Genomic DNA, 279,690 nt, shown 5'->3' on the forward strand with positions numbered 1-279,690 from the left:
GTCATTGTTAACTTTATGTTTAAATTCACATTATCATGTGTTTAGTTATTGGACATTAAGACAAACTGAGTCATCACGCAGCAATTTCATAATTATGTGTTTCCCTCTAAAAGTCAGCAGATACTCAGCTGATAAAGTCTGATGATTAACACTTGACAGACCTGACTTCTTTATTCTGACCTATGAAAACACAGATGTTGTCGCTCACAAAATTAACATCTAATACGAAGGCCGTTCCTTGATGTGTTTACTGGCTTTCCAACGTGTTGTCAAGTCATTTGACATGTTGTGGAGAGACATCAGATTGTAGTGAAGCAGTGTGGGAGCTCCCGGTGTGGCCCTCTGATGGTTTCATTGGTATTTGATCCACGGCCCGCCCCTTTCCTCATCCTCCGCGCTGCGCCGCTCCGCACACCCGGCGCACCAGCGGGACAGTCCGGCTGCACCCCCGGCTCACTCGGACCAAGCGAACCTAAAAACACATTTCTATTGGAAAGATAATAAAACCGGAGTCTGCCAGCCTCACATTCTTCTTCCCAGTTTCCTTTGGTGAGTTTCTGTTCAATTTGGACGTTAAATCACTTTTTAATCCCTCAGACAGACACACAATGAGTCTGTACAACTGAGTGAGAAGTTCATGGGGACTTTACCGAACTTTTGTTTTTTATAATATTCATTTAGAGACTTTGAGTGTGTTTACAGTAAGCAGAATGAATGTCTCATAATTGTGGGTATTATATAACATTCCTATAATATTCCTATGACATTCCTTATAAGTGTTTTTAATTTCCCTGTGATATTTGCATAATTTCCTTAGATACATATTACTGTTTGAAGAGTTAATAACAAAAAAAAACTTTATTGCCTGTTGAGTTTTTTTGTAATATGAATCATTATTAGCAATTGTTTTTTTTTTTTTTTTTTTTCTACTTAAAATATAGATGAATTCACAGGTCAGTGGAGGGAGAAAAGCCTCTGCTAACAAGAGAAAGAAAGCAAACACATTAGGTTAAGTTCCAGATAAGGTAATACCATTAAGGCTTGTAAAAATGTTGACTGAAACCAAGCTGTTATCAGACATGGTGTTAATGGTCAGACTTTTTAACGCTGGTGTGTATGTTGTTTTAGTGTCGTGAGACTCTTTCCTCAGATGTCTGACATGAAACTCAATCCACTCCGTAACATATTTATATTCAGCAGCAGTATATCATTACTATTTCACCACGGCAACGTTGGTCAGAATAAACTGCTTTGAATTGTAATTGTACTGTGCCTTGTAATTACAGCAGTTACATGACATGATCTATCAATGCTCATACACACCACCGGCATTACTGAGATGTACTCTGATTTGGTGGAACATTACATGGTGAAGTTGGTTGAATTCTTGGTGACCTTGAGGTGTTTTAATTATGGAGGCAAACAGGCAGCACAGTGTTGGACTCATTACAAGTTGGGGGCAGTGGCCTTCTGACCCCTGCAACCTGCCAGCGATCCACGCGGGAGGCCACCATGTGAAATACCACACACACACACACACACACACACACATTGATTGAAGAGCTCGTTGGACCGACAATAAACAAACATGCACATTGGTGATCGATAAAAAGCCAGCCTGCTTCAGTGATAATAACACAAAATCCAATAAGCAACCAGCAGTGATTAATTCTGACTATGGCTCTGTACAGTGTGTGACTTTTTGATGTTTAACTGGATCCTCAGTTCCCTCGCTTTGTCTCCCCAGAGTAGGCGTAGAGTATATGCTCCTTGGATTACATACTTTGATATTTCTGTCGGCCTCCTGTATTCACTCAGCTCAGCCAGCAGCAGATGATTAACACATGCATGTAATATGTTTCCTGTAAACCCCCTTCATATGATTTACACTAATGAGAGCATTTGAGTAAATGAGTACAGACGTTGCCTGTGGTCTATTCCTCATCTTTTTCTTTTTTTTTTACCTGCATTCTACATTCCTTTGAGGGGGACCTTTTGTGACCTTTGGGTGTCACTGACGCAACCAACCAGTAAAGGGTCAATACCAGAGGTGTGACCTCTGAATCCGGCTGCTGTATTTGTTTTCACACCGAAGGGTTCTCTGGCTTCTTTTTTCTTCTTTGCCACACATGATGATGTCGGGAAAACTGCTCCATCATAGTCTGTCGTCAGTCACCAAATGGTCACCGCTCACTCATCCAACAGCAACCCTCCAGTAAAGGAAAACACCCAAGTTTTTAGAGACTGACTTCTCCATCAGCAGCCAACTGGTCACTGCTGTCAGCTGTGTGGGGGGAACTGTGACTCTTTGAACTTCTCCAAAATCTTGTTCACAAACTTCAAGTAGTTATCCTGGTTTTTAAAACTCACTTCAGATATATTAGGAAACATGCAGGTGAAAAAAAGAGTACATTTTTTACCAAGCCACCATTACTTTTTAGTCTGAAAAACAGGGCTAGGCTGAGGTCTATTTGTTGATTGGCTGCTGTCCAAACTTTGGCTGTATGTGAACTTTTCAGATGATGATTGATGTGAATGATTGTATAGTTTCCCTAGCTTTGGTGAGACTCCACCTCTCCTCGAAACTCCTGGAACTGTACAATGTGAAACGTCAACATGAAACTTGGGATAGGATAGTAGCTAAGTAGCTTTATGCAAGAAAAAAAACATCAACCTTTCATCTTTAAATTGTGCCAGCTGCTTATCGTCACTCACATGTGAATCATTTGGTCTCTAGTCGAGCCCGACAGATGCTGGATTTTTTAGGCTGATATTGATACTGATATCAATATATGAGTGAAAATATAATAACAAAATATCAGCTGGTACATGTAACATGGTTTTAGACAAGGTTGAAGAAAGAGTTTGACATGTCAGGGATATATGCTTATTTGCTTTCTAGCTGAGAGTTGGACTTTAGAAGATCAATACTACTCTCGTGTCTGTATGGTAAATATGAAGCTACTGCCAGGAGATGGTTAGCATATCTTAGCACAAAGACAGGAAACAGGGGAAAACATCTAGCCTGACTCTGTCCCAAGTTTTTTTTTTTCAGAGGCGTCTACCAGAAATATATTAACACACATTGCCCTGCAAGCTCCTCTAAAGCTCACTAATAAACACATTATATCTTGTTTACCTCTGTTTCCTATCTTTGTGCGAAGCAAACCAGCTGCTGAATCTGGCTTCATATTTATTCCCTGACACCTTAATTATTGATTATCTACAGACGCTGTGGGTCGCCTTCCAGTCCCCCATGTTGAACCACCGTGTTTCTACAGTAGCCCAGAAGAGACAAAATAAACACTGGCTCTAGATAAGGGCGTTCGTAAATTGGCATTCCAGTATCGCAACTTATTGTTTCTATGATGATACCAATATACAGTGTATGTGATAAGTTAAATTTAGCTGATAATATCAGCCATGAACATGTCTCAGGAAGAGAGAGGGAATGTGCCTGTGTGAGTAGAAGAAAGGGAGAAGAAAAGAAGCAAGTTTATATGTATGAGCGCAGAAGAGATATAAACTGAAAAAGAGAGGCAACAAGGAGGGCAAATTGGGACTGCCAGTTCCAGCAGATGCAGGAAGCAGGGAGCCTCAGAGAGTATGGATATTTGTTGAAGCATGAAAATGTTTTCTTGGCTGAGGAGGAAGTGTAGCCATGTTTTGCTTGGATTCAGACTGAGCATGGACGGTGAAAATAGGAACGTAATTGAAAGTCAAAGGGTGAGCCTAAAAAATGTGGCCTTATCTTGTATGTTTGTTCACCTGGTTAGCGGGGTTAGTGAGTGAAGGACATGAGAAGAGAGGGAGAGAAAGAAGGGAGGGGAAGACCAGCGATGAAACACACAAAGTCCATCGTTGATTTTACTCAAGACAAACTGTAGCAGAGTAAACATTTTTGAGTTAAAGTCATCAGAAATAGAGATTAATGGGTGCCTGTGTGGGGCCCAACAGCTGTTTCAGCCAGCCTAAATCAGTCAAAACACTCAAAGAGAGGCAAAGAATGGAATGAAAGGGAGAGAAGAAGAGAGCAATTAAATAGAAAAAACAGGGACAGAAACAGAGAAAGGGATAAAGAGAAGGAGCGGAGAAAAGAGGAAGAATAAACAGAGAGGAAAAGATTCAGAAGAGTGTTAAGTAAAGGGGGGAAGGAAGAAAGAGAGGATAAAAGAAAAAGTGACAATTAAAGAGAGGAAAAAAATATGAGAAGACAAGAATGGAAAAGAAAGGAGAGGCAAAGAATTGAGAGAAGCAAAAAGAAAAGAAAGGAAAAGCGAGGAAAGAGGAGAAGAAAGAATGAAAAAAAAAAAAGATGGTTCAGACCGAAACGTGGTTTCAATCAGCGCCGAGGTTGAGAAGAAGGATGTTTGATGGTCGTAATCGAGAGAGAGACTCCACCGACCGATGCTCTGCTCAGGAATGTGTTCGAACACACACAACACACAACACACACGGCTCCTATTAGACTGTGGTTACTCTGGTTTATATCCAGCAAAGCCACCTCAAGCAAATACTGTACATAGTGACATGGAAATATTTTATTGAGCCTGTCTGTGATGTATGAATGCACCGAAATCCCCAGAATGGTGAGTTGCCCAAAGAAAGCAACTCAAAGCTGCAACAGAAGGATGAACTAAGCAGAAGTTTTAATGCAGAAATGCTCTAATTTTACCACAAACTGAGGCTGTTTGAAAGAGTTTTCCCACCAACTACTGATTTCTGGGTATTGTTCATACACTTATCTATCACCACTTTTGGATCTGTTTATATCTGATATAAATATATAAATGATATTTATCAGATTTGTCTGCATTGAAAAAGAGCTTACAGTGTCTCCCATAATTACACTCCTAAAACTGCAAGAATGAGTTTTGTCATTAAAACCATTTGAAAAGAGAGTTAAGCAAAACAAAAATGTCAGGTTTTGAGCATAAAAGCATTTAAGTGCACGATAAAATGGCAAAAAAAAGTGCCAAAAGTCACACGAATGTAAGTCAAAGGACACGATGACCTGACTAAGACAGCTATGCTAGCGGTTTTGCCCTGTGCTGAGTTAAATGCTAATGCCAGCATGCTAACATACTTACAGTGACAATGCTAACATGCTGATATTTAGCAGCTGTAACTTTTCCGTATGAATAGCCGTTGTGAAGGTCAGCGTACTGTGGTCGGCTCTGGCCGTCGCCATCTTGGCAGCAATGACTCACAAATCCAAAAATGGGCAAATAAATGGAGCATGGGTGGCGGTGGGCTGAATGACCACCTGTCACTCAAAGCAACCAGTCCCTTAATTATGCAGAACTTTAAGCCTTAATACAATTTAAACATGTGAGTTATGTAAAAATTCACCCCCGTACAGTTGTTTTGAATGGGGAATTTTTGTTACTTTCTTTTTGGCTTAATTTGTCAGACACAGAGATTGTTGCTTTAATGTTTCCCATTTATTCTTTGTTTAGCATGTTAGTATGCTAACTAAAAAGCTGAGGCTATAGGGATTTGCATTATTTTGGTCGTAAACCAAAGTATCTGTACCTGATCTGTGGAGGACGTAAATGTCTGTACAGAATTTTTATAGCAATCCATCCAATAGTTGTTGAGACATTTCACTGTCAAAAGTCTGGGGATCACCAAAGTCAGTAGGATTTATCTTCTGGGAACCACATATGTGTAAAATTTCACGGCCATCCATCTATAGTTTGAGATGCTGCTAGTCAGGCTAAAAAACTATAGGAAAAGATAGTTGTCAGGAATGATCAATGATGCTTATTAATGATGACCAATCTCATTATATGTGTGAACTGAACTAAAACTTATTTTCTCTTCTCTCCTTCTATCATTATGCCCTCCTCTCCCCTCACATCTCTTTTCTTCTCCTCGTCTGACCTTTTGTGGTTATCTCATTTCTCTCGGCATCCATTCCTGTCATCTGTGTTTCTGCCCCGATTTGCCATCCTCCCCCTTCACTCCTTTTTGTGAAAACAAAACTTTTTTCATCCCCTGCTTCCTTCCATCACTTCTCACTCTGCCTGGCTCCAGTTTCAATTGACTCTCTCCCTCCCTTTAAATTCATTTTGTATTTTATTTCTTCTCTGACAGGAATCAGAACCATTGGAGCAGCAAACCAGGGTGGTAGCAGCCAGGCCCTTGCCCAGAAAGAGGCGCCCTACCGGGGGTAACAAAGGAGATGAAGGATTAGAGGATAATCCAGGGTATGTCCAAGTCCCTCCTGTCGAGAGGTCCCCTATTCTTTTCTGATATCCAAGACACAGGCAGGCAGGCTGCTACTGGGATTATAGCATTAAATTTATTACCTTTTAAAGACACAAAATATTGGGGTTTTTGGTGCTTTTTCAGCCCATCTTATCTGATACCTGGGGGTGCTGACTGCTGTATTTGGGTAACTCAGAAAACAGAGGAGCTAGTGCAAAGAGGGATCACAGAGAGGAGGGAAAGAGAGTTCAGTTGGATAAAAGCATATGTGCAGATAAAATGAGCTTTGCCCGGAGGGTTCAGATACACACAAGGTTTTGGAGGGAGCGACCCCCTCTGAGCTGTGGTCAAAAGTCTTTAACAGGATTACAGGCAAAGACAAAACACCAGAGCTTTCCGTAAGCACACAGTCAGACTAATTAATGGCCCCTTGAGTATTCCTGTAATACTGTAGGTTATCAATTAGACAGGTTTTTCTTGTTAATCCTTGATATAGCAAGACAAATGTTTGCCCTTATTGGGAAGTGCATACCACTGTGTCTAGGGCCGCTGTCACAGGGGAGTTGTAATCAGAGAGGTGGCCTGTCGCTTCGGCGCGGTTCATGGGAATGTGCACAGGGTCCCAGCAGGCTCACGGCGTATTAGATTCGACATCACACCTTGGTATACTGGTCCCTGGTGTCCCTTTGTGAGCCTTGATATGGCTCTGCTCGGCGCTGGTATGTGGCGTGCTTCCTCCCTCTCTGTTCCCAGATGCCACTCTTAAAACGCCAGCCAGGGGAAGTGGAGCGGAGGGCCTGGGACTGCGGTCAGCAGCAAATTATAAGGGCTGCCTTGGACCTGACGCAATCCCCCATCTCTTGAACCATAGCAGGTCATTAATGAAGCCAGACGGGGCCGTGCATGCCCGGGAGGCCCGTCGACGTTTAGTTGCTGCAGTGGAAAGCTTTTAAAGAGAACCAGAGGTCCTCGTCGGGGCTGCCTTATGCTATCAAAATATTTTAGAATTGGATATCCATTACTCTGCTGGCAAAGAACAACACGTGAGAAAAGGCCAATTTTTTGTCTGCCTTTATTACAGACTTAGAGACTTACAGAGGTATGGAGCTCCAAAACTGACAAGAGGTAGTAAAAGGCTGTCAGTCAAGTCAAAACTATTACTGAATACATGAATTGATAATACTATAAGTAAAATAATTAACTCTCGTCTCATGTTCTTCACAGTTATTTTAACCTCCAATCAGCTGGTAAAAAAGACAGAAGCTGCTAATACTAATACTAATCATAGAGACAGAAATATGGTGTATGAGAATGCTAATGTTTGTTAGCTACTTTGTTAGCATTACTCAGTTACTTACGTATGTATACAGTAACAACTCAGCAGAATTAAGTATATGGCTGTTTAACATTACCTGCACAAAAGTTAGCTTGAGCTAGGTAGTTAGCTGCTCGCTCATTATATATAGCTTTCAGTTAGATATCTAACCAGACAGTCTTCTAATTGCACACAGACAATGAAAAATTTAAATGGGAAATAGGTATAGTTGCATGAGGGACATTGGAAATCGATAAATTACTTGCAACTGCATGACTTACAACAACAAAAATGTATTAATTTATTTAAAAGTTCTAATTTATCAACATATTGGAAGAATAGGTAAAAAAACAGCAAGCTTTGTCTCTTTTTTTAACAACTGAAAGTACAACACGTCGATATTAATTATAGTATAATTAATCAATTCATCTAAAAACTTTCTTCTGCCTTTTGACAGTATCGGGGCTCCATACACAGCAGTGCACTAAGTAGAAGTGATTTTGTTATCAGGAAACTTTCATTATCTCTTCCTATCTCGCCGAGCATACTTTGCCTGTTTGTAAACAAATGTAAGCCTGTTGAAGGAGGGCTGCTGCTGGGCTTTAAAAGCGTGATAAGTCTCGTCAGTAAAATGTAAAATGAACTTTGTGTAACCTTCACGCCAGACAAAGCAGGACAAAATGGAAGCAGGAATTCCCTGAAAGTCCACCCATTTTATGGATAAGAAGCAGACTTTGGTTTGTTGCACAGAGGAGTGACTGTGGTCTAAATTTAGGTGGTTCCAGACCAGCGGACCTTTGGAACGCGGAATCCTAAAAACCTGCGGAAAGACAGATCTGTCCAAAATGCAGCGAGGTTACTTTACAACTACATACCCCATTCAGGACAGGAAAGCACAGTGGTCTCTCACAGAATCTCTGCTTCCACGTAATAAACTGGAAATGTCATCCATTTCTCTCAGCATCCCTCAAAATCAAATACATCCCTGTCTGCATTTTAAAGATAGATGTTTTTTCCCTGTTTTTACTCTGGATAGATGGTTCCATGGTGCGACCACAGAGCGCTTTGCAGCTGGACTGAGACCTATTTCTGAGCTGATGTTCGACAAAGCCAAAGCCCAAGGCAAGCGGGGGAAACCAGGCGACCTGACCACACTCCAACTGGCCCGGCTGCTTCCAGGAACACAACTGCACAGTGTTCTCCTCAATTTATGTCTGTTTAATTCAGCCAGCTATGCATAACAGCGAGCTACAAAGAGTGGGACAGAGTTTGGCCTGCACATGATAAACAGAGATAATATTCCAGTGAACTATTTGGCGCTGCAGGCCTTGAGTTCAACTTTTCAGCCTTAGAAATTACATGGTTTCAAGATCTTGGAATAACTTTTCAGAGCTATTTTTTAGGCCCATACTTTGGACTACTGAACTGTCAATGATTTTGGCACAAATCTAAGAGGAGAAAAGTAAATCTTTGCTCGTTCAGTTTTGCTATTCAGTGGGATTAAAGGCAACTTCAGACGACGTTTCTGGCTGATTTTCAAGAAGTATTCAGCCATTTACCTTTATTGACCATGAATCTTCAGGAAAAGCTGTCAGGCCTAAAAGGTCTGGTCTCACATTCCCACAGCAAGCGCCGCTACAAAGGCGACCTCACATTGGAAATGATCAGCCCTCCTCTGGGTGACTTCCGCCACACCATGCATGTGGGCCGCGGTGGCGATGTGTTCGGGGACACCTCCTTCCTCAGCAACCACGGTGGCCAGGCCAATGGGAACAACGGGGAAACGGATTCTATCTCCTCCCCTGACAACAAGATCGGCGCCTTCTTCTCCAGGACGCTCCGTCAAATCAGGAGGGGCTCTGAAAACCGACCCAGAGAAGTATCTAAGGATCTGTCACCGCCACCTCCCGTCGTTTCTCCCATCATCAAAAATGCCATCTCCCTTCCCAGGCTGGATGTGGATTTGCCTAATGGGAGTCCCACCACCAAACTGCGCTTCCCCAGTTCTCAAAACACTCCAGAGGAGAAAAAGAGCTCTTATGGTGAGTTAGTATGGTCATATGTTTTTCTTAAAGCAGCTATGATCAATATTTTTCATCAGCAATGGATCAAATGACTATGTGTGTGTGAAAGGGGTTGCTTGTAGAACCCACAAAGAATTATTATCCAACTGTCCCTCAGCTAGAGAGACCTTTTTAGCATCTTTAAGCTAATTGTTTTGGTTTTCAGTTCACTCTCATTTAAGCGAATCTCAGATAAATCTATTGTACGCTACCTGCTCAACACCAAATGACAGGCCAAGTTAGCGACAATTTAGTGAACATAGTGGAGCAGTATTTCCCTCAGGCTTGTTGGAGACTAAAACAGAGATAAATGTGAGTGAGAGAGTGAATATTAGACTTACATTAGTCAAGTGCCCAGAAACATCCGCCCAAATGAGTCCATAGGTCGTTCTGTGTCTGCTGGATGTGTTAAACACTACAGTTCTACTACAATTTGTGCCTGAACGTGTTCAGTATTTGTAGATGGCTAGCATAGGAGCAAAAAAACCATTGTTCGATTGTTGTTACACAAGTTACACAAGATGCACTGTGACCAGGGTTCTGTTTGTGTTAAACTGTGTATTTTACAATGAATTTCACCCCTTATAACTATTGAAAGAAGCTTTTGCTCTTTAATTCTGAGGGACTAACATTATCAGTGTTTTGGATCACTTAAAAAGGTACTGGAAACATGAAGACATGATGTAATGTCGTCTAGATTTTGCCCAGACATTCAAGGATTAGGAAAAGTTCACCACCAAATCCCAAAATGGTCCCTAAGATTATGGGCAGATGTTTCCTTCAAATTAAATGCCACCATTGCAAAACAAAGTGAAACACGTGAGCAAAGGTCAAAAGAGTTAACCAGCAGCTGGAAACTGCAGAGAAGTTGCAAGCATCTGTAAAGCTGCAGTGAAACTCATCCATCAGTACTGCCCAGTAATCTAGACAGATTTGCCCCAGATGTCCTTATAAATCACCTTGGCTCATTATCAGCAGGGCTCACACTGATAACACACAGAGCTCCAGACAGAGCTGGCAACAAGCTGTCTGAGAGGCTGTTTGAATGACCCACATTAACACCACACTCATGGCTCATACAGTCTGACCACCCCTGTGTGTGTGTGTGTGTGTGTGTGTGTGTGTGTGTGTGTGTGTGTGTGTGTGTGTGTGTGTGTGTGTGTGTGTGTGTGTGTGTGTGTGTGTGTGTGTGTGTCTTAAGGGTTAGGTAAATGAGGAATGTATTGAATGTTACTTTATCACTAACTTTTCCACATGTGACAGTAAAAAAGAACTTTTTGCTAAATCCACTTATTTCTTGATGAGAAGATTGATACCACTCAGACAGGCGATGGTTAGCTTAGCTTAGCATAAACTTTGGGAACAGGAAAACAGCTAGTCTAGCTCTAGCCCCAGTCAAACACAGAACTTGTTGTTTTTTTTTACCCTTCTGTTTTTTAGTTGTTGTTTTACTAGCCAGACGAATATATTGGTACCAATATTAGCTCTTTGCAGACATCTCAATATCGTATTGGTATCTGTGTCTATGTTATCCGCTATTAAAACTATTAAGAAAAATGCTTGTGGTAATATATAAGTGCCAGTACAAAGTGCACTGTGATTTGCAAAACTGGCAAGCAGCACAGAGTAAGAGAGAATGTCAACTAGAACTGGTTTATAATGTGCATAGAAATATTCTTCATTAAAGTTTAAGAGAGCAGCCTTTAAATGACCTTTGAGTCATATCGTTATAAAATCATTGCACAGTCCACATAGAAAACTATTTTCAATCCAGCCCAAAGAGTCATATCTCACTAAGAAATCAAAGTATTCCCCAAAATGTGAAACTATTCTTTTAACTTTTTAAGTCCATATATGAGTTTGTGTGTGCTGTTAAAGACATTTTTTATCTAAAATCTTCCACAAAATCACGTGACACACAGCTTACTTTTGTAGTGACAGCTGAGGCTACTTTACTCCCCAGTAATTATTCTTTTTGACACATAGATGGGAGAGTCAGGTTTTCATCCAACCAAATCCTCCATAAGAATTTTTCACTGATTATGTCGCTCTTGCTTTCTGGTTAAAGTGTGTTAATCTGTGAAATCAGATGAAATCTCCAGATTATTGGCCCGGCTGGCATTGAGAGGTGCTGTGGTAATTTTAGCCGTTGGGGTCATGAAGGCAGCAGGAGTGTGAGTGTGGGACTTGTTAAGCGATCTGGCAGGGTCGGGCAAATCATTCACCGTTCACAGAGCAACTCAGCACTTTACAGGCTGGAGTTTATTGGCTGTCATCATTAGACAGGGTGTGTTCAGATGGGTTCACACTGCCCCCTGCTGGAATTGTGTGATAATCTATTTGAAGAGTGTGCCTCCAGAATAATTGATGGCTAGAAAACAAGTGAAAATCATCACAATATACACCATATAAATTGTATGGAAAGCATTGTAACATCAGCTGGACGCCTGTCAGTCAAAATGTACCCAGTTGATTGTCCAAAGTGTTTCTTTCTGGTTTTTGTTTCTCTCCATACACACTTTAAAGCATAGTTTGACATTTTGGGGAATGCATTTTTGCTGATAGTTATATGAGAAAATCAATACCACCCTCATGTCTGCAAGGTAAATATGAAGTTACAGCCAGTAGCTATTTAACATAGCTTAGCACACTGAGAGTGGAAGCAAAGGGATCAGCTAGTCTGGTTCTGTCCGAAGTCCGCCTACTAGCGCCTCTAAAGCTCTCTGATTAACATGTTTCATCTTGTTTGTTTAACATGTACAAAAACTGAGGTAAAACCCGCCATAAAACCACTTGCTGTTTTTCACGTTTTGTTTTTTGTACTACAAATGACCTTTAGATGATGTTTCCCCCTGTTTCTAAGCTAAGCATCACCTGGTGGTAGTTTCATACTCCATGGACAGATACAAAAGTGGTAACAAGCTTCTCGTCTAGCTTTCATAAGACAAACCACTTATAAGACAAAATACCTCAGACTGGTTTTCATGTATTGATGTCTGTGTGCTCTCCTCAGGACTGGAGTCTGGTTTTGTCACTCTGCCTCGTCTCTCCCGCTCTGAGCGTCAGCAGCCCTCCATCTCCCTCCCCACCTCCTGCTCCCCAAACATCCACCGTGGCTCTCTGACCGACCCTACAGATGCCATCTTGTCCACCTGCTCCACCTCCCTTGTGACCTGTGACACCAAACCCACCACCGCCTACTCTGACTCCCTTCCCTCCCTCACCTCGCTGGACACCTTCACCTTCGACCTTGGCCCCTCTCTCATGAGCGAGGTATTCGGCCTGATCGACGGCCACCCAGAGGAGCATGTCCACGCCTGGGAGGGAGAGGAGGTCGGGTCAGCGTGTGGGCTGACCAATGAGGGATCAGAGATGGACTCGGCAACTATCTCATATGTGGATTCCCTGCTCAGGGAAGACTGCGGGGGCAGGAAGAGCCCTCATGGGGCCGAATGGGAAGAGGAGGAGGAGAGCATGACGGAGGTGAACGGAGTTGGGCTTTCTGTTAAAGTACCTGATGTGGTGATGGGGTCTCCTGAGCGAGTGAGGTTGCCGAAGGGGATGGAGAGTGAGCGGTTCCAGAGTGCTACAGATGTGCTTGCACGCCACTATGGCGTCAGCCTCTTAAAGGGACAGAGCAGGATGGAGGTTGCAGATTCAGATATGATGATCATCAGCCAGCCCAAGAAGAATATGTCCTACAGTTACATGGACGACGAGGATGAAATCAAAGTCTGAGCCGAGCAAATCAGAGATGTTTTTGAGACTAAACTATCTTCATCTGATGTATGATTTCTCTGCAACTCAAATCAAATCCATCATCTAAAATCTTTTTGTGGTCAACAAGGCTGGCTCTTTTGACAGGATGACCATGAAAACTACAACGTGAATCCAGTATCCTTAATACCAGATCCTTTACTTTTATACAGTCACACTTCAAAGATGTACAGTTTTGGATGCAGAACTGTTGCTGAATGTATCTAAAAGGAGCGAAAGACTTGATGCTGCATGTTTCCGAGCTCAGCACAGGAAGGGAGAAAACTTTTTTTTTTAAATGTCATGACTTAAAAAGGACTGAAACAAAGAGGGAGATGGAAAGTGAGGATGTGCCAGAGAATGTGGTTAAGATTGTCTCAAAGGAAAAACCAGCATTACTCAAGTTCCTAAGCCTGTCATTCACTTTATACTTCATTCACTTCCTCACATACGAGGGGAAACGAAACGCAATATTCTCTCGTCACTAATGAATAATGTACATGTTGTCACAACCTTCTGGCATCACTGCAATCTCTTGTCAACTTTTCACTCAGGAATACACTACTAGGAAACAAAAAGGGAATGGAAATGAGAGATCTGGAATCTCAGGCCTCGATAAAACGGAGAAATACAAACATCTCAGTTATTAAAGTACATTAACTGAGGGAGTATGACAAGTATTACCGGTATTTGCTAGTTGCAACTAAAGCGTGAACCATATATTTGCTGATTTTATGCTGCAGACATTCTATATAGATACTCCATGCACCTTTTATGATTATGAAGTCTGACTCCTGTATTGATTTTTATAGAAGAATTGTCATTTATATGTTCTTTTATACAACTGTACATGAAGATAACTGACCTCCTATAAATATGTACTTACAGTATGAGCACCTGCAATTCACATCCATATGCTGCAGTCAGTACCAATGATATACTACGATGTTATAAATTGACAATAAAGATGTTTGTAGTTAGGTTGAATATGCTTTTATTTACATCGTTTTTTTAGGTTTTACATAATGGTTGGTTTAAAGCAGTGGTTCCCCACTCTAATGGGGGAGAGAGGGGATGACACGCTTTGGTAGATGTGGCATCAACTCTAGCAGGTGAGCTATCTGAACACCCTGAAATCAGGAATATTTTAATTTCACTATTATTTCATTGACTAAAATTTAGCCCAATGAGAGAATACATTATAATGACTGTTATGTTCATAGGTTTCACACTGTTAATCTGCCAATCTACAGTATAGACTTTTATGGATTAACTACATTTTATGAGACAGGGTCCCTGAAACTACACCTTATCAGTGGCCTTTGAGGATCCTTGACACCAAAAAAGTTGAGAACCACTGGTTTAAAGGAACGTACATCTCAAAGGTGGTTTGTAAAAAGTTTATTGTGTAGCTGTTTTTTTTTTTTTTTGCATTCTGGGAAATATAGGACATCAGTATTTGAAGAATAAATAAATTATATTGGTCACAGAAACAAAAAAATAACTAATTTGCAAACTTTCAACTTAAAATGAGTCCAGGGAGGTACTGAATTGCACAGATTGACAATAATGAACAATGCAGATAAATCTAAGGGTAGATTTTATTTTTTACAAAATACAAAAATGTTTATCAGCTGCTCTTCACTACCAGGCAATGGTTAAGGAGTAACATAACCGCAGGCTGAAAAGCAGTGCTTTACAGCCCTCTCTGGTTGAAAGTTTCAAGCTTCTGACCCCAGCTTCACTTATAGGTGTCAAAGAGTGCTTTGTCGCACCTGTAACCACAACCAACAGTGATGTCATGGGGGTGTTATGTTACTCCTGAAAGAACTACAACAAGATAATTCACACAATTAACGAACGGCACATTAGTCATTTTTTTCTCACTGTGCTATAGAAGGAACCGCTTTTGCCTGTGATGGTGGAGGAAGTGGCGGGGGGCAGTTCGGGGCTTTGACTCCAGGCTTTCTCGGAGGAGGCTTTTTGAGGCTGGCCGTCTGAGCTCGAGGCGCGGGTGTCGGCTGGGTGCTCGTGTCCGCAGCCGCCAGGGGTGTGGTGGGAGGTGGAGGGGCCTGGAGCTTGGGAGGTGCTGCAGGTTTGGGTTTGGAGAAATGAACTGCCATCTGCTCGTTTCCTTGGTTAGCTTTGTTCAAGTTGAAAGCTCTTTTTGCTGTAGGATGACAAAAGAAACAGACAGTGAGATTATAAGGAAGTGGTAGTTGCAGATTGCCACCAACTCTCCTCATCGTCACTTCCAAGCATGTAGGAGAAAATACAGTGGCTGCGAAACTCAAGAAAGATGCAAAAAAGCCTTATCTAGAGACAGTGTTTGGTTTGTCCATTCTGGGCTACTGTAGAAACAACTTTGTAGAAGAGGACCTGCTCCCTCTGCAGATAAAAACAGCTCATTCTAATTCTTATTTTCAGGTTATTATACACTAAGGACACATCATTTATATTCCACTTCTGTCAATGGTTCCTCCTCCTACAACACAATGTTGACCAGTAGCTTACAGTAGCTAATGTTTGCTAACTTTTCAAAGGTATTGTTAAAAGAGTTTGGGACTCTACGACTCTTCTTCACATTTTAGCACTGCATGCATTTTAGTATGATTATCCTGTAACTGTCACATGTGGCCACTGTAGCAGCTGTTTAGTAATAAGTTGCATAATTTGACTTCAAACCGAATTTTAAAGACAAGTGTGATAAGACTGTGCAAATATTAGATTTAGCCTATTGAACATAAAACTAACATAAAAATGTAATTAACCAAAAAATTGCAAATTGCAATTTCTAATCAATTTGTAAACCAAGAGAAATTATATTTGGTGCCAAATAGTGTTTAACAAAAAAAATGTATTGTGATAAATATAATTAATACAGTCCAAGTTGAGGACTATATCTACAGACTTTTGTGTCCTCAGTGAAACTCTATATGTGATATAGAACTTATAAATGTTAAATGTTAAAAAAGTATGATGATCATATCTGATTGTATCTGACTGGATTTTGAATTTCCAGTTTTAGATGATCATCAGTGTTTAGACGACCAGTATCCTGCTTTCAAGTTGAAGGAAGGAAGTCTAACATTTGTCTGAGTGGCTGCTGCAAAAGAGTGCTGCTCTCAAATTAGTAAGAAGAACTGGAAGACAAACTTAGCTTAAACTTAAAGAACTTTTCAATGTTGGTGGGGAAATTGAATTGAATTGAATTGAATTGAATATGCTCTACCAAGTGATTTGCACTTAACACTATAAAATACCTCAGTCGGTTATGTGATAGTAAACATGGTAAAACACTACTGCTTAACACAACATCAGAGAACAGTATATTAAACATATTAAACAGTCTGACAAGGGGATCCGTTTTGTAGTCAGGCATATCAGGATGAGAATGGAGAAGAAGAGAAAGTATTTCAGCCTCAACCACCACTGAGGCAGTTGCAACAATGTGAGCGATGACGCATTACCCAAGAGACCCAAGAGAGATATTTTGGTCAGTGGCGTGAGGCTTCCTGTTTCCTGTGTACTTCCTGGTTGTTACAACAAGAACAGTAGATTTATTTTCTCTGTCTGTAAGCTTGACCTAACAAATCGCCACTTTGACTTTGTGAGAGGAAAAATGGTAGAAGTAAAAACAAACTATACAGGATATTTACACAATAAAAAGAGTTATATAATGGGACGTGCTGGTGCGCGGCTCCTGCCACTGTTGGTCAACATCGTTGGTGGTTTGGGCCATTTAAAGGGGCACTACACCAATTTTACACTTGAAGATTGGTTTACTTGTTATGGGGAGTACTATTCAACCTGTAACAAGACTTGAATAATGACCTCTCTGGCTCTGACAGGACTTTTATAAAATCTGAGGAAACACCCCTGAAGATGTCATGGTGATGTGATCAGAGTTGTCTTGGCTTCAAATGTATAACAGAATGTCGTGAACTGAAGTTTGAAAGGTGGGAAGCGTGTAATAAAAGACACTATTGATTTGCATTTTGGGAAATCCAGGATCCATTGTTTCTGGAGCTTGACCTATTACGAGGAACTCAAATTTTGACCAATCTTTTAAAAACCTTTAATAACCAAATCACGAAAACGAAATTAACCAGTGTGCTGGGGTGCCTTGTGTTACTGAACAAGTCAACATCTGAGGTTTGGACAGCCAGTGGACTCACGTTTATACGGTGAGGTCATTTTCACGAATGCTCTGGGAGAATCTGGAGGTGCCTCCAAAATTGGCTCCAGCTGGCTCTGATCTGAGCACGGCTTCTGGGCTGCTCCTGTTGCTTTAGGGAGTGGGGATTGGCTCTGGTTTGCTGTCGAGCTAGAGGCAATGGAAGTGCTGGAGCCCATGACGGGGCTGGGATTGACGGATGATGAGCTGCTGGATGTTGTGTTTTGATGGGTTGAGGCTGCTGTCTCAGCGACAGGGCTGGCCCATGTGGAGGTGCCACTGCGACTCACAGAGCCAGATTTCACCAGGAAGAAGCCACCACTGTCCTGAGAGGCTGTGCTGATGGAAAGAAAAAGACAATGGTTAAAATCCTGGAATGAGGTGCAAATACTCCACACGGTAATCTCTTGCCACCATTTGGAGCCACTAACGAGCAAAACAAGGACAGCTTTAACCCTTTAACCTTCATACTGTTAATTTTGCCCTTACAGAGCAGTACCTGTTTGACTTTGAGAGCGGGAGGTGATAAGAGGAGCAGGAGGAGGCTGTGGATGAAGAGGAGGAGACTGTTCTGCTCAGTTTCTCCTTTTCTGAGATCAGAGACTGGGCAACAGGAGCTGGCAGAGACCCATCAGGGACCTCGGGAATTTCTGGGATCTCAAAGGATATTGCTGATCAAAATGAAACAAAGTGAAAAACTTTAAATGTATGATATTAAATAGACACTATTTCATTTAAAGAATAATTATAAATTATAGCCATCGAATGTATTGCTGAGATCAAATAACGCTACCAAGAACTGGGTAAGATTAGGAGAAGTCAAATGACCAGACTAAATCTATTTTGAAAGGTAAAAAATCCCCAAACTGTCTGGTATAAACAGACAGACTTTCTGGTTCAACTTTGACCTGCTGCAGTTGAAGTAGTTGTTTGCATTTCCTGTGCAATGGGTGCAATGGGTGCAATAGATGCGGTGACTTTCAGTTTGATTTCAACAAAAAGTTTAGTTTAGCATTTTCCAGAATGGGTGAAGTGGCACATCAGGGTGGCTTAAATACAAGCCAAGGGTGCCTTTATTTACATTTACACTTACATTTGTTAATTTCTATTTATCTATTATACATTTTAACAATATTTCACTACATTAAAAATAAGGCAATGTCTACATGGTACATTAACCACATTTCATGTTATGTTTTTAGACATATGAAAACAGCAGCTAATGACAGGACAGCTCAAAGTTGCCTGTTGTCAAGTTATATTAGTAAATACTGTCTAGTAATTTAAAAAAATACAGGGCAGAGGTGGCAAAAGTACACACATTCTTTTCTCAATTTGAAGTACGGACAATGTAAAAAAAAAAATACAATAAAAGTAGAAGTACTGATTCAAGTGACTGAATCAGTACTTCTACTTACTCAACTAAAAGTGAAAAAGTACTCTCTTGGTTTCTCTGAAGGACATTTCTACCGGCTGTTTCTGTACAAAGCCAACAAATTGGGTGGAGTCTCCGTCACGTTACTTTCATGCACAATATGCACCCATCTTGATGTTGGGAAGACATGCAATGATGCAAGAAACAATAATAATCGATAATGCATTAAAAATTAAAGTAATAACCCTGTATTCAAAATGTGAGGAGTAGAAAGTACAGATACTTGAAAAAACTAAGTACAATAATAAAGTATTTGTACTTCCCACTTCTGATATAGGGACATTAGGATGACACATGCATCAATACATAATATTGAGTCTCTTTTCTTGAAGAGTTCACATCTGGTTTTATAACCTGTATCATTTCAGATTTGCTTGTGCACATAAGATACATATTCCTAAATAAATATGGGTTTAAACGCAGTAACACAAACTAATTATTATGACCTATTTATTAATAACAAATTAATAAGAACTAATACATACACAGTGCACAAAGAGTAGGATAAACAGAGCTGTCAGTAGGGGCCTAGAGATAATGTTTCTCCTGAGCCTTGATGTTTACAAATGATCTGATCATCTGACTCATTGTTATCATTAGCACATGATAAAATGCCAAAACTACGTAACTACTGCTTTACAATATCCCTTTAAAGACTGAAAGCTGATGTCACAATAAAGGGGTTCGTCAGCGTTTGGTGTTTGTATACCTTCGGGGAAGAGGCTGGAGCTGTTCTGAATAAGAGGCTCGATGACCGTCACCACTTGTACTGATGAAGCCGAGGCCATGTCAAACAGAGCAGCTTCCCTAAAGAGGCAAAAAGAAGAAGGATATGTGAGACAGGTTAGAGAAAGTAAGAGTAAAGGAGTTATTTTTCAGTCATATTCAACCAGGGTGTCACTAAAGTAAAAACTACAGTCTCCTCAGCTAGGAAAATCTCCATTTAGGTTTAACCACTGTGAGTTTTCATGCATTCTCTTCCTGTAACTAATACACACAAAAATCCCCATTGCAAAGAAAGTGTTAACCAATCAACCATCTTTCATGCTTCATCTGTTAAAAGGATGTTGTGGTTCAGCTTCTTGTGACTAACTGGTCTGGTTGATGAAATGTCACTAATGTTTATTCCTCCATATTAGGACACAAAGATGATGAAAGAGGAAGAGGAGGCAGGACAGGGCAACACGTGTGAATGGAGTATGGTAATAGTACACGCAGGGTAAAGACAGGAAGATGGATCTGGTCACTACGCACCCTTCAGCTCGTGGCCAGAGTAGGTTGGGCCCCAGGACAATGGCAATGTTACTGGGCGTCATCTTGTTTATAGCCTGCTGCTCAGACAACAGAGACAAGAACTGGACGAGGTACCTGACAGGGAGAAAGAGAAAGATTGTAGTCCACTGTCACAGTAAGCAAGTAGTAGATGACTTATTAATGCTACCAGATAGGAAGTAAAATATCCAAATGTAAAATTATTTTTAACTACCCATTTAAAACCTGTTGGATAAACCGAACAAGAGTCTACAGCCACGCTCGCAGCTCTGCCAGGCTAACATGCCGATGTTCCCCAGGTGTAATGTTTACCATGTTCAGAGTGTTAGCATCAAGCAGCAACCTCTGTGGCTGAAAAATGTCAACAGAGAAGGGCCTAAAACTGCAGTTCCTCAAATGGCCACTTGAGGCTCCATTAGGTCATGACAACTGTACAGGTGGGGAATTTTTATATACCTGTTAATTATATGAAGGCTTAAAGTTATGCATAATTAAAGACATTGCTACTTTGAGCCACAAGTGGGTGGCTGATACTTCCATCTGACCAGAAAGGTGGACTGACTGACAGAGCTTCATCCATAAAGCTGCTAGTGGCTAAAATGCATTTAATTTAAGTTGAATACGAGGATGTCTTTTTTTGTTCCTGAAATGATAAAACCTTTTTGATAGTAGTGTGACATTGACATATACTGTAAATGTGTCACTGCCAGATACAGAAAACAGAAGTGCAAAGAGACACCTCACTGTGTACACACCTGAGGTTGTTGTAGTTTTCAGGTGGCAGTTTCTTCAGTAGTACTCTGAACTGCTCTAGCTTCTCCGTCAGGTCTTTTTCCCTGTGAGGAAAGAGCTCAAACTCAGAAACAGACCACGGTAAAAATGAGAGATAAATGGTGTAGATATTATACACACCCTGCTGCTTTAAACCAGTCGGTGTAGAGTTCAAAGGTCATGAGAGGTTCAGGAAGTTCTCGCAGGTAGCACTTCAAAGCTCCTAACACCACACATTCAGAGATGAATCATTATTTGTAATTAAATAAGCCGAGGTAATATGTTAACTTACTGTACTGTCCATTTTTGTGTTGTTAGATATATAATATTAGTTATTAAAAACACATGATATTTTCTCCCACAGTGATTCATGCTATAGTCAGCATTCATATCACTGATCTAAAAATTCTCTAGCACACAGGAAATGATGTAGCCTTTTTTACATTACTGGAAGCTGCAACATGGGGCTGTATTTGGAGCAGCTAACAGAAGAGGAACTGGGCAGTTAGATTGAGCTGTGAGAGTCACGTTGGCTGAACAGGCGAGGAAGACCTCGCCCTTACAACGAAAACTACACCTACAGTAAGAGGCAATCTAAGCACACGCATCCTCACCGGCCACAGCATGAGGGTCCATGCTGAACTCGCTGTGGTCGACCGTTTCTTGATCCAAACAGGTCTTCAGCCTCTTCACCACTGAGGCTGCTGCTGCCAGACGAAACAGACCCTGCGGGACAAGGAAGGAGAGGACAGAGACAAAGATGGACAAAAGGAGTGTTAAAGTTGGAGAGCTAGGAGATAACAGCACAGTCGCAGTAAAGACCAGCCATGCCGAGTACAAGTCAGTTCCATGGCCAGGTCTAATACGGTTTTATTCCAAGTTGCAAAAAGCAGAGCAGTGCAGTGCATGTCAAGACTTAAAAAAAAACATGTTAAAGAATAGAAATACTACTTAACAGAGTATATATATATATATATATATATATATATATATATATATATATATATATAAATAGAAAATGTATATATAGATATATATATATGTATCTTATAATACAAGAATGTTTTAAAATTGTGTTTAGTGCTAATTAGCAACTGTTAGCATACTAGCACAATAAACTAAAATCATCATTGTAAACAATATACATACTTCACATTAGCATGCTAGCATGCTGACGTTAGCATGTAGCTCAAAGAACCACTGTACCAAAACAGCCTCACAGAGTTGCTAGCGTGGCTGTAGACCTTTAGTCTTGTTTTCAAATGAATACATATCTTTGCAAATGTAATTATAATGTGTAAGACACTTCATAAGACATCAACGATTTGTATCTACATGCAAAATGTCCATTACCATATCTTTAAACGTGTGTATATAGAAGTTTAAGGACCACAGATATTTTGGTTTCTGACAGCTGAAATCTCTTTGCAGTGCCCAGGAGGAAATAAATCTAGCACCAATAAAATTAGACATTATTTAAAATGAAAACGTAATCAAGTGAAAGGACATCAGTTGTAAATGTGGTCTGAACACTGGATAAAGGAAAGAGAGACAGAGGGGATGATGGGTAAGGACTCAGCCTTAGTGCATGGGGCACACAACCTACTAATGTGAGCTACTGGAGAGCCCCAAGGTAATAGTACTAATAGTAATAGTAATTTACATGCTTATCACACTGAAGGTTATGATTATCACTTTGAGCGCTTTAGTCTGATCCTGTCAGTCCTACCTCCTCTCTCATGCCCGTTCTCAGCAGCATGTGAATGCACTCCTGGATTGGTGCAGCGATTTCTCTATTGCTTTGAGACAAATGAGAGAGCAGACGCTCCCCATAGACCTTCTGGCTAGAGAGGGTTAGCGGCGGCCCTGTGGAATCAGATAAGTACAAAGAGGAAATAAGTGCACAATACTGCAATGACAGTGGAGTAAATTCATGCTCAGACTGGTGCAAACTAACTTCACCTTTTTGACTGTGATTCTCTTTGAGTTCGTTGATGTTTTTGTCCAGAAACTCGTGTGAATTTTTGTGGTACTCTGCTTGCAGCTCAAGAAGCTGTCATTGGGGGAAAAAAACAGAGGTAAATTTGCAAGACTGATGTAAATACAGCAGTCTGTGGTTAGACTACAGCTTTATGCGCAGTTTCTGTGAGGTAAAGGTATTATTATATTGCTTGCACACCGCATCACAACTGCAACTTACACGGATGAAGTAGTTAGCGTAGTCTTCTTCCTTAGTTGCAAAGTGATAGAGATCTGCAGAGTACTGGTCCTACACAGACATAAAAACAGAGAGGTGAAAGGTAAAACCTACCCTACTAGTCCTCAGAGGTTCAGTGCCTTGCTAAACAACACTGCACCACGGGTGGACGCTTGCTGCAGCTCAGGTGGTTGTGAAAGGAAGCACTGGTACCTTGATACACTCCAATCTCCTCCAAGCTTCTTCCACTTCCTCCCGGAGCCCATCCTGCTTTGCTTGGGGACCAGTGCTGGCTTGGCTCCTGACCACACAGACAGAAATTTGTCAAATATAAATTAACCTCTTTGACGGTGGATTAATTGCAACACACTGCGGCTGTGTAACTCACCTGATTCGTGCATTGTTCCAGTCTGTTGTGAGTTTTGCAAACTGTTTCTTGTTCTTGAGGATCTCTGGTAAATCATCCTAGAAGGGGAAACAAATACAAATATTGGGGTAAAAACTCAAACTGGTTCAAGAGAAATTACACAATGAATACACACAGGTAGGATTAATTATAGGTCACAAGCTCAGGCCCAGAGTAACATGATTTAAAATACAAGGAAACTCTGTTTTTGTAAAGTTTATTGGAAGTGCTGTCCTTGTCCTTTGTTTTATGATTTTACACATTTACGATTCAGCACCCCGTTTGCATAGGCTTAATGGGAGTTGAGCACATTCATCTTATTTCACCAACATGCAAAACATAATTCACTACCAATAAAATGTTCCATAAAGTGTGATTATTATTGATGTTTTCATTTTATTTAAGGTATTTGTACCAAACATAATTGAAAAATCTTGAATTTGAAGTGGTACTATGTGAAGAGCAGTTTGACTCTTATTGCTAAAATAAGCAAGAAGTCCCATCACTATGGCAGCTCACTCCTTATTGGCTCTTTACAGTCATATTGGATCTTAAAACTAACCTACATTAAACATTTCTCCATTCACAAATCCATCAGTGTTCTAGTATTTAGTCTCTGTTCAACAACACGCAGTACAAGCCACTGTCACCTCGCTGAGCTTGTTGAGTGGCTCCAGAACTGACTTCTCCACTTTCATCTCAAAGTCTGCAAGCATGCTGGCCAGCATCTTCTCCATGAAACAGCACATCTCCAACACCCTCCTGCCACACACACACACACACACACACACACACACACACACACACACACACACATTTAAGTTAGGATCTTAAAAGAGATATGAGTTGGAAAGAAACCATTCAACACAAACACAAGAGGATCTTGCACAATGTGGAGAGCTTGCAACAAGAACTAAACTCACATACAGCTACACTATCAGAGCCTCAAAAATAAAAAATAAAAATAAAATACATGAATAGAATTTTAAAAAATAGATTCAAGTCACAAGCTGTAGACAGTGTGTGGGATCCTGTTTCTTTTTCACCCAGAACTGAAAACCATCGTACTAAAGCCATGAGGTTTTCTCATGACAGTAGTCAACACGGCTGTTAGTCAAGAGTTCAGGTCAAGAGCATGGAGGGAGGGATGGATAACTGCAGAGGATCAAACCTGTCACCTGATAGAAGACTCTGCATCAAAGTCTTTAAGGCTCTCCGCCATGCTGACAGACAGCAGCATCAGAGGGAGCTTTTTCTGTGGAGACAAAAGCGGATGTAACACCTTCCAGCAACCAATCAAATGTTTCACAGACTCATAAACTCAGGAGTTTCAGTACCATTCGTTTCTCGGCCTCCAGCCCTTGCTGACTCTGCATGCAGGCCTGCAGCTTCTTGTGAAGGACCTGAGCCGCCTTCTTGGCCGGTTCCACCCGCTGCTCCACCTTCAGTCAGAAACAATGTGATCTGTTAACCGGCAGCAAAGCTGTTGCACATGTCAGTGTCTGTTAAAGAGTTAATCACCAAGTGCTGCTTCTGGTGCCTTTAATGTCATTAACTTGTGTTCTTTTCAAAATAAGGTATGCTGTGGTAATTTGTTATGTATGTTTAATGTGTTTTTATGTTGTCTTGCTGTTAATGATTGGTGTGTGAGTTTAGGTGGGTGTATCTTCAAAAGCTCATGGAACAATAACGTTTTAAAATGTACAAAATGCAGCTAAAGCTACACTTGGTAATAATTAGTCATTTATAGAAAAAAAGCTGTAGGGATGAAACTGGATTCTCACCAAAACCAGGTCCTCGTGTAGAAGTTCAGTGGCATCCTGTGACCTGCAGAAGTGTTTGTTGTGTGAGACAGTGAATATACAGGTGTCAAAACAGATGTCAAAAATAGTGCTGGCAATAATTGGTCAACAACAATTATGATATTTGATGCCCTTTTATTCTAATTTAGGATGACAATTTACAATTATTGTTATTATCGATTAATCTGGGGACATTATCTCGAATTCTCTATTTAGTCTAAAAATATAGTAGGGGAGAGTGGGGTAAGATGAGCCATTTTTCATATTTAGGATCACTACATCAAGGCAATCATAGTTTTGTCCCTAACTAATATATCTGCATATATTTCAGGATGTTGTGCATCCCTTCAAACAAACAGAATGAGTGTAAACATAACTGCTGTGATAATATAGCATGTCCAAAGCATAGGAGCGGGGTAAGTTGAGCTGTATCCCTACCATTTTGACTTTATTAGTCCCCACAGCTAAAATGGTGCACTTTTATGCTAGGTTTATGACCTGTTATAGTTCATAGATACCACAATTGATGTATAAAACAAATTAATATTATCTATTTTGGTCTAAACACAATTCTCATGAAACTTATGATAGACTAAATTCACTTTCAAGAGTGAAAAATGATTTTTTGGAAATAAATATCTAACCACTTTACCCATGTGGTTCTTACATTCACCACTGAAATGATGCCTTCCTCCTAAATATTTGGTCACATGATCAATGTTTTTTACCATTTCCTAGCAACAAGGTGTGGCTCAACTTACCCTTTGGCTCAACTTACCCCACTCTCCCCTATACAAAAAAATTATCTTTCAGCGTATAGTTTCTATGTTAGATTTGAATGAAAAACAATTCAAACTTGTGCTGCATTCGTGTGCTGTTGAAACAGTCTGAGAAACAGGATTTTACAAGCTGCCTGCTATTAAGGCAGATAATAATCAGATGATAATTAAATAGAAACCACAGTTTGAGTTCTTAATACATTTGGTGGCTGACTAATGAGGACATTTTTAAGCCTGACATGAAGCCACCAACCTAAAGCTGGAGTGTGAGGGCTGCAGCTGTGGTTTTTTCAGAGAGAGGAGAGAGGGGTTGAAACAAAAAACACCCTCTCCCGTCTCTGCTCACAGACGTTTAAAAAAAAGGAGGGAAGGAGATGAACAGAGGTGAAACACAACAAACTCCTCTGCTGCTTTGAGAACATCTTCAAGCAACCAAAAGGAAGCCCAACCCAGTTCACAAAGAGGTGAGATGAGCTTGAGTACCTCCAAGGTGCAGTTTCTTATTTCCACCAGTGAACCTGACATCTGACGTTCCAAAAACACAAACAGGAGAATTCCCCAAAGTATCTGAACCACACACCAGTTCCCTTTTTCAGGCAGAGATTATTTCATTATTACATCAGAGCATGTGAGCAGATGTGATGTATGGTTTACTAAGAAACTAAAAGTCTGTGTGTATGTCTGTGTTGTTCAGTTCTCATATAATAGGGGTTGTACCCTGACCACAGTGACACAGAAAACTGACACATCAGTCATAATCAATATATTGTTAAACATTGTTTGAGGTATTGGGCTCTGTTCATACATAAGATACACTACCTGTTTGTTAGTTCCGTGCATTATTGCAGATACCTTGCGTGTGTGCATCAGTCTCATGTTTTCTACACAAGTGATAATCTCATCAAGGTCATAGCATGAGTACAAACTGAGAACTGGGTAAAATGCCGCTGTGGTAGCCCACGTTGCTCTGCTGCAGATGCACGCTGTGTAGGTTTATTATTAAACCAGAGTGCGTCACACACACACACACACACACACCTTTAGCCATGTTGCATGCAAGTTTGTACCAAAAAAACCAAACAGGGTGTAGGTGTGATTTGTTCACCCGCTCATTTGTGTCACTTTCATACACAGGAACCTTTCTAGATCAGGTCAGCCTGTTTAGCACATGAAGGAACATAAAGGTTCTCGATCAAACAAACTGTTAAAGTTGTGTTTTCTCTCAGAGAGATGTCACAACAGAGTGCCAACCCTCAGTTAGATGTCCACAGTGTTTCACAGTGTGTGTGTGGCCAACATACACCACAAACTTAAGTCAGTTTGTTGAATCAGATGAGTAGAACCTCTCTGGCTTTCACGCATAGAAGAGCCTGAGGTTTCCCTCAAAACCCACACATCATGATTCACATTAAAGAGGAACCAGCAATTTCTGTGCAAGCCAGCTTTAAACACTTTTCAACACAGCGTCTGCAACAGTGAAAACGAGAACAGAATTCAACATTTCCTCAAAGCAGAATACGCAGATTAAATGAAAACTTCTCCAGTAAAGCAGGTAAATAATGCACAGGACCTCCCACAGGCTTTGTGAAAGTCCATAAAAGTTTCTGTGTTTGAGGAAAATAGAATGAGCCTTCTCTGTTTTTATAACTGAAATGATCCATCCTAAGATTAACGCTCAGATTCCTGAGGAAAGATTTGTAACAGTGACCCACAACAGCAGCTTTAAAGTGAGACTTTGGCTAAACAAAAGCTACACGAAACAGTTACGGGAAGAGGCTAAATGTGTAATGGTTGGACAAGGGCGGACTACCTAAGTTGTCTTTTTTTAGATATCTGTAGCTGACATTAACCACCATATCCAACACCAAAAGCCTCACAGTGCCCTGAACAAGGGAGTGTTTCATTACTTATGAAGTTTTTATTTATAAGATGTTGAGATATTTCTTCTTTCAAAAGTTGAAATGTATGTAACCATAGTCACTCACTGAGAAATTGAAATAAATTAAAACATGATTCCTAAACCTGACATGGTCATGTGTAAATCATCAGACCAAAATCCTACAACAAAACATCCCCCCTTTTGGGCTCGCACACGCTCTTGAAAGCCCCTGAGTTCAGTGTACATGTGAGTGTGGGAGACACAGTGTGCATATTACAGCTTCAATCCAACATATTCTACAATATCAGAGGAGAAATCAGTCACTTACTTTGCCGCAGAGCCAAACTGCTTCAGGATGCTCAGAGACTGCCGGAGCATGCTGGCAGTGGAGTCAAACCACCTCTCTGCTTGACCTTCTCAGCCCCACAATGTATCCTGCTCTGAGAACGTCCACACAGGGTCCAGCTGTGTTACTTCATCAGGGAAAGAAGGTACAGACCTGTCGCCTCTGCCTCTGTGGTAGTTGTCTTTGTGTGTATATGTGTGTGTGTTTTGGGCCGCCAGTTTTCGTTCTGGTTTCAGGAGCGTGCTCTTAAGCCTGACACAAACCGATGAATGAGGAAGTTGAACGGATGAAGTGTCAGCTTTGAGGGGGAAGAGAGATTTTTCTGCTCTCACACTATGATTTAAAAGTTAGTGCTGTAAAGACACATGTGGTGACTTGGTGCATAATAGCGGTACATTTAGTTTTGATTCAGTTTCACATAAACAAAATCTTTTTCCTCCAACCAGACGAGAAGGCAAATCTTTATGTAATAAGACATTTGCATATTGAATCTCAACACACCAAAATGGTGCAGTATTATGCCACAGGTCTGCTGTTAATATGTCTGCTTTGCAGGTTGTGGTTAGTATGTACTTCTGTAAATGCTAAATGCTTAGGAGTTAAAAGGATGTGAGAAGACTAAAAGAGGAAACTATCAATGTTGGCTGTAAATGTATCTTTTTTTTTAAGTCAGTTTGAAAATTATTTTTATTTCAGCGTGGCTTTATTTCAAGCCTCCGATTCCTCTTTAAATGTTGGGACTTTTTTAAGTGTACGTTTTTTGCCTGCAATAATATAACAAATCTTTGGCCAGCAGAAACACACTGTACACACAACATTGAGGTAATTACTATGTTTTCATGCTTAGCCTAAAGCAGCGACATGGAGTTCCCATTTTGTGTTGATTCTGGCGCCCCCTGTGGACAAAGGTTGAAGTGTTTGCACCGCAAAGAATAAAAAATAACAAAACAGAAACAACCAATCTTCTCACTGATGTTTATGTCAGTCATATAGAAACATCAGTATGAAATCTAGACTTTAATAACCAGTTAAAACTTCTTGTAGCAAACAGTGCTGACTCCAGTATTCATTCTCCTTTTAGCTTAGTGTTTGTTCTATAACTCCTGGGGGAATAATCTGGTTGTTTAACTGTTAAATGCCCCATATTCACTTGCTAGTTGCTAACTTTAACCCATTTACCATGCTAGCCAAGCAAAACAGTTATAAATAAGAACTGCTGGAATTAGATGTAAACAATCTATATATATATTTTTTTACTTTATATTGCACATTAGCCACCATATTAATGGTTATATATTTTGTCTGTATTTGCTCATATTGCCTTTAATATTCTTTATTGCTGCCATTGTTGTATGTAAAGCACTTTGTAAACATTTTTACAGAAATAAAGTTATTATAGGGATCATTTATTTCATAATGCTATATACATGTACTGTACTTCATATTGAACACTTTGATTCTCCAGAAGCATGCAGATTCATAAAATCATTTTTAATATAGTTTCTGCGTGTACAATACAGTTAAACATCCAGGATGTGATGGGAGGAGCTCAGCTAAGAACCACAGAAACAAACTTACAGTCTCAACCCTGAAAAATTTGACTGAACAGTAACGCCCGAGTCATGGCTCTGCAGATGAATGAGGCAAAACAGTAACCAACTATAACCCTGTCAGATGCTGCAGTCTAGTGGTGGCAACAGCAAAATGAACTAACAATAAAATAACCCGTCTGCTACAGTAACTGAAAGAGAAAAATCAACATTTTGAATATGAAATACAAGAAAGTCATTTATTTATTAATGAATTTATTTTTAAAAATTACTTCAAATACATGATGGAAAACTTGAGGAATATATTTTTATGCTGTGTCTACATTTCTCACTTTGTGGTTTGCTCTTTAAGCTACTTCCATATTATAGGGAATACTGTTTTCCTGATCAAGGCATTTCCAAATCCCAGCACATACTGGGTTACCAGTTTATTTTGCACACTTGTGTAAATGTACATAATAAACTAAGTGTAGGTTCTTCGTAGCACTTTAATTCCAGGATAAAGACAGTGAACTGGTCCTGTGTAAACTTTGAAAAGGCAACAAAGACACAATCCCTCCCAACAGAGCCACAGAGGATCCCATCAGAAACAGGGCAAGGCCACAGTTACTGAGGCAGCTTGAGACAATGCTTTCCAGCACTGATGTTTGACAACTTAAAAATGCTTATTATAGGCAATTCAAGTAATATTCCTGGTGCTTTGAGCAAAGGAGTACAAAACATTTTGAAACACTTTTGAACTGACAGCAATAAGATGGTTCAAGTGCGCAAAGAGTACATTTGGGGCGAATCTGAAAAAGCAAAAGAAGCTAAATATTTTCTACTTTCTAGGTGTCTTGTGGTATGAGGACTGCTAATTCTTCTGACTGTAAGTTGAAAAAATAAAATAAAAAAGGGGGCTCAAAACAAAACCAACACTGGGACAAAATAAAGCTGGTGGAAAAAACTGAATATTTAAGTCATGTTTGGATGGTGGAAAAAAAACTTTACAATTATACCAATGTCTTGTGCAAGATATCCACAAATACTAAACTACATTGTATAATTCCTATTTATCAGTTTATCCTCTGAATAGTGTTCTTTTCTCCATCTGCCAATGATTTTGACAAAAACAGGCGAGACGGAAAGAAAAGTAAAGCACCAAAGAAATCCTCATGCACGCTCATTGTAATATCTGTCCAGTCATTAAGTAAAGTTGTATTAAGTAAAGATGTATGAATCAAAAGGAAAGGAAATAACTTCAGCAGCTTTAGAATTAAAACCATGGTGGGTCGGGAAGAGTAAAGAGGCAGTGAAGCGCTTGGAAAACCTGCGATTGTCTCCTCCCAAGGATTTTAAGAGAAAACTAGAGGCATCCCAAATGTTGCATTCCTCTTCATCTCGCTTTGATCCACCAGTTTTTCCTGTCCTGACCACGCCGTCATGGAAGACCCATGCCCCTCCGATTTGAAATGAGGGACAGGAGTTCAGGAGCACCCCTGATATGACGGCACTCGAATTGGTCCCCTCCCCTTCTCCACCTCTCGCCATCCCTCTGAGACTGACGTGCACGTCGAAGCCTTCAGGTAGGGGACTAGCGCTTTCCTTTGGCTTCTTCGGCTTCTTTATCTGGTAAAAAAAACAAACAAGAGGCATGATAGAGATAAGGAAGGATGTAAGGATTTAAGTTTCAAAATGGTAAATAATAAAAAAGCTCCAAACAACTTGTGCAGCACACAAACAAAACTAACTGCTCTGTGAATCCTGTAATCATTATTACGGCGAGAGCCTGCTTGAACAACCCAATAAAGTGGGAAATCTTACATAATGCCAAGATATTTGTTAGAACTCCTTTTTCTCTTATGTACATGTCCGGGCATATGTGTATACAATAGGTGTCCTGTACATGTATAAACAAATCCTCAAGATTAACTAAGAATAATGAGTCATATCACAATGGGGTGCTTTTTTTTATTTATTTTTTTATTTATTTATTTATTTATTTTATTTTTTTTAAATTGGAGCACCTATCACTGATGATTGAATGCGCCATTGTTACACAGCATGTAACCTGCTGATTAGAAGCACCCTGAAAGCCCACAGAAACAAACATGTGATAACTCTGTTGATGTACTGTAGATGGTTGCTAGGCCTTACAAAAAAGTGGTTATACAGGCATAGTTCTGTACTGAACTGAATGAATGCGTTGAAACCAGCAACAAAACCCACTTAGTATTGAATTGAAAGACAATCAGAAACAGAAGTGTGGAGATCGCTTGCTGCTATATGTACTGATGTGCATTTCAGTGAATGGCCTTTTTAACAGAACTGAACAAACCCTACTCATAATGGGCCAGTGTGTAGGATTTAGTGGTGTCTAGCAGTGAGATTGCAACAAACTAAATACTGCTCAGCCTTCCACTACCATGGCTGCAAAACTCAACATGATGGTTCAACATGGTGGACTCTGTGGAAGAGGACTCACTGACTCTAGATAAAAGCAGCTCATTCTAAGGTAACGAAAAACAATTGTCCTTGTTTCAATCTCATTTCCAGGTGATTACAGACTAATGAAAACACATCAATGAATATTATATTCTATTTCTGCCAATAGATCCACATGAATCTTACACACTGGAACTTTAACCAAGAATTGTTTGGTGTGTCAAATTGTTGTGCCTTCTCACCTTTCCTGAGTTCGTCTCTCTTCTTGGCAGCTTCCTCCCTCTGTTTCTTGATGATAGCCAATCTGGCCAGGTCAGCCTTGGCCTGGTCAGTCTTCCCCTCTAGATGAAGCTTCATGTAGCGTTCCTTTGATTTCTGCTTCTCTATCTCCTCTCTGACAGAGAGAAAGATAAAAATAATGCTTAGACAAAATAAAGAGCCTGATGTCAGCAACCAGGGTTGAAGACATTGTATAATTTTAGAAGCTAACTGTGTGACACCTACCTCTCCCTGCGAGACAGCTCTCTGGGAGCAGTGACATCTACTTCAGTCACCTTCTTGCTCTTCTGAGACACACGGTTGGGATTCTCAATCTCTATAAGTCCTTCCACTCCGCTTCTCTTCTTGGACTGTGTGCAAAAATAAACACCTTTGTAACATCAGTGAGAGAAAACTACCAGTACAGAGCTGGTAAATAAAGTCACAGGCTGGTAAGCTCGTTTGTCGACCAGCTACTACACCCAACAATAGTTTGTTCTTCAAAATCACAATTCCAGACAAATTGTATTGTTCATTGTGGATTTTCTTAATCCCTTTGATGACTGGCCAAAAGTAAACAATGTTATGTAAGGATACTGACAGTTACAGTGGAGGTAATTACATCATACAAGGTGTACAGATGTACATCTATGAATGGTGAACTCAAGAGCAGAATCAGAATATATTTTTGCATATCTGTCACCAGAAACATCTGAGATACAAAGCCTTTTTCTAAAATGTTAACAACTGGGCTCAGGACATCACAGCATTGTTCTCCCTCTACTCTTACTTTTGAACAGAAGCAGTTTGAGGGAGAGCAGGTACAAAAGAGTGGTCCATTACAAACTTCCATCACCAGGCAATTCATGAAATCACTCAAACACTCAAAGGATTAATTGAAATCATCAATATTCAGTCTCTACCATCAAGTGCTAGACCAGGTAGTTTCAGTGCTAAGCCAACATTATACGCATTATTTAATAAAACTATACCTCCTCTTACTCACCTCAGATTCGTCATCGCTGCTGCTCTCTTCGTCGGACTCTGAAGAGCTTTCTTTCTCTGCACCACCTTTTTCCTCCTGTTAACAAACATATCCAAATCACACCAGGCCTGGTTTTTAAGTAACTCCATGTCTGCCATAAAGGTCTTTCACTCACCAGCTCCCTCTGTGCTTTCATCTGCCGGTCAATCTCTTCTGGGTTGCTGAATTGCTTCCCTCTGCCCTTGTGGCCCTTTTTACCTGTAACACAGTTGTCAAGAGTTGTCACGAGCAAATCAAACGTGTCCACCTGTCTTTGAAGTTTGTAAATCTACATACATACATACAGGTTAACTGAATATTATTCGGCACAGGGACACATTTACACCTTGATAATGCTATTTATTGATACTGAGATGCCTGGGCTAGACACTATGATAATTTATTCAGTCAGAGTTTGTGGTGATGTGAATCCTGGATGACATTATGTGGCGCAGGTGGCGCTGTTATTCTGTACATCCCAGGTATGTGTACACATCTGTCCCTAACCATCACTGTAAGACAAAACCCCAATAGAGTTCAAACTTGTCTTTAAAGTATCATGCCACTACAGAGTGTGCGGTGGGAGATGAGACACACATACAGACGTTCACAGAGGGCCAGGTCCTTTCACCGGCAAGTGTCACGACTAGTAAATGTTAGATAAGGGACATGTTGACAAAAAACAAACCGAAACAGGGGATATGGGATACTTTAACAAACCGTGTGTCAAAGTATCTGGTAATAATAACATTCGCTACCTAGCAGGAATTAAAATAAACGCTAATAAATATGTGTAAGTGAGCCGAAGCGGTGTCCTGTGCACATGGTAACGTTACTGGCGGTTTAACACAAACGGCCATAAAAACAATTGAACCACTCAAACCGAGAATCGATGCGGAAATTACAAACAATACGGTCAGTTAGCTATGTCCCTGTTAACGTTCATGTTAATTAGTAATAACCAGTAGTACATTTGTCGTGTCTTCCCTCAATCGCTAATAGTCGCCAGTACACCCTGCTAACCGGTTAGCATGCTACGAGCTAAGCATGTGAGACTTCAACGGGAATTCGTACTTCTTTAGCTAACAATTCGCTAGCTAGAATTAGCTTGCTAAAATTAGCATGTTACACGAACTTTAATAATAATACTCACCGCCCCGAGGCATTATTAAAAGTGAAGTTTATACAGATCGAGTCCACTATTATATGGCTGAACGGCCTGACAGTTGTGTGAGCGGAGGCACCGGTTTAAAGTGCTAAAAGAAAGGACTAGAAAGTACTTCGTCTCTCCCGCTGTCGGCAGCACAAACGTCGAAACACTGCGCTCACTCCTCAGCCACTACCACAGTCTGCGCCTGCGCAGTCAGGAGCATTCGCCCAATCACTGCACTGAGCATTTAAGTGCCATGTACATCCGCCAATTAACTAAAGACAAAACATAATTCTTAATGGTCGTACCTTTCATTGACAGGGACACTGAATTCATTCTTAATATGAGTTATCATTATACATTATGAGCTACTGACATTTTTTTTGGGTGAGGTTCATGCTTATTAAAACTGCATGTCACATGGGATAGAAATTGTGTATGATCAATATATCTGGCAATATTAGCATGTATTAAAAATACTAGTGATGAAGATAGCAAGTACATTCATCACATAATCTTATACTTATATTGTGTAAGAATTACTAGGGTTTTTGAAAAAAGTCCACCTGAGTTGCAAGTAAAAGCTCTTTTGTCAAACTACTGTTTCTAAGAATAAACATTACTGCTCACATATTATGTGGAGCTGGATGAGAAGTCAGAATAGTTAACAAAATGCTATTCTGTTCTTATAAACTGTCAACAAAAAACAGCCTCCCTGTAATTGATTTTTCTTTTAATCTGAATAGAAAACACAGTAAATACAAAAAATCTTAAAAAGAAAATGTCAGCCTATAATTGCCATACAGAAGTAAAAGATGTAGAAAATATGCTGTGTATTGAACAAATATGTTCACAGTTTTTTTCAGATTCATGGTCATTAAACAAATGCAGGACAGAACAAATAATAGTCATTAAATCTGATTCAGTTGTAGCTGCTTTTCCAATAAATATAAGCAGGGCCAAAACCTACAACACAAGAATCGTAATAATGAGAAAAATAATGGAAATGTCAACACACACATTTTTTTTTTCATCAACAAACTTGATAAGACATTATTTTCATCAATGAAGGCATCAGTTCAGATTTGTCATTTCTTCCTTCGATGTTGAGTCTTTATATCCTCCACTTCTTTCTCCATCAGGTGGTACTCTACGGTAGTCTCTGTCAACTAGAACAGAAAGATTAAATATCAGATATTTAACACACACAAGTTTATTCAAGGTCACTACATCTGTCATTCAACTAAACATTTCTACCTCAGTGTATAAATATGCATATTGCATGTTATTAAGAATGTAAGGGCATAATCAAAACTGTTCATATCTTACCATGTCCAAGAGAATTTCAATCTTTAGTTTCAGGAGGTTGTTCTCTTCCTCTAGCTGTGTATTTCTTTTCTTAAGCCGCTGCAATTCCCTACCAGATGCATTTCCACCAGATTCTGGTTCAACAAAAAACAAAGATTCAATGTTGTTTTGGCCATTCAACCAACAGTGATCTAGCAGACATGGCAATGCATGCAAGAACAAGACAATTATGAGGTTCCCTGCATTTAAACTGCAGAGGGAGACAGTGCACTGTTCTGTGTCCCGCATTATCATAGTCATTACCTGTTATCCAGTGTCCTTCTTCAAATTTCCAGCTCTGACCTCCAATGTTCATCACAGGAGGTCCATACTCAAGGCCCAGCTCTACTTCTCTTGTCGAACGATCCAACTAAAAGAGGTGAGAAGGTTGAAACCGACAGATCAGTCTGCATTCACATCAAATGAACAACAGCTAACATTGTCAAGCTGCAGTGCACTTTTGCACAATCAGGGTTCATACAGATTAAAAAAAGAATAATTCAAAGCACTTTCAAGTACTAAACAGAAAAAGGAACGAACTCTGGAAGCCTTTATCATCTTTGTATCAATCTTTATTGTCCCTTGAGGGGAAATTGGATTTAAAGTAGAAGGCAAAGACACAAACACAACATACAGGGGGACATGGGACATTAATCACAACAGCACCGTTAGTTAAAAGTATCAAACCGTTGGAATCATAGCCATTATAAAGTGTTGCTGAGCAGTGCAGCCAAGATACATCACAGAACATCTACAATTTTTACTAAAGAAGTTTACTGTAAGTGCATTTGTGAAAAATAAAGTTGACAGAAAATAATACAATATACATTGATTGTTGTTGTATGCAACCACAACAATTTTCCCCGCTGTTCATATAAACTTTGAATGTATGCATGTATGTATTGTATGCTTTATTATGATTATATAATGCTTTTGGATTGCCAATGCCAACCTCAGCTGTCTCAAAAACGCTTTTTAATCCATTTCTATCTGTATTTATCCTCTAGGAGATATCTCCTCTGATCAGTGTAGACTCAATGAGGGATCAATGAGAGATAACAGTATTGGCTTTATTTGAACCCATCAGGGCACTTCATCAAAGCAGTGACTTTAGCACAGCGATGCTACCAATGAACACTAACTTCTTCAAACTCACCGTGTGAAGGCTGGACAGAGATGCAGATTTGCGAGGTGGAGTCTTCTTCGGACTAAATGTGTTTCCAAAGAGCGGCATCTTTAGTGACTTTTTAAGGTCCTGTATAAAAAAATGAGACACCAATGGTGAGATTAGTATTTAATAAACAGCAGTATCATGATGATCGTGTTTATCGTTGCTAAACGGCACATTACCGAGCTAATGCTAGGTGGCTAACACTCGCTAGGTGTAAGTACTACTCATACCTGACATTTAATTGAAACTGTCGACTGCCTCACAGGTGGGTTAGTAGTTGCTGTGTCACTTACAATATATAGCTAATATATTTACCTCCATACAGACTATTTACTTAAATTCTTATCGTGGTGGTTGAAATTATTTTCTCTCCAAACACAACCATGCTTGCTACTGCGCATGTGTGAACGGTCCATTTGGTTAAAACAGACAACACTGTGAAATATTACACGGCGTTAACTTAAAGCATTTGGAATGGATTTGTTAACACCAGAAAGATTAAGTCTTTGGAAGAGCAACGAGGCGCTTGAATGTTCTTCCTAGGATTTTGGATGCACAAATAAACAGTTAAAGTCACATTAAGCTTACATAAACACCCCTATGTTGGTGAGATAATGGAACCATCCATATAACGTAAACGCATCACCATGGTGATCGCGTCACTCGGCCTTTCCGAGCGTTAAACAATATTGATGTCCATATTGTGTATTCAGAAAAATAATAAAAATGTTTCAGAAACATAACTTGTCAAAACCGAGGTTTTAAGAAATGACTCCATAGCTACAAGTCCGGATATAAATATGTGTGACCCCGCCCCTTCTGTACACAGCCCCAGTGGCCTAATGGATAAGGCACTGGCCTCCTAAGCCAGGGATTGTGGGTTCGAGTCCCATCTGGGGTGGTTGCTTTTGTTCTGTGGAAGTCGCCTTCACGAAGATAGACAGAGCTACAAAGCTTTAAAAGTAACTGCAGACAAAAAAAAAAACACTGCATCAGTGTCTTCTTAGATAAAAATGTAAAATTACTGAAACAACGTCTGAAATAACATTACAGGCAGAGATTTGGGGGAAAATAAAAGCTAACATGGAGAAGAACATCAAACTGTGCGCATTGCTGAGCACATTGGCCCAACCTACCGTCAGTGTCCTTGCCGTGGTTTGTCTGTACATGACGGAAACGTACTTTGAATCCATCCTAAACCGACTGTTGTAAAAGAAAGGCTGTTTGTTTATGAGGAAATAGTGTATGGCAAACAGATACTGTTCATACTGGCACCTAGCTATATGTTTATATAATGCAAATCTTTGTTTGTTCCATTTAGCTCTATTCGGTTCTATTTCACATATATTACCTTTTTTTAACATGTCTCACCCAGGGACAGAGGAACCTGTCCTGGGACGTTCCCGCAACCTGAAACGCTTCAGCCCTGCGGGTGGTAAAGCTTTAATTGCTCTTGCCCCGAAGTAGATCGCTCTGCATTGATGTGAAGCAGCCGCAAGGTGGCGCCTCTGATCTGAGTCACAAGGGTTTCAGGCGTTTCACAGTTTTACATCGCAAACTTGGAGGCATGGATGCAGTACAGTACATACAGTTTTTCTGAGCTCCACAAGAGTAAAATAGCTGATTTTGTAGCACAAGCGGCTGTGAGACTACTGAAAATGCTGTCACTCATAAAAGTGTTAAGTCACTGCTTGTGATACTTGTAAGAATAATGAGATTTATTCCCTTGGTTCTCGTTACAAAAAGCATCCCTCCCCTCTCTGCTAATGCCATTAGTGCTGACTGGATTCACCAGAGACGCTGCTGTGTCACATGGTTTGACAGACCTCGCTTTTGCAGACAACAGACTCATCAGTTTAGAGTGGCTGATTGCCATGGTGACAAGGTGCAACCCCCCCCTAAAAAACCTGCCGTCCCCACTCGACCCCTCACCTTACAGTAGGTCAGATGTGTTTTACCAGATGAAAACCATCGTAATGCAAGGAGCTGACCCAGGATCCACTCATTCATGAGATGTTTCTAAGTGGAAGTAGCAGTGGTGGAACTAGTTGTTTTAACTGAATATCTGGTTGTTGTTAGTTTACTTCTCTTTTTACTGCAGAATCAGGATTGTATTCTAAGTATTACCTTTTTTTCAGCTTCCTTTCTTTCAGAGGACAATTTGATACACATAGCCTAGATACCACATTGTCTCCTTACAGTAAAGATAGCAAAATGTTCAGTAGTTGCCAAATGTTACTTTTACACTGTTTTTTTAAAACAAGTCTCACTTCATCTTAAGTTAAATTTGAATTATATTTCAACCCGTTCAGCAGGTTTATAGGTAAATAAAACACTTCTCAAACAGTCAGATAGTGAGGTTTTGAGTCCTTTCCTGGCAGATCTTGTGATGTGTGACACATAATGTAAGATTACTGGTGATGAGGGTAACAATCCCCCGGTGACTCATAAGATGATTTATGGCCTCCTGCTCCCCACGGTCATCTGAATTTGGGAGATTATTCACTAAAACCAAAGAAAGAAAAAGGGGGCCTGATTAAATTTTAAATTTGAGATGTCTGTGCTTCCGTATGCACCTGCAAAGAGAGAGACAGAGGATGGAGGGAGGGAGGGAGGGAGAGCAATGTAACACAGGGGAAAAGTTGATTGGACAAAACCCCACAGTGTTATGACAGTTAAAGGAGAGGGGGGGAGAAGGGAGGGCAGCGGATATAAACAGTAAAGGCTAATTGGCCAGGTGAGCAGGTGAGGAACACGAGAAGGACGCTGCAGGCTGCGGGAAAATTTGATCCGCGGACTGGTTGGAAACTCAAGCATCCACCCCGGCTTATAAAAGACCGAGCCAGCTGTGAGAGAGCACCACAAAGCCTTATCTGCTGCTGCTTTGGACCTGGACGCAGAGGAACCCGAGCCAACAGCGGTGAGTCCCACAGCTGCACGGGGGAGAGTACAGGTGTCAGCCAGGTGTGCTTTACCTGTCTGGGGTATTATTATTATTATTTTACCACAAAGTCCTTCACAGCTGTAGACTGAAAGGGCAAATTGAGCGATGAATGACTTGATAAAAGATGTTGTAGGTTAATAACAGGATTTGTTTTCAGCTCACCAAACATTTATTTAAGACATTAAAGGCTCAATAAGTAAAAACACAATAATATCTGAACTCAGGCTTTCAGGGACTGTTGTAAAATGATTAGTGGTTCGGTAAAGTGATGTATTTTTATTGTATTTTTGCTCAAGGGAGGCTCTATGTCTTTTTGTAGCGCAGTGAAATATGTTTCAACTTTTTTTAATGACATTTGGCACCTCAAAATTGGGAAGTGGCTGTATTTTCCCTATTTGTTAATGGGCGAGGGGTTTAATAATATGCCTAATATTAGCACTGTTGTAGGTTGCTTTTTTATTTCATTTATATATATTTATATATAAACATATATACACACACAACCCAATCATTTCTGTACAGTCCCTAAGTGCCAATCATCTTGCACAGCTCACCCAATCCAATTAAAGAGTTCAAGGGAAGCTTATAGCCTCAGTAATTAAGGGGGCCAGGGGAAATCTGACCAGGGAGTCTGATCAGGGAGAGATCATAACATAATTATTTATGCATTTAATTGGATGTTTAATTTATGAAATGGAATACATTTTAAAACACAGCAGGAACGGACATACATAAGTTTGTGATTTCATTGCTTCTCTACTTTTTTTTTTTTGACAACTCAGGCGTATTTACCAAAACAATCATGACTGGATTTTTGGATGGGATCATAATATTAACCTAGATACATCTGCAAATGCAAAAAAGTTAATCCAGCGTGACACAAACATTTCAGAAGTAGGTGAAGAAAATGTGAGCGAGAGAGAGAGAGAAAGAGAGTGTGTGTGAATAATTTACAGACTTTTTCTTTGACCGTACAGGACCAACATGTCGCTCACCTCCATCCTTTCAGCTGAGGCCATTGAAAATGCTGTCAAAGACTGTCAAGGTAGCATCTCCACACACACACACACACACACACACACACACACACACACACACACACACACACACTCTCTCTTCTGACTGTACTATATTTTAAACTAATTAATCATTTTAATGCCTGCATCCATGACATTATGATCTTACCTTCACAGGATCGATAGCTGTAACTTTAACTAACTAAATTCACACCGAATTCTGACAAAATGCACAATAATCCTGATCCATGACCGAGTTGACCTACTCGTGATCCGTGTCTTCATAACACTCTACTATAAAAGGTGATAATCTTCTGTACGGCTGCATTGTTTCCAACATTGTACACTAAAGTCATATCCAGCTTTAACTGAATGGTGATGAAATCTGAATTTGAAAAGGTTTTCAATCAACTTCTCTGTTTTAGTGGAGGCATGTGTCTGCTGGACTTAAAAGATAAAAACAGGGCTGGAAAATCTCCCACCTGGACAGCAGCCACATGCCAGTTTTAATCTCCACATCGGGTTCCTACCTGAGGAACCTCGTCGGTCAAGCTCTGCGTATTACTGTGATGTGTCTGTTGTGTGTTTCCAGCTCCGGACTCATTCTGCTACAAGAAGTTCTTCCAGCTGTGTGGCCTGTCCTCAAAGACACCCCAGGAAGTCAAAGATGTCTTCCAGATCCTCGATGACGACAACAGCGGCTACATTGAAGAGTCTGAGCTCAAGTGTGTGAAACAATCATAGTTATAACATAATCTTAACACTTCCCCGAGATGCTGACAAGTACTTACTGCATATTCACCATCATCCTAACTGATGCTGTAATCCTCATGTACCTTGGTTCATACCTTATGTACTGGAAACAATCAGATATCTTTCTTTTTGCAAAAAAAGCTGCTTTAATTTTGGCATTTTATTGTAGTGAGTTACAGTTTTAACTTATGTATTTGTGTGTGTGTCTGACAGAAAGAGAGATTTAGTGCATTAAATCACACAGTGGTATTATTGGGATGGCACCATTAAGCCGTCTCCTAATAATCCACTATGGGTAAAGTGTTATTATTACATTTGTGTTATATAATTCACCTTTGTGTTGTTGTGTGACAAGAGCTGAGGGTCGACTTGAGCCGTGCAATTTAGGAATTGGTGTAGTTATGTGTTTTGTTTCTTGTGTGTGTGTGTGTGTGTGTGTGTGTGTGTGTGTGTGTGTGTGTGTGTGTGTGTGTGTAGGTACTTCCTGCAGCGGTTCGTCCCCGGGGCGCGGACACTGACCGAAGCAGAAACCAAGAGCTTCATTTCAGCAGCTGATGATGACAGTGATGGCAAAATTGGAGTAGAGGGTCGGTATCTGATTTCTCAAACTGTATTTGTACAAACTCATGATGGAGGCAGAAATTATCTCATTGGTTGGACTCAATCTCAGTGGGTGGAGTCAAACGAGCACACTGTGTCCACAGAGAAGAGCCAACTAACTTTATACAACTTAGGGCACTTTTAACTTGAAGTGCATTGTAGTTATTAGAAGTTAAAAAAACCTGCTTGACTTATACAGTATTAGTGTCCTGACTGATCAAGTTGACAGTAGTTAGTTGTGTATTTTTTTGCTATAAAGGTTTGCACAGGTTGGTATTTGTGCTTCCAGAAAACTGGTATTTTGGACCTGCTCGTCATCATTTTATCTTCATTTTAGAGCAGTTCTGCCTACAGAAAAAAAAGTAAAACTAAACCTAGTTTGATTCAAATCTGGGGAAAAGCAAGCAAGTTTACTCAATTTAAAATGTTTTAATTCTACCCTAATTCAGGGTTTTCTCTTCAGACACGGTTGTACTTGGTTTTAGCCACTGAGGTTTAACTCAACCATTAACTTAAAATAATTTTATATACCAAGTTGGTCAATTTTTTAAATGAATTTGAATCAAGCAGTTAGTATTTTGAATGACATCATTGCCTCAGGCTCCTTTACTTAAAGTAAATAAAGGGCTGACTATAAGACTAACAGGCATACTCCTTTATATATAACATAAAATGTCAAACAGCCATAAGCTGACAGACTATTAGCATTAGTATTGCTATTCCTGTTTAAGTACATATACATCCATGATGGCCGGTGGTGATTTACTATAATGCCTGTTAACTGTGAAATAACTCAGAGCTCAGAGTTAAAATCATAGATTCTTTCTTCAATGTTTATTTGGTGCAGGGAGTACTTATATGGTATCTTGAGGATCTTTGTTTAACCATGTTATTAGATTTCATGACGTCTAGATGCTTGTCCCAGTTTTGCCAATTGTCCGGTTACCAGGGACATCTGAGCTCAGCCGTCTTACATAACAGGACAAAGGATTTGGAAAATCCAGAAAGATGATTTTTAGTCTGTGATTCTTTTCAATCATACATTTATCAGTTCTGCATAAAGTTGAAAGTTGTGTGTGATTGTCTGTGATGAAAAGTAAAAGTGTGTGTTTGCAGTTAATTTCAACACCTTTTCTTTCCCTAGAATTCCAGACTATGGTCCTGTCCTGAGTGTCACAGACGAAAAGAGCTCAAGTCTTAAGGACTTCAGTCCCCCCCCCCACCTCTGGACTCTTCTGATCCCAGCTTCCAATCTCACTGATTACTTTTGTTTTCTTTTGTTTGTGTCTTTTGTTTTCTACTAAATTCAGTTTGCGCTCGTTTTTAAATTACCTTTTGTCCATGTAAAGACAGTAGACCTTTAATTTATCTTTCCACTGTGTTGGTCCAAGTTTTCTTTTCTGTGCACATCCCACCTCTGACAATCAATGACATTAAATAAACATGTGAAAACATAGATCACCTCTTGGTTATCTTTTCTTAAAATGTGTAAGATGGGTAAACAAATACTATAAAAACATTGCTCATTATATTCCAGGAAAGGAAATGATTTATGTGACACAATAATGCATGAATGTACTGCACTGTACAAATACAAGCTGAATCCTCAACAGCATAAACCCCATGAATGAGAGCAGGGAGTGAAAGCATCATAGGATTATTTAACAGTGTGGCAGTTTTAAATATGACAGAGCAAATTAAACATTTCATTTTAAAGTGCCGTAGGACATTTTTTTATGATTATGATGTATATCGTATTTTAATACAAACATAAAATTATCACTTCACTGGATGCACAAGAGAAAAAGATGTTTAAGGACAAACATGGCTGCAGATTACTGTTGGTGACAATGTAGCTCATGATTATGTGTAATTTATTTTTAATATGTTACTAAACTGAGCAATTTGAATTTAGTGTAAGATAGTATTTCGTTTTTTCCTATAGGTTTTAAAGTTTCTATTTGTTTATAAAGGAAATATATAAGTAAGTAAATGTGTGGTATACTTTAAACAAAGGACTGAATATGGTCATTAAAGTAACAAATAGACAATAGTATACAACAGACTTCCTAACCCCTAACCCTAACCCTAACCCTTGTCACTGGATGGTTCCAAGTCTTGCAGAAGTTCATCAACAAATCCAACCAAAGTGTGCCCTAATTATCCCCAGGCTGCAATAAAGATTTGCAGGAGGATGTGATAAAAAACTAAGTTAAGATAAAGTATGGGTTGAAATTGTTAAAATGTATTTCTAAACTGAAATTAACAGTGTCACCATAATCCCCAGTGTACAATAAGGATTAAAACACCCAAGTGCAGGGTATGCCAAATATTCCTGCATGAACCTACATCAGGTACATTTAATAACACAGGAGTTATTCTACAGTTCATAACACCACCTGGTCCCTGTGTGGACCAGGAACCTTTTACTTGGCTTGAAATCGATTGTACCCGAACAGTTGAACTTGTGACACCTCGCTGTCAAAAACAGGAAGTAAAGAATGTGAAGTATAATGCGGCATCTCGTCTCATTGAGCTCATTTCCTCATTTGTTTTTATTTTTATTCACGCCGCATACAGCCAGAAGCACCTGAACGCGTTGGGTTTTTGCTCTGTACGGTGAGTTTTACCGTCGTGTTGCTCGGTTACAGTCACGGTTCACCGAGTTTTTTTCTCCGCCTCAGAAAACACAACTCTACTGCTAGCAGCTAACCAGCTAGCTGCTCCAGCTGGCGTAACGTTGAGGCTCGGTAATTGTTCACGTCGAGTAGTTGCACTCGGTAAACTTACACAGTCGTCACCGTGTGTGCTCGGTTCATTGAGTCCTCATTCATTCACAAACACAGCTCGGTTAGCCGGTGTATTGTCGCGGTTGCTCCTCTCCTCCCTTTAGCTCGGCTCGCACAGACTGTCACAGCGTCGTTAAGTGTAAACAATGGCAGTGACAACATGTATACTCGCAAACAAACAACATGTCTAAGTGCTGTTATTAAAGTACTGAAGGGAAAACAATAATACAGAACTTTTTCCTCCATTGAACATAGCTAATATCTCTTTAAGATTTTAACTTTACATTCAAAACCTCGTTTACTTCATGGTGAAAGCTCCTTGCTACTGTTGTATGTTGTTGTATGTTGTTGTATGTTGTTGTATGTTGTTGTATGTTGTTGTATGTTGTTGCACTAGCAGACCATGACAGTCTGTCTGCTGTGTTTAATGCATTCAGTAATCCTCGAGGAATCTGAGTCTGAGTTTGCTTTTGGTAACGTTTCACTGCTAATGGTTGCATTCAGTTTCCAGTTCGTTGGGTAAACTACAGCCAATGCAGTCTAATGCAACAGTCCTACAGTAATGACTCTCCTTACCTCCATTAGAGTCATAATGCTCAGTGTTTGTTTAAACTGTATGGACACATTGTTTGTGATGCAGGTGAATCGTTTTGCTTCATACTACCACATTTATCGTAATGAGTTTATTAGAAAACGTTAACTAGGTGCATTACCTAAATGGGTCATTGTGTGTGTATTTTAATCCAATGTATGCTGCCAGTATACCACTTGTATGTGATACCAGTTTAGCAGTTTTCTCAAATTTACGATCTACAACTGGCTATATTGAACCAATTGGAATTATTTTTATGTAACATGAGGCCAGAGATTGTTGTGGCCCACCATGACTGAATGAATGCAGCTGTTCATGGAAACACTCCATTTTTACAAACTGTGGTCACGTCATTGGCAGCAGCTAATCTGGTTTATCAGATCAGTGCATCTCGACCCAAGTACAAATTCAACTTTGCCCTGATACACTACTGTCCTCATTGTGTGTGTGAGTGTGTGTATGTGTGTGAGTGGACCTCCCAGTTAGAAGTTAATGATTATCTCTACATTGATCTTGCTGCTGTATGTGATGTACTTGTCTTCATTCTGCAGGCACACGGCATGCACACCAAACTGCCTTTGGAGCAAAGGAAATCCAGACACAAGTTACACTAATGCTGATGATTAGGTAAAGCACTTACTTACTAACTTGTTTGTGATGATTCAAGGCTGACACTGATGTAACCTGAAAGGAATCTAGTGGTCTTTGATCTGTTTTATCTGTTTCCGTCAGCTCTCTCTTTGTGTCTGTTACAGTCCCAGAATGGCCTCAGGAATGCAAGAGAAACAGTACACCCCATCTCTGCTCAGCTTTTTCGTTTATAATCCTACATTTGGACCCCGCGAAGGAGAGGTGAGGTCGATTCTCAGATAAGCTCATATTTTAGGATATATTAGGGAAACATTTTGATAGTGTATTTGCATTGCTAATTCAAGATGTTTTGTTTGGTTTTTTTTTTTCAGGAAGAGAAGAAGATTTTGTTTTACCATCCAAGTGATGTGGAGAAGAATGAGAAGATCCGAAATGTGGGCCTTTGTGAAGCCATTGTACAGTTCACCAGGTAAAGAGTTCAGTACTGTAGATGAATTTAAAAAGTGTCTAACACGAATTACATGGCTTAGTTGTATAAGCTGTGTTAAAGCAAACCAAAAGGAAAGTGTAGTTTCTCTGAACCTGAAGTATAACAGAATAGGGAAATGTTGTAATAAGTGGTCAGATGCATACTGATATGTTATCTAATATCTGTGAAAGCACAAAATAATAGGCTGATCTTGTTGTTTGGGTGTGTCCTTTCTTTTCACGGTCACGTCTTCTGTCTTTCAGAACATTTTGTCCAACGAAACCAGCTAAATCCCTGCACACACAGAAGAACCGGCAGTTTTTCTTTGAGCCCGAGGACAATTTCTGGATAGTCATGGTATCTTAAAGGCTTAGATGTACACTACTACTACAGTATTTACTAGTATTTACTCTGTTTGTCTAGAGTTTCTTCTTTTGAATGTAATTCAGCTGCACTTCCCTAATCTGTTTGTATTTCTAATTCATTCCTCAGGTTGTTCGAAACCCTATGATCGAGAAACCAAACAAAGACGGGAAACCTCCCACAGTAGAATATCAGGAAGAAGAGATACTTGTGAGTGATGCTCACGTCTGTATTTCTTCCATTAGTATTAAATATTGTCAGTTTAAAGTTTTACTTACCATGCCCTCTTGCCTCTGTAGGACACTGTTTATGGTGCAGTGGTAAGGGAATGCTACAGCATGTACAAGGTAGGTTACAGTATGTTTTAGAATCTGTCCTCCTTTTCAAAAAGACATAGAGTTACACCCATACACTACCTCAGATGGACAGTTTAAGGCCTTTTTACTACTATAATAATCTTGATTATTTTCCCTGTACTGTAGCTCTTCAATGGCACATTTGGCAGAGCAATGGAAGCCGGTGGTGTGGAGCTGCTCATTCAGAAGCTTGAAAAGTTCTTCTACAGGGTAAAAAGCTATTCATACAATCTTTATTGCTTGTTCATGTCATTCATTTTTATTTACAATTGACTTCGCTTTGACAGTGTGATTCATTTGTAATTTGACAATTTGTGGATAGTTGTTTATAAAAAGTCAGTATAGCATGAAAGTAAATGTTTTCCCATGGGCTGGCCTCCGGTGATGATACTTGAACATGCACTGTGTATGTTTCTTTGTAAACACTCATTACTCAAGGGAAAGCTGTAGAAAAGAAGTTTGCAGGCATGCCTAATTTCCCAATAATTACCTGCCTACATTAGCAGTCTTCGCCTCGCTGCTGCAGTCACCTCGGAATAACAAACAGATTTGCAAAAGTATAAAAAATTAATTTCTAATTAGGGAATACCCTTCTTAAGTTAAGACGGGCTTCCCTCTCCTGCATGTAACCCAAAGATGGAGCGAAAGAGAGAGCCTGCGGTGTGCGTATCAGAGGTTGAATGTCAGGATGATGCAAGCGTCACCACAAAGCATCAGTCAGAGAGTTTCTTATTCCTTTGTCTTTATTGCCCTGTAAGCAAGCACTTGTAGGCAGGGAAACTAACCCCTTTCTCCTGTCCTTCTCCTGTGTCTCTGGGCTATCTCTTGTTATGTTATGTTCTGTGTGTGTGTGTGTGTGTGTGTGTGTGTGTGTGTGTGTGTGTGTGTGTGTGTGTGTGTGTGTGTGTGTGTGTGTGTGTGTCCACCCTGGGGTTTCCAGTATCTGCAGACTCTCCACTTGCAGTCCTGCGACCTACTGGACGTATTTGGAGGCATCAGCTTCTTCCCACTGGACAAGATGACCTACCTAAAGATCCAGTCGTTTGTCAACAGGGTGGAGGAGAGCCTTGATCTGATCAAATACACAGCCTTCCTCTATAACGACCAGCTCATCTGGTAAAGGCTTGAAACTTTGCTGTATATTAGGTGTTCTTGTCCCTGAAATACGTCTGTTGGTTTCTAAATGTATGTGTAAACGTGCATCAAGTAGTAGGCCACAACCATATACAACCTGACACATATTTGCAAACATATAGCAACTAAAATCCCAGCATTGGTTTCTACAAAATCGTTTTGGCATGCTGGGTAAACAGAGGCAGGTCCTGTAATCCTCTTTGCGGTTCATGTGCTCCCTGACACTGTCACTTGCCACCTGGCTCGGGGTGTAAGCACGGGGGATTACATGATTGCTAATGAAATGACTGAAGAGCAGTGTGATCTTTCATTGTGAACTGCCAATAGACAAACAGAGAAGAGCTGTTTTAATTATTGTCTAATTCAAGTGGTATTGTTCTGGAGCATTCGTTGTAGTGTGTTTACCGCCACTGCTGAACAGTTATTAGCACCAGGAGTCACTTTGTTTTGAACACCCAGCCCATGATGCAATACACAACTGACAACACCAACATATATACTGTACCAGCCACTCATTTTGGTTTTGAATTTTGGTGTGTTGTGTAGATTATAAGGTGTAATTTTGTCCTTATGGTTGGGTCTGTAGGAGCGGACTGGAACAAGATGACATGAGGATCCTGTACAAGTACCTGACCACCTCACTGTTCCCCAGACACTCTGAACCAGAGGTGAGGAGGTGGGAGTGCACGTGGGACAGATACAATAAAGACAAAAAAGCAGAAAAAAGAATGGGAGACAAACTGAGGATGTAATGAAAGAAACAAAGGAGCAGCTGGTAGAGCTGGCATCCCATGTACCAAGTCCTTGCTGCAGCAGCCATAGGTTCGACTCCCACCTGCAGCCCTTTGCTGTGCCCCCCCAACACTTTCCTGTCACTCTTCAGCTGTTGCAATCAATTAAAGGCAATAACCCCCCACCCCTGACGTTTGAGTTGTACGATGGTGAAGAATGTAAAGTAATCTGAGTCTCCAGACAGAGTGCACAAGACGACTGACCTGAATATGAGCTGTGAATATGGCTTTCAAAGCTATGCCACACATTGTCACTCTAACCCCCTCTCTTCTACCCTTAGCTGGCTGGCAGGGACTCTCCTCTGAGGCCGGAGGTGGCAGGGAATCTGTTGCACTATGGGAGGTGAGTTCCTACTCCTACAAAAGTGTTTTACATTACGAGTCAAAAAGCGTTGTGCGTGCGTGCGTGCGTGCGTGCGTGCGTGTGTGTGTGTGTGTGCCAGCGTCATGTGGTTTCAACCCAATGTGAATAATAAGCTTTGCTTGCAGTGAACCAAATTATTTAAGGAGACAACTCCCTTGGCTAGCACTTTGTATTTAAGTAAGAGAGCGGGGGGGTTGGTTAGGTTTATAGTATCACTGCAGCCAGGGGGAAAAAAAATCCACTTTCTACTTAGTTTCAGTGTACATATGTAATTACAGTTTGCTCTAGTGTTTGCTGTCTGACAAAACTTGTGTGTGCATGCTGCCTCAAGTAACTTGTGAAGGTAAATTGGAGCTTCTGTAGTAGTGTGACTCCTAGTGACCTACCATGGGACAGGAAACACACCTTTACATCTCTAAATAGATGACACACTGGAATATAAAGAATATTCAGTGAAATAGTTATAACTAGGGTAAAGTAAAATAAGTTACAGATACACTTGGAGGTTCATGCAGGCAAAGCTACACAGGAGAGACTCATGTAACCCATAGACACGCGTTCCAGTGAAAATGGTTAATATAAGTGGCATCATTGGAATCCAGTGTATTAATAGTACAACAATGAAGCCTCTGTTCAGTTTGTGGTATTATTTCTTGGGTCAGTTGTGGAGGAATGAGCAGTGAAGAGCTTCTGATCTATTTTAGTTCTGAGGAAATGAATCTCTTTAAGTTTCTTTTTTGATTAATCTGCTAATTGCTTGATTAGGTTTGGTTCAGTCCATCCCATGCTTTGGTCCAAGATATCTTAACAGCTACTGGTCGTGTTGATGTGAAATTTGGTATGAGTATTCACGATACCCTGATGATGTGTACCCATTTAGCTAACCTGCTAACCTTTCCTCCAGTGCCACCATCAGGCCAAACCTAGATCTCTCACACGATGTCATAAAAAATTACCAAAGGCCTGACTTCCTTGCTCTTTGCTGTAGATATTTAGGGTCCGCTGTGGGTGAATCTAGAGCCGAAAAGAAATGACAAAAAGTGGAACAGCAGAAAATTATTTTAAAACAAGAAAGAAATTGAAATAAAACATTTTAATTAATTACTTCAAATAAAATTGTCAAAAATCCACTCCTTCTAGTTTCTGTTTTTCAGAATCAGATTTATTCCCAGGTAGGTTTTTACACATATGAGGAATCTTTCTTGGTGCAATGGTGCTTAAAATATACAATCACACAAAAATATATAAATCACGCAAAAATCACGCAAGAATAAAGTACTTTTTAAAAATATAAATAAATAAAGATAAGAAAACTTAAGATTTTTGTTCCACCTGTGAGTATTTTGATGATTTATTAGTCTTCATTTATAACAAATTAAATGTGTTTTGGGTGCTGGTCAAACTAAACAAGACATTTGAACACAACACATTACATTCAGGGAAACAAGGATTTTACATTTTACATAATTTTCAGACATTTTATAGATCAACTGAGAAATGAATTGGCAGATTAATTGATATTGAAAATAATTGTTAGTTGCAGCCACAGATGAATCTGATTTTGACAAATCAGACCCAAACTTCCATGAAACAAAATTTCAGCCATGCTAGAGTTCCTGTGAGTCTATTCTTAGACACACCAGAGCTTTAAAGGTCCAGTGTGTAACATTAAGGAGGATCTATTGGCAGAAATGGAATATAATATTTATGACTATGTTTTCATTAGTGTCTAATCAGCAGTTTCAATCTGCAACAACAAGCCATTAAATCCTACACACACATCCTTCAAGCTAAGTGCTATGAATGCCTGTGCAACATTGAATGGCAATCTATCCCGTAGTTGTTGAGATGATAGATGAGTCAGTCATTGCTAACCCTAGAGCCATGCTGCTAATGTGGCTAAATAATACTGAGTACTTTAACCACCCCCCAGAAGATAGGAACGCCCAAAAGTTAGATTTACTTTTGTGCCACCATCAAGAACAAAATGTTAACTTTTTCTACATGATTACTTATTCATGTTCCCAAGAGTATAAACTCTTTTAATCACCTCAGGTCCTCTCCTACAAGACCACCTTCACGACCTTTACACTGCTGTCCAGGCTCTTTTTCACAACATTACCAACAGCACAGCCTTTTGACTTTGAGTCTCTCAGATACCGGTTTTAACTTTCATATGCACTCTTTATATATATTTACCAAGCCATTCTCTCCTCTGCTCTCTCCAGGTTTTTGACAGGACCTACCAATCTTAAAGATCCAGAGGCCAAATTCCGATTTCCAAAAATATTTGTCAGCACAGATGATGGCTATGAGGAGCTGCATCTGATTGTTTACAAGGTAAGGCAGAGTAAATATGATCTCTGCTATTTCGTGACAGTCTACAGGCTTAATCATTCATTCATACAGGAGATTTGTTTAATGTATTAAAATAGGCGGGAAGGTGTTTTTAGGATGATTTTCATAATCTGTGACTGGAGGATTTGTTTAGGAACATTAGATTTAGAATGAAATATTCCACTGCTCTATCAAACGATATGGATTTTTGGATTAGCTGAAATTTTTTAAAATGATGAAGTACATCCCTTTTGATGCTTATCATCACATTAATGTAATTTCTAACCTGTGTGACCTTGTTTCTGCATTTACCCTGCACTAATCTGCTCTTTTGCAGGCGATGAGTGCTGCAGCTTGTTTTATGATCAGTGGTAAGTGTGCACCCACCCACGGAAATGATGCAGTTAACTTTAATTTCCCCTTATACCCCCCTAATTTATTGAGCCATCTAGTATTTTTGGCCATTTTACTGCTCATATACATCTCAGCTCATGTCCCATAATGACTGACTCTCTACTCCTCCATCTCTTCACAGCCTCTGTGGAGCTGACGAGGGACTTCTGTGAGCAGTTGGATGGCTTGGTGGGCCCTCAGCTTACTTTGCTGGCATCTGACATATGTGAACAGTTCACCATTAACCGCAGGATATCAGGGTCAGTTGAGAATCCACCGCACTCCCAATTAACAACTCACCACCCTGTGAAGGGCAGGCGACAATATCAATGAATTGAAGTCCCATGATTAACAGTAGCCATGTTGCTTGTCATCAGTTTCCAGTCAGTCCTTTTGTATTAACTCTGCCTGGCTGGTAGCGATAGATGAGACTCTGATACCACTGGATATCATCAGGGTACTTAGGGGTAACTCAAGCAGTGTAGCTTTAAAGACTGGCATCCTGGCCCGCTCTCCTTTAACCCTAGCAGTTAGCTCCAGATACGTCCTGGCCTGTAATCCAAGACTTGGTCTCCCTGGTCAAGGCAATTTGATGGGCTCCCTTTTTAATCACTCTAGTGAAGAATCCGCTGAATAAATAATGCCGTCCCAAATTCCTCAGCTTGCATGCAGGTCTGTGTCCTGATGCAACTGTAAATAATTAGTCGCAGCACAGATAAAAATCAGTTGTATGGCCTGTTTTGAATACACACACGCTGTTCTAGAGATGCAGTTACAGAACTGTTGTCAGGTAAGCTGTGATAATAATGGTATCCTAAGCTCACATTAAAGTGGGTGGACAATGGAGTAGGCTTAATTAAACTTGCTTTTTGGTGGATGTTACCATGATTTGGCTTGCTGTATCCAAATTAATAATGTGTGTTTACTGAACAGCTTGCCGCAGAGAGACCTGAACTTTTGTGTCCTTTCAGACCAGATAAGGAGCCCCAATTTAAGTTCATCTACTTCAACCACATGAACCTGGCGGAGAAGAGCACCATTCACATGAGGAAGACTGCCAGTGTTTGCCTCACCTCTGTCCACCCTGACCTCATGAAGATCCTGGGAGACATCAACTGTGACTTCGCCAGGTACAGCAGAGAACATTGGCTTTGTAAAACTGTAGCTGCATTTATTTTTACAAAATTCCTCCAGACATTTGTTCAGTGGTTTTTACAGTGAATCAGCATGGTGGTGCTGTTTGTCATCCTAGTAGAAACCATTAGTAGATACAGTTAATTCGTTTTAGTTATGGATGCTTTAGGTTTCATGTCAGTAACGGGGCAATGCCATAGAGACATAGCACAACAGCATGCGACTATTAAAATCTGATAATAATTTTCAGCTCTAAACAGAAGCTGAGCTCAGATTTCACAAAACCAGGAAAGAAAATGTGTAAAACTACAAACCCTCAATTCCCCTGGGTATGACCACAGCTGTATCACTTTCATACATAATATATTTCCCTTGGGAACTTGGTAAACTCACTCTCTTCTGAAGCAGTCATGAGACTGTAGTCATGTGAAAATCCTGTTTCCAGTCTGTGGGACATACAGTGGCATCGACATTCATAGCATTTATTAAGTATCAATATCAGTTCCTCATATTGTGCAGATGTTTCCCAGACGTTCTTACCTTGTCAGAAACCTCAAAACATACACACTGCTATTTATGTAAATAGATACTGGAATTGGGGTCATATCATGTGGTGTGTTTTAACATGAAATTCAGATGTTTTAGAGTTTGATCTAAGAAGGCATCTCTGATACAAACCTTAAGAAATGTTAATTCTATGACTCATTTCTTTCCATCTGTCTCCCAGGGTTGATGAAGATGAAGAAATAATTGTAAAAGCAATGACAGACTACTGGGTAGTCGGCAAGAAGTCAGACCAGAGAGAACTGTATGTGATCCTGAATCAGAAGAACGCCAATCTGATCGAAGTAAACGGTATGTTTCCATCACATGGCAATGAGTAAATCTGTGTCCTTACTGCCACAATAGACAATCTGCCCTGATACTTAATCTCTACCTCACCCCAAATGCCCTTTTATCTTTTCTCCGCTACAGAGGAGGTTAAGAGGCTTTGTGCGACGCAGTTCAACAACATTTTCTTCTTGGACTGATGCAGCGGACAGACAGAGGACTGTTTCACCACACTAAGAACTGTCAGTGTTGCAGGGTATCATGACAGCATCAGTGTAATGCAATAATTGCATTGTAAAATAAGAAAAAAAAATAAAAAGCTCTCTCACCAAGTTTTTTTTTTTTAATTTAACCTACAAAAATTGTAATTTTCTCTTGTAATTAAGTGTAAATCCAGATTTTTACTGTACATGTACTTTATTTTCTTTCATTTTATTTGTACATACTCGTAGGATTTTGTTAACTATTCATTTTGATTTCTTTCAAATTTCAATTTGTTCATGCATTTTATTTTATTTTTAATGAACACATCATGACAATGTCTCAAATTTATTTAAAAACTGACATGCACAGAACAGTTTACTCCAGGTTACCTTGATGATCAGTGATAGTTTTAAAATAAATTGTCATTATGTCAGAAGTATTGTGCTTTGTAAACGACTGCACTAACTTTAAATAAATTAAGAAGTCATTTTACTGAAATGTCTTGTTTTTGTTGAAGATGCACATCAAGTTAAAGCTTCCAAATAGCAACATCAGCAATCATGTTTATCTGAAATCTATGGGACACATTTTCACATGAAAATACAATTGGACACTGAAGTTTTATGTAAGTGCTGCATGATGTCATGAGGTCTGACTCAACTCTGTGCTGGTTTTTACCAGTGGGGATTTATTAGACATAGTAGGAAGGCATCTATTTACATGTAGCATTTATTGTTGACACATTTTTTTTCGTGCATTTGGGGTTTTTTTGCATTTTTTTAGTATTTTGCAGTCACTTCTGCATCTAAAACAGGCGAACAGCCAAAATAACTAATTTGAGGTTTAACCTTAAATGTTTCAAACTGGAGGCTCTGGAACATGTCAGGGAGGGATTATAGAGATTTACTGTTTGGGGGCCCAGAATAAATAATTTTGGCCAAAGAGTTTTATTTTTTATATAAATAGCAACCCAGCCCATATTATCCTGTTTGTCGGTATGCTTTCTACTTTGCCAAGACCGAGTAAGTTACAGACAGAACAGAAAGTAATAATCCCTTCTTAGTAAGAAAAGCATACAAATGCAAAATACAAATCTTTGTAGACAAAAACAAATAGCACAGCTTTATTGTAAGAAATGTTTAAGAGAGACTGACACTAACCTGCCTACTTTGTAATGACACAGGATGCAAGTTAGAATGATATACATTTACTAGGACATAGTATGAAAACACCTGTATTTTATTATGGAATAAAAATCATGATTAAACAAAAAAAAACAAGCAGGTATAAGCTGTTACAGTTGTACTTCACACTCCAGACCAATAGGTGGCATCACATCTTACACTTATTACTACAGAAAAACAATCTACAGAAGAAGAAAAGGAACCAATCAGCACTCACCGTTCCAGTCTGGTTTCCAGCCAATCAGCGTCGCCTCAGATGAATTTCAAAAAGTCACCCGCCATGATTGTTTTTAGACCAGAGTAGTCCGTCCGTTGTGCAGTAAGTTTTTGTTTTTTTTTACTGGACGGTCTGAAGAGGAAGTTGCTTTTATACGTGTTATTTTTTTTTGGAAGAGAGTAAGGTAAGATGGATGTGTAATTCTGTATTATCTGTATGAATGGTTAGCATTAGTTTAGATGGTTTGGTTGCCAACAGTTAGCACTAACGTTAGTTCGCCTCTTCCCCTCTGAGATAAACCAGCGTTAGTTACAATCACTTCAGCAGATTTGGTGGCTAACGTGTTTTTTTCACGGGCTTTACTTATAACGACAGCTAACTCTGTCTGTCTGTGCTTCAAGTGAAATTATTAACATTATAAATGATCATAATGGGCTCAAATGAACGTTTGACTCAGAAACATCGCTTTAAGTAAGTTATTGTTGTCCAGAGAAAGTGTTTCTTTATACAAACAAAAGGTTACAATGCGTGGTGACTCTCTCATTGTGGCCCCTAAATGTTCTTCCTACTAACATTTGACTATTTTTTAAATTTTGATTTCTTACTTTAATTCACTAACTAACTAAACTAACTAACTGTTAACGTGAGTTAACTTAAGTTGGAGACAAACCTTCCAAAACAGAAATGAAGCTATTTTATTTACATTTTAGAAACAGTAAAAGTATTGTAATTAGCGTTTTAGTTTGAGATATTTGAGTCTTAAGATGTTATTTAATTTTTTTTCTTTTTGAGAGGGGTGTGTGTCATTCATAGACATTCTGATCTGTGTTTTTACTAAATAAAACAATAGTCAGTTAAAGCCCTTTGTTTTGTTATTGTGTAATTCCTTTCCACAGTCACCTGATACCAGTTGAGTTGTTACAACAGATATCAATATGTTATTCATTACAACTTTCTAATTCCTCATTTTTTATTTAGACCCTTTTTAGTTTCTCATTGTTGTGCCAGTAGGCATGACTACTACAAAATCCAATATAATGTACCTTAATACCTCTAATAACTGTCATATGCAGTGTACCTACAGTATAACACCTCATCTTCTGTTCTTGTTCTTTATTATTGCAGATATCTGAACATGGAGTCTCGATTTGCTCACCTGCGACAGCGGGACACCAGTGTGTCGATGCTGAGGGTAAAAATGTCACGAAGGAGGTCTCAGTCCCAGAAGGAGAACCGAGATCGAGCCATGAACACACGGAGGCAGCTAGACAAGCTCCCGGAGCTGGAAATGTCTTCCCTGGATGCCTCCATTGCGATGGCCAACATGTCAACCATTCATGAGAAGACGATGAACAGTACAAAACTTGCTAAAAGTAAGGCGTGTTCATTTTTCATCACAGCTATAACTCAAACCTCTTAAATCTCTTTTCAGTGCTTTTACAGGGCACATTGGCTAGCAGGGCTTTGTTTAGAAAAGATCTCAGTGATCATCTGGTTACTCTGGCTTTTCTTGTGCCCATCATTAGAGCTAATTTGTGCTTTTTCTCCACAGATGTGGCTGTAGAAGAGAGGCTGAAACAGCTTGAGCGCTGGAAAGAGCGCAAGGCTCTTGAGAAGGAGAAGGAAAAGCGAGAAAAGGAGCGTAAAGGGGTTTTTAAGACTGGCGTGTATCATCCAAAGGACACCCTTATTGTTGTCTCTCTGCCTGCAGTCCCAGCTGCCTCAACTAAAGCTAAGGAGGTGAGGAAGGACTGATAAAAAGACTAGTTTACACTATTGACTATGGATATCTACCCCAGATGAATGACTCAAACGATCATCATGTAATTTTTGCTTGTCTTTCAGACAAAACTGAACACTGCTCCATCCCAGAGTACCAGAGTCACCCGTTCGATGAAACAACCGCAGCAAGTGCAGAAGGTACTACTGTCTTTCTCTGAGATACCGTTCTCGTGTTTTCATAATAACGTCCGTTACACTAAAAGCTAACATGCTCTTTGTTGCATCACTTTCCTTTTGCCAAAATTTCACCAGCCTCTGAAGATACAGGATCCAAACACTGTGGCAAAGAAAGGTAAATTTAATTGGCCATCCCTCAATTGTAAATGAACCATACAGTCATCTGCAACCTGGTGCATTTTAGATCTGACCTCTCATTCCTCTTATAGCTCAACCTCTTGTGGAAAGATCAACCAGGAGCCGAGTAGCTCACGTCAAGCCTGAACCAGCTAAGACCAAGACCAAAGTTTGTACAGGTAACTCATAAGAAAAAAAAATCCTTGCATATAACTGGACCTTGAGACAGACTATCATCTTGGTTTCACCCTATTGTGTTTCCTTATTTGCATCTCAATCTGTGTCCCTGTGTCATGCCATCCTGCTGTAGTGGAGCCTGTCGTACGAGCTTTGTCAACCAGATCAGTCAACAGGCCTCCTGTTACAGAAGCTGCTACAGTGAAAGACAAACCTAAGGACAAATATGCAGGTACAGACTGAGCCAAGGCCATAGTTGAAGCAGCTTTAAAAAAAAATTTGTTGGCATAAAAGCACAGGAGATGTTACATCACAGCAACAAAAAGACACTATTGGATAAAACCACTCGTAATATTATTAAATGCCTCCTCTCCCCCTCAGATGTAAGAACCACAAGGAGCAGAGCATTTGTCAACACTGTGGCCCCCCCTTCTGATGGAGAAAGGAACTGTAAAGGTATCCTTCAATGTTGACAAAGATCAGTTTTATTTTTCCACGTGAACACGAACATTTGCTTTAATTTGTTTAAATTTCTACTTTCGTACAGAAACTGTCAACATCGTCCAGCCTGCTGTGCCTAAGGTGAATACCTCTGAGTTTTACACACTGTTTGACCAGTGAGTACCTTTTTACCAGTAACTTATTGATCAATTTGTCTGTCTTGTGTAGGAGTCTGAGCTGAATGAGCCAGAGGAAAGACCTCATCTCCCCAGCCCGACCCCCTGTTCTGAGGAGGAAGACATGGTGGTGGACCAAGCTCCGGCTGAACCGATCCCTGCTGTGGATCCTGTTGAAGCACCATCTTCTTTTGCTCCCAAGGATTTCATCTTCCAGGCTCCCACTGGTCTGTCATCCTTCAGGTTCGAGCCTCTCACTCCTCGCTCAGCAGACGCCTTCCTTACACCAAGGTTTGTCTATTTTCCCTCTTGTTTGTTTTACTTTTTGTTGAAGATGTTTATCACGTGGAAAGTTTTAATATTTCAGTATTAAATGATACGGTACCAGAGGCGTTTCACTTTTGAGTCTCTAGGAAAATTTTGTGCGATAAAACACGAGTTGTTTCCTGTCTCAATGCATGTTGTCATTCTTGCTACCTAGCCCCAGCTTCAGTCTTCCACCAGTTCCTGTGTTCAACATTGAGTCCCAGGCTGAGCCAAGCAAACAATCTCCCCCTAAGTCTCCGCATCGTACATCTCCCACAGTGGCCGCTCTGACAGGCAATACCCTGGAATCAAAGCACGATGTACCATACTTCAGGTGGCATACGGTTTAAAAAAAAAAGTTTTTCTTTACCCCCCCTTTTTTTTTTTAGTATGTCAAAGTTTTAAAACGCTTTCTTTTTTTCTATATTATTCAGATCAGAAATTGCCAATGAGACAGACAAACTGACAACTCTGTGTGTCCACTGGGAGCCTAAAGTGGAGGATGACTCCATCCCAGAAGAGAGTGAGATTATCTTCTCTACATCCTGAACATGTCTATTTAATTCACTGCTAAAGAGGGTGCTGGTGTTCCTAATTAGGGAAAATCTTCTTCTCTGTTTAGTGAGAGACCGCATGCGCACAGCAGTCGGACAAGCAAGGCTGTTGATAAAAGAGCGCTTTAACCAGTTCAGTGGCCTGGTTGACGACTGCGAGCTGGGCCGAGGGGAGAAGATCACCACCTGTACTGACCTGCAGGGATTCTGGGACATGGTTTATTACCAGGCAAGTGCCTCATAAGAGTGGAACAACATTGTTTCAGACACAAACCATGTGAGTAGAAGGCTAAATATTTTGTACGTCTTTCAGGTCGAGGATGTCCTCAGGAAGTTTAATGCTCTCAAGGAAGCAGAGAGCCGAGGCTGGGTAGAGGAGCACAAGCCTGCACCGCGCCAGAAGAAACTGGTGAAGGTGAATGGACTATATGATTACACGTTCTACCAATCTAACGACATAATGATTTCTCCATTTTAATATAAGTGACTATGATTATAGGTCTGGTTGCTCTTCTTAGGGGAAAAATACACAATGACAATATTGACATTGTGCCCGTCTGGTCCTTTTGACAGAAACCAACAGCTGCACCCGCTAAGCCCACAGGAACCAAAGCAGCAGCAAAGTCTCGCCTGGCTGCTGTGAAAGCGGCAATGAAAGCCAGACAGCAGGCGGCTGAGGCCGAAAAAGCAGCACAGGATGCTGGTAACGATGAGGACGAATCCAGCCAGCACTCTCAGGAACCACAACCCCAAGCACAGCCTCAACCGACCGAGTCTGTGGTCTTTGATGGTGGTTTCTTCCAGGTGGAGAGCCCAGCCAAACTATCAGGTGACCAAGCAATAACTGCTCGCCAAAGAGATTGCTTTTCACGCCATATGTGTCTGCTTGTGAACTCTTCCCGTTTTACCTATAAGTTTTGGTTTTATAACAATGTCGTACATGATGTGTGGTTGTAGGTTCAGTGAGGAGATCCAGCCGTCTCAGTGCCGCTGTGCTGCCTCAGGCCTCTCCCTGCTCCAACTACCTCTCACCCAGAAGAGTCACTCGACGATCCCTTGCGCGGGCACAGACCCCTATTCCCGCCACTGCTTCTCCTGCCCAACTCCGTCTTACCCTCAGCCAAACCCCAGCGCTAACACCAAAGTCTCTGCGTGGTACTCCTCAGTCATCCCAGACCAGCACGGACACTGTGAATGTCTCTCTTTGTTTCTCACCTGTCAAGGAAGTGCTGTCAGAGGATTCCCAGGTTGAGGGAAGCCCTGCACGCCAGTCAGAAACAGTCGCCACACAAGAAAACACTGTTCCTGAACTGAGGACAGCCACACCTGTACATTCACTTCCATCCATTTCTGTAGTCGAGGAGCAAGACGAACCAGCAGTCGATGTTGACCTACCTCTGTCTCCAAGACTTTCCCTCTCTCCCTGCAAAACACCTCTTCCTGTCTCCCAGGTCCCAGAGCCCTCATCATGTCTAAGTTTCACGTTGTCACCCTGTGTGACTCCCAGCCGGCCTCCCATCTCCTGTCCTCCCGCTGTGCAGGGCCCTCTGGAACCCCAAGAGTCTGTGTGTAACACACCAGACAGCTCGGTTGTTGAGGTAAACACATTTTCAGGCTTCACTAGAGTCCTGTTTCCGTATTCTCAGCCTCATAGGACTGTCTCTTAAAAGCTGTGATCCCGGTTGTTTTGTCTTGCTATACAATAAACAAGTTGTCTGGTAATTTCAGGAAATTCCTGGGTTGGACTTTGAGCGTTACCTCCAGCCATCACAGAGATGCAGCCTGTCACCGAGGGAGACTGTTGCCGTAGAGACACTCTCACCCATGGCAGTGGATGTCGATATGGAGAGTCCCATAGGTCAATCTGAGGACCTGCTTACTCGGCAAGAAGCAGGTATGATTGATGCCCATAGGTACTGTGCATGTACAAAAACTGTACACCTTGGGTTTCATACCATAGCAACACTAATGCATACTAAAGCTGCAGTAAGCAGGGTTTCTGTTTTGAATTTAGTTTTAAATTGGCTAAACTAGAATTTATATTGAAGGAATTTGGTCTGGTACTAATGTTTTTTTGTTTTGTTTCTTTAATAAATCTTTAAAATATCAGACCTGCATGCTGCAACTTGACTGGTTTTACAGGAGTAACCACACCGAGCTTTCTGCTAGCATGGGTTTATTTTAAACGGATGTTACCAATGCACATTTGGCTTTACTCACTGTTATGTTCATTTCTCACAGTCACCCCACTGCCAGCGGTGTCTTCAGTGTTAGCTCTTCAGTCACCACAGGTCATTGGTTTTTTTATTTTTTATTTCTTCACTTCCAATTATTGGCTTTATGTTATTAAATCCACACTAAATGATTTCAATAGGCTCTTAACTGTTACTTTATCATTGCTGAATATTCTTTTTGTATTTTCAGGCCCATGCAGCAGAGTCCACTCTCCTTCTCTTCACCCCGGACCTGAAGGACCGCATACGCCAGTCTGTCTGCCCAAGTGACCTTATGGTCTTCACACCACCTCTCTAATGTGTAGATTTTAAATGACGATGAGATTTTCTTTTTAAATGTTAAATTTTTACTTCTTTACTACTTTTGTTACTTTCATTGAAAGAAAAAAAATCTGAGTGATTCTGACTTGTATTTTTAGATAAAATGGTAAATAGTTTTGTGTTCCAACACAGTCTAATTAAAGTTCTACTTACAACAAGGAAATGGCAAGTACTCATCATTTACATCCAAGCACCAGTCAGCACTGCACTCAAGGGTTTTATTACTCACTGTATCTGAAGACATTTTGTTTTTTGGACTGTGGATAGTTCAGGTATACAACAACTGGCTTCATTGTGATTTCTTCAGGTTTCTCTGCATGCTGACCACGTTACTGCATCTTTATCATGATGTGTCACTCACCATGCCCCCTCTACCTGTAACATAATATAGAACAGCACTGAGTACTACACATCGATGGCACAATGTAAGCAAAGGAGCTGTAATGAAAGCTAAGAGGAAGAAAAGTGATGGGTGCCATCTGGTGGCTGTGCAAGGAGTCTGGCTTGAATTCTCAGTATGAATGTTATAAATTAAAATACTGTAATATTAAAGCAGCAATGCAGTTTAGACTTAAGATGGGTAAACTAGGGAACCAAACAACTATTGTGCCTGGTTAAATATCAGTAAAGATACAGTACATGAATGATATATTGACCCAACCATTGACTACATAATTCTGTCAACAAGAATAAATCTTAACTGGGAATTGTTGGACGTGTACTACCTGGATCTTTGCTGGGCTTTGGCCAGAGCGATGCGTCTCTGGGCTTCCTGGCGGAGCTTTTCTTCCTTCATGTTTGTAGACACCCGCTGGTTATGTTCAAAAGCCGGGAAGAAAAAATGGTTGAAGAATTGATGGATTGTTTGGATCCAAAGCTCCAGTTTACGGTCTTTGACCTCCATTCCTCTGGTTTGGACACACTTCCTTTCACTTGTGTGCTCTAAAGGAAATGTGATACATGAGGATTATTATTTTCTAGCCAACACAAAATGCCTCTCATAGAAAGATGTTCATTCCCATCTTAAAATCTATTTGTATATGTGTGCATATTCACTCTGCATGACTACAAGCTTTGTTTCTATATGGTCAATGCAATGCTTAGCCCTTTCCCTTCTATGATTCATACGTATAAATAAAAACCAACAAAACAAACCTGCAGACTGAGGTTCCTCAGCGAGTTTAGTTTTGACATCTTGTTGACTCTCCATGTCCTGAACAGTGGATAATTTCAGTGTGTCACTTGATTTTTCTGTCTATGATAATATGTAAATACAATAATATGATTATAAAACTCAGCCTATTTCATTAATATCAACAGCAGGGGTGTAACAATACTGACATCAACACTGAATATGTGGATGTCTTTCTATTTTTTTCACATGAAGATGGATGTGCAATTTCTAGAACAGAACTCCTGCTGGCTGTGAAATGACTACATAGCTGCAGCCCACGCCACAAATTCATGGTTCAACATTAGCAAAAAAAAAAAGTTTTTATTTTTGTGCATGCTAGATTGCCTGTTGCAACCAACCTCCACAGACTTTGGGCTAGAGATTTCAGGAGTGATGGAGGAATTCACTGGAGCTGTCACCTGGATAGGAAAAAAACTGTAAAAGTAACTCTTGTGTTTTGTTTTCTTGTGCAGAATTCCCATCTTTACCATATAGAGTATATCTGCACTACACTGTACATGGAGTAGGTGAGAGGATCTGACCGATTGGGCTGATGGTAAACTAAGATTTTCTCTACCTCAGGTATATCCCTCCTGGACCCTGCGTCAGGGCTGGACAGCAACTGGCCTTCCTCCAGGCCTTCAGAAACCCGCTGACACTTCACCTCAGCAGAGCTCAGAAGTACGTCAAAAAACTCCAGGAATGTAATCTGCAGCAGAAAGTGTAGGAATACACAAAGCGGGTGAATGATAATTTTTATGGGCTCTGAGACATACCGGTAATGAATGAGTCAATGGGTGTAAACCACTGGTGTAAACACTGCAGGCAGACCTCCAAATCCACATTAGAGGACAGGTTGCTGGGGTCACGGCTCTCTGCAGTGATGATCTCCAGTAATCTCTCTGTGGTCAGGTTATTGTCCAGCAGACGGAGATCCTGGCAGGAGTTACCAAACATATAATAAACATAATTATTTCATCAAGTCATTCAAAATTGGGCAACCCTCTGGCTGGGCTGTAGTAACAAGCAACATAAACTGTATCCATTTCTTATGCTAAGTGGAAAAAAATGAATAAGTAGTAGTTCGTATGCATGGTAATCTTTGCTGCTGCAGTCTGTTGCACCTTGAACATCCACAGCATGTGTCGACAGGTCATGGTCTGGTCATCTCTGGGGGCTGCATTGACTTTGCAGTAAGCCTGGTAGATTTCCCAGCACTTATTTAAGTAGTTCACAGAAACCACGGCAAAGCCTGGCTGCTTGAACAGGAATCCTGGACCAACACAGCCACAGTTAATGAGCACAGCTATTACTGCATAATATAGAGCCTCAGCATTAGTTTCTGTAAGTGGCAAAACACGCAACAATACCAGACAAGCAAGGAACCTGCAAATATCTTATTAAATAATCATTTTGCTATCCAGATTCCCCCCTTTGAGGCTTCTATATGAAATCAGTTTGCAGGTTCCTCTGTCATCCTAATATGTACGTGTGCACACGAGCCTGTACTATATTGCTGGCACCTTTTACATTCTTAGCATTAGGGAGGATGTTGTCTGTCATCAGTTTGGAAAAACAGGCAGCCAGAAGGTTTTTCTGAGACCTATGAAAAGAAGAGAAGTTATGTTTCTCTACTAAAATCAGGATAAAAAAGTTTACATTCAAATTGTAAGAGTCACCCTTACACCATGTCCTTATGGTAGATGTGGTAGGCCACAACCACTAGACAGCTGAGGAGCTTACGAAAGAGCATTGCAGTGAAAGGAGAGTGGATCTCCGCTGGAGCGGCATCCTCTGAGACACACAGACAGTAAACATTAAGCAGACGTCTACAAAAATATTGCCATTATGAAGCTATCAATGTGTGTATATGTGAGGTGGATTAAGTATGTCAGAGAGACTGTGAGTGAGTCCTTCTCACCTCTGATAAAATGGTCAATCTGTGTGAGAGTGATGTCATGATGGTGGATGTTGCAGTCTTTGAGTAGGCGCCAGAGCTGCAGGCGGGTCAGCAGGAACACATTATTTGGGGAATGGGCATGGCCAAGTCTGCTGTAGAAACTGTAGACAGACCTCAACTCTACACCATGCATGAGCACCACAAACTCCACCTGTTACACATGAGCCACAGCATCAAGGCTGGACCGAGGTGAAAATAAGGATGTGGGGAAAATATTTTACAGTGTGGAGTGGGACCTGACCTGTTTATGCTCAGTGTCGCGCTCTCTCTCAGGGATCATATCCAGCAGATATTCAATGTTCAGAGCCATGTCGGGTCCTAAGATGGATGAATCACTATCTGACAGAGGAAATGCAACATGTTTAAGATATACAATTGTAAGCCACTGTACCATTAATAGCAGGCTGAGCATTTTTAACGGAGCTAATATACAGTAGGTGTTTACCACACAGATGAACAGGAGTTCTGTTTCCGTCCAGGCTTTGTGTCATCATCCGATCGTCCACAAACTCTCCTTCAAAGACACGCCCATCCTTAAAAGTAAATTTTCCCTATGAACCATATAGTTCAGTCATTTTAGATATTTTGTGAGAAAATATGTGTGTAAAGGTGTGAATACTGGAAGTATTTGAATGAGTCAAACAAGTGGCAAAACACATTTCCAAGCTCTCAAGTTAATCTTACAATTAACTAAAGCATTAGTAAAAAGTATTTGCTACTTCCAAGCAAGGAGCCTCCGATGCTTTTCACTCTGGAGTTTACTGAATTTGGAAATGTTTGTGTATTGACTGTGAGAGGCAGTACTGTATGACTGATTAACCTTCCCGTGTTTTTTATTGTTCTTCCACTCCCCTTCATAGATCTCGCCAGCAGCGTAGTAAAAGGCTCCTTGTCCGTGCCTCTGACCCTGAACATAATCTCCTGTATACTGATTGCTCTGGGAATACTGGGATCCATCCACTCGCCTCAGGATCCAGACGTGTGTGCCTCGCCCATGCTGCCAGAGAAAAGAGCATTCAACATTTCAAGCAGGGTAAAAAGCTCCAGTACTGGATATAATAAACAAACTGTGGCATGGGCTTTACTTTTTTTAGTGTTACCAGCTGGATATGTTAATGTAAATAGTCCGGTTGAGGGCTAAGATAATGTTACAGGATAACTTTCATACCTGGACTCCATTCTGCCACATGCCATCATACTGCTGTCCCAGTTTTAGCCACCTCATGGTGCCCTCTCCATGTCTCAGGTTGCTCTTCCACTCACCAGAGTAAATGTTACCAGAGGGATAGCTGTTAAGACACAGAGTTCACCTGTTAAAATGCAACTGAGGCTACAGATGAGACTATGTTCTCCATACATACCATCTCACTCCCTGTCCCTCTCTGTTGTTCTTCACCCAGTCTCCTTTGTACCACGAGGTCTGATCCTGGTTATAATACACTGCACCCTAACACAAAGACAACCAATTCACCTTGTTACTACAAAAACAAATCTTTAAAAAAAGACTATACTAGATATTTAATTGATTATACCTTTCCGTGCCTCTTGCCTCGCTCCCACTCCCCTTTGTATGACACACCACTTTTTGCACATATGTAGGTTCCAGTCCCGTGTCGTATACCATTGTACACCTCCCCCTTATAGGAGCTGCCATCCAGCCAGGTGTAGGTACCATGGCCCATGGGCATGTTGCACACAAATTCTCCCTGCACACAAATTCACATAATTTATTACACCTGTCAAACTGTTTTATTGTAACATACTCAGTTTTATTTCATTTTGTGTGTACCCAGGATGCATATTTAGAAATGTTATGTACACATTGGTTTTTATAAACTATTTTGACAATTGCTTATGAAACACTCAGTACATCGTTATTATAGCCTTACCTCATATTTCAATCCACTTGCATGTGTGAAGACCCCTCGTCCATCCATTAGTCCCTTGGCAAACATCCCCTTCAGAAAAACAAAACAGTGACTATATGATATAGTGTTTATTTAACCTTACAGTGCATTTTCAGAATAAATGTATTTGTGAATGCATGTTGTATTTTTGTCTTAGCATGGCAAGAGTACAACAAATGATTACATTTAAATATATATCAGAAATACAATTCATTCATTCATTCATTCATTCATTTGAGTTAATTGACAACTACTTTTTTAATGTTCTACAATAGGTTAAATGATTCATAATGTATGCATTGCATTGTACAATTAAATATAGTCTTTTCCAGTGATTTTAAAATGTTAAATCATACCTTGTACATGTGTCCTCCTTCGAACCAAGCGACCCCTTCTCCATGAAACTGTCCTCCACACGTCTCCCCTTCATGTCTGTCAGTGAGACACCACAATTTACAATCCAGCTCCAATCAACCACAGGCACAACAGCATTCATCGGTGTGTTACTGCTCTAAAAAACAAAATAAAAACCCCATTTCACAGCAGCCATTTGGACATGAAATAGGGTAAACACAGGTGATGATTGAATTATACGTTCAGTGTAGCAGAGCCTTTGCAGTGAGCGGAACGGAACCTTAATTAAGTATCACTGGTATCATCATTGGTGTTTGTTTACCCTACTATTTCATGACCAAATGGCTGCTGGGAAAAAGGTATGTGAACGATGACTTACCTTTGTACAATTAAGCTAAAAAGTGTAGGAAAGTCATTATTACTCCCGGGCAGCTCGTCGTGGAGAGGAAGGTCCTGGAGCGTGGTGCGGTTGTCTTCCTCTGAGGAGCTCACTAACTTTATTTTGTCTCTCCCCTCCGCTGTCTGCGGCAGCTCTGCGCTCCCGCACGCTGTCCTGTTTTCCTGTTTATCGCCTTTCATCCTAGTTTTCTTCTTTTCTTTGCCCTGTGTCATTTTGCGCTGTTTATGTATCTCTCGAGCAAGCCCGGGCCGTCTCTATGGTAACGGTAAGGGGCGCTTACAGCTACGGCAACCTTAATTAGTCAAAAAGGGCAATACAGTGAACATCTGGTACTAGTGGTGGAATATTACTAATTTAAGTTAGTACACTCGAGTATTTCCAACCTTATAGCCTACTTCTACTCTACTATATCTCACAGATAAATACAGAACTTTTTACTACATCTGTCTGACTTTCATACCCTGGAGTCCAGTGAAATCCATGTATTTCCAAATTTGGTGATTTTGACTTTTCATTTTTGTGATAACCTGAAGGATGAAGTGTTCCTTTATGGGTTGAGAAAATCATCATATATCATAAAACCCTTTTGGATTTGGACTCTTTACTGTTGGATAACAGTAAAACACTGACTGGGTCCATTTTCTGCATAATGAGTACGTTAACTTTTAATTCTATGTTTACTTAAGTAAGGTTTTAATTGCAGGGCCTGTACTTATAGTTTAATATTTTAGCCTACTTTTACATATTGATCTGATCTTTAACAGTACAGAAAACAGAAGGTGGCAACACTTGTTGCAGTATATCTTGTTTATTTCCCCCGATTAATTGGGTCCTAAAATATAAAAACATTTATTTTGTGATGCAAAATACTAATAAAATCAGAACATATCTTAACAGATATAAAGATAGACACACTAAACAATCAATACCAAGCATTCGACCATACAAATATACAGAATCTATGGTTTGGACTCTTCTTGTCTATTGGTACATTATCAAGGGTGATCTTTAACAGAAATAAACTGTAATGAAAGCACATTCCAGTTGCATTAAGCCAGTGTGAAGTAAGGTTGCTTCCTTGATGTGGTCAGTCTTGTGAGATCATGTCCAGGTTGGCGAGGTGTCTCATGGTGGGCCTGCCGTGAGGACAGTTCCATGGATGCTCAATCTCCCCCATGTGAACCAGGAGCTTCTTCATCTCACTGACGCTCAGAGCAGTGCCGATCATCACCTGAAGATGCACATAAACAAGACATGTGTGTTAGTAATGTTATTTAATTAAGGCCAGAACCTGGTCTGTGTAAATATGTTAAATATATGTTATTGTCACTATAAACTCACAGATTTCCGACAGGCTCGGGAGGCAAACATCTGCCTGACACGGGATGGTCGACACATGACCCCCGGGCTGTCACTCAACATGAAGATGAGCTCTTCAATGTCGGCTGGGCCAAATGTCCAGTTTTTACTGGTGGGCAGAGATACCAGCTTAACCCTCTCCATCACCTGAGCTGCAGTCCCAATAAAAAAAAGAGAGCTGGTTTAAGTATTTGTAACCGTGCTAATAAAATCAACTAATGTTTAATCTTTAGTTTATTCAACGAGTAAACGTTCATACCTTCCTCATTGACAAGAAATTCAAAGCCGTTCTTTCTGAAAATCTCAATGTTCTCTATGAGTACATTTTCACTGACAGCAGTGAGGTGAAGCTTCTGAGGGCTGCAAACATAAAGGAAAAAAAACAAAAATAGTCAGTAGAAATATCACTCTAAACAACACAAGATAAAATGTATCAGCTGATTTAGATTCATACACTATGAGTTTCTGTCCTTGGAGCACAGTGTGCTGCTGCAGCATCTCAAAGTTGTATTTCTCGTCTGTGGCGTGCTGGTCGATCATAAAGATGTCTGAGTTGAGTTTGGTGATAATGAAGCCCAGGTTAAACTGACCAATGATCTCCATTTGTTTGAACATATCCTTACTGTAGGAAGATAATAAAGATCATTTACTGTTGTGGAAATTACATGACAATATTGGCAAGTTCAGTTACAGGAGGAAAATCCTACCTGATCTCTTTCTTGAGCTCTTCCTCTGCACTCTGGTTTTCTCCAGGATTGATCTTGGCCCTGAAGCGCCGATAACGCAGACTGTCATCGGCCTTCTGTTTCCGCTGGTCCTCTAACCTCTTCACCTTCCCTGCCAGCTCTTGTAAAGAGAACTGGAGAGGCACCGTCCTCCTCTGTAGGCAGACTGGAGCATCCACCGTTGAGGAAGATTTCTCAAAACAGTGTGAAAAAGTGTTGGATTTCTGTTCTGTAGGGAACTTAAGTTTCTCTGACCTGGCCCTCTTGGCATCCGGACTCACAGTACAGTCCTCGCTGGAGGCGTGCGGCTCAGTCTGTAACTCTGGGTCTTCAGGAACAGCGTGACTATGGTCAGACGTTTCTTCGAATGTTTCATCTTTCACAGCGGGTCTGTCGGTGTCTGGTTCAGGTGTTCTGAACTGAATATCTGGTGTTGCCATGGTAACGTCACAACCGGACACAGCGCTGTCTTTTTCAGAGTCTGTATCACTGAATGTTGCTCCATACCTGAACCCATCCAGCACTGACTTTCCCACCGGGGAGCATTTAGCTAGATCTCTTGTGGGTTTCAAAGGAGATTTCCCACTCAGGGTGCAGGAAGGAGGTTTGACATTGCCTTTAAAAAAAGACTGCAGTGTTTTCTGTGTTGGGCCACTGTTGGCAGCTTTTGCCACACTTGAATTGGAGCTCTGATGACTTGAATAAGCAGCTTTTAGGCCGGCCAGGTTTAGTGACGACTTTGGCCTCTGAGTGACGGGTTCCTCTCCGGGTTCTGCCTTGTTCTCATTAGATGAGAAAACCTGACAGATTTCAGTTGCTGTTGTATCTAGAGACAAGTGACAGAATAAAAGCAGTGACTATAATATCAATATATACATCTTATGTGTTGATATGCAGGCTATATGTAATGATTAGTTCTTACTGGTGCTGGGTATGGGTGTGTAGTTCAGGCTGATCTTATTGACTCCAGCCTCATACATGTTGATAAGAGACGTCTTCAGAATAGCCAATAAGAGTTTCTCCTCTTGAAGAAAAATCTGGCGTTTGTCTGGGGTGACGTTCACATCCACACACTCTGAAATAACACCACAAAATCGCTCATGTAGAACAGAAAATCAGCGTTGTGCTTCTCAAATAACTTCGATTCAGCAATTTGCTTACCAGAAGCAACGGCTATGTTCAAGGCAACAAATGGATATTGATGTCTGTTGTACATATGATACACTTCGTTCACAAGTTTGGTCACCTGCAAATTGGGAATAACCAGAGATTAGGTGGGAAACTGTAATACTTTAATTTAAATCCCCCTATTTAGCATTCATTAACAGTATATAAACATTTAATAAATGGTTCATGAGGCTGAAGCTGAAAGCAGATATGTTTATTAATGTAGTTTTCAGCAACTATAACTCCTCCTGTGGGCACCTAGAAGTAGAGGCTAGAATGACTGTTGTAATTACATAGCATATGTCCATATAAAGACTTAAAAATGTCCCTACATCCGCTTACAAGTAGATAATATAAGTGTTATAAACTATAATTAAGTATATACTGTTTATAAATGCTAAACAGGGGGACTTAAGCTGAGCATGAGTTACCTTAAGGGGATCACAAGGCCGGTTGTTAATGAAAAAGAACTGCCTGTCTGTGGCACTTCTCCCAACACCATGGTCTCCTCGTGACACAAACCCTGTGATGCTGCCAAAACAGTTTTTATTAAAAAACAACAACAACACTGCTTTGTTTGAAGAGAAGACATACATACATTGGACTTCCATACAGTGACAGTGACATGGTGACACTCACGAAAACAGCTGTTTGGGTAGATCTGCATCTTTGAGTCCATATTCTTCAATAACATTTTCTGTGGGGGACACTTGCTGAAAAGGCAGAAGACTCTGTATCTGCAGAACACACAACAGACAATGAAATTAAATATTTAGCAAACCAAATAAGGAAAAGTTGGCATATTTTTCTTTAACTGAAGAATTACACAGTTACTCTAAGAGTTGGGGAGATTCCTCAACTCTTGGATTTTGTTTTAAGACAGAAGAAAAGGGTTTAATTTAGTTTAAGGCAGCAGAGTTGAGACCATTGTCCCACAACAGTCATACAGTCACTGACGCCTTCTGCAGATTGCTAATAAACAGTACAGTCAAGAAAAATGTTTCAACCTGTTTTGGTCCAAATATGGCCCCTATGTTGTCTCTCATACACTGGCTGCCGCTGGTGCTGAGGACCGTGCTGCGCTTTCCCTGCCCATTTTGGTTGGAGCAGGTAATACGCACTCCAGTAGAGATGACACAGTAAGACTGCAGAATATGTATCATTTTGGCATACTCCTGAAAATACAAAACAATCAAACATTTTGGATTAAAGATGAATGTCACAGGTAGACAAATAAATTCTAAGATACAACAAAAAAAGAAGCGTTTTACTTTAGATTTTGTTTTAATATTCATGCTATGTTAAATATGTCACTCTCGCTGCGTTCACATTGTGCTTTCCTATATCCTTGTCCTGTGTTACACTTCATTTTTACATTAATTTATGTGTTTTTCCTTTCCTCCTGGCCTCTACTGGGATCCATTCATGGATGAAAATCAAATGTCAAATGTTTGAAGAGCATTGATTGTTTCCTTCCTTAAGATGGTCAAGGACCCATCAGATAATGAATGCACCACCACTTCTCCGTTTGCATGTAATGACAAAGTAACTTTCCAAAATAATTATCAACTAAATGTTCACTGTTATGTATTGCTAAACCACTAAGTAAGTGTAAAGTCATGCAAAACAATTATATGTAACATGAATTGAAATCAATGCTGCTGAGAATGTAGGACAGACTGTTAAGTTTCGTAAGATGTCATTTGTAGTTAAATAGTGTACAAGTGTACAGAAACATAGAGAAAGAATGATCCATTAATGACTGACCTTCTTGATATTGCGTTGGAACTCCTTGTGTCGAACAGGCAGGGTGTAGAAGAGTTGCTGCAGGCTGACTGTGGAGCCTTGCTGCCGGGGATGGGGTGACTGCTGCACTAGGTGCCCTTTGTGGTCAAACACCAGCTTGGTCCCGACCTGACTGGACTCATGGCACGTCACTACACTCAGATTACTGGGAGCAGGAAGGAGGGAGGGGAATCTTAGCTGATGAGGTGAGAGGTGACGTAGGTTTATGTGCTGAATGAATGTGGCTGTTTAAGGGTTTACCTCAGAGCACATAAAGAGCTGAGGGCTTCACCTCTGAAGCCAAATGTTTCCACATGGATGAGATCAGAAAAGTCCCTCAGCTTTGAAGTGTGATGCTTTAATGCTGCGGAAGAAACAGAAGAAATTTCACTTCACCAAAAAAGTTAATTAGACTTGGACTAACTGGGTAAAGATAAATAACTGACACTTACTCAGTCCTTCAAAGTTGGCTTCTTCTACTCCTTTGCCATTGTCAGACACCTCCACTAGTTCAGCTCCACACTCCTTCAGTCTGACATCTGGAACAACGATGTGATACTGAACTCAAAACATGACACTGCAGTTTCAGACCAACTGTACTGGACTGTAACACATGAGCATCTGTCAGCATTCACAACTGTAGCCAGGCTCTTGTGGAGGGCTATCAAACCCCCAGTATTACACTGTGTGCATCAATACTTACCAATGTTGGTGGCCCCTGCGTCTATGCTGTTTTCCACCAGCTCTTTGACAGCCGTAGCCAAAGTCAGCACCACCTGTCCTGAGCAGATCTGATGTACTGAGTGCTTGTCAATGGCCTTGATGGCTCTGGCAGGTTCAGAGCTGCTGAGAAGAAAACCAGTACTCAGTGATGTATATTTCTACCTTCTGCTGAATTTATATTGCAGCAACAGACTTATTACATGTACAGAGAGGTAGGGGGAAAAAATCAAAGCTCCTTCAACCATCTGATCTGTGATGAATACAGGGTGATTGTGGGGATTCCAGCTGATTTAATTATAACAAATGATGTCTTGCTAAATAAATAAATATTAATTGGAGGTTATACTTATACTATATTATAAATTGCCTCTATTATAACGAACATGTGTATCTTTAAATGTTATTTAGGCTACATAATACACATGAACTTGCAGATTACCCAGTTAAGTGAGGTTCAAGTTAATCTACATGAAGACGGAAGGGTCTCAAATGTAACACGTTTTATTTGCATGGCGTAAAACCGAAAATATCTGCAGGCAAGTTAAATAAAGAAATAACTCCGGTAGCTAACTTACCACGCATCAGACATGTTCAAAGAGTAAAAGGCTTTCAGGAGGTTTCTGACTCTGAAACAGTGGAAGGAAGAGACACCCGTTAATTAGTCGCCATTGTTAAACAAATGGAGCTACTTTGTTTTCACTGGTGGTGACACAGTGTCAGCGTGCTACCGACTTCACGACATCATGTAAACACAACAGTGAAGATGTACCGCGCGAGTGCGCAGATGGTCCGCGAGCGTCACCCATGCGCACAAACTGCGCATTTTGACTATTAAAAGTAATAATATAAAATGTTAAGTGTGTGAACAAAGCAAACTCACAAAACGAACACAAAATGAGTAGAGTGATATTAGTGTCGAACAATATAAGTGCATAAATAAGTCCTCAAACTTTGTAGCGTTTCATCATCCAGCCCACGAGATGTCGAGATGTTAGGGCGCATGTGCAATTATCTCATATTGTAACAAACGAATAAATATATTTTTGTTTCAGGGTTATTTTAAATAGGTTGAAGCTGTACAATTATATGTATATTATAACACAGCAAATACACTTATTTTATCCTGGTTTTGATGATTTATTTATTTTAATCAGTTCTTCTTGTTGTAACTAAAGTACGGACATTGTCAGACGGTCCCTCGGGGGGAAACATGGCCGCCCGTTGACAAGACCGACCATATGTAGCTTGTCAGACAATTGTAAGCATGTAAACATATGAGCAGCCAGGATTTAAAGAGTAGTCCGACGGATCTTACAGCTGATATGGGGTAGCTGTTGCGTATCGGGCAGCGTTTTAAAAAAAAAATAAGTACTTTGTTTTGACTGCTCATCATTTTTGAACACCCAACAATGTACAGTTCAACGTCCACCAATGGGCTGCTGCGGTCGGAGGAAGGTTCTGGTAGCAACCTCTTGGTCCACCACAACATCAAACCCATCAAGAGACCCGAGGTCGACAGTAACGTCAGCCTGTTAAGTCTGGCAAGCGAAGAGGACGAGGAAGTGCAGTTTGACAGTAAGCAGCTTTTCTTCTTGTTGCTTCCTTTACTGATCTGTAATGAGTTGGGTTAGGTTATCCCATAATACCTGACACAGTAATAATGCCAAAATAAAACGTCCGATTATGAGTCGTAAGACTTTGTAAACATATAAACAGCCAGCGGCGTAGTTAAGGAACAATAGGCCATGTGAACAACATACCCCCCCCTTAACTGTAGTAAAAGTGTCACCCTACCATTACTCTACAGATATCATTCATTTCCTTTCAGTATTTACTTAGTTTGTGCAGGTACAACAGCAGGTAAATGGGTAAAGCTACTATATCCTCAGCTTTTCGAAATGCAATAACAAGTTAACTAATGCTTCAGTATGCGCCTATGTCCATTTTCTTAAATGGTTTAATAATAAAACATTATTAAATAGTTTGCAGTTAATAAAAAGCAGAGTTGGCGTTCATTTCGGTCCAAACCCAAACAACATGCATTTAATCAAACTCATCCATAACTCAGATTTTTGGGCAGTAACCAGCATCCACCAGTCGTCCTCCATTCAGAATCTCTATAGTGAGATGAAGTTTATCCAGTAGACATTTTATTCCAGTTGTCTTAGTTTATATTATTTATCCTCTAGCACAGTCATTGTTGAGGCACTTGTAGATTTTAGTGTAATCCTGTTTTAGTATAGTGTCTTTTCCTCAACTTTGATCCTTACATCAGAAAAACAATGGCTGAATATCTGACATGGGTATTCATTATGTGCTTTAATGGCGGTTTGTGTAAAACTGTTGATATTCATTGGAAAATTGTCATATTGCTATGTATGAAGGTTTATTATTGATACATATTGCTGTTGTTTTATATCTCAGGCCTAGTCCAGTCCTGTTTTCTATTGCATGAAGAGAAATTATTAATTAGTTGTTTACAATGCAAGTAGATGTCACCCAGAACTGTTGCTGTCTAATGTTAATGCACAACTACACAACCTGACATGTTTTTTCTTTCCATTGAAATATGTACCACAGTATATTGATATATTGTTGTATTAATCAGTGTGTTGATATTGTGGTATTAATCAACATTAGAAGAAGGTCTTATGGGTAATGTGCCATCTCTTTCTGTACAGTCCAACCCTAATGAACAGGCTTCAAGGGCCACTCCAGCAATTTGATACTTCACATACATAAAGTAGAAAAACGTTTGTGCGGCAGACTAAAAATAGAAGGTCAAATCGAAGCAACAGATGCATGGATATACAGGCTTTTTTTTCCTAGTAGGAGTTTAGGTTCAAAATTGGTGGATCCTACATTTCCTATAATGCAACTTAACAGCATCTTTCCATCCTTCCTCACCCTGTTTGTGGAAAGTGTTTAAAACCACAAGCCGGACTCAGGTTTACCCTGATGACATCATAAGGGTTATTTTGTCAGACTTTAGAAATCTCCCTCCGGTGTCACAGATACATTTATACTGCTGTTTTCACAGGCTGGGTAGTACTCTCCATGACAAGTAAATTGACCTTAATGTGTAAGATATTATACAAACTTTTGGTGACAATTTCGTTTATATGGGTCTAGTGACATCATCAGGATGTAATATCAAGTCAAATCTTAGTTCAGCAAAACATTTATACTTCAAAACTAGTCAAGACTTGCCCCTCCACACCTCCTCTTGTATGATGAAATGAAAGTAAATTGTCAGATGACTTTGCTGGAAGGAACAGCCCCTCCTTTCCATTCTGGCATAGTGATGAGCTTGGTCCTGTGAGTACAGTTAGGTGGAGGGGGCTGGTGTCCACTGGAACAGGCAGATAAGCATTACTGCTGTGCACGCCCCCTTATGTATAAACAAGATGATCTCAATTTTTTGAAATGGATACGAAAAGGATAATCATTAGTGCAGTTCTGAGTGCTTAATATTGGACCAAAGGTTTTTCTATACAGAAAAATGGACCTAGGAGACAAAAACATTGTTGAAATGATAGCAAAAGTTATTGAAGAAGGTAAGACAAAAGAGAATATATGTGGTGGTTATATGTGTATGTGCAACAAAGTCAAATATAATCTGAATTGTTATTTTGTGTTACATGTTTGAGCACTTTGTAACAAACGATGCAATCTGATACTGTCAAACTCTCAAATACAACCCTGTATCTTTTATTTTATCTATATAGTAATGTAAGTGACTATATTTTTGTTTTATATAGATGAAAATGAGTACTGACACAATGATACACCGCAAGTATAATTTGCGGTAGTTCAATAAAGAATATTTATTAGGAAAAATTACTCTATCCACTGTTTCCTATTTCTTATATATATATTTTTATTTTTCGTGCTCAGCTTCTGACACGGATGATAACCGCGAGGTGTTGATGGCTGGTAGACATTACCTGTCCATCCAGGAGTTTGCTTCAGCAATCCCCAACCACCTTCTCCTGGGGTCTCTACTGGAGCACCTATGCTTCGTTTATGAGAGCAATCCAGCACGCTCACGCATGCTGTTTAAAGGTATGTACTGAGATTATGTAAAGGTATTAAAAGCTCGTTTTAAAACTGTAGAAGCGCGTTCTGTCTATACATATAGTACTTTGACATTTATTGTTTGTAATTAAGTTCATATTTAGTTACAAATAATTTTGTCGTTGACAGTCATTGGCCAGCGTTTAGCTGCCATGAACCTCCTCTCACCTTTGGCCATAAGTGATGAGTTCAGCACCATCAGACTGCAGCACAACCGGGCCTTCACTGAGTTGCTTCATGCTGCCAGCTCCTCGCTGTATCCACAGGTAACTGGACTAATCACCAATATGTCTACTAGGTGTCTTTTTTTGTAGTTATTTTTAACAAATTATGTAAAGTCAGTGTTTCTACTTGGTGTAATAGACTTAGACTTAGACAGACTTTATTTGTCATGTGGATTTGCACCAAAATGAAATTACGTTGCAATGGCACATAGCACAACAGGAAATAGATATGCAGATATAAAACATTTATATAAAACATTTCTATAAAAAAAACCCGTAGATAATATATATTGCACAATTTTAGATGCCTATGTAAAAGAACTTTTGTATATAATACAAGTAAGAAAAATGCGATAAATATATCTTTTGTATAAAAGACAGATAAAAATAACGCAATATAAAGATAATTGACATTGTCAGTAAAGGTAGTCATCAAAGCAGCAAACTTAGATTAGACTTTTGTAAACTGGGAAGTGCTTCAACTGTTTACTTACAGGTACAATCACATGTTAATTGTTACTTTGGTAATCTTCTTTTCATATTGCAGGGCCAACAACGTTCCGGCACAAACACACACAATCCTGCAGTAAGGTAGGTTGCACTTCAGAGGAATATTTGTTATTATTATTATTATTATTTCTATTATTACTATTATAATTATTATTATTATTATTATTACGCTTGGGGTACTTGTACAAATACATAGAGGAACATAATTTTAATTTTGTGTTTCTCACAGACCAAAGGAGGGACTGTTTCAAGCGCAGACATCCCGGTATCTTAGTGAATTTGAAGAAATATGTAGACTTGGAAAAGGATCATATGGAAATGTGCATAAGGTATTTTTCTCCATACTACTTCTATTTTAACAAACTCCTCTCAAGAGGAGCACGAGTTGAGCTGATCGACATATTCATGACATCTACGACATCATCTTGTAGGTTATGAACAAACTGGACGGACAACATTACGCTGTAAAGAAAATTCTCATCAAAAAAGTCTCCAAGGATGACTGCATGAAGGTATGCCATTAGTGTTTTTTCAGCAGAGCCTTTTTATGCCCAAATACAGAGATAGATAGATATATATACAGAGATAGATATACAGATAATAGACTAATGATTGGATTTTGTTTTTGGCTCCAGGTCCTCAGAGAAGTCAAAGTGCTGTCCAGCCTGCAGCATGTAAATGTTGTCGGTTATCACACTGCATGGATGGAACATGTTCAGCCTGCGACACGTGAGTATTTGACTGCTGTCCTGGGACAAGTTTGTTGGTCTGAGTGGATTGTAAATGAGTAAAGTGCTACAAATATCTGGTCATACCAAACCGCACTATGAACAATTACACTGACTGTTCCTATCATAAGAGCTTATGTGAAACACATCTGTGTTGCAGATCCTGAGTCTCTCCTGCCTGCACTGGAATCACCTGGACAGCAAGACAGGTAGGATCCAATAACTGATCTTACAATAATTGTTGTTGACATTTCTCACAATTTTTTCAAGAATATAATCAACATATTAAGCAATTACAGAACTAATTGTAATTTGCTAGTATTATTCATTAAATATTATTTATTAGGGTTTATTATTGATACTGTTGTAACATTTTTACTTTGTGGTCGACTACTTTGGATGAATTATGGACTTAAAACTTATTTTTCTTGTGATTAACCACTTAACTTAATTACTGATTCTATATAAATAGCATTATGAGTGGGTAAGGTTACATCTTTCTGCTAAGAATGTATTATTTTTAGTTATTTTTAACTGGTAGAAGTTATTCTTGGCAAATCAAATATATATTTCAAACACTGTTTATGCTACATTATTTATCTCAGGGCATGTAGATGTAGCAATAGTCATTATTTAATCTGTCTCAACTCTTTCATTCGCAGTTCTGATAAGAGCCCTGACAGCAGCAGCTCCTCAATAGTTTTTCAAAGCCTCAGTCAAGCACCGACAGATACTGCCTCAAGTGCAAAAGTCAGAGCTTTAGTCCCAACCCAAGAGAAGGGCCAGGTGGTGTGTCCCAAGACAATGCGTCGCATCCCAGAGAACTACGTCCCCTGTGTCTTCCTGGGACAGCGAGAGCTCATAAAGGGCTCCAAATGTCCTGCCACGGGCTGGGACAGTTCGGCACTGTTAGAGGAGGAATCCAGCAGGAGTAGTATTGAACTGAACAACAACTCCTGCATCGACAAGGAATGTCAGGGGTGGACTGACATTCGCACAACAAAGCCTCTCAAAGAGGTAGATGCCTAAAGAGGCTTTGAGTGACCAGTCAAAATATTACAAAGATAAATATTGATTGATTACTGAAAGTAAATGATGTGATTTTTGTGTTAAAATGATGTACAGTGAAATGTAGACCAAAAACAATGTAAAGTTTTTATTTACGGTTTGGTTGTATTTGCAGGTACAGTTCCACCTGATGCTCTACATCCAGATGCAGCTGTGTGAGCGCTCACTGAAGGACTGGATCTCTGACAGGAACACCAAGCCCAAAGAAGAACAGACCTCAAAAGGTAACTGTTTGATACATGCATTACTTTACAGTATTATATGGGTCCATTACAGATTGGTCCATTGCATAATTATTTCATTTCTTTCACATCTCTTCTGAGATATAAAATACAGTTTTAGAAAATAAATATATCATACATTTGTATTTCCAGGTCCATATGGATGTGTTCATACTGAACACACACTCAGCCTGCTGAGAAATATCCTTGAAGGGGTGGAGTACATCCACTCCAGGGGAATCATGCACAGAGACCTGAAGGTAAGCTGCTTCGATAGATTTTATTTGATCAGAGAAGGGTCACATGCAGTTTGCAGTGACGCACAGGTGTTAAATAGGAGCAATATCATATACGTTATTGATAGAGTCTAGTTCATCTGTCTCAAAGGAAATTTTTAAATTCTCCCAGTAGTTGAATACAAAGTCATATAGCCTCTCAGGAAGGATTTTTATCAGCTGTTTTCTCTTGTCTTGGACATGTTTTAGATAAATTTCACGCTTGCAAATATCCTGAAGCCTCCTTGGCTGCTGAATGAGGTTTAGTAGCTGGTCTCTCTGTTTGAAGAAACATGGAAGCATCAAGGTTGAAGGCAGATGGCCTTTCTGGTTGTACACAGTGAGCGGAGAGGTCAGACTGATGAGTTTCACCAGCAGAGATCTGTTGCTTACATTAGGCCTGTGGTTCAGGAACAGGAACAAACAGTTCTCTCCCGCTTTGCTCAGCTTATTTATGTCGGCTCCATACCTGAGCAGTACGTCCACCAGCTCCTTGTTGCCCATGCTGCACCCTTCCTGTAAAGGTGTCAGTCCAGCTTTGTTCACTGCATTGGCCGTCGCCCTCTGCTCGAGCAGCTCAGAAATGCAGCATGTGTTGTCCTCCAGGGTTTTAGTGGTCTTCATAGTCATCGCCACGGCAGCGAGGTGAAGAGGAGTGTTCCCAGACTGCTTCACCTCCTTGAAAATAGTCAAGAATTTAATGTAGGACAGATGTAGAACCTAATGCAAATATTTAAACAGGATTAAGAGCACTGAAAGGCCAGTAAAGTGAGGGCAAAGGGAAATTGCTAGGTGACACTGAAGAATTGCTTTGCACAGCAATATTTGCATATGAATTAAGATTTTTTGCATTTTCTGTGGGTAACAACATTTAAATCCAATTAAGATATGATCAGTTATCATCAGTGAATCAGAAAATAAAGAACAATTGAACTCTGTAAAAGGTACAAAATCTAAAATATTCTAGTTAATGTAGTTGCAATATGTTATTGTGACCTACACCGCGGGGGATTTACTTGATGGCATAAGGGCTCAAATAAGCCGTATTCTTTGTTTGTGGGCTGGACACATTTCATGAATTCAGTATTCTTTTTTTTTACTTTATTTTTTTTCATTACAGACATTTTGACTTAGCGTAGCAGGAAAAGTACAGGTGTTAATATAAATAACGCTGGCTCAGGTATCCCAGTAAACTGTGGAATATAGTCGTTATTTGTGATTAATTACAGCTGTGCAAAGCTAAGTAGATGTCAAAATAAGTGCTGTGGAAGGTCCTCTGTGTTTCTCTTTTGTGATTTATTGTGACAGTTTAAGTCAGAAAAAAACACAGCAAAAAAAAACAACCACAGAGGAATAGCACAAACCATACTGACATCTGCTCCCTCCTTGATCAAACTGGCTATAATGTCCTTACGGAGGATCCCAGCGGCCATATGCAGGGGCGTCATCCCACTGCTGTCCACAGCATTAACATCAGCACCATAGCGGGCCAGAATATGGATGGCAGACAGAGCTGCATAGCGTACCGATAGGTGGAGAGCTGTCTGGTGACTCTCTCCCTCCACCTAGTGAGAAACCGCAAGAAGGAAGAGGAATTACAAAAAATATTTTGGATTTAAACATCACAAATTACTCATTACTCTTTTCTTTTCATAGATAGGAGCTGTAAATAAGTCAAACATTGATTTGCTACATGAAAAACTTTTCACCTCTGCATTGACGTTAACACCGTGCTCACAGAGGAGCCGCAGACAGGCCTCTGCCTGCCTGCACACGCCGCTCACAGCAGTCTTCACCTTGCAACTTGGTTTTGGCCAAGCAGCCAGGCTGCTTGGCCAACCGGTTATCACCAAGTGCAGAGTGGTCTGACCGAGCCGGTTCCTGTGATAGAAGCATAAAAAGTGAAACTGGTGCAAGTAGAGTTAAACCAGCGATGTGCAGGGTGTTTCACTGGCTGTCACTTTATAGTGGAAACAGGAAGTCGTCAAGGTACCAAAAATGAAATAAGCTGGATATGTGATCTTCTTAATTTTAGGAAATAAACTAAATCAACTCAGCTAAAAACAAAAGTCTCAAAAACCCCTTATGCCATGAGAAAAAACAACCTCATGTAACACTGCATTGATGTTTGGTGTTGGTGTGTATGTTTGTATGCCTGTCCGTGTGTATGTGTGTTTGTGCAGACCTCATTTCAGGGTCTGCCCCTGCTGACAGCAGGCTCTGCATGCTCTTTACTCTTCTGAAAGAGGCAGCAAGGTGAAGGGGGAGGATAGCAAGACCCTAAGGCATGACAAGACAAGACAAGACAAACTCGAGCACTGTAAAACACAAATATTTTTCAGTCTAACACCCCAAGAAGTACTTCATTTAAAAGTCTTTTTTATCTTCATAAATTTAATGATATTGTAGCGTAAACGTGACATTTGTGAGTGATCATTGACCTCCTTGTGGTTATCGCTGTCAGTATTTAATATAAAAGATGCTATGGTTCTGTCTATGTGGCAATTTTTATGCAGTCGGAATCAGAAATACTTTATGAATTATAATTAAACTTATATTTAACATCTTCCAGTTCTCAGAAGTAATTTTTAAAATACAGCCAACATTGATGCATTTACCTTCCACGAAACTTTTCCAGGTGCACCGTTTTGTATCTTGATGAGGAAATTGCTGCCATACTTTTTTGACATGTCTTCTATGCGTTCCGAGTCTTCATCCATAATTGCAGAGTAGAATTCATTGTTGTGAAACTTGTTAATGTTATCACTCATATCCTGACGTTCCTTGCTCTCCTCCAACATGACCAGTCATCGCAGCTTCACTGTCTGTGTTTAGTCCTTCACAAGATGTGTGGTGGTTGAAAGCTGTTATTCTGGTTTCCGGTTGCAAGCCTAAATTTGTGAGAGGCATGTCAGTTAATTTGTCACTCTAAGGAGGGAAAATCAAAAAATGTTTATCTGCTAGTTCTGTTTTCTGTGTTTGGTAGTTTCCGCGGCTACTTCTTGTTTTCTGTGTTAGGTGTTTTCAGTCAGTCCGATTTCATCATGTAGGTTTGAGAGGTACGTGTCGAAGTTTGATGTAAGGTCTTCCTGTCGCTACTGATAACTTCTTGCTGCATGCGGGGGCCACTTATGGGGACTGGTGACACCCGTTTGAGGACTTTACAGGTTGTTCTGCTGCTTATTCCCTGAGGAAAGCAGGGAATTATAACTTTGTCAGAGCTTATATGCTTACCAGTCCATCTCTTGAAATTCAGGAAATAAAAACAGTATTTCCAAATATTTTATGTGATGTGATGTGATGTGATTTGTCTGAATGATTTCACCTTTTTATGTCTTCATCCAGTATGTACATGACAGTCATGCAGAATCCATCTTCAGAGCCTTCTTTATGGGGAAAATATGTTCTAAAATAGAATAAATAACAACACCTTTATCTCACATGCACAAACCATAGACATCTGCATCTTCACATCCAGAGACATATGGAACTAATTGTAATATCTTTCATTTGATTTAATTGTAATATTTCTTCCACAGCCAAGGAACATTTTCCTCCACGGTCAGGACTGCCATGTTCGGATTGGGGACTTTGGTTTGGCATGCAGAGATATATTAATGGATGGGCATAAAAGCAGCACCTCTGGCAGCAGTGGTAATACTATACCTTAAGACACAGTACTACACAGCATCACCAGTAGATGGTGCTGTTTGCTTTAAAGTCACATTTCTGGTGTATTTTTTCAGATTCCTCACATACTACAGGTGTTGGTACTTTTGTATATGCTGCACCAGAACAACTAATGGGCTCGCATTATGATTCAAAGGTAAACACATAGTAAATTAAATTCATTTTGATTAATTCCGACATTTTTTCAATGTAACACGACATATTATTGTGCTATATACTTTATCAACTTTCACAACTGTCATCTCCTTTATGACTTTCAGTCTAAACTTTATTTGTATTGTTGTTGCTCTCACAGTCAGACATGTACAGCATTGGAGTGCTGGCTTTCGAGCTATTTCAGCCCTTTGGGACAGAGATGGAGCGGATCCGGACCCTTGAAGACCTAAGAGAGGGGAAAATTCCTGACTCGTTCAGCCAGAGATGGCCGGTCCTGACGAAGTACATCACGCAGCTGACGAGTACAGAACCAGGTGTTCGACCCACGGCCAGCCAGCTTCTGCAGAGTGAACTCTTCTGCAGTAAAGACATAGTATGTGGGAATATATGGATATGTTTTGGCTCTAAAAATAGTTAGCCCCCAATGTCTTTTTTGTGCTGTTAAAAAATCTAAATCTTAAATCTTAATCTAAATACTATGTCTATGTAACTGTTTGTAAACAAATGTGAATTCATTTTAGGATTATGTATAATGTACAGCTTTTGTTTTACTATATGTGTGGCTAGCTTTCTTGCATTAAAGTTCCTCATAATAATAATCATAATTGTCTTTACTTTTTTGTTCCCTCTCAGGTGATCCATAGTTTGCAGAGAAGGGTTGAAGAGCAGGAGGAAGAGCTCATACAGTTGAGGAGACAGATCAGTCTGCTTCAGAGCTCACAAGTGACAGTTCATTTCCCTGAGTCGGACGAGACCTGAGCCTTAAAAATCTCAAAATACTTCAGACTGTCAAAACTTGATGAATTCAACTACTGCTGTACTATGCTTTGGTGACTTGGTACAAGTGGGAGAGAGAGAGAGAGAGAGAGAGAGAGAGAGTGTGTGTGTGTGTGTGTGTGTGTGTGTGTGTGTGTGTGTGTGTGTGTGTGTGTGTGTGTGTGTGTGTGTGTGTGTGTGTGTGTGTGTGTGTATAAGCATTTCAGTGTGTCCTGTACACCTGGATGTAAGGGTGCAATTATTTATCTTCATTCAGTTGTTCAATAAATCCTATTATTACTACTACCTCCTATTTCTTCTATGTCTTGTGTGTTTCTAAAAAGCAATATGTGATTATTCATCATTTGAGATGTTGCTTTCAAAGTATTACACTTATAACAAATTGAAAAAGTGACCTATAAGAAGACTTGAGTATTTATTATGAGTTTTGTACAGCTTCTTGATCCAGAAGAAGAAGCTGCCCATTGTCAGAAAATTGAAAAGCAATTTTGGACACAATAATCCTTCCAATTTTGTTTTTATGGGGACAGTGGTACATTTATTTCTGTGTATGGACGGTGATTTAAAGGTTGAGTTACTGGTCACTCTCATATATTATGAGAACCTTTAAGTGTGGAAATACAGTGGGTATCTATTTAGAAATGGGCCATTCAACGCAGATATAGTAATCTTTGCTTGTAAGTCAATGTGAAGGCCTGTTTACAGTATAAGTCTGTGGGTATTAAGCACACAGTGTTGGTTGTACATCTTGTACACAAAGGTCAGAGGTGTGTACATGCGACGGATCTTCCCGAAACACGTTCCTCACAGAGAAACGACCGAATGAGCCAATCAGAGACCTCGTTTCATCGCAGGTACCCGGATGTACCCGTGGGGCAATTAGCTACGTCATTGTTCACCGCCGGACACCCGCTGGAATAAGGAATGGATTTACAACCGCTATTAACGTATTCATAACAGATTCCAGGTGAGTGTGTTGTTGCTTTTACGATCAAGTGGCACTTTAACTGTGCAGCCACGATATTTCGGTAGACCTGAGCCTCTTGGATTTGTTGTAGTAGCCTTACACCGGTTCTCTGTCATGTCGGAGAGACCAGCGCAGTGAGCACACACAGCCGCCGGTGTCGAGCCCCTCCTGTCTAAGCTAGCTAGACGTCCCCTAACTCGGGCCCACGCTTGTAAATCAAATCTCTTTCGAAGTGGAAACAAAAAAGCGCCCCTTTGACATTCATAGAAAATGGTTTCGTTACTCTCCGCCATGTCAGTCAGCTTCCATCGTGCCGAGCGAGCTAGCAGCGTTAGCATCGACATTGCCGCACGAGCGCCGCCGCGTAATGTTAGCTCCGTTCGGTAGCTATGTGTTACGTTCGCCGTTTCCATGGTGTCGGTGCCTTCGCGAATCGCTCGCTCATCGTTAGCCACTCGGTTCCCGTCTTCGGCGAGAAATGTAAGCTTTTAATTAGTGCTCCGTGTCCCACAGGGGGCTGATGAGGGTTTACTTCGTGTTTTGTGGAGGTTTAGCGGCGCTGCGTGTTAAAGGCCTAGCAGCCGTCTGTTAGCCAACGTGAGCGGGTGGGAGGGAACAGCTGTTGTTGTAAACGTGCTTCCGACCAGGAAATTTCCTCTGTCGGATTTTTGAACTAGTAACCTTCACTTTAGCAACTTTAGCACGGCGAAACCGTTTTCATGTTCGTGCTCGTAAGTTCAACATATTTACAATAGAAGTTGTTACCTCGACATTGTTTTTGGATGTTTGCTTTTTTTTTAAATAAGCCTTGTAAAGTAGCCAGAAATGGCCACTTGTAGTAGCGCGAAGTTGGTTTAGTTTATAGAAACACGCGGTGGATGAATGACTAATGTTTTTACTCAGTTGCAGTCCCTGCTACTACTTTTTGTTCATAGCTTTTGTTTATTGATGCGTTTGGTAAGTGTGATCAGTCAGCCAAGACTTTTCTCCCACATCAAGACATTGTGGTCTCTTCGGTCTTAGGATACAGTGATACTTATAATAATATAATAATAACATACAATCAGAGTTCTTTGAGATTTATCGATTTCAAGACAATGAATAAACTTTTCTTCTGTTTTTGATTTTTACATTTAGGGAAAAGGTGTTTTTCTGTTTTCTGTCTTAATCTGTATTTTATGCAGCTCATAAAGTTGTATTCTTCTGTGTTTCTGCCCCTCATACAGCAATGAACAATGACCATAGTTGACAGATCTTCAGAAAAGTCTGACCACGAGTCAGTCGGGTGTAAGCGATCTCCCTTCACCAGTGGAGACGTGGGGATGGACGGCAGCTGTTCCAGCAGCTGGGCAGTTGGTCCCACCATGCCCAGTGACTCTCCGAGGCTGAAGGCTCCCGGAGGCTGCCTGGGCCCAACGCCTGGAGCTGTAGTCTACAACAGTACACCATCCTCTGTGGACAGGCCCAAGGAGCAAGGTAGGAGCAGGGGTTTTTAACAGCTGTGTTTTTATGATGCATGTGGCTTGAAAGCTGGGAGGAAACTGTTGGCAAGTTACCCATATTCCACTGCGTGCAGACCCGGGTTCAGCCGAGCTATACTCTCTGCTTCCATTCATCCATTGCACTGTAGGCACGTGGAAGAAGTCCTTGACATATGTATATATGCACGGTTAGGCATGCACTTGAGGCTAATAATGGTAATCAATGTTTTCCCACCCATATTGGAAATGCCGATGCACACTTTGCTAGGTCTTATCATAACAAATGCAGGTTCAAATCAAAATGCTTTTCAAACACTACTATGTTTTTACAAAAAGGACCATTTTGCTAATTTCCACTTTCTGTTACTGAATTGGCTGTGCTCGATATGTGTCTTAACCTTGCAAGCAAATTGTGAACTGTTATATGGAAATTTAATACATAAGTAGTACAGAGCTGCACCAATGAAGCTAAACTTTTTGCTACTGTTTCTGTGTGACACAACTGGTTTGGTAGGCGTTGTATTGCTGCGTTCACTCTACTTTCATTCATCCAGTTACATAACCAGGCCAGTTTTGAATTGAGAGCATGATCAATCACTTGAGCTTGTGACGCAATTGTTGTTTTGTCGTAAAGAGAAGCAGCCTAGCTTTAGCAGAAACAAAAGAGAAAGCAAACTCCGTCTCCTTCAGCTTGTTTTATAGTCTTATTTTGTAGTCAGAATCACATTATATAACTCTTTTGACTAATGGCTATGACTGTAATGTCCTGGTGTTCCTTTACATGCTTTATGTACTGTACTTACATAGACAATGTAATATATGTATGTTATAATGGACACTTGTTGATGTCCTTGACCTTGTAAATGCATTGAATATAACTTTAGTAATGTTGGCTCTCTGTGCCCAGTGATAAGCAGTGATGACGGCATCGACTTGCCCCAGAAGGTCCTCTTCCCTCCAGAGCGGCTTAACCTAAAGTGGACCCAGGTTCACCGCATTGGTGCAGGCCTGCAGAACATGGGGAACACCTGCTTCCTCAACTCAGCCCTGCAGTGTCTCACCTACACCCCTCCGTTTGCCAACTTCATGCTGACACGGGAACACTCCAAAACATGTAAGTTTACGTTTCATGGTGTGTTTTTGCACCAAGGAAGGTCTTGTGTAATAGTACAGTCATGCAATAATTATCACATCAGTCTTGGTCATTTCGGCAGTATCTATGAGCTGCTTTCTTGCCTGATTCATGTCTTACTCATCAGTGTTTTTTTTGTTTGTCCATCTGTCCCCGCTGCAGGTCACGAGCCGGGGTTCTGTATGATGTGTACCATGCAAAACCACATCATTCAGGTTTTTGCCAACTCTGGGAATGTCATTAAGCCCATTGGTGTGCTCAATGAGCTCAAAAGTAAGTGTCCGTATCAATAAAACAGTGACCTGAAATGAATGACAGGAGGCGCTGTGTGGCTGTTTACCTTTTTGATTTTGGAGGGAAATTTTTGGTGGGAGTTTGTAGTCTGCTGTTAAAATAATTTTTGATTTTAAACCTTTGTATAAGTGTGATATAATCTATCAACTACTGATATCTTACAATGTGTATGTAATTTTTTTCTCCACACAGGGATTGCAAAGCACTTCCGCTATGGAAGCCAAGAGGATGCCCATGAGTTCCTGCGGTACACAGTGGATGCTATGCAAAAGTCCTGCTTACCTGGAACCAAGTAAGTTTCATCCAACTTCCAAAACCATACATATTCTTGCCTAGAAAGGTGGCACACATTTTTGGCTTTATTAGAATATACAATTAGTTTATTTTATATTAATATATGTAATCAACTGGTAGAAAGATATTATTATATTCGATGTATTCTGCATTGTGATGATCCACTGAACATCCTGCAAAGGACTTCCAGTCTAAATCTTGCATAAAAGCCATAGGCAGATAGATTGAAGAATACATGTTATTCAGCTGAAATATATGAAATCACTGTAGAGCCATTGTCAAGTAGGTTATGAACACATACAAAGCCTACATGCATGTTTAATAGATATGCTGTGCAGACCATTGTGGTTCTCAGGGGACTTTAAAAAAAGGGTTTTTAGGAACGTCAGGTATCAAGCTGATCTCTTATTCTGTAGTAACAGGTGGCCTCTCAACTAATTACTCTTGCTCTAATTCCCCCCCTTCTCACTCCTGCTCTTTGCGTTGTAATATGCTGTGACTTGTCAGTGCAAAATACTGTAAAGTGATTCTCCCTACCAGTATAGCCTATTTGTCTGTTTGTTTTTTGGATTAAAAGGGCAACCAGTCAATTATGTCATTATCCATATTGGTTGTTTTTCATCCTTATATTTATCTTTGACAGATTGGACAGGCAAACACAGGCAACCACTTTCATCCATCAAGTATTCGGCGGGTATCTAAGGTCCAGAGGTAAGTTATTAGAGTTGATTTGTTGCCTTGATTTATTTATTTTACCTGAAATCAAGTTGTTCTTTTACAGCTTTGCTAGGCTAATAAATAAACTCTTTTCTTTTTCAGTCAAATGTTTAAACTGCAAAGCAGTGTCTGATACATTTGACCCTTTTCTGGATATTACTCTTGAAATTAAGGTAAGTTATCCATGTTTATTGTGGGTCTCATGTCTCTGTTTTACTGCAAATGTGTATCAAACCAATGAATTCAGATTTCCGCACGGATCTAAAACAGTACCAAACATTTTTTCTCTCCATGCAGACGGCTCCCAGTGTCTCCAAGGCTCTGGAGCAGTTTGTGAAGCCAGAACAGCTGGATGGAGAAAACGCCTACAAATGCACCAAGTAAGCATTGTATTATATGCAAAAGCAATTCAGATAAGACACCAAGAAAGAGTCAGTGTTTTTGTGTGTTAGTTTATTTATTTGTATGCTAACCAACTGAACATTTGTTTCCCTTAGGTGCAAAAAAATGGTCACTGCCTCAAAGAGATTTACCATCCACCGCAGCGCCAACGTGCTCACCCTCTCACTCAAACGTTTTGCAAACTTCAGTGGAGGAAAAATCACAAAGGTACCATGACGTGTGTCCTACAATATCCAGAACAATGATATACTGTAGCTATAGGACAGCAACTGCAATTTATTACTATTACTGATAAGTACTGTACTGTTGACTGTAATTTGATAGTAATCAACTGCTTTTTGGTCTTCAGGATGTGAAATATCCAGAATACCTGGACATTCGGCCCTTCATGTCTCAGTCCCAAGGGGAGCCCCAGGTCTACGGACTATATGCTGTGCTGGTCCACTCTGGATTCAGCTGTCATGCTGGACACTACTTCTGCTATATTAAGGTACTGGCACTGCTACGGACCACTGTTGCCAAGTACACATGCAAACATTTGTTTCCAACACTTTATAAACAACTCACTACAGCAGTTTAATGTTGAGTTCCTACAGCAACTCTTGCTCTTAACAGAGGTCCTAAAATCTGTTTGAGAACTGTGTTTGTTTGAGTACATATAAGTATACATTTCAAAGCCAATTCTGATACTGAGAAAAAGTAGCATTTTGAAAGACAGGACGTGTACCAATTATGACTCTGTTTCGCAAATATGTTAAAACCTGCAAACTGTTGTAATGTGTCTCCCAGGCAAGCAATGGGCAGTGGTACCAGATGAACGACTCCTCTGTGTCTGTCAGTGACATCAGGTCTGTTCTCAACCAGCAGGCCTATGTCCTTTTCTACATCAAGTGAGTAAACATTTAAAAATATTTGTTGGGTTTATAAGTGATGTGGTGTAGAACATAACGGACGTGTAATCAAAGCAATTATTTATTTTTATATGTTTACAATATTTACGTTTCATATTAGATAGATAGATAGATATACTTTATTGATCCCAAGCTGGGAAATTGCAGTGTAGCATCAGCATTACACGCAGTAACACAGTTGAAGTAAGAGAATATTAGAATATTAGGCCTAAATCGTTCTTTAACTTCTTAACCTTTTGTGGTAATGTTTCAAATCTGGTTATGTCTGTTTCTTTTGTGTCATTAGGTCCAGTGATCTGAAGAAAACAGGGGACTACAGCCACATGAGCCATAATCCAGGTATCCCTGGTCAGTCGTCTCCGCGACCGGTGGTGATACCACGCATCAACCCCACTGTCCACCACAACAACAACAGCTTCATTGGTCCCCAGCTGGCACCACACATGACCAAGGTACTGCAGGCTTGCTTAATCTAAATGCATATTTGAATGTTACCCGTTTAACACATACAGCCACAGTTTGACCTAGACACTCAAAACATGTTTTTGTGTCCTTTTTTCTTCCCCCACAGAGCACTCTCCATGTGAATGGGAATGGGTCTCTGAGGGACTATCCCACCAACTCCAAGCCCAGCACCAGCAGCAGTGTTGTGGGAAAATCTAGCCATGGACTGGCATCCTCCTCCTCTTCTTCAATCTCCCACTCAATCAGCAGACCCACAATGATCCCAGACCATGACAAACGCCAGAAGCTTTCATTTTTCATTGGACAAGGCAAACAGAACCGCCCATCCTCCTCCACGTCCTCTTACAGCCAGCCGTCCTCCGCCAGCAGCAGCAGCGCCTCTTCCAGCTCTTTATCCTCCTCACAGTCTACCTCAGACGTCCACTCAGACATTCGCTTTGTTCCACGTCAGCTCAACCACGTTAACGGCACGCCTTGCAGCAACGGCAATCGCCACACTGGAGGGAATGGAGCATCATTCCTGGTGCCATACAGCCAGGAGTCATCAGAGGAATCAGACCAGGAGAACTGTGGCACTCTGGATAACGGCTGTTTAACAAAGTCTCACCTCAATGGAAACAACAGAACAGGAGAGGTCTTTGATAAATGTCCTCAGGCCACCAATGGGGAATCAGGAGTGCACCATAATGGCAATGGATTAAATGGACCAACGAATGGTGTCTCTAAATCTAGTCAAAATGGACACCATTATGGACATCACAAAGTGAATGGACACAACACCCCTAACAAAGTAAATAATATGCTTTGTGTTTTTGCTACCTTCTCATAATATATTGTTTACTGAATGAGCAATAGTTGTGTGCTTAAATCAATAATCATGTCTTGTTTTTGCTCAGATCAATGGCAGTAATCATGGCAGTTCATCCTCCGTGGCTACTGTTGCTGCTAATGGACTAGACCGCGACCATAGTCAAACAAGGTAAGATGAGCACTCTTAACACTAAGCTGGAAGAAAGGTATTGTTAACCACATCTTAAGCAGTTTAAATCTTTGAGTAGTGAGTTTAAAGGAATGTTTCAAAATCTACTTGGTTGCATTTTTACACTATACACCCCAAAAGTGGGATATAAAGCAATATTTATATGCTTTTATATTTTGTATTTCCAGCAAAGAGGCACATAATTCTGCCTCATCCCAGGCCAGTTCTTCTCAGAGCATCCATCCTGCTGCCAGTGAAAGCCAGCACCTCTCCACTCCTGACACAAGGGCTAAAACTGTGTCTGAACCCCTGCCTCAGCATACAGCATCCTCCGCTGTTAGCTCTCCACCCTCCGCTACTGCTACAAAGACCCATTCTGTCACGTGTAGAGAGTCTGCTTCCTCCTCTGCCCATCATGGCAACATCAATGCGGCCTTATCTACCCCGCCAGACTGCTCCCAAAGCACCAATGGGGCCTCTGCAGCTCCACAAAAGGATAGCAGAGGTGGGGATGAAGCAATGGATCTACCACAGACCAGTGGTCCGTCTGCAGGGACTGAAAGGCGTACAGATACTAAGGAGCAACACCTGTCCAAGCCCAGTTCTAGAGGCAGTGAAAAACAATCTTCCCGGGACAGGGAGAGAGACAGACTGTGCTCTGACTGGAGCAGAGACAGGGAGAGACACTATAGGGACAGGAGTCAGGAGCGAGAAAGTGACGGTGATCGCCATCGGTACAGACGGGACTACAGAGATCACCGCCACCATCGCTCATACAGGGATCGCTTGTCTCCTCACAATCGTTCCTACAGGGACTGGGAGCCTGAGCGTCGCTGGGAGCGGACTCTCCCTCACCCAAGGGAGCGTGATCGTGACAGGTGCTCTAACCATTACCACCACTATCACCACCACCGGTTCAGAGAGGACTGGGACCGTGGACAGAGGGGACATGGTTACTCCTCCCGCGAGGAGTCTCATAGTCGCTGGAGGGGGCATGAGGACAGTCGAGATTCTCGGTCGATGAAGGACAAGAGCAACGGCAGGGAGAAGGACTATTACCCATCAAAGGAGGAGACCTCCTCGCATGCCACGGTGCAGGAAACCTCCGCAAAGCCCAAGGGATCAGCCCCTCAGGCTCGTCTCTCCACGTTTGAATTGGCTCCAAACAAGGAGGATGAAAATCACAAGAGGACCGCTGAACTACCGAGCAAGGAGAGGGACGATAGCTCTGAGGCCCGTCGCTCTAAAAAACACAAAAAGAGCAAGAAAAAGAAGAAGTCAAAGGATAAAGACAGACACCATGAGAGCGGGTGAGTAACGCCATCTTTCTCTTTGTCTCCATGCTGCTTGACAGTTCTTTGTTTAAGTTTTGTTGGATAATAATATTCGCCAATTTGCACAATTATGTGTTAGAAGATCACCATTAATTGTACTATCCACCACTATCAGTGTGAATGAATTAGATCCCTTTATTCTCATTATTTCAGAGTTAAAACAATAAGTCCATTAATCAATTTAATCAACAGAAAAATCATCTGCAGGTATTTTAATGATGAATTATTTTAGCAGTTGTAGCAATATTAGAGAAAAATGCTAACCATTCTCTGGTTTAGCTACTGTTCTTTGCAATCTAATGGCAATACTCGTAAGTTGTCGCCCTACACTATTTGTCTTTAGCTGATGACAAAGCCTGATACCTTCTGACAGTTTTGGATTTAGTTGTGGATTTAGAAAAATCATGGTGTTTGTGTGTTTCCTGTTGTCCCGTAGAAGCTCTGATGTGGATTCAGACCGAGCCACTGAAACAAAAAAGAAGAAGAAAAAGAGGAGGCAGCGGGACAGTGACGCCGAGCAGCACAGCCCGGGGGCAGCTCGGAGCCACAAGAACAGAAGCAGCGAGGAGAGGGAGAGCCGCAAGAGACGATACTATGAAATCAAGGACACTAAACACAACAGTGGTTTGTCGCCAGAAAAACGGCGGCGAACAGACTGCGCTGATGGCAGAAATGACCATTTACTGTCCTCCAACCACACCTCACCCACAAACGGTTCAGTGCACCGCCATCTCAATGGATACACAGGTATTACAGGTTTCTCACAGAGTCATCCTCAAACATCACTGAAGTGCTGAAATAATTGCTGCTGTGGAACATGTCAAATTTATGTGTTCTTCCTGTTTTGTAGGAAACGGTTACAGCCAAACCAATGGCGACTCCCACGGACTCTCCAGTGGCTCGAAACACTGACTCTGTGAGTGGGTGCCTTCTTTTAATGATTATCACAGTTTGCTCTAATACAGCTGCTAAACAAACTGTAGGAAGTCTTATTATGGATGCAAATGTTTTAGCTCTACAAATAGATTATAGGGAGGCTTCTTATTTCTCGTTTCAGACACATCAACATTTTAACAACAGCAGAGGAATGACATCAACAACGGTTTGACGTGGTGCTTCTTCATTGGGAATATATTGTATTTTTACCACAGCTAAAGTGTTTTAAATGTTTGAAAATCTTCTTTTTTTTTAAAAAAGGCATTGATTTATTTGCCGTAATTCTCCTATGGTTAAAAAAAACATTCACCTGTCCAACATTTATGATGATAAATATTAATATATACTTGTATGAACACAAACAAAGCCTGGAGCTTAAACATCTCAACTGCTGCTCAGTGGAACTCAGGACTTGAAAACTTGTTAACATCCATCATGGATATCCACCTGCTTCAAATCAGAAAGAAACAAAAGGGAAATGTGTTGCCTAATGACGATGGCACCATGTTGGCTGCAAGCTTAAGATGTCACCATATCTACAGAGCCGCAATGTTGGAGATTTTTTCTTGGATCCCACTGGGAGCGGACAAACTAACTGAGGGAGATATTCATGAATGAGACGGACGAGCGCAGTGGTGGGAACAAGGCTTCGCTGACTGATACCTCCACGTTAACCCTGGACAGACTTGAGGACATTTCCCAGCTTTTTTTTGTTTTTGTTTGTTTCCATTTTTGCTCTGAAGCCTAAGATTCACTCTGTAATTTTTAAACTTTTTCACAGAAGCAGAGGTTTTTCTCTGGATTATGCCTCTCCCTCCTTTTGTCACATTCTTTTTCTTTTTAAACGTTTAAAAAGAAAGCATCAAAAATTTGTTATCATGGCTGTGGACCATTTGTGTTTGCTTTTTAATGAAAAAATACAGTTTGTGTCTTCTAGCGTCATAAGAAATACTGTGAATTTAATTTTTGAACTGTACTATCAGTTATTTTTATACATAAAAATCCTGTATCAGGGTTACCAGTAGATGTTTTGTTGTTTTGCTTTGTTTTTAGAAAAAGTCAAGTTAATTTTGACCATATTCTCTGGACAAAAGTCAGTAATGGGTATGGTTTGCTTTTTTTTTTTTTCTTTTTTTTCCCCCAACTTTAGACAGAGGTTGAAAAACTGCTGTTATATCTTTTTAGTTTAGCATGTCAGAATTTATACATTGTATAAGGTAAACGCCTTAAAATACATTTGTTACTGTCAGAAATTGTAATCTGTTCCTGGTCTTTGACTTTGTTTACAAGCTGCGTTGAAATGAATGAAAAATGCTGATTGAAATGACTGACGAGTTGCCAGGGATTTTTGAAAAGCTCTTGTCTGCCTTTGTATTATATACTAGGAATAGACCGATTGTATTCGAGCCTCTTGTTGAACAAACTTTCCACAGCAGTCAAATTATGATGTAGATACATATAAGTGAGGATGAAAACTGATAGCTCTTCTGTATTCAGGTTTTGTTCAATACAAACACTTTTCTAGCAATTTCAGTCAGCGGGATGGCTCAGCTGACTCTACATTTTACTCACAACACTGTTTCCATGTTTGAAATAACCAAAGACCTGGTAAGCTTAGCAAGTTGAGCCCATCTCACTGAATTCACATGCACACAAAAACTTGTTTTTCTGATCAGCATGTATTTTTATTCAAAGTCTTCATCAAAGTATGCAGGGGCATTTTTCCCAAACTCACATCAAGCCATGTTTAAACTCAAACATCCAGTAATGAAAGATTAGGCTGCAGGTTGGCTTGATCTGTTTGGGAAAAACAGTCCTCAGATTCCAGTCAGCATTCACACGGTATTCAAGGGTATTTTCAACCCACTTGTGTCCTATACTCTCTTGTCAAACTCAGCATAGTGAGTTTTTCTTTCATATAACTTGTATTATCTGATCTTCAGTAATAACACAGTGTGAGGAGGTTTCACTGCTCTGCAAAGAGCTGCACAGAGTCCCTCTTCCACTATTGTAAACTGTTAGCTCTTGAACTAAAAAGGTGAACGGGTATAGGCTACGGCCGTTATGATTTACATGCTACATAAACACAAAACAAAAAAAAAAAAAACAGTATGTACATTATATACTATACATGCATAATGTAAATTGGGGGCTGCCTCTTTTGTTAAACAAATTAAGAAAATAAATACAAAAGAAATGAACTTGATCACAGAGGTGGATCTTCAATACATGAAATGACAGTTTATAATTGTGGCCATGTAAAAGGGTCATTACACTCAGGATATGTTCAGTATTATTCCTCAACCTGCATCAGTTTCTTCGCCTTCAAAGAGGGAATACGGGAGCGTACTGTAAATGAAAAAGTATATGAGCCTAAGTTTCTTCCTATTAGAATAAATCTGTGTGTTTGCATATACAGATACAGTCACTTGAGGGCTAACAATCAGACCAGCTGATTTAAAAGCTTGAGAGGCTTCCTGTAGTTTCAGGATACTACAAAACATTGTTGGTGTTGGCAGTTGTCGAAGGTCATGTGAGGTGAATATAGATGAATGTTGACTGCCATCTGGGAGTCCTGCTGGCAGAAAATCAACCAGGCGAGCTGGTCTGGGTACCATATTACAAGGATGGATGTTCAGGTTTCAAATCCTCAAACTGCGTTAGTGCAGTACAGTAGATTTAATTCCCTGTGTGTCCAGCAGAGGGCAATCTCATCACAGCCACGCTAGGCAAAAGATTCCTCATGGCTGTTGCTCTAGAAAACGGTTGTCCTCATCCTTCTCTTCATTTGTTTTCATCCAGCTTCTCCATAAAGTCTCACCCAAATGGCACATCAGTGTTCAAAGTCAGCGCCGGAATTAAATAAAACCACCACATTCACATCAACCAAGAATTGAGGCGCAGACATTCTTCAGGTGGAAATTAACTTGATCCACCTGTGTCTGCTGCTCGTCCTCCAGCCCTGAAAGAACAAAAGGGAGGCCTTCATGTCCCCTGTAAGGACTCTGCTGGTCACAGACATGTTGGTGATGCAGGTGTGGCTGATGGTGGGCGGTTATCATTTCTTATTGGCTATCCTCCGCTTCCTGGTGGCCAGCATGTCGTAGAAAGGATCCCTGCTGATGCTTGCTCTGTGGAGAGAGAGGGCAGGAAGGAACAGATCACTTATCGACTGTTTCCAACAGTTCACTACAGTGCTACGTGAATTTTCTGAAAGATAAAAGGCTCATAAATGTTACAGAGGGAAGAAAAACACCAAAACACGTGATCATTATGCAATGTTTAGAGCACTTTAGGACTATTTTGGGATGAGGTCCAGTAATTTCTCAGTGTACTAACTCGACCTTAATCTGTCTTGTCTCTATCAGTCAGTGCATCTAACCCAAACTATCTCACATCTTGTGTCTGCACTGCATTCTGGGGGATCTCGAAAGATTTGCTTTGATTTTGAGTGATCAACACTGAAACTTGACATTTAGTTACACCTCAGAAACCTGCTCTTTGATCAAACTCTACTTGTTGTGCTATAAATATCTCAACATCTCATTATTTATGTTATCCACAGAAAACAACAACAACTCACCAAACCACAAAATGCACTCAGTAATGCAACAAAAATGTTGTCAACTAGTTGCGTATTTCCACACCCAGCAGGCAGGAAGCAACATCATCATTCATTTGTAGTTGTGTTGTGGCCATTTGATGAATTTAACTCGATTATTCATTCTCTTTTAGTCCTGAGGGACTGGCTAAAAATAACTTTTTTCATATTTGCTGAAACATTCACTATATCCTGACAGTAGTACAAGAGACAGATAATAATTCCCAGCGGCCTACAGTGCTTGTATTTGACAACAAGGGAATGAAACGTAATGATCAACTATCTTTCTTGGCTCTAATTGGTTATTTTAGTTCAGGCGTGCAAATGCCATTATAAGCACTAGAATGAGCCAGAGGAACTCTGTCTCATGTACTACTGTCAGGATTAAGTTTTTCAGCAAATACCACAAAAGTTTTTTTAGAAAATGAACCTACTGCTGCTTTAAAGCTGCTTTAAGTTGTTGTGGTGTGTGTTAATGCAGCTCCACATCCTTCCCTGCTCCTTATTGGAAAATCAAAGCTTCATAACCTCACTGACATACTGAGGATGGGAATAATGCTGAGTAACCACCACTTTCCCAGCAGCAGAACAATCGTCATGCTGAGACCAACGGTCTCGTACGTGTGTATGTGTACAGAACAGCTACCACAAGAGCAATTTCCAGCCTTGCAGATGAGTCAGGTGGGACAGTGTGGACATACTGTGTGTGTGTGTGTGTGTGTGTGTGAATCTGCTGACCACAGGACAGTCTGCCGCCCCAGCAGCTGAGTCAAGTGAGAGAGTGTTGGAGGCAGCACAGCTCTGCCCTGCTGAGTTCAATCTGTGATCTTTACTAATCCAACAGTGACCGGAAGAGACTTTACATTACGATGTGCAACTGGACTTAAACACACTCCTGCTTTTGCCCTGAAAGCACTTTTAAGGCCTGCAAGAGGAGTGTGAAATCCAGACAATGTGTCATCTGAAGGTCAATCTCCCAAACCAAGACATCGCCTCAACTGTACATGAAGCAGCCTCAGCGAACAAGATTTCCAGTAACTTAGCTCAAAAACCCATCACTTTCATTAATGGATACACACATGTCAATGCTAAGTGGGTTTTTAGTATCATTAGAGCATGGAAGGGTCGTGTAATATGATTTCTGCTGTGATATTGATCATATTTGCCGGTGAAGCTGCAGCTGAGTGGATGATAACCAGGGAGCTGATCCATTACCCACTGGGTCCAATTCACTGCTGCACCTCCACTCTCCTTCCCGGTTAACAAGGCAGCATTTGGATATGACAGATCAGGTGTAAAGGCCAGCATAACACTTCTAGGAGCGCAGCAGGGCCATAGTGCCTGAGTAGGTGTGTGTGTGTAAGTGTGTGTGTGCATATGTGTGTGTTTTTCTTTGCTTGCTGAGCCCTAATCAAAGGGAAGTGAGCTTATCCAGCAGAGGAGAAATCACCTCTGAGTGTTATCTGTGTGGAAGTGTGAGAAACGCAGTCACATTTAGTCACCAGCATGTGTGTGTGTGTATTTGTGCTGGTCTGCACATTTCTGATTAAGTTCACAGCTCTGTGTGTGTGTGTGTGTGTGTGTGTGTGTGTGTGTCTCACAGTCAAGGTCAGACATGAGAAAGTGCCACATGGGAGCAGCCCGGTGTTGGCTAAGTGCCCTCTCAGTGTAAATGGATCCACACTAACACGACATCTCTTACTTGATGGATTTGATCCACTCCTCCTTTTCCTCCGGCGTGGGGGCCGATATCCTGTACACTACGTGGTTGCCCTCGACAACCCGCCCGTCTGCCTCTGTCTTGCAGGCCTTGATCACCTGACCTTTGTGGTTGGGGTTGTAGAGCTCGAAGCAGTTCTGGGGAGAAATCAGGAGGCAGCAGTAAGCGATAAGTTGTATTTTTTTTGTTTTGAAAAAGTTTACGTTCTCCGTCTGAATTAAAAAGGATGAATATGGATTTAAATGGACGAGACAGTGAACGGAGTCGCTCCTTACAGGTTTCCTGGGCTCATCCACCTCTCTGATACTGAGGTTCTCCAGAGGAATAATCCCACGAGGCTCTTTATCCTGAAAACACACACAACAATCACTCAAAGTAAATCAGTGTGTAATGAGGGCTCAATGACAAATAATGAAGAAAGGATCCAGCCCAGATAAAATCACTCCGTCTCCAGTCTTTGAAGAATCTGATTGAATTTGACTTTGTTCTTAAGTGAACAGACCACCGCTCTTATTAATGCTAGTGCACATCTCCCATAAACCCTTTCACCTACAAGACATTTGCTTCATCATTGAAACATCTTCCTCTACATGGAAACGAATGAACATATTGGAAATGTTTTCTCCATCAGTCTTAGACATGACATTTTCTACAGATATCAGAGGTCCCCTAAAGGAAAACGTTTCATCTAGTGGCATCATCAGGTGAAAATATTAATACTAATGTAACAAAGTTGACGCAGTAAAATTTTTTGATAAAACATGCAGCACCTTTAAATTCCACTGCCGTTAAGTTTTATAACTATTATCTTTACAAATTGATCCTGACGGACTCAAAGTAAAAATCAAGGTGGTGATAAAAGCACACTGGAGGTTTTTATTCATCCTGGTCACGTAGGGGACAGCACCTGAGGGAGACGTAACCCTATACCCTCCATCCTCCAGCGACTGGTATTCTGTCTGCAGGGCCAGATGTGAGGGTGTGGTTTGTGTGTGTGTGTGTGTGTGTGTGTGTGTGTGTGTGTGTGTGTGTGTGTGAGTGTGTTGGGGGAACCTTGAAGAACAGCCCCATGTCCTGCTTGTCATCTTCCTACTAATGAGGGGGCACAGCAAGGGGGGGAAATGCCCTGGGATGGCTGCTCACAGCTGGCTGTGTGTGTGCCTTTCTTAGTGTGTGTGTGTGTGTGTGTGTGTGCCTCCACTGCAGTGTGCATTTGTGTGTACTGATGGATTGGTGTGTGTGTGTGTGCGTGTGTGTGTTTAGGGGGGATGTTCTCAGAAATGGGGATGCTGGGGTGACAGGCAGCAGGTTGGGGGAGGCACTTGGCTTGCGGCTTAGCGGGGCCAGATGTGTGCCGTAGACTTTGCAGATGTTTCCCATGATGCCTCATGTTAATTGCTGGAGTGAGGTTCATTTAGGTCAAAGGGGCTGCATCTGTTAAAGAGGCAGAGCTGGAAGGCAAAGACCTCTGTCATTAACTCAGTGTGTGTGTGTGTGTGTGTGTGTGTGTGTGTGTGTGTGTGTGTGTGTGTGTGTGTGTGTGTGTGTGTGTGTGTGTGTGTGTGTGCGCGTGTTTGTGCGTGTGTGAGAGAGAGAGACACACAGATTACATGTATTTTTTATATTTCCACTTTACTTAAAAAGCCTGTCGCACTTCATTTATCTATACTAGGCTATATATATATTTAATCATCGGCTATTTCACACACTTAAGGCGGCTACCAATATTGGAATACATATTTTAAAATGTAAAACAATATTTATTGAGATTCTTAAATGAATATTTTGACATTTTGGGAAATATGATCCTTTCTTGCCCAGTAAGATGAGAAGATTGAAACCCCTACTGTGTCGTGTGATTACACAAACAATATATAGCATGTTAAGAAGTAAACTTCTGAGGTTCTGTTAAGTATATTTCTTTAGTTTCCAACATAGCCAAGCTAGCTGTTTCCCCCTCTTTCCAGTCTTCAGCTAAACTAAGCTAATTATTTAGGCTTAACTTCATATTTAGAGTACAATTTTGAGAGATGTATCAATCTTCTCATCTAGCAAATAAGAAAATTTACTATAAAGCCGGACTTGTCTTTTCCCTCCATTCAATGAGTCAGTTTTCTGCAAAAAGATGAATATTTGTGTAATATGCTTTCTGGTAAACAACAAAAGAACCCAGATTGAGTTTCAAAACAGCTGTCATGTGTGTATTATACAGTCCAATCTGACACACGTGAGCACACATCAATCTGCCGACTTACTGTTGTGTATTCAAAGTAATAGAGGCAGTTGTCGGTCAGAATGAACCACCGTCTCTTCCACGTCTTCACCCTGCCGCCTGCGGAGAGAAACACACAACATTTCTGAGTTCGAACTTAAGAGGTGACAGTGTTTGTGTATGTAGAGGCTAACCTGCAGGAGACCTCAGCTCCACGTGCCACATCTGGTTCTGATCATCAGCTCTCTGCATTATTAGACTCAATCAGAGGGGGGATACTCCCCTCCAGCACCCCCTCCCAGTTTGAAAAGATTGATGCCTTGGGGCTCCGCAGGCGAGCGGCTGTGGCTTGTGAAAACACACCACATACGTGTGACAACTAAAGCAGGAGTGAGTACAATGAAATATCTGAATGTAGGAATAATATAAGGATATCTCCTTATAAGAGACACAATCTCTCCATCTGCCTCCATCATCAGATAAAAGTAGATTAATAGGATTATTGGATTTTCTGTTAATTACACCATCAGTGATGCAATGAGTAATTTACCTATGTAATCAAAATAACATAATGTGGCTGATGTCAATGTACAGTCTGCAATATGTGCACCATAATAACATGTTTGCTGACTTTACAGAGTACAAAGCAGCCGTTACTGATGTAATCAATATGTAATGTTCACTTGACCTAGATTTTCACTATATACTGCTAGCTAGACTAAAATCCAACATCTACATTATGTATGAGCAATGTTTACTTTCAGATGCATCCGCTGCATTTTACTCACTAAAATGGAAGGAGCATGTAAAATAAAGTCTAGTATTCCTGAGTAAATACAAAATACATGTTTTACTCTGCTTCAGTGAAACCATATGGCAGCCGTTTATTCCCCATAGCCATATGTTTAATTTAATCCTCAAAACCTGACAGTTGTTACCAGTTTTAGGACCCTCCATGTTTGCATTGTCTAATGCAGATTTATCATTCACTTGTTTAAGGACACTGTGGAGAAGGAGCTCAAATAAATGTGAGACTGTTCAAAATTTTGTGGCAGTTAAAAGTTTTTTTTAAATCTGGAAATGTTGACAAGCACAAAATACAGCGAGCATGTAGTTAGACTTATTCATTTTTTAATACACATTACTCAGTTTTTATAATGTATATTACTGAGTGGGATCAAATGTTTCCCATGGTTTATATTTAATCAAAAGGTTATTTGTTGGATGCAGAACAGCCACAATACTGCACACTGACTGATCATATATCCAGATTAAATATTGATTAGATTGTATGTCAGACTGAACACATGACCAGCAGAGGTGCTGTGTTTGAGACCCTTCTGCAGATAGTAGGCGTACTGAAATACACTGTAAGAGAAGAATGCTTTTCACACTGGATGATTATGGATTCGGGCATAGCAGCAGGCTCAGTCCTGGTTAATAGAGTAGTGTAATGAGAGCTTATGGAGCTTCACAGCCATAGCAGTGCAGCAGTATGTCATAATCAACTACCTGACGGACCAGCAAAGGGCCCAATCTTCTCTCATTAAGCATGGACTCCTCTGATGGAGCTAAAATTAGCGTGGAATTCACTAATGGGAAGAATTGGACCTAAAATGATGTGGCAAGTGCAGCTGGTGGGATAGAGAGCAAAAGAGAGAGAGATCTGTATAAGAAGAGAGAGAAGCAGCAGTGTAGGGTACTGAGCCCTGTAGTACAGCAACAGAGGAAGAAGAAATAAAATATGTGAGGGTCTCCTTTATTTCACTGCATGACCAGCCACGCAACGGTAGGTACGCATTCCCACAGCGCAGACTCAAGCAGCCCATTCACTAAGCTCGAGCATGACTGCATGTTCTGGCAGAGAGCTACACAGGAGCTGTGTGATGCACAGGGCGGTCTCTAAAGGTACAGAGCAGGAAGTGACCTTCTCAGCCGAACCCTGTTTGGTTGCCAGGGAATCTACAATGAAGCAAACGTCATTCGTGTCAGAGCAATGAACGTCAGCATTACTTGGAAGAATATTTCCAAGCATTGAGGCAGTGACTAATCAGTGATACTAAAAGATGTGGCACTGTGGTTTGATGATGTGAACAGTTATTTTTCATGCTAAGATAAATAGTGCTCCACATGTGCACCAACTGAGACGAGCCCTGTGTATCATCCAGCCTCCTCCAGAGCCACAAGAGGAATGCAGCCAATCCCCATGCAGTATGAGAGATCACTGACCTCCAAATCGCCCTTTCCTTTGAATGAGATAACCCATCACCTCAAAATGCTGTTCTTATTTGACCAATAACAATTCAATAAGCCATATATAATGAGGCGGCTAGCATGTTCAGGGGCCCGGTGTGCTAAGGAGTTCATGGCAGCCAATGCCAGGGAGTGAGCACTGTGATGAACCGGGAGGATGGAGGAAGGAGTGTTACCTACCTCCTAATACAGAGATTTAAGAAGGAACAGCCATCACAGAACAGAATGAAAGAACAGAACAAAAAGTGAAAGGGCGAAAGGTTAGAGAGAGGGAGTGAAGGAACAAAAAACACAGAAGGATTTTGAAAGACACAGCGAGCACAAAAATCACCATGCCAGAGAGACGGAAAGAGAGAAGTTGAAAGGAGCATGCTCTAAGTGAAAGGAGAGGAAGGAGAGGAGAGACAATACGAGATAAAACAAAGAGGAGAGGTCACAAGATGAAGGATGGAGAGAGATAAGACAATTTGCAGGTTTCCTAGAAACCTGTCTAGCACCATAATGGAGGTGAACAGTTTTGGGGCAACAGAAGAATTCTGTTTGTGCAGAAATCATGAGCTAAATGACATGTGTTTGGTAGTGCTATTTAATGTGGTGACTAATATTACAAGCCTGGAGAGGCCCACATTTTACCATATGCAACTCAGTAACTACTATTACCTTTTCTTCAGAAGAGTCAACCCTCTTAATGTGAACAACTTTTGTAGCCAGCTAATAAGCCAGCAGGACCCTGAGTGTAGTGTTTCCACACAGGGAAAATTAACACAGACTATCACATGTGTTGATGCACTGTTTTCTCTCCCAGTGTTAGTGGAAAGGGCTCACAGCTAAAAACAAGCCAAGAGTCTACAGCCATGCTATCAGCTCTGTGAGGATCTACTGAGGCACAGCAGTGCTTTGAGCTAAATGTTCACATCGGCATGCTAACGTACTCATAATGACGATGCTAACTTGAATCACCAAGAACAGGTAATTAAAACAAAGGACTGTAACAATTAGCACCTAGTCAGACAGGTGGCACAGTGCACATTGCACATGATGCTGCACATTCTGGGACTTCACTCAGTCTCCTTCACTAATTCCTGTCTCATGACTGATTGAAAACCATGCCACATTTCTTTTATGAAGCAATTCAGACAGAACAGAGTTATATAAAATTTACTTGCTGAACAAATCCATTGAACGCAACATTGAAATGGAATTATTTTATATAATATTACCAACTCAACCCTGTTACTGGGCCCTTAAAAAAAGTTTAAAAGCCAAATGTTTTGGTGAGATTGGTGTTAGCATCAGCTCATGACATCTGCCATCACATACCTTGCATCATTTCCTGTAAGTGAAATGTAGCATACTGGCACTAACTAATTACTTTTAATGTTTAATTCTTCTGAAATGGACAAAATACAATCATCTATTTTCAGCTGTTGTTGCCCAAGAGCTGTCCACCTCCAACATGGCCACCTGAAAGCCCGTTATAAACAAACAAACAACACAAACAACACAAACACTTATCATCAGGGAAATAAAGGACACTGCTCATCAAACTGATGTCCAGGAACTGCTAACATAAATCAACATAACCAAGGTTACTTTGTGGCTGTAAATGCACATACCGAGCTTCAAGAGCCAGCCTTCTCTGTCGGGGTTGAAGAATGTATGCGTCAGATCATTCCCATCATCCTCTGGGATTTTGAAGGGCTCATTTTTGATGCTGTCGTAAAGGTTCTGCAGGCAGAGGAGGAAAACTATTAATCAAAAAGGGAAACAGTGGAGGAAATGCCTCATCTGTATGGTGTAGGTGTGACAAAGCGGTCACAGAGATCAATCATCACACACACAAACACACACATTACAGTGAAACCTCACCCTGAGAAGCTCCTCTGGCAGATCTCCTCCTTCATTGATGCCTCTGTTCATGGAGATAAAGCGCTCCACAGGGGGCTTGTCTCTGACGTTGGGATTATGTAGGCTGGTGTTCAGCATGATGATAGCGAATGACAGCACGTAGCAGGTATCTGAGAGCAACACAAAGGGAATCAAATGGGTTTCAAAAGCGTACGTCCCGCTATAGAGACCCCATTTATACACAGTATTAACACATACAAATCCATATCTGAATATCTATATGTCTGCAGTTATAATCACGGTCTGCATGTTATTACCAGTTCTTATTTTCCTTTTATTTTTAATTTTCTATGGTGGACATTGTACATTTGACAGGAAATCATGCATGCATAGTCTAACATTTGCAGGTTTCAGTACATAAAACAGTAAGTCATCAGCATATGGTGAGATTTTGTGTTGACCTTTTTGTGTTTCCATTTCTTATTATACATTAAGCCATTTGGAATAATGCTATTATATGTATCAAAGAGGACTGGGAAGCAAGTTTTTTGTATTTAATCTAAAGGCATTTTGACAAAAGCTGAGAAAGATACAGGCACAGGGAAAATACTGTGGTTTAATCTCTCTCTATTTCACTAGTGCATCACCTTTAATACTGAGCAAGCCAGGTTTTTTTTAATAATCATTTTGAATGTGTGCTGCAAAAAAAAAAAAAAAAAAAAAAAATCTGTGGTATGAGAGAGAAAGTAAGGGGGGGCCGGGCTTTAGTGTCTCTACTGTGTGTTAATGTTCAGACACTCACGGGCCAGTGGCTGCCTGTAAATGAATCATTCATTCCCCTCTGTCTGTCTCCTCTCACTGACACACTTTAGTCCTGGCTGTCCTGCGCTGCCTACTGTCTGCTTGCTAACACGCATTCTCCATAAAAAATAGAGGAGCTTTGCACACAGTGCTACTACGGGGCAAGAGGTGCTGGTATCTGGGATAAGTATGATGAAGCACTGAGAGATACAGCTCATTCCCCTGGTAATTAAAGATCCCGGATCATTTTATGTTTTTATGGGCTCTGTGTGTGGTTACTGCCTACACACATGGTTCTAAGCTGCTGTACGGCCTGCGCCCACAACTTTCGCAAACACAAACATGCATGCCTGTCTATGCTAAGATTGTGCACAAGACTTTATGGGGCCACTGAAAAAATATTTCATTGAAATGTTTGACAGGGTTATAACTCTGAGAAACACTATGCAGGGAAAATAATTGAACGGTGACCACGCCAAAATCAGTATACTGTCACTGTCTCCCACCCGATATATCTAAAAAGTCTAACAAATGGACTCAATTTGAATTTGCTAAACCCATGCCTGAGTTGACAAAACTTCAAGAATGTTTCCTCCATGGGACCACAGGCACCCTGAACAATCTTGTACACAATGGGTTGCTCTACAATGTCTTTAATTATTTACTGACTGTTGTAGTTGTAGGCTTTGTTTATCACAAGTCCATGTATCACTCAGCCAGAATAAGTCTTCTTAAATAATGGATGTCCCTTGTTTGTTGCTGGTTGTTTACTCTGAACTCATCTGCAGCAGTGAATTGCAGTTACTGTAATCTGTTTAATCCTCATTGAGCTTTAGTTACAGTAACTCTTATGGCTTAATGATTGAAATGCATAAAAAAACAGGTCATCACTCAATGCACCCTCGGGCTGTACTTCTGTTGGCACATTAGCCTAGGCTGCCCGTCACTGCATTGACTTGGTCCAAAATATTGGATTTGACACTTTGCTCATATACATGTATATATATATATATATATATATATATGGACATCTTGACTATTTACTATTGATTACTATTCAACCAGAGGTACTTATCCCAGGGGGTACTATTGCAGTTCTCAAAGGGTACATGGAAAGATTCATAAATTCAATTAATTTGTAAAAAATTCACACTGTGGTGAAAACTTGAAAAGTTTGCTAAAAAGCAGTAGATAAATGGTTTAAATATACATCCATAAGTAATTAACAGTTAGCAAAATGTAATGGATTAAATGGTTAGCTAAAAGAAATACAGTTTTAGCTGAAAGTACTGGATAAGAGGTAAATATAGATAGCGATATTCATGGAAATGGAACAGCTAAACCAAAGTTAGTTAAAATATTGGAAATTTGATCAAACTGACCTAAATGCTGACTGTTCAATTACATGAGAAAAATAACCACTTATATATAATAGAAAATCCACTTATAAATAATTAATAGTGTTAAATAACATTGAGTTTAAAATTTAAATTGAACATGACAGGGCGTGTCAGTGGAGCTCTGACAGGCCTGTGGGGGTATGTAACTTTGGGAACCATTGGTTTACATGACAGTAGTCTGCTTTGTGTCTGACCTGTTGACTGGAAGACTCCAGGGTTGCACTGGCAGTACCGTGAGGCAAAGGCCTCCATCATACGGTCGATCTTCTGAGCTTCACCTGGCAAACGGAAACTCCACAAGAACTGCCTACAATTAAAGGGAGAGGAAGGGGATTTAATTTCTGATACCACATGGAGTCTACACAGGACATTGTTGGAGCTGTTGTAATTATCATATTTTTTCAATATTTGGGTTAATCATTCTGCTGACCGTAGTGCTTGGACGAGGTTGAGGTCTGCAAACTCGTGCAGCTCCACAAAAGCCTGAAGCACCTTGATGTTGAAGTCATCCCTGGTGGAAAAAAAGGAGGATGAGAAAAATCTGATTTGCAATATTATTCTATCTCTAAGACATTCCTTTTCCTTTTTTTTTGAAAGAACAAGAAGATCATTTGGGAGATAACAAAACACCTCAGAGAAGATTTAAGATAAATCTGAACACGATGTGAACCCAGAGGACAGGGTGGGGAAAAAAAACATATTTCCTCCATGAAAGCATTTCTCAACCTGAATTCCTGTTTCTCAGCATTCCTGTCATGTTTGTGCCCTTATTCATACCGGGCGCTGAGCGTGGAGTCTGGAAGCAATTAAAACAGCTGGTCACTGTAGAGTATTTCTCCACCCGAGGGGGGGAAACGGTGCGTTTGACTGATGAAAAACAGCTAAAACCGAAACCACACAGAATCCTTTTTGTCAGAGGTTTGTTTGGCCATCGGAAGGATTTTGGAGGAAAAGTCAACGACTGCTCTCGGGCTTGTGGTTACAGCTTCTCTGATCAATGTTTGTTGTACATCGGGGTCCATGATCCTGATCCTGTATGGTCTTTGTTTTGTGTATTGTTCAAATGAAAACCAGGAATTTTCAGACTTACCGCTGTATGATTTTTTTGTGGAAAGAGGCAGTGGAAAGGTTGTGGAGAGTACAGAGAGCGTTGGCTTACATGAAACAAGCAACAAACTTGGATTGCAATAACATTCTTGGATTATTTGGATGATGACTTGGGGGCTTTTCTTCTCCACTGTGTGTTTGTGACTGTACTGTACCCTATACTGGCATATGCAGTCAAATAAAATGAATCCTATTCTATGAGGGTTACATATAAGGTTATTGGTATAGGTACAATTATTACAAAGACACTTGAATGTGGCCTACTGTTTGTGTAAACATAAATCAAAATTGCATCAGTGTGGTAACAGTGAGTGTGTTTCCTGTTCCAAACAAAGTTGAATTACACAGGAACAATAGAAAGGTCTGGTAGTTTGAATTAAGAGTCAGTCACCCACTCAGCCCACATCCCTACTCCCACTATCTATCCTGCTTCTAGCTATTTTTCTCTTCCACTCCCTCTCTGTTTCCCTCCTGTTTTCCCCTCTCTTCATCTCCCTCTCTGCTCAGCATGTAATGATAGGTTCCTGCTCCTTGCATAAGCTCAATTAGTGATAATTACTGAGCGTAAACCTTCAGCCTGTGTTTAGTATGATTTCCACTGGGTAGGTGGCCTCTTTGATGATCCTCCATGAATAAAGCCTATTGCCAACAAGAGGAGTCCCCAGAGTCCCCCTCCCCAGCTGTCAGCCTCATTCACAGTGTGTGTTTGTGTGTGTGTTTCATTGTTTCTGACAATGCTGATCTGTCTGCCGGTCCACAATCACCACCTGTACTCAGGTAAAATAACGCAGACTGGAGTTGATATGAGTCCCCGCATAGGAAAAGTGACAGAATATATTCAGTTTTGCCAAACAAGAGCTCATTTTTAACTTTTTCATGCCAGGAAAATTACATTTAACTTTGCTTCACTCAGTTAAAACAGCTGGTTTGTGACCAACACAAAACACCAGAATTGGCTTCAATTGTGTCAGTGTGTGGAGTTCAGTCAGCCTGACCCACAGATTCATTCATCTCCCCCTCTTATTTTCTCAATGACATTTTCTCCTGTGACATTTGTGGTGCTAATCAGTCATTGGTGTTGTTGTTTCCGCTCCACAAATCTCAAAGATCACCTGTCAGTGAAAGAGTACAGCTCTGAGATTTTATGTTGATAAAATGAATATGTTCTTCAGGCACAGCATGTATCAAAACCCAGATTATTTTCTGTATATAGCTAGGTCGATAAATAGATCAACAGATCACCCAATATTGACTTATTACAGATGGTAATCGCAAAGATAAGAGCGGATAAAAATGCAGGACATAAAACCTTATCCGTAGGGATCCGTATTAAAAATATTTGTTTATGTAAACAAAAAGACTATTGCTCGAATTATCATGATCCGAATTTTTACCCTCTCAGAAAAAGGCTATAAAACAAAGTACCGTTACTGCTGGCAGAAATATAAGATAAGGTACAATATCACACTGAGTGTTCAGAGCAGCAAATGTAAGGACTGATTACAAGTTGAACTGATTATAGGTTGAATCGTTGCTTTGTGTTTAATCAACTGAGGATAATGAAAAGCAAAATGGCCATACTGTGTAAGCAAAAATAGCGCTGATTATACCTTTAAATTACGGTATATTATGTAAAGTACAATTCACGACTTTCTCAGGATATGTGTTGCACATACTTAGAGAAAACATTTTTAATGTATAATAACTTTTTCCAGTTAGTTATTTCAAATGAAATACAGACAAAAGCTGGACATAACGAAGCTCTTCTGGTTTTGTGCCTAATCAATTTGTGACACTAAACCTTTGATGTGCACTCACATACAGCTCCCTTTTCCTGGTTTTTGATTCATAGTATTTTGTCCCTCCTAGCCTCATACACTATGTTTAACTATCTAATCTCACCTTCAGATAACACCATCCATCTCACTAACTGCAGGACTTCCTTTCTTCTTCATTATCCAGCAGTCTGGCCTGAGATGTGAGCAGCTGCATGGCCCTTTTACTACCAGTTATAAGTCCACATATGACAACACACCCACACTGACTCAAAGATTCATGTTGGGGGGGCAATCATGTTCTCCCTCTTTAATCAATAAATCCAGGCCATAATTTCCTTCTCTAATAACAGAGGGGGCATGAATCTCATGTAAGGAGGACTTTCTCCTGCAGCGTGATAAATGCTCTGTCTCACCTCTCGCCTAAGTAGTCTCCGATGACAGTCTTGTTGAGGCCCTCGCCTTTGTAGAGGAACTGCGCGATGTCTTCGGGGGTGTGCTGAAGGAGGTCGTTCTCCAGCAGGAACTGGATTCCCTGGAGAGGAAGAGGAGAAAACAGGATGGCTGTTCGTCTCAATTGAGGAGGGATGATGGAAAATGACAGGGTTTCACAACTGAGAATGGATCGCTCTTCACACCAGCTCTGGAAATCACTCCTTTCAAGGCTAGAGAGACACTGGAGGCTGTGGTGGTTTATGATGAAAACACGAGACCATGCAGTACCTTCTTTGGATCCATGTTGAATTTCTTCCTGCCCATGGCAATCTGCTTATTTCTCTGGGATGTTTTACTGCAACACAGAAACATGAATGTAGAGATTTAATTAGGTTACTCCACTTATTTACCCTTAACAACTCTGAAAATAGCAGACAGTCCAGCACCTGAATATCAGACAATATACTTTATTTATAGGAGCAACAGAGAGTATTATTTCCTTCCACATCTGTTCTACCCACTATATGTGTACATGTTTGAGTCTAATCTGAAAAACATATCCGCTCACACAAACTCAACAACCCCCCACACAAATATGTGTGTGTGTGTGTAATGCAGGTGATAAAGTGACAGATGAGAGGACAAAGCATACGTGACCTTATTGACAGACGAGGAACACTATCACTATTGGTTTTATGCAGCTGTTGGTTGGACAATATACACAGTGTGGCCAGGCTGTTGGATTCACTATATTGTATAGAATAATGCTGTTAACATTTTGCCAAACAATAGGTGTAATAAGTCACTGTTTTATCTATACAAACACATCCTCTTCCAGTTTATTCAGCCTATGTCATTGGAAACAAGAAACATCTTTGTAATCCAACTTCTCTGACCTAACATGCAAATCCCAAACCCAGTTTAGATAAAGACAATTAGTCAACCATTATTCTTGTGCTGGCTATTTTTGGCTGAAACACTATTAGTGTTATTTGGGGCTTTAGAGGTCATGTTCTGGATTCTTTGGGGGAATTTGGGGATTTGGGGGATTTTAGTGACTTGAGAAGCAAGACAGACAAACTAGACAGGAAATGGAAAGAAAGAGGTGCGACAACAAACAGCAAAGGGCTGCAGGTTGGAATCGAACCTGCACTTAGGACTGAGCCTACATGGGGCGCGCTGTACCAGGTGAGCTACCATGCAACCCCAAGAACAATTTAAAGACTGTTATTGCTTTTTGCCTTGGTGTCATAATGTTTCTAGTTAAATAACAAAGAGTCATGAGATACACTCAGTGGCCACTTTATAAGGTACACCTGTACAATCTAATGCAATGCAACAGCTCTGACTTAAAACATTAAATATTCAGTTTTTGTATTAATTCAACTCTATGTTTTAGCATGATGGGTTGTACTGGACTGGATGAAAAACGTAACACTGTAAGTTTTATAAAGGTTGATTTTATAGCAGAACTGTTGTATTGGATTTCAACAGATTGTAGAGATGTACAAACCAAGGTTGTATTTTAAAGCCACAAATCGCTTAACATACTTAATAATTGATTGATTGCGGATACATTATACATGTAAACATCATATGCACAAACTACACTGGTGCAGTAAATGGCATGACAAAGCATCTTTAGTGACTTACCTTTCTCCAACACACGTCAGCTGTTCGATCTCCGTCATGACCTCAGCTATCTCAAACTTCAACCTCTGAGAGGAAAGAGTGAGACATGTCACATGGTTTCTTTCTTTGCATTAAAACAGGATAAAGTGCGGCATGAGATGGGATACGGTGTACACGGTGGAATATTCATCACTTTTTGTGAGCAAACTGGCTGTACAAAGATCTACTGCAGGTCAATTTGCATGTCATACAGCATGCAAATAGAGCAACAGTGCTGCAGAAGATAGCCAAAAAAAAGAGATAATGACTAAAGTTCAGAAGTTAAAAATAAGAATATACTATATACCAAATAATTTTTTTTCAGGTCCATATTACAATGATATGCTATCAATACAGTGCATGACATTTATCAGAAAAAGCTAGACTATCACCATAGTTACAGTGCACTGTTAATGAAGAGAGGCTTCAGCTACTGTACAGACGTTATATTGCTCATTTGTCCAAACACAAACCTCAATATCATCGAGCAGCTCTCTCTTCCTGCGTCGGATGTTTGACAGCTCATCCCTCTCCTCCAGGGACAGATCCTCAGGAACTGAAACACACGATGGAGAAAACACAGCACACCTTAACTCTCATTTGCACACAGCTCACACTCATTATACCCGCTCAGCTCACCGCAGATGAGGAGAAAACAGAAGTAAAGCCCTAAATCCTAAATCTAGTACTCACAAGTTCTAAAGGAGTTCACCACCAGAGATGGAAAATCGAAAAAGATTCATCATCCTCCCCCTCATACAGTGAAGTGACAGGGCTGCTGCTGTTGTGGCTGCTGCATTGACTGTTTCCCCTTGTTCAGCTGGAACAACACATATCAAGAGCCTGCATGTTCGTCTTAATTAACTCGCCAAAGAGAGAAGGCGAAGGGTCTTAATTATTCCACTTGAAAGTGTTTTGCCCCCACCCTCCTTCTCCATTTGGCTCAGGGGGAAATTCTATTAATAAAACCAATCCAGATTAAGTTTTCTTTCATTAAAAGTGAATTTGGTAATTTAACACGGCCTAAGACCCTGATTCCCCGGCCGTGAGGGTTTCAGAGCCCCCGGGCATAAATGAGCAAGAAGGGAGAATGATTCACTTTCTGTCCGCTGTTTCTTCCCCCCTTGTTTTCCACTCTTGTATTTATGCCTCAATCTTGTTTTTCAATCTTTTATCCCTCTTGTCTCACCCACGCACATTTTATTTCTCAATTTTCCTCATCCTTTCTGAAGCACAGAGAGCCTGTGCAATATTGCTTCATTAAGCCAGCTTAGAGGCAGAAAACGCAAATCTCTCAACAGGAAAATGGCACCACTAATATCACAGCCACAGCTTTGTGCCCACATTTTGCTAAAGGAGAGATACATAATAAAAAAAAAAATCACTTGTTATTTTCCCTCGCAGGCGGGAAGCAGTACCAATTAAAGCAAAACAAGGTCACTGGGCTCAAGAGGAAGCATTCGGCCCGCTTTTAATTCAACAGCTTGTAAAAGAGTTGCGTTCAGAGGAGCCAAGTATTGTTGTAGATGGTATGCACGTTAACAGTGAGACAAAAAGCGCTTCCTAACCTAGTCGTTTATTCCTGAAGCACCGTGATGAGGATCAGGTAAACAGCAGCAGAAACAGCTGAGGGAATTCCTTTGTGGGGCCATGTTTTTAATAGACAAGAGAGGGGATATAAAGGCACAATGAGTGAAAGTATGACAATAAAGACGTTAATTAGCGTTGCTAACCTACAGCAACCTCACAGCACTTATGCAACACAAATGTGAGCGCTGTGACTGTAGCTGTCCAATTAGTGCTCTTAAAAAGTTTCACGGTTTTACACAATTTCTTTAATCTTGTACTTGAGGAATGTTGGAATGGAAAACTTTTTGGCCTTTAATTATTTAATATTTAATGGAGGAGCCTGTATCAACTGTCCATGTGTCCCACAGGACATCTCAGGAAAAGTTAAAACTTGAAGCATCAGTTCGACCTTCTAGGAAACACTTGTTTTTGCTTTCCTGAGCAGATTAATACCACTCTCCCAAAATGTGGAACTGTCCCTTTAAACTGGTTGGGCTGCTAAGGGCATTAATATGAAATGTCAAAATGTTTGACTCAGATACAACAACACAGTCACATTTTGACAAAGCCTGGGGGGCTGATCCGATTTCTGCTTGTGTTTTGATGGTTACTACAAAAAGTGATTGGCCTGAGGAGACACCATAATTTGAGGTCAACAGTTCAAACTTCAAAACGTTGTTACTGCTACTGCACTGTTCCAGTTTTAATAAAGCTGAGGGACCACACAGCTACTAAATGGCCCGAGGTTTAGGCACATGAATTATTAATTCATTCATTAATTGGTGTTACAGAGTTTGCACACAAGATATATTTTGCAGAGTTGAAACATCATCTAGAGCAGTGATTCTCAACCATTTTGATGTCAAGGACCCACTAATTGATTCACATAAAGGCCGAAGCCCAGTATTTGATAAGATGTAGTCTCAGAGATCCCCGCTTGATAAGATACTAAGATAGTTATCCCATGATAGAGAAACCTATGAACATAGTGATTCTTATACATTCTCTCATTGGGCTAACTTCTAGTCAATGAATTAATAGTGAAATGAAAATATTCCCCATATTTTGGGACTGTTGCCTGCTAAACATCAGCAGGTTAGCATGTTCAAATACTGACGTTAGTATTTAGCTCAAGTGCTAGCCTGGCTGTAGACTCAAATACATCTCAAATGTATAAATGTGTTTTGACTTCTATGATAAACTGAATACCTTTTGGTTTTGAGCTGTCGTTTGGACAAAACAAGCAAATCGAATTTAGTAGACCAAAACATTAATCTTAGTGGAGAAAATAATTCTTCAATAATAGAAAAGAATCATTAGCTGCAGCTCTAATATTTGGATTCTTGTTTCGTCTTTACGAATATGTCACTCAGAGGAAGGAACTGTGCCACAGCTCCATGTTTCCCATTTGCCTGAGGCTGTGCATTAGCTAATGGAGATATCCACTGGCTGCAACAATGTGCATGATTACAATCTTGATTCATTATCTAATTTAATGAAAAGAAGAGGATGCTCCCTTTAATAAAATCCTACCACCATTATCCTCCAATCCAGATCTGTCTTACTGGATATACTGTAATATATGTCTTTCCAACCACATGTGATAACAGAGGGGACTATAAAAACCAGTCCAAATGTCTCTGTTCCAGTGGATAATCTCGTTCAGTGGTGGGGGGCTCCTCTACAGAGGTGGTCCACCAATTACATTATTAACACAGTTCCCCCTGTGACCTTTTTATGAGTCATTCAGGAAATTAGTTTAGTGTCTTAAGCAAGCACAGAGGGAGTCAGAGCTGCCAAAGCTGGTTGTTGCCTCCATATTGGCTCAAACCAAACATAGCCACGCTTGAACGATAATCTATTAAAATCAATTACGCCGTGAGTCAAAACTAGACTTGAAGCCCATTTTAACCTTTGAGACTTCTAAAAGAAATCTGCTATATGAAAGCTCAGAAATCCAGCGTATTGAGCGGTGGAGTTGAGTGGGTCCAAAGGGTTTAAACATGTGCACCACAGAACAAGAGGCTCCAGTAATTCTCCCCTAAAGACAAAATCCCTCAAAATCTACTTTTAGGAGAAAATCCCCAGCTGCTCTTCACACCCAAAACTAACAACTGTCCCTGGCCACCCACTGAAACTAGAAGCTTTGATGGCATTTGAACTAATGCTGGGATGCTTTGGCACGCACCACCTCCACATCACCTACGTCAACCTTCAGTTTCATAACTTACATGTTTAAGCCATTTGTTAGAAAGGACAGACACAGATTTAAAAAAAAACAATTATCAGGCCTTCAGAACTGATTCAAGGACTTTCCTAAGACCAGTCTCCATCCATTTATACCAGTTGCACAGGAAACGCAGCGAGGTACTTGGAGCACATGGAGCTCAGAGTGAAAATCCCACGCTCACTTAACACTGGCTGCAGTCCCAGTTTTCACTGACTCGTATGAGTGAGAGAGGATTTGTCCAGATCTACTGGCTTTAAACTGGCGACTTTACCCGCTTTAATGTCTTTTAAAGTGGGTGAGCTTTAAAAAAAGATAACCCTGTTACTCTGGTTGGCCCTGCAGCACACTGGGAGACATGCAAAGAAGAGGGAAAGCAAGGAAAACTTCTTCTGGATCCAGACTCTAATCTGAAACCCGCCACTCCCAATCCCTCTAACTGTAGACGATGACATGCACTGCATTAAAGCCTGGGTCACAGACGTGCGGATAGAATTGCCCATACACACCAAGGCCAGCTGGCACTAATCCCACAAACTCGCCCTCCCCGCCGCTCTTTAAGCCTGAGTCTGTTAGAGCGGAAGTGTGATGTATAACAGCGTATGCACAGATGTTGCAGCTGACCGGGCGCTGCCTGCCTTTAACCTACTTTGCATCAGTGATGCTGGATAAAATAATGTGACAGCATAGCAGCAGATAGTCTGCTATCTGTCTGCAGAGGCACTTTGGCTCTGAGCCACAACGCAAGAATGCTGGGACATCAGCGCAGAGGCCAATGTGAGGAGAAGGAGGTTGTGATACAGAGGGTGAAAGGCCATGCACACAGGAGACATGCATAATGCCATTTAGCAATAGAGATACTAGATAATAGAGACACTTCAGGGTTCTGTTCCAGGAAAACCTCATTCAAAATCACATTAACATTTGTAATAATAAAAAAGAGACGTTGTTTATTTAATATGTATGTGTAGATTTTAGATTACAGCTGAAAATTACATCAATAGATCCTTATCAATATAATGAATATAGAGGAAACTACGCTGCCACGTTTTCATGGAGTTGGTTGTTTAACTTTTAATTAATTGCAGTCTTTGCAAGTGCTGTAGATGCTTATATGTCTTAATGTCTTTAATGTTTTTCAAAACCCCAAAAGTACTGAATGAGAGATGGCAATAAATGTAGTTGGTTAGCCAGGACGTCATATGTAGTATTTAATGAGGAAAACAACTGAATCTGTGTATCTGAATCATGTAGTTCTCTTTCCTAAGCTTGTTCAGGCATGATGGTTATAGCGCCTGATGATGAATATCTACTCTAACGCTGCTTAATTTTTCATTTCTCAAACTGCTGTTGCTGCTGAAAATGTAAAATCAGAGCCGCAACGCTGCAGATTGTTTTCTCGATTAGGAAATTCATTGTTTGCAATTAAATGCCAGAAAACAGTGAAGAATCCTTTTTTTTCACCATGACGATCTCCTACATCCCAAGGCGACGTCCTCAAAATGCTTGTTTTGTCTGACCAACCGTCCAGAACGATTGAAGATGTTCAAATTACTATCACATATGATACAGAAAAGCAGCAAATCCTCACAGTTAAATGATTGATTATCAAAACAGTTGACAATTTATGTTGCTTCTGATTAAATATGGGAAAAATAAGTGGTTTTAGCTATACATAAAAAAAAATTTATTTGCATGGCACTTTACACACAAAACACTTGTTCATAGCACAAAAAGAAAGAACAAAAGACAGAAGAAGAAAGGACAGACCATACAGCAATCACTTAATACAGAAAACAGACTCTTGAGTGTATGATAAATTATTATTGGGCTAAATGAATTAGGTATGGGGAGAAGCAGCAATCATCAGAGATTATTCCTACACAAGTAGAACATTTAGTCTTAACAAACAGACGCTTCCTTTCAAACTGTATGAATTATTGATAAATGTATTTATCTGTGTTGGGTTTGGCGTCTGTGCCTGTGACATTATTACAGTACACAGTGCTGTCGCCCGTTCAGTCATAATTCAATAACAACAATCCTGGCCGTTGCGTGAGAAGAGAGATTTGGGGAGCTAATATGGCTTCTAGTTTTTAACTACCGCTGGGGTCACGAGGAGAATCGGGGGCTCGGGGAGCTGAAGAGTCCGCACGCTGATTGCTCTGGTTAATCTGCAGTTTTGGGGAGGGACCCCCTGCTGTGAGTACATTTTGTGCGGGTGTGTGGTTGCATAGGAGGTGGTCTGGACACGATGTCCTCCTTATATCACACATCTGCTCAGCATCAGCACTATGTCAACACTGGATTCAATGAACACCGCTAGTAGAATCTAAGGGGCTTCCACTGCCATATGCTGGCAGCCAAAGTAACCATAATCTGATGATTTGATCGGCCTGAGAATGAATTAGATGGATGCTGTTTCTTCTGGCATCCTGGCAGGATGAGGGGCTTTCACAGGCTCAGTGCAGTCCAAGTGGCTCCCTGTTCACTCACTGCAGCAGATCTCAGATGATCATCCAGGTTTTAGGAAGAATTTAGAGGGAAGCTGTAAAAGCGTCTCTGTTAATATCTTTCACTCTTACGCTCTCACGGGGCTGGAATATCTAAAATTCAGCATAAGGGGCTGAGTACTGGTGTGACATAGAGTTAAAGCCTCTTTACTACTATCTACATCTAGTTCACATTACTTCCAATCACTCTGGAATCTAGACTACAATATGTCATTGTTTATATGCAGCATTCACACAATGTCTGCAGAATGGGAAGAACAGGAAATCCTCCTGTTATTCTGACTTGGGAATGTTCACGCATTGTTCCAAGATGGTTGCTTATACTGCTAGCTTTGTAGTCACACTGATAATTTATTACATTATTGTTTATATTGGATTTTATTTAGATGTAACTGCCAACGATGGCAGCTTTCCAGCCATTTTCTTCTCACCAAGTGAAAGATATCGTCACTGGAATTAGAAATTTCAAATACCTGCAACTCTGAATTTCAACTGTTGTGTACAACCTCACATAGCTGCTAGCATGGCTGTAGATTCTTGTTGTAGCATTTCCTGGCTTTCATTACCGTAAAATTCAAGCTTCACAGTATCAGACCTAACTCGTAAATAATTCTGGTCTCAACAAACGTGTAGAAGATGCAGATGTGAAAGACGACGTTTATTTGAGGAATTATTTCCTGAGAGACGCTGCAGTTGCTTCCTGTGGCTGTCAGGTGATTGACGGGAAGCAGAATGAATGTAACGCCTTATCTGATATGAACACGCTCACCTCCATTATTGTGATAGATATCTAGCTCGGGAGCAATTTTGAAATCTGTACTGGGCGCTTTCCATTCAATACACAACAATGAACGAGGGGAAATAAGTTTTCATATCTCCAGTGACGTTGATTATGAGCAGAGACCAGCAGGGAGAGGGTCAACCTGGATGATTGGCACCAACTTCATACCTTTCAGTGAACAGGACATGGTTCGGCCTCAAGCCCGCTTGGAAGTTCAGGATGTCCCTGTGATGGTTGTGCGCCTGCCTGCAAAAACACTGACTTTGGCAGACCACCTTGATCGAATTCACAATGAGACCAGAGCTACCTTTGATCAAAACAACAGAAACCACCCATACCGTTTAGATAAGTCTCTCTCTTGGTAGTACCTCTAGGTTACCGTTCCATATAGATGGATCTTGTTAAATATCAAACTGTCCCATGGCTACCTGCTGGATCAAAGACTTTCCAGTCAAAAGCAGCTCTGTCCTCACTCGGTCTGTTTGAAACAGAACAGAAGAGAAAATATACACTTGATCATGGAAAAAAACGCAGGAAATGAAATGAAAAAGTGCCAGGACATGTTATTAAGGTGAGAACGAGCTGGGCATTGGTGTGGTTCTCCATTTATTTTAAGCCAGAAGCCAAGAAACACACATCTACCCTCCAGACTCACACCCACACTCTTCCTCCCCCCCTTCATCCTGTCTGTATGGTCAGCTGGACCCTGTTTTCTCTTAACCCTCCTTTCACTGAAATTAGGCATGGATTACTCGAACACAGTACATCTCTGCTGCCCTTAATGTCTGTCTGTGTTCCTCCCCAACTCCGGCTCATTTAATTTGCCATTCCTTTTGTCTCCCATCTGCTCTCTGTCTCGCCCTTAAAGGGCTTCCCCTCTCGACAGCTCCGAGCAATAATTCCAGGCAAAGACTACCTCTATTCACAAGAGCAGAAATGTTGCCTTACTGACAAACCGCTACGATGTCTTGTCTACCACTCACACACACACACACACACACACACACACACACACACACACACACACACACACACACACACACACACACACACACACACACTACCATGGTGATGGGAACATGTCAGGAAGCCTCCTCAGTCTCTCCCCTAATCAGGTCCATATGTAGTCTTCTCTCTCAACACTCAAAGAGGGCAGTTTGTTACAAGCTCAATCCCTGCACATCACGCGCCAGCACTGTCTGTGGTTGTGTGTTTGTATTGTTGCATGTGGTATAATGTACTGTATGTTTAATCTTCTAATGTTGTGCCACAAAACCCATAATCTTGGCAGTCAAAATGAATTTCTGTTTCTTTCCAAATCTCCCCTTAAGCCTTTAAACAACACAGCCAGCCTGCTGGGTCAACCAACGAGATTGTAAGGAGTACATTTTAGCTCCTTGTTTGGCATCTGTCGACGCACATAAGAGACACATTTTATCTAAATTGTTGCAGGCATTCATTTCTGGCTACTGGGGTGTTGCAGGAAATTTGGCAGTGGTGAATTAAATCCAGCTCCGTGTATTTTATACCCAAGGGGAAATTCTTTCTGCAGCCAGGTAAAAAAACAAAACAGATGTAAAGTATGAAAGACGTTCACATAAAAGCTAAAGATACACTTATATATCATCATGCAGTACTGGTGATACCGGGACTAGTTATTATTTCAAATGAATAGTTTGACAGTTTGGGAAATACACTTATTCACTAAATGCCGAAAGTTAGATGAGAAGATTGATTCCACTTTCACCACTATAAACCAGTAGACCTAGCTTAGCACAAAGCCTGGAAACATCTCTGTCAAAATGTAACAGAGTATGCCTACTAATAGTCAGTCCCTCCCACAAACAGCCCAGTTTCTGTACAAGAAATAAATAAAAGTGTTAATAAACAAGCTTAAGTTAGCATTCCGTTACATTTGAACAGAGCCAGGCTAGCTGTTTTACCTACTGCAAGTCTTTATGCTAAGCTAAGCTAACACCTAGCTGTAGCTTTATATCAAGCGTACAGACATTAAAATAATCTTCTTGTCGAACTCTGTGAGAAAATAAATACGCATATTTCCCAAAATGTCCAACATTTTCTTTACCTACTGATGTCTGAACAACTGTGGAACTGATTTTAGGCTTCTTCTTCTTTCTTTTTTACTGAACTATCTAAACATTTCATGTTTTAATGTTTTTCAAACAGATTTCCTCATGTCTTTTTCCTCCAGCGTTTCTACAAAGAATATACTGAAGGGTAAATAGTCACCACATGATGCCTTTGCTTTACATTCTTGAAAAGATAACGTTCAACTATTAATTTTTTTCTTGATTAATTAGAGAGATTAAGTGTTTGGTCTATTTAATGTCTAACCAACATACCAAAGTTTTTTTTAGTTTACTGTCATAGAAGACTATTAAAACCAGAAAATATCAATCTTTGAGGGGCTGGTTCTAGTGTATCTTTTGTCTTTTTTTGCTTTAAAAACACTAAAACAGTTGCTGATTAACTTCTATCTATCAACTACTAGACGGTGGTTTTATGCATTTTAGCAGTAAGCAGATTCCACATGCAGCACATCTACAGGCTGACATTAACATGCAGATGCAGAGAGACACAGATGTCTGAGCTCTGTTGGTGCTGCTGTCTAGCCATTCAGCACCAACCACTTACAATAAGCCCGCCAGCCTCCCAGGGCGAAGTATAGCTAGAGAGCAGCCACAGCTCGCCTCCAGTGACTCTCTGATGTCCTCCCACACACTCACCCTACAGCCACAACAAAGACTGTACCCTAATCACACCCACTTCCCCCTCGTATCGACTGATCCCCCTCAGAACTACAGTACTAAATGCCAAGAAATTACACATCCAGTACGTTGATTCGGGCTTTCTAAAAGCCACCTTAGCTTGGGTTTCATGCCTGCTGGGGTGAATGTGATATGAAATAATTGCATACAGTCAGAAGTCCATTAAGTTTGAGGAGATAATTACAAAAAATTCAGACTAGAAAGGCACCATTTAAATTTTCTTTTGATATTTCACTGCAAGAGAAGAACTATCAGAAAAGCCAAGGTGAGCACTTATGATTCTGCTCTCAGTGTCCCCCATTAACAAAACCTTACAGACAAAACAGTAGCGCTGCAGTCAGATAGGATTTGTTGTTTTAGCACACTCTCGCACATTCAGTCCGAAGAGAGCAGAAGAATTGAAGGAAAAGACTTTCCCATTCAGCTTTTCCCACGGTCAGATAGACAGAAGAGTGTTGATTGACACAGTGGGGTTATCACTGCACTTACACGGGAAATATGGTCAAGGAAACCTCACAGGACCCCATAAACAAACATTTTAGCACATTTTGTGGCGTCTGAACCTACAAACACAAGACATGTTTTGTTAAAGAGCCTCAGTCGTCACATACATCTTTATTCAGGCGCAAGGAATTTTTAAAAGGTGAATTCTACCCATTTTAGCATTTTAATACCCCTAACTCCCAAAATGGCCATTTACTCAGCCTATATTAATCCCTTGACTGAAGCATCACAAAGCTGCTATAAAGAAGAGAAAATACAAGAAAGCCAAGTGTTAAAATTCATGGCCTCCATCCAGCCGTTCAGTGAACTGCTTTCCAGCCAATTTCTGCTTCTGTGTTCTTTCCACTTCTCCATCCAGCTATACAATGATGCTAAAAACAGACACATGAGTAATAAAAACACTTCAGATTTCAAGCCTGTTGCTGATTTTCTTCCATTTTGAGGCCAGGCCCTGTCTGCTCAGTGGCATGTTAACTGAGCAAGAAGCGCCAACTCTGATTAGTGAGCGCAGTAAACATGTACTAATGAATTCCATGCTACAGCTGAGTCCCGCAAACAATGCAAAGTGGCACAGTTTATAGTTTCATTCAGTGTGTAGCTAAGTTTAGCTGACAAATATCTGCAGGTTAGTCTCCCCTTGTTCCAGCACCAATGATGTGTCTTACTGATCTAATGTGCCTCTGATGTTAGGAATAAATATGTAACATCCGATTACACTTTCAAAATAAAGGTCACAGTTTGGTTAGGTTTAGGAAAAGGTCATAATTACGTTATGTACCTGACAAATCAATGTTCTCTTGACTTCTGGTTTCACAGGGGACTCGAACAGCGGTCTCCTCGGTGAACATCTTATGTTTGAGTGACCCATCCATCTACCCTGACCTCCTTTCTACGTGTACTTGCACATCTCTCTCTATCCTCTAGTGGATCAGCGGGTCTATTACATGCTTTGGTTTGGATTTATTTGCAAATTTCAAGCCTGAATATTTAGTACACCGATGTAACTCGTAATCTACAAAAGGCCTCTTAGTTCAGAAACTTTACTGTCATTTCCTTGGTTTGGGGCCCAGGATAATCAGTAACTCTGATCACCCAAATGCAGCTCCCCTCCCCACACACACTTTCAGCTTCATTAGAGGAAGTCTGTGGGAGTCTTATCCGTTTATATACCATTTATTATTCTTAAAGAGCATATGTTGGCTCTTTTCTCTGTTGATTGGTTCACTGGTGCAGAACAAATTATAGCCCCGACTTTGAACATATAGAATATACGGTTTGCATGCGTACTTCAAATACAGGCGTGAGAACACAGTCCCTAATGTACACACACAAGGACAATAATTTGCTGGCATGCAAAAAAGCTCCCCAGAACTCTAAAAAGCAGAGCTCGTCATTGGATGGATTCACGGACACTGAGCTGAAAGGTCCCCAGAAATGGCTTTGACATCGTAAGTTTTGTTCATAGTCTTCTGAGGTTTGTAGTGAAGTCATGATCAAGATTTTAATTTTGAGTCCAATCTGATACTTATATTTACCTAAAATTTAATGCTGTTTAAATATGTATCTGAACACACTGAAGTAACAGCTGTAGACCACTAAATCTGACATTTAACATGAGCTACTGAGTCCAAAGGGAAGATTTTTTTAACTGGAGAATGTCACTCCTAAAATTGACGTGACACAATCCACTCTTGAAGAAGGTGTAACTTCGACTTTGGTTATTTATTTAGCACTAACTGCCTGCGCTGTGATACCGGCATATCGAGGTGTGCATGTGAACAATGTTAAGTGATGTGTGCAAGACGTCAAGAGGCACTGAGAGTGTGAGTGAGTGAGTGAATGAGAGCTCTTAATTACTTTAACATTTATGGTAAGTTATTTTAGTAATTCACACACTGCACAGAGCTGCACGTAATCTCTCTGAGCTTCTGTCATATGTTTCCACTTTGATCACAGACAGTGGGCCTCTGCTGCTCTCTGACATCCTGTCACGTGATTCAGTGACCGGTATCTCTTTGACCGGCCTCATATATGGTGGGTACACTGGTAGAACATGCGAATACCTCATTTTTGAGGGAACATTTATGGCTAGGGAACAAAATTAGTCAGTACTGAGTGGCTGGTAACATTTAAACATTCACTAGCCATTTGACTGGTGGACAAAACAGTTAATTTTTCACTCTGTTTATGGCATCCATATGGTTTAAGTTACAAAGACAAACAACATTTGGACCATGATGACATACTTTGACACACATAAAATAAATGAGATACTGTGTATGCAAAGTTGACTTCTTGTTTAACTGGAGTAAAACTAATGAGGTGTACACAATATAAAGGGTTCTTCCCCCACTGGAGTATGCCCAGTATCAATTTCATGGTAGCAAATGGAAATCCCCCCAAAATATACTGAAAATGTATTTAATGATATAAGGATTATAGGAAGCTATGCCAGCTTAAGGACCAGATTCTGTTACCATAGCCCCTGCACGCACAAGTGTAAATTAAGATCGATGAAATAGGTCAAACTGTCTAATTCCCACTTCCATTCAAATTCAGGGCAAAGCTTCTTGGTCCACATACATTCAGACTGATCAGACTAATGTGAAAGTCCAGATGAGGGTCTCTCCTGGCTCTGCTAATCTCCCACAGTTTAACTGACAAACTGTTATCAGACTAGCTCCATTTGTTTACACTACACTACCTTCAAGGCCTTCAGCCCACAAGGCGGTTTGGATTATCTGCTCAGAAGCATACTGCATGTGTGTTTCAGCACTAGTATCATATAATAACTGATATGAGCCTCCGAGCTGCAGCCACCATGTGAGTAGTAATCCGGGTGAGACATGCAGCTGCACAGGTTCACTTCATTCAGCTTTATCACTAAATCACACATCAGGTCTGTGGCACTAAATGCTCTGAGGTCAATTTATTTTTACCGTCAATGACTGCTTTAATAATTACTGGTGAGTAATTATAGCCCAATGGGACATTTAGCCTCAAACTACTTATTGTCCTTAAAGTCACTTCCTCTCTTTATATTCTTCTGTTTTCTACACTGTAGTAAATCTAAAGTGATGTTTTTACTGCTATTTCTGCTACATCTATAATATTCCATGTCACTGCATATATATTTTCCACAATAACCATCATTTGTAGTGGTTTATCTCCTGTTGATCAATATATAACTCAAACATTGCTATAGGTACTTGTTTTTCTTTCTTTCTTTCTTTCTTTCTACATTTTAAGTAAACGGATGTAGATCTTGCCATGCCTGTGCTTCCATATGAAAGGCTGCCAGTCAGATATCTTATCAATTTCCACCAGTTTAAGGCTTCAGACGGCGCAACGAGATACAGCAACTTCAAAGCCTTGCAGCAAGACATCAAACACATGGAAAAGGTGCATGCATGGAATTGTAGTCTTTGGGGGGTTTTTTGGTTGTTGTTGGGTTTTTTTTGCCAGGACTTCAGTGTTTCTATACATGATTCTGTATTTCTGTGAAATGCTCCTTTATTGTCGGGTTTTAAATCATGACAACGCACTCTGCTTTTCTAGGTAGGTCTGCAAAAATAACCACAACATCCTGGCTCTAATGTCTCTGTGTGCCCTGACTCACACACATCCATCCATGCCGTCCATGGGGAAACCAAAAACAGCCTTACCGTGATTGTCTTCATCCATATTGATTGAAGCAGTGACAGTCCGGCAGAAGGTGGGTCCGGCTCAAACCTGTATGGTAATGTGTTTTTCTGAGTATTTTTCAACGGGACTGTCTTTGGCTTTTCCCTCGCTGACAGGCAGCCGGTGTGTTGACAGACGGAGGGGTGAAGTGGAAGAGATGTCAGCGTTGAAATGAATGGAAAAAAAGAAGCCGAGAGTCTGTGTGTGAATTAAAGGAAGGTCCTTAGATGTAGAAGGGCTGTTTTAAAGGTGTCTGCCCGCGGTGTGAGAGTACAGCGGCGGCGCTTCTCCCTCTCTGCTCCATCCTCAGCTGCTCAGTCTGCATTCACATTAGCTACACTGCAACCACCACCACGTCATCTGGCCCCGCCCCTGCTAACAACACCCCCACACCTACACTCTCACACACACACACACACACACACACACACACACACAGTCACTAAAAGTAGTTTAATTTAAACATATTGAATTTAACTGTAATGAACCCATAAAATATCCACTATGCTTAACAATTCACCTCCCCTCCACCATGGTGGTCACAAGATGATAAAATGCCCCTAGGGCGGCCTTCCAGTGGACAAAAGTGGTGGTTTTCAAAGTGGGGTCCAGGCACCGACAGGGAGGGACCCCAGTAAAAAGGGGGGAAAAAAAGAGAATTTTAACCTATATCACATTTTTGGAAGGTAAGAAAAAGGGTTGGCTGTTTTTATTGATTTTTAATTTCCATATACAGTTTGCATGCATACTTCAAATACAGTACCTAATGTATACACATGAGGACAATGTGCACATTTGCTGGCAGGCAAAAAAAGCACCCCAGAACTTTTAATTCACAGTGATCCCAGTTTGATGAATGAATAACAAGCATAAAAATAAAAAATAAATGACTCTGATGGGATTCCTTAAGACAAAATCGGCTAATGTGCATCTATTGTTTGGGTCACTGACATGAAAACATTTGAGAAGCCATGCTCTAGGGTACCGTTCCAGTGGAGGAAACATGATGCAGCGCCCTATAGGCTGCCATTATGTTAGAAAAGAGTGTGGATCACAACTTTCAGCATACAGCTGGTTTTCAGCCCTGCTCTCCAGACAGCCTGCATCCGCCACTGCCCCCAGGTTATTAAAACATAATTCCCAGAAGTAAAAAAAGAAACACAGAGGAAGTGTTCTCGTTGTTTTTTATACTGGCTGTGACCCTGGTCTGATGGAGGATGATTTTCAGTTCAGTTACAGAGTCCAATAGGTCATGTTGTAAATAAACATGTCGTAAATAAATTCCCAGTTTTAGCATTATCTAATCAACTTATTTGGAAGTTGAACATAAAGGTGAATGTTAATTATTACCCTGTCCGTCTTCAGTTTGATTCAGATGTTGATTTACAGCGTGTTTGACCATCCGTGTGTCTGGCCCTAACTTGTTCTGTTCTAATAATGTTGCCACACCCTTGGGATCAGGAGTAGACTGTTACTGTAATTGTTAGGAATAATGATGAAAGAACCTCATTAGATGTTTAAAAAGATTCACTGTGTATTCTGATAACTACCCCTGATTTTGTGGATTAATGGGTATCCAAGGAAGAATTTCTCGAAACAACCTCAAGTAGTGGCTGTTCTGGAGCTTTTTATCGTATCACACAACAAGGTCGAGAATGAACTTTCAGCCTCCATTTAGCATTAAGTAGTCAGAGCACATGCCAATACTTCATACACATGTGCCATTGTCATACTGGGTTTTCAAATATTTGCACACAACAGTGCCTCATTATTACCATCATCTCTCCAAGGTAAAGAAAAGCTCTATTAACCTCTGTGGGCTGAACTTCTGACCTCTGCTACATGATGTAGTGAGCTGTAGCCACCATCTTGTAAAGTCTTTATTTGAGTATTCAGTTTGTCATCTGTGAATGTAAACAACAACCAGAAACAGTAATAGATGAATAACTCTCAACTTTGTGCATTTATAATGTGGCATTTAAGTATTTATAATGAAGATGACAATAAAGTAATCAGTTTTCACTTGCACCAGCCACTAAGTAGATCCATCTGAAACTTACAGACTCTCTTTCAGCCTGTGTTTAGTTACTTTTTAAGGTCAGAGGACAGGCTCAGTCCGGGGTTAAACCTCTTAATCAATAATGTGAAGGTAACAGATAAGCATATGAAACATACCTTTGGTTTTATTGCAGATCAGATTGAGCTGTTTTTCCTCTTAAAGCTACTTGGACCATGCAATTAAATCACAATATTGCAAGTATGTACTGATTTAAAGTATTTGCTCATTTATGATCCACACCTTTGGTGAACTGCTTCTTATAAAAGGTTAAACTCTAAAAATCTACATAGAAGGCGTTTCTCTGATTCTGACCTCCTTCGTCCTCCCCACTTGTCTTTGTAGTGATGCAGGCATGACGACACCTTTGACAGCTCATGGCCAAAGGAGTCCTTACTGAGGTACTTCCTGTCTGTCCCTGCCCATGTGAGCTCATACTCACTGATGCTTTTCCAGGGAAGATCCTGGCCACACCAGCAGTGATGTACTGCGGGGAGGAATATGAAAGCAGGTTCTAGCGTGTTGTCCTGGGTTCAGGAAGGGAGTTGTGCTGAGGACTCATTGTGCAACTCTACAGGGGGACAATGGAAGTAACAGAAAAGGAAGCGATGTGATCATCATGCCCTCCTCCACCCTTACTATATTATGAAATCTGATCTGACCTGTGTGACTTTGCTACCAGAATGTACTGTAACTAAGTACGTTTGCTGAAGAACTACACCTAGTAGGTACAATTTTGAGGCACCTGTAGTTTACTTGAGTGTTTCCATTTTATTGCTACTTGTACTTAATCAGTGCTAATAATTATTGCCCCCCTTCAGTCTGGGTGCTTTCATTCTCAAAAGTGCAGTTATTTTGTAAAACGTCCTTCAAGCTAACATATTGTCACAAAATATTGTATCTGGTCTAAAGTCTTCTCTTGGAGATTGAACCTGAAATGTATTAATTTCCCATTTGGTTTGTTGCTGTCCGCTATGTGGAGCACAATAATTATTTTTGCAGTCTCCATCCCTGCTGCAATAGCTGCTATGCAATGACCCATTTTAGTGTTTTGTTAACTTAGTTTATCCAGTTGAGAAGTTATGACTCAATTTGGCAAGTTGTACACACATCATTACTCATCATCAGCTCTGTATTTTCACTTTCTATAGTGAAGTGTGTTAATTCTTCGGTTTTTCGGCTCATTTAAGTGGACTGCACATATATAGGGCCTTTGTAGCTCAAAGCACCTTTACCCTACATGTCAGCTTTCACTCATTCATACCCTAATAGCAGAGGCTGACATGCAAGGTGCCAAATGCTCATCAGAAATAGAAACTAATCCCGTTTACACACATTCACACAGCAGTTAGAGCAATTTGGGGTTCAGTATCTTAAGGTATCTCAATGACACCTCGACATGAAGTGAAAGGAGCCGGGGATAAAACCTGCAGTGTTCTGAACAATGGACAACCCGCTCTACCTCCTGAGCCACAACTGCCCCATTTATTCATTATTATTTTCTGCAAGTGGCAGACTGACGTAACTGTTGCATGTGTCCATTGTTTCATACACCAGGAATGACCTCAGTGTTCCTGGAATTAGTAAAGTATTAACAGACTCAATTTACACACATTTCCAATCAGTGCAAATTTTCTCTTTTTATTTTACCTTTATTTTACCAAGGTAGCAGCTGTACAAGATAACAGCATATTAAAATACAAGGTAATATACATTAATACAAAATAAAACAAAAAACTATCCATCACGACATTCTTTATGAAGCCCTTAAATTCATCAGTGGACATAAACGCGCCTAATTTTAGGTCTTTTTGCAGATTACTCTTATTATGTCCAAGCTTAGTAAGAAAATGCAGTCTTCCCCACATCTGTCAAAATTCGGGGTACTTTAAAAAACTTGGAGGAACGTAGTTGGTAACTACCAGAGCTTAGACGGAGAAGGGTACAGAGATATGCTGGAAGTAACACTAATGTTGCAATACGCCTAAAAATACACCTAACTTGTAAAATGAGTATTGGTTTATTGAAGTTATCTTTAAGTAAAACAAGAGACTAAGAATGGTAGATTGAACTCAGCCTCACTTGTTTGGTTGTCCTGAACTGATGTCGATGTCAAAGGTAGATTACTGCACATTATATATTTTTTATACATGCAATTTAGTACAGTATGTTCAGTTTATCAGTCTGTGATGGTCAAATGACCAAATGTCCAAAGAGTTGGCATCATTTATTTACCTTTAAATGTCACCTCAAAGAGCATTAGTCTTATGAGCTGGTCACATGTGAATGATACAAATACCGCTCTTTCTAGGAACATAAGTTTCTCACTTAAATGTCCTGCTCTAAATGGATAACAACATACTGTAAAACTCTTTCCTAAGATAGAATTAATGATCTCACATGTTTCTTTCCACTCAAAAGCTCTAGGCATAAACAAACAGACTCCACAGCATTGGTAGTTACAATTAATTTGCAGCCTGTCCCCATAAATTCCTCCTCACACACCCTCGGAGTCTCGCCTGCAGCCAGGAAGCACACTGAGTGGGTTTCACATGATGTCTTCATCTCTCTTTTTCTCTTCCAACGAGTACACAAAAAGTAAAAGGGAGTTTTGTGTCCAAGAAGAGAATGCTGTCAGTTTTGGGAATAATCCTGTGTTAAGTGCAGATATCCGGACCAGAACAGGAAGTAGCTCGATTTCCAGCTTCAGTGGAAAAAAAGGGTGGAGTCCAGCAAGAACTCTCTCCATCCTACAATGAAATTATTTCCCTCTAATCGATGAAACACTTAATTCATCTGCTGTTCACAATGTGCACAGTGTTTACTGGGACTAGGAACACTTGAAAATCAAGCATTTGTCTTCCAAATGAACCAAAGACATATGCCAGCAAGACAGAGTCAAACTGAGGATATCAAGTGAATTTCAAATATAAAAAGAACACAAAGAGCCAAGAGTCAGCCTTTGCTTGGCTCAAGGTGTCTTTGATTCATTTTTGACGCACAAACTTAGCCTCAGTCTGACATAATTGTTGCCTGCACTCTAATGTAGTTATATTTATTTCCCCCCATTTACAAGCCAGCAAAATGTTGCATGGATGCACTCCATATTTCACTGGAAGCGGGTTCCTACAAGGCAGCATATGTCATATTAGAACATCTCATATGCAGCGTCTGGGCATGGATGGACTGACCTCGAGCCCTTCTGAGTGGTCACAGAGGACCGTGTGCGTGTGCTGCAGTCTGATTACAGCACATATACACTCTGTATACATGCCATATGAGAACTATAGGTTTAGGCTGATTGATGTCAGTTGGCTGATATGTCTTTGTTGAGAATCAAAGTGGATAATCAGTCTTTACAGTGATATGATCGACGGAAATTCAGTCTATCATGCCTTATTGCACTTTAAAAATATACAATTAGGATGTACTTTGAACTATTTTATGTAATGCAGCCACAAGCCATGTACTTTCTGAGTATATGAAGTCTCACTTTATCTCCTCTGTGAAAAACATCTCAGTGTTTCTATCACACTTAAGATTATACCCCACGGCAAGAGCATCTAACAAGTTCTATGAGGTCCTTTCCCGGGTCCTGTATTTCCCAGATTTATATGGTACATAATGGGACATGACAAAGGGTCCTATGTTCCCTGGGTTGGGGTTTTGACCTGAGCACAAAAGATGGGTACATAGGACCCTAGAAATATAGGATGTTGGAAACATAGGACCTTGGGAACATAGACACACTCCCTTACAGCCATGCTGGTGGCTTAATGCTAACATCAGCAAGCTAACATGAATAAAATGAAAACTCTTAACATGCTGATGTAAAGCAGTTATACTGTTTATTATGTTCACCATCATAGTTTAGCGTATTAGCACTTGCTAATTAGTTTTTACAAAGTTATGACAATTCATCCTGAGGGGGAAAACAAACATCTGTACCAAATTTAATGGAAATCCATCCAGTACTTGTCGAGATATTTTACTCTGAGCCACAAAACTTCCCATAGACTAAAATGACATAAACTTCCTTATTAGTCTACAAAAACAGGTAGTGTACTGTTTTCCTTTCCACATGGATAAGTGGCCAAATGTAGAACATCACAATTTATGTTGAGATTTTTGCAATTTGGATGCAGTTTCCTCTGACAATAGATCCAGACCTGGATAACAGAACAGAAATGAGACGAGTACTTTCTGACTGGGGTCTTACTACGCTGATTAACATCAGTTGGCTGATATGTCTTTGTTGAAGATGATTTAACTATGCACTTTTTTATAGGGACAGCTGTAGAGCGGCAGGAAAGGAGGAAGCGAGAGAGGGGATGACACACAGCAAAAGGCCACAGGTCAGAGGCGAACCCATGGACACTTCAGCAAGGACTCTACCTGGTGAGCTATCACGACGCTCTCATTTTATTAACGTTATTAACTTCAAACATGATTCAGTTTACCATGCCTTCTCACAATTTAAAACAGAACTATTTTATGCAATGCAGTCACAAGACATGTACTTTCTGAGTATATGAAGTCTCACTTTATCTTGGCTGGGAAAAACATCTCAGTGATACTATCACATTTAAGATTATACCCCGTGGCAAGAGAATCCAAGTTCTACTCTCTGGTGGTTGTTGACAGATTTTTTTTTGGGAAAGACCGTGTGGGAGTGCAGGCACACCAAAAAAGTAAATTACAACAATTCATCTCAAAGAACAATAACTGGCATTCAGTACAGACAGAAACCCATGAAGATGTTCTGCCAGACAAACACACACTCTGCTATCAGTGTGGATGATTTCTGCAAAGCATCTCTTCAGAGTGGCTGACAGGCTCCCCCCCCCCCTTTCCTCCAATGGGCTCATCCAAAATTTTGTGTCCTAAACTTTTTTGTGCACTCATCGAGGAAATGACCTGCGCTGCATTGAACCGGATTCATCCAGTGCATCTCTTGGCTGCAGTTGTACGGCAGCAACGTTGCAAGCGAGTAACCTGCTTCATGACCCATGCTGTTATAATGAGATAAATGTTGAGCCACACAGCTACAGAGTTTCAGTCATCTGTATTGGAGTCTGATTTATTTTGATTCTCATTATTCAGTGTCTGCTCAGTCTTCCAATATTTGGCACGTAGTGAAATATTGGTTCCTTGAATAAAAGATCTTCGAGTTAAAGCAATAAAATAACATGCTGCATTAATCTGGACTCTGTTTAGCAATCAGGCTGCGTCAGCTACACTTGATTTATCACCTCTCGTGTTTTACAGAGGAAATCTACTGCTGGTAATTAAGGGTTCTTTTGAAAATGTAACCCAGTAATAAAGTCGACAGTTGTAGGAATAAATAGTCAAAGCTGGGACTCCAGAGGATAGCTCATTGTTGTAGAGTTCCTAAATCTTGTGAAAACCATCTGCAAGTGTCCCACGCACATTCCTGCTAATAAAAACACACGTAGTAATGTAACACACTTCCTTTCTCACAATGGCTGATAGAGTGGAGCAGGCGACGACAGTAAGGGACAGAAGAGAAAACTGGAGAAAGAGAAACACGCAGAAAATGAGAGGGAGGACAAAGGAAACACGTGGGACATCTTTCCATCTGGAAGCAAAGTACTGCCATTTGCCTGGAAACTTCCCATCACATCCACCACAGCAGCATGTGACTAACCTAACAGCTCTGATTGCAAAAATGACTCATGGTTGATTGTTAGACTATCATCAGAAAACAAATTGCTTTACAAATAGATAGGATTGGACACGAGACACAGAAGTCCCCGTTCATCTGATGACTTAAGCTCTGCGTATGCTGCATCTCGCTGTTAGGGCAGAGTGAGGACTTCTTCAAAAGTGTGGTTTATTTTTAGGGAGCTGCCCATCTGCTACCACTGGCTGGTAAACAAGATGCACAGGGCTGCCAGAAATCAACCTGAAGTAAGCTGCACATCCTCCTGTCGCAGCTCAATATGCAGTCAGCATCTAGAGCATCTACAAAGCTTTCAAATAAAAGGAATTATTTTGGTTGAATTGTTGTGTTGTACAGCTGCACATGCAGATTTAGTGCAGGGTATTTTTTGTAAATTTATGAGTGTATTTGTGAGTGTGTGAGAAGGTCCTTCATGGGTTCATTGGTGCAGCTGTGATATTAGAAAAACCCTGTTATGAAAGTCTGTTATCAGATCAGAATTGCACGTTCGCAGTGTCCTAATCAGACTCCCTTCTACGGAAAAGATTCTCTGAAAATCCATCAGATGTTACGGTTCGAGCTGCTGAATGATTCATAGCTTTGCTAGTTATCTTCAGGATCTTATTACCACAGTATATAGGCTCATATTGATCATATGGGAACTAAAGATAGCAGCAGCACAAATGCCAAAACCTTAGCTGGGCTCAGCCATCTGCATTATGTGCTCAGTTCAGCTGAAATGATGAAATCCAGAGAATAACCTGTGAATATTCTCATCCTTTAGCTTTCACTCCATTAGAAATGTTTACTCTCTCCACATTATGTGATGCAGGCATCCCGTGGACTCATGTTGTGAGTACTACCATTACAGAACACATTGTGGCATTTATAAATGCTGATTGCCTGCAGACTGTCAATCTGACTCCTATGCAAATGAGAGCACCATGACAAGGGTCATTAAATCTTGGTGATTATTTAGAGAGCTAATGGTTGAACACAATGATCCGATAAAATGACTCTCTGAACTGCAGTTTGAAGGAAGATGCATTTGCACTGAGGCTGCCTCAACAAAGCCTCACCAACAAAGTACTCTGTAACCGTAACTCTTGTTACTGTGACTTGTTAAAACCTTTTTCCTTCCACCTCTGATGTGAAGCTCTTGTACCAACCCTTCGTTCAAGCTGCTAAAGTTGTTGAGTTTCTGAGGAAAAAGAAGATTATTCACTCTTTTGTCGAGAGTTAGAGGAAGATTGATGTTGCTCTTGGTATCGATCTTCTCACCTGACTCTCAGAAAGAATATCTGAGTGAGTGAATTTCACAAAACGATGAACTATTCCTTTAAATGTGAAGCAACTTCATCAGATATAAATGCTGCATATTTAGGATATATTGTGCTGAAAGAGGACAGAATTAGTTGTAGAAAAAATAGCAAGAGGAACTAATGTGATACTACCCAGCAGTGATATGTTACTAACACTGTAGATCGATGGAGGGCTGATAAATGCAGCTAATTAGCGGTCTAATATGATCAACCTGTCTCATTCGAGACATACTAAACTCTAATATATGTTGGAGATGTATGAATACTGCCTCAGAGAGAAGATGTTCCCTTTAATGTCTTTTCTCAGTTTGACATCCTAATGTCCCGCAGTGTGACTCCACTGTGTTTTACAGCCTCCCTGATGTGCAGCAACAGGCCTGTTTATCCTTCATTAATCTCTCTCCTCTGCTTTTACTCCCCCACTTAATGGTGACGTTTATCCTATTAATGGGTTGTTTGCTGGGAAAATCCCTCAATAACATAATCCAGAGTCGAGGTTACTAATGCGTGTGTGTCCCTGTGTGTGTCCCTGTGTGTGTGTGTGTGTGCAGAGATGATGTTACATTGCATGGTTGCCATGGAGTCAGTGATTAATTGATGGAGAAATAAAACCATTACAAGGATGGTGGTTAAAGACTTTATGCAAGAGAGAAACTGAGAGATTCAGAAACAGAGTGTGCGCCTGTTGGGTGGTTTGGTGTTTTATATTTTTCAATAAAGATTTGGACAGTATCGTTTACTGAATTTACAGTAGTAAATTGTAACATGCTGCCCTCTGGTGTTCACATGTAAAACTGCAGAGTAAATGTTTTTGCAGTATTTATTTAATGTAAAAGTAAGAAGCATCTCAATAGTAGAAATATTCAGATATTATACTTACTATAAATATTTAACACTGCTTAGAAGGATGACTCTGCCTTAATATGACCAGAAACCAGACTTGATTGCAAGTAATTGTAATAATAAGGACAAATAAAGTTGATGCTTTTGTTCTGTTGTTAACACATCAGAGTCCGTTCTGCAGTTTGTTTGTAAACAAAGAACTGATGTACAGTCTTAAAATAAGTGTCCTTCACATTAACAAGTGCTCTACTTAAATATTTGAGGTACATTTAAGAGGAAACCATTATATTTACCTCTATATAACTCCAACAGGGGCTAGCCTACTGCATTGTAAGTACTTTTACTCAGTAGCGGAATATCACTAAGTACATTTACTTAAGTAAATGTTTTTCTTCTCATTATTTCAATTTAGTTTGAATCATTTTGAAGTTTAGACTAGTCACTATTCAGTTTTCAATATTTTCAGCTTCACAACAATCAATCGATAAAATAATCAGCAGATTAATCCCTGATGAAAATAATCATTAGTCGCAGTCTCAGACAACCAACTACAACAGAAACATCCTGCTGTTACATTTACATGCATCAGTAACAACACATGCAATAGTAGTAAGTACTGATCATACTAACATACTTTTAGTAATGTTTTCAATGCAAGACTTTTATTTGTAGTAGAGTACTTTTACTTTATTTAAGGCTCTGAATGCTTCCTTTTATATTCTAAGTAATCTTTGTTGTCAGTATGTGCTTTTACATAATATTTCTACATCGTTGTACTGCAAATTCTACTTAGGAAAAAGTATCTGAGTATGTTTTTCCATCCCTTGTCAGCTGGCTGTTGCTCGGAGGTTGCAGTTCACCACTACGACCAGTGGGTGGCAGTGTTTGGCCGTCCTGCTCCGACCGGATGTGACTAGCAGGGATCTCGGAGCTGCAGCTTCCAAACTGTGGGCGTTCCCCCCCCCCCAATCTTGACTCCAGAGTTTTTTTTTTCCTGGGTGTTGCCTGCCTGGATTACAACTTTAGAGTTTCACCGGGTGTTGCTGAGCAAGAGTGGGAGCAAGCCGGATATTTCGCGTAACGAAACAACAAATTGAACTTTTGTTGTGTTTTGGAAGCCGCTCTCGAGGACCGTCTCACGTTGTTTACGTTGTACTTTAAAAGCGACTCGGTTTATTGTAGCCGCCGTTAGCTACCTAAAAGCTAACCGAGCTAGAGCTGCCGTAACGCTGACTGCTTGTAGCGAGAGAGCCGTCCGATGCAGGCCATTAAGTGTGTGGTGGTGGGGGACGGGTGAGTGAAACCATCTTTTTTTCTTTTGTTTGTTTTGGTTTTTTTTACCTGCTAACGTTTCTCAGTTCGCCTCAAACGGTGCCGGTTGAAAGCTAACCGTTGTAGCCGTTGACCCAGTTACACCAACAGTTGGCTAACGGCTAACGAGCCTCAGATAAACGTGCCAAGTTGAGCGACAGCTGTTGTTGTGCGGCTCTGCAGTCCAGCTGGGTCAGACAGATTTATCGACCTGCTCCGGTTAGGTGTGACTGATCGGGTCGTTTATTAGACATGACGCAGGCTGCCATGTCGACAGCTATAAGCTAAGCTACTTGATAGCTCATGGAAGTTTTTAAGATTTTGCTTTTTGGATTGATTTCTTATCAGCTCTTAAATGTGTTATCCATTAACAGCCACGTAAGGCCGTGGCACAGCTTATTCATTTAATGTTTTTATTGTTTGGACTATGAAGTTTACAATAAAGTGCCGCCAACAATTATAACCCAGTTATTTTTAAAATTTGCTGTAGACCTAGTCTGACCTATATATGTACTTAATAACCCAAATAATCCAGTCCCTGTTGACGCAAAGCTTCACATTTATAGCCAGCACATGTTTAGTATTTTTACTTGATTGATTTGACTTAAAAGAAGTCTGTTTATATTTATGATAAACCAAAACTTACAAAATCTCTCTTCACCATTTTCTTTCCTCAAAAGTTTTAGAAAATATTAGAAATTCTTAAATAATAAAAGCAATGTGTTGCTTCTATAAAGCAAAACTGAAGAATAAAAATGTGTCTTCATAGAGAAGATCAACTAATGTCTGAACTTGGTTTATTTCAAACCCTAATTTAAACACTGTAATACTATAACTGATTTTTTTATTTCTAGTTGGACAATTTTATCTTTATAAGACAAACTTGTCATCATTTTCAGGTAGTAGTTTTGATCTTTGGCAGATGATATGGATGAGAGTTAATCATGCCCTTCTGGCATATGATGCATGCAGACAGGTATTAGTACTTGTTTGGATTTATACCTGATCAGATTTAGTTAATACCGTAAACCATTTTTCAGCTCAACCACAGATACTGTCTCAAATAATTTTTCTAATATACTGTCACACCCCTCCCATTTCATCCCATAGAGAGAAACTGCTTTCTAGGACAGCAGTACATTTAAAGTAGTTGGTCCGTCTATTGAGTGCTACTCTAAGACGTTGTTATTTTTGAGGCTGTGGTGATGTACAACATTTTTCCAGCTCTCCTGAGGTGTTATTGTTTCTGGGTGCATATCCTGTGTCTGTTAATGGGTACATATATTTATTGGACATGGACAATAGTACAGCACTGCAGACGCCCAGTCCGGAAAACCCCTCTATAGAAGCTAAAAGCTTAATTTAAGTGATGACAACTCTTCAAATCAGGCAACACAGTTTAAACTGGGCATGCTTCACTTGTCATGCAAGACAGGTGAAACATACTACATTATGTATACTGTAAAATTCACATGTTGTTGCCTCAATTGCACTGAAGAATGAACTGTAATCAACAAAACTGTGAGAATGAATCAGTCTGTAATCTCCACATGTCATCATTGTATTTTCTCTGTCAATCTTTCCTCCTCTCCTTCTTCTCCTAGTGCTGTGGGTAAAACATGCCTGCTCATCAGCTACACTACCAATGCCTTCCCTGGGGAGTACATCCCCACAGTGTAAGTAACACACACACAGACACACCACTAATGAAAAGCTGTGACATGGAGATGATCAGCAAATGGAAATGTGTTGAGGTTTAGATGATGGAGCTAGCCCACCAGTGTGATGGGAAGATAATAGGCATATTTTGATATGGCAAATGTGTAGAGAAATGTATTAATATCTGTTCACCATATTCTATATTACACTGTTGTACATTACAGTATGCTTACTTTAGAACCTAATCTCCACCTGTCTTTCTACAGCTTTGACAACTACTCTGCCAATGTGATGGTTGATGGGAAACCAGTGAACCTGGGCCTGTGGGATACAGCAGGACAGGAGGACTACGACAGGCTCAGGCCTCTGTCCTACCCACAGACAGTATGTATATGTGAACGCATTCACACGTAACAACTGCTTGTCTCAGACTACTGCCGTACATAGACTAGTATCAGCCAGACAATGTCAGCATGGACACTGTTTTCACTTTGCCCGCATTGATTCTGAGTTATTCACTGGGCTGTAATGCTTAAGACAGTGTCTTTGCACTCAGCAGAGTAGAGCCTTGTATCCACAGTACCTATACACTGTCTGGAGGACGGCTGGAGGAAGTGAAAGGGAGCTCTTGTTTGCACTCTTTGTCCTTCCAACAAACTGGCCTCTGTGCCAAAGACTCACAGGGAGCTGAAAGTGGGAGTCAGTTTGTATTTAACCTACAGAATCCAGACTGGTCTGGTTTTGTGAACTCTCATGTCTGAACATTTGGAGTCTATTAAGTCAGTATTGTATTGGGATCAGTTTATCTTCAAGATCATAGTGTTGGTTAATTTAAATGTGGCAATGCTTGTTATTCTTGTCCCAGGTGCAACAACTGTTTTTTAATGTTCTATTGAATTAATGTTATTGTCTTTTCCCTCCTCAGGATGTGTTTCTGATCTGCTTTTCACTAGTCAGTCCAGCCTCCTTTGAAAACGTCCGTGCCAAGGTGAGAACAACCTGCTCTTTATCTCGCCAGTTTGGAAGGTTTTAACATGAAATTTCATGGTCAGATCAGCTTGAATGCAAGAATAATTTATTAGGTTGGGACCGAGAATTTTTGACACAACTCTAAAACTAACAGAGATAGAAATTTGATTTTAAATCCTAAAGTAATCCTAAATCCTAAAATCAACTTAAATTACACAATCACTCAGAGAACTTGATTATTGATTCTTGTCATAATTTCATGGTCCCCTAATCTATAACAAAACATTTCTGAATTTTATGAAAATGAAATCGTATTTCCAGGCTAAAACTAACTCTTAATGTCGGTCACCTGGAAATACACATTGGCCTTTGTTTTATAAAACATCTTATGTCTTACAGCATATGGGACATTGTATTGCTTTATGAAAAGGTCAGGTTTTTTTCATTTATTGTAGAGACACTCCTGAAGTAATAGTTAAATTGAAGGAGATTATTTGGGGTTCAGTTCTGTTTGTATCCTCTTGTTGCTCCCGAGTGCCTCAAAGGTCACAACATGTTGAATTTGGAGAAGAACCAGCAAATTCTTTTAGCAACCCACCCACATTCCACACCGTCTGCCATGCCGTCCATTTGCATCCTGCAACCTCTGACTCTGTCCTCTTCTCTCCTCCCCCAGTGGTACCCTGAGGTGAGACACCACTGCCCCAACACGCCCATCATCCTGGTTGGGACCAAGTTGGACCTGAGAGACGACAAGGACACTATCGAAAAACTGAAGGAGAAGAAACTCTCCCCCATTATCTACCCTCAGGGCTTGGCTATGGCTAAAGAAATAAGTAAGTTGTAACAGTACGCATACACTGATAAAATGTTTAAATAATATTAATTTCTGTTAAGGTTTCAAATTGAAAGAACATGGATAGTTTTCTAAACCCATTTGGATTATATACTATTAAGTTTAGCAATAAAAGAGTAGAGGACATAGTCTGTCAGATTTTTTTCTTATTACAACATCATGCAAATTAAATTAGTTCCATACATGTATGGTTGTGCTGAGATAATCTGAAAAGGTATTAAAGGACCTAAAATCCCTACAATATCTTAAATAAAACAACATGTTGTTTACCATTGTTATTATTGTACTTTTGATAACATTTAATATTAGATTTGCACATAACAATCTGCCATTAATTGTAAAACTTTAGAAGAACTTGTGAATGGAACCAGTAATTAGTTTAATTTCCTAACACTGTATTACATGACATGTTTGTTTCAGTTGTTGCATACGACAGAAGGTTGCATGAGGTTCTCTTTTAATGTAATAATTTCTAGTTTTCTACCACTGTATTATTGGATAAGGTGGTTGTGAAAGCATTTGTTTGCTCATTTTGGTTGTTAAATTCATTTAGATCCATTTCTACCTCCCATTTAGAGGATATTAAAAAGCCATATTTGTTTTGAAACCATACATAGTCTAGACTGTTTAAAGATTTTGTTTTGGCTTTTACCGTGTTCAGTCATACTCACCTCAGACAAGCTCATATATAATTATTAAATCTTTTTCAGACTGTATTAGAATGCCATGCAAACATAAACAAGGTGGTTAGCTGACGTGTGTCTCCGCTTTTCCGGTTTCCCTCTCCTCTGCCCCGCCAGGTTCAGTGAAGTATCTGGAGTGCTCAGCTTTGACGCAGCGCGGCCTCAAGACGGTGTTTGACGAAGCCATCAGGGCGGTCCTGTGCCCCCCACCCATCAAGAAGAGGAAGAGGAAGTGCAGAATATTGTAATGGAGAACCACAGGGAGTAGAAAATATGGTTGCAGTCAGAACTCGCCTACTCAGAGGGAAGAGGATTATGGCTGGGTTCCCCAAATATCTATTCACCCCCTGTGTCCTTGCTTACATAGAAGCTCTGGTAGATCAGACTTCCATCTGAAAGAACTTCACAGAATTAAGCAGCACAGGTTTTCTGTCTGATCTCGTGTCTGGTTGCTTACATCTGTGTAGTCCTTTCAGATTGACAGGAATGAAGTGACTTTGCGAAGGCCTTGGGGAAGTTGGGGGGGGGTTGATTTGTGATCTCGGGTGATGAAGGAGAAAGAGGGAGGATTTTACAAAAACAAACATTCTTGTTATTTTTCTCAGACATTGTGATGAAACACTACATGAACTCGATTTTATCACAAAATTACCGTAGATCTAACTCCATAAGAGAAGGAGGTCCTGCACTGCACTCTTTTCCCTACACACTAAGAGATTCCTGCTGCCTTGATGAAATTTTACTTTATGACAAAAAATGTTTTTTTAGAAGCTCTAATTTCTCCTTTTTTCATTGTCAGTCTCTTGTCAGCTGTGGTTGACGGACCGTTTTGTTTACATGTGTCATCTGACTAGACTGAGGTGTTGCCAAAACTCAGTCCACGGTCATCGCTTTGTAGTACATCCACGAACACTAAAATGTTTAATTTTGTTTTTAATCTGTACAGGATACCATCATGCAGTCACGTAGAAACGGTTTAACTCCTAAATGACGTAATAATTGTCGTAGCAGCTGCTAAGAGAAGTAGTAATTACTTTAAAACAGTCTCTGCTAGATATTTAACACGTAATTATCTTGTTTTGTTCCTAAACGCTTTCTAGTTGAATCCATTGCTCACTTCTCACTACGTGTTAAGTGAACACTCAGTATTTTATGACTGACTGTCGGGCATGTGAAGGTGCAGTGCAGCCAATGCTGTGCTGGTTCATTCTCAGTGTATCTGTAAAGGTTATATCATTTCATTCTCACTGAATGTATGCTCAGAAAGTGCTTTGGATAGTCAGGCTTTTATTCTCAATATATGATGTTCATAGTGCTATCATGATGGTGCGTAACCATATCTTTTTGACCCCATCTATTACTGTGTTTTATGAAGTCTATGAGCCAGTGTATTAGCACTCGAAGGTTGCAACAACTGATTTTAACGTCTCTGTTGTATAATATGACCATAAGAAGTAACATTTCAGCAAATTCATTTTATTTTAAAATGAGCAATGATCAAATTGCATGGTTGCCAGGGGAACCGCTGTAAATCTGGACTCATTTTATCAGTGTTTCAATAGTGCAGTGGAAGTGGACACTTTGATTAATTTCTTGCTAAATGGTTTCATTTCCACATAGTAATATGGTGATTTCTTTTTTTTAAAAAGCAAATAAACTCATTGAAAAAGCTTTTTTGTATTTTATATCTTCTGTTCAAGCATTTCTTAAACTGTTTTGGGAACGTATATAAAACAGAATCTAATGATCTTCCTCTCATTGTTGTTTAGTGTATAAAATGTGATGTCTATAAAATCTAAAAATAGTGAAACATTTCCATCACTCTGTCTTCAAGGTGATTGTTTTCATCTGACCAACAGGATCAAATGCAAAGACGGAAGCAAATCCTCACATTTGAAAATCTGGAACCAGCTAATGTGTTTTCAGTGACACAACATTTTGGATAGAAACATCAGTTGGTCAACAACTTCCTGTAGCACCACCAGCAGGATTTGAAAAACACTTTTAATGACAAAAACCAAAAAACGTGAGACATTCCCATGTAAGTTGTGTTTGGTGCTCATTAGGGAATGTTAGCATGCAAACACACTACAGTGGTGAACATGGTCAACATAACATAAGCATTTAGCTCAAAGCTTTGCCGTGCCTAAGTACAGCCTCACAGAGTTGCTAGCACTTCTGTAATCGCTGTTAACTTTGTTAAATTACTTAAACAAAACGATTATTTTCTGTTGATTGACTATGCAATTAATCAACATTAAATATACAGCTCTAAGGCAAGATTGCCTTTGGACATTTTGGCAGGTTTATCAGGTTATAGAGCAGGGGGTTAATTTTATTAGGGTGGATAAAATAAAGTAAAATCCATTTCATCATTTTCATATATTTCATATCATTTTCTGTCCTTTCTTCTATTGCCTTGATCTTGATTAGCTTGTGTACAGTACAGGTCAGGTTGAAATACATGGCCTCTTCATGGTAGGCTGGCTTTGGCTTTCCATTGGTCAAATACCAGCTGAGCTGACACTGCATCTTCAACTCCCATTCCTGTAAAAACAAGTCACGGTTACTCGTAATACCATGAAGGAATAAATAGATTTTTAATTTATTTTTTTTAATTAATTAATAATTTTTTTATGTACTGAATTGGAAAAATTGAGTACTTTCCACATTACAAAGGGTTACCTCACCAATAGGGCTTACCAAGGGATTTGAACACGGTTGTCTTGTCTCTGTGGGCAGGTTTTACCCCGTTAATAACATCTCCAAGCTCTGCAAACACCTCCGCCTGGAAACGAGATCCACAATCACATTATCTACACATATTCTGCAAAGGGAGCCAGTAACGCGCACCTCGGTCCTCTTATCAAGCCGGTCAGGAAACACAGTAACAGACCGACCCCAGAGAGGATGATGTCACCGGACTCGGCCATTGCTCCCTCTCTGCTGTCAGTGTACACCACCGCCTCCTTCATCAACACGTCGTCCAGCTCCCGCCAGTTTGGCCTGCAGGCTCCCACCGCTGCTCAGCAACAGCAGAGAAACACATTGGGAAATAACAATTCACAGTATGTTTCTTACTCCACCAGCCTTAATATCAAATAAGTTAAATTCTGACTGATTTCCAGGGTTCAGATCTGAAAAATCTCACATCTTTAATTCACCTGCCACATGGGCTCCTGGTTTGACCCACTGACCAAAGAGTACTGGCTCTGTACATCTGGTTACTGTCACTATGGCGTCCGCTCCCCTCACGGCCTCCTCCACTGAGGCACATACCGTCACCGGACCGCTGACAGAACGGCAAAACCCCTCCGCACTCTGTCTTGTGCGGCTCCACACGCGTATCTGTGGCGTAGAGTGTGAAAAACCAAACTTTATATGTTTATAAAACAATCACAAGACCAATTTTAAGTAGCAATCGATGAGAAAGTCAAGAATTAGGACAGAACTGTGAGCATGCTTTCTTACCAAGAGTTAGATGAGAAGATTGATACCTTTAAGGTAAATTAAGCTAAAGTAGAAAATCTTAAGGTTTTTGTGTATATTGGGGACAGTCTTTTTGTCCACAGTTGTACCCTCTGTTTTATATTACAATATAAAAACAGTTTGGTTCCTGACTTGTTGTGTTAGGAAACATTGTGCTTATCAAACATTGTGCCATAAACCGATAAATGCTGGCTTTCTGTTCATACATTTACAAGATATTTGTTGTAATCGTACCTCTTTGAATGAAAACATTTCTGTGAAGACATTGTAATGACTCAGAGCCTGTAGGCCACTTCCCAAGATGGTCAGCACCTCTGCTTCAGGACGCATCAGCAGCTGCGTGACAAAAACACACCAGGAAAGACCCAAGTTAGTACAGCAGAGCAGGTTAGAGAGCAGGGCCGGGGGGGGGGGGGGGGGGGGGGGCCCGGGTCCAAATGTTTTCTCAAAAGCAATGAATCTTTTAGATTTTAATTAACTTCAACTTTGTGTTGGAGAAAAGAGAGGCTCATCAATTAGTTTGACACAGGCCTTAAAATTTACCCATGCACCTATGGACGGCTCCAAATTTTCAACCCTCTTATGTTATCGAGAGATTTCATCATTTCATCGATAAAATACAACTACTGCAGCAAGTAACTCACTGTCGCTATTCTCACTTTATATTTTAGGAGCGCTACAAATGCTCCCCTCCAAGAAAAACCTGAAAAGCCCGCAGTTAAAACGTAAATACAGAGAGTCGTTGCTATGGAGACGACACACTACAATAGATTTTAAGGTGATTATCTTAACTCGCTCAAAAAATAATGCAAATAGCTTCCATATAAAGGGGGGGAAAAGCTATTTTACATCATCTGGCTCCTGAAACAGGGAATGTGAATGGACCTCCAGGGTAAATCCCCCCCCACCCCACCCCTGGCCCACAAACAACTTGAGTCCGCCACTGGAACAGATGTTTAATCCATGTAAAAGTACCTTAGCAGAGATGGCCGAGACTGCAGCTGTCCTCATGCCTGTGATGACTTCTCCATCCATGACCTGCAGGTTGGAAACATGTCATGAATTGGCCTGTGTGGGTGCAGTGCTGTGCCAGAGTTCATCTGTGCATGCATTAGTCTCACTCACAGCCTTGACGTTCCCATACTCTGGATCCAGCAGCATCACTGTGGCTTTCGTGGCTGGCAAAGTTGAACCTTCCTCCCTCTTGTAGAAACACACAAACTTTGTGCACAGGACTCCGTCGTTCTCCATGTATGTAGGCATCACTCCCAGGAAGCTGTAAGAGTGAAGGAGCGTGTGCAGTGAAGTTAGTTATGGCTCTTACGCACAGGGTTCATTTTGGATTCATCAATGAATCACTGACAAATAAGCAGTTTCTTTTCAATGGCTTCCCTGTCATGTGACCAAATCACTAAAAATCAATGCCGAATTATATTACTACACTCTACAAGTAGGACAAACCTCCTTGTATCACTCTTCAATGTTTCCTATCTTTTATATTAATATTTATATGGAACATTTAAAACATATATTATTATTACGGACGGAGGTGAAGGGAGCCAACCGCCCTTTGCCAAAACTGTCTGCAACCGAGGATGTGGCTGGATCCGGAGTGAATATGTGTCGAGGGTCCACCTTAAAACTAACTTCACCTCGGGATCAGACCGCAATAAACAGATTGTTAATGTTTCATCTGATAATAAGTACAGTTGTAGTCCAGAGCAGGCCTACCCGCTGTGTTTCTGAAGGGGCACTGTGGTGCGCACAGGCTGGATCACCTCCGCGCTGTCCCGCCTGGAGAATTTCCCCAAAGCTTCCTCCAGACGGGGGGTCAGCTCTCTGTACTGCAACAGCTGCTCCACCTCATTCCTCCATATGATAACTGGGGGTCCAGCCATTATGACTTCTGCGGTTCTCGTGTGTAACTGGAGTTTTATGATTGGTCCAAAGTTCGAGTCGCTGACTGAGTGTCCGAGGTGCATTCAAGAGCCGCAGTAAGGCTCTTAAGACACTGTTGGTTAGAGGAGAGGGTTGCATAGACATGAGAGAGTGGTTTCTACCTGATAGTACAATTTAAATAAATAAATCTTAATAAAGGATGGATGCAGGGTGAATAGATGGACATGGTATACATTTTTAAACTTTAAGAACACATTAGAGTAACCAAAAGGTGTGTCTTTTTAATACTGGATGGTAATAAAGTCGAGCAGTGTTGGAATAAAAATGACTACAAGTAAAAAGTATTATAAAGGAAATAACTAATTATAAGAATTAGAAATAATTACAATTGCCCCCTGTCAGTGTTACATAGACTATATTTATGCAGTACTGTGCATACACTTTTGAGGGACTTTAGTTACAACTTAACAGATTTTACTTAAAAAACATGTAATAAACTATACAACATAAATCAGTGCTGAAGATTAAACAAGTGGTTCTCAACATCTTACCAAAAAAATAAAACACACATAAAAAACAGCACCTAGCTAGGGCCTTTTGTCTGATGGGTTCATTTTACAAACTGTTTGAGATGAGGTAAATGTGTGAGGCAATTCACAATAGGCCTTATTTCAAAAGCAAAGATTTGAGGAGAATAAAAACGATGAATATACACCAATCAGCCATGACATTATGACCACTGACACTGAAGTGAATAACACTGATTATCAGCAAGTGAACATTTTGTCCTCAAGTTGATGTGTTAAAAGCAGGAAAAATGGAAGAATGAAGATTTGAGCAACATTGACAAAGGTGAAATTGTGATGGCTAGACGACTGGGTCAGACCATCAGTACCTATCAAAAATGGTCCAAGGAAGGAAAAGCAGTGAACCAGAGACAGGGTCATTGATGCACGTGGGGAGTGAAGGCTGGCCCGTGTGATCAGATCCAACAGTCGAGCTGCTGTAACTCAAACTGCTGAAACAGTTAATGCTGGTTCTGATAGAAATGTGTCAGAACACACAGTGCATCACAGTTTGCTGTGTATGGCTGGTTGGTGTATATTTGTAAAGCAGAACTTCATTTTTTTCATCTTACCTTCTCCATAAACATCTCAGAACATCCCAAATTCATTTGAAAACCTTCAGAAGGGGCCTGACTCCTACACCAACTTGGCTGGATGTAACTACCTAACTATATGTACCATACTAGCTCCACCTGAACCAACTACAGCAGTAACATGCATCAGTATTAACAGTCTATGTCCTGTTTTTCTGCAGATTTAATAGTTGTTTTCGTACTTTAAGCAGGTTTACATGTTGCTGATAATACTTATGTACTTTTAAGTATTATTTTGAATTATGTTTACTTGCAGTGGAGTGTTTCAATGTTACTTTTAGTATCTGTACCTCTGATGTATGCCTATCACATCACTATCATTAATGATGCAACATTTTCATGTAGCAGCTGATCCACATGTAAAAAGATTTCAACATATATTGTACTAAATCTTATATTTTCCAACAGTTATTTACAATAAGACCTTGTGTTGATTTTGCTGCTGTCTGTTTTTAATGTTACACATATTTAATTATAAATATTGGGTTATTTCAAATAGGTAAAGCCATGTGAGGCTGTTTGCTGCTGTCAACTATTTTGAGAGTTTATCAAAGGGTTTAGTATCTCTCAGCACAGTTCAGGTCAATGTTTGGACATCACGCAGCTATTAGTGACCTGATGGTGAAAACACCTTCTGTATTTGCACCAACTACTCCCACAACTACTCAACTTAGGGTTGACATTGATAATCCTTCCTAAATGTTACATTTTAATATTAATTAAATGTATTTGGACACTGCTTATATTGTTAAAGGTCAACTACACAATCTGAATGAAAACCACTATAAACAATCAAAATGAACACCAGGTTTACATAAAAAAATTTATTATGAATCAGGAGATGCCATGGCAAACTGATACACTGAAGTGGAGCACTGTCCTAAAAAACGAAAATAAAAAACATTTATAACTGTTTTTTATCCAACAGAAAAGAAAATTATGTTCAATCTGGAACTTGTCTTCCCCTTTTCTTCAAGGAGACTTTGTCACAACAGTGTAACAAAAACAAAACAAAAATCACACAAGCAGTCTCTCAATTGCCATCTGGACAGACTGAATCTGCGGTTTGAGCTGAGATCCCTCCTTAATGGTGACTGAGGTAGCGATAACGGGGCGAGACACCCCACAGGCCCGACCCAAGGCCTGCTTGGAGCGGACAAACACGTACGGGACGTTCTTGTCCTCACAGAGCAGTGGCAGGTGGAGAATGATCTCCAGTGGTTCAGCATCAGCAGCCATCACAATGAACTCAGCGATGCCTCTGTTCAGGGTTTTAGTGGCTGGGGAAGAAGTAGATCACCGTTAGTAATGGCATTATTACATATATCATGTTTATTTCAATAAACATTTTGCCAGCTTTACACTGATAGCCTAGAGGTTTTAGGACTGATTCTGAAATACAACAGATCACTTTATATCTCATTATCCTCGACTGAACACAGAAACAACATACTAATCCTAATATTTGAGATGATGTAACAGCAAATAAGTGGGAATCTTGCTTTTATAATGTCTTCAATGATGAAATACCTACAGTGAATTTACTTTTAGAGATCAGGCTCTTTTAAATACACTCATTTGAGACGCTTTAAAGTAAATCCAGCTGTGTTATGACACCACGTTTCACAGGCATGTCTGACAGAGGCGTGTAATCAGATTACCAGCTTGTACGTGAAACCACAGAGAAGTAACATTTTCAGATGTATGTTCGCTCACCTTCATTAGCCCCCTTCCTCAGCTGCTTGTAGTTTGAGGCTTGCTGCACCAGGTCCAGGATGGTTTTGGTCAGCGTGGCGTCGGCCAGCGGGTAGGCCTTCGGGTTCACTTGAGCTTCAGTCTGGGTACGGGTAAATTAAACCGATTAACACCAAACTGACCACAGGACAGAGAGTTAGCATATAAAGTGAACAAAACACGAGCATGTTATGAGTTAAAGCTTAGCTCGCGCTGCAGCCTCACGTTACTGCCTTCAGCCTGCTAACAGTTAGCTGGTCTGTTAGCTTGCTAGTTCATTCAGAACCGAAACTCACCATTGTGAATGTTTATTTCTGGTATTCCGGCCCTCTCGGCGAAGTGCTTCACGGAGGACTATTTTCTTTCACCTGTATTTAAAAGGGCAACGAGACGCAATGTCTGTTTTCTGTGACTAATATTTTTTGAATCTCTACGAACTCTAACAGCTCTGTCGCGTGCACCAGGTCCAAACGTATACTGCACGTGTGTGGTAGAGCACATGCGCACTGGCGTCCCAGCTAACAACAGGAAGTGTGTGTGTGTGTGTGTGTGTGTGTGTGTGTGTGTGTGTGTGTGTGTGTGTGTGTGTGTGTGTGTGTGTTTAACATAGACATGTAATGTTATCTATTTATGGTTTTTAGATATATTTTAAGTTGGTATTTAAATGCGTATAATTATTGTATGTGCAGTCTTGTTTTAAAATATAATTTTAACTTCAATATAAACTTAACTTTAAATTTATTAACTGAATATTTACTTTAAGTTAATTTATGTTGTACAATCTTTTTTCCCTCCTATAAAGGCAAAACAATCCTGTGCACAAAAAGCCTGGGGAAGTAAACAACACAGTACAGGAGAAAAAGTAAGAATGTTAAAGTAAACAAAACACAAAATTAATGATTAATATAAAATAATAATTGAAGATTAAAGTATCATAGAACAATTAAATAAATAAATTAAAAGCAATGCAGCCTTTGTTAGTTGTACAATATTTAATTCTTTGTGGATAAAATAGGCTTAGGGTTTGTGAATATACATTCATGTATATGTAATTTAAGATGATGATATGTGCCTTGTTGGTAATTATTTATTATGTAGAAACCTAAACAGTATATATTCAGTCATTACTAGAATAAAGTAAGAATAGTCATTAAAGAATCAGTAATTAACCTGGAAAAATTTTCCATAATACCAAAACATATGTGGGACTATTTCAGGGTTTAGGGTATAGAAATAATATATTTATATATTTTCATGTGTTACAAAATAAAATGTGTCTATAACTTTAAATGACACACAAGCCTTTCTCTTGTAGGTGGTGGGATGAGGAAAAGGAATATTCTCCTGTTGAAATAGAAAACATTAGCTCTATTTTATTTTTGAAGGACTGTAAGAAAGTTATTTTTACCTCAAGCAGTGTCCACAGGGTGAAATAACGCTGATAATCTGGTTATCATGGCACCTGTCAGTGGGTGGGATATATTAGGCAGCAAGTGAACATTTTATCCTCAAGAAGCAGGAGAAATGGGCAGCGTGAGGATTTGAGCTAGTGTGACCAGAACCAAACTGTGATGTTATATGTTATAGTTAAAGGTTATTTTTTTACCTCAAGCAGTGAAGTGGTGAAATAATACTGTTGTTGTGCCACATGTTATTCCTCTCCGCAGCAGCAGGGGGCGCTCGCTCACAGGCTCCACGGTACTTTAGCGAACGACAACCGCGCGGTGCATTGTGGGTAGGGCACTTTGACGCCAGCCATATTGCTCCAGCGTCCTGACTGAAGGAGACAGGGGAGATGAAGGGGATTCGGGGAATCAGTCAGCTATCGGTAAGGACTCAGCTCACTCGTCCTTTATCTGTGTGTGTGTGTCGGGACAAGAGTGCTCTCATTAACCGTCCGACTCACTCCCAGTGTGGCTGACTGGTGGAAACTACTCAGGGTCACCGGACAAACTGGGATGAAGAGCGGACAAGTAAGCCGTCAGCTGGAGCTAGTCGTGACTCTGTGCTTACCCAGCACCGATAACGTTATATAATGAACACCAGTCAGACAGGGTCGTTTTATTCTAACATTATAACTACTGTTAACTTAAGGTACAGTGAAGAGAAGTGAGAGCTAAACACATATTAGTATCTCTTCCACCACTAATGTTGACGTGAGCTTGTGCGGCTCTTACCGTATACATACCTATTTTAATGTATAACACATTATTTTTACTTTATTAGAATAGAGTTGGGTTTGGTTTTGGACAACATCACCAGTAACCAAAAGAAAAACACTGTTTGTGGAGAGAAAACACAAATCCCAGCTCAACAACAAGTTTGTGGTGGATTGATATGACACAAGGGTTTTAATGTAAGGAAATACTAACATAAATCTAATATTATTTGTAATTGATTTAACATATGCTGTCAGTATTATTTATCTTATATGACTGCAAGACCATTAAATAGCTGTTTTTGGGGTGTTGATCATATCTGATACTAGAAAGACTTTGTGGTGTTTTTGTCTCCAATCAGTTCATGTGGTAGAAGGCTGTCCACCTCCGTTCAGCATTTACAGACTGAATAAAGTTCGTAGTTTTGTGAAAGTATGTTGTGTATGGTCAGCGTACTTCTAACCTGAGTCTAACTGATGCCACCATTTCATAATCTGTCATGACTCTGATTTCCTTTCTCCCCAATCTGCCCTCGTATCAGTCGGCAAACCAGCAGCGCATTAGCTGTACGCATTATGTCCCGACTTTCCATGTTCTCTGTTTTGTTTTTTCAGACCAGGCTTTATGCGGCCCAGGCTGCCCGTAAAGTGGAGTTCACTGGGGCCGCCGAACATGTTAAGTTTCAGCCGCAGGATGTGCAGGTCAGTAGTTGTTGACTTGTCTTTCTTCTCCACAGAGACGCTTCTATGCGGCTGCCAGAACAGGCCAGTCCCTTGCTCAGCCCCTGGCTGGCCTCAAGCTCTCTCCAGGGGCTGTCCACTCCTACCAGGATGTCCATGTATGTTGGGGGGTGCTGGGGTTTGGCTGGGTCCAGACTGTGTGGTTTTGGGTCTGAGAATGAAGAGAGTAGTTGGTTTGTGTATAGAAATGTTTATGTATTATTCTCATTAGCTCGCATGTTTTAACTACATTTCTATACTTGATGCAAACTATTGAACTAAAATACATACGTGTCTTTCTGCCCAGGTGACCAGGCTGCCCAGCGGACTGGTGATTGCCTCCATGGAGAACTATTCCCCGGCTTCCAAGATCGGAGTGTTCATCAAGGCTGGATGTCGCTATGAGACCCCTGAGAACCAGGGTGTCACCCACCTCCTACGGCTGGCATCCAACCTGGTATGATAATACATACAAGATTGAGAATGTACCCAGTGTATACTAGCATGAATGCTTGGCTTCTGTCTCAGCTTGGTGTTGACTTGTTGGCATTTCTGTTTTTCCAGACAACCAAAGGAGCTTCAGCTTTCAAGATCTGCCGTGGTGTTGAGGCAGTTGGAGGCAGCCTGAGGTCAGTAACGTCCAAGAAAGGTCAACGAACAACTGAAGTTTCTGTCTTGCTCGCTGTGTTCTTATCTGGATATCTGTATGCTTGTGTTTCTCTGCAGTGTGTCTTCATCCAGAGAGAACATGATCTACACCGTTGACTGTTTGAGAGATGACATGTAAGTCTGAATAATATACACTTTGTTATTAATACTACATGATTTAGAAATTTACATGGATAGTGAAAAAAATGTCCCACGTTCGTAGTACAAGGAGAATCAGTATTCACTTTAGACTAAAAAAGGTGTCTGTAAAACACTTTGCTTGTGTGTGGCTGAGGTCAGTTACATGAGGATGACAGCATAATGTGACAGCGGTCTCTTGCATCATATTTTTCTGAAACAGTTACAATGTGGTACATTGGGATGTTCACCGGTGAGGCAGATTAGGCTGCAGGTGTGTTTCATGTGAAGCGGGATGATGGCACAGTTTCAGCACTTCATTTCATACGTTATTTGTCTGCAGTGACACAGTTATGGAGTATCTGATCAACGTGACAACAGCCCAAGAGTTCCGGCCATGGGAAGTGTCAGACCTCACGCCCAGAGTGAAGATGGACAAGGCCATGGCTGCACAGAGTGATCAAATAGGTGGGCCTGTATTTCCCTTACAGTGCACAAACAGACTATATGGCCAGCAATAATCTGAGTTTGGACCTCACCCAAGTTACACACTGGTTGATCATAGAACTACTAACTTCTCATTCCCACTAGCGTGCTTTATGAATTGTTTTGATCTAGTTTTACGTGAACATTTTTATCAAATGTCTGGTAATTTACAAAATGTATTAATTACTGTGTTATTTATAAAAGTAAATGGAATTAGATGGGCTCACCAGATCTAACAACTGTTTCTTGAGTCGCCACCACACAGGCAGATATAATGATTTATTGATTAGGAACCCATCAGAAATTTTAGCTTTAGCATTAGAATATTGCAGTTCATGATCATTCCTCTGTCTGTCTTTACCAGGTGTGATTGAAGGTCTGCATGGAGCTGCCTACAAGAATGCTCTCTGTAACTCCCTGTACTGCCCCAACCACATGGTTGGCAACATCCAGTCTGAAGATGTAAGTATTTTTATTCTTTAAGACTTATGGTGTTATTAAACTAATTGAAACTCTCTTTCTAATGTTTGTATTTTTCTCCAGCTACACCAGTTTGTCCAGAACAATTTCACAAGCGCAAGAATGGCTCTTGTTGGACTTGGTAAGGCTCATTAGCATAATTACCCTGTAATGATATCAGTAATGTGTTAAACTATTAACCAACATTAAATTACATGCTCTGTTTACTCCTAATGCCCAAAAGATCTTTAAGGTTATGATGTTTGTCTTTCCTTCAGGTGTCGACCACACAGTGCTGAAGCAAGTTGGGGAGCAATTCCTCAACATCCGCAGTGGTGCAGGCAGCACAGGGGCCACGTCTCAGTACCGTGGAGGTGAGCCGAAACTGCCATCCACAAATCTGCATGTTAATCACACACCAGCTTTAACACTTCCAACTATTGCCTCCATGTCTCATCCTCTCCTGCCTCTCTCCAGGTGAGGTTCGTTTTCCCAACACCAGCAGTATGGTTCACGCAGCGGTGGTGAGCCAGTCGGCAGCAGCCGGCTCCAGCGAGGCTCTGGCCTTCAGTGTCCTGCAGCATTTACTGGGAGCTGGTCTGCATGTTAAGAGGGGCTCATGCGCCTCCAGCAAACTGGTCCAGGGTGTTACTAAGGCCACTGCTGACCCCTTTGATGTGAGTCGTTGTCAGTTTGTAATATAAAGTTGTAACAGTTTATACACCAAGGCCTTGCCTGGCTCAGGGTGGGACTACGGTAGTGTTTTGTGCATCTTAACCATAAAAACGCTAAAACCTTCTCTACAAAAATTGTATCATAATTGCAACAGTACTTGTTAAAACATTTTCTTTTTTTTCCCTTTTTTTCTGAACAGGTCAGTGCTTTTAATGCAAGCTACTCCGACTCTGGTCTGTTTGGGGTCTACACCATTTCCCAGGCTGCAGTTGCTGGTGATGTGAGTATCCCACAGTTTCGACACGAGTCAATTCCTCACCACAAGCTGTTCAACAAACTAAAAGCAGTCTTTTTTTTTGGTGGGGGTCAAAATTAAACTGATAAAGGGTCTCGATATAATCTCTGTCCTCTTCTGTCCTTCCAGGTGATTAAGGCTGCTCTGGCCCAGGTGAAGGCTGTTGCTGATGGTGGAGTCACAGCTGCTGACCTCACTCGGGCCAAGTAAGACAAGCAGACAGACAGAAACTTTGATATGATGCCTCTTTCTAACATGTAATCTAAATTGTGAATCCATTGAGAACTCAAATTTTATATTTTAGTTTCCAATAAACACCACCAAAGTGGGGTTAGTGGTAAAACATTATGTGTATGAGAGCCATGCTAAGTAAGCATGAAATAGGTTGCACTGAAGTAAATTTCGATCAGCCATTGAAGGCTACACCCCTCTCGTTCTGTATGGTAACTATGTACCTGGACCAGGTTAGCCCGGAAACAGAGAGAAATAGCTACCCTAGCTCCTTTGTCCAAAGATAAAAGGAAATTGCACTGCACATAACATGTAAAAAGGAATTGTTGCAATTACACATTGATTTTTATACAGATTAAAGGTTCATTGTGTAACATTTAGGAGGATCTATTGACAGAAAATGTATACAATATAACATTAGTGTATAATCACCTGAAAATAAGAATCGTGATCATAAGATTGTGAAGTTTTTCCCAACTGTGGCAATATCTGCTGCCCTCCCCTCGACACACAGCGCCACTCACCAGATCAGTCTCTCTGTTTAAACTGTGTGGAAATCTTCATATGGATAAAAAAATGCCAGGAGGGGCGCCTGGATAGCTCACCTGGTAGAGCCATGCACCAAAGGCTGAGTCCTTGCTACAGCAAACATGGGTTCAAATCCAACCGGTGGCCCTTTGCTGAGTCATCCTCTCACTCTCCCCCCACCCTCCTGTCCATCCTCAGATGCTCTGTCTCATAAAGGGAAAAAGCCCCATAAAATAAAGAGTGCCAGGAGAATTTTAAATTATTGAGAGCATCTGAAGGCCCCTTGAGATGCTGCATCTCATTTTCGAGGCAATCCTCACCACAGCTAGTCTTCAAGAATCCATCTTTACATAATAATCAAGTACCTGTTTAGCCAATACATCATGATAATCATTCATCAATATGGTGATAACTTCCATTTAGCCAAAATATACTTTTTATACCTTTTTATTTATTTATTTTTTTTTTATAAATATAATTCCTTCAAAGTCTTCACTACACGAATCTGGACAGACATGGATGTAAACTGCAACTTGACTGGTTGGTGGAGATGTACTAGTTTAAATGTTATTTATTTTTCCTTTCAAAGTGGGAAAACTCTCTTACCTACATCTTTACTAAGTGAAAACATGTAGATTTGCCCCAAAGTATAATTCTTGTATGTATGTTTATCTGCTAAGAAAGAAACTGAAATCCATATAGTCTCATGTCTCAGGCAGTGTCTTGCTGTTCCAAGTTTTTATTCATGAGACAGTTGCCCCATGGTGCCTGATGGTGGTGCCATTCTTTGTTTTCTAATGCCATGAAGCCAAATTCTTACTCTGGACTGGTTACTTGTCAAACTCACACTGTACACAGATTTTAAAAAAGGAAAAAACTGGACTAATTAAAACATCTCACCTCCTCTCCCACCTCATACTTAGCATTTAGAAGAAAATACATCCAGTTAAATGTTTTCCTCCTACTGTGTTTTGCACTATTGTATCTTTATAAAGGGCTTTGTTTTCTCTGCAGGGCCCAGCTAAAGGGGCATTTCTTGATGTCTCTGGAGACTTCAGAAGGTTTTCTGGAGGCCATGGGCACTCAGGCTCTGGCCGAGGGAACCTACTGCTCCCCGGAGGAAATCTCCAAAAAAATCGACAACGTGTCTTTGACCGATGTCGCCAACGTAAGACATTTGGTTCTCGTCAGTGCTTGCCGATCCTTCTGCTTTTATATATTTACTACAGTTGGATAATGATATTAGGATTTGCTTCATTTATTGTGTGAAAACTTAACTTCCTTTTCTTTTTATTCCCAGGCTGCCAAGAAATTTGTGTCTGGCAAGAAGACTATGGCATCCAGCGGGAACCTCTCAAAAACACCCTTCGTGGATGAGATCTAAAGCCCTCCTCATCACCTCGTACTGTAACTCTTGACGACAAAGCAGAATTTGTTTCCTCTTACATTTTGACAAAAAAAAAAAAACCCAGAATGGTCATCATCACCTTTTTGCAATGCTGTGGTCCTGAGACTTATAATGTCATAACACCACTGGGTATTTATAGGTGTTGTAACAGTATATTTTCAGGTGATGCTGCTCTGGCACATCACAGTGTCGTTGTCCACTCATCTGTCCACATTAACTGTATAGCTGATGTAAAATACTGAATAAATTCTATCTACCTTACAGAGTTTTTAAGTGTTTGTTGTGGTGTTATTACGTTTACTATAACATGTATGAGTTTCAGCTTCACAGTCCTAAATTAAGGTCTACTTCTGGAGCTTTTGGCTGAATCAGACTAAAGCGAACTGTAAATGAAGACTGTAATGAAGTTGAAAGCGAGTAAGTGGACCTTGAGTTGAGATTTTGACTGCAGGAGTGTAACCTAAAATGTTCCCCAGATGTTTAGCAACTCATTTGTAATACTGTTTGCATAATTTATGCTGATGCAAAAAGTACCAGGAGCCCTCGGCTATTTATGAGTGTTCTCGCGAGAGTTGTCCACTACAGACATGGAGACGCGAGCTGACTGAATTTTTAGTTTCCATTGCTGGGAGAGGACAGCATCGTCCTGCAGGAAGCACACTTGCTGTGCGCTCAGAAGCTTTTAAAAAGAGGTTTTTATAAACGGCGATATTGTGCGTGTTGTGCGGGTTAAAGCTCCAGAAGAGGCGCTTTGAGGTGAGCATGGGCGGCGTTCTTCCGCCTGTGTGCGACTGAGTCCAGAGGAAAGAAACCGCTTCCATATGGGGGGAGAGAGAGCTCGGGGGCTCCGTGCAGACTCAGGAAATAAGTGGACTGCATTCATGAATCCGTCTTCATTTCAGCTCCGTTAATATCCGATTAAAGCAAACGATTTGTGTTCATTCTCCACTCCGCTTTCTGGAAATGTCACCGGGATGCATCCGGATCTAGGAAGCCCATGAGCCCGGGCAGCGATCCTCTCCTGGGCTGGAGAAGGGCCAGCAGGTCGAGCCAGGCTCGGCTGCTGGAGAACTAATGAAAGGGAATACTTTGAGGGAACATCTCGCCTATCTCGCCGCCTGGGATCAAACACGATGTGCGGACAGATCGTGGATCAAACTGAGCCCATCACCGTCACCGCGAGTTCCTTAACGCAGGCTGGGATGATGGGACACCAGATACGGGTTTAGGTCGCTGACTCCTAAATGTCCCGCCTCCCTCTAGGTGAGAGAGAGAGGCACAGAAACACTCAGACCTCCACCTGTGTCCACCGACATGGATAAACTCACCGTGATATCAGGATGCCTCTTCCTCGCTGCAGACATCTTCGCCATCGCCAGCATCGCCAACCCGGACTGGATCAGCACTGGGGATTCAGCTGGTAGGTTGCTGCTGGACCGTTGTCCTTTTAAAGTTGATTTTTTTAAAGAACTTGTTTATGGTTCATTGGATATCACTGAAGAAATGAAACTCCAACAGTCTTTTTTTTTGCTGAAAAATGTGTGTCAGAAGTCAGTAAACGTGATGTATACATATAGATATATGATTAGATTAGATTTTGTGTTTTCAGCTGAATATCCACAAACCTTAATGCATCAATTGCACACAAATAATGCTATAATCAGAGCAGTTCTCTACCTTTTTTGGCTTGTGGCCCCTTCTGTGTCATCACAAATTATTAGGCCAAAAAAAGGAGACAGTGATTACTGCAACAATGCAGAGGCAAATTCATTTCTCTCAAAGTCTTAAATTGTCTCCTGTCCTGAGTTCAGCAAAGGTCAAACAAATGTAACCAAAGTCTCAAGATTTAGATTCTAAACAGCGATATCATCTTCACCCGTCCTTCAGCATGAAATAGGGAGTGTGGCTCCCACAGCATCAGGCCTGCCCTCCAGGAGTCACTCATACTGTATGTGCTGTCATTATAGTGCACTTTAAAGCAGCTTCTTACTGTTAACCACAGTTTCTACAAGACAACTTTCTGCCAAAGTTTGAACTGTGTTTGTGTTTGTATCTGTCCTTTTCTCACTGGTTTGATGTGTGCATGACATCAGCTGTAAAAAGGTGATGTCATACACACATCAGGATTTTACAGTGTTTCAATCAGAAAGTGATTTCAGTTGTTGGGTTGTTTATGTGACTCTGCCAAACCTGTCAATCAAATCTGATCAAACCGTACCAACGCAGTCCTCATGAAGTCTTTAAAAGAGTGTTATACAGTTGTAGCATTGCACTCTTCCTTTTACTTGGCACAACCTAACCTAGGGCCTTCATTACCCACAATGCAACTCAACCACAACAGTTCTGTTGTAGAGTTTTGGTGTTAAGCTAATAGTGGCTAAAGTAGGTTAAGCAGAGATGAGGAGTGGGCAAGATATTTTAACTGTGTAAAATCAGTTTAAAATGTCTAAAGACGTCCAAACCTATGTTATATATTTTGTTGTGTTGAGTATTTACATTATCCCAAAGGTCTCCAACAATGTTCAAACCCTGTAATTAGGTAACGGTACTTTCCCTACTTACCTTTAGTTGCTATAACTTCCAGATAAATACATCAGAGAGTGAGGAAGGACATCGACAAACTAGAGCTGCACGATATGGTGAAAACATCGTATTGCGATTGTTTTGACAAATTCAAGATTATTGTGATAATCATCATTTTTCATCATACATTTAATTTTCACAAAACAAATCATCATGTTTGAGGGTCTGTACCAAACAAACATGCTCTCTTAAATCTTGAGAACAGGATTTGTAGACCAGGGCACTTCTGCAGCACTACAGTACTTCATTATAATGCAAGTTTGTCCCACATGTTACCTTCATTAAAACATTGCAGCTTCTTGCGATTTGCATATTGATTCTGCAGTTTGCATATTGCACAACAAACGTAATTAATTATGAATAAAACTTTTTCTCGTCCGTGAACAACTTGTCACAGATAGACTTTCATCAGGAATGGAGGTTGTTTAAGAATAAAGACAAGAACTCCCATAATCCCACACTACTTTATGACTTCATTTGTTAGTATTTTGATGCGAGACTCTCCTAGTGGCAGAAATTACATACTGTGTGTTAAGTTTTTAACAAGTCATAACTAAAGATGATTTAAATTTGATTTATCATATTTTGTTAATGTTATATAAAATACTTTAGATTGGAAATCGTGTATAAATACATGTATTATGTACCATAGGGACAAAATAATCAGGATAATTTACAGCTGCTGATAATTTGATGAATATTGTTTTATTATTTGTTTATTAAATATTGGCATCTGACATCAGTCTCTAACTGTGATTAGTTATCCCCAATATGACCATGTTACAGCCAATAATTATCACTTGTAGGAACACAAATTTCATTAATTGTACTGCCAGTCCTAGAATTAAAGTTTTCACATTAAATCTTCTACTTGCAGCCAGCCTCTCTGGTTATTGAAATAATAATATTCAAACCAGAAGCTAAACATTGACTAAAACTGATGCATTAGACCAACAAACCACTATAGTATATGCACAGCTGCCCGAGGTTCTTGTCAGCCTCCATCCTGATGCCACAGTGAGAGATAAGCACATAACAGGTGTGCTGAGTGGTTATTACAGGATTGGATTTGTTGTAAAAAAAAAAAAAAAATACTGACTGCAGCTTCAGGTTGAGTACATAACAAGCATTTTTTGGTTGCATAATTAAATGAGTAACCATGCACCAAATCACTTTTTTCTCAGTTATCATAGGACACAATAGACCGAAGTTGAGAACAACTCGCACTGTGAGGGTTTTAACCTTCCTATTCCTCATAGTAAACGCTGGTGTGAAATTACTGTACTTATTGTACTAAAGGCCTTTTGTTCCTGTTTAATCAGCTGAAAACTAATTACCTGAAGGTAGGAAATGTTGTTTGGGAATGAAGATGTGTGACTCTTAATTAGGCCTCCTGAGAGAGTAATGCTTTCCACCTGGAGAATTAAAGCTCCTCAGGCTCAGTCATTATTTTGTCTATGAGCGCTTATATACGTGTATGTGGAAGTCAGGAACACAAAAAGCCCAGCTATGATACATCTATGTAGTTTGCTCTCTAGATTTTAAACACCCAGATGAGGAAAAAAAATGGAATAAACGTAGAAATTGAAGCTCACTGCGAATATGCAATTTGATAACTTCTTGTTAGTTATCACGACGTTTAAAACCACTTTAGTTTATAATAGCTGTTGATGTTTTCATGAGCCGCTCTATCATTGCTAATGCTTTGCCTCCAACCACAAGATATGTATGCCTATTAGCAGTCTGTGTGTGTGCGTGTGAGAGAGACACTGTGCACCAATAGCAGTGCTGTATATGCGGTGTGTTTGTGTTTAAGTGTTGTGTTGAGAGATTTGAAGCAGCAGGAGAGTTTACGAAGTACTAAGTACAGGTTGAGGTTGGCCACTTGTAAAACACTCACACTCGAATGCGCACCGCGGCTGTGGCAAACATCTGATGTCACAGCTGGCAGACACTCTCAAATAAAATCGATGCCATGAGGTACTTGGGACGGGAATCCCCCACTCACCACCGGATACACTTATGTATCCATTTTTTAAGGAGCAGATTCAGCGTGTATTGCATTTAGTTGAAAATACTGGATAATGCAGAACAGTTGATTGACACTGTTAATGATATTCAGTGTCAAAAATGTATAGTTTAAGTGTGTATGTCCAGAGTCTGTTTAAGGAAGAGGTGCCTCTTTTCTTCTTCCATGTTTGCATGTGGACTGGACAATGTTGACATGTTGCCTTTGATACCTGGAAGATCAGGCTAAATCCGGGGGCTTCGGCCTCGTCCCTCAAGGCCCTGAAGCCCCAACTGTTCCTGTGGAGCTGCTCAGTGGCCAACAAATCAGACTCTGGATGATTGTGTGAATGTGTAACTGAGTTTAGAGCTCAGAGTTTCTTGGTAAACAGCTCAGCAAACTCACTCTGGGTGAATAAAGGTAAAAATGTTGAATAAGAATGTAGATTTTGGACACTTCTCTAAACCGGGTTAGTCCTCTTATAACCAGTTTGTTAAAGAGGTCTCAGACTGATTTCTTTCCATATGCAATATTCCATAACATCACAGGGAACTGGGAGTCAGTATGGCAGGTGTTAACAGCTGTAATACTTATATTGTAGTTATTCCCTATATATAAGTGTAGTAATACCTGAAATACCTACAGCCAGACAATTTTTTAAAGTTGTTGTGGCTCCCATAAAATGAAGGCATGTGTAGACTTTGATTTCATATAAAGTTAAATTTCTAATAAACCTCTTTTACTTTTTCGTATTTTATTCTTATGCTGTCATGGGTCTCATTCATAATCATTCAACCGTTGTTATTGTTCACAATTTTTTTACACTTTATATTTTGGGCTTTAATTGCCTTTATTTGATAGTAGCAGTTTTAGAGAGACTGGAAGGTGGGATGACTTTAGGTCACTTTCCATAATGGCATCAAGCAATAACACTTTTTTGTCAGACTTGTGACTTGGTTGTTTTTCTTGGTATGGAGTCCAGTATGCAGGGAAGTGAATGCACTATTTACATTGTCCCACACCCTGCGGTATGAGAGGATGTGTTGAGAGGGAACAGGATGTCCTGTGTATAGGGGGGATAGGTCAGCCTGCAGGAGGATGTGGTTCAGGCTTTATGTTCCCTTAAGCCTTGTTCTGGTATCATCAACCGGCTCTGTATCCACGATCAGGAACTGAAGTCATTTCAAGCTGATTAATATTTAAAGCGATGTTTTTATTCTCATGGTTCGATGAATATAGGAGTCTTATGTGGCAGAAATAAAATCTGCTGTCTGTTTTGTTGTGTATTTTGTGTTTATTTTTTCCCATAATTTTACTTGTATATCTTTAAAACAATATATAGTTCTAAAATACTGAACAGTTAAATGTAAATTGACGAGTCTTAATGGCTCCAAGTACCAGGTGCTTGTACAAAAGAGCTTATTTTATTTAATTTTCCTCCTCATTACAAGATGTTTCTGTGCCTCGCTGTGTTTCTGCTGCGCTCTTTGTGATATTGGTTACTTGTAATTTTGTCCATCATGACAATTATGTTAATTCTACAATCAGTGGGTTTAAATTACCCTGAATAAATCCCAAAAATCCATAAAATGTATACGGCTTTCTTCTGTGTCTGCGTGGCAGGCACTAACTGCTCACTGAAGATAATAAGTAAGAAAAAGAAGCAGACAAAAGAATAAATGAAGGTGTGGGAGGATTTAATTTTGCATTAATGTGTTCTGTGTTGTGTGGAGGCTTCTATGTAGTTGGATGCAGAGTTGAGCTGATGTAGTTGGGCTCCAAATGTGTGTGTGTGTGTGTGTGTGTGTGTGTGTGTGTGTGTGTGTGTGTGTGTGTGTGTGTGTGTGTGTGTGTGTGTGTGTGTGTGTGTGTGTGTGTGTGTGTGTGTGTGTGTGTGTGTATATGCAGAAGCCCTTGTACCCAGCAGGCTTTGTGAGACAAGAGGCCGTCAGATGACTTGCCATCTGATGTTGGGGTCATTGATTTCTTCACTTTCTGTCTCGGCTCTTAATCTTACAGATTCTCTCTCTCTCTCTCTCTGATGTTTTTCGGTGGTTCATGCCAGGATCCTGACGTCATACATGAATCACTGGGGGTCGCTGTTGCCGCTGGCACACCGCCCATCAGAGTGTTTCCATACCAACAAGTTCCTCGGCCTTCGTCACTGTGGGGAATCAGAGGGACTCTTGGGAGGTCATCGTGTCTTACAGCCAGAGTCCACATATATTGCTGTGCATTAGAGTTTGTTATATAAAGAAAGCAAACTTATCAAGCAGGCTGATGCCTTAATGTGTAGTAGACTGGAGTATTAATATTATTATTATTATGAACCATGTGTTGCACATCTTTACTGGCTAAAATAACATCTGGAATGAAAGTTCAGAATAAAAACCAGCTTCATCAGGACTGTGTGGGTGTGGTTTGATCACAATTGATTGACTGTGGCCTGGAAACAGAACTGTCATCTGATTTTGATTCAGATGTTGCTGAACTGAGCCCCACCAACGTCAAACCAAAAACACAAATACAGAAATGTCACAAATAACCAAAGCTGTTCTAACTTTGGCAGAATATTTTGTAAATACGTTTTCAGGGCCTTTAATATAGGTTTATAGATATTAATACACAGGTAAAACAAGTTTTTTTCCTTTCCTTAAAAGTCCTCTTGGAGCAGCTTTATCAATTGTTCAAAATCAAAGATTTCAATATTTAATTTCTCTCATGTTTTAACTCATGCTGCTGTACCCTTACTGTGTTTAATTCAGACGCAGCGTTAAAGCGTTACAGAAATATTACCATGTCTGACCTGGGGACCGTTTTTTCACAGTCTGCGGTACGGTTTCTAATCCTGAAGGTGACGTCTGTTTTCATGGTTCTACCAGTGCTCTGCCAGCCTGTGTTGACTATGTGTTGTCAGCCAGTGGGTCTTTGTCTCCAATATCAGCTTGGTAGATAACTGGGTGATTCCAGTGGTACGGATGGAGGGTTATTACTGCGGAACAACCTCGGTCACTCTCTTCATTCAACGCTGTTGTGACTCATCTGTAAGAATCAATATAAAGCACTGGTTAATCAACACATTCTGTATTTTGGTGGGTTGTGGTCTTTCATAAATTTGCTGTGAGAGGCCTAAGACTGTTCTGTTAGCAGGAGCTGGGAAGTGTCCTTTGGGAAATAAAAGATTGTCTGAAGCTAAAAAGAGCAGGTTTATGTTCAGAAAGAGAGAGTTTTAACTACTGCGTCTTTCATCCTCGCTGTCTCCATCCAGGCTCTCTGACTGTGGGTCTGGTTCGGCAGTGCCAGATCATCCACGGCCGGGACAGGATCTGCATCCCCCCGCAGCTGCCTCCGGAGTGGATCACCACACTCTTCTTCATCATCCTGGGTATCATCTCCCTCACGGTCACCTGTGGTCTGCTGGTGATGTCACGCTGGCGACGCGAGGCCGCCCGATATGCCCGATGGATCGCCTTCACAGGGAGTAGGTGTTCAAAGTCTTTTCTCATGCTTCTTCATTCATTGTGAATATTGAAGTTGCAACGTCACTTAAATATCACGCTAATACTTTTTAGCTGTAAAGCCCTTTATAGTTTATTAAATACCTGTGAAAGTAAGAGAATGTCCTAAGAAATAAATGGAGCTTACCTCAGCATCAGAATTCTACGTTTCATTTCAGGAAAGCTTTTAGTCTGGTAATTATGATCATCTTGACAAAGTGACTGCCGACAAGCTCTAATTGATGTGGCGGTGTCTATTTTTACAGCAAGGAGACAGAGTTTGAATATTAGAGAGAACCAATGCAGGAGCTGTGCCTCTAAATATAGAAAAATAGAAAGAAGGTTCTCAAGAGTAGACCATCACTACTGTATAACTGCCTTAAAGGTCCAGTGTGTAACATTTAGGAGGATCTATTGGCAGAAATGGAAAATATTATTCATAGGTATGTTTTTTATTAGTGTATAATCGTTTTCGTTACCTTAGAATAAGATGTGTTTCATCTTCAGAGGGAGCAGGTCTTCCACCATGTTAAACCACTATGTTACTACAGTAGCCCAGAATGCCCAGAAAGTTTTTTGTGATTTTCGCGTCCCACCGTAGTTTTCATACACAGTTGGAAAGGTAGGGTGAAGTAAGGGTGTTGCAATCAGCAACTACAGTGTGAAATGCCACTAAACCCTACACACTGGACCTTTTAAAGGGTGTAAAGTTCCTCAGATTCTGGATAAGCGTTTTGCGGCTGACATGAAAAACCAAATATTTAATTGAACTAAAGTACCCCTTTATTGAAAACACCTTTTATTTCAACCATTTATTCATTACTTTACTACTACCAGTACAACTATTTTGTTGCTTTACTGTTACTGTTCCATTTGAACCAATTTTGCATTAATGTTACTTTCAGCTTACTATTTGAAGCATTTATTAAATTCTTGTAGCCAACAGTTATAGCTGTTCTATACTTGTAGCTATTTAATTTAAGCTAATGTTTTTAATTTAGCTATTTATCCATTACTTTTATCAAACTGTTTTAGCTCATCTGCTGGAGGCCTATTCAGGTGTTAGAGCTGACTTGATATTTTAATACTCTTCTTCATGTACTTGTTTTTTCTTTGTCACCAGTGGTTCTCTTCTGTATGGCTGCCCTCATATTCCCAATCGGCTTCTACATCAACGAGGTTGGAGGACAGCCATATAAGCTCCCCAACAACACAGTGGTGGGCTCCTCCTACGTACTCTTCGTTCTGTCCATATTTTTCACTATAGTTGGACTGCTGTTTGCTGGCAAGGTATGCTTGCCTGGCTGACATATTATCCTCCTCTTTTTGTATCTTTGGAGAAACACCACCATTGGGGGAAACTTTTGTTAGAACTGACTCTTCTGTGGCAGTGTTGGAAATACCAACGGAGCAGAATAAAACTGAGAATTGCCCGTTTGTGTTTTTCCTTTTGGATGAATTATGGTTTATCCGTCCATCTGTTTATTCAGAGGCACAGAGAGCTCTGAAATGGCTCTCCTCCTCGTCCACCCTGAACGATGAGTGCGAAGTGGTGAAAAGACAGAAGGATATTAAAAACCTTGATGGAAATGGGTTAAAAGCATCAGGATTTTCAAGGGAGCCCTGCAGTGTTTGCTCTTCTCATCCCGCCAACCAAGATGCACATATAGAGATTAGACTGATGTCAGGTCCGACACTGGCCAAAGCACCAAATATCGGCCAGTCACCTCCAATATGATAGAGGGTCTTCCCTGACCACAGCTACATGGAACAATCTGTAATATATACAATGAAGTTTAACTTTCTTGGCACATTTTATTTATTTGTTTAGTTGCTCTGTTATGTTTTTTTGGAAAGGTATTTTTTATTAAAAGGCCTAATGTATCCCAGTTTCCCTGCCATTAATATACTGTATGTGGTAGATCACTTTGCCTTAAAGAGCTGTTAACCTTAAAATAACTACAATATTGTTGAGTTTCATGGGATCAATTCTAACATTTTGGATTCATGAGATGATTTAGCATAAAAATGTTAGAACTGGAATGTAAAATGTGTCCAAAATGATTGGTCTTAGTTGATATTCAGAAACTAGTCAGTTGAACTCTTCTCTATATAATTATGGGGGTGAGTTATGTAAAGGATCCTTGGGTGTGTTGCAGGAAGATGAGCTGGTCTCTATGATGCTGTTGAGTTAAACCTTCAGTATGATGGATCAGCTGTGAGCACCAGAGCTAGACTCACATCAACAGCTCAAACCTGCTCTGGTCTCTGTTCCAATTTGTTGTTTTTAGTGATGTAGTGAATGTATTATTTACCCTTCTGAGCATTTCCTGTTGTTTAAACACTGTATCAAGAAATGACTGAATTTCCGACTAGTTTGTTTTATACATTTGGGACGTTGATGCCTACTTCATTTCTGTATTAATGAACAGACACAGTCTGTCATTTTCTAGAAGCACTGTGATGTTTTTGAATGAGCATGGAGGGTCTCATCTCATTAAAAATGACGCATTGGAACACTGATTGTCTCATCAGTTTCTTTTAGAAGACAATAATACTGTAATTAGTTACAATCTAAAACAGTTTACAGTGTCTGGAGGCCAGACGCAGACAAGATAGGAGCAACTGAAGCTTAAGAGTTATATTCATCACAAAAAATGGCAGGTTTTCCTTCTTTAAACTGACAGTATATTGGAAAACCAACATATAGCTGCTGTTTTGTGAGAACTGACTGCTTTGTTTAGTTAATTTCCATTTTTTTAAACTTCAGCTGAAGAGTTATATAGTTTTTCTCTGGGTTGAAAACATTCTTTGACTTCTTGGGCTCATGAAATGTTTCCACAGCTCATTTGACAAAGTCAAACATCTCAAGGTTGGAGCTAAAAAATGAAGGCAGCCTTGTTTTTTTGTTAAAACGTGACATTTTAGAGGTACACAAAGTTCCATCTGATGGCTAAAATGAATCTTCAGTCTTCTGCACATGCTTTTGTTTTTATTTATCTGCAGTGAGGCAGAGCTTGTTTAGAGCACAATCTCACACCCACTTTTCATCCTTTGTCTGGGTGGATGCACAAGATGTTTAGGTTGCCATAGGAACGTTAAAGAAAAGAAAATTGGTGGTGTGTGTTTCTGTTTTTCTGAAAAGATACAGTCGGCTATGGGTGACAGCAGCAGGAATACAGTGGTGTTAAAGGTCACATCCCACTTTGCCCACAACTGCCTTTGACCTTCCAGCCAAATCTCCCAGTGCTGCTATTTTAAGCCCTGAACATAATTTAGTCTAAGTGCATCCACTTTATCCCTTTCTTCAAATCTTGCAGAGAAAATTTGGTTGTGGTGCCGAAAAGTGATCAGAAGCTTCTGTCTTTCCTCTGTGGAAAATGGCCAAATTTAAACTGACAACAATCACATACTTACAGAAAGAAATATTTTTGTTGAAATACTTAAAAATAACATCTTTTAAGAGAGAGATTTCAGAATATTAGATGAAATTGAGACATCAGATCATATTCATGTGAAAAGAAATCTTTTCCAGAAAGTCTTTTTAAGTATATGAAAGAAGCATATATGAGAATTTGAAGACCTGCTCAGGTTTAACCACGCTACATGGTCCGAGAGCATGCTGGATGGAAACATGAGCAAGATCATCACTCATAAACAGAGAAACAAAATTTCAGAACATGACAAAATAATCTTCTCATTAAACAGATAAAGAGTAACTGGTTACCATGAAAAAACACAGTATAATACTGACACTGTTGAGTAGTACTGAAGGAACATGGGAACAGTGATCTTACCTCTTAATTCTTCTACAAGGCTTAAAACACAGACAGTAAGTTGCTTTAGTAGTGTAACATTTGTAAACTGCAGACACATAGAACATACATTTATTACACATTTTCAATACAAAAATATGTACACATGTGAATACTAAACAAAAAAAAAACAGATACAGCTTGCATAAAATGAATCTGCATGATAAAAAATATATGTTTATGTGAAAAGATCTGCAATGTATCTATAGATTAAAAGCAATATGAAATTATCTTAAATTGTAAGCTTGTCAGTTGAGTTTGGCACAGATTACATATGACTACAGTATGACATGTCATATATGTCAGACCCTGCAGTCACCGTGCCTGTTGGTGGATATGAGGAGCCACTACAATTCTCACCACAAGAGGGCATGACTGGTCAAATTTAACTCCGAGTAGTCCGCCACTGCACTTACTATAAATCACCAGAATGTAAATGTCCAATCCGAGGCAGATTTAAGGACATTACGTTTATAAAACCCAACCTTTTAAAACAGTCCAAAACCTTTTTTGTTCAACCTTTGTGTTTTGTGAATGCCTTAATACTGTCCACCTTGTTCAAAGGCAGAACCACATGGCAGCACCACATACAGTTCACTACAGCCCAGTCCCAATCCTCAATGTGTTCGATCCATTGTGGAGGTTTGTGTCAGGCCATGCTGGGACTGCTGTGCTGCAGCTTGGCCTTCCGAGCAGCTACGAGCAGCAGTATGCCGGTGAGGAGCTCCAGGCCGTAGGAGAGCCAGGCCAGTCCCAGAGACCAGCCGAAGGAGGTGTGAATATAGGCCAGACCCTCCGGCCCCACCAGTCTGTCCGTCTCAGCCATGGCCTGGTGCGAGTAGATGATGTAGAGGCTCACGCCAGACAACGTCAGCAGACCTGGAGAAAGATGCATCACACGCATAGTAAAAGTAGCAAAGCAGTGCTGGGTTTCCAAACTCAGTTGGACATTAAAGGTTATATGAGATTTAAAACTATTAAAAACTATTTGCTATGTAAAGATATAATGACGTCATGGCGTCCTGAGCAGAGAACGAGGTCACACCCACTCTGCTTGTGTTGCTATCCCTCACATGTTAGTGCATATGAGCTCCTCCGTGTGCAACTGAAACTGCTGTTTTCCTCACCTATGTTGGTGAATTAAGTTTGATTACTGTTGGAATAGTGGAAAGACGTTTTTTGGTGAGTTTTACTTTGGTTCAGTCCACTCTGAATGAAGTTATGATGTTACAGTTATCTGCCATGTAAAATTACTAATTGTCTATGGAATCTGGTGGTGAGTAATAACAATATAACGGACATTTCTGGTTAAACAGAAGGTCTAGGGATCCTTTCCATAATGTCAGACAGTGTCAGTAGCAAAAACAAGCACTTTTAGCTGACACACTTTGATGGGCGCATTTGCCCCCAAGGATGAGCCTGTTTTGGGCAGCAATGGTGGCCCTTAATTCACATCTAACTGAATTAGGGATTCATTCGATCAAACCAGTGCTGTTGGAGAGACTGTGGAACGATGTTTTTGTGAGTTTTATCTAGTTTCTGTCCAGTTTTATAATTATCTACTAGGTAAAATTACTGTCAAAGGAGTCTGGTGGGCCGTAACACTCAATTGTTTTGGTCTGAGATGCTGTGTCTCATCTATCTTGAAAATTCAGGGAGACAAAACTGTTTTGAGGGAGCCCTTGATATTTGTTCTAGTTAAATTAAATCTTATATTTTGTACTCATTATTTTGTCAGTTCAAGAAATACTGTTCATAGCCTTCATTTTGAAACTGGTACTTCACACATAAAAAAAAACCTTAATCCAAGTGGGCTCTCCAGGATGCAGAGTGGAGCTGAGTACTATCAAGGACCTCTACTCATTTGAGAAACATTTTATATGTATTTATATTTCTGGGAACCAATACTCAAGACTTCTTTAGGCAATGCACAGGCAGTTATAAAACAGAAATTCGTACCAGTCAGAGCTCCGTGCTGAGAGCTCATCAATAAAACAATAACATCAAGCCATTAGGCACCCAAAATCTCATATTGTGCAAGAGACAGGAAATATACTGACGTATGTGCTGTCTGCTTACACGACATCCTGGTCATCAGAGAGTAGACTGAGACCCACACAGACACACAGACACACAGTCCCCACACGTTTTATAGTGTTGCTATTGGAAACCCTTTTAATTCTGACAGCTTGCTACTGGTTTTAAGGAGATGCAAGTGGAACACAGAGGCTACCCAGGGTGGGACTAATAATGCTTTTATTACGATTACATCCCGAGGTGCTATGAGCTCACAGAACGAAGAGGAAGCTGCATCTGATTCTTATGCAGTTCACTGTGAGGAGCAGACAAACACAGAGAGAGAGACTGGAACCGGCCTCATATACTGTACATGCAGAAAGAACTACTACTACCACTACTACTACTAGAGCTAAAACAAATAGTTAATTAATTGATTGGTGGATGTTATCAGCAATTATTTTGATAAATAACAAACCGTTTGGGCAATTTTCTGAGCAAAATAACCAAATATTCACTGGTACCAGCTTCTCAAAAGTAAAGATTTGCTGCTTGTTTATGTCCTCTGATAGGAATCTAAATATGTTTGGGGTTTGGACTGCTTTCAGAAAGTTTGCGCTCTGGGAAATTATGAGCTAGGCACTGACAGAGATGGCTCAATAAACAGACATGTCGATGTGTCCAGACTGAAATATCTCAACCGCTAATGGATGGACTGCCAAACAAATTTAGCTCAAATCTTCACTCTTAGTCTTTATTTTATGACATTTTATAGACCAAACAGTCAGTCACTTACCAATACTACTTAAAAAACTACCACTACAACAACGAACACTACTAACACTTCAACAGTCTGTTTTTACCCTTATTCTCACCCTCATGCTGCTGCTGTAAATAGATTTTTTAGGCACTCCAATATAGACAACAACAGCAATAACAACAATAATGTGGTCAGTATTAATGACGATGCATCATGCACTACTGCTTTTTGTTATAAGAGTGGTTTTCAACGTGGAAACACTTTCTTCTCATTTCAGAGTAAACCTGGAATTATGTACACAGGAAGCAACGGCTAACAACCCTACAGGGAGCCCAGACAAATACTTATTAGGCTGTTTATTGGGTGTGAGGAAAGGAAAGTAGGTGTAACATCAGAGCGAGGAGCGAGAACAAAGCATATATATATATATATATATACACACACACACACATGTATTTTTTGGTGTTAATATATAAATTCATATTTGTGTTGGAGGCTTACTAATGCCAACTAACTATGGATGCAGTCCGAAAATGCTCAGGTATTAAATGTTAACAAATAATTGCTTCATGATATAACTAAATCAAACAAAAATCTTAATTTTACGAGCAGCAACAAAGACACCAAAAGGAAGAAAGCCTTGCTTAGCCAGAAACAGACAGTCAACAAGTTCACAAGACAGCTCCAATCTAATTCAAGCCTTTATTCCTTTCCACACATTGCCATGTGCTGCTTATTAAAGGGAGACTATAAAGAGTCTTTTTAAGTAAGTGTTTATCCATCACAAGGTCCTCTTTATGGAGGTCATAAGGCGCTGGCAGGAGAGTACCCAAGGGATCCAGAGGGAAGAGCTCTGCCAGAAGCTCAGGCTATGTGCTATGTTTATGTGTAAATGAATAACTTGATTACTGTAAATACTCAGATTAACATAATAGCTTTAACACGGTTAACGGTAATGTAACTATCCCAATTACCTAAATTTACATGATTTATTTGATAGCCAAATAATTATCAGGTCTGGTGTATGGTAGCTTATAGAAAGGAGAAAGAGATAGATCTATATGAACTCTTAAAACAAGCATTTGTATGTAGTTTTAGTTGAAACATGAACCTTTTTTTTACTAAAAGAAAAACCCAACAAACAACCAAAAAGCTACCAGCTGTTGTTCTCGTGTATTGTATTGTAATAAAAACATATATTGCAAGAAAGTAGTGATTCCAAACAAATTATATTAAATTAACGTAATTATAAATGAACAGCTGTTAACAGTGTTTACTGCACTGAACATTGTTTTTACCATTTAATGTTTAATTTTGCCACGTTGTGATATGCATCAATAAAAATATATCACCAACTATTTTCTTTTACACACAACTTTTAAAAGAAATACAATATATCCTTTATCTGTTTAGTGGATACATTTCAGGTCCTAGATATCCGCTGCAGCAACTTGATGTCCCAGCATGTGCAGGTTTCCGGAGGTCTTAACAAGTGTTGTCCCCAGCTGTCTCGCACAAACAATGTGAAATTATAGACGGTAAGAAATGAAATACAGAACATTAGAGACGCAAATTTGCGATGCAGTTGTTTCCAAAGCAATTTTACCTCACTGTTGTGCCTCCCCACAGGCCAATAAAAGCTCTCATAAACTATCCCACAGAGTACAGGAGGAGGCACTTCTGATGTAAGAGAGGAAAGAGCAGCTACATGCCGCAGACACAAATATTCACACACCTGCCTGTTCGTGCATACTTAGCCAATATGGCCAAATCAAACAGCCAATCAGTCTTAGGCGGTAATAAAAGTCAGACCCTTTGGCCACATGAGGTCAATAACCATAACTGAGGTCAGTTTCAGCCCTGCACATAAAGCGCACTCGCCCGCTCAGATGCACCACATGGCCCCACTTTACTGCCACAGTCCAGCTGGACGTACATTCCACCAAACCCTCCACAGTTTTCAGTTATCAGTGCACTCAGTGTTGAATGGACGGAGACCATTTTTTAATTAAAAGAAATGGTAATCTTATTTTTCATCATTCTGTTTCTGTGTTTTCCATCAGAACAACTACCAACATCAAATTAAATACTTACAAAAGGATTTGGATCATTTGTATGTCATTATCTATTAAATCACTGTGTTGTAATTGGCATATTCTGTATGTTTAGCATGACCAAACTAAAACTAATTTCCAATGTATTTATATTTTTAAAGAAGTGGGGGTAATTTCCCATTAAATGTATGTGGGGGGAAAATGCCTTTTATAATGAAAAAAGGTTGAGATAGAGTGCACATTTCTGATGTATCCTGTTCCTCACCGCACACAGCCATTTGAGTGAAATGATCATGAACAGCATGTGTTGGGACAATTGACTGTTCTCTCCTTTGTACCACCACCTAATGGCTCCTGCGTTATTTAACACTGAGGTCAATGATCCAAAGCAGAACTTCTCTCTTGCACTTACTGTGATAAATTCTGTTACATCTCCTCCTACAGCTTCGTGGCAATAATAATGTGTAATTCCAATGTTTCAGCAACCATTGAATCTTAAGTGTGATAAAAGAGGCATTGTCTGCTGGATAGAAAACACAAGCACAGTAGTTGTGAGACGGCACTGTCCATATTTTGGATGGGAACTCCCTACTCCCTCTCTTTAAAGAATTGCCAATAGTAATAGATACACTGGTAGCACTGATTCATCTTGGTGCACGAGTGTTACTGGGCATTGTGCTTTTTCTTCTAATGGATCTGTGCTGAATAGCTGTGTGTTTTCAGTTTTCACACACAGCAATTCCCTGCTAAAGTTACCGATGTCACCCACAAGCACACCCTGAGGTGAAACAGCCTCTCTCCAGGATCTGATTTTTTCCCTCCTCTACAAGCCGAGGATGGATACAGTGAGAGCACACCTGAGTGAAGGAACTGAACCTCAACTTACTGCAGATGAAGAAGTAGGAGGCTGTGCCGGTGAGGAGGACAGGGTTACGAGCTAGGGAGCTGACCAACCCACAGATACCACCAAACAGCAGCAGGACCAGGCTGAAGGGAAGCACCACCACTATAGCACTGTGCATGTCTGCATATAAAAAAATAAAAAAAACACACACACACACACAGATGGGTTATGGAGCATCTGTGGAGTTATGGCTGCCTTGACAGCGAAACTTCATTAGCAGAGTATGTTATTATGATGAGAACAGTTTCACCAAAGCTGGATGAATAGACTCACTCAGCATGTGCAGCTCAGTGTCAGAGTATCTGGAGGAGTCAGCTGTGAATGAGTCAATAGAGTCTGCATTCATCTTCCCACCTGGATGTAACAATTAAAAATAGAGGGAAAGAATCCAGGTTATATACTCATTAAAGCAGCTCGGTTGAGTGCTATAACATCAACAATTGTGAGAGACACTTAAGGAAAAGTAGCCTACCCTCGTTGATGCTCCACAGTCCCGAGTGGGAGCTCATGTCCTCGAAGTCGCTCATGTTCATGGGATTCATCTCTATGATGTACCAGTACTCGGTTCCGAGGGAAGTCGCCAAAAAAGCGAAGCTGAGGATACCGCAGATGCCGGCTGTGACCACCAGACAGCCAAAGGTTACCTTCATCCTGTACAGATGAGGGTTTAATTCTCGCGTAACAGTGGTGGCTGTGAATCATGCGGGACGCGGATTTCTTTTTTTTTCTACTGTTGATCCAGTCTCTCAGGCGGGGGCGCGCTCATTACGAGCTTCGGAGAGATAAATTTAAAAAAAACCTACAAAAGTATAATGTTAAGTTTTCCTGAGGAAGCTGCAGTTAAAATCTACAGAATGAAGATCAACTTGTCCTTGACTGAATGAATCCAGTCACAAAGCTGCCTGAGGATGGTTAACAGCCTGACTGATGAGCAGCAGCTTCTATCTGGGAGGGACTTGAATTTATTCGCGGGGCGCACACGTTTACGCACGACATGGAGGGAGACAGTAATATAGGGAGACATGGGGAGTCTGCTGAGCTCAAAATAAATAAAAAGGAACAGAATAATAACTCATACATCTTTAAATCGTATAGGAGGTTGGTGGACTAAACAAGCAGTTTATTTGTTTGGGTTTATAAAAACATCAGCTTATTGTTATATCATAAAAGCCTATATAACTTTGCCCTTGCTCACATATGTTCACTCACCTCTGTGCTACAAGAGTAAATTTCCCATCGGAATACACCCACCCACCGAAAAATAAATAAGCCGAGTAAACAAAAAGAACAAGTTTAATGAAAGAAAAAAAAAAACAGAACACAGAAACAGAAGACATTAAAAGATGACAGATATACAGTTTTAAAAAGAAAACATGAATGCATATGAAGAGAACATGGAAATGACTTTAGGGAGAAACCAGCCAGTGGCTTTTCAGAGCCAATTAATCTCTCACACGACGCCCATCTTATTCATCAGCATCTATTCTAGTGTCACTCTTCTCCCATGGCTGTCTTGATGATATCTGCTCTTCTCAATTTGGCTGCCTCTTCAAACTTGGTGATGGCCTCGTTACAGGATTTGTTCTGTAAGTGGAGGAAATGAAATCTGCATCAGAGAGAATACCAAGGTCCCTTGATCTCACAGGAACTTATTAGACTCAAAGTTTTAGTCTTAAGAGATAATATAATAAAGATAACTCCATAAGAAAAAAATAGGAGAAATATGTTGGTGGTTATATTATCTGACTTACTTATTTAGTTACATAATGTACCCAACTGCTCATAATTTGAAAGTTATAAAGTCTTCTGTTGAACGTACAATGATGAACTTGTGCCTCTCCTTCTGTAGTTTGAAGAATTCCTCCACAGTCAGCTCTTCTACTTTCTTCTTCAAGGCAATAAACTGGCAGGATGGCGCATGAGATTTGTGCTCCTTTCTGGAGCGGTGAGAGGGGAGACAAATATTTAATTTCAAGGACCATGTGCAAATTGTGCACACACACACAGAGCAGGGATTAAATTGTACCAAACAGTCCACATGAGACTGCACTATTGTAATTTATACATTAAATCATTTCCTTAAAGTTTCTGTGAGGAGTGAAAAGTCTAGTTCACAATACAAGTCTGCTTGCTGTGGAGAAAACAGCTGGTATAAACTAACAATAAATAACGGTACACAATATTGTGAAGTTCAACAACAGTGACACCGACAGCAATTCAAGCTGTATCATTTAAATGACCATGAATACAAAGCAAATATTTACAGAGCTACAGGGAGTTCAGATAGTCAGTGGATGTATTTCTGGTGCATCAGTTGCAAACACTGCAAAATTGTGTAACACACCAAGGTCTTGTGAATTATAACAACATAAGTGGAAAATTCAACTGGAAATGGAACAGTGGTCACAAGCAAATGCACACATACCAAATGAAAGACACTTAAAAACAGTGACATGTGCTTTACAAAATTTTAAACTGCAGCCTCAAAATTAATTTTGAGAGTCAACAGCTCTTAGTCTAGGTTTAGGCTTTTTTTTGGGTACTATTTAAATTGTAGAGCACTTGGGTTATTTTGCCCACTGGCTGTATCACCAGATCTCCCACACAGGAAGAGTTTGTACTCAAGAGAGCTCCCTAAAATTGTGGTTATGTGAATCATTGTGCTAATTTGCACACACATTTATCTAGTCAGTTTTTAAAAGGCAATGCACTTATTATACACATTAGATACGTTTATAAGTCACACAGAGTTGTAGGTTTTCTGAATATTTCAGAAGTCGGAGAAAATAACCTTGATGATGTCTTGGAGACTACTTTTTTTTTTTTTAACAAAGCCTGTTACAAGCTTAACGTGAAGTTTGAAAGACGTGGCTGTTTACCAAAAAGAGAGGGTCTTTCTTTCTTAAATCTGCCTCTTAAGCCCTCTAACTTTATGGAAGTGTATATAATTCAGTTGTGTTGCAGCTTGCTGCGAGATATTTGTCTTTTTACCTTGCTGAATCATATTACAGTTGTTGTTGCTACTGCTACACCAAGGAAATCCTGTAGAGAATTAGTCTAGCTCAAAAATAAGATGAAGAAGAAATGAAGCTGCACCAATCTCCTGTCCTTTTATTCGCAGTTCTAACTCATGAGCCGAGTAATGTAGTTATCTTACACTGGATCATCCTCTGGCTCCCAGCCCTCCAGCTCTTTGAGGCAGAAGAAACACATGGCGATGTCTGGGCTGTTCTCTGACGGGGTGTGAATGAAGCCAGCTTTGGCCATCTGTAGAAACAAATGGACAGACAGATGGCATTATTATTTTTTTATTATTTAATGCTGAAATTATTTGTCAATTAATTGACTAGTTGATAGACAGAGAATTAACAACTTTATTGTTCCATAACTATTTTATTACCAAGCACAAATGCCCACAGCAGAAACAATAAGAAGATTAGCTGAGCAGTAAATCCACAGAAAAATAAGTTAAAAAATAAATCAGTTAATTGTTTCAGTGATTTTCCAAGAAAAACCCCAAAACATTCCTCAAGTTCCAGGATGTCAAATGTGAGGAATTTCTGCTACTTCCTGTTTTAAGATTATAAACTGCGTATCAATGCGCTTTAAGGTATTTGAAGACTTCATAGTGGGTTGTGTCTCCGGCCATTTTCTGAAATTGTACAGACTAAACGGTATTACTTAAAAACATAACGTTAACTGAGAATTAACTTAAGTCCATAATGAAAATACTCATTAGCTGACCTCAAATTAGAGCCACACTTTACAACAAGGTTGTATGTTGCTGTAAACGTTTCCAATGTAAAGCTTTCCCTACGAGACAGTGCTGCTGTACATTCAAGGATATTAATACCTAACCAGAGTGATTATGTACCTACAGCTGCCCCCAATGTAAGGTCATTAAAGCCTATTAATCTGAATATGAGCGGTGTTCTTGCTTCAGAGCTAACTGTTGTTGTGCTAACAACCGTACAGAAGTCAACCGTTTTCAACCGTTTTCAACCGTTCACTCACGTTCTCCGGGGTACACGAGCAGTCTTCGTCAAATGGCCACCCCTCGAAAGTTTTCAATCTGTTCTCATAAAAGTACATTTTGATATCCTCTTCGTTACACGGGTCCATTGTATTCAGCGTTAAAATAGATATCAATAACTCGAACCAGTGTTTCGCCTCCCAGCTAAATGGTGTTTTCAAATTTCGGTGAACGTTCTCTTCGACTGTTTTGATTGGCGGATGGAGACCACGTGGTTCTTCTTCGTATTTTCTTCTTCGTGGGTCGATTAACGTAAATAGTGCACACGTACGCCAGTCAGCGGTGTAGACGGCTACAGGCGCTAAAACATCAAACAGACACAATATATTTTAAATAAATCGTTTTTGGAAGAAGATTTAACACATTCCTCTCGTCCTTAGAGAGATTCACCTCTTCCCAGAGCCCAGAAAGAAATTTAAACACCAAACTCACCCGCCGTCTGTCAGGCATTAGACTTCCGTTTAGTTTTCATGGGTAATGTAGTTCTTGGCGGTTATTGGTCCACAACGCGGCGCGGGGAACTCAGAGAGCCTCCCATCCTCTGTCAACAACCGGTTCGAGATTACCTCGTCTAGTTTAACACAGACTTTCTCCTGTATGATCCCTCGCTCCGCTAACAGTGTGAACAGTGTGCCCAGCGTTACATATGCAGACGGGGCAGTTTCTTCCTGTCCTCCGTCGGTGTTGTGGCTATGGAAGGACGGTGTGCTGTTGAGACTTGGGCAGAGTTTGGCCTCTCAGGAACATCATGCACCCCGAAGGTCAAGTTTGGTGTTGGGACAGATGTGTTTCTCTGCACTGGCAGCGACGAGGTCTATGTATTCAGTACTAAAGAAAGAAAGCTCAGGGCAAGTAACTTATACAATGTGTATTGATCAAATATCAGAGCTCTGCAGAGCTCCACTCTGAGCTGACCAAGCATTAAAGATAACTCACATTTTCTGTTTGACTGTGTTTATGTTGCAGGCTGTCCTCCAGTTTCCTCATCCTGTGAGTGACCTATTTGAGAGTCATGACAAGCAGCTCCTCTATGTGGCCTGTAGGAGCGGAGTTTATTGTGTTAGTGTACAATTTCTGCTGTCCAGGTAAGAACCTTTTTTATGTGTTGCATAAAATGTGTTGAATTGAATCCTGTCAATGCCTCTTACTACGTATGTGATCTTTCACCTCTGCAGAGCTCAAAGCTCAGCGGCCGATGCATCTTCAGGTCCACCTGAGCTGAAGATCTCCTCTGAGCTTCTTGTTGTTCCAGAAGAAGGAGTGTTGTCGCTGCTCCTCGTCGGCTCCGTCCTCCTGACTCTTTCCCAGAGGGACGCATCCTGGATGTTGACACTGTATGACTGTCCAAAACAATCAGCGTCTAGCAGTTATGAGATGCTTACGTCATTCAGCCTGCCACTGGTGTCAGGTGTTGTACACAGTGACACTGAGGGAGAGACGGGGATGAGAAGGAGGCCTGTCCTGACATGTGTCCATTCCAGTGATACAACACCATCATCTTCCTCCTCACTGAGTGACAGCCACTTCCGCCTTGAGCCAGTCCTCTTCAAACTTCTGTTTGGGATCGACGCCGCCCTCGCCAAATCACCGGTTGTCCTTTGTGGCCTGCCAGACGGATGCCTGTGTTTCATTCCTCTGCGTGTGCCAGGATCGCGGCTCCGAGTCCTGCACAGCCTTGAGCAGCCAGTCGTATTTGTTGGAGCATCTGTTGTCATGGACACGGGTCCGGGACATGCACAGTGTTTGGTGACAGTGGGTGAACTAGGGAGAGTGGTGGTGATCAAAATAGACAAGGGAGGGCCAGAGGAAAGGGGCAACGTGGCTGGATTTATGGAGCGGTGTGTACCAGGGCCTGTGATGTGTGGGTGTATAGATAAAAACTGCCTTTACTACAGCACTGGGTCAGACCTGCTGAGACTGGCTCTATCAGAGGGATCATCTGGGATACGAGGCCAAGAAAGGGATGAAGATACATCCAGTAAGACAGACGCTGCCCTCCAAAGCCCCACCAGTTTGAATGTGTGTAGAGTCATTGCCTTGGCTGAACCTACAGGCAACACTGCAGGTAAGTGTTGATCCTTGAATGATTTCCTTCCGGCAGCCATTGCTTTCAGTACTCACCACTACTGAATTTAACCTGCAGACAATTTAAACTTGTGACACTGTAGGAGTTAGTTAAGTGTAATAACACAGTTGCAAACCGTTACTATTCACACCTTGTTTAGTGTGTTCAAGTGAGTAGGCACTTAATGGAAAAAACCCACCACATTCACATTATCCTTTTCACAGAGGCTTGTGTGGCTTTTAGAAAATAATGGTGGTGTTATGTTCGCAGTGATTAATATGCTATCAATAACTTTCTACAAGGTGGCTGTCTGAAGCCAGAAGAAGATCTTTTTTATGCTGTTACATTTTGCAGCAGGCAGAAATCAGAAGCTGTCATTTAATCAGCAAAGTTGTTTGTTGTTTTAATCTTGTCTTCATGAATTTGGAATTTTTAGGATGTTTGTGGCTGACGAGTATTTTACTTTTCTTTCCAGTAGTGTAACTAAGCCTATATATTTGCTTTGGAGTGCGACTTCAGTCTCTTAACTACCTCTATCCTGTGTACTAGGTGCTGTTCAGCTGCTGGGGCTGTCTGTCAGAGGGCAACTACAAAGTATTACTGTACCTGTGGGCAGAGAGGATGCAATATTGTCCAAGATACCTTCCACACAGGTGGGCAGCAGCGTCAGGGACCTCCTGTCTGCTATCGGGGATGTTTGTGAAAGGTACATGATTCTTTATTGATTGTTGAAATGGAACACAGTAGACATTTATTGTAGGTAACATTGTCTTTCTGTTGATATAAACAGTTGATATGTCCTTGCTTTCCTTCAGGGCATCAACACTAAAAACTGACATCAAATCCAAAAACCAAATTCTAAGGCACCTGAATCAGGTGCTTAACATCAGTTTCCTGCTGACAGCCAGTACAAAAAGTGAAGAGAAGTCAATAAGATGTCACGCCATAACAAAGTGGAGCAGATTGCTTCAAAAAGACTCCCTGAACCTGACATGTGTCCTGGATAATTCAAGTCCTTATGTTTTGGAACAAGGTTGGACACTGAGCCTCACCGTATTTCCTCTGTCCTATTCTGCCAACACAGGTGGGGAAAGCTCCTCCACAAATTTTTCATTCCCACTCCACAACCTCCATCCAGGGGAAACATTAGAAGTATCACTGCCCCTAGCAGCTGCAGGCGACGCATCTTTCCCCGTGACAGTGAGCTGCTCGCTCATCTTCTCGCTCTCAAGTCTGCTGGGAGAGAGGGCAGTAAACCTTCCTGGTTCGCAGAGTAGCTGCATCAGTTTGCCTGTGAGCACGTTGACAGTGGATTGGTTGCACACCCTGCAGGTGAACAGTCCCATAGCCACCCATCAAAGTGCCACATCTCAGTGCAACAACACCACAACGGATCCCATCCACGCTTTTTTAAGCTCACGCCGGATTAAGTGCAGTGGAAAAGAGGAGAGAGGAGGAGAGGGCGCTTCAAAGCCTGAGCGAGAGCAGTATTCAGCAAGTGTACGGGTGTCGTCAGAGTTACTGAGGAATACAATGGTGTTTAAAAGCTCAGATTTGGACCCACAGGGGCCAAAGTCGGCCCCTCAAAATGTGTGCCTTTCTTTACTGGAATGGCTGTTGTCTGAAGGTCCTGGGGGAGTGAGGACGGGACACCAAGGAGACAAGATCAGCAACTCAGTGGTCCATGCTCAAGGTCCAAACGGACACCCAGTAAAACTGACTGCAAAAGAGGTAAATGCTCTAATGTATCACTAAAGGTTTACCCTGTTTATTTGATCTTGTATTATTTGAATAAAACAGACTAGTGACCTTTTGTCCAGGTAAATGTAGGGGAGGAGGAGTCCCTGACCACAGTGGAGCTTCAGGTTGAGAGCTCTTCTATAGCAGCGGTGTGTGGACTGCACCATGCTGTGCTGCGCCGGATACAGGTACAAATACACGCACAGAAACTTACAGAAGTCAACATTCACTGTTTTTTTTTTTTTTTTTTTTTTACAGCAATGGATGTTTTTGATGAGTTTTGATGGAGCACCTGCATTAAAAGATGATACATTTACAATATTGTGTTTCCAAAACAACCATGCAGCTTCATTTAGTTACCTGTGTGTCACTCCATGCAAAGTTTTATGTAAAATTCCATCAGATTCATTGTCTGCTCTGTTCCTTCACACAGACTCTGTTGCAGAGGGCTCCTGACAGGGCTGCTTCCACAAAGAGGGTCCAGAGTTTAGGTTTAAGACAGGCACTGCAGCGGGCCGAGGTAAGACTCGCATGTACTTAATTTTGTCTAATAGGGCTGCAACTAACAATTATTCTTGTAATTACCTAATCATCTCTATTTTCTGCGTAATTAATGACATGAATGAACAATTAGCGGCAGTTATTTTACAGACTTTACAGTGACATGAAGGGAAGAAAAATTTGTGAATCTTGTAGTTGGAGAAGCTATGACCAGCAGCTGTTTGGTATTTTTATTAAGTGTAGTAAATTTCTTAGAAAACCCATTCAGACGGAGAGATTTATAAGACCACAGAGATGCACCGAATAGCTTTCTGTCATTGTCCACGACTGTGTCTAAATCTTAAGTATCTTGTGTGTGATTCCTTTTTGAACTTTCAGTCTCTTTCCTCCTCCTCTCTTGTCAGCACCTGTCACAGCAGATCCAGCAGAGTCGAGTCTCAGGGGCCTTCGGTGTGGGCGCGTCCACAGGGCAAATGACCCGGTCTCTTCTCGGTGTTTACAGAGAACTCAGAGAAAATCCTCTCCTTATAATTTAAACACTTTTTTTTTTTTTTTTTTTTTTTTTTTTTAGCTGAGCCTACGCAGATGCCCTTGGCCTTGTTCTGTGTGTTATGTAACTTCTCTTTGCAGCTGATTAAAACATAATGTCCATAATAGTGATTGCTAATGTAAATGTACTTTAGTGTCCCTGTAAACATTACCATTCATGGTTACTTTCATGTGCCTTGGTTTTCCTACTATTATTTTGATATTGTACGTGTTCCACAGCTTTAATAACAATGGTCACCCACATTACTGTTTTTGTTAGTTGTGTGCTTCAAACTAAATTTCACTTCAGAGACCGGTACATTCAGCACAAGGTGACCGAAGAGCGCAGGTGGAGCAAAAATATATGCAATTACAGTCCAAATGGAAAAACTGTCTCCCAGCTGGGAGAAGGTCCTCCAGTTCACAGTCCCCTGATGTGTCAAATATGTAGGTGTAACAGTGACATGGGACCTTTATGTCTTTTACAGAAGTTCTTAAACACAACACATTTACTGACGGCTGGTAGACTGCAGGAGTTTGATTAAGAATGACCAACACATTAAAAAGTTTGTTCAGTTATACATCAACTGAAATGAAGAAAGCTCAGGTTTCTGGACTAGACAGACAGGAAAGATCATCTGGATATAGTTGTTACTCACTGACACTGCAGACAGCCAAACTGATTGTCAATAATTCAAGTAGTTGCAGAAACAACAAATTTCAGGTTTTTTTCAGGAGTAAAAGGTCTACGGAAAGAAATTTCACATGTTCTTGTCCACCTCAGCACAGCACCTAATAAATTTGGAAGAATTAAAGCTAAAGTAGGGTACCTGAGACGGACAAGCACTTAAAAATGTAACATTTAAAAACATTTAACATATAGTATATAGATAAAGCAAATACAGTGCTTTATTTTAGATATATCTTTGAGTGTATATATCTTGTCTTCAGAGTTATGACCCCAGTAGAAATGTTTTCTTGATTGAATCTATGTGTTGTAGAGACACCTGCTGCAGGTAAAACCTCACTGCTCCAGGTGAGGCTCGAACTCACAACCTCGGCATCACTCTGCAGGTTACTGTCTTATAAGTACCGCGCGCTGACCGATTGCGCCACTGGAGCACAAAGCCACAAAATCACTGTCTTGATTAACCCCACACTGCTGACAGGTTAATTAAAGGTAATAATGTTTCAGTCACTCAGTCTCACAGGGAAACCACTGATTATCATGACAGAAGCATTATGCATTAGAGCTACTGTAATGCCTCAGGCAGGTTTACACCCCAAACCTAAAACTTGTTGCATCCTGTAAGTTCAGCAGTTGCAGAAGTAGTCTGATTACAACTACATAATGTGATGATGAGGACGTTCCAGTTGTGTTAGTTGAGTCAGCTAATCACAACCTTTTTAACCAAATATTCACCTTAACTTTAATCAAGGCATTAAGTAGCAGTTGTTGTTAGAGTAGTTCAGTGTGATTATTTCATTTAGCAGTTTATTTCAACATGTCATGCAGTGTGTCACAATCAACCACCATGTTAAAACCTCACTGCTCCAGGTGAGGCTCGAACTCACAACCTCGGCATCACTCTGCAGGTTACTGTCTTATAAGTACCGCGCGCTGACCGATTGCGCCACTGGAGCACAACACCAGAGTTTCACTGTCTTGATTAAACCCACACTGCTGAAAGACTAATGAAAGGTAATAATGTTTCAGTCATTCAGTCTCACTGGGAAACCACTGATTATCATGACAAAAGTGTTGTGGTATTAGAGCTACTGTAATGCCTCAGGCAGGTTTACACCCAAAGTCTGAAGCTTGTTGCATCCTTTAAGTTCAGCAGTTGCAGAAGTAGTCTGATTACAACTACGTAATGTGATGATGAGGATTGTGTTAATCAAACCTTTTTTTAACCACATATTGACATTTTCTTTAATCAAGCCACCTACTGCATTAAGTAGCCTTTGTTGTTGTTGGAGTAGTTCAGTGTGATTATTTCAACATGTCATGCGGTGTGTAACAATCAGTCACCATGGTAAAACCTCACTGCTCCAGGTGAGGCTTGAACTCACAACCTCGGCATCACTCTGCAGGTTACTGTCTTATAAGTACCGCGCGCTGACCGATTGCGCCACTGGAGCACAACACCACAGTTTCACTGTCTTGATTAAACCCACACTGATGACAGACTAATTAAAGGGAATAATGTTTCAGTCATTCAGTCTCACTGGGAAACCACTGATTAACATGACAAAAGCATTATGCATTAGAGTTACTGTAATGCTTTGGCCTTGTTTGCATTGAAACCTAAAACTTGCTGAGATTTCTTTGTGAGATTTCCAAGTCTCTTGACACTTAAGAGTTATGTGATCAGTGTGAGCTGTCAGTTACAGTCAGAGAATTATTTTTCCTTGACCACAATGGTATAATTTCTTTGCTCCAGGTGAGGCTGTGAAGTGTGTGTGGTGCCACCTTTTGTTGGTCATTAGTTTGTTAAAGATTCCTTCCAGATGTTTTAAGACATACATACAAATAGTCTGCTCTGAACAATAATGTGTGTCTGGTATGTTTTTTACACAAAAAAGTATAAATTCCACTTCGCCATCTACTCCTTGAATCTATCAATATGCAAATTGTGTTCATTTCTAAAGTTTTCCTGATTGACACAAGATGTCTCCTACTTCACTGTGATGTTCATTTTCAGTGGATGTGCACTGGTGATCTCAAGGTTCTACATCACACTGTACAAGTTGCATCCTGGACCAGGATTGATTTCCAACTATTTGTGAGGTCACATCACTGCATAAAATGAGAATTTGAATGGGCACAGAGAAACTTTCCACTTTCAGCAGATGAATGTGAAAACATCCCTTCTATTGTCACACTTTGCACAGACATCATTCTGCACAGTAAGCTGCAGGGCCCAACTGATTAGTTTATAGTAACTTAACCTTAAGAGGATATATCTGACCCAAAATCGTCACAGCAACAGGAACACCTGCTGGCACAAAGCTGTAAGCTCCACATGTCCACAGCAGCACCAGGTTCTGACTTGTGAAGACGTCCAGGTGATATCTCTGCTTCCTGTACAGATGATGACCTCTGATTCTTGTGGGGTTCCTCCAGGGCAGCTAACAGTGGACCTTAAAAACTTCAGCAACAAATAATTAGCACTGGGCACTAGCAGATGATGATAATGAACTACTCCAACAGCAGTTTATTTAGTCATTTATTATCACAGTCCACAACAAAGATGAAACTTGAATTTATAACAATGGACCCTGGAAACCTCTGCAGATGACTCTCAGGACCAGCACATTCTGACTTAAGGAGACTCCTCAAAGTCCTGCTGGAAACATCCTCCAAGGGATGAAGAAGAAAGAAACTCCTTGGCTCCAACTAAAGACTCTTCCTCATCAAAGATCTCAACGAAGGTGAGAGAGCTCAGAGGTAAACTCATTCACGCTTGTCTTTTCCACTTGTGCTGACGTATTTGTTTTGACACAAACAGGTTTAGAAACAAACATAATATCTATTGCTAGAATTTAAATCAAAATCAATGACTCACTTTCAACTTCTGTTTTTCTTTTATGGCCAATTGATGTTTGTGTGAAACTGTATTTAAATAAGAGCAGGTTTTTAAATCATTCTTTCTTTTCTTTGTCTGTCTTGTGTTGGTGGTGGTTAGCCCCAGTGAGGGAAAGCAACTAAGGACTGTAAAATTTTGAAGTACATGTACTTGCTACATTCTACTCCCCTACATTACTAGAGAATTGTTGTATTTCATATATTTGACAGCCCTAATCACAGGGTCCTGTCCTTGTATGGACTTGATTGGCGAGCAGTTCAACCATAGACTGATTTTTCCTTCTCACACTGTGTTATTTTAATAATTTTTAGGACCCTCAGAAAGGCGAAAGTATTTCACAAGAAAGGTTTAGGAAAATTAGAGAAAAATCTGAAGAAATCAATCAAATATGTTTTCTATCCCTTTTATGATCAATAGTGACACCTCAGATTTTTCATGGCAACACTTATGTTGGGAATCACCAGCCTCGGTAGTATGCATGTGGATATTAAGCTTCCAGTTGTGTTGTCCACCTGTAATTGAAGGGAAATTAATATTACACCAGCTTTTTAAATACACAAGGTAACACTTAGGGTGCTTGCACATCTGTAATTCGGTTAATTCGGACCAAAGTAAAAAAATGTCTACATTGTTGTAAGTTCTGTTCACACTGACTTTTTGAACAAACGAACGAACCCACAGGAGTAAACATGTCGGTCAGTGGAATTTGATTTCCGATGATGATGCAGGATGACAGTTGCCGAAACTGTTCAATGAATGATTTACCTGTCTGTCTATCGTAAACCGGACCAAATCTTAAAGGTGTGAAAGCACCCTGGGATAAGCTTGGCTTGATTCCTATAATCCTGGTAGATATATGACCTTATCAAAACAAAACATAACCAGCCATGCAAGTGTATTTTGTATCTTTATGCTCATAAAAGAAAGAAGAAATGTTGAAAAAACATTGCAGATGGACAAATGAAAAAAGGTTGTAATGATCACATTACTACCAGGTACTTGTTCATGAGTCTTGGTTACAGTCTTCAACAGGTGACTATTAGAAACCCAATCACCCTTGTCTGCTAATAAACATCCTCAGACAGCAGTACCATGCTAATGACTCAAACTCCTCTTAAAGGTGATCTCACTCATAATGGTGACTATGTCCGTCTCAAATGGCACCCAGATTCATTATGCTTCTTAGACTGGGTGACTGTCATTACACACCTGTATGACCCAGTTGTTGCCTTGCTGTCAATAATGTAACACCTTTAAGCAGTGGTAGAATCCTTGATGTATGTTGGTTTTACAGCATAAATCTACACGTCTTTACTGAAAGGAGGATTTTTATCTGGAGTTTAGCTCATTGGGAAAAAATCTAAAAGAACAAAACAAAAACTCAAATCGAAAATGTTCATTCACACTAATTTGCTGTTTTGACATCAAGTACTGACTCAAAAACATTGTTCACTTCATCAAGACGTTTCTTGGCTGAATATGCGTGGCCAGTTCCTCTTCTTGAACTTTCTCGCCTCTGTATCAGTCAGTTATCCCTGTGAGTTCACTTCTGCGACCTCTTTGTAACAGGAAGGAGAAAATAAGTGGGATGAAATCGGTACAGGTCGTAACTCTTCGCTGTCTTTCACCTCAAAATGCCACAGACTTAACTCAGTGAAGAGAGGAGTCAGAGTCTAGGTCTTAGGTTAAGATTGGATTGGATTGTATTAATACTCCCACAGGGCTGAGCTGCTCAGGCTGAGTCCATCTCCCTTCAACGTGCCTCCCTGGTCTCCACGCAGGTATTTGCCGTTCTTGCCACGGATGGCGAGGCGTCTGTGCTCCAGGAGCTCAAGAGAGAAATCCTCAGGGACCTCACCATCTGAGCACACCAACCCAGCACTGTTCACGTACCAGAACCGGCCATCTACACCTGCAGGATTTAAAGGGTAGATACACAAAGTCAGCAGAGTAGTAGTTTCCTCTTGATAATAGAAGTATAGGATTTACTTTAGCTTTATTCACCATGTTGGGTTTGTCTATATGCATACAACTGTGATCATGTAATGATGATGATTATCATTGCTGAAACACAGATTTGTTTGAGAGATGGGGAGCAGAAAAAGGAACCAGGCACAAAATCAATCTTGCTTGAGAGGGCACATCCTGACCTTTAATATGGTAGGCCCCGTTACTGAATTGCAGAGTGAAAATGTCATAGACCGATCTGCTGGCGTCCAGCGTGTTGGAATTCTTGTGGTGGCAGATGAATCCGTTGTCTCCTCTCAAGATCAGCATGGGTCGGTTGATCAGTTTCAAAGTGAGCTGTTCATCCTCACCTGTCAAAAGGTGACAGCAAAATCATGAAGACACATCCGAGGGGACACAAGAGGAGTCAGAGGGAGGGTTTGAGGGAGGGGGTATAGTAATGAAGAGAAAAAACTAATATTGTCTCTTGCCTGTGGAATCACTGACAGCGAGCAGCTGGCCATTCTTCTTGATGCAGATGTATTTTCCATTGTTAGCTTTTAGTGCCACCTTGTGGCCAAGCCACTCCACTGAAAACATGGTGTTCGCTGACCTGCAGTAGGGCATCAAGAGAGAAAATGAAATTTTCCCTGCCTTTAGGTGCTCTTGGAAATATTGTGATTACATGTTGAGTGCAGATGCAAGACTACAAAAGGTAAAGCATGTCAACTAAGAGAGGCTGAACTTTCTATAAAATCAGATTTGCCAGGATATGTTTAGCAGGTTGAGATTATCAACTTAAAACAGGTGATTATTTGTCATCTGCATGAATGCTATCCCTATTATTTCCCTCATTTCTGTTTTAGTTGTCAATCACCTCTATTTTCAATAGATTTATATATGAATTTACTGACTGATTTGCATTTTCAAGGACACATTTTCTTGTGTGCTGAGACATTTTCTTGTGTTGCATTATCCCTTAAATAAATATCTGCCATTGTGTAATAAAATGAACTTATTTCTTATAAAGCATTCATGACTACCATTTATAACTGATGAACTCAAAGGTAAAGGTTTATGTGCAGTAGTGGAAGGACGCTTGTGATTAAACTTAACACTTAGATTTTTATAGTGAAGTAAAACAAATTGTTATAGTCCAGAACATTCCTTTTGTAAACCCATATCTGTGATATAAAGTGTAGGATATACAATTATATTAAATGATTTGTTTATTTTCCCACTGCACAAGTGGTATGAGAGCAGTCACTCACACTTCAGTAGCCGTACTCTGGATGCCTCCGTGGGCCACCAGAGCCCAGTAGTTCCCTTGGCTGGTGCGGAATGTACACATCCTGGTTTCCTTGTCAATCTCCATCTGAAACGTCTCCATGTCCGTCTCATCTTCCTGATTTGCTGCAAGGCTTACTCCTGGGGTGGGGGGCATAGCAAGCAGCTCTTGTCATTAATACTGTAGTGACCGGAGAAATCCATTTATTGTTGCTGGCAATTTGTATTAATTTTCATTTTCCATTTGTATATTGCCTGTGTGCAATTACTGCTGAACAAGTTGTGACAGCATTTAAGACTTGCATGAGGTGTGAGGTCATAGTATTGAGCAATGAACATAAGGCAGCATTAAATGTGTGTTCACGAAATACATCTGATTGTGCTGAATAGGTGTTACTCAAGTGCATGAAAATAAACAAATTCTTCTGCAGAGCTCTTTTTTTCCTCTTTGGATTTACAGTGGCAAGTCGAAAACCAACAAAATACTTTGGGAAAACTGCGACATAGCAGGTTGCTAATCAGGTTGTATTGTTATGTTTAGCTTGGCCCAGCATGAAAGAGTTGGTAATCACGTCTGATCCTAGGATGTTAGGTTATTTTTAAGTGGTTCTGTCTTAAACTCATCTGACGTGCTGAGCATATACAGTACCTTCCTGAGGGTAAATACATGTTCACTGATTGTGGTTCTGGATGCATTTATGGACAGAATATACTGTAAATAAAATAACACTAAATGTACCAATGCAGGAAAATCTTACAGAGACAGAGCTAAATGTGTAGAATGCACGTTTCTCACAATAATATGTGTGATCAGCAGAAAAAACACTCTCACACTCTTCGCTTCAATTACATTGAGACTACTTAACAGCTAAACGAAAATCACACCATTGATTGACAAGCACAGAAACCAATTATTTCAGCATTGCTAATACATGGAGCGTTATTGGTGTCAAACATGTGAGAAACACACTAAGACATAGACAAACACAGTGACGTCCACTCCTCTCTGCTTTGATGGGTGTTTTGGCTTCCAGGTTCAGAAGCAAATAGGCAGCTTTACTGTTAACCTCTTCTTTATTTCAGAAGTCCTGGTTAATATTTCCACCTGTTAGCATTATCATAAAAGACAACAATTTGTCACCACCAGGAGACAGATTGCAAAGAGCTGAATCCCAAATTAGATACATCCTAGAATAATCCTTTAACAACGCAGATCTGTGCGCCTCACCCCCCTCTTATCTCTCCATGCTCCCTTCGCTGGCCATCCTTCTCTACCTTCCTCCCTTCCCCCATCTCTCCCTCCTTCCCCCTGACCCCCTCAACCCCCCCAACCCCCGCCTCCCACTGTCACCCCACCTCCGGCCCTGCCTATCTGCCCTCTTCACAGCGGGGCTCTGATATAATCAGCTTTCAAGTGCTACCCGTCCAATCCCTCAATCCCCTCAATAAAAGAATAAAGGAAAAACAGGAAAAGACCAGAGGATTTTACGGTTCACACTTAGCAGGATGTACAGATAATTACCAACCCCTCTCAACCCTCAAGCTAACGGAGCTATGAATGACAGACATATTGACAACATGCTAAAAATGTAAATGCATTATGTAGCTATATTGTTTTATACATCTTAAAGGACCCAAAGTATACTCATGTATAGAGGGCTACTTTTATTTAACAAATACCAACCAAACTCTATTTGAAAACAAAAAAAAAGAAATGAAAATGATTTAAAGACTGAAACCTCAGAAATGATCAGTCTATACAGTTTATTGTTAACAAGCAGGTGGCTGCATTGGAGAGGTGCAGAAAATGTTATTTCTTCCTCCAAAACTATCATTCTCAGGTTACAGAGAACAATGCTAAACAAAAACCAATATAACAGAGACAAGACAAGCCATGCTAGTGATTCTGTGAGGCTGTATTTAGGTGATGCTTACGTTAGCATGCTAACATGTTTGAGGTGTTCTGTCAAATAAAAAGCAACATTTCCAAAATTAACTAAATACAGTGAATCAGCATTGTCGCCGACTGGAATCAGACGCTTTTGCCGGTGTATCAGTCTAGTATAGTAAGTGAGCACACCAAGTGATGCCATTAGATATGCAAGCATTTGGTCATAAACCAAAGCATTGGACAAATAAAACACTTGACCTATTGATGGCACTAGACCTTTAATATCTTAGGAATGGATCCACCAGTTGTTGAGATATTTATGTCTGGACCAAAGGGGTATACCGACCTACAGACCAACAACACCATCCCCAAAGCCGTGCCGCTAACATGGATAAAAAACAACATAAAACAAAGATATTATCTATATGTCTGAAGTGAGGTCAGCTCAACTCTAATAACACTAATAAACCTGAGCTCACTATGATACATTGCATCAAGTGGTTTAAGGCTACTGAGGGATTCATGCATATAAATAACGTGCATAATCCAACACAGATGCACCTACACACGTACCAGTTTTCAGCACATTTTTTGGTAGAAAAAACCCTCACAAAAACAACTTCAACTCTTGTTCAGCAGTTCATGCTAGTGTTTTAAGATCCCTTTGGGGTCATTTTGTTTTAATTTGATATCTGACCGTAGATACAGACTGGGGGATGGAGAAAGGGGATGACGTGCAACAAAGATGTCATGGTTACTGAGCTACCGGGACGCTTTAATCACATCTTATTCACACCTGATAAACTAGGTATCATGAGGTCTTACAACTGGTTAAATTATCATTGATCTTAAGTGCATCTGAAGCATAAATTTCTAGCCCCTCTACTCTGCACCTATGCCTTGGGGCCCATCACTCTCATTCTCTCTCATGCCGACTCAATGTCATGCTTTGTCTACCTATTCCATGTGTCCATTTCACACTAATTCAACCCAGAAATGATCCTCCGACAGGGCTCAGCTGGAACCTCATGGCTGCTATCTGATAGATGAGAGGAGAGGAGGCAGAGGAAGGAGAGAAGGATGAAAGAAGAAAGAGAAAAAGAGAACAGGGGCAGAAAGAGATTAGATATGCTGAAATCCAAGCCAGCAATCTGAGGATATCAATAGCTGTGTTGATGACCATCTTTGACACACCAGTTGGTCAAGCATACGAAATAAGATGCTGTCATCATAGCCACGACCACTGATAAACTATGCAGTGTAGCACAGTACAGTCCTCGTCAGTACACTCCATGATGCATCTACACAGACACACACAGGTAACAACAGCAGTGGCACATTTTGGATCAGACCCCAGATCCAGCTCCACTTTCTGGTGTTGTCCTACCTGCAGCCTGCAAGTGGAGCAAGCCTAACTAATCCATCAGCGATAGATGCCTCTGACATCTATTATTAATGGTAAGCTGATGCCACTATCCCCCTGTTCCTTATTTTCCTCTTTCTCCCAATCCTTCATCCTTCACAACTGAATTTTCTGTTGTTCTTTTATTTCAGTCCATTCGTTTTTTCTCCCACTTATCTGTTCCTGGACTGTGTGTGTGTGTGTCTGTGCACAAATGCATCATGTAAGCATGTATGTATTTGTGTTCATGTGTTCATGTGTGTTAATGGAAAGTTTGTGTCTTCAGACTATCATCTCTTTTTCACTTTCAGGTCAGAGTGGACCACTTAGACCCGAGGAACACAGGGAGGTGATGAGAGACATGATGACAGATCTACATGACATGCTGAGACACACACACACACACACACACACACACACACACACACACACACACTGCAGGCATCCCATTGCTGTCTACAGAACCTCTCTTTAACACTTTTATATCTAAATTCATGCTCTACCTGATAACAGCTGACCCTCTTTTATTACTAACCCATTTACTGCATTTGTACTCACTTTAAAATAGATAGCCAACATGACTCCTCTGCACTAAATGGAGCAGAAACAAAGGTGCTAATTTATGTGTAAAGGCAGGTGACATTAGGGAGGATGAAGAGCCCACCTGTCTCTACACATACTCCTATTGTCCTAAAGTCCTTGGAGACTTGTATCCTCCCTTCTCTGCTTTCCATTTTCCACTTCCTCTTTAATCATCATGTTGAACCCAGAGGTAGAAGGCAACAAGGTATATTTATCCATGTAATGAAGAATTTTGAGGTACTAGCATTAAATGATTTTCCATTTTGTACTTTTGTCCCACTTTTACTCTAACTTAACAATTTGACCTTTCACCTAATATTTTAGTTTTTCTATTTTCTCTCAAACTATCATCCATTCGCCCGTACTCATTGATTTTCAGCAGCACATCAGCACTGACTGAGGCCGGCTTAGCGGGTTAGATTAGCAGGATAGAGCGGGACCTCGGAGGGGCAGAAGCTTTGGCCCCAGGTGAGAGGGAGCTTGGGTTTCTGAAAGCAGACTCCCCCCTCGCCTTCCAGGAACAGGGGCCAACTTCATCAATAATTCAAAACACCACCTCACCACTTGCCGCAGCAGGACGGTATGATTGTGTGTGGGCGAGTGTGTCTGAGAAAGATAAAGCTTTTGTTTGTGCAGAACAAGTGTAGGAAGAGAGAGAGAGACAGCGAGAGAGAGAGAGAGACAGAGAGAGAGAGAGAGAGAGAGAGAGAGAGACAGAGACAGAGAGAGAGACTGTAATAGACAAATGTAAGCATGCTGCAAGTATTTCTGTCTGTTCATACATTCATACAAGGCTACTGTATATACTGTATGCATGTTTTATCCTGCACCATATCTTTCTTTCCCTTTAACCAATCAGTTTACAGTTCCCAGTCCTTTAGTTTCCGCCTGAAGCGCCCACTGCTAACCAGGAACAATGAGCGGCGAGAGATTCAGTTACAGCACCCAGGGCTGAGGTAACTCAACCCTGCAGACAAGAATCTGCAGCCTGCGGATGGGTGTCATGGCCAAGTATGCTGACAAGCATTGTTGGTGTATGCTAATCCACCCCAAATCCAGTTTCAAATCAGACCAGCAAACCATTTCAACCATCAGCAACTGAACACTTGGCACGTCCTTCTAGTGCACTGCTGGTTATATGAAACATGATCTTACAATTACAATTGTTCTAGTTTTTACACTGATCAAAGAAATTCAACCTTGTTTTTAAGGAAAAAAACCAACAACTTTGAAGCTAATGTGGAGCGGGTGTAATCCATCAGTATAGTAGTGTGGTGTCATGGCTGCATGCTGATCAAATAACGCACTCCAAGAGCCCTGTCACAAGACCGAAGAGTAAATACATAATACAGTATCAACAGAGCATTACTCTACAGCATATAGGTTACAAGCAGCTGTTTCAGTAAGCCCAAGCGGCCAAAAGCGTAGTGTGTTAACACCATTACCCAACAAAGCCAGGAGATACATTTAAGAGGGAATGAAAAAAAAATCAAAAAGATTATTTGGTAAAACTTATTCTATTATATTTGCTGCATTATATAACAGGGTATTTTAAGAATACAACACCTCTGACAACATTTAAACTCATGAAAAAGAAAATAAAAAAGATTATTTGGAAATATTAATATGTTGAAATGTGTATTTCTGTAGTTATCCCCAACATGGGTGCACAATAGATCTGTTATTTGACAGCGTCACTCACTAGTGTAAGAGTTAATACAGACAGTAGACTAACCTAAATCAGATGCAGCACTAGAACAAATGGCTATTCGTCTCAGGTCTCCTAGATGAGGCTGATGAGTCTCCTGTATCAGCCTTGTCTTAGAGAGATGGTACTATCCAATGTGATAGTGATGCATGTTGTGTGCAGACTAGATTACCCATAATTACCATGCATCCCTTATCAGTTGTCAATCATTAGAGAGTGGTCTATTCCCATGCATATTCAGCATGTCCACAAGTTAATGTTGTTCCTGTGAATTGTAAGCTCAGTTTTCTGGGGGCGTATCACTACAGTGTACGTACTGTAAATAGGCTAGTAGTAGAATTTATTTTGTATGTGTGTAGGCCAGTGTCAACTAAAGGCTCATGTGACCGTCCTCAGTGGCACATAAGGTCAGCCTTCCTCCATTTAATCAGACATTTGGGATTCTTTGTGAAACTTCTTTGTAGGGAACAAAGAAAGCCACAAGAGTTGCAGCTTGTGCATGCATGCAAGCCTTCAGGGTAAAATCAGATTTGTGACTATATCAATTTGTGATGTTTCTGTGTTTTCCTACCTTGTCTTATGGAGACATATCGGCCATTGGCTGCCATCAGAACCACCTGTGGATGGCTCTCCTCCAGGTCAAACAGTTCATCTTTACCCGGTTTGGAACACCGTCCAGACCTGAGGGTGCCCGTAGGCCCCATGGGAGACAAATACTTCCCCTCGCAGTCTTTAAAGGCCAGTTTCCCACACTTCAGCTCCAGCGTGTATGCCGTGGCCCTCCCACTCTGTGTCAAGAGCTTTCCGTCATTGCTGAGGAAGCGGCTGTCGCAGGTCTTAAGGCAGTACTTCCCATCCAGGTAGACAAGGGTCAGGAGCGCTGCCACCCCCCAGGGAATGTTCACATCCACAGCGATTTCCCCATCCTCCATAGAGAGGTGGGCATAACGCTTGCGAGCCACAGACAGCAGGTTGGCCTGCGGATGTAGAGCCAGGTGCACTGCCCACAGCTCGGCATCTGTGATTACCTGGGCAAAGCAGGACAGGTAGTCCCGAGAGCCACCAAAGAAGCGGAGGTGCTGCTCAGACTGCAGGGCCCAGCGACCGTCTGATTGAGCAACGATGAGGAAGCGGCAGTCGGAATTGTGGCCATCGGCCTCACAGGTGACTTTGCCGTCCTTGTCAGATGCCAGGTAGCGTCCCAGGTGGCTGCGCAAGTAGACCACCTGCGTGTCCTGGGAGTCCTGCTCTAGAGTCCATATCTGCTTCTTCTTCAGGCTGGGTGCTGATGCATTCACCTGAGAGACGAGAAAATGTTCCAACAGAGAGCATGAAGGCTTTCATCTTATATGCTACAACAAACCTGGCAATCATTATCCCTGTAGCATCTGTCTGAAAGAGTAAAGCACTGTACAGCTCTTTTATATTGGATGGCATGTTTGTACCTTGAAGCCAAAGGACTCAGCAGTGAGATAGCGACCCTCATGGTTGATTAGACCAAACTGTAACTTCAAGGGACGGTTCCCATTAGCAGGCATCTTCACCTGTGGATTCAGGAATTCAAGAGACAGATGGAGAACAAGGGGTAAGACAAGTTAGGGATTGGGGGAAGAGTGGGAAAGTTAGGCTGGGCAAAGAGAGAGGGGTAAGACCTAACATGGGAGGCAGGAGTTAGGGAGAAATAAGGGTTTTTTAAAGAGGTGAGGAATAAGGAAGGAGATGAAGTCATGGAGAATGATGAAATGAGAAAGCCTTAAAGACAGGAAATCAATTCATTAAGGTACAGTATATAAAGCACTCCCAAGACCACAAATTCCTTCCCCCGCCCATGGCTTCATTATACATTTTTCCAGCTACAGCCTCCTAATTTACTTACTGTGGTTTTGTGGCTTCCCCTCTGCAGTTTCTGCGGCTCTAATTCCAGCTCCCAGATTTAAGAGGCTTCTTTCACCAAGCGTCCTCTTGTAATTCTTTCTCTCTCCTCTCCTTCTCCTGCTGGCTCTCACGTACTGTTGATCCGGTCTCCCGGCTCCCCTCCACCTCTACCTCTCCTCACCCTAATCAGGTTAGAGGCAGAAAGACTTGAGTCAACCTTGATCTCTCTTTAGACTGGCGTCCGGCGTCAACCTCTCTTTCTCTGTGGACTAATTTTGATCTCTACTGCTTATCTCCACTTCTGCAGTCGACCCTCTCCCTCCCTCTCTCTCTCGTTGAACAGTGTTCAGCCTCACTCCTCTTCTTGCTTGACTTGTTATTCACCCTGAAGGCTCAATCACCTGGCCCCCGCCCCCCACCCCCCACCCCCGACTAGCCCCCCCGGTCTTTTTGTTTTTGCCCCTCCTTTGGCTCCTTTGCTTATGTCGTTGGATCACATCCAATATTCTGACCCCTCTTCTTCACCTTCCTTGAAGACCAGGTTCTTCGTTTGTCAGACAAAAGTTTGATCAGTGAAGAAGAACATCCTCAGCGGTCCTGCAAATGTTATGGTAGCGCATTGAAGGACTCCTTCACTCTTTCCCTAAACATAAGCCGTCCATCACAACTGAACTCAGCAACAAAGGGTGCTCGCCTCTGTAATCTTAAGCCTCTCTCTGACGCTTTTTCCTCCCATCCTCTCGTTCTCTCTCTCTGCCTTTTTCTAACCTGCCATGTGTATAATCCTGCCTTTCTCTGCCTCTGCACTTTATTCTGAGCTCCTGCTCTTCGCCTCTTTCTGTGACACATAAAGACAGGTAAGTAGAAACAATGCACACACACACACACACACACACACACACACACACACACACACACACACACACACACACACACACACACAGTCGGGTAACCAGAGCACTCCCTGTGCCTTTGGGGTAGTTGCCTGAGTGCGGCTCCACTTACTTTCCTATGCTGGGGGTTTAGTTACACACCTTCTCTGATTGCAAGCTCTCTGGGTCACTTCTAATGGGCAATGTGTCCAACAGGCTGAGGGAGTCAGACTTTACATCTGAATTTGGAAGACAAGCAAACGGAAAGGAGATGTGTGTTGTAAAGGCAACAATAATAAGCTAATCAACAGATGGGGTTTTGAATGAATGTGTGTGTGCTGCAAGTGTGCCTGCATGTGTGTGTGTGAGTAATCAACCTTGCCAATCAGCCTATTATAAGTCTTCTTTGCAGAGTAAACAGACGTGTCTGTTCCTGAATCCATCTAATCCTCAACCCAATCATCCCAACCTGGCTAATCTATCGCCACTGCCCCTCCCTGCTCCCCTAACAAACACACGCTCCCCCTCCTGCTTGTCAGTGGCTATAAACATACACATAGACTCACTGACCCACAGCAACATACATGTCATCACCACACACACACACAAACACACACAAAGGTCAGAGGAGGGTCCCAGGGTTCATAGCAAACACCACCCACCTAAAGATTTACTCCTGCTGACCCAGACTTGAACTGCTGCACTTTACGCAAAATGTGATAAACAATGCATGTCACACACACACACACACACACACACACACACACACACACACACACACACACACACACACACACACACAAGCTCTCACACACAAACACAGATACTGAGGGCTGTAACTGAGTGTGTGAGCACTAAATAACCGGACATCCTGTGTTTCTGAGGTGCTGACTTGAGATCAGCTTCCCTTTTTCAAGTGTGAAACTTTGTTATTATAAGAATAAATTCAAGGACCTACAATCAGCATTTATACCGATTTTATTTATCCCCACATTATGTAACTACTATGAGCCAATAAGAAGACAGGAACAGACCACTGGTGCCATCCTTAATATGATCAAAGTTATCAATTATACTTGCATTATAAATACTTGAAAACATCCTAGAACCAACACTGGGATCATAAATCTGTGGCTGTTGTTATTTAATAATAATTCTAGTAATGCAATAACACAGACATTTAGTCTCTTTTTACTTATAACAATTTATAAATTACTTATAACAATTCATAAATTATGTTTTTGAATACAAAATGCTTTATTTTTTAGATAATTTCAATACCCAAGCTGATGCTGCGGTGTGTATGTGTCATATAGCTTTTAATAATTAAAATGATAATGAAATTTTAATTAAAATGTTGACTCTTCGCATCAGTGTTCGAGAAATGTATTAATTAATTATTATTTTTTATTATTTTATATTCAACTGTTAACATCTAAATGAAAATATTTAATCAATGACACTTTATACAAAATCTCCTGGTAAAAAGGATTTTGTAACTATTATATTACCAACTATCTATTACATAGCAACTAGTAAAAGTGCAATATTGACAAGTTGTAATAGTCACTATAATTATATTTATTGACTTTTACATGCCATTAATATTGACTGGTTTATTACCAAAATCTCTGTTGCTTGCCCTTCAGAGGGCCCAGCACAGCCCAGCGTGAACTATGAAAACACATCTTTTAAGAGTTTTAGGTTTTCTTTCAACATGTACAATTCAACTGACACATGCCATTCAAACTAAGACATTAAAGGTCCAGTGTGTAACATTTAGGAGGACCCATTGGTGGTAATTGAATATAATAGTCAGTGTTAATCGTGTTTTGTTACCTTAGAATGAATCATTTTTATCTACAGAGGGAGATGTCATGTTGAAGCGCCCTATTTCTACAGTAGCCCAGAACAGACAATTGCAACTTCAGCGTTAGATGCCACTGAATCCTACACACGAGTGAACTTTCAGCACATTACCAGTAAGGTTACAGTTTCATACCTAATTTTTGTCCATCAGCACAAAACCCTTTTAATAACCCTCCAGTCTTCCTGCCTGTTCATAAACACACGTAAGAGGAGCTTCACCGTGCAAGTGTGCATACTGTATGTGTGTATGTGTAACAAATCAGATCCTCACATTTGCATACCTCAAACCCTCATCAGAGAAAATCCTCTCTCTCTCTCTCGCTCTCTTTCTTATATGAAACCACATATATACACACACAAACATGCATGCATACGAACACACACACATAAACACACTGAGGAGTGGGAGAGAAGGGGGGGGGGCAGACACAGTGCTCACAAATCAAAAAAGTCATATACTGTTATTGTTATCAGTGCTATTATTTTCATTACTATCACTATTATCACTATTACTGTACTTCCTCCTCATATGTATCCTATCCCACGCATCATTAGCTTGCTCTCTGTGGCCCCCGGGGGCTGCGTCATCGTCTGCTGATGTGCCGACACTCCTGCTGCCGTTGGCACGGTGACGCCTGTCGATAGCCAACCAGATGTTTTTTTTTTTACCCCTTATTCTGGGACAGCGGCTGTGCCAGGTTCACCGTGGCAACCATGGGATGGTGCTTTAGAAGCCATTACAGCGTTCCTCTGATGACACTCAAATAGCTATCATTACACCTCCTCCAAGGAGACACAGAGGGGGGAGGAGGAGGAGGAGGAGGAGGAGGGGAGGGAGGTGAGATGGGAAGGGAGAGATGAGGCAGGGAAGGAAGGAGGCAAGGGTGAAGGAAAAGAGGTAGCTGGGGAACAGATGAAGAACAAGCAGAATGAGGTGAAAGCGAGGAAAAGAAGGGGAAACGTGAAAGGTGGGAGACGGGTTAAGGGTGTAGGGAGACGGAGGGAGAATCTGCAAATTACACAGGCAGACAGGAATGGGAAACCAAGTTAAAGATATAGAAGGTGCATGGAAGAAGGGATGAGAGAGAGAATGGGGAATTTGAAATGACCGTTTCTGAGTTAACAGCCTCCAGGCTTTTTCTACCCTATTAAGTTCTATTCTGCCATTACTTGGGACTGCGGGGTGCTGCCTCATACCCCACAGTGTCCCCCTACTCTTACAGACACCCCCTACTACACACAGATATACACAAATACACACACTCTCCCTTCCACATTCTTCCTCAATTTCCTCCTCCAGTCATCCTTTTTCCCCCTTTTTTCGCTTTAAGTCCCCCCTCCTTCTATCTCTCTCTCTCTCGACTTCAGTTCAATTCCAGAGGTTGTGAACTGAATGAAAGAGAGATCAGCTGGATCAATCTTTGAGTCCACTGGTTGTCCTTGTTGTTACTGTTGCAAAAGCATGCCAAAACAAGCTGTAAGAGGTTTTGCTGCTGTCTTGCTTTGTTCACTTCTTTGTCTGTATTCCTTCCTCACTTCCCTGACACAATATGAATTTGTTCCAGTGAAAATCAACTCGTGTCGGGACCCAAATTTGTACTTGGGACACTGGGAGTATTATATGGCAACCTGTTTAACCCAATTAAACATGACTCTCTATGCTAGAAAAGAAGTATGATGACCGTGTCAGAAATCAAAAGGGAAAACCAAGACTTTGTTTTGTATTCTCCATACTTTCAGACTGCTTTGTCATATCTGATGTGAATGTGTTTGCATATGACACTAATGGCTTTTAATTGTTTACACAGAATTCCCTTCACAATCTTATTTTTCCAACACTATCTGTAATAAGGATACACAACTTTTGGCAACTTTTGTGTGTTGAGAGGATCATCCTCTCTTAGCCCGTCTTTTCTTACAGGGTGGGAACAGATGAAAACAAGTCCAAGGATGCTGTCACCCTAAGAGCCTCAGGGACCCACTGTAAGGACGACATCTTTCAATGAACAAAACACACACTTTCTTTTTATAGGTGAAACCTTCCCTCCCTCTTTGCTTCACACTAAACTTTTCTAACTAATCTTTTCCAACATTTTCTCTTCTTTTCTCCACTTTTGTCCTTGTCCCCTCTCTTCTTTCTGCTTCTTTCCACTTCACACACTCTTTTGGGACGCTCAGGATAAACCAGAGCAGCTCAGGTCACTGCTGTCCACCCATCCACCCCTGTTGCTCTTAAATGCACACACACACACACACACACACACACACACACACACACACACACACACACACACACACACACACACACAAATAAAGCTATGGCATTGGAAGAAATCTCAGACCTCAAAGACAACAAAACAATTTTGCCAGGTGGCGTCAGAGTGTGAAAATCGAAATGCACTTTTATATTTTGTGCCACCACTGAAAGACCATTACATCAATAACTTTCATCGACGAACGTTTTAATAACTGTTTTCTACTTTTTATGCATGTTCAAACAGTTACATCCTCACCCACACCTGGCTGGCACACTCGCAAATTGTAATGCCCGAAGCCACCACTGAGAGGCGGTGTCAGCCTTCTACTTCGGCTCCTTTATGAGAACCTTGCCTATATATTTTTTGGAGGTTAAAAAAAAAGAGAAAGAAGATTGATGCTTGGTTTGTCAGTGTTGGTGCCTGTGTGACTGCATAGCGTAGGAGGGAAGGACTTTAGTGCTATTTAAAATGGCTGCTTTTAATGTCTTCTGCTTTTTGAGGGAACTGTAAGGCGTCAACAACACGTGAAGCGTTATCAACTGTAAAACATCAGTGCAATTAAAACGAGAGGGGTGGGAGGGGAGTGTTTCCCCCCGTTTCAATCATTGCCAGTCACTGTACCTGAGTCTGTTTCTCTGCCATGTAATGCAGGCTGTACATGGCATACCAGGAGCAGGTTTGACCCACAGTTTTAGAGCCTCAACGTGTGAATGTGGGTTATACCTCACTGCTAAGCATGCATTTCTCATGTGCTTTTAATCTCATTGGTTTTCGTGCATGCTGATTTGATTATGAGCAGGGCAACACGCGCGCTTAAAACGCTGCAGCGCTGCTCTGCTCGCCCCATGTGCTCCAGTATAGTACAGTGTATTACCCTCGCTTTTCTTTAAATGTGTCTGAAACGAGGCTTTGAAACAGTCCGGATTAACTGATGTATCGCGTTTCTAAAAACAAACCGCCTCTGAATCATTCATTAATTCACATTTGGCTATTACAGTGCGGGTTTGTGTTTTATGGGCAGAGCAGCTCCTTCCTGTGTGGTAAGAAAGAGTTAATAACAACAGGCTAAACGTGATGAGTGAGGGGACTCTGTGAAAAACAGCGAGCCAATCCGCGTCCAGATTAACACCTTGCGCGGCCGTGATTGGTCCAAAGCCCGACCGTTGTTGTTTGGAACTCAGAGCCCACGTGGGGGCACGGACCCAAACTCGAGCTCTCATTGGCTAAGACCCCACACTCAAGACCCGCCCGTGGCTGGGCTCGCTGTGTGATTGGCCAAGCTGCTGCAATGAACTCCTCCCCCACCCCTCACCCTCTCCCCCTCCGCCCTCCCCGCCTTGTTTTTCCGTCCGAGAGGAAAGGAAATATCCCTCTCGCGAGCTCCATGGGCCGCCGCCGTCGTCGCTTCATACGAGGCGCGCGAACTCAGGTCTGACATTTCGCACAGATCCGTCTAAATACGGAGAAACACGATTACTAGAGATGATATTTAACTCAGCATCATCTTCTTCCCGTTATTTCGTTTCATCGCCAATTTCCCGGAGACGTTTGCTCGCTCTGTCTCTGTTTCTTCATTTTCTCTTCATAAAGCAGCCAGCCGCTTCTCTCTCCTTCTACACTGGACACACACCTCAACACACACACACACACACACACACACACACACACACACACACACACACTTGTCCATGTTATATGTGCAGGTTTGCAGTGACAGGACCATTAACCTTTAATGAATTAATTATATTACTAAAGATTAACAGGCAAGGGAGCTTAATCAAATTTGGTGTGCAAGAGTATAGCCTCTAACCCCTATCTTCTATCTATCTATCTATCTATCTATCTATCTATTATATTTGTTAGGCTACAACTGATGGAAAAAGTTACAAGTAGTTAAGGTCTAACTTTATATTAGTCTGCACTCAAATGTAAAATTGTTTTATTAAAGTACTTATTGAAGTGGTTACTAAGAAACACTAAATATGCAGTGGCATTTAGAAAACAACGTGCAATTCATAGGCCTTATAGGCGATATTTTATGCAGCAGCGATGACCCGCTGTACAGTAACAAACAAGCTTGGTAAAAACAAATCTAAACCAGTCTCAGCGTATAAACTTAAAAGAAAAAAAGAAAAGATCTAACAACATGGAGCCACGTAGCCTACTGTAAAGGGATACTGCAGTTTAGTGGTCTTTTATGCGTTATCATAACACGTTACATTACCTTTTAGATCCTGTCAGTAGGCAATGCTTTCGTACAAGGCTTCATTTGTTTTTACTAGCAAAATAGGTTAATGGCTCCTCTGTCCTCTCATGAAGGAGCCGCAATTTAATGAAGGACAAAAGTCAGTAAGCAGGATTCACAGTAGATGCACATCAAAAGTTTAAAATGTTTAGTTGTTGGGCTGCAAAATTTTATTTTTAGCAAACAGATTTTGCCCATTACAGGTCTCTTACAATGTGTCTTTGTGGATAAATGTAGAAGCACAGCTGCTGTCAGTGATAGTATTTAATGGGGTTCACTAAGGAAACAGTGGCAATGCTCCCGTCCTGACTTTTCCCATTTTTATCATGATTTTATTCATTGGCAGAACTTGATAGATGATTGCTTGTTATTGTAAATTATTAACTTTTTTCCCCTCAACAGACCAAATAGACGAGACTGTCTGGAAGTTGAACATGTTCAATTAGGTGAAATCAGACCAGAATCAGCCACTTAAGAAGCACACAACTTGTTGAATTACAGATAAAGGGAAGTACAGTCAGTAAATAGACAGAATACTCTCCAGTATTCATAGTTTCAGTGTTTCCAGAAAGATCGTGGAAAACCTCCATGCTATGGACCGCAGTCTAGTGGAAATGAAGCCTGCCAACTACGGGGCAGGACTTTTACTCTATTTATGCTCATTTGTCTTCCATTCAGTGATCAAATGAAACCACAAACAAAGCTGCATCAATTGTTTTCCACTAGGGGGCAGAAAAAACAAAACAACCTGACAGACACATATGTTGCTATACAATCCTTCAATAATGTGCACACACTGACATCATTTTGAGATGAAGTTTCTGGCCACCTGGTCCAATATTCAGTCTGCTTTTTGCCATGGTCGCCGCAACTCGAAAAATATTTGTCTCTTTAGTTTGTCGAGTTTATCAGAGTTTTTTTTTTTTTGCTGAACAGTTTATGGAGGAAGATGAGGGCAGCTCAGACAGTGAAGATGTGGCAGCAACACAAAAATTAATGATAGCTCTAAGAGCTGCAGAGTTGGGATTATTACTTCTCCACGATTTTAGCATTATGAGCAACCCCATAACATTACAGAGTCACTTCAAGCAGCGTTAATGTAAAAAAAATATGAACTAATGCTGGTTTAATGATCAAGAAAAATTTGAGAGGCAGATAAACCAAATATCAGTGGCAACCATCAGGCTCATTTAAATCATTTTCTTCCTGCATCTTGAACCTGAGTTGTTCCGTATGAACAGGCATACCTGCTTTTTAACAATAAATGGCCACTATTCTCCTGACATTCTGTCTTCCAGTCAGGAAGCGATACTTCACGAGCCTCACAGACCTGCTCCGGTGACTCTTTTGGGGATTTCTACCTCCAGAACATCTCTTACCCTTCCTCCTCCTCTTGAATTGTTGAATAATGCTGCTAAACTCAGCTCAGATTGAATCTCCTGTCCATTCAGTTCACCTCAGAATCGAGATCAGTCAGCTTTTTCTCGCCTCATCCTATGCCGGAGCCATGCTGCGGATTTAGCTTGCTTCTGATCCAGCAGCAGCAGGCACGGCGGCCCTCGCTGTGCGGTGGCTGCAGGAGGGGAGCTGGGCCAGCGGGGAAGGGGGATACCCCCTGTGTGTGCTCGGCAATTGTTGTCGTGGCAATGGTGGCCGTAGTGGTGGTTGCCAGGGAGATGGGGGTTGCTTGTCTGACCCGTCCCCCTCGTGCTGTCACCGGCATTATTGATGCACGCCGCTGCTCGGCATTGTGGGAGTGCGGGAGGGAGGGCGGAGAGGACAACGGTTAATGAGTTCAGGAGGAACAGGGACTCTCCCTGCTCTCTCTCTCTCCTTTCTCTGTTACTCTCTCTCACTCTGTTTCCTCATCACCTCTCTCCCTCTCTGCTCCCTCCCTCCCCTTCATTTCTCATGGGTGTCTGTCTTGTGCGAGTGTGCATTAAGAATGCGGGTCTCTCATGATCCATCATGGCAAAATGCACTTTCCCTCTCCTTCACACACACACACACACACACACACACACACACACACACACACACACACACACACACACACACACACACACACACACACACACACACACTCTCACACACCTAAACGGGATACGGACGGTGCACTCACAAAAACATGTTCTCCCACACCTTTACTCGAACAGCGTAACTGAGTCATTCGCAACCACTCCTTCCTTTCTCTCTCTCTCTCTCTCCCTCTCTCTCTCACACACACACACACACACACACACACACACACACACACACACACACACAGATGCTGCCCTGCTGTTATGCCTGAAGCTAGGAGAGCTAGCAAGATTAATAATGACCCCTGACTCCCCACAGACAGACCCAAATATACACAGTTTGGAGAGAGAGAGAAAGAGCAAAGGTAAAGAGAATGAAGGGAAGAACAAGGTGAGGCCAAATGGTGACTAAAAATACACAGTTGAGTAACAAAGAAAGAGGGAAAATGTATACAGTTTATAAAGTGATTGAGATGAGAAATGGAAGAAGAAGTGGGAGGCCAAACATGCAAAATTAATTTTGCGAGATATCTAGTGGTGGGGGACAAAAAAGAGTATGTCAGCCCTTAGTATGCTGTATTCAATTTTTATCTATGCTGCCGTTATTGACGCCTGAAAACTGTTTGGGAAACAATCATGTGAGCCTGATTAGGGTTTGTGTGTCAGGGGTTATCCATTGAGTTCACATGCAAGAGACTGTATTGGCCAATTGCATAAATGTTGGATCCTACAATTCTCATAATGCAACTCGGTAAACCTAAATACTTGTAGTCTTCAAGCCAAAGTTAAGATCAGATTTTAGTAAGTTCTACAACTGTTTTTGCAGGCTGATAAATTAACTGCTGTGTATAATTGGTGCAGTAGACAGAGCCAGGCTCGCTGTTTACGCCTATATCCAGTCTTTGTGCTAAGCTAAGCTAACCGGCCGCATTGCCATATTGCCTTCTATTTAATGGTTGCATATGAGAGTGGTATCCATGTTCTCATCTAACTCTCTGCCAGAAAAGAGAATGAGTGTATTTCTCAAAACTTCAAACAATTATTTTAAGGTGTTACAAGTATAGTGATGAGTGTCCTGTCCCATGTGTGCATGTGTCTGTTCCAGGTACCACCCTCCCCTCTGTGCGGTACAACGACTGGTCGGGCACACCGGCGGTCAATTTGTCCATTAGACCAGCTGGCTTTATAAACCAGAGAGCAGACGGGTCCAGTGGGCCAGACTACAGCTTAGAGCTGTGTGTTGTGTTGTTCCTAACCTGGTGTTTTGCTGTTTTTAGGGAGGGTGACCACTGACATTTAATTTGGTTAATCAATAGCTTTGTGTTTATGGTTAGTTATTTTAAACATTGCTTTCTCCTTTTTAAGAAAGTCATTTTTAGTTGGGGCTTTTCATTTTTAAGTATTTTCATTTATATTGTTAATAAAAATCCCCTTTTGTTTGTACATATAGTTCTGTTTCCTGTGTTTCTTTTATCCTAGGTTTATTCTTCAATTGTTACTCTCCTCTCCCCTGGATTCAACATCTGAGGTTGTAACATAAAGTTAAGGAAAGATCATTGTTATATAACTGCTGGTGGGACTGCTGAATAAACCAACCTCCTGTTTAAAATGAGGTCCTTGTAAATGTACAGTCAACAACAGACAATCAATGCCTTAATCTTCCTTGTGACAATACAGGTGTTATCATTAATCTGTTTTATGCAGATTTTGTCAGACAACTTCATAATAATCAGAAAATATAATTGAAGTTTCTGCTAGCTGAAAACTTAACTGAGAGTGATAGCAAGAGTAACAGTGTGTTACCTCTCACTTTTTTACCACACACACATGCTTACGGTAACTTTTGGGGCCATTAGGTAGACCTACATTAATTTCCTAGAGACTAACCTTAACCAAGTACTCCTAACCAACCTTTACCCTAACCTAAACCACTGACCCAAAAATCAGCCTTTTACCAATTGGGTTACAGGGACATAGTTTTTGTCCCTAATTCGAAAAGCTGTCCCCATTAACTGGTCTTTAGTCTCAAAAGTGTCCCAAAACGTGCCCTAAGTCAGAAACACACACACACAGGCTTGTATGCATGAATGCATGAGTGTACAGACACACAAAATACTGATACAGAACACAGATACCAGCAGCAATATGCAGACAAATACACAAAACTGGGAATGCACGTTCTCAGAATTACACACAAACACACACACGCACAGAAGCACCGGCATGGATTAATGTGTTTGGCTCAACTATTTCATTTATTACTGTCGGAGGCCTTTTGTGATGAGGGCATTTTTCAGGTTGCTAACCATTATTCCCTCTAGGCCTCAGGCTCATCAAAGGACTGTGTGTGTGTGTGTGTGTGTGTGTGTGTACCCAGCCCTATGGTTATGGTTATGGTCTAACCAAGTAGTCAGATTTTTTCTTTCTATTCTTCAGGGGATTCACGTTGCCATTTCTGACTGTACTTAAGGCTCCCTCCCCATTTGTCAACACAAGCCTAAGCAGCTCGAAGCCTGTTTGTTTTGCCATGAAAGGTTTTTTTTGCAGCTCCATCATACCTTGAAATATTGCTGACTGTGCTGTATCCATCAACATACCAAAAGTATCTGAGAGAGAAGGAGGAAAGACACGGAGAGGAGAGGGAGAGAAGAAAGAAACAAGTGAATGTAACAAGTCAGTCGTCTCTGCCCTGATGCTCTTCTCTCTTTTTCCCCCCAGTGTATTAAAATGTGTTTACACTGTACTCGGATCAACTACAGCACAAATTACATGCACATAGAGATATAAACTCAAACCAGATGGCATTGCTTCTGCTCTGAATAATGGTTGGTGTTTGGTTCCGTTTTCACCGGCTTGACTCTGCCATCGCCTCAAGAATAAATTAATTAATTGGTTTATTCTTGGTTTTGATTGTTTGCAGAGGAACATTTGTTTTCTGGCCAGTGGGCTAATGTGCGACAGTAACACAATAATTAATTGAAATCAGTCTGGGAGTATGTTAAAGGCATGGAGTCATCATCATCAGTAGCCATCCCTCCACCTATACTGCATGTCATTCCACCATACAACACCACAACTAAGATGTGTGATTGCCATGGAACAATTTTGCAGCCTTACGATAAAAACACGTTTTCTAACTCAAAGTCCACTTGCTAGCTTTTTCTGGAGCTCTCATCATTAACAGTGGGGGTCAAACTCCTTAACCAGGAGTGCTCCAGAACCAGCCAGTAAGAGCCCTTTAGCACCTACCTGGCTTGGTCCGGACTTTTCAGTTTCTCTCCTGGCACCAAACAACCAAACTTTGGTCTGGATCAAAATAAACTATGGTTTGATTTGTGTGTGGTGTGAAAATATTTACAGTATTTGCAAAATCAAGAATAAACATTCACACTAAAATTTAGCGGGATTTTGTTCTTGGTAATAAACGTTTGTGGAAGAAAGAAATTTGGCAAATTTGGCACATAGTAGACTTAGGCCTTCCCTTTGCTGTCAAATGCCCGTTTAGATCTATTTTTTATTTTTTGATTCTGGATCTGAACAAGACATGTAAAAACATGGCAATCTTCACAACTGCTTTGTCTGAACTGAACTGGAGGGTGAGAATATACCTGTTCTTGAACACGATAACACTGAAAATCACAGCTGTTGTATTTCCGCTGTTCCATGATTCAATGGTTTTCATGTTTTTGGTTTCATTAAAGAACTGGGTGAAATTCTATGGGTTGAGAAAATAAGTCCGCAAATCTATTTATTAGTCTGAAGAATAAGTTGTCATAAACTTAGAAATAAAATAGTCCTTATAAGTATGTGGTTTTTATGAACAATTTGAGTCCAAACTACACTTGCAACACCCACAAAAGCTACAAAATCCTTTCATGCATTCATTTATGGAATGAAAGGGCCAAGAGTTAAAGTGGTTACAAGTCAAAGCTCAGCCATAGAGACAGACAAACATTTACTGTAACAGGAAAGCTGCTAGAAATTTGTCGAAATACAGTGTCAAAATTGACCACAGATTTTAATCAACCTCTCAACCCGTCTGTGTCACAGTGTCAACCAACACTGTACAGCAGGAGAGTTACAAAGCTGTTATTCAGGGCTTCAATTCACAAACTGCTGATTACCAAGGCCAACATACAAAGATGCAGTTGGTGAGAGGACCACAGAGCCCAGAGCAATAGACAGGAGTGAGATGATCTAATGAGCTGCCTTCATGCTTCTCTTAAAGGTGTCATAAGAGTCTACTGGGTCCAATGCTTCCTTTCTATGGCTTTATAACAGCAGAGGAATATGAGGCCATTTTAGTGCATCATTTCCCCATATTCCAAAATGATGATGTCTGCATGCACACTGCTAGAGAAACTGAAGAGTGGTTTCATGAGCTCCAGAATGAAGTCAAACACCTTCTATTAGTTTAACGCTTTCCTTTCAGTGCAGGAACCCATCTTTGTCCTCTCTCAAAGAACTGGAAGATTTATATCATGCATAAATGTCCAAAAATCAAAACACAGTGTTCAGGCTTTGTATAACTGCACTGGAAGCAGGATTAGAAGGAAAATTACACAAATTATATAGCCAGTAAAGAGCCAGTTTAGCTTCAGTTGTTTTCAGCTGCAGTCATGGAAATCCATGTACTTGGATATTGAATGAAAAGTATATCCGACAATTAAAAGTAAAGATTTCTTGTCTCCGATTGCATCTTTCAATCAAAAGAATTTCACTGTACTTTGGTGCTAAAAGTGTAATTAATTTTTCATTTATCTTATTATCTATCTAAATTGAGTTCCAAGTCCTCCCCTCAGTTTAACAGGCCTTAAAGTTTTTTTTATCATTACATTTTCCACATAACTTCTTACAAATTAAATCAAAATATATAAAAATAATGTCAAATTAGTTATTTTCAGTGTACAGTTTGTCCTTGGGTTAACACACTGCACTATCTGCTTGTTAAAAGACATTGAAGTGTATCCTGTGTGAGGTGCAAAGTACATATTTTATTAACATTTATATATATATATATATATATATATATATATATATATATACTTGTTCTGAGATTAACACAGGAAGTGTCAGGATGTTGGCACAACAGTTTGTGTGTTTTTGTTTGGTATGTCAACACCACAACAATTCAGCATGGATGTTGTCAAATATCTACTGTACGAGTATAATTATGGAGCAACCCACAAAAATATTCATAAGCAATACACATTGGTCAAACTCAACATAACCAAATTGGCATATTCATTCAAATATGTGACATATTGACACTGTTCATGGCTGTTTCAGCTCTTACTCACATCTCACTGGTCTGGCAGCAGCTAAGATATTCACGTTCTGGCTCGTGATAGAGCTTCTGCCTGGGCATGCAGGCAATGTGCAGTATGTTGTTGGTAAGGAGGCATCCTGAGAATATCAGCCACATGAGCCTTGACTAATTAAATATTTTTCACAGCTAAGTAAGTACAGTAGTTGAATTCAAGTGTTCAAATGATAACCACCAAATGGTTATACACAGCCATTTTTTTTTCAGTTTCATGAAAGCACAACCAGAGTTTTAATGTAACAACAGAATAGGCTCAGGTACGCTTAATGATTTTGCATCTATGTTCCACTAACGGGAATTGATTTTTTAGCCCGAATTGGCCAAAGTCTATTACCAAGAAATTGAGCCAAATCTGGCAGGCATATGAGCCATAACCCAGTCACATTCAGTCTCCCTGTGCCAGAAAACAGTCCAGTGCGCTGACACTCGCCTGAGCTATCCTGATAATCAGACTGACGTGCCATTTTTTTTTTCATTCTGGCCCACCAGTGTCTTTTTCAGTCACTCAACACAAAAGGAAAGTTGCAGTTGCTAGAGTTAGTTCTTTAAGTTGACAACTAGTGTAGCTGTGTCAACCGTATCTACTCTTGTTGCCATATTTCTGTTGCTATTTTCATGAATGTAATGTAAGCAATGTACTAGTAGTTTGAGAATGTTTTGTTCAAAAGAATTAATCTTTTGGGTAACTGTGCTAAATCACTTGCTGAAACGATCCATTTTCAGTCATTTCAGTTGAGCTCTCAGTCATCAGCGAGTGACCGTGCAAGGATACACTGACCCACTGAACACATAGTGAAGGTGTCCTGGGTCCTTAGTGATTCCCAGTTGCTCAAGCCCATCCTGCTCCTTCTCTTTTGTGTGTCGAAGTAGGAAATATGTAGTACCAAATATTTTATTTTACAATTAAGTATTGCCAAAATATAAATGCTGTATATAAGTGGCAACCTCTGTAGCTGGCAAATAAAGTCTGGCACAGAAGTAACAAAAACAGTTACAGCCACATGTTAAAATGCCCAACTTTACAGCAGAAATATACATGTTTATAGCCTGGTTCAAAAAACTGTGTTGGTCTTAGCTCATTTCCCAGTTCATGACAACTGTGGGGGGTTCAGTGAGTGGGACTACGCAGTTGGAGCGTCAATCAAGCACTGAACTGTTGGTGTGGACAAATCTTTTGAAATTTATTTAATGAATAATAAATAGTGATTCAGTGCACTGAAAACAACCTGCCCATCACTACATGGTAGCTAGCTATGTGGGAAAATAACGTCCCCGTTTTTAATATCGCCTGAGCTCTAATTAGTTAATTGTTTCTCTAACCAGCAGAAACATGGGCACACCACACCTTGTTCAGGGAACAAATCAGAGATGTGGATGGAGATTTGGAAACAGAACAAAAACAGAGGACCGTGAGACTGGCAGATCCTATGTCAGTGTTAAAGCTAGAGCTGGATCTTGTCTCTAATAACACAGCGTTGGTAAATGAGAAGCTGGTTGTTGGAGCTTTTCTTTATAACTCGCTGAGGTGGGCTGCACACTCCAAGCTAAGCTACTGATTTGCTGAGCCTGTAAACTTGTGTACCTAAGCTCATAACCCACTGGACTGACAGCTGTCTTGACTCATCAATGCATGTTAAACAGAAATTACTTAAAGGTTTCTGCTGCTGACGGCACTGAACACGTTTTCAAGTAGAGAGATGAGTGTGTATCTTAAAATGACTCAGTCATGTGTTCGGAGAGCAATGGCAATTTGTCCAAAATTATATTTCTATTATAACAGGGTTTGGTTTGCAGGAGGCAAGCTTTTCAAATGTTAAATATTGTCTGAGAACATGCACCCATACAAGAATGAATACATTGTAAAAATAAAAAAATAATTAAGATAAAATATTATTAAGAAGGGATAAGAGAAGACAGACACACTTTACTCAGCAAGTGCTAGGTAGATGTGCACTGATTCTGCATCGAGTCAAATTTGGGCATTTGTTTAGTTGAAAATCATTCTCATTTTAAATAATCCTGTGAGTAATGGTGATTGTGGTTGGGGGTGGGGAGTGTGAATGCGGGCTTTTCACATCTGCATCATCAGGTACTTATTTGAACCAATTCCAACAAAAAACCTACTCTGTTGTTTTTGTAATCACTGACCGGACTGCACGCCTCTCTAAGCTGTAAGTGAGATTGTTTATTTTATTTATTATTAGTTGTAGTGTTTATAACATTGTTTTTCTCATTTAAGACATAAATCTGATGAGGATTTTACTGTCCTGCTGGATCTGATTGATAAGTTTGGATTTAAATTGAAGCTTGTATTTTCTTTGTAGCTTATTAACTTAGAGAAAAACAATAAATGGTAACACTTTACAATACGGCACACATAATAATAATAATGTCTCACTTTACTTGAGGGGGCACAAAGACAGAAACTTGTGATTAAGTAAGTAATCGTTAATAGTTTTGTGTTCAGAGTTAGTCAGGAACAGCTCATGAAGAAAGTGGTCAGTATGTCGATTCACATATTTATGAGGAAATCATTATCGGATAATTCGGAGACAGGTTTTTCTCTCCTCGCTCATTTCTTAGTAACCAGACTTCTCACCATTGTGTGTACCGTATTGTAAAGTGTAAATGTATATACTGCAAATGGATGAAAGACTATATAGAAGAAAATTATAATTTACTGAACAATTTACAGACTAAAAGATACTATATTAATGAATCACTTTTTATTAAGCTCAGAAAATTACTTAAGCTTTAAACTATGTGACTTCACTAACTTACATACTAACATTTCTAATTTCTTGATGCCAGCTTTAACATCACTTGAATGAGATTTACCCCAAAACAAAAATATAAGCTGTTGTGAGTGTGTATCTTTCCCCTCAAGTCCCTTTTCTTTTCTTTTTTGGAAGGAAGCACCAATGGGGGCGGAGGAAGCAGGAAGAGTATTTTCGGCCCTCTTTCTGGTGCTGTTTCCGGCAGGTAAAGCTTACATCACATTATTGCTGTTAATGTTAGACAGCTTTGGGCAATCACCTTATGGCCTCAAGAGTGTTTCTCAATCAAAACAACATTTAATACCTGTACACTTTGTGTTTTATTTCAGTTCAGCTATCATCATCTGGATGTGTGACCTACAATTACAGCGAAACCTGTGGCTTTGTGGGCTCATCAGTAGAGTTTCCCTGCTCCTATCCCCAAAACGTTAAGGTCATGTCAATATCAGGATGGTCCAGACAATTGTATCCTCACAGGAAACTTACACCCTTGGAAAAGATACAAGCTTATTCGAACAGAATTAAGTACCTCAAACGTGGAAACAATGATTGCACCATGAAACTTACAGGCTTAAGAAAAAGTGACACATCCAATTACTACTTTATTTACAAGTCCATAAAAGTTACAGGTCATCCAATGACATGTAAAAGTGTCCCGGCAGTGAGACTCCACATTGTTGCCTCTCCTGTTAGCATCCTGGTGAAGAAGCTTGTTAATGGACAGGATGTGGCTGTTGCAGATTGCACAGTGATGGAGGGTCAGAGGATAATGCTGACTTGTGTCTCCACCTGCGCTGCAAATCTGAACTCCAACCCAGGCTACATCTGGTACAAGAACAATCTGCAATTAAGTGGGAGCAGAGCAAACTCACCTTTCTTGTCTTTGGAGAACATCAGTGTTGAGGATACAGGCAGTTATGTCTGCACCATGATTCTTTACAAAAACCTCCCCTCGTCTGTTGTCAACCTCAGAGTCCGGAGAAAACCCAGAAATACTGTGGTGTCAGGTGAAATCCCTGATGCTGGATCAGAAAAGGACAGTGTACCGACTCTGACACATGTTTGTGATGCACAGAACAACACAGACCAAATCTTCAACAACTGCCGGACACCGTTCACATTGTTCATAATGCTTTTAGCCAGTGTTAGTGTTGGATTAGTCATTACAATATTGGCTATACTCGTCATCAGAGCAAAGAAGAAAAAGGATAAGAAGATGAGATGTGCTGGTCCCAACCACAACCGTGGCTCCTACATGGTTCCAGATATCAACTCCATGTCAGCTGAATATAACACACTGGACCCAGCGAGACGCTACACGGCTACTCACACTGTTTATGAGAACCTACGCCAGCCTGGAAAGTGGGGATGAAAGACTGGTTTTAAAGCAGCCCACCACCAGTTTTGCATATTATAGCCCATGTATTAAGTGTCTAAGTTTCTTTTTATTTCCAGTTTCCCCTGTGTACCACAAGTTTTCATACTGATATCAATTTGTAGCTGGATTCAGCTCATTTACTACAATATGGAACTTGACTTGGATTTAAAGTCTAATTTTATCCTCCATAGTGATGCATTTATTTGTAAAACAAAAGCACTGAACATTAAGTGCATTTTTCCACTTTTAAACAACCTTAAACGAGTGTAAAAACGCTTTTGTTAAATTTTACTTTCTTCAAATGTTGCTGTTTCCATCAAACTAATGCAATACTTTAAATCGTACATAAAAATACATTGACAGAAACACAGCTATTGCCACCCTCCGGTAGTGTGGTTAAAAATGACCAAAGTTTTGCTTACAAAGTGGTTTAACTGTATATTTTAGCCAAGTTTTAATGTAACAAATATAATAACATATTCCATTTGGATTTTGTATTGGAAGTTTTGTAAAACTGCATTACAGAACAAAATGCACAAACCTAAATGTGTCAGATTTTCTTTTTTGGGTTGTTTTATGAGGGTTGTTCATTAGGTATGGACAACACACACACACACACACACACACACACACACACACACACACACACACACACAGACTTACTTTTATTTCCTAGAGACTATAACCACTACTTGTCTAACCCATAACCTTAACCACTGACCCCAAAAGTTTGCTTTTGTCCCCAGTTAACAAGTCTTTAGTCTGGAATCTGTCCCCGAAGGTAACTTTAGTTAGACCACACACACACACACACACAGACACACGCAAACCTTTGAACATGATTAGGATCTGCCAACATGTAAAGGGTATCTAACTGCTAAAACACATACTTTTGTTTTACCAACATGTCATCACCCTCTTTCACTCTCAGTTTCTGTGTGTGTGTCTGTACCTGCATGTGCTATCATCCGATGTGTGTGTGTGTGCGTACTCAGTAGCTACAGCTAATGACATAAGTAAGTAGACATGTTCAACAACGTATTGGTGCATGTAAACATTGTACGCTGCAGCAGCCACCCCCCTCCCTCCTTCTGTTCCTCCATGCTTTTATCTCTCCTCTTATCTCCTGCCCTTTAAATCTGCTCATCCATCGCTCCCTGCCTCTTCTGTCTCTACTCGCCTCTATCTGTTTATCTGTCTCTCTTCCCCGGGCATTCAAATCCTGCCCTGCTGCGCTTTTCTTTCCTTTCCCCCTTCTCTCTCTTTATTGTAATTTCCCTTATTTTTTCATTCTCCTCTTCTCAAACACCTCCACTGGCATTATTTATTTCTCCCTGCAACTCCATCTGTCTGACGGTCTGCCTGCCTTTTCAGCCATTCATCCACCATCACTCTGTTGCTGATGTGGTGTGATGGAGGAAGTAAATAAACAGAGCCAAAGCCAGGAATCCTAAAAGATCTTGTCTTTGCATGAATGACGGCAATTCATCACCACCTTGTCTCTCCCTCCCTGTTTCTTCTTGCATAGGAGAAGATTGATCTCTAATTGTAATAGTGAGTCAGGTGATGGGGGGGGGGGGGGGGGGGGGGTTAGCGGAAGAGAGGGAATTATTAAATGTCAGCAGTATAGTTTGCCACCACCTGGGGCCGAGATGCCATCTTTGTTTTGGGCCTATTGTTTGCTGCTGGTCAGATGGATGGGTTTGGTTCATTGGCAGGTATTCTCATTTTGACTTTTACTGCCTTCCATCCGAACAGAAGTAAGAAGAGATGTATTGTGCACTGTGAGAAAGGACTTGTCCGGTTTTTAGGTGTAAGTGGGAGAGATAGATCTGATGAATAACTGCAAACAATAGGTGGTGAAAAATAGAGGAAATATTCTCATTGTAGAAATCCCCTAACAAAACCCTGGCTTCCTCCTGCTCCCTTTACCCAGCCCTCCCCCCTCCACCTCCACCTCTGTTTCTCCCCCTTTTTCCTCCCCCCCCCCCATTACCAATTAGCTCTGAGGCCATAATGGATGTTGTTTGCCGTGTTTCCCTGTCAGCGGATTGAATTAGCGCCTCTGCATGTGCAAACGTGTGTGTATGTGTGCGTGAGTGATCATCTTATCGGCTCTTAGTACAGTAATGAAACACAGTTATAAATGGCTGCAATCCTGTTAACAAAACAGCACCTGAGTGTAGCCCGCTAGATAAATCAGAACTGGGCCGTCGCCACACCGACCCGGCGGCTGTTGCTAAGGCGTGGAATCACCAGGAGACAATTGAATCATTTGCTCACTGTCTGATAAAGCGTCTGTCTTTAACAACCGGATCACTGCTATAAAAAATAACACTATTTGTTATCACTGTGTTTTCCCCCTCACAGGGTTCAGGAGGCGTCTGGTAGAATTTCTGGTTTTGTAATCAAACTGATATTACAGTAGCAGCGTTTTTCTTTGTTTTGCAACATTTGGTGCTTTAAACACAGCCACTGCTTTGCTTCCGGTCTTTCTTCATCGCACCATGGTGATACGGGTTGTCATGCATGCACTCTCTTCCTCACACACACACACATACGCACATACACACACTCATTCCTCTGTCTTTGTGCTGGGGGACTATTAAGACAGTGTCTAATGCTGCGACATACTCCAGTGCTCACACACTTAATTGTCTTAATGTTTGAGTTCACATAATCTTTCAGGGCTGTCATTCTCTCAGATTATTCATCCCTGTTTTCAATTACTGAACGCCTTGGCACTGTAGGCCCAGAATGCATGATATACCTGTCCCTGTGTGCGTGTGTGTGTGTGTGTGTGTGTTTTTACACCACTGTTTGCGTGTGTGAACAAAACCAGAAAAAGAAAGATTGAGGATGAAGTAGCATGAATTATTTTTTTATGCTGCCTCTTTATCAGTTACTTAATTTGCTACAAGGCTGCAAGTGTGTAAGTGTGTGTTTGCGGATCTGTATATTTGAGCCTTCACATACATGTGAGTGAGTCTGTTTGTATTTGTGTATTTATACAAGCAGCTCAGGCTTTCAACGGCCAGTCAGTTGAAAAATTGAACAGCTCCTCCTCCATCTCATTTTGAAACCTGCCTGCAATAGTTTTGGCTTCAGTCACCGATCACACCACATCATCAGTTATTGTGAATTTGAGAAGAGTGAACTCTGTTAGTGTTTCGACACACACACACACACCCACACACACTAGGCAGCGGAGCATGAGTCAACTGTATGGGAGTAAGAAAAATAAAAACCACATAGCACAGTCATTACGTGCTGAACAGAGCCCACTCAACCAGATCAGAGGTGTGTGTCTAAGAGATAGAGAGAATATGTGCAAATTGTGTTTTTATGTGTGTGTGTGTGTGTTTGTGTGTACTCGCGTCAATCATCCTTCTGTCTCGTTGCTGCTGGTCCAATGCAGGAAATTCCTCACCATACTTTACTCACTGTCATACAAAGTTGCGTGTGTACAGTGAGGATTATAGCTGGATATTCAAGGTTAATTCCTGTGAAGTCCTGTGAAAGCCGTATATATCCTTGGACATGAATATGATGTGAGCAGGAGAAAGCAACACATTCTTGTGTACTGGGTTTTATGAATGGCTTAATGGTGTGTTAGAAAAAAAGTAAAGATAACATAGCAGTGATAAAGTAGGCAAGTTGTTGTGGTGTTTCATGTCTGCATATAATAGACGACTGGCAATAATGCACCAGGTTAATAGTAAATATATTCGTATTACATGCACTTCTCTGTCAGTACAGTATGTGTGTAGATGGTGGTAACCTGTGATGAACAGCAGGCAGCCATCAGGAACTAACAAAGCTTATATTATTAACTCCCTGCAGTGGAATTTTCATTATGTTTCAAATTTGCGTGTGTGTGTGTGTGTTTTGCCTGTATTTCTTATCATTGGTTTGAACAGGGACTCAACTGGAAAAAGGTAATGTCACTTAGTTGCAACAATGAGGATTTAACAACATTTTAATCTGTAGATAGCTGTTGGATTGTTTGCTGACAGAGAGTGGCACCGGTATTATGACAGAACCGGGTAAAATAAGAATCGTTGTGTTTTTCTACAGCAGCCCATAAACCAAACACAGGTTCCAGCTTTTTTCACGAGTTTCATGGCCACAGTTCTCCTACATGCTTGGAAGGCTAAGCTGTATTCAAATGGCTGCAACTGAAGCTTTACTGCTAGATACCACTAAATCCTGCACACTGTTCCTTCAACTTGTTGCCAATTTAGTCATGAATACCTTTTTAATAAATATGTAACATTTAAAACCAGTTTCTCCAGGGGCTTTAAGCCATGACAAACTGTACAGGTCTCTCTAAATATGAAAAGGTTTTAAAATTACTGACCAAAAGAGACTACCATCATGAAGAATGGTGGTCTCATTTAGAGGAGTGTGATTAACTAATATAAATTTATCTACAGATGACCTGCTGCTGGAGAGGAGGAGGATTTCACAAGTGATGGGTTGGGTGGTTAAAAGTCAAAAGGTATGAGGAGACATACCTTTAATCATGCAAAAAATTCTTCCTTTAACAAACACTGTTATCAGACAAACTGTTATCTGTAAAGCAAATGTCAGTTGTCCAATGAACCTGTTCTGTCTGTTTTGCATATTAGATTAGCGTAGATTAGATGATTTATAACCTATTTTACTATCTGCATAACTGACGAGGAACTCCTCTTTCCTGTGTATGGGTGTGTTTATGTTTCTAGGATCATCGTGGAAGGAAAGAAAAGAGGTAATTGCACTGCTCTGACAGATATATGATGTTCTTTCTTTGTAGTTGCGACAACTTCCCTGAAAGCTTTTGCAGCCCTTTATGAGGTGGGTATTTTATTAACACTTATATCACAGCTTAAAGGTATGGCTCTGTTAAACAGTGTAGTTAGGGTTAACTAAAATTCCATCACTTCATCATCCCCTTCCTAGAGCAAAGGAGAAACTAAGGTGGCCACAAAATGTGCAAAAAACACGAATGCCCCTATCTAGAGCCAGTGTTTGGTTTGTCCCTTCTGAGCTACTGTACATACAAGATAACAATTCATATATTCATTATATCTAATTTCTGCCAATAGTGGCTCAATAATGTTTCATACTGGACCTTTAAAGAGGAATTTCAGATAAAAAATACACTCATCCTATTTACCCAAAATACATTTAGCTATCTGTGGTGACTGATTTGTGATAAAAAAAAAAAAAATGTATTCCTGTTCATCATGAGTAAGCGTATGTCTTAATTATTTTTACCATTTGTCAGCTCAGTTCTCCTTCCACAGAGATGGAAATTCCTGACAAAATTTGAATTGCTATAAATATACATATCACCAAAGCTCGCTGCTGCAGACAGGTTGAGAAGCGAGAGTGAAGATAAATCTGATTTTTAATCCCAAAAGTAAGCTCTGACCTCTCCTCTAGCCGATAAATGGCTCCAGATCACACCAGAATCCGACGTAACTATGTATGTTTATTCATCCAGATGCTCCGGCTCTCTCCTCGAGAGCACCCAAGCTTGGCAGCAGTCTGTCAGCCAGCAGCAGTTCTGGCCCTCCTCTCTTCCCGGTTCTCTATTCCTTTGTCCTTGTGTGGGACTGAGGATAAACTGGACACTATAGTGACTCAGTATTGCCTCTCGAAGCACAAGTAATAGCCTTTTACAAGACAGGACTGGCCAGAGCTAGCTGGTTAGCATGCTCATATCAGGAGATATCTCTGCAACACAATACATACATCTTTGACAATACATCATAGCTGTTACCTCTTCACATTCTGTTAATACTGTTTGTTCATTTGATGTTTAAACATTCATGAACTAAAATTCTAGCCATATCTTACACACTGCAGCTTTAAACAGCTGCATATTGTCTCATTTTGAATGGATGGCTCAGGGTTTATGATATTGTGGAAGTTATTTAGTATTTTTCCTGCTGACCCAGTCAGACAAAGTTATAGATACCATCAATATCAGTTAACCTATAGCCTAGCGCAACCCTATTCCCAAACATCCACCAGATACATTTATCTACAAATGTAAAAATTGATACAGATTCAATCATATGACAGATCCACTTTTTGCTTAAATTTGTACACATTCAAGTTTGCTAGTCATACAGTCATAGCATATGAATAAGCTAAACTAGGCCAATCTAACCATTTAATAAAAGCTCAGTAGATAAAAACAGAGGAATTCACCAGAAACTGAACTACTGACTCAAATAAATATCATATACTGTACTAGCATGGCAGAGGGTAAGTCACTATCCAGTAAAATACATTGTCATTTCTAAGAAAATGCAAATGAAGCTCCTCAGTTGGTCAGGAATCCAATTTTCCAGAGAAGGATTTTGGAAGTGTAAAGCTCACTGGCTTTTTTTTTTTTTTTTTTTTTTACCTTTCTGTTTGTGCCCTTTGACAAACAGGCAAAATACCATGTTGGGGCTGACCCTTTGTAAACAGGCGGCAGGTCCGGTCAAGGCTGCAGGAGCCTGTTAGAAGAAGGACAGGCCAGGGAGACAACTGAGGTTGTTTGCCATCAGGTGTGTGTGAAGATATCTCCAAACATTTGGACCCTGGAGATAACAACATGCCAGAGAGGGGGAGGCAGAGAGACAGACGGAGATGAGTGTATTTCCCCGGGACCACCTAAGCCGCTTAATCAAGATGTGACTCCACTGCATGTGTGTGTGTGTGTGTGTGTGTGAGAGAGAGAGGGAGAGACAGACAGAGAGAGGGAGAGAGAGTTTCTGTGTGTCTGTATGTGCCTGAGATAAAAGGCGGTGAATCAGAGGTTTCCCTCATCCTGATCCCTTATAGCAGGTGAAGCTAGGTTTGTGTGTGTGTGTGTGTGTGTGTGTGTGTGTGTGTGTGTGTGTGTGTGTGTGTGTGTGTGTGTCAGACAACTGGGAGGCTGCTCCCACAGCCCCCATCACATCACCTAGACCATGGAGACCAGACCTGCACAGGAGTAATGAGCAGTGCGCTGTTGTGTCTATGTCACTCAGTACATATGTGTGTGTGTGTGTGTGTGTGTGTGTGTGTGTGTGTGTGTGTGTGTCTATGGGGGCGAGTGACAAACGTTAGTGCTGTGATGTTGCATTAATTGCGTGCAGAGTCTTTGGTTCCCTCTCGCACAGTTAATGAAGACACGACATGCCGCTCAGCCCTCTCTGACGCTCTGCTTTGAGTGCCACTGTGGCCTCTGCTGCATTTGAGCACTGTAATTTGGCTTTTAAATGAAATAAATTAGTTATCTGGGAGATCCTAAGGATTACGATTATCATTATTTTTCCCTTAGTGACAAACGCCACGCTGTGATTGGTTAATGACTTTCTTCTGAGTGGCAGCCGTCCTATGGGGTCGTCCGGAGCGAGGAAAATGGAGAGGGAGTGGAAGGCGCCAATCTGTACGACTAATGAGGTGCAATTATATCACTGACTGTCTGTTGACGTGACCCCACCAAAGCCCCTCTACACACACACACACACACACACACACACACACACATAGAAAGCCCTTCAGAATCCCAATTTTAGGTGTTTGTATATGTAGATGTTAGCTAAACTGACAGCTAGATCATGACAAACGTGATATTTGGATGATTTCTGTCTTACCAACACTACTTTTTTTAGTTTAAGGTAATTTTTTATATTTTACATGGTTATCTGCACCTGCCTAACTAAAGAGCACCTGTCAGATCAGCCATCAGAGCCACGCAGCACTTCCTTCTTACACTTTTTCATTTCATATTGACTTTAAAGAGACATTGTGTAGGAATTTCTCCCATCTATCTGTGTTTTGCATTCAAACGAATAGTGCTCTCTACTGCCTCGCGTTTTCAAATGCGTATTGCAACTACGGTAGCCGTTATGTACCAAGAAGCCGACCTGTCGAGGAGAAAGCAGGCAACTTCAGCGTCCCTTTGAAAGTCTTTCTCCTTCATTAGCTCTTTCCACCTGGGAAAAGCTACCCCGATGTTTACCCTCGTTTTTTGAATTCGCTGGTCACTTTGCCTTTTTAATTCCCTTTTTGGCGACGAGGATTCCTTCTCCTGTGGCTCGGCATAAGTATGATCCTCCATTATGAACTAAAGTGCAGTGCAGACTTTCAAACGTGCCGGGGCAGTGGCAAGCGCCTCTCACTGATCTCCTTCTCCGTTATAGCTAGTTTCAGTCACGTGACACTGGCTCTGAACGAAAACGTGTTGTGGATTAGCTAGACAGGTAGGCTACTGCTTTATGTCCCTCTCTGCGATTATAGTTTTTCAAAATGGTGGAATGACATGGAAGCCTCCATGGACTTGCCCGTCCAATGTATATACAGATAAGAAATTCTTTGCTTACGAGGATAAGTCAGATCATTGGCAGAGGTCATTTTACACCAATGAGGACACATTTATGAATGAAGACATTGATTTTAGCTAATAAAATACTTAAAACACTACACAATGTCCCTTTAAAAGGGAACTTTAACACATCAGATTCTGTTTACAGGTCTTTTAAATGTTAGTTTTTTAAATCTTATCTTTACAAATAGAAATATATGTAAGTCATTAGTTGGTTTCCATCGAAATGTAACGCAAATCTTAACAAGATTTCTAGAAAATCTGGAAAAGAAAATTAAAATGAATGTATATAACCATCCAGAGTAACAAGAGTTGGTTTGTCGAGGTAAACAGCTGGTGGCACTAATCCAACCATTGCAGAAGAAGAGGGCGCAACGAGATGATGTAATTAAATGAGCACCAGTAAAACCTGAAAGAGCGTAAGAATGTTCGAAAACATGATCTAAATATGGCATTTATGTTTGTTTCATGTATCTGTTTAAGGAATGTTACGACCTCGTTTTTGCTCCACACAAATCTGATGTTTTCATTTGACGCTATTTTTTGTCTCTTCAGTGGATTTCACACTTACTTCATGTATTTTCATGTAGTATTCATTAAGTCTGTCTCCACTGCACTTTGTCGCATCCACTTCAGCCAAGCGCAAAAAACCTTTTGTAATATTATGATTTATTTTTTCAAATTTTAGGCATTTCCATTTAGTTTTTTTATGAGCAAATTGAAAATACACATTAAAATCAGGTGGATGGAAACCCACCCACAGATATCATTCAGAAATTTGCACCAGAGCTTTAACTTTTTTACCCAACCTTAGAGAGACTAACCATTTAAAATAAAAATGGGCCAAAAAGAATTGGGACTAGAATTCAGAATATTTATATTGTGGTTCAGATGTTAAGAATACAGCTTAAATGTCTGTTTGTGTATTTCTTCTACTTTTTAAAGCTTTTGCATCACAGCCACATTGAAGCTATTAGGCCTATTTTAGTTTTGATGGTTATGTTTCTCATTATTAAACTTTTCTTTGGTCATGTGAAAATCAAAAGACCTGTAACCATAAAATCAGACCTCAACATGCAATGTTTAAAATCCTTGTGTATGATTGTTGGGGGTCCCAAGGTGGCCATGTAGGAAGTCACAGCATATACATTGTACTTAATGTCAGCTCTGCCTGTGCACCTCATGAGCACATTCTGGTTTTTACAGGACAGGGCTGAATATATTCTATAATTTCATTATTGTCAATAAATCCCACACAAAGACCAAAACCAACAAAGCCCAACACGTTACCTGAAGTCAGATATAGCTTATCAATCTGTTCCGTATAGCCTACTGTTGCCTAAAAACTATTAACCCATTGTTGATTTGTTGTTTTTAATGGAAAATGACATGAGCCTTGTCCATGATTTTTTATTTTTTTTACTCCAATTGGATGTATGCATATTTGTAGAGATGCATGGCTGCTTTTACCTTCTTTCTTTTCTACAAGTCTATATCTTAAAGTATGGTCTTTCAATCTATCACCATGGATACTTTATGTGCATATGGAGGTACAATGATGATGTTAATTATTGTATGTTCAGACATTAATGGAGACTGGAAGTCTTTATGTCCATGCTGAAAGCAAAACTGAAGATCTGTGGGCAGAATTCACAGCACTTTTTTCCTGCTCAGTTTGTAGAAAGCCTTCCACTCGTCCCTTTGTCTGTTTCTCTGAATGCTTCGCTCATTGTCTTCGACTTCTTTCAGATAATCTCATTTAGACTTCCCCTCTTGATTCTCAAGCCTCCTCTCTCTCAGCGGAGCTCCCAGCCTCTCTCCCATGGCTCTGTCTTTCTCTCTCTTTCTCACTCACTTCCTCTAAATGCACACAGTATTGATGTTTTTCTCTCCATCATGGCCCCTGTGATGCTTTTCCTCCTTTTAGTTCTCCCCTTTGTCTCCCACCTTTTATTTGTCAAAGGTTCTCTGTAGTGTTTTCTCCCTAGGTATACTCGCTCTCATGCACAGATGTATAGATATACCAGTGGTTTCACTGAGGTTTTGAAGGCCAAGAAGCATACGGATTTTTGTTCTAAAACTGCTGATGGACAATATATATGTCAATATACTAAATCTATAAAAATGACAATTTCCCTGCTGAACAAATGAACTATAAAATGTCACCCCCCCATGCAAGATACAATGTGTAGAGGAAAATATACGATATCATGTTTCTTGATCGACATACTGATGAAATATTTGATCTGTTAGAATTCAGTAACAGTAAGCACAACAGGTAATGCCATTTCATTTCATGGCAGGTCATTTTGGATTTGATTTATAAAATGCAACTGACTAGTCAAGAGCAGAGGCACCACAAATGAACAGAACATAAGCCAAACTACATTGTTTAAGTTTAGGATTAGCCGTCTCTGGTTCTGTTTGAATTGAATTAATTTGAATGTCTAACATCTATTTTTTTCATTAGCAAGGACCACACCATCAACAAGATATGTGTGAATGATTTATTAACAAAGATGAAAAGACTGTGAGCAAACTGGACTCTTGTACTTCTTCAGTCTGTTGCTGCGTTGTAGGGAGGCTTTGGTGGGGAATCCGCTGTAGAACCCGTGAACGACAGACCCCCTCAGGACCCTAGAAAGGAAGAAATAGGAGAAAGAAATGGGGTGGGGGGAAGGGGAACATAATACAGGAGAGAAAGAGCAGGAGGGGGATAGGAGGGTAGCCAATTTATAGGAATGTCAGAAGTGGTACAATCGAGGTGTGGTCCTGCTCCTGAGACTCTGCTGATAGCTTCAATCAAAAGTGATAGCACTGGAACTGATACATCTTCCTAAGGTTTTGTTGAAATCAAATCAGTAGTATTGTACATATAAACCCTGTAGCATGTTTCTAAGACAATCACTGAAGATGAATCCATTCTGGTGCTCAATCTTTACAAAGAAATTGATGAAAAATTTCATCATCACAATTTTCTAGAGGCCACGTAAAGCTTATTGCATGCTCCGCGCTCCAGGCTCCGCAAACGCCTGCAAACCACAACAATTAGATATACATGCCTCCCAAAATTTAAAACAGTATGTGGCTGGTTGACTCATTGATCTGTGGGACCCCTCAGTTCCAAAACACACCGGCACCCAGATAACCAACATATTTATACAGACCAGAGGATCTTTACCAGAGGTTATAAGTTTTAACAAAGAAGCGTCACATTCAGCTTTTCCTGCTTTCTTCTTCTACAGAAGTCTTTGTTATCCACAGATTCCGCTACAGCATGAGAGAGCAAAGCCAACTTCTGCACAGACAAGAGACAACTTGCTCAAGTATGTACACACTAATTGTGAAGAAATTGCATGTGGGTTCCTGCCAGGACCATGCTGAAGGCTTAAACTCGTCAAGTCAGACCGAGTACCTGTTGCATGTCATTACCCCTCTCTCGCTGTTTTCCTTTTGACTACACGCTATCAATTAAAAGCAAAAATGCATAATCCCTTCCTTATTTTACAAGATATGTTCCCCTTTAAGGGTGGTAAAACCTCTGTAACATGGGACACTCAACAAGAGATAAAAAGAAGAAACTTCTTTACAACATGACCAAAAAGGCCTCATATGAGAATGAATTAAAAAATGAAACAGGTATTGTGGCAGTTATTCAGGTGTCGCCGTCATGCTTCCTGCCATATTTAATAATGATAATTTCAGCTTGATATATACCTGTAATAAAACACGCACACTCAAATGCACACACGACCTTTGCACCCTGTCTTTTGAATGTGAAAAAGCAGCAGTAATAGAGAGCTGCGCACCGTGTCAAGCTGTATTTTACATTTACAAGCATATCTCCCAACAAGCCAATCCAAGGTGGTGAGACCAGATGAGGCTGGCTGTATCACGGTCCATGTAGTCAGCAGTTGCTGCCCTTATAACATGGCCTGTAACTAAGCAGAAAGGATATTTAGGGAGCGATATGGAGAGAGATGAATGATGGGTGGAAGGGAGGACGGATGAGAGAGGGAGAGATGTAAAAAGAGAAGGCTCATGTATGAGAGTGGCCTTAAAGAGCGGAGAGGTTGGTTTCAGCGTGTTTAAGAGCTTGGCAGACGAGCGGCTACTGCTTCTGCGACTGTGGTTTCTGGGGAATCAATGTGTGTGTATCTGTGCATGTACGTGTGTGTGATAGGAGGAAAAGGATCCAGGGTATTTTCCTGGCATTTGATAGATAGCTTAACGCCCGGCTTGTAAAAGCAGCAGAGCAAAATGTTCCACGTGCCAAAGGACGGGGGGAGGTCACACACACACACACACACACACGAACGAGCGCACACACAGGTGCACGCTCATGCACAATAAAAGTGAAGTGTGGAGTTGTAGTCTTATTTATTAAGGCTCCTGCGGTGTGGGTGAACAGTCACTGGGTGGGAGGGCAGCACAGGCTAAAACCAGATGATGTTTTCTTAACATTTCCCCTGATTACATCCAACATCTTCCATCTGTAATCAGATTTTCAACATTTCCCTGTAGGGGAGACTGAGCCTGTTAAAACCCTCACCCTGGTGACCACGTAGCCTCAACCGGCTCTTGCCGAACTGTTGTGTGCAACTAATAAGATCAAGAGCAATAGTTCAGGCTTTATTGTAATTTGTCCACAAGAGATGACACAACAAAAGAGTGAAAGAGATTGTTTGCACAATAACAGACAGCACTTGGACTCGATGAAATTTTCTTTTCTGCTTCACAAACACAATCATGGGAAGTCAGTGGGTCTTTGGCTAGGTTGTCCGCAGCTTGCCTATTCCCCTCTGCACCTCTTGCCTTTCACCTTCCACATCAAATTCATATCATCTCTTCCATTCTCTCATCAAACACCCAGTTCAGTCCAATGAACCACGTTGGAGGTGACTTCATCCTGCAGAGGCTTTCCGTTTCACTGCACTCTACCTCTCAGTGTCCTCATTCCCAATCCCAACATGACAATCTTGAACTAGTGTTACAACATTTTGTACTGTTTCATTTTGTTTGCCAATTGAGCAACAAAAACTGAGGCTTGATGAAAACAGCCAGTTGGGTTACTGGTGGTTGATTTCCTCACAAAAATTCAAGGTTTATGCTACAGTCACACAGACAAATGCAGGCGAGTGACCTGACAGGATAAGCCACAAATGGAAATTAATTTGCTGGTTTGTAGTCAGTTTTAGGGGTCAACATGTATTTGCTATTGGCTGTACACAAAGCTGGAAGCAAAGGTTTTATTCGCCCCTTCACTCGCATAGATGGGAGTGGACGGGTGGCGGATATTCACCAATGTTGAGTTTACATATATGAGACTGCCCTTGCCCTTATGCAAATACTATAAATGCTATAAAAGCAGAAGTTAAAAATGTTGTCAGGAAGTGAGTTGAAAGCAGAAATGTTAAGTGAATAATTTTTCAATTTCATTGCAGATATCAGAGTTGACACCGTTGTTCCTCACATGGAAGCATAGAATCAAATACCACATGGTATTTTCAAAAGCGATATTGAATGACATTGCTGACCTTCAATAAATCAAATCTTGACTCAGACACTATTAAGATAAAAGAGGGAGAACATACAGAGTTTGTATTGCAGGGAAATCACATCATGTGATGCTGGTCATATTTTTGTGGCAAAAGAAGAGGGTTTTAGCCATGACAGCAGCAATGTTCAATTGTCAGTCAGTCAGTTTTGCTCCATCACATTAGTTCAGACTGAAATATCTCAACAACTATTGGATGGATTGCCATGAAGTTTGGTACACACATTCATGTTCCCTGCTGGATGAATTGTTATAGCTTTGGGGATTCCTTCTTTTTTCCATATAGTGCCATAATCACATCTTAATGTCTAAATTTGTCCAATACAATTCTTCTATTTTCATATTTAGAACGTTTTTCAAAGTAAAATGCATAAATGATCATCTTTTATTTTGTATGCAAACTCATGCAACATTAAATTGTCATACTAGCAGTATATCTATGTATCTAGTATCTAGTATGAAGAAGCGCGATGCTGCAAATGATTTTCTGTACTAACAAGAGTGGTGAATTATTGATTGAATGAATGATGTAATAAGTATTAGTAACAGATGGCTTTATGGTTATCTGATGTTTACATGGTGAAAATGATGAAAAGATTGAATGACTCATTTCACTGTAATCAGTTTGTCATGATTCAAGTTTCACAGTGAAGAACATGTTTTTCTAATCTAGCTTTTATAGCATCTACCATCTATATGGCATTTATTATCCACTTGATACAAAACATATGGTGCCATTTTCTCAAACTTGCTCAGGCGTGAAAAAAAAATAAAATAAATAAATATATGCAATTTATCCCACGGATGTGAAATATCCCAAAGTTATGTGACTCAGGCTCAGCTAACTCTGTGTAAGAAGCATGTGGTGCCTCTCTGCCTTCAAGTGTCTCAGAATAAAAGAAGCAGAGACTCATTTATTCCCACAGCAACACTCATTCATTTGCACATATAATGATGTTGCTCCTTTTGCCTGAGCACTGAAATAACAGTGTTTTGCACTGTTTTAACATACTGTCTCTGTTTCTGAGGTTATTTGTCTGTTCTGCAGAGCTACAGATCAGCTTAGTTGAGTCCAAACAAACAACAACTCTAGATCCAGTCAGTTTTAATGAAGAATGGGGTCCAGAAAAAATAAATATGCAGACCCTGAAAATGGCAAAAACCCCACAGCAATTTGTTTTCTTTAAAGCAAAAGTCCAATTAACCACTTCATGAAAATGGACAAATAGGTTCGTTTATGGCATTATTCACACAGGATTGAATCATTTGTATGACTTATGATAAATTGTCAGGATACTTTTATACCCAACACTGAGTAAGAGATGTCAAAACAGTCATGAAACCAGAATAAGTTCAAGACATAAAGCTCCAGTATTACAGACCTACAGTTACAGTACATGATAAATATAAGGGATAATGCCTTTATATAATCATTATCAGGAATTAATGGACAACCTGGAGGCCAGAACCATCCGATGTGTAGCAGAGGCCTCCATGGAGTCAACCGTGCAACAGGGGCACACACTGGTGTTATTTTTATTATAATGGCCAACAGGTTTTCTTGGTTTACTTGATAGCAACTGTGACACCAAACCCTGAGGAATTCTGTCAATTTTGCGGCTCACAATTTCTGTCATCTGTCCAACATTTAGTGCTGGAAGCAGTGTGCTGTTTGAAGAATGCCTGACTTTCACGGAGGAGAATGGAGGTCGCATCTTGTTACTGACCTGCAGTTGGTGGTTGTCTTTTTATTAACCCTAGTGAAAAGTGTTTTAGCTGCATAATCCTGACCATACCTTAACCATGGTTTATTTGCCATATCCAGGATACCCCATAGACTACATCCACACTTTTCTACCAAACCCTTCCAAAAGGGGACACTGAGGACTGTGGTTGTTGTCCAGGTTGGTGTTGCTGTGAGGACAGTTCTTTCACCCAGCAAAGCCCCGACATGCCGACTGCTGGTGACTCACAGGAAATGAAGGGATCGTCTTGTGCATAAATCACAACCGGAGTGTGACGAGGCCTCTTTTCACAATCTCTGACAGAACAACCAATCAGTTCGATTCCTCCCTCCTTCCATCCATACCACACTTACTCTGTCATAACGAGGAGCTGCCACTCAAACCGCTTCAAGCTGCACTTATTGCAACCCCGGCGAGGTTACAGGACGAGCCAGCTCAACTGGGATTAAAGTCTCAGTTGCATTTGTTGAAACAGAGTTTAGAGCAATATAGTGGGCAAATCTGGAGGAAAGAGTTTGGGAACAAAGACTGTCTGTGCTGCAACACTCTGGATGGGCCAGATGAAATTTAGCTTATGAATTGAAACACATGCATTATGCATAATGAGCAGAGGCCGAAGGGAAAGAGAGACAGAGAGGAGACATCTTGTCATCACTAAAGGAGAGCGATGGAAAGATGGACAAAGGAGATGTCCCAAGGGACTATGCACTCATTCTGCATGGCTGCCTATCCGTCACCATGGAAACTGTGTGTGTATGTGTGTGCACTGGCGACCAACAGTGAGCTGGGAGCTGGAGGGTGTGTGTGTGAGGAGGGGGAATAATGTGTAGGTGCTACGCAGGAGGCCTCCCACTGTGTTAGCAAGAATACCTTCGAAACTCACTATGATCACATTCCACGTCATATGTGTGTGTGTGTGTGTGTGTGTGTGTGTGTGTGTGTGTGTGTGTGTGTGTGTGTGTGTGTGTTGCAGACAGAGAGAGTCTGTGGACCAAGAGATCTTATCATTTAAAAGCAGGAACCTCAGTTAATGAGTGATGTGGTGGATGGTGTGATTGATGAAGGACAGAGTGATGAACGCCTGATGAGATGAAAGAGTGAAGAGCCATCAGCACGCAAACGCATACATACACACACACAAACACACACACACACACACACACACACACACACACACACACACACACACACACACATCAACACACTGAGAGAAGAAGCCCATGACTAAGGGTTCTGATGTGCTTGTGTAGGCAACACACATGCATGCCTACTTGAACAGACACACCAACTTATAGAACCCAAAGGCACATTATGCACAAACACACACACTCAAACACACACCTCTGAGGAAGATGAAGGGACAATTATAGATTAAAAGTTTTCTTTGAGCCAACGGAAATGTGTCACGAATAGTACAGAGGAGGCTGTACTACCATATTGATGCTCACACAGACAGAAGAAAATGTACGGACATGAGTGGGTTAACATGTTAGTGGCAAAATTAGTAACTTCTTTTTTCCTTTCCTCCCTCAAGAGAGTAATTTGTCTGTGGTCAGGCCCACTCATTAACTTGAAAACAGACGGAAACAGTCTTTCTCTCTCTCTGTCTTTCTCTCTCAATCACACACACAGACACCTGAGGAGAGTGCCCTTGCTGTGCCAGGCTGTGCCAACATGTGGGTGCAGTTACAGTAAAGAAACACTGCCAAGACCACTCTGGGCAGGGCCAACAGCTGCCAGGGGCGTACACACACACACACAGACACAGACACACACTCAGACGATCCCTGATCCTAAAACTGCAGCCTCGCTCACACACCTATCCTGCACTTTCACTACCACAAATTCTTCACACAGCTTCCTCTCTCTCATACACACACACACACACACACACACACACACACACACACACACACACTGCACGTAATCCACACGTAATCCTCCACCTCTTCCTCTGTCTCCCTTTCTCATGCAAACACACACGCACACACACTTTGCTGAGTCAATGCGGATAACAAAAGACCAAAATATAACCAGGATTTCCCCCGCCTGTCTTGATATGTGTTGTGTGATATATAGGAAGCTTAACTGTTCCATTGATTTTGTACTGTACATTCCTGGTGTGTTGGTTCAGCTCTGCTCAGTCAGCGTGGCGTCTTAATCTCTCAGGATCGCTGTCAGTTGATGAATCGTCAGTCATACAGACAGAGCGGAGCAGCTTTCAGCTTTAGGGACTATAAGCAGAGAAGTTTACACAGAACACGTACAATAGACATTGTATGAAGGCAGTTGTTTTTGTTATATATCAGCATTTACTCTTTGTGTGTCTTACATGGTCTTATATTGTCTTTCAAGATGAGAAACAGGTCTACTGAGACCACTTTCAATACAGAGATTGCTATGTTTACCAATTATTCTCTAAATTGTTAATTAATTTTCTGCCATTTATTACCATGGTAACTATGTCTTGACATTAGCCATGTTGGAATGGGACTAGTATTACTTGGGCTTCTCTTGTGATTTGTAATAATTGCAGAGGTTGTCTGTTTTCTTAATTGCTGTGAATCTGCAATGTGTGTAAAGTGTAAAGTAAAAAAAAAAAACATTGCAAATTACCTTCCATGTTTCACCACACACATAGGTCAGCAGGTAATTTTAGTTCCACGCCTCAGTAATTAGAGGGTTTTTTTTCTTTTTTTTTTAATAACTAGAATTTGGGGGATATTTTCTATACAAGCTCTTTTCTTTCTTGTTTGGGCTAAGAATTGCCCAGACTGCAGTGGTTAATTGTGATTGAGGGCTTGGATTGAATTTTGGGTGAAAATGCAGGAAGCTCATCCAGTTACTCAGCATGGAGAGCCATTTGGAAAGATGAAGCTTATTGTAAATCAGTAATATTAGGAATTTACCCCCTATGTCTGTGTTGTGTGCAGAAAAATCACAGACATAGGGCGTAAATTCCCAAATTGAGTTACGTATGGGAGGAGAAAATTAATAATAATAAAAACACACCAAAAATTCATTAATGTGAGGTTATTTTGCTAATTGCTTTCATGATATTGTGAACAGCACAAATCACATGGAATGGAATTTTTTGAACTTAGTGTGAACAGTCATATCAGAATTAATGTGACTTTTACTTCACTTTAGATTGACATTCGTCAAGCGGGTCACTTCAGGATCTGACCTGTTCGCACTGGAATCCGATATAGGCCACATTTAACAAATGTGAACAGCCAAATAAAAAAAGAAGTATTAAATCAGAAGTGAGTGCTTAGGCCGTAATGTAGCCTTATCTGCTTTTTTTTCAAGAGTCAGGTGCGAAGAATACCTCGGTTATGTCTGCAAGCTAAACATGGCTTATATATGATATAACCTAATAGAAACAGGACGAAGACTCTCGACGGACAGCCGGGTGGTTTTTGATAGCCTTGCTTCCTCAAGGTAAACAATGAGGAAGCACATAACACAACTGTCCTTGGAAAAATGTTAAAAGCCTATAGCCTGCAGCAAAGGGAAAAACACAGTAAAGCTTGTTAGAAACACAAATGCAGAAACGATGATGAAACAAACTGAAAACTTGTAGCAAACCAACCTTTCATTTGAGATTATCTCAGCTACCCCCATCAGTAATGTGACACTTGCCTTGCAGGTTGTAGTGGTCCGTCAAGAGTCTCCCCAGGGGGAACCAGCTATACAGCCTGCAGACAGAGTCAAGCTGTCTGTTTTCCCCTGCTTCCAGTCTTAATGGTAAGCTAAGCTAACGTTTACTGTAGTTTAATATTCAATGGACAGCTATGAGAATGGTATTAATGTCTCAACTAACTTCCTGCAAAAAGGTGCTTTTTTAAACAAAGCGTATTTTCCAAAATGTCAAATTACTCATGAAAGCAGACTTTAGAATACAGAAAAGGTTTGCTTTGTGAGAAATGCATGTTTACAGCTATATTTAGCAATTGGTTCGGTGCTCTTGTTGCTATGAATGTGAAAAGTTACAGTGAGGTTGTGGTGAAAATCTGATGAAATGTAAGGAAATGCAACTTGACTGTCTGCCCGTTAACATCACGAATGTTGCATCAATTCACATTTAAAGTAGTGATATAAGCACGTGAGGATAGAGAAATTCTCAAGCACTGTCACACTGTTCAGGTTTCACATTAATTTACTGTACATATTACAGTCAGACAGGTGTACAGTTACAGGTATTTTGATGACCCCCGTAGTGTAGCTGACAACACGTCAAGAGGAAAGAACATACAGGGCTGTTCGAAGTGTGTGTGTGTGTGTGTGTGTGTGTGTGTGTAAGTGGGTTTGCAACGGTTGTTTTAAATATACTGTACATATCTTTTCTCCCGCTGTCGCTGGGGTAGAGTTGGCAAGCTTGGCAATCAAGGGTGTCTTTCTCTCTCTCTCTCTCTCTCTCTCTCTCACACACACACACACACACACACACATACACATATAAATTCCACCCTGCATCCAGATCATCTCATAAATATCACACACATTCCCACACAGCTGCTATCAGGTGACTGTGGCTCCGGTTGCTGTGTCCACTAAGACTTTACAGGATGTTTGACCTATTCTGACTGTCAGAGCAGGCAGCCTCGAGCCGGCCAAGACTCCTCCACTATTCCAAATATCAAATACCAGCATCAGCGATAACCACCAGAACTGCTCCGAGTAATGTACAACCTGATGTGTGTGTGTGAGTGTGTTAGTGCAATCATCGTGGTGTTTTTTCTGCATTTTCGTGTCAAAACCTTGTGGATTAGGAGGTTATGGAGGGAGTTTGACCCTAGATGACCCCAAGCCAGCATACTAGCTATAAAACACTCCTCATCTCCTGCTCCCCCTGCTCCTCTTTACTGTTTAGCTTCTTTTTTCCTTCTCTTCTTCCTACTCTTTTTCTCTATTTCCTTTCTTCATAACCTAAGGTAAAGCACAATATAAGTACATGAAAAAAATATTTTTTCTGTCTCCAAATATGTGTACAATATGTTTGGAATTATAATGACTTTAATTATGACATATATATATATCTTTTTTTTATTAACTCAAAAGAGCTGATATTTAAATTATTAGAATTGTGTATTATCAGTCATTGCCCTGTCATTTACAAAGGAGACAAATTGTCTACAAAGCATCTACTGATTATTATTTTTTATATAAATTAATTAAATAAAAGACACAAAGACATGTCGTAAAAATAGAAAAACACACTAGCTGTCACAATATCTGCCTCATTTGTGTACAGCCCTGCTCATTCTGCCTCTCTGCCACATTTCCACTTTCCTACAGGTGACAGGGTTCCAGAAAAATGCTGTCACCTGTACCTGCCTGCCTGCCTCGTGGTTTTGGAAGCCTTGTATCTTAGTTTTGTGAATAAATAATGCAAGCACTGATGGTAGTCTCAGATTAAATAATATGATATCTCTTTACCCATGTTGGATCAAATACTCTAAACAAGAAAAAGAAAGATGGGAAATGAAAAGAATACCCTTTGAAGATACAAAATTCTAATGTTTAGTGTCGATGTCTTAGATTAGTAAAACATTTCCGTTCCATCGTTGAGCTGAAAAAAATGTCTTAATTATCTACATATGGCCAGTTATCTGTGGGAAATATAGTGGACAACATGGCCTTTTTTTCTGTGAAATGGGCCAGAAAGTGAAACAAGTCATAAAACTGGGGGAAATAGAAAGAACACTGGAGCTTTGTTGGTATTGTAATTTAGGAGAACATGGACATGACTTCCACACTGCCAAGAATCTATGATTTATGTAAGCCTACCATCTGTTGCCACAAAATACGTTGCACAACTACCAATGAGTCAGATTGGCTATATGGACATCTACGATGTCACACACACACACACACGCACACACACACGCACACACACACGCACACACACGCACACACACACACACATAGTAAGATGGATACCGGTGGCGAGCTCACAGAGGCTCATATGAACGATGGATGAGGTGAGAGAGAAGACTGCTGATCTCCTTACTCCCACTCAGAGTGACCTGAATATACCCTAGAGTGCGCACACACACACACACACACACACACACACACACACACACACACACACACAAACCTGTACACACACACACACACACACACACACACACACACAAACCTGTACACACACACACACACACACACACAGAGAAACTATCTACATACACACACCCTACATCTCGCTGCAGCTGACAGCCATTCATTCACTTCAGTGACAAGCTCAGGCTATATCTAAATGGAGGGCTTTCTGTGGATTGGAACAGCCCCCCCCCCAAACACATGCATGAGCTCACACACACACACACACACACACACACACACACACACACACACACGCACACACACTCAGGTACACACCCTGTCCTTTTTCAATCCACCAATTTTTGTATTACACTGCTAACATCTCTCTATTTCTTTTCCATATCAATGTGAGATACACACACACAAATATGACAACATAACACACACACACACACACACACACACACACACACACACACACACACACGCACACACCAACATACACACTGATTAAGCAGCTCACGACGTACAGCCTCTAGATTCCTCTAGACTGGTGACATGCTTCAGTTGTGGTGTCTTTCCTCTCATCCACCAATCCCCACCTTAAAACAAAACAAAACAAAAAAACAATAAAAGAACTGCCACACCTTGCTCTGACACCTTGACCCTTCAGACACACACACTCACGCACACACAAATCAACTTGCAGCATGTTTGCTCTTACAACGTGAAAGCCCTCTCTCATTAACCCAGAGGGCACCCCCAGCCTCCCATTGTGCCCCTATCTCCCACAGCATTCTGGGTAAAGTAGTTTAACAATGTCAACCAGATAAGCCCAATGCAAACCTGCTGATAAGCAGTCAAAGACTGCACTTAATGTCTGTGTGTTTTGAAGGCGTTGGTTGATTGAGGAGCCAATGAGGAGTATGTAAAAGACCAACAGTGAGCAGAATGGGTGCATATGTGTGTGTGCGGCCACACTGGCAGGCGTACTGTTTCATATCTTTGTAATAACATGTTAAACTGCCGAAACAGCTAAAGGCATGATACAAAGGGAAAGCAAACACACACACATACACACATACCACTGGACAAAGAGCCTGAATGAGTGCAGGCTATGTCTGTGACCCAAACTATGGCCAAGGACCATTAGCAGAGTTATTCATAAAAAAGGTGAGTCAACTTTTCCTGTATTGACAAGCAAAGCTGAGAGAGATACAGTGGCCACAAAGAAAACGTCCGGGCAGGGTCTGACATTAAAAACACAGCTAAGTGTAGAAGAAAGTTTACGGCCAGACTTTCAAGGCAATGCCATGCTCAAGCCCTATTCGGGGGCAGCCACGAGGCAGCCAGACTGTAATTTGAGGTCAAAGGTAAATCTTCCATCCAGACTTTAATGTTGCAATAAGCCGCGTCACAAAGGCTCCAGTTACCGTGCGATAAAAAGGTGTGAATATTTCACAGGAAGTCTCAAATAAAATGCAGTAAATTTTGCGCACTTTGTCCTAGAAACTCCACACCCTGCAGGGGATAATCTCAACTGTTCTTCCCAGCTCTCGCATTACACACACACACACACAGACACAGACACAGACAGACACACACACAGAAGCGAGTACAAAAACCAATGGAGGAACAAGGGTGCATGCAGACTGTGTGGATTTATATTGGTGTATACACAGGACCAGCACACTTTGTCTGATGAACACATGTGAGATGCAAAAGCAGTAGGCCTACTCACGCACATGCATGTACACACACACACACACACACGCACAAAGTGAGGATTTGAAATCTTTGCAGGCTGGAAACTGATATCCTCGCTTTGTTCTCTTAATGGTCCTGTTCCGTTTTTATTATTCTGAATACCTGACCCACCTGTACAGCCAGAGGAGACTTTATCCTGCCCGTCGTCTCCCATGAAACACTGCCAGATACAGTTTCCCTTTCTCTCCCCATTCTTCCCCCTCTATCGGCTACAGGTACAGTTTCAAATTGCTTCCTCCACTCGTGGTTTTCTTTTTTTTCTTCCTCTTCTCATTCTTCCACGCTTTCTTCTGTGGTCCATTTTCCTACAGCAGACAAATGATCGGCATTGATGAACACAAGGCGGTATTCAGCAGACTCACACCCAGCAGAAAAGGGGGAAAAAAACAATGAAGATGTTTTTTTTTGTAAGAATCTTTTTAATGAAACACAAAAAGGCAATAAAATTAAGATAAATAAATTTTTCCTTTTGTACATGAGGAAATATTTAAGTCATATTTCCAAAGAATGACTGAAATTACATAATATATTTTAGTAGGCTATCTCAACCGTACAAAGCAAGTTCCAGTGGGTCTAAAAAAACACAATGATGTGGCTTCTGTCAAAATGTGATGGTTAGAACTGAATCCAGTGTTTCTTAAAGAAAATACAGCTTTAAAAAAAATTCAATTAAAGACCCATAAAAGTAATATTTTAAAACTGAGTTTCACATTAGATTACTTTTAAAGCTTTTGCTTTGCAGTGTAACAGCAACATTGTTGTTAAAAGTCAGTCAATGTCTTAGAAAAAGAAAAAGGCATTCACGTTCTTCCCCCCTGTACATCCTATACACTGACAACAAACAGTCATTACAGGCTTGCATAAACAGTAAGACAATGGTAAACGAGGAAAACAAGCAAAGATAAAACACACAGAGACATTTTTGGCAAAGCAGGAATAAAAGTGACAAGAAGCATAATTTGTGATTTGATCCTTATCTTGTTTTTTTTGTCTCTCAACATTGTCCCATTGATTGGCTCTGATTGTCCTTCACAGTCACGTGATGCCATTCTGGTTGCCATAGAGACCTCAAGTGCATCAGCTGGGCAGTGTGCAGACATTGTTGCTGCAACGTTTCTCAGAGACTGTCATAGCAACGCTGGATGAACACGAGCAGACAACGAGAGGAACTCTACTTAAAATACCTCGGTGATTGCAGGGGTCCCGGATTCAGATTTGATTGAACGTTTTTTTGTCTTTTTCATAAAATTGTTTTCTTCTAATGCGGCGAAGCGTAAACTCACAGGTGCTTTGGTATGTTTCTTTTTGATGCCAGATAAATATCTACATTTTATATAGGAATACAGGCTAAAATAGATAAAGAAGAACTAGATTCTTTTAGGATCAGAGAACAGCAGAAACTCAGTTTCTTTTCCAGTATTTGTTTTTCAAAAAAGCTCCCAACAGGAAATGCACATTCAAAACCCAACAGATTAAAATAAAGAGAAAAAAAGATGTTTAAAAAGAGCCTTTTTCTGATTTCCTTATAAAAACATTTCCCAAACACCCTTTCAACATATTCACCCTTCGCCTAAAGCAGGGCTTACAACCACAAAGTCTTCACATCAGTTGTACAGTTTGACCCCAAATCCAAACCTCCAATCCTGTTCAGTGCATTGAGAGTGAAGGAAACTAACCCATCCTCCTCCCTCTGTCAGACCCTCCCAAACCCACCCACACACACCCTAAAAAAATCTAAATAAAATAATCTCTGCAAAAGAAAACAACAAAAAAACAAGAACAAATATATATGTATACTATTTACAACATGTTATATTATACATAATGCTGTACAAAGCACACACACACACACACACACACACTCACTCAGGCACACATACGCACGCACCCCAACATGCTCGCACCATTCACATAAACAATCCAACAACCTGTACATGTGTCTTCGCACCTGAATAGGAGGATACGAGAGAGAGGTATTGACGTGTATGGCTTGACAGGAGAAGCAATCATTTCTGCACATTAGGAACTGGACAGATTAATATTCAGAGTGTTAAAGAGACATACCGACGGCGTGTCATGACGTCATCTTTTCTTGATGAGCACAGGTGTACACGTGCATGACCACACACACAGTACAAACACACGCTAACGCACTATTTACTTAGAGCTCATTAAATGCCAAACAGGGTCTACACAGCCACTCTGAAAACACACACACACACACACACACACGCATTTACACACAAAGTCCGAACTACAGTGTTTTTTGGTCCTGTTGGGGATCTCCCAGTCATGTTGGGATCATGTCAAACTACCAGTATAAGACCATTAAAATCCTCCAAACCAGTGTGGTTTACAGTAAGTCTCTCCTTCCCATACAGTCTCTCCCGCTCTCTGAGCCAGTCTGTTTTTCAGAAAGCCAAGTCCGCCACCCTTTCCTCCATAGCATTTCCAAGCTACCGTACTCCAAAGTGCTCATGTCCTTCGTTCCTGTTCTTTTGTTGCAGTAATCTTGTCGCAGTGACGAGACACTGTTATTCCAGCCACAGGGAAGGCTGTAGACTCTCGCTGCAATAAGGAGCCTCAGTCCACATCTGATACACAAGTTAAATCTGACATGGATCAGACTTTTCCCCAGAACAAACCAGACTCCTCTAAGTGCCAGTACTGTCGGGCTTTATCCAGTGGGCTAGCTCCTTCTCTTACAAGGGACAGATCAATACGCAGAGCCCAAACTCTTTGTCTTGGTTTCCCTCTGTCCCCTGCTCTGTTCTGAAGGACCATCCTGGAAGCAGTGAACTCCAGACTTCAGGTCAATTATTTGGATTTCTCTCTAGCTGGTGGTGCTAGGACACAATGGTCATGCCGTCCGCGCTGATGAGCTGGCCTGTGGTCGGTTCATATGTTCCTGCTAGGTAGAACAGGTCGTTCACCGTGCTGCCGGGCTTACGTTCAAGCACCAGATGATCATACTCGGCCTTGCTGACCACCTGGCAGCGATGGGAGATAGTCTGCACATCATTCTCATCCTCATGGCTCGACTGATACAAGGCATTCTAGGAGAGAGAAGGGAAGAATGGTTGATAAATCAGCAAGATAATAAATCTGACAATCAAAATGGTAAGTGGTAAGATCATCATGTTTTTGTTGGCAATATTGTTGGTTTTCATTCTGTACTTCCCACACATACTTTCTTTGTCTTTGTCGTTTGTTTTACTGGACTGGATTTTCTCATGATGAAGTTTGAGTTTCTACAAGTGGTGATCTTTTATGTTTGCACAGCCATGGCTAATGTTGCTGCTCATGTTAACTACTTAGCTCTTTTTCTATTTGTTCCAAACAAACCACTATTGCTGTTGCCAGAAATGCAAAATGCATGACTTCCCTGCAGCAGAGATTTTTCCTGGGAAAGACCAACCTTACACTGAGTATTCAGAACTGCAAATGGTAACAATTTCATAAACTAAGTGGCGGTGCAACCATTCATACCAGATGGGAATAGGGAATAAAAGGAAGCAAAGTGGTAATATACTTATATGAAAATGTCACGGACTGTTACTTTGACCATTCCCGTTTTAGAAATTCTACTTGCACTCCCTAGTCCTTACCTTGCCATCGCGGTGTCGCTTCCCCAGGCGAGTCTCCTCTGGGTGGTAGAACCACTTGACCCTGACCACCATGCTGGAGCTCCACGACTCCCAGAGGCTCTCCACTCTGCCCACGTAGGGCAGCTGGGGCCGGCCAGGTGACAGGAACACAGCACAGTCCCCGACACGCACCGTCTCCTTGCCCCGCACGATGGCCTTGTAGAAAAGCTTGCGGGCTTTACCCTTCAGACCTCTCCTCTGTCAGGGAAAGAGAATAAAAATAGCACTCTCAGTCAATTTATTCAGTGTGGAGGGTTTATTTCACCACCAGGCTCATTTCAGAAATTAATTAGGATTCTTGTTTGTTTTGCTAAACCCAGTCTACTGAAGTATGGTGAGATTTAATTTGTCTTTCAAAGCCAAAAAATTGCTTCTAGACATAAAATAGGTGTTCGATGCCCAACACCCATCATAACACTGATCCTATTGAGTTACAGTAGTATGTTTGCTGGCACACCAGTAATTCACTCTTCACCCTGATAAAGGCAATACCACTGAAACTCATGTAGAAATGAAATCACAGTAATCATAACCTGGGTAACACACCTATATTTCTGCTCCATATTTTTATTTGTTGGGCCATGTGCACACCAAAGGGTCAGCTTCTTTATAAGCTGCACAACACGTGTTTACAAAGCAAACAACATGGCAGAATGGAAGCTGAGAGTGGCAGCGGTTGCTCAGACTGTTTTGTTCTGTTATCTCAGGATTGTGACTGTAGGATTCTGATAATCTGGATAACAAATTTGGAGATTAGCCAGACCAAGTAAGCCTTATAGTGTTACCCATGTGTACAAAGTCTGAGGCAGAAAGAGCAATGCCAAGAGAGATCATATTTGATCATCACATTCACTGTATGTAAGGTGTGACACAGCAGGAACTGCAACAACAGTGAGTAACCTACTTAAGTTGTGAGACTAAATATGTTACTGATATCTAAGACAATAATCTTGAAACCATATAACCAAGATAATAAAGTCTGATTATAAGAAAACACTGTCTGATTAAGTCAGGATTTCAGTGTAATGGGATTTGGTGGTGAGAAATCACAGCTGATCTCAAGTTCTGCAGTACAGTGTGACAAGCAGAAAGGTTACAACAAACAAAGAGAAGTTGGAAAAACAAACCAAACAACGAACTCAGAAATTATTCACCACTGGCCATCTCTAACAACACAACAAATACAGCCCCAAGTGTCCTACCTGTGTGGGGTTGCCAGACCATTTCCAGAGCTGGCGTCCAGGCAGAAGGGGAGCCATGTTGGGCAGAGGCTCCGGAGAAGACATCCTCTGTCTCTTAGCTGTTGTTGGGTCCTTGGAGGCCGGTTTAGGCTGCTGGCTCCCAGGACTGCTTTGGCTCTGATGGTGGTTGTTAGGAATTCCTTCTTTCCTCTTCAACTGAGCCTTAGCTGTGCTACTGTTAGCCACCATACTTCCTTTTGACATGAGCTCCTTCCTGTCTTCTGCTCTGTCAGCTCTCACCTTTGACCCAGAGACAGCCATGCTGGCTTTGGCCACATAGCCATGAGCCGGGGCTGAGGCGGAGGGAGACGAGCTGGAGGTGGTAGGGTCAGAGCTCAGGAGGTCGGAGGTCATGTTCTGCCTGTGCTTCTGTTTGTCCTGCTGGAGCAGTGCGCGGCGCAGCAGCACAGAGGAGGACTCTTCATCGGAGGAGTAAGAGGAATCATTGTCTGAGGAGCAGAGGGATGAGGAGGAGATTGAGCCGGAGGAGGAAGAAGAAGAGGATGATGAGGAGAAGCAGACGGAGAGACGAGAGAGAAAACGACCACCACGGTGGGACGTGACTGGTGCACTTCCTCTACGTGCTTCAGCATCTTGACCATCATCCTCATCATCCTCGTCCAGCTCAGAGTAAGAGCTGGGGCAGTCACTCGGGTAGTCCAAACTGTAATCCCCCCCTTGGACTCCAAGACCTCCTGGCAGAAGATCCTTTCTTAGAGGTGGAGTGCCCTTTGGAATAGCCTCAGAACGGGCCCCAGCGCTCTCTCTTTCCCCTCCCCTCTTCTTACCATCCTTCACCAGCATGGCAGGGTGGATGTATCGCAGCGGTGCTCCAGTGGAGGCGAGACTCTTGGCTCCTCTGCTCCTCTCTCCTCCTCCACTCCCCCCCAGTCGAAGCAGGGCCTTGCCATTCTTTGTTTTAGGAGAGGTCACTCCTTCATGGTCAAGCTTCACCAGGAACTGTTTCCTGTCACGTTCGCTCAGTGGCTTCCTGCTTCCACCTGCCATTGCTGCGGTGACAGCTGAGGAGCAAGCAGAGGACGAGGATTCCCGGAGCCCCACGGAAGCTACTGTGGTAACCGGTCGCCCGGCGCCAGAGCTTCCGAAGGTAGAGTAGCCGTTGGCAATGCTACTGAATGAGTCACCTTCAAAAGGGGAGCCAAAGATGCCTTTGATAGGCATTGGGTTTGCTAGAGGGTGGGAGGCGGGCCGGTGAAAGAATCCCAAGTCTCGCTCTCGTATCCTCCTCTGGGTCTTACGGTAGGTCCCATTGAAGAGGAAGAAGTCAACTGGTGGTCTCTTCCTGGGCATGGACCAGTTCAACAAGGAAGCGTTGCCTTTGGTTACAGTGTCTGTTACTGATGTTGGTGTGCTGGCAGTCTTAGGCACTGAGTGGATTTTCTTCGGTCTGCCAACTGAAAAAGGATCCAGAAACAGAGAGGAGTTATAATCAATATGAACTGACAGGTCTTAAGAGCAGACTGAGATTAATTGAGGAAGTGAGAGCTTTGGAGAAACTTAATATCTTTATCTCTTTGATCTTCACCTGGCCAGGTAAGTTACGACATGTTCATTACTCAAACTACAATAAACCTGGTAAACCTGTCTCTCCCTCCACCTTTATTGTCATCCTGAGATTGTGATGAGTTACATGTATGTTGCTTGACTACACAAAGCACATAGATGACACTTCATAAAGTCATGATTAATGTAGCCATATAGAGGGTAAATGATAGGCAGCAAACAATTTCAATTTCCGTTTATATACCTCCACTCAGTGCTCTCTTCTGCACCAGTGGTATCTGATAACAGTTAGAACTGTAAATGAGGCCTTGTTTGGGGGATTTTAGTACGGCCTGAAGGGCTGTGTGCTTGTGTGTGTGAATGTATTTACTAGTTAGACCAGTTCTTCTCTGACAACATATATTAAAGCTTCTGTGTTTGTCAGTCCATGAGTGGATTCCTCAGACTTCATTCTTTCTTAAACATTAGAAGACTGTGTAATAGTTATTAAAAATAAGGATGTCTTACCTGGTCTTTTCTCTTGGGGCCTCCCTGATTGGTCCTCATTGGCTGGTTTCTCTGTGGGTATGTCTTTCTTCTCCTGAGTGGAGCTTCGTCGACCGCGGCGACCAGGTGAGATCAGAAGTGCTGGAGAGGGTTCCGCACCTGACAGAGAAGAGTTTGTTTTTATTCATTTATTCTGTCTGTCTGTCTTCTTTCCATCCCTTCTTTTTAAAGCCATACTCACAGTGGATTTGGTACCCAGGGGGCAGAAGTCTGATGTTTGCGAGGGAGATCCTTCCTCTGTCTCCATCATCAAACTCCACCATCACACTGCCCTCTTTCTCTTCCTCACCAGGACCACCTAAAGCACAACACACAGGACAGTGGACATGAGTTGCTGGGAATATACCATTGTATGTGTGCAGAGTGGGGTTGTCGGTGTGACGCGCTCACCTCGATGGACGTATCCAGGGTAAAGACAGCGGGAGCGCTCGCTCCAATAGGCACACACTCGCGTCCCCGCAGTCAGGATGGCCTCAGTCTGGGGCCGCACGTCTAACACCTGGAAAGATCACAAAATTCTCTGTATAACGCATGTGGAGTCTCAGTCAAAGCTACTCAGCACCACACAACTACACACAAAACTGTAAAATGTGATAGATGCTATGGAGCATCAAGACTGAAACTCACAGCTTCCTGTAAAAGTTGTTCCAACGAGTAGATCCGGGGGCGATTCCCTCGTTCCCCTTCGATGACAACACTGAATCTAAGAGGAAAAAGTAGAGGGAAATATGAGACAGGGAATAAAAAAAATTAAATTCCTTTTTTAATACGTATGTTATAATTTTAGCACAGTTTTTCACTTTTAGATTTCAATGTTGCCTTTTGAAAAAAGATAATAATAAAGCGTGCGCTGCTCAGTTTTTTTCACTGGCAGCTGTGTTGGCTGCCACTGCTGTGTGTCTTGGCTTTGTAATTTTCTAGCCTTCTTGTTTGTCAAGATTCTCATAGCTGCCAGGCATTTAACTAGCGCTAAGCTAAGTTTTCAACTCTTTTGTAAATCTGACAAAACTCTTGTTGCAATATGTCTTTTTAGTAGTTAACTCCAGGGTTTCCCCAAGGATGTTGTTTAGCCAAGGTGGTTATCCACCCAGATTTTGATGCTTCCCATCTTAGGATCAATAGATGACCTTAAAAATTGTCATAAATGTCAGTTTCTGTGTGAAATGGTCACTCTGCTATTTTCCCTCGAAGGTTAATGTTTTATTTGATAAATGAGTATTCAGTTTTTAGCGGAGGAGGTCTGTTATAGGTTTATATATGTGGTGAGAAGCAGGGCCTTACATGTCAGGCAAGTCCAGCGTTTGGACACAGGCAGCGTAGAGCAGCTCATCTTCCTTAGAGATCAGGATCTTCAGCCCGTCCACCAACATCTCTTTACTCAACACACAGTTTGGCAGGGCTGTGGAGGGAGGGCGTGGTAGTAAGACGGATGGATGAAGAAGATGAAGGGGGTAGAATTACATAATTTTTGAGTGTTGAGTAATTGCTATTTGAAGTGAAAAGGGGTGCGAAACAGATCCAACATGAAACTGCATGTGTTTGTGCAATTATAAGTGATGTGTCACTGTTTATGCCTACCAGGTATTCTGCAAGGCATGTTGGGAGGGAGGTGAATCAACATTTTGTCCTTCGTCTCCTCCTCTTCCTCTTCCTCCTCCTCGCCCTCGGAGAAGCTGCTTTCCTCATCCAACCGAAAGCCATCGTCAGCTGCAAAGCTCTGCAGGAGCCGACTCACTGCGTGGCCTTGGGCCTGGACAGGAAACAGGATATGACATCAGTGGGCAGAAAGCAGGATATGGTATGACTTCATTATATGCCCAAATTAATAAACAGTAAGCAGCAACTGCAGGTGACTGAATCAAGTCTTTTCCAGTCCTATGTGATTGATGTGGTGAATCCATCAGCAAAAAGCAGCCGCAGGCAGCAACGCCTCTTGTAATGTGATACTTCAATTAAGCCTGCAGGATTTTTCTTTCTCACTTGCCACTGTTCACTCAAAGGTCAGAGGTCACAGTCAGTGATAACTGCAGCTCTTGAACTGGCAGAGCTTTAGCATATTGCCCAAGGACACTTCAACAGGGTGGATTGGATGCCTGCTTATATAGAAGCTTTAACCCTAATTTACATTCTCACCTTCAGACACACACACACACACACACACACACACACACACACACACACACACACACATACACACACACCAGATACTATCCTTCTCCAGACCGGTTTAGGCTAGTCTATCCAAAGATGACAGATGACTGATGATGGAAAGTCAGGTTGCCCAACAGGTTTCTGCTTGTATTTAGGCTTTCCAAAGAAGGTACCATAATATTCAGTGCTTGGGAGACCGTGTGTGTGTGTGTGTGTGTGTGTGTGTGTGTGTTGTCTCTTGGAGAGTTTTCCACATCACAAGCCCATATATTTTAGTGACAGAAGTTTTGTCACCAGAGGGCATGGGTGATTATTTCCCTTTAGTGCTGCTGTTGTTTGTGTTTTTGTGTGTGTCTGTGTGTGTGTGTGTGTGTGTATGCAGGCATCCATGGGTGTGTGTAGGGTAATGGCCAATGATTATCTTTATACTTCTCTGTTTGGTTTGGAGTTATGTGTTTTTGGACATTCCCTCACAATGACTCAAAGACTAAAGCAACCTCGGGGTACTTCTCATTAAAATGAATACAGGTTTCTTGCCAACAGCTGCCTGCACGAATACAACGGGCTGGCGGTGTGTTAACACAGCAGGCAGGCATGCAAATACACACCTATAAGAAGAACAAATGGTGCATTTGACAGAGTGACTGATTTCGGCTGATGCTAAGCATCTCCCATTAACAGAGTCAAAGTTATTGATAGGTACTGTCAGTTGTAATCTTAGGGATTTTCAAACTTTTTGGGTGTGGCTCACTTTAACAAGGAAGGAGTGAACTTGAACTGAGGGTTTTCCAAATTCCTCCTTCCTTCTCGCTTCTCAGCCTTTATATGCATGCATCAGAAGTCCAAAGGGAGTGACTGTCTCTTAGTCACCTTTCTTCTTATACTCACATTCCCAGTCAGCCGCTGCCTGAACCTAACCCCTGTCTTGACCACTGTTAGGTTCATTACAGCATGTCTCTTTTTGCTCATTCTCCTATTTCAAAAGTAACGTAATTACATTCCTTACTACTCTCTGACAGCAGCGATTTATTGTATGTAACCTTTCCATTGCACCACTAAAATTGGCAGTTGCGTCTCAGCTTTCCCTTCTCAGTTCCCTTCCCCATGCACTAGTGAATGATGAGGGGAAACAAAATAGCTGCAAAGTGCACAAATTCTGTCCCCCTTTAATAGATGTTGAACTCTGGAAGAGCATTTAATTGTACAGCTTCCTGCCCATGATATTAAGCCCAAATATTGACAATTTTCCAAGTTTAGCTCCAACTGGTGGAATACGTTTTGTGCATGTTTTTTTTAGGCTAAACGTGTAGTTTTCCTGGAGCACGTGAGCGACTGATAAACATAATTCACATGCGTAGAAGTTGTACGAAGTTTTTAAAAAGTTCAAAAAGGCATTAAGGGGGACAGAAACATGATATTTTAATTCGGTCTACTTCCCCAAATCATTTAAACAGAAGTGAAGCAGAAGGGAAACGTAAGATGCAAATGTAAGGGTGTAACATAACAGTGATCTGTGATCAGCTGTGATCACTGCTGTCAGGGATTTACTTGGTTGAATAATTGTCAGTTTCAAAAGCAAAATATTGCTAATGTCTCACCTTTCCCAGAGCACCCTGTCCTGCTGAGCTCCTTCTCACAGCTTCCCTGTTGGCCCTGTTTGCATCTGTCAGAGCTCCATGATTTCCTCGGCTGTCACCGAAGCTACAGCCCACTGATGACACACCCCAGCTGGGCAGATACACTTTTTTAGTCCCCTGGTGGTCCGGACGTCCCCTTTCTGTGTTTGAGTGGCTCGGCCTTCTGGGTGCTCTTCTCTGATCTGTACTGGACATGCTCCCCATGCCTGAGGGTGAAAGGGACATCATGGAAATTAGAGCTGGCAGATATATCTATATATATCTGATATTGTTTAATATGAGGTTAATTAATATATTAGTTTATATTAAAGATCCATCCATCCATAATATCCCCTAAAATAGTAAATAATGTGACTGGTACTTAATACTGTTAACCTTGAACCTCCATCCTGAAATGTGTGGTGGTTTTTAGCTGAACCACCACACATTTCTGAGCTTATCCTTTTAGATTTTGCAACATTTCTCTAAACCCAAGCAATTCATGTTATCCTTCACTTCCTGTCAAAAACTGAAAATCACAAAATAGGCACAGTTTTTATATGACAACAGCATATGTATAAAGACATGACTTACTGTGAGGCCCCGGTCTTTTACTCCTGGCTTTCTGGTTTGCTTGGAGCCTGGAGGACTGCGATGAAAAAGGCACAATCCCAGCAGGGTTTGCAGGAGCTTCTTTAGAGGATGAGCTTATCTTGATGTCACCGACTCCATCTTCACTGTCGTAGCTACCGTCCTCCTCCTCTGTGGAATCACAACATCAATACGATCAGTCAGAAAGCTTCAAGTGAGCTAAATGTAAACACTGTTAACTAAAGCCAGCCACTCACTTGATGAGATGTATTGACAGCAAGCTTTCAATATTCCTCTAGCATCTACAGTTCAGTTCACAAGCTTGTGGCTACACTTACATTGTTGTAAATACAAACGTTAGATGAGCGAACAGAGAAATGTAACCATTGATGGATCAAAGTTGCCTGAATGGCTACACAATATCGCGCGTCTTTTTCCCTAACTGCAGTGTCGGTAAGGTAAATGTTGACACACATGCTCATTACTGCATGCACACACACGCAAATTCGGACACACACACACACACACACACACACACACACACAGATTGTTATTGGCAGCTGTGTGTCGCTGACTGCGGGGGTCGTGTCGGGTGTCGACACATCTCTGACACACTTGTCACTTACATGGCGTTCTCGTCAACACTTTGGCTCAGTCACACACAAACACTGGCACGCACACACACACACACACACACACACACACACACACACACACACACACACACACACACACACACACACACACACATATGCATTCAACCACAACTTCTTTATGCCATCAAGGCCACAAGGTCAGCCAGATTCTAGCGATTTGTTAGTTTCATATCAGACCGCTGTCTCTTGTAAAGCATTCACTTAAAAGTCAGTGTCATTGTTTCTTCTCGACTCAAGCCTCCGATGAGGAAATTTTCACGATTTTGAGGAGGTGAAGAAGCGAGGGGAGGACTGGGGTGTGACATTCTGAACGGGGCCAGAGTGAGCTCACGTTACTGCATTGGCGTTGAGGGCAGGGGTGGCTGTGTTGCATGCCTGTGGCAAGTCGTTAACGGTTTTAACGGTTTGACAGACGAGCTGGGAAGTGAGAGGAGGCCCCCCTGATGATGGCAGACATCTCACTCTCAGATGCTTCATGTGCGCGGATACACACACACACACACACACAAACACACGCACACACACACGCACACAGACATACTCTCATAGCGAAATTTCACAATGTCTGGTTGATGGTCTTTGAGCCATCAGCCGAATCAGCTTGACTCATATGTGTAAGAGCCTATGAACCCTAGCTATCAAAGCACATAGGGGCATTGTAGCTGCATTACACATCTTTTACCAGCACTCGTGGTCCACTTTAATATTTCTTTTACACAAAACAGGTTAAGTAGAAGGCCATAGAATTGATTTGATGGCATTTAAAATTTTTATTCTTTATGGCCAAATCATCATCTGCAAGATCCTTGTTAGGCTGATTGGCTGGAGGATTACATACTGCAAAAATCCTTGTATGTGACCCGTGCTGTAACTCACCGCGCTCTGAGCTCTCGCTGTCACTCTTCTCTTCTCTAACTTCCTGTTTCTCAGAAGCCCGCCTGTCCTTGTGGTGAGCTCTATTCGGGTTGATGCCCATCAGCGCTTTGGGTTTTCGACCCCTCTTCCTCTGAATGGTCTGACCAGTTGCCCAGTCCTGGTGGCGGTCTGATGGATCAACAGCAGTGTGGGAGTTGAGTTAGTTTAGTTTTAGGGTGCTGCTTAATCGACAACAAGTGTGTGCATATATTCTCTCTCTGCACGCACCTTTTCTTCCTTGTCTGCAGTGATTCTTCGAAGCGCCTTCCTCACCAGGGGTCCCTCTGCAGTGCAGCATGCCTGTTGGTGCGCCACGCTGGGCCGCAGCTTTCTGCTTCAGCTGGGTTACACGCCTGGCCAGCCTCGAGCTCAGGGTGCTGGACTGACCTCTGTGCTTACAGCGAGCTTTCATCTGTAGACAGGGAGCGGAACAGCTAATTATTGATTAATTTATTTCTGCTAATTGAAATATCCAGGAAAAGAAACAAAAAAACATTAGCAGCAGGAAGTAGTTATCAGTGTGTATGGATGAACCAGCAGAGACCGCAGAGGGACCGACCTGTGCAGCGCTCAGGCTGTTGAAGCCGTGATTGGACATTTTCTTCCTAGCTTTTTCTTCCAGTAAATTCAGCCCGGCCCTGGAAAACATAAAAACACAGCAGAGAAACACTTAAATGAGAATTCATCATATATAAAAACAGATCACAGAATCAATCTGATCACACATTTCTCTCCTTTCAAAGATGATTTTCTCTGTAACGCTGCCTCTCTGCTTTCCTCTTTTCTAGTTTCACCTCCCTCTCTGCCGGGTCCATTCATTGTCTAACTCTCTTCCCACTCTTCTTCTCCATCTCATAACTTTGATGAGGTAAGAGACAGGTACTGCCGACCGTCTGCGCAGTTTGACGGCAAACACAGAAATATTCAGCGGCCGTGCGAATATGAAACTCACCACATGAAAGGATAAGAATTATCTGGTGTGAAGGAGAGTAGACGAGAGACAAGGGGAGGGGGAGCAGTTGAGGGGGAAGGGAAAGAGACAGAGGGAGAGATGAAGCAGTCTCGGGGGAGTCTGTCCGTTGACCGGAGCTTCAGGGCTCGATCGATAAACACTAACCTCTATTGAACACTACTCCTCCCTACCTCTCTCTCTCTCTCCCTCTCTTTCTCTCCCTCTCTCTGTCATTCCTTCATTGTATGCACGCTCTCTCACACCACAGGCAGCCAGCACACACACTGCACACACACTCTGATAGCAGCTGGTGTCTGAGGCAGGTGAATCCTATATTCCCACAGAGGGAAGGTTTGGCTCTCAGCATCTCCGCTCCCAGGGGTGGAGAGGAGAGGAGAGGAGAGGAGAGGAGAGGAGACAAGACGAGACGAGACGAGATGAGAGAAGACGAGAGGAGAGTAGAGAGAAAAAATATCTAAAATCATCTAAAAAAGAAATCTGAATGATATTTGTTCATCCATCCAGACCACATCTTTCTGTTGCAATTCCACGTGTCTGACTGTTCACCTCTGAGCCCTCTGAGCTTCTAAGCCACAAAGTTTACCTCATGTCATGTCCTCATCAACAGTATGGTAAGTGCACATTTGAGTATATGGCCAGAAAGGATGTGTTCAAATACATGCATACTTTTGGTCTGGCCTGTTTTTCGTGGTTGCGACAAGGGCCCTTAGTTGCAATAAATCTTAATCCTACACATAACAATCATATTTTAGACAATAGTGTGTACTTCCAACTTTGTGGCAACCATGTGAGGAATGAGCCAGGTACATAAAGGTATAATTTTCAAAATTTTGTTGATGAAGGACTAAACACCTTTGATGAATTGGATTGCCAACTGTCAGTCAAACCGTATGTCCTGTGTTTGCGTTACACAAAGCCCTTTTAAGATCGTCGAAACGTAGCTGAAACCACTCTGCCTACACATTTTGGATGCCGGAATAGACCTTTATCACAGCAGCCATTTTGACATGCAATACAAGGGTAAACACAGATGTTACCAATGATACTATTTAAGGTTTCTGTTCCATTCAGGTCAAACAGAGTCAGAGTGCTGTTACTGTGCATGTTGGCTCACTGGAAAGGCTCTGCTACACTAAATGGAAATTGGTAACACCTGTGTTTACCCTACGACATCATGTCAAAATGGCTGCTGTGAAAAAGGTTTATTGGCTGCAACCAACATTTTTTTTTAAACTTTCTGAAATCCGAAAATCATGCCCACTTTGCGCGACGACTGGTGAGATGAGCACAGGTGAGAATGTAAGCAGGGTTTAAACTTCTCTCTCAAGCTATCTTTTTTAAATTTTTCACCCCTCTACTTACACCACTTTTTGTACAACCAAGTGCAACACCACAAATGCATTCAAGGTGAGACTGTCCAAAAGTGTGCGTTGTTATCTCCATTTCAACGATTCACATCACCTTCAAGTGTTTGCTTTTCAGAACAGACATAAACACTTCTGCGTTAAGGTGTGGTTGGATAACACATTGTACAAACTAGTTTCTTTCAAGCATACCCCTTTCTTTATGGATCAACAGCAGAGGCCGAGCTCACTAATGCTCCTGTGGCTGACTGAGAGCAAATCCTTGTTGTCAGGTTATTGGGGAAAGCCTGGCCAAATGAATGCCCGTAGTTTTGGAATGATACGTTCAATAATCACATGCAGATGCTCAGATGTCCACATACTTTTGGCCAGATAGTGTAATTGTATCAAGAAGAATCATCAGTGGTGTTTGGAATCGTTACTATTCCTCTCTCCCTCTTACTCTATCATGTTTCATTTCAACCCACAACTCTCACGAGAAGACGAAAGCATAAACAAATGATACAACGCTTATTAATAAAAACAGAAATGCTGCTCAGGCACGTAGCGACCAGCGCTACTAATTAAACAAGTTCTGTGATTGTGTGTGGTGCACCAGCATGTATGACTAAAGCCTTTCATTGTCATTTTCATTAGCGCTTTCTAATCATGGTAACCGTGACAAACCTTGAGTTTCTCTAATCATTTTATCAAGGCGAGGGGTGCACATGCTAACAGAGGTGGGGCAGCATGAGAAAACACATTTATCATTATAAGTGTTGAATACTGGCTGTGTGTGTGTGTGTGTGTGTGTGTGTGTGTGTGTGTGTGTGTGTGTGTGTGTGTTTCCAGCTTGTGCAGGAATGTGTGAAAGCATGAAAGTGTGCACGTCTAAGGTGTTAAGTAATGTGTGGTTGTGTGTTGCAGCGGGTGGGGGTGGTGTTGAGTCGTTTATCACTGTAATAACTGTACATCAGGCCTTTGTCCAGCTGTATTAATATATGCTTGAGGTTTGCGAGGAATCAGAACATAATCAATGCAAGTGATAAATATGATTAAAAGTGATTAATGATGATTAATGAAGGCCTCATCTCCATTACCTTCTCTCATTTAAAATCAGTCTTACAGCTCCCATCACATAACCCATTGTGTGTATTCGTGTGTGTGTGTGCGAGCAGCTCCTTCCAGTGCCCAATCAAGCAAATCATCAGCTATAGAGCATTTGAATCAATTCAGCTGAAGAAGAACTTCTTGAAAATCAACCGTGCCTTTCACTAAAAACACAAACAGAAATCAGGATGAATGAGCGGGGCTTGCCAATCACACTGATTATACTGACGCAATATCAGAGGACTGACCTGAGTCTCTTGGAGCTCTCTGTAGCAGCTGGGCCGGGGGTGGACTTGCGCTTGCGGGGGCGGCCGGGCCCCCGGCGGGCAGGGCTACGAGACGTCTCCTCTTTCCTGCAGAGAGGAAGACAAGAAGGAGGAGGAAGAGGACGGGGAGAGAGAGAGATAGAGACAGAGAGAGAGAGAGATCAAAGATGCAGTCCGGACAGCAGGAGAAATCAGGAGGAAACTTGTATCGGCTACAGGTCAGACTGCATTAGGTATGAGCAGGCAGCACGTCCTGATAAATCAGGAGGATGCAGCATGACAGCCGAATTCTGAATGTTGGAATGCACGACTCAATCTAGACAAAAAGAAGTGTGTGTGTGTGTGTGTGTGTGTGTGTATGTGTGTGTTGTCTCTGCTCACTGGTGGTCGTGTTTCCTCTGTAGCTTGGCCAGTTCCCTCTGTTTCTCTTTGTAGCGGCGCTGTAGCTCAGCCAGCTGGACACGCATGGCCAGCTCCTCCCCTCCCATCGTCTCCATGGAGCCCTTCACTGGGCACACCTGACACACACACACACACACACACACACACACACACAAAGCAGGGACATTACAATGCTGAACACAAACTGAGTTCAACAGTCATTGGATATGTGAAGTAGTCAGTTTGTGTTTGGGCGGCTTGATGATTGGATGGATTTTCCTGTAACAAGAAGCTCACAGGTTTGGTCACCACAGCAGTTTATGTTTGTCGACCAGCAGCATTTATGCTTAAAGGCAAGAATTCCTGAGAGACTGACCTGGTAGTGCATATAAAAATGTTTGCAGTAACCAGCATTAACAAAAGTAAAAAGAATGAACCTTTAGTGATTTATTAAGAATGGTTATTTATTGGGCTGTAGATTCAATTATATTTAAATGTTCTGATTAATTAATTTGCTCTAGCCACTGCTACTACTACTTAAATAAAAGGGAACAATATTGATCACCCCCACAGCAGGTGTTCATAGTCTCACATCACCTTCACTTGTAATGGAATCAGTACAAATATTTCTTGCTAGTTAAAATCACATTTTGTGAAAAGGCAAGATTCCCCCACATAAAAAAAAGGTTACATGTCATTTCTACAGCAGTTATTACAGCATTGTAATATCATTGATGATATTTGTCTATTATTACTTAACGTACAGCAGCATGAACTACAGTGTTTGCATGAGAGATTATCTGGGTAGATATGGATGATTTGGGTGACCATATTTGCATCAATAAGGATACTTTGTTCTAATTTATTTTAGTTCAGTTGCTTAGACAAAAGTATTAAATAAATCCAGTTTGTGAATCCAGAGTGTCCATTGTTTAACTCTTCCTCACATTTTCATCATGAATGATTTATGTCTACATGCATTAACACAGCATCCAGTAAAGCCTCACCGGCTCATGGCGAGGCGTCCAGCTGCACTTCCTGCGCAGATTGAGCCTCTTCCTGATTGGACACTGCTGGCCCGCCCTCGCATCCACAACTCCTCCCCCCATCTCCAGGGCACGGGCAGCCGCTAGCGTCGCCAGACTATGGAGGTCAAAGGTCAGCACGTCTTCACCTGCGCGGAGACGGATTGTTTCAGTTTAGATTGGTGCGTCACATCAAGGCTGACACAGTGTTATAAAACAAGCTGTGCGCTGAACGGATTTATATATGCCTTGAAAAGTGGTGATATTTATGATATTAGCTGTGTAGTTTATTTGATGTATACTGGTGTTCCCGCTTAATCGTACACACAAATGACACACACACATACGTAAGGGGGAGCGGCAGAGAACGATCTCTACATCCGTCACTGTCATTAACTCTGTCATTGTCACAGCTCCAGCAGATGAAACAGAATATTCATGAGACGGTCCACACACACACACACACACACACACACACACACTCATGTAAACACACACTCACACACACAAACCTATGCAAATAAAACACACTCATTCTGAATACACACAGGCACCTACAATATTTTCGCTGAGCTGCGCAGACATGGGCAAACTGCATGAGTGTGTGAGGGGGAATTGGAGAGAAGGAGAACGACAGGCTGAAGGGAGGAGGAGGAGGAGGAGGACGAGTGCAACGCAGTGAGAAGAAGGGAGGGAGGGGATGGGGAGTAAAGGGGAGGAGAAGCAATAAGAGGCAAAGTGTTTATTGAGCTATCTATTTATTCTCCTACATCTCCTCATTATGGTCATGGACAGAATCCAATTTCCCCTTCCAGGAGAGGAGAGGAGAGGAGAGGAGAGAAGAGAAGAGAAGAGGACAGGAAAGGAAAGGAGAGGAGAAGAGAGGAGAGGAGAGGTTTTACTGGATCACTCACAGTCTGTGCACTGGAGCTGCAAGGCCTACTCACTGACATCTGACATTATTAAAACCTGTGTGTGAGTGGGAGATGGAGACAGAAATGCGGTAAACAGAGGAGAAAGAAGAGGGCAGGAAGGATGGAGTTTTCATCTGTGAAGCGTGATAAAGAAAATAAAAGAGCACGAGGGAAAGAACAAACCGATGCCAGGAAGACAGGTAACTCCTCACAGAGGGAGAGAGAGAGAGAAAGAGAGAGAGAGAGAGACAGAGAGATGCGGCTTTGTCCTGTCCTGGCTCGCAGAGGTCAGTGCCATCTCATCTGTCAGACCTCTGAGCCAATGGCACGCTCCGATTACCCTGACAGGATGACATCACCGCTGACATCACCACGCCTAGTTTAGTATCCTGGAGGATGGCCACAATCGATACCTTCCGCCCACAGTATACCACACACTCACACACGCATCTTTGCACAGTAATAACACCATACTGTGCCCCTAAAGGGGGCTGAGGAGTGTAATAAGAGGCAACACAGGGGAGTTCAAGGGGAAAAACAAAAACAGTGGAGGAAAATTAAAAACCATTACAGTTGATATGGGCCTAGTCATCATTAGAGGCCATTAAGGAAGTTTATTGAGCTGAAATTTCACTATAAAGGAAAAATGAAGGAATAAAAGTAACTATGACACAAACAGCTCCTCTGTCTATGTGTAAATAGAAGTAATGGTGCTAATTTATACTGGAGGGGAAAGTCTCTCTTGATTCCTTAATCTGTAATTGCAATCTCCAGGGAACGGCTGAGATATCCTTCCGCGTCAAGGAGCGGCATAAATGCATCTGTCTGGGATCGGTTTCATCTCCCAAACACATTCAGGATGACAAAAACGCCATAAGCGGTATTAATAACATTCCATGCAGCGAGGCCGGAGCGGGTTTTAAATAAATGTGTTGCAATTTGGAGAACGTTTTCCACGCCACGACAGGACTTATTGATTTCACACCTATTACACATGCTAACCATGTGCACGCACATGTAAACAAATGTACACTCACACACTTTGTATCTCTCTCTCTCTCACACACGCACATGCACAGACAGCTGCAGAGCGACTTATGATTTTTACACTTATTAATTCCGTCAACAAGGCTTGCAGAGGCAGGATTTACACACAAGATTACATTGGTTTAATAAAAAAAAAAAGAAAAAGAAGAAGCAGGTGAGGGGGAAAACATAACAAAGAGGGAGGGAGGAGAGGCGGGAGGAGGCGCAGGCAGGGAGCAGGCAGCCTGGTGGAGAGACACATAGACTCTGATGGAGGAGAGCGGGGATTCATCTGGGATTACTTAACAGCTTACACACACACTCGCCGCCGTGCACGCGCGCACACAAATACAGGCAAACATACACACACAGATGCTGGCATAAATAAAAACACTTTCTCTCAGAGGGACGAGAGGAAAATAGGAGCGCTTACAGGAGAAGTGTTTTAAAGGAAAGGGTCTAATTAGCAAAGCAAGACGCCAGAGCCTGGGGGACACACTGGGCAGAGAGTGTGTTTGTGTGTATGCGTGTGTGTGTGTGTGTGTGTGTGTGTGTGTGTGTTTGTGTCCTGGCTTGTGTCTGTGCTCAGCTTGTTGGTCCATCTCTGTGTCCCCTTCTCTCTCTACACACACACACACACACACACACACACACACACACCCTTCCCAGAGGGAAAAATATGGTCTAGGGGCAAGAACAGAAAGTCCAGGCTGAGGAAGGAAGCAAGACAGTTAGTGGGAAATGTGTGTGTGTGTGTGTGTGTGGTTAGTGTGTGGACGTCCACATCTGGATTGCACACGTTTTCCAGACGCTTTTTTTGTTTAATGTAAGTGTGTGTGTTTGTATAGACAAGAAAGAAGTAGGTTAACTTTTTTTTTTCTTTTTCCTTGATCTGACTTTCAGGGGCTTTTTACTCAGACATTGTAAATTCTAGACAATGTGTATTTAAAAAAAATAAACATAATTATTGGGAGCCTGTCTATATTTTTGTTTTCATTTCACAGGCATTTTATAAACTTTTGAAGGTTTTGAAAATGGTGAAAAATTGCAGATAGGTATGTAAGTAAGGTTGGAAGGCCAAAGAAAAAACAGAAGCATTTTCAGATGAACTCACCTTCACTGTCTTTCTCTTTGCACTCCCGGTTCCTCTGCTGGATCTCCAGCTCGGCCAGTTCTCCCAGTATCTCCATACCGTGATGTGGTGAAGGACTTGGGGCCTGGACAGCAGGTACTGGTGGGTACAAGGCATCTCTGGTGGCGCACAGAGCCGCAGCGATCAGGAGCTCCAGGCTCCACATGTAGGCCCCCTGGAGCTGGGCCGCTGTGCTAGCCGTGGGAGTGAGGACAAGGTCAGAAGACCGGGAAGGAGCAGGAGAGTCACATGTTACTTCCACCAAGTCCGCACCTGGACTCGTCCCACTCCCCTCCTCTTCCTCCTCATCCTCAACCACCTCTACATTTTCTCCATCTTTATCCCCATCCTCCTCCACCTCCCCCTTCTCCTCCTTTCCAGGCTCTCCAGGCACAGAGACAGTACATTCTGTTGGTTCAGGCCCCATTTTATCTCCCTCATCCTCCTCCATGTCCTCTTTTCCATGTTCCCTATCATCCTCATGCTCTTTGGATAGTTGGGGCTCCTCCAGGCCGGCCTTCTGGCCCAGGCAGCCCAGAGAGAGCTCTACTTTTAGGGCTTTGCCTGTGGCTGTGCCCGGGCAGGCTGAATCTGGGACCGGAGCCGGGGAAGGGCATGGCGGCAATCCAGAAATCTTGCTCTCGGGCTCGGAGACAGAGCATCCTTTTAATTCCACCCTCCTTTCTTCGTTCTCTTCCTCTGCAACTCCATTCTGAGATTCCACCACTTCACAGTCTCTGCCGTCCCCTTCTTCTCTCCTCTCCTCTTCTTCGGTGAGAGGCTGGATGTGGCGTGGATGTGGGAGGGACTTGGAGTCAGGCTGGGCCGGCTCCACCTCCACCGTAGCCTGTTCAGCCAATCGAGCTTCAGGAGGCGAGGGCCCAGCCTTGTAACCCATGGTGATTGGAGGGTAGGTGTAAACAGGTGGTAGGTCTGGGGGAAAGGGGAAAAAGCAAACAGTTAATAAGTCTTCTGACATAAAACCCTTCGCAATCTGACAAACTGCACATAAAAGCGTCTACAAAAATATAAAATTGTTGTCTTTAAGTCAGGCCTTTTGCCTTCTAGATTCATTGCCATTCTGTTCAGGCAAGCAAGATGAAACATGTGATTACAGTTGGCATAATACAGTGACAGCAGGGTGCAGTAAACACAGTAAGTGTGTGTGCACAGTGTACAGTAGTGTATATTATATATACTGTAGTGTGTGTGTGTGTGTGTGTGTGTGTGTGTGTGTGTGTGTGTGTGTGTGTGTGTGTGTTTGTGTGCGTGTGGTGTATACATCTATGTGGGATATTGATGACACCCCGCCGTTTTCCTGTGATTGCAGTGCCGGCCCTGTCACCCCTGCACTCTTATTATTGATGGTATCCCTCCGCCCTCTGACAACAAAGCCAGATGAATGCGTATCCTTCCGCCTGTACTTCTCAAGGACCCCTGAAGGATAAGGAGGTTCTGTCTGAAGATTTCACTGACCTTACCTCTTGTGGACACACATGCGAGCTCAGACACACACATGCACGCTGGCAGGTCACACATACACACAGTGAGTGCCCATATGCTTTCTCTGACCTTAATGGCTGACCTGCCCACTGTCCCTCTTTAGCTTGCACCGAAAAAATTGCACACACACACTCAAGGACACAGAGAGCAAGGGATCAGCCATGCTTCAAACAATTTCTGCAAAATCAAAAGAATACCACGCTTCAAAGACCAGTGCTACATTTCTGCAGCAGCAACCTCCATCTCTCTCCCTCTTTTACTTTTTCCCACTCTATGTCTCTCTATCTCTGGGTCTTGTTTCTTATATATTTGTTATCTGACTGTTCAACCTAATCGTAAAGGTCTTCTTTAAATTCATAGACATTTCATTCATTAACCAGTCTATAGACTCCACACTCACCTGGTTCTAAGGATTGTGGGTAGTCCTGAGGTGGCTGTCCCTCTCCTCTGTCACTGCCCCTCTCCAGCCCCTTAGAGAGGTGTGAGGGAGCAGGGCTGAGTGCAGGGGAGCGGGGTGCCGCCGCAGCCGGGCTTGGCGCCGGGGTCAGTGGGTTTGGTGGGTGCGGTCGCCTGGAAGGGGAGTGGTAGCAGGGGGACTGACGGCTGCTGGGACACATCCCGGGAGATGGCGTGGGCGTCTTGGGTGGAGGAGGGGTGTGAGAGAACGGCTTGGCCACATGAGAGGAGGTGGTGGACGAAGACGTGGAAGAAGAGGAGGGAGTTCTGGATGCAGAAGATTCGTGAGGAGAGTCCTCTATGGTTATGGCGTGCTCCTCGTGTTTTCTCTGTGAAAGAGGAAGCAAATAGTAGTTCAATAAATAATGATATTTCATATAAATTATTACATTTTAACTTTGCTATAATGTACTGATTCAACACCATAGCAACCCAGTCCTGATTCGTTATATATCTCAACCAGGAGATGCAGCAGTTTGCTTTAAATAAACAGAATTTGCGGTAGTTAAACACAACAAACACAGAAGCACAAATACAAAAGAAAAACATCCAAGAGAAAAGCCATGATAAACGAAATCAGTGTTGGCCACACTGTTTGATTGCCAAATGATCTGGCAATACGGGAGTGCAAAAGCACCACTCCAACACCTCAATGAAATCTTTAGCCAACAAAAAGGGGAAGTAATTGGCTCAAATAATTACTGCTGAGTGTGACTTTACATATGCTTTTCTTTTAGTGTTGAGAAATCAGGATATCTGTGCTGAGAGATCTTCAAACAAATGACTAGTGGTGCTGTATTTCACTCCTGACTACTCAAAGGAGGAAGATGAGGAAGAGGAAGTTTCATGTGAAGTGCACGTTTCCACACTTCCTAATTCTCATTCCACCATAATTTCACAACAAAATGTTAACAACAACACAAGTTTAGACAAAAATGGAACCTCTCTCCAAATGTGTCTGTATATTATATTGGTGTTAGTTCTACCTGTCCTAAGGAGTGGCGCTGCATGTGCTCCATGGCTCGCTGTTGCTGCTGGTGCTGATGCTGCAGGGCGTACAGCTCCTGTTGCCGTAGGAATGAGGAGCGGGAGTAGACGGGGTGATGCGGCAGGTGAGAAGGAGGCCCTCTGCTTCCGTACACAGGGGGCCACAGACCTGACTGCTCCAGAACGTCTAGAAAAGAAAATAGAGAGAAAGAAACGGGTGACACATAAGACATTGTCCTGCATTTTATTTTGTTTGAATAACAGAAAAAATGATTAAACTTGAAAGCAAGGCAATCCTATTGTCAAACTCAGAGCATTAATGTTTTTGAATAAAAAAGCATCAAAACAGTACATAAATACTATTATGTCTGCAGCATCCCAGGAAATTCATTAAGAGAAAAATGTGTCAATGAACTCCTGAACTGCCCTTTTGCATATGTGGGATCGCAGTAGAGCTCAGCTACGGTTACTGAAGATAATAATTGTGACCTGTATGAGCCGTGTGTTTGCCTCAGATGCAATCAATGAATCCTGAATTCACTTTCTTTTACTCTTTCTATTTTCTATATTTTATTTTCCTATGTCGGGAAACACACATCATCTTCAGAGCCCCACCCTGGCTACATATGATTTCAGAAACACACGAGAGTACACACACACACACACACACACACACACACACACACACACACACACACACACACAGACAGACATACACACATCCCTCCTTGGCTGCCTTGTCGCTGGGAACCTTTGTTCTGTGAGATTAGCCTGAGTGGGCTAATGTTTCCCAGGGGAAGGGTTCAGTGGATGCACTTCCCCTCTCTGCAGGAACTCCCACGGAGCGAGGCAAGGGAGGCGGGAGATAATTAAATTTCACAGCCTGTTTGCAAAGCAGTGTTGACACACACACACACACACACACACACACACACACACACACACACACACACACTCTTTTCTCTCTAGCAATGGCTGGGATGTACAACACAACCCTTAACACTGAGCAATGTCTCATGTTGTTCCAGACATGAACACAACTAACTTTAGACGTACACATAGACGCACACACCTACACACACAAAGTCTAGTCCATACACACCAGTGCTCCACCACAAAAGAGATGAATGCCAGTTACAATGGTTTGCATAACTCTGGGCACATGCAGAGGGGGGCAACGGAATAGCTGCTCCCATTAACGAAGCTATAAAACACGGTCCCACTGACAGAGGGACTTAGTTGAGCATTATATTATGATTAGCCAATGATACTAAAACTCTGGGAGAGAAATGGCAGCGGCTCTGATGGTACAAATGGAGAGAAGGAGGGAGGTAGGGGGCAGTAAGTACGGGTAGACAGCAATGAATATGGGCTCTGCTGGTTGTGTGTGTGTGTGTGTGTGTGTGAGATGTTGTAAAAGGATGCTTAGCGTACCGAGGTGATGATGAGGCCCAGGCTCTGTGGGAAGGACCACCAGCGGGGAGTTAGGGTCTTGGGTGAGCGACCCCAAGACAGGCTGCAGAGGGTTGGGCAGACCTGGCGGGAAGCCGGGACTCATTCCCACATGGCTCAGACCTGGAATAAAGATATGCATATAACACAGTCAAATGAGAGCAACATTTAAATACTTATTTTACTACTCCAAAGTAGATATGTGATGTTGTGCGTAGTGGTTAAATGTTGGGAGGCACTCAATAAACACGAGAATAAGAGATCACTGGTGCTCTTCAAAAATGTACAAAAGAGCAAACTTCTGGCACCCCTTCTGGAGTTAAAATGCTTTTAATGTATCACTAGCTTGTTTATGAAATAATAAAAAATACAAATAAACAGTTTTGACCATTGAAAGTCTTTTTCAGGGTTTAACCCTCCACATTTCTCCTCTTCCTCTACATGTGAGAGTTAAAGGTGCAGACCATGTTAAAGAATAAAACTGGGCTCACTGGCTGTAAAAAACTTCATGTACTGCCCCTCTACTCACTATATGAATGTCCCATCCAGAGGGAGGGACTTCCTGTCCTTTGCATCCAGTGGTGGTGAGCCGGATGAGCGTGTGCAGCAGGGTCCGCCCCTAACTGACTGGCCCCTCCAGGAACCAAGAGGTGAGAGGTCAGGTCACCATGGCAACTACTAGAAGGGTGGATCCTGGCGAACTCCACGCGATCCTTGTTTTCCCTGTCATGGCAGTAGGCGGAGTGAACTTTGTCATTATCTTGATTATCCCTCGTATTGTCATCATCATCATCACCATCACCATCATTATGATCATTATCTTCATCCTTGTCATCTTCATTACCACTACCACCATTATAATCATCAAGAGAAGGAAATATGACGGCGACAGCCATCATCTTGTGCCTGGTCTATGAGTTCTCATTATATGTTTTCTTCCCTTAATATGACTACATAATAAGAGCCTGATACTTCAGAGACATCCGTATTAGTCCCCATAACATTAATGCACCACATCTCATCTTCGAGAGAAAGAGAGAGAGGGGAAGAGAGAGAGTGACGGGGTACAGAAATACCACATCAAAGGGTGAGAAGAGTAAATGGAGTGAGGGGAGAAGCAGAGCCTCAGACTGGGAGAGAGAAGCCGAGAGAATAAAAGAAGTGCAGCTTATCAGATGAGAGGAAAAATGAAAAGATGCTACCTTGTGCACGTGTGTGTGTGTGTCTATGACTGTATGTTCATGTGTGTTGGTGTTTGTGAATTTAAAGTGTACCTGATGATCATTTCTCTGTCTCTGCCCAGGTGATGAAGGTTGATCTGTTCCTCTGTCATCCTCTTCCTCTCCTCTGCCTCCCGACCAAGAGGATACACAGGGCGTGACACGCCTGAATTGTAAACCAAAGTAACATGCTTACAGCATTTGTCAGGCATCATGAATATCATTACGTGATGTTTCAAACACCCGTACTTTGGAAAAATACAAGGTACTAGGACACTCTGGTCACATCTTCAAATGTTCTTTTAAAGGGAAAGTCAGCCCGCAGATACTCTATATATAAATAATGTCATATTATGATCATCACTGCATGCCAGAAATCATACATATCTTGTATAATTAGACACCCTCAATAAGTCTCATTTTTTCCTTTTACATAAATTGATGATCTACAATTCCTAGGAGGCCTTTGACAACCACTGCCCAAGCAGGAATCAGTATTTCTGCCCCTAACAATGAATTTCTCGCTTAATGTGGTGAGACAGAAGCTGAGTCTAGGAGTGCTTAAAGCTTCTCTGCAAAGTAGACAGTAAACATCAAAAAGGACAAGAAATATAAGATTCGGTACCACATCAATAGCTGTTCTTGAATGTTTAATTGTGGATTTTCCGTTCATGCAGTCTAAAGCACAGAAATAGCATTAATTGACTTGCAGTGCAAGGAGCATAAATGATGTCTGACCTTTCATGCTGGGCAGCACCATGCCCTGTCTGCTGTGTCCAGGGGTGTTGTCTGGGGAACGATGGGGGGGCCTGGCTACTGCAACCGCAATACCAACCGGAGGCTGTCGCACCTCCCCCTCACCTGCCTCCCCTGCCTCCTTCCCACCTCTTTCACCCCTCTCTCCCTCGTTAGTGGATCCCCGGCGAGGAGGGAGCGATTGTTTGGGAGGTTCTTGAAGGGAGGTGTTGCTTTTAGCTCCTCCTCTGTCCCCCTTCTCTGATCTCTCTCCACCCGGCTTGAGGCAGCCCAGACCTCCGAAGGGGCCTCGCTGCGGCAGCATCAAAGGCTGCTGGGAGCTGTAGTTCATTAGGTTCTTCATGGCACTGCCCTCACCCTCGGTGGTGTGCGATGAGGAGCGAGATAGAGGTGGTGGCTGAGAATGGGGTTGGGTGTGGTCACTGTTTGGAGCTCTGTTGCTGAGCCCTCTTACTTCACCATTACCAACTGACGCATGATGGGAGCCTTTTCTCTGATCGTCTTGGTAGGCCCCTCGAGCCCCCCAGGAAGGTGCTGTCTGACCTCCGTCTCTTCCCCTCTCTTCTGTACTTGCTCCATGGCTGCTGTGTTGCTGGTGCCGTATCCTTGCAACCTTTTGTCCCTCCCTGTGAGCCCCTGACCCCACTCTCCCATCAGGATGAGGCCCTGAATGGGAACAGTCCCTGAAGGGAGGACTGCTGGTGTCGGGGCAATTCTTGTGTGTGCTCTGTCCAGTACCAGGGTGTGTTGCTTGCGCATCTAGTGGGAGTGAGGGCCGGTAAACATCGTCCACAACCTCTACATCTCTGAAAGATGAAGGTGTTTCCATGCTGCAGGACCGCAGCTCAGGCTGAGAGCTCACATTGGGGCTGGGTTTGTGGAAGTTCTGCGTCTGGTGGCTCCAGTCGGGGGGTTTGTCAGCTTTGCCATATCCCAGCTGCTGCTGGTGCGGCTGGGATTTGTCCTTCTTCTGGCAACTACTAAGTCGGCTGAGGTGATGAGAGGAACTTTCATAAGATCCTTCTCCACTCTTGTCATCTCCCTTTCTCCCACCGCCTCCTGCTCCACGACAGTCAGTGGCTGCCAGGTCCCCCAGTGGCCCAACTGAGGGCACGTACGTTGGGCCAATTACTTTCCCCTCCCTGCCAGAGCCTCCAGGGGTGGATGCTGGATCTTTGGAGGGTGTCAGTGTAAGAGGGGATGGGGGGCAGTAAAACTCAGGATGAGGATGGTGATGTGCATGGTGTAGCCACCCTCCTGCCACGGTGGAGCCCATGTGCAAGGCATGAGGAGGAGGTGGTGGAGGGGGAGGAGGAGGCATGGAGTAAGAGGCCACAGAGTGGGGGGTTGGAGGTGCCAAGATGGCTGTCACTGCAGCCGCACCTCTTCTCATACATTCATTGGAAGAAGCTGAGGATTCGCTGATCCTCATCTCCCCATTTATGGGTCCATCCTTGGAGCACCGCCTGCTGCCTCCAGATGGAGGTCTACCCACCCCACCACCACTGCAGCTGCTCAGTGTTCCCCCCTTTCCTCCAGAGGCAGTCTCTGCTACCGAACCACTGGACAGTTTACAGGCACTCATATGTTTTGTCTCCTGACTGCCTGAGTCACTGTCTCTGTACTCCTTGTGTCGCTCTAGAGAGTGTCTGTGGTCCTCCTCCCTGCCCTGTGGTGTGAGGTGAGGAAGGAGGGAATGGTGAGGGTGGGGGTAAGCTTGGTGGTGGTGGCCGGATGGAGTGGTGGCAGGGTTCGTCTGATGAGGATGGTGATGATGAAGCTGATGTTGTTTGTCTTTGCTCTCCTGGTGCCGCTCCTTGCTGCTTGATCGCTCCTTCATTTTTGAAACAGATGAAACCCCTTTCTCGCCCACATCCTTGGTGCTCTTCCCGCCTCCTCCCCCATTGTCTGTCTCTCGGCTGCAAGAGCCAAGTGGATGGCCTGGGGCAGTCCTGGAAAGCGGAGGAAGGCTGTGACTGGTGGAGAGCAGAGGGGGCTGGGGAGGAAGGCCTCTCAGGTAGAAGTGATCTGGGAGGAGGGGAAAAGACAAAAAGAATGATCTCCAAAGTTGAAGGTTTCCCAAAATATAGAGAACTTGCAAACTGCAAAATGTTAAAAACACTAAACACATTCTTTTTTAACATTTCAACTACTGCTAAAATGTGCTTTTGTGTGGAGGAAAAAGGAATAAGACATGAAAAGCTAGACCCCGAGTTACCAGCTGTTCTTACTCCTGTGGTGAGTGCTGATTAAGCAGTTTATATGAAGCAATTTTTTCACTACATTCACATTCACACACACTAAAAGCTACCTTTTTGAGTTTCATAGAAGCGGTGCTGTCCATAGAGACTGTTGCTATGGTGATCCAGGGGACTCATGGGGAGAAAAGGAGAAGCAAGACTTCCTGAATAGCTGGGGTACCCTGTCAGAGGGAGGGAGAGAGGGAAAGAATTGATGTTTCTCCACAGCGTTGACATTCAGCAGCCCTCTAAACAAACAGTTTATCTCTACAATCTATCATGAAATGGGGCCATTTTGGAAAACAAAGAAAAAAAATATGGCCAGTTTGTGCTACTTTCACCATAAATGCACTTTTGCACAAACACACCACATGAGTTGACATTATTTACAGTGGACAAAGTGGTGACAAAAACCACAGCCGACAGCTACTGCCAAGTGTTTGCAGCATTTAACTGGATGGAATTTGCTCTTCTACAAAACACATTTTTCCCAAACCCAAGACAAATAGTATGAAGCATCCCAAAACCCCCCTCCTTAAAACACACACACTGTCCTCCCAGGAGGTCACTGGGAGGTGAATGGTAGTTCCACTCTGTTCCTCGTCTTCAAGGACGTTGAACTGCATCGTAGGATAGAGGAGGTCTTGGTGGTTGTGTAGGGACGGATGGGTGTAGGGATGGGCGAGGAATTGGTTTCAGTGTGTGGGGTTGTTGTGGTGGTTGAAAGAGGGTGTTATGGGGGGGCGGGGGACTGCAAAATCCCCACAGAGACACACACAAGCTCATACACAAGTACACAAACACACATACGCACAGGAGGCACACAACTCCACATTATGGGGCCAAAAGGCTCGGATTATGTGTGTGTGTGTGTGTGTGTGTGTGTGTGTGTGTGTGTGTGTGTGTGTGTGTGTGTGTGTGTGTGTGTGTGTTCTCCAGCAGCTGGTTTCATGCCCCACAGAGTGTCCTTGCCGGCCCGTTAATTGGCAGCCGTTAAAAGTTTAACGGTGGTGGCCAAAGTAAACAGCACTCCATAAAAACTCATCCTACGCATTCCACAGTCGCACTGCAAAACCACCAACACCCCCTCACTGCTCCCAGCATGTGTGTGTGGGACTCGGTGTGTCTGCGTGTTCATGCTGCAATGTAAATGCACAAATGTGTACTCTGTGTGTGAGTGAGTGTGTGTGATTACTCTGACTGGTTAACAACCAGTGAATCTAAATGGCGACAATTAGCCAAAAGGCTCTATCAGCCATCTAAAGCCAATCCCCCGGGTAATGATGAGTGATAAAACTCAGGAGGGAGGAAAGGAGGGAAGGAGGGAGGGGAGATGAGAAAGAAGAAGACAGGAACAAAGACTACAAAGGGACACAGTGAGAAAAAAGGGGAAGAGAACGAAAGAAAAGGAGGGAAGAAAGGGAAGAAGCGGTAGAGGAGGTTAGTGATTGAACAAACGATGTAAAGACAGTAAAAGTAAAGGAGACACCAGAAGAACAGGGCTGTCAGTATGAAAAGCCCCCAATCTGGTACTGCTGTGACGCGTATGGAGAGGGGAGTGTGTGTGTGTGTATGTGTGTTGTGGAGGTTGTGTGTGTGTGTGAGGGGGGATGGAAGATGAAGGAGGAAGTGAAAGGGAAGTGGAGAGCTTTGAGATGGATGAGATGAGAGGAGAGAGGAAAGGGAGGTAAGGAGAGGAGCGAGAGCACATGAGAGAGGGGACAAAAAACAAGGACAGGTGTGGAAGAGGGAGAGCGTACAGGGAGTGTGTGTGTGCGTGTGTGTGCGAGAGAGAGAGAGAGAGCGTAAGACTTGTGTGTGTGCGTGTATGAGGGAATATGTGCTGTTTTTCAAACAACTGTGTATTTCTTCGTGAATATGTCTCATCTGTGACAATGTGTGTGCGTGTGTGTGTGTGTGTGTGCGTGTGTCTATGTGGTGTGTGTATCGGCCAGGTTTCTTCTCTCTGTGCTGGCTACGCTCCACTCTCTGGACCGTGGCCAGCTGGCAGACCGCCTACCGGAGCTCCCTGGCTTGAATTCTTAAAAACAATCATTTGTAGTGTGTGTGCGCGTGAGTGCGTGTGTGTGCGTGCGCGCATTCAGACATCAAAGCCGAGCCACACAGACACAAAATCTGTCTGATAGGCGCACACACACACACACTCTCCCTCCACACACACACATTCTTGCTCTCTTTTCACCACCGCTGCTCTCTCTTGCATTCGGCGTTGAAGTCCTGCCTCCGACTCTTTCTATGAATCTGATTTAAGACAGTCACTCCGGGCGACATTAGTGCTCATTTTCAGGGCTTAACTGTTGCTATTAATCGCTCGATGAGCTGCAAATGAGCCAGTTGTACAAACAAAACTCTTGTCTCCTCTCAAGCTTTAAAGCCGCATCAGGAGAGATTTCTATGTAAAAACACAGCTCTTATGAGTTTGTCTTATGAGCTAGAATCACAAATTTGAGCCACAGCGGAGAAGTGTCCTGTCTCTACGAGTGAGTGGCAGCGCGTTCGACTTATTTGCCCAAATTTAAACAGTAGCTTCCTCCAGTAAAAGTTGGACTCTTATGGTGCAAAGGTGCAAGTAGAAATGAAACAAATTGTAGCAACAGGTGGGAAAGCAACATATGTTCAGACTTGCTATTGTTTGGTCAAATTGTTTGAGGGATGACCGGCACGTTGCTGTGAAATAAGTCAGAGGAGCCCTTTTTTCACAGCAGACATTTTGAAATGTCATAGCAGAAAAGGCACAGGTTTAACTAATAACATTCACGACGGCTCCACTTGAGTGTCCCAGTAAGTCATTCCTGTAAGTCAGCATGCACAATACCAGGATGCTGGAACTGGCTCACCTGCATGGAATGCAGTCGTTATTAATGTAATGGATTACACCTGTGCTCTTCCTGCTATGACATGTTCAAATGAGCAAAAACGTCCTGTTGGTTGAGCGGTCAGAGAACTGGTTTAAGAGCATTTCTTTGTATGATATCAAAGAAAACAAAGTAAATGTGTGTGACAAAAGCCGACTGGTTTCCATTAAATTCCTCAGCAACAATGTTTAAGGACGTTAAATACTGTCCCAAGGCGACATCACAGGGTGTTATCGTTTACTCAGTCACGTTTTGTGAAAAACTGGTGAAACGCGAAATTCTGATTGTGACCGTTTTCAGTTAGTTGAGAAATACAGCCTGTGGCGGAAGCCGCTTTTCTGTCAGTCTTTTTGGAGGTTATCTCTTTAGACCCATCTTGCTGTCAAAAGAGAAATCCTCTTACACACACACACACACACAGAGAAAGGCATGTACACACATACCTGAAAGGGACCGATAACTAAGTCAAGCTCACTCTTTGACCACAAACGGTTAACAGTCGAAAGAGGACATGATGCATGTGGATGCGCACATTTTTGTGTGCGTGTGTGTGTCTGATCAGGAAGGGGGCCGTTGGAGGTCGGTTAGCACAGAAGGGGCCCAGAGGGTGGGGCTGCGGTCAGAGGGGGAGGGGGGATGTGAAGCGGGAGAGGATGGTGGAAATGGGGGTAAGTTTCAGTCTGTGTCTATGTGTGTGTGTGTGTCTGTGTGTAAGGGGGGGATGTAGGAGCTCATGAAACTTAAAACTCACCCCTAAAAGAGAGCAGGGGGCCGAGAGATGATTGAGTGAAAGGAGGGGAGTAAATGTTCGAGGCCTGAAGCGAAATTACTGCAGATGATGATGTTATTTTTTTACTTGCATGAAGTTGTGTGGGTATATTGGGTTTGGGGGCAAGAGGAAGAGGAAGGTTTCGGTCGTGCACCAGTTTTGAAAGCGTCATGCTGCTCAAGCTCTGAACTAGAAAACAGCCACAAACACAAAGCCACATGCTTGCTGTGTGTGTGTGTGTGTGTGTGTGTGTGTGTGTGTGTGTGTGTGTGTGTGTGTGTGTGTGTGTTTCTATAAGTAGCATCATCTGAGGCGTCACTGCTGCGCGTGTTTGGCCTCAGCTCAGTGTTGGTTAAACCACTTAATGGCTCCATCTCGATATAATCCCAAACCAAGACCCTGGATTAACCAGAGACCCAAGCACTCTGCGCTGTCTCCTGCATGTGTGTGTGTGTGTGTGTGTGTGTGTGTGTGTGTGTGTGTGTGTGTGTGTGTGTCTTACCTTCATGTGAATGAGGGAACCAGATAGGGGAAGCCCTCGAATGGGGTCCAGCCCTGTAGGAGGGGGAGGAGGGGGAGGCAGCAGGTCCCGAAGGATGAGGAGGGTGGGAGGACGGGGACCCCAGACTGCTGGCCAGGAAGGAACCCATGAAGGAAGCACCTGAGAGACACAGAGACTGGAGGTTAGAGAGCTGCTCGCTGATAAAAATCTGGCTTGGGGAGAGAGGAAGGGGGGGGAAATCTACTGAAGTGCCAATGAGCAAGCAACACCACAAAAGAAGTACTGAGAAGCTCTGGCTGTTAAACTGAGAAAAAGCAGATGTGTAGTCAGACTTCCTCAGAAGTTAAAAAAGGAAAGTGGGTAAATGACAAATGTTTCATGCCTCAGTTTTTCACACTTTATTTTGAAACGAACGTCTGCTTTTGCTCAGCTTAACAAGACAATGCTTGTGATTTCCATTTGTGTCCAGATGTATAGGTCTCTTGTTGGTTACAAACAGAAACACAAAGTATCACTGGACATGGTAATCTTCATCTTCATCTTCAAAATATAACACATAGCATGAGTCACTGTTTTAATATCATGATATATAAATTCAGAACCGAGCAGGTGTTTGAGGCTGGATTTCTCTCCTGTTAAAAGGTAAAAAGTCACAGCAAATCTGGATAGTATTAATATTACAGAGTAGTCCTGTAAAAAATGAAATTTCCTGACCTGCCCTGGAGAAATTAATCCCTTCAAGCTACACTGACACTGCAGCTGGAAGTGTCCCAATTCTGATAATTTTTTTCTCCTCCTCCTCTATGTGACACACATATCTGATTTTTTTCCTCTTAAAATTATGATCAGAAAAGGCTTCAAGGAGAGATTTTGTTCCTCATTTCGGATCTGAATGAGTATAAACCAGGCGCCTGAGCCATGTTCACCTGAGACTGTTGTCATTATTTTGGCACCAGTCTTAGTCAGCATTAGCATCAATTGATAATCATGGCGGCTGAACGTCGAAGGCCACATAGAGGCAGTTTAACCTGTAATTCTTCAAATGGCTCTAAAGTATCTAAGGAATCAGAAGGTTAAAGAACTTGAAGTGGGGGGTTCTCGCTAATTTCTCTGTTTTTGTGAATATTTTAAGGCCTAACAGGTAGTGTACTACGTTTGCTTTAATTATGAAGTCCTTCTAGCGGCCTTCAGGTCGACTTTAGCCTTGCATTAAAAATTCATTCATTTGAATGAAGCCTGTCTTTCAACGGAGAGGAGGAACTCTAATGAAAAAATAAAACAGGATTGTCCAGCGAGGAAAGTTGAACCAGGCTCAACTTTGTGCCAGACATCAACCGTGAAGGCGCTCCAGTGGACAATCAAATACGTGCTACACATTCCTGGTAGATTACTTTGTAACGTGAACACCATATTTTTACTTTTTACCTCACAATTGTTGTGATGAAAGATAAAATGCCGCTGTGATAACTTTGCAGAGTTGTAAACTATGTACACTGCTTTGACATCTGAAAAGCCTTCAACTCGTATTGTTCTAACTGGGATTGAAGCCCCTCATGTAGCTCCTCATGTACACTGCTTTAGTCCTGAGCGCTGTGCTGGGGCTGCCATTGAGCTGACATGATGCTTCTTGAGATACATTTGAACATCTCTGGGAACCTACACAGAGAGGGGTGTTATGGGTAACCACAGAGGAGCCAATGGTCAACAACCTGTACTGCAGACCTGCACATCAAGCAACATGATTGGTTAATTCAACTCAGGTTGGGAAGTGGGTTTGAAAGACAAAGAGGTAAACTGCAAATCCTCGCTGCACATAACCCAAATTCACACTTCGTGGTTTGAACAAGCTGTAAACCCAATACCCAGCTCCCAGACAGATGCTACATCAGGGTTTCCTGCCTAGCCTATGATCAGTGCCAACGGCAATTAGACTGCAACTGGTTACACCCCGGTAAAGAGAGGTGAAGAGATCATCACATCAAAAAACATAACATGGGAACGAGGAGTAAAAACCTAGTTCCACTTCTTTGACTGATAGCAAACTCATCCTGTTACAGTTTCAGCGAACTGAGCGAAGAGGCTCAGTGCAGTTTGGCTCTGTTTGAATGTATCTCCACTTATCAGCATGTTCTCATTTAGTGGAACAACCTGAGCAGTTGTAGGGGAAGGAGGAAACAAATCCATGGGGAATCAGGTAATTAGTCACTGGATGAGAGACAGAGACAGAGACAGAGAGAGAGAGAGAGAGAGAGAGAGAGAGAGAGAGAGAGAGAGAGAGAGAGAGAGGTAGTGGGTTGGGTCGTTACCCATAAATGCTGCCTCGCATCAGAGACAATTACCACAACCACAACAGTCCACATTTGAGTGTCACACACACACACACACACACACACACACACACACACACACACACACACACACACACACACACACACACACACACACACACACACACACAACAAACACAAACATATGTACAGTACCCTCACCTCAACCACGACCCGACACACTAACAACCACAACCACAAGTGCCTTCAACTGTCTGCCAATCCGTCTCACACACACACACACACACACACACACACACACACACACACACACACACACACACACACACACACACTAACACACACCCACTAGAAAGACTGGGATAAATCACAAGGGAGATGGAGCAGTGGTGTATATTAGGAGACA

General features: G+C 41.3%; 24 protein-coding genes, 2 long non-coding RNA genes and 4 other non-coding genes across 46 annotated transcripts in view; 13 read left to right on the forward strand and 17 right to left on the reverse strand.

The window, feature by feature from the left end:
- The first annotated feature begins 318 nt into the window (after positions 1–318).
- cdc42ep1a (CDC42 effector protein (Rho GTPase binding) 1a) lies at positions 319–14,334 on the forward strand. Its single transcript, XM_051417764.1, has 4 exons — positions 319–549; positions 6,100–6,212; positions 8,565–9,570; positions 12,605–14,334. The coding sequence occupies exons 3-4, from the start codon at positions 9,099–9,101 to the stop codon at positions 13,327–13,329; spliced, it is 1,197 nt and encodes a 398-aa protein (XP_051273724.1). The 5' UTR covers positions 319–549; positions 6,100–6,212; positions 8,565–9,098; the 3' UTR covers positions 13,330–14,334.
- A 399-nt stretch (positions 14,335–14,733) lies between these two features.
- Positions 14,734–28,771, reverse strand: sh3bp1 (SH3-domain binding protein 1). Its single transcript, XM_051417751.1, has 18 exons — positions 28,394–28,771; positions 25,390–25,432; positions 24,943–25,047; positions 24,784–24,860; positions 24,256–24,367; positions 23,588–23,664; positions 23,413–23,500; positions 23,203–23,271; positions 22,965–23,055; positions 22,732–22,868; positions 21,617–21,728; positions 21,144–21,225; positions 20,987–21,067; positions 20,214–20,327; positions 19,669–19,766; positions 18,024–18,195; positions 17,526–17,863; positions 14,734–15,517 (listed from the first exon to the last, which is right to left on the reverse strand). Exons 1-18 carry the CDS (start codon positions 28,441–28,443, stop codon positions 15,231–15,233), a joined length of 2,133 nt encoding a protein of 710 aa, XP_051273711.1. The 5' UTR covers positions 28,444–28,771; the 3' UTR covers positions 14,734–15,230.
- Positions 28,772–29,883: 1,112 nt separating this feature from the next.
- pdap1a (pdgfa associated protein 1a) lies at positions 29,884–35,011 on the reverse strand. The gene is made up of 6 exons (XM_051417774.1): positions 34,821–35,011; positions 33,804–33,886; positions 33,650–33,724; positions 32,890–33,014; positions 32,628–32,779; positions 29,884–31,569 (listed from the first exon to the last, which is right to left on the reverse strand). Exons 1-6 carry the CDS (start codon positions 34,831–34,833, stop codon positions 31,535–31,537), a joined length of 483 nt encoding a protein of 160 aa, XP_051273734.1. The 5' UTR covers positions 34,834–35,011; the 3' UTR covers positions 29,884–31,534.
- A 522-nt stretch (positions 35,012–35,533) lies between these two features.
- cby1 (chibby homolog 1 (Drosophila)) lies at positions 35,534–37,752 on the reverse strand. 2 transcript variants are annotated; one of them, XM_051417776.1, is made up of 5 exons: positions 37,651–37,752; positions 37,321–37,419; positions 36,429–36,534; positions 36,147–36,259; positions 35,534–35,986 (listed from the first exon to the last, which is right to left on the reverse strand). In XM_051417776.1, the coding sequence occupies exons 1-5, from the start codon at positions 37,654–37,656 to the stop codon at positions 35,906–35,908; spliced, it is 405 nt and encodes a 134-aa protein (XP_051273736.1). In that variant the 5' UTR covers positions 37,657–37,752; the 3' UTR covers positions 35,534–35,905. The 2 variants fall into 2 exon arrangements, with proteins under 2 accessions (XP_051273736.1, XP_051273737.1); XM_051417777.1 differs by having other exon boundaries at positions 37,566–37,748.
- Positions 37,753–38,150: 398 nt separating this feature from the next.
- LOC127373364 (uncharacterized) lies at positions 38,151–38,759 on the reverse strand. Its single transcript, XR_007886901.1, has 3 exons — positions 38,687–38,759; positions 38,472–38,538; positions 38,151–38,301 (listed from the first exon to the last, which is right to left on the reverse strand). It is a non-coding gene; the product is annotated as an uncharacterized LOC127373364 (long non-coding RNA).
- On the forward strand, positions 38,164–38,236 carry trnar-ccu (transfer RNA arginine (anticodon CCU)). The gene has a single exon. It is a non-coding gene; the product is annotated as a tRNA-Arg (tRNA).
- A 1,286-nt stretch (positions 38,760–40,045) lies between the features above and the next one.
- pvalb9 (parvalbumin 9) lies at positions 40,046–44,104 on the forward strand. Its single transcript, XM_051417779.1, has 5 exons — positions 40,046–40,255; positions 41,257–41,324; positions 41,888–42,020; positions 42,526–42,635; positions 43,793–44,104. The coding sequence occupies exons 2-5, from the start codon at positions 41,264–41,266 to the stop codon at positions 43,816–43,818; spliced, it is 330 nt and encodes a 109-aa protein (XP_051273739.1). The 5' UTR covers positions 40,046–40,255; positions 41,257–41,263; the 3' UTR covers positions 43,819–44,104.
- A 997-nt stretch (positions 44,105–45,101) lies between these two features.
- On the forward strand, positions 45,102–55,488 carry ccz1 (CCZ1 homolog, vacuolar protein trafficking and biogenesis associated). Of its 2 annotated transcripts, XM_051417755.1 has the most exons (17): positions 45,102–45,267; positions 46,581–46,656; positions 46,785–46,881; positions 46,992–47,089; positions 47,353–47,446; positions 47,582–47,662; positions 47,752–47,799; positions 47,935–48,018; positions 48,749–48,924; positions 49,529–49,610; positions 50,015–50,076; positions 52,326–52,437; positions 52,772–52,805; positions 52,970–53,087; positions 53,799–53,957; positions 54,689–54,816; positions 54,937–55,488. In XM_051417755.1, the coding sequence occupies exons 2-17, from the start codon at positions 46,643–46,645 to the stop codon at positions 54,990–54,992; spliced, it is 1,443 nt and encodes a 480-aa protein (XP_051273715.1). In that variant the 5' UTR covers positions 45,102–45,267; positions 46,581–46,642; the 3' UTR covers positions 54,993–55,488. The 2 variants fall into 2 exon arrangements, with proteins under 2 accessions (XP_051273715.1, XP_051273716.1); XM_051417756.1 differs by lacking the exon at positions 45,102–45,267 and having other exon boundaries at positions 46,762–46,881.
- Positions 55,489–56,447: 959 nt separating this feature from the next.
- On the forward strand, positions 56,448–62,845 carry dlgap5 (discs, large (Drosophila) homolog-associated protein 5). 2 transcript variants are annotated; one of them, XM_051417743.1, is made up of 19 exons: positions 56,448–56,581; positions 57,523–57,770; positions 57,950–58,137; positions 58,243–58,317; positions 58,432–58,471; positions 58,566–58,652; positions 58,784–58,882; positions 59,032–59,106; positions 59,198–59,232; positions 59,320–59,558; positions 59,749–59,907; positions 60,008–60,096; positions 60,196–60,356; positions 60,441–60,542; positions 60,701–60,956; positions 61,085–61,725; positions 61,856–62,021; positions 62,369–62,418; positions 62,552–62,845. In XM_051417743.1, exons 2-19 carry the CDS (start codon positions 57,533–57,535, stop codon positions 62,657–62,659), a joined length of 2,808 nt encoding a protein of 935 aa, XP_051273703.1. In that variant the 5' UTR covers positions 56,448–56,581; positions 57,523–57,532; the 3' UTR covers positions 62,660–62,845. The 2 variants fall into 2 exon arrangements, with proteins under 2 accessions (XP_051273703.1, XP_051273704.1); XM_051417744.1 differs by lacking the exon at positions 62,369–62,418.
- A 41-nt stretch (positions 62,846–62,886) lies between these two features.
- Positions 62,887–68,750, reverse strand: rsph10b (radial spoke head 10 homolog B). 3 transcript variants are annotated; one of them, XM_051417749.1, is made up of 19 exons: positions 68,457–68,750; positions 68,080–68,155; positions 67,706–67,774; positions 67,349–67,522; positions 67,178–67,263; positions 66,985–67,105; positions 66,637–66,813; positions 66,262–66,349; positions 66,058–66,155; positions 65,778–65,967; positions 65,542–65,650; positions 65,380–65,459; positions 64,981–65,129; positions 64,688–64,792; positions 64,434–64,565; positions 64,216–64,275; positions 63,838–63,895; positions 63,408–63,624; positions 62,887–63,053 (listed from the first exon to the last, which is right to left on the reverse strand). In XM_051417749.1, exons 1-19 carry the CDS (start codon positions 68,687–68,689, stop codon positions 63,026–63,028), a joined length of 2,250 nt encoding a protein of 749 aa, XP_051273709.1. In that variant the 5' UTR covers positions 68,690–68,750; the 3' UTR covers positions 62,887–63,025. The 3 variants fall into 3 exon arrangements, with proteins under 3 accessions (XP_051273709.1, XP_051273710.1, XP_051273708.1); XM_051417750.1 differs by having other exon boundaries at positions 65,778–65,853; positions 66,262–66,367; XM_051417748.1 differs by having other exon boundaries at positions 66,262–66,367.
- A 516-nt stretch (positions 68,751–69,266) lies between these two features.
- Positions 69,267–75,017, reverse strand: pms2 (PMS1 homolog 2, mismatch repair system component). Its single transcript, XM_051417747.1, has 15 exons — positions 74,812–75,017; positions 74,217–74,359; positions 73,966–74,052; positions 73,775–73,877; positions 73,496–73,679; positions 72,736–72,903; positions 72,368–72,465; positions 72,160–72,259; positions 71,723–71,807; positions 71,484–71,636; positions 70,544–71,387; positions 70,291–70,458; positions 70,096–70,196; positions 69,819–69,988; positions 69,267–69,708 (listed from the first exon to the last, which is right to left on the reverse strand). The coding sequence occupies exons 1-15, from the start codon at positions 74,823–74,825 to the stop codon at positions 69,565–69,567; spliced, it is 2,562 nt and encodes an 853-aa protein (XP_051273707.1). The 5' UTR covers positions 74,826–75,017; the 3' UTR covers positions 69,267–69,564.
- A 420-nt stretch (positions 75,018–75,437) lies between these two features.
- eif2ak1 (eukaryotic translation initiation factor 2-alpha kinase 1) lies at positions 75,438–86,247 on the forward strand. 2 transcript variants are annotated; one of them, XM_051417752.1, is made up of 15 exons: positions 75,438–75,811; positions 78,134–78,301; positions 78,443–78,579; positions 79,085–79,128; positions 79,277–79,376; positions 79,479–79,559; positions 79,683–79,776; positions 79,936–79,984; positions 80,438–80,792; positions 80,959–81,067; positions 81,218–81,324; positions 84,879–84,993; positions 85,086–85,165; positions 85,325–85,558; positions 85,819–86,247. In XM_051417752.1, exons 1-15 carry the CDS (start codon positions 75,646–75,648, stop codon positions 85,942–85,944), a joined length of 1,965 nt encoding a protein of 654 aa, XP_051273712.1. In that variant the 5' UTR covers positions 75,438–75,645; the 3' UTR covers positions 85,945–86,247. The 2 variants fall into 2 exon arrangements, with proteins under 2 accessions (XP_051273712.1, XP_051273713.1); XM_051417753.1 differs by lacking the exon at positions 75,438–75,811 and adding an exon at positions 77,567–77,793.
- LOC127373349 (ankyrin repeat domain-containing protein 61) lies at positions 81,326–84,514 on the reverse strand. Of its 4 annotated transcripts, none has more exons than XM_051417761.1 (5): positions 83,958–84,514; positions 83,525–83,619; positions 83,049–83,220; positions 82,713–82,904; positions 81,326–82,017 (listed from the first exon to the last, which is right to left on the reverse strand). In XM_051417761.1, exons 1-5 carry the CDS (start codon positions 84,138–84,140, stop codon positions 81,394–81,396), a joined length of 1,266 nt encoding a protein of 421 aa, XP_051273721.1. In that variant the 5' UTR covers positions 84,141–84,514; the 3' UTR covers positions 81,326–81,393. The 4 variants fall into 4 exon arrangements, with proteins under 4 accessions (XP_051273721.1, XP_051273720.1, XP_051273722.1 ...); XM_051417760.1 differs by having other exon boundaries at positions 82,704–82,904; XM_051417763.1 differs by having other exon boundaries at positions 81,870–82,017; positions 82,754–82,904; positions 83,958–84,512.
- A 588-nt stretch (positions 86,248–86,835) lies between the features above and the next one.
- usp42 (ubiquitin specific peptidase 42) lies at positions 86,836–97,201 on the forward strand. 2 transcript variants are annotated; one of them, XM_051417742.1, is made up of 18 exons: positions 86,836–86,929; positions 88,156–88,405; positions 89,318–89,524; positions 89,705–89,815; positions 90,029–90,128; positions 90,774–90,841; positions 90,950–91,020; positions 91,145–91,227; positions 91,345–91,456; positions 91,599–91,739; positions 92,039–92,139; positions 92,447–92,612; positions 92,732–93,415; positions 93,522–93,604; positions 93,793–94,914; positions 95,375–95,685; positions 95,789–95,854; positions 95,996–97,201. In XM_051417742.1, exons 2-17 carry the CDS (start codon positions 88,165–88,167, stop codon positions 95,848–95,850), a joined length of 3,663 nt encoding a protein of 1,220 aa, XP_051273702.1. In that variant the 5' UTR covers positions 86,836–86,929; positions 88,156–88,164; the 3' UTR covers positions 95,851–95,854; positions 95,996–97,201. The 2 variants fall into 2 exon arrangements, with proteins under 2 accessions (XP_051273702.1, XP_051273701.1); XM_051417741.1 differs by lacking the exon at positions 86,836–86,929 and adding an exon at positions 87,082–87,886.
- A 333-nt stretch (positions 97,202–97,534) lies between these two features.
- LOC127373351 (cytohesin-3) lies at positions 97,535–129,092 on the reverse strand. 2 transcript variants are annotated; one of them, XM_051417765.1, is made up of 13 exons: positions 128,746–129,092; positions 115,171–115,253; positions 114,680–114,744; positions 113,315–113,381; positions 113,008–113,126; positions 110,140–110,220; positions 109,904–110,016; positions 107,530–107,678; positions 107,277–107,388; positions 103,451–103,527; positions 101,471–101,542; positions 101,178–101,332; positions 97,535–99,005 (listed from the first exon to the last, which is right to left on the reverse strand). In XM_051417765.1, the coding sequence occupies exons 1-13, from the start codon at positions 128,762–128,764 to the stop codon at positions 98,933–98,935; spliced, it is 1,185 nt and encodes a 394-aa protein (XP_051273725.1). In that variant the 5' UTR covers positions 128,765–129,092; the 3' UTR covers positions 97,535–98,932. The 2 variants fall into 2 exon arrangements, with proteins under 2 accessions (XP_051273725.1, XP_051273726.1); XM_051417766.1 differs by lacking the exon at positions 128,746–129,092 and adding an exon at positions 115,391–115,475.
- Positions 129,093–139,642: 10,550 nt separating this feature from the next.
- LOC127373356 (ras-related C3 botulinum toxin substrate 1) lies at positions 139,643–145,817 on the forward strand. Its single transcript, XM_051417772.1, has 6 exons — positions 139,643–139,961; positions 141,584–141,655; positions 141,905–142,022; positions 142,564–142,626; positions 143,284–143,443; positions 144,264–145,817. Exons 1-6 carry the CDS (start codon positions 139,927–139,929, stop codon positions 144,392–144,394), a joined length of 579 nt encoding a protein of 192 aa, XP_051273732.1. The 5' UTR covers positions 139,643–139,926; the 3' UTR covers positions 144,395–145,817.
- A 315-nt stretch (positions 145,818–146,132) lies between these two features.
- Positions 146,133–149,589, reverse strand: crym (crystallin, mu). The gene is made up of 8 exons (XM_051417768.1): positions 149,367–149,589; positions 148,761–148,911; positions 148,611–148,673; positions 147,870–147,971; positions 147,311–147,494; positions 147,047–147,168; positions 146,850–146,934; positions 146,133–146,693 (listed from the first exon to the last, which is right to left on the reverse strand). Exons 1-8 carry the CDS (start codon positions 149,531–149,533, stop codon positions 146,620–146,622), a joined length of 948 nt encoding a protein of 315 aa, XP_051273728.1. The 5' UTR covers positions 149,534–149,589; the 3' UTR covers positions 146,133–146,619.
- A 1,913-nt stretch (positions 149,590–151,502) lies between these two features.
- On the reverse strand, positions 151,503–152,924 carry snu13b (SNU13 homolog, small nuclear ribonucleoprotein b (U4/U6.U5)). Its single transcript, XM_051417778.1, has 3 exons — positions 152,724–152,924; positions 152,410–152,530; positions 151,503–151,973 (listed from the first exon to the last, which is right to left on the reverse strand). The coding sequence occupies exons 1-3, from the start codon at positions 152,724–152,726 to the stop codon at positions 151,711–151,713; spliced, it is 387 nt and encodes a 128-aa protein (XP_051273738.1). The 5' UTR covers positions 152,727–152,924; the 3' UTR covers positions 151,503–151,710.
- Positions 152,925–154,123: 1,199 nt separating this feature from the next.
- On the forward strand, positions 154,124–160,441 carry LOC127373348 (cytochrome b-c1 complex subunit 2, mitochondrial). Of its 2 annotated transcripts, none has more exons than XM_051417758.1 (14): positions 154,124–154,255; positions 155,323–155,424; positions 155,613–155,762; positions 155,870–155,934; positions 156,032–156,088; positions 156,435–156,559; positions 156,942–157,039; positions 157,121–157,178; positions 157,315–157,410; positions 157,514–157,713; positions 157,911–157,991; positions 158,136–158,212; positions 159,780–159,933; positions 160,066–160,441. In XM_051417758.1, the coding sequence occupies exons 1-14, from the start codon at positions 154,223–154,225 to the stop codon at positions 160,147–160,149; spliced, it is 1,380 nt and encodes a 459-aa protein (XP_051273718.1). In that variant the 5' UTR covers positions 154,124–154,222; the 3' UTR covers positions 160,150–160,441. The 2 variants fall into 2 exon arrangements, with proteins under 2 accessions (XP_051273718.1, XP_051273719.1); XM_051417759.1 differs by lacking the exon at positions 155,323–155,424 and adding an exon at positions 155,201–155,287 and having other exon boundaries at positions 154,143–154,255.
- Positions 160,442–160,734: 293 nt separating this feature from the next.
- On the forward strand, positions 160,735–170,784 carry LOC127373357 (uncharacterized protein C16orf52 homolog A). The gene is made up of 3 exons (XM_051417773.1): positions 160,735–161,593; positions 168,033–168,245; positions 169,385–170,784. The coding sequence occupies exons 1-3, from the start codon at positions 161,488–161,490 to the stop codon at positions 169,567–169,569; spliced, it is 504 nt and encodes a 167-aa protein (XP_051273733.1). The 5' UTR covers positions 160,735–161,487; the 3' UTR covers positions 169,570–170,784.
- Positions 170,785–171,233: 449 nt separating this feature from the next.
- Positions 171,234–178,935, reverse strand: tmem235b (transmembrane protein 235b). The gene is made up of 4 exons (XM_051417769.1): positions 178,283–178,935; positions 178,084–178,164; positions 177,793–177,930; positions 171,234–172,955 (listed from the first exon to the last, which is right to left on the reverse strand). Exons 1-4 carry the CDS (start codon positions 178,458–178,460, stop codon positions 172,726–172,728), a joined length of 627 nt encoding a protein of 208 aa, XP_051273729.1. The 5' UTR covers positions 178,461–178,935; the 3' UTR covers positions 171,234–172,725.
- Positions 178,936–179,085: 150 nt separating this feature from the next.
- On the reverse strand, positions 179,086–182,046 carry birc5a (baculoviral IAP repeat containing 5a). The gene is made up of 4 exons (XM_051417775.1): positions 181,825–182,046; positions 180,968–181,077; positions 179,630–179,747; positions 179,086–179,394 (listed from the first exon to the last, which is right to left on the reverse strand). The coding sequence occupies exons 1-4, from the start codon at positions 181,930–181,932 to the stop codon at positions 179,302–179,304; spliced, it is 429 nt and encodes a 142-aa protein (XP_051273735.1). The 5' UTR covers positions 181,933–182,046; the 3' UTR covers positions 179,086–179,301.
- Positions 182,047–182,284: 238 nt separating this feature from the next.
- On the forward strand, positions 182,285–187,157 carry faap100 (FA core complex associated protein 100). The gene is made up of 8 exons (XM_051417746.1): positions 182,285–182,691; positions 182,810–182,928; positions 183,019–183,908; positions 184,458–184,614; positions 184,724–185,639; positions 185,729–185,836; positions 186,082–186,168; positions 186,554–187,157. Exons 1-8 carry the CDS (start codon positions 182,536–182,538, stop codon positions 186,683–186,685), a joined length of 2,565 nt encoding a protein of 854 aa, XP_051273706.1. The 5' UTR covers positions 182,285–182,535; the 3' UTR covers positions 186,686–187,157.
- Positions 187,158–187,705: 548 nt separating this feature from the next.
- On the reverse strand, positions 187,706–187,799 carry trnai-uau (transfer RNA isoleucine (anticodon UAU)). The gene is made up of 2 exons: positions 187,762–187,799; positions 187,706–187,741 (listed from the first exon to the last, which is right to left on the reverse strand). It is a non-coding gene; the product is annotated as a tRNA-Ile (tRNA).
- Positions 187,800–188,227: 428 nt separating this feature from the next.
- trnai-uau (transfer RNA isoleucine (anticodon UAU)) lies at positions 188,228–188,321 on the reverse strand. Its single transcript has 2 exons — positions 188,284–188,321; positions 188,228–188,263 (listed from the first exon to the last, which is right to left on the reverse strand). It is a non-coding gene; the product is annotated as a tRNA-Ile (tRNA).
- Positions 188,322–188,725: 404 nt separating this feature from the next.
- trnai-uau (transfer RNA isoleucine (anticodon UAU)) lies at positions 188,726–188,819 on the reverse strand. Its single transcript has 2 exons — positions 188,782–188,819; positions 188,726–188,761 (listed from the first exon to the last, which is right to left on the reverse strand). It is a non-coding gene; the product is annotated as a tRNA-Ile (tRNA).
- A 2,342-nt stretch (positions 188,820–191,161) lies between these two features.
- Positions 191,162–201,348, reverse strand: fscn2b (fascin actin-bundling protein 2b, retinal). The gene is made up of 7 exons (XM_051417754.1): positions 200,961–201,348; positions 200,530–200,736; positions 199,656–200,382; positions 193,486–193,642; positions 192,706–192,827; positions 192,418–192,585; positions 191,162–192,179 (listed from the first exon to the last, which is right to left on the reverse strand). Exons 2-7 carry the CDS (start codon positions 200,620–200,622, stop codon positions 191,974–191,976), a joined length of 1,473 nt encoding a protein of 490 aa, XP_051273714.1. The 5' UTR covers positions 200,623–200,736; positions 200,961–201,348; the 3' UTR covers positions 191,162–191,973.
- A 5,969-nt stretch (positions 201,349–207,317) lies between these two features.
- On the forward strand, positions 207,318–211,673 carry LOC127373365 (uncharacterized). The gene is made up of 2 exons (XR_007886902.1): positions 207,318–207,387; positions 211,330–211,673. It is a non-coding gene; the product is annotated as an uncharacterized LOC127373365 (long non-coding RNA).
- Positions 211,674–218,319: 6,646 nt separating this feature from the next.
- Positions 218,320–220,132, forward strand: LOC127373353 (uncharacterized). Its single transcript, XM_051417767.1, has 2 exons — positions 218,320–218,532; positions 218,657–220,132. The coding sequence occupies exons 1-2, from the start codon at positions 218,472–218,474 to the stop codon at positions 219,697–219,699; spliced, it is 1,104 nt and encodes a 367-aa protein (XP_051273727.1). The 5' UTR covers positions 218,320–218,471; the 3' UTR covers positions 219,700–220,132.
- Positions 220,133–243,576: 23,444 nt separating this feature from the next.
- The window catches only part of bahcc1b (BAH domain and coiled-coil containing 1b), a 65,536-nt gene continuing 29,422 nt past the window's right edge, over positions 243,577–279,690 (reverse strand). For 4 of the 5 annotated variants that reach the window (XM_051417737.1, XM_051417736.1, XM_051417738.1 and 1 more), the window contains 26 exons: positions 276,997–277,155; positions 272,921–273,031; positions 270,592–272,637; positions 269,908–270,019; positions 269,163–269,356; positions 268,616–268,756; positions 267,181–267,368; positions 266,139–266,523; positions 264,218–265,168; positions 261,146–261,312; positions 260,139–260,275; positions 259,740–259,844; positions 256,625–256,703; positions 256,294–256,477; positions 256,027–256,194; positions 254,498–254,665; positions 253,886–254,130; positions 251,715–251,886; positions 251,418–251,535; positions 250,764–250,839; positions 250,527–250,635; positions 250,318–250,434; positions 250,098–250,235; positions 248,028–249,481; positions 246,787–247,023; positions 243,577–246,234 (listed from right to left, as the gene is read on the reverse strand). In XM_051417737.1, coding sequence (XP_051273697.1) covers positions 246,025–246,234; positions 246,787–247,023; positions 248,028–249,481; positions 250,098–250,235; positions 250,318–250,434; positions 250,527–250,635; positions 250,764–250,839; positions 251,418–251,535; positions 251,715–251,886; positions 253,886–254,130; positions 254,498–254,665; positions 256,027–256,194; positions 256,294–256,477; positions 256,625–256,703; positions 259,740–259,844; positions 260,139–260,275; positions 261,146–261,312; positions 264,218–265,168; positions 266,139–266,523; positions 267,181–267,368; positions 268,616–268,756; positions 269,163–269,356; positions 269,908–270,019; positions 270,592–272,637; positions 272,921–273,031; positions 276,997–277,155 — 8,171 coding nt within the window. In that variant the 3' untranslated portion in view covers positions 243,577–246,024. The remainder of the gene's footprint in view (positions 246,235–246,786; positions 247,024–248,027; positions 249,482–250,097; positions 250,236–250,317; positions 250,435–250,526; positions 250,636–250,763; positions 250,840–251,417; positions 251,536–251,714; positions 251,887–253,885; positions 254,131–254,497; positions 254,666–256,026; positions 256,195–256,293; positions 256,478–256,624; positions 256,704–259,739; positions 259,845–260,138; positions 260,276–261,145; positions 261,313–264,217; positions 265,169–266,138; positions 266,524–267,180; positions 267,369–268,615; positions 268,757–269,162; positions 269,357–269,907; positions 270,020–270,591; positions 272,638–272,920; positions 273,032–276,996; positions 277,156–279,690) is intronic. The other variant, XM_051417739.1, reaches the window with a different exon arrangement.

Source organism: Dicentrarchus labrax, unplaced genomic scaffold, assembly GCF_905237075.1.
Source record: "Dicentrarchus labrax unplaced genomic scaffold, dlabrax2021, whole genome shotgun sequence".
Classification (NCBI taxonomy): domain Eukaryota; kingdom Metazoa; phylum Chordata; class Actinopteri; family Moronidae; genus Dicentrarchus; species Dicentrarchus labrax.

What these genes read in the sequence shown, in the direction of transcription:
- pdap1a (XM_051417774.1), bottom strand. An exon ending in TGAAAGCACAGAGGGAGCTG is followed by an intron (nt 33,725 to 33,803) that starts GTGAGTGAAAGA and finishes GTTTGTTAACAG; the next exon opens with GAGGAAAAAGGTGGTGCAGA. An exon ending in GCAGCGATGACGAATCTGAG is followed by an intron (nt 33,015 to 33,649) that starts GTGAGTAAGAGG and finishes TTTTGCACACAG; the next exon opens with TCCAAGAAGAGAAGCGGAGT.
- faap100 (XM_051417746.1), top strand. Translation starts at nt 182,536, where the DNA reads ATGGAAGGACGGTGTGCTGTTGAGACTTGGGCAGAGTTTGGCCTCTCA. An exon ending in GTACAATTTCTGCTGTCCAG is followed by an intron (nt 182,929 to 183,018) that starts GTAAGAACCTTT and finishes TCACCTCTGCAG; the next exon opens with AGCTCAAAGCTCAGCGGCCG. An exon ending in TAAAACTGACTGCAAAAGAG is followed by an intron (nt 185,640 to 185,728) that starts GTAAATGCTCTA and finishes CCTTTTGTCCAG; the next exon opens with GTAAATGTAGGGGAGGAGGA.
- pms2 (XM_051417747.1), bottom strand. An exon ending in CGCAGGGGCCACCAACATTG is followed by an intron (nt 74,053 to 74,216) that starts GTAAGTATTGAT and finishes TCGTTGTTCCAG; the next exon opens with ATGTCAGACTGAAGGAGTGT. An exon ending in CCCGAGCCTGTCGGAAATCT is followed by an intron (nt 69,709 to 69,818) that starts GTGAGTTTATAG and finishes GTGCATCTTCAG; the next exon opens with GTGATGATCGGCACTGCTCT.
- LOC127373351 (XM_051417765.1), bottom strand. An exon ending in TGGAGTCTTCCAGTCAACAG is followed by an intron (nt 107,679 to 109,903) that starts GTCAGACACAAA and finishes TGTTGCTCTCAG; the next exon opens with ATACCTGCTACGTGCTGTCA. An exon ending in GAGTGGATCAAATCCATCAA is followed by an intron (nt 99,006 to 101,177) that starts GTAAGAGATGTC and finishes CTCTCTCCACAG; the next exon opens with AGCAAGCATCAGCAGGGATC.
- tmem235b (XM_051417769.1), bottom strand. Translation starts at nt 178,460, where the DNA reads ATGAAGGTAACCTTTGGCTGTCTGGTGGTCACAGCCGGCATCTGCGGT. An exon ending in ACTGTGGAGCATCAACGAGG is followed by an intron (nt 178,165 to 178,282) that starts GTAGGCTACTTT and finishes TGTTACATCCAG; the next exon opens with GTGGGAAGATGAATGCAGAC. An exon ending in CACTGAGCTGCACATGCTGA is followed by an intron (nt 177,931 to 178,083) that starts GTGAGTCTATTC and finishes TTTTATATGCAG; the next exon opens with ACATGCACAGTGCTATAGTG.
- LOC127373349 (XM_051417760.1), bottom strand. Translation starts at nt 84,140, where the DNA reads ATGTTGGAGGAGAGCAAGGAACGTCAGGATATGAGTGATAACATTAAC. An exon ending in GTGTTAACGTCAATGCAGAG is followed by an intron (nt 82,905 to 83,048) that starts GTGAAAAGTTTT and finishes GTTTCTCACTAG; the next exon opens with GTGGAGGGAGAGAGTCACCA. An exon ending in AGGGAGCAGATGTCAGTATG is followed by an intron (nt 82,018 to 82,703) that starts GTTTGTGCTATT and finishes ACTATTTTCAAG; the next exon opens with GAGGTGAAGCAGTCTGGGAA.
- LOC127373357 (XM_051417773.1), top strand. Translation starts at nt 161,488, where the DNA reads ATGGATAAACTCACCGTGATATCAGGATGCCTCTTCCTCGCTGCAGAC. An exon ending in CAGCACTGGGGATTCAGCTG is followed by an intron (nt 161,594 to 168,032) that starts GTAGGTTGCTGC and finishes GTCTCCATCCAG; the next exon opens with GCTCTCTGACTGTGGGTCTG. An exon ending in ATGGATCGCCTTCACAGGGA is followed by an intron (nt 168,246 to 169,384) that starts GTAGGTGTTCAA and finishes CTTTGTCACCAG; the next exon opens with TGGTTCTCTTCTGTATGGCT.
- LOC127373356 (XM_051417772.1), top strand. Translation starts at nt 139,927, where the DNA reads ATGCAGGCCATTAAGTGTGTGGTGGTGGGGGACGG. An exon ending in GGGGAGTACATCCCCACAGT is followed by an intron (nt 141,656 to 141,904) that starts GTAAGTAACACA and finishes GTCTTTCTACAG; the next exon opens with CTTTGACAACTACTCTGCCA. An exon ending in GGCTATGGCTAAAGAAATAA is followed by an intron (nt 143,444 to 144,263) that starts GTAAGTTGTAAC and finishes CTGCCCCGCCAG; the next exon opens with GTTCAGTGAAGTATCTGGAG.
- sh3bp1 (XM_051417751.1), bottom strand. Translation starts at nt 28,443, where the DNA reads ATGCTCCGGCAGTCTCTGAGCATCCTGAAGCAGTTTGGCTCTGCGGCA. An exon ending in TGGAACAATGCACGAATCAG is followed by an intron (nt 23,501 to 23,587) that starts GTGAGTTACACA and finishes CTGTGTGGTCAG; the next exon opens with GAGCCAAGCCAGCACTGGTC. An exon ending in CCGCTCTCAAAGTCAAACAG is followed by an intron (nt 17,864 to 18,023) that starts GTACTGCTCTGT and finishes TCTTTCCATCAG; the next exon opens with CACAGCCTCTCAGGACAGTG.
- ccz1 (XM_051417755.1), top strand. An exon ending in TTGGACCCCGCGAAGGAGAG is followed by an intron (nt 46,882 to 46,991) that starts GTGAGGTCGATT and finishes TTTTTTTTTCAG; the next exon opens with GAAGAGAAGAAGATTTTGTT. An exon ending in TATAACGACCAGCTCATCTG is followed by an intron (nt 48,925 to 49,528) that starts GTAAAGGCTTGA and finishes TTGGGTCTGTAG; the next exon opens with GAGCGGACTGGAACAAGATG.
- birc5a (XM_051417775.1), bottom strand. Translation starts at nt 181,932, where the DNA reads ATGGACCCGTGTAACGAAGAGGATATCAAAATGTACTTTTATGAGAAC. An exon ending in GCTCGTGTACCCCGGAGAAC is followed by an intron (nt 181,078 to 181,824) that starts GTGAGTGAACGG and finishes TTGTTTCTACAG; the next exon opens with ATGGCCAAAGCTGGCTTCAT. An exon ending in AGAGGCACAAGTTCATCATT is followed by an intron (nt 179,395 to 179,629) that starts GTACGTTCAACA and finishes CTCCACTTACAG; the next exon opens with AACAAATCCTGTAACGAGGC.
- cby1 (XM_051417776.1), bottom strand. An exon ending in CTCTGTCCAGCCTTCACACG is followed by an intron (nt 36,535 to 37,320) that starts GTGAGTTTGAAG and finishes CACCTCTTTTAG; the next exon opens with TTGGATCGTTCGACAAGAGA. An exon ending in TTGAAATTCTCTTGGACATG is followed by an intron (nt 35,987 to 36,146) that starts GTAAGATATGAA and finishes TTTCTGTTCTAG; the next exon opens with TTGACAGAGACTACCGTAGA.
- snu13b (XM_051417778.1), bottom strand. An exon ending in GAGGAAGGGGGCTAATGAAG is followed by an intron (nt 151,974 to 152,409) that starts GTGAGCGAACAT and finishes CTTCTTCCCCAG; the next exon opens with CCACTAAAACCCTGAACAGA.
- usp42 (XM_051417742.1), top strand. Translation starts at nt 88,165, where the DNA reads ATGACCATAGTTGACAGATCTTCAGAAAAGTCTGACCACGAGTCAGTC. An exon ending in CGCGACCATAGTCAAACAAG is followed by an intron (nt 93,605 to 93,792) that starts GTAAGATGAGCA and finishes TTGTATTTCCAG; the next exon opens with CAAAGAGGCACATAATTCTG. An exon ending in CCATCTCAATGGATACACAG is followed by an intron (nt 95,686 to 95,788) that starts GTATTACAGGTT and finishes CCTGTTTTGTAG; the next exon opens with GAAACGGTTACAGCCAAACC.
- fscn2b (XM_051417754.1), bottom strand. Translation starts at nt 200,622, where the DNA reads ATGCCTGCTAATGGGAACCGTCCCTTGAAGTTACAGTTTGGTCTAATC. An exon ending in ATATGTCTCCATAAGACAAG is followed by an intron (nt 193,643 to 199,655) that starts GTAGGAAAACAC and finishes CCCCCACCCCAG; the next exon opens with GAGTAAGCCTTGCAGCAAAT. An exon ending in CGGGGCCTACCATATTAAAG is followed by an intron (nt 192,180 to 192,417) that starts GTCAGGATGTGC and finishes TAAATCCTGCAG; the next exon opens with GTGTAGATGGCCGGTTCTGG.
- crym (XM_051417768.1), bottom strand. Translation starts at nt 149,533, where the DNA reads ATGGCTGGACCCCCAGTTATCATATGGAGGAATGAGGTGGAGCAGCTG. An exon ending in TCTCGGCCATCTCTGCTAAG is followed by an intron (nt 147,972 to 148,610) that starts GTACTTTTACAT and finishes TTTGTCACGCAG; the next exon opens with CTGCTGATGCGTCCTGAAGC. An exon ending in AAATGTTTTCATTCAAAGAG is followed by an intron (nt 147,495 to 147,869) that starts GTACGATTACAA and finishes TCTACGCCACAG; the next exon opens with ATACGCGTGTGGAGCCGCAC.
- LOC127373348 (XM_051417758.1), top strand. Translation starts at nt 154,223, where the DNA reads ATGAAGGGGATTCGGGGAATCAGTCAGCTATCG. An exon ending in GACTGTTTGAGAGATGACAT is followed by an intron (nt 156,089 to 156,434) that starts GTAAGTCTGAAT and finishes ATTTGTCTGCAG; the next exon opens with TGACACAGTTATGGAGTATC. An exon ending in CCACTGCTGACCCCTTTGAT is followed by an intron (nt 157,714 to 157,910) that starts GTGAGTCGTTGT and finishes TTTTCTGAACAG; the next exon opens with GTCAGTGCTTTTAATGCAAG.
- eif2ak1 (XM_051417752.1), top strand. Translation starts at nt 75,646, where the DNA reads ATGTACAGTTCAACGTCCACCAATGGGCTGCTGCGGTCGGAGGAAGGT. An exon ending in CTCACGCATGCTGTTTAAAG is followed by an intron (nt 78,302 to 78,442) that starts GTATGTACTGAG and finishes TGTCGTTGACAG; the next exon opens with TCATTGGCCAGCGTTTAGCT. An exon ending in TCTTCTGCAGTAAAGACATA is followed by an intron (nt 85,559 to 85,818) that starts GTATGTGGGAAT and finishes GTTCCCTCTCAG; the next exon opens with GTGATCCATAGTTTGCAGAG.
- rsph10b (XM_051417748.1), bottom strand. Translation starts at nt 68,689, where the DNA reads ATGACACAGGGCAAAGAAAAGAAGAAAACTAGGATGAAAGGCGATAAA. An exon ending in GAGGGACAGGGAGTGAGATG is followed by an intron (nt 67,106 to 67,177) that starts GTATGTATGGAG and finishes GTGTCTTAACAG; the next exon opens with CTATCCCTCTGGTAACATTT. An exon ending in AACTCCTGTTCATCTGTGTG is followed by an intron (nt 66,156 to 66,261) that starts GTAAACACCTAC and finishes TTCCTCTGTCAG; the next exon opens with ATAGTGATTCATCCATCTTA.
- dlgap5 (XM_051417743.1), top strand. Translation starts at nt 57,533, where the DNA reads ATGGAGTCTCGATTTGCTCACCTGCGACAGCGGGACACCAGTGTGTCG. An exon ending in GCCAGAAGAAACTGGTGAAG is followed by an intron (nt 60,543 to 60,700) that starts GTGAATGGACTA and finishes TCCTTTTGACAG; the next exon opens with AAACCAACAGCTGCACCCGC. An exon ending in TAGCTCTTCAGTCACCACAG is followed by an intron (nt 62,419 to 62,551) that starts GTCATTGGTTTT and finishes TTGTATTTTCAG; the next exon opens with GCCCATGCAGCAGAGTCCAC.
- pvalb9 (XM_051417779.1), top strand. Translation starts at nt 41,264, where the DNA reads ATGTCGCTCACCTCCATCCTTTCAGCTGAGGCCATTGAAAATGCTGTC. An exon ending in ATTGAAGAGTCTGAGCTCAA is followed by an intron (nt 42,021 to 42,525) that starts GTGTGTGAAACA and finishes GTGTGTGTGTAG; the next exon opens with GTACTTCCTGCAGCGGTTCG. An exon ending in TGGCAAAATTGGAGTAGAGG is followed by an intron (nt 42,636 to 43,792) that starts GTCGGTATCTGA and finishes TTCTTTCCCTAG; the next exon opens with AATTCCAGACTATGGTCCTG.
- cdc42ep1a (XM_051417764.1), top strand. Translation starts at nt 9,099, where the DNA reads ATGAATCTTCAGGAAAAGCTGTCAGGCCTAAAAGGTCTGGTCTCACAT. An exon ending in GGAGAAAAAGAGCTCTTATG is followed by an intron (nt 9,571 to 12,604) that starts GTGAGTTAGTAT and finishes TGCTCTCCTCAG; the next exon opens with GACTGGAGTCTGGTTTTGTC.
- LOC127373353 (XM_051417767.1), top strand. Translation starts at nt 218,472, where the DNA reads ATGGGGGCGGAGGAAGCAGGAAGAGTATTTTCGGCCCTCTTTCTGGTG. An exon ending in TCTGGTGCTGTTTCCGGCAG is followed by an intron (nt 218,533 to 218,656) that starts GTAAAGCTTACA and finishes GTTTTATTTCAG; the next exon opens with TTCAGCTATCATCATCTGGA.